This window comes from Lampris incognitus, chromosome 2 (assembly GCF_029633865.1).
Source record: "Lampris incognitus isolate fLamInc1 chromosome 2, fLamInc1.hap2, whole genome shotgun sequence".
NCBI lineage: Eukaryota > Metazoa > Chordata > Actinopteri > Lampriformes > Lampridae > Lampris > Lampris incognitus.
In genome coordinates this window covers 138,027,497-138,315,854 of record NC_079212.1, presented here as the reverse complement: position 1 = coordinate 138,315,854, position 288,358 = coordinate 138,027,497, and the positions used below count along the sequence as shown (strand labels likewise).

Sequence of the window (288,358 nt, the reverse complement as noted above, 5' to 3'; positions counted from 1 at the left end):
GTAATGGTAGCTGTGTACATGGTTAAGTGTTGTGCATTGCGTGTTTGTGTACTTGCAAATTTGTGTGTGCATACTTGTGTTGCACCTGATGTTGCGTCAGGCAATCTTTCACTTTCTGTGACTGCACGCTTTGCAATAATTTAATTTTGCACAAAGACAGCATCAACCCTTATCGGCCTGCCATCTCCCTATACAGGCCTTACCGGTTTTAGACAAGTCTGAAAGCAGATACCACCACCTGTCCATTGTAGCACAGTCAGGTGTAAGAACCAGACGCAGGTGCGCGACTCACAGCCGGCTCAGCTTCGGTTTCCTACTATGCTAGAGAAACAAGTATGGCTTTATGGGCTGTTAAAATAACGTTGTCTGTAATGCTTCTAATATCACTCAAAAAAATCAGTTTTGTAATTATGCTATGATACATGCATATACACACAGGCACATAAGCACACACAAACACAAAAACATGGGCAGTCAGAGTGACAATCTTTCAAATACAAAGGTTTACATTTTACACCAGGTAATTTATGCCTGTGTGTAAATTTTGAATATGCGGTGAAACGCGCAATATTTTGTCCTTTTAAAGGTTGAATGACGTTTTGCAATTTTGACCTTTGGAAAAGACTTTCAGTAGGTCATAATCCAGCATGTGCACTTTATGCTACCCTCAAAATTGTATGCAGGGAACAGTGATGAAGATATAAAGCCGTCATTAGTCTTTAAGTGGACTTATTCCACTATGTCGAATAAAACCAGTATGCTCATAATCTGGCACCTGTTATTGATTTTTTTTGTCCTTTCCAGACACGTCTGTCTTTTAAAGTACTTTTAAATTACTATTAGTTACTTTTAAGGTAATGCACTGTCTTTTAAAGGCGTATCGACCAGAGACCACCATTTGGAGAAATAATATGCATCCTGAAAGTCGAGGGATTCGGTGGCTTTGAATCATCCGTAAAGGCTGGAATAAATTACAAGAAGCCCCCTCAGGGTATCCTCAAAATTTCCATCTTGTGTGAAGGTAACTGAGATGCTGAGAAACACAATAGGGGACTAAAATGACTCAAAAGAAAACACGTTTATTTTATGTCAAAGTTGATTTCTACAAAAACAATATCTTACATGAACAGATACGCAACAATGAAACAAGGTGAGATTTAGTTCTCATACGTGATGAATAATCCATAGTGGATAAAACTGCTTCATAATGAAATTAATCAAACAGATCAAGTGCAAGAGATCTTTAAGCATTTTGTACAAACTTTACAAACGACAAAACTCTGTTAAAAAAAACAAAAAACCTTTGAGACTAAGTACTTCTGAGTTACTTCTGAAACACCGTGTAAGCAACTTTTACACACGTGATACCAAAATATATGTAGAAAAAAAAACATATGCGTCATTATGGCATTTAAACAGGCACAGTAAATCGTCTGCAGTCTTTCTAAAGTAGCATATCTCCCCGGTGTCGCCCTCTCTCGCCTTGCTTTTGTTCTTCATATTAGGTTTGCCAGTTTAATTCAAGTCACATCGCTAAGCTTTCCTCTTTATAAAGACAATTATAAATTTATTACATTTATTACATATAATATATTTATTATATAAATTATAAATTTATAAATGCCTTTCGTAAAATTGCAGATACCACTCAAAATGACAAAATAAAAACAAAAGTGTTAAGTTGAGAGCAGGGGCCGTTTCATTCCCTACAAATAACAGCAAATATAACAGCAATAAAAGGAATCAGTAATAAATTCAATGAAAAGAAGATGTCTCCAGTGCCATACAGAAGTACAATCATTAAGTGACAGATAAATGTGTGTTGGTAATGCACAATTTCACAACCTGTAATAAGAAATTATATATATATATATATATATATATATATATATATATATATATATATATATATATATATATATATATTTGGCACAATTTAATCCCCTACAAGTGTAGATCCAGGGACAGTGTGGTACCATCGAAGTTAAAACTGATACAGCATTTTACATACACAACGTACACCGATAACGGCTGACCTAAATTCCAAAATTAGTATGCAGAAAAATATTTTCACCCAATTACCACGCACATATTGTTGTTACTAACTGAAAAGTGAAAAAAAAATAAGTAAAGCAAAAGTCATAGTTTTACATTGGTACAATGTAAAACTATGAACCCATTGGTTCATAAAACCTACTAGAGCCATAAACACTGGCTTACATTTTTTTGAAACATCTCCCCTTTAAGAAAGAAGCGTCTTTAGTCTTTGACGTTAAGGATCAGTAAACAACGGGGTGTCATCCAGTCTGGGATAGGAGAGGCTGCACTGGTATTTCAAAGTTTTCCACTGCTGTCTTTCGTTTGGCTTTTGCTTTTTACAAGCTTGTCGCCTGACCCTCACGCGGTCATGCCAATTTCCTCAATCTTCCAGCCACTAGAGTTTTTTCCAAACTTGTAGACCAGGCGCCGGCCATCCACCCGCTCCAAAATCTCTCTCTTGTAGTAGTACCTGTGGAGAGAGGACGCCTGTTAGTCACTGTTGCAGATGCTAACAGATGTGCGACTACCATTCCCACACAGCACAGCTGGAGAAATAGGATGGGTAACGCGATATAATGTCATATCTTGTAAATGTGTGTGTTGTAGCAGAAAAGTGTTCGCTGGAGTCCTGCTGCGCTCACCTCATTGCACGGCTCAGTTTTTCGTAAGTCATGCTGGTGTTTTTCTTCTTTTGCCCCCACATCTGGGCGACAGCCTCCGACTTGAGGAACTTGAAGACCCCCTCCCGCCTGTCTTCCCACTTCATCAGGCCCTGGTTCCTCTCAGGGTGGATCAGGATGTCCCGAATGAATTCCCATAGGTGGGCACTGCGAGGCGCTTTAGAGAGACGAAAGGACAGAGTTCAAATATGTCTGTGTTGTTTTGTATATGCATTTGTACTGTGTATGTGTGTGTCTTTGTCCACTGCATGTGCACACTAAACCGATACGTGACCTGATCACAGACATGCAAAATGGATGCAAAGCATATAACTGCAAAAACCGCTTGGCTGTATACTAACGTGTGTTGTGTGTGTGTGTGTGTGTGTGTGTGTGTGTGTGTGTGTGTGTGTGTGTGTGTGTGTGTGTGTGTGTGTGTGTGTGTGTGTTGCAAAACTGAGCTAATTATTCAACCATAGACGTACCACTTTTGCTTTTTTTCAAATTATCGTTGAAGGGGCTGTCATGGTTTCGGCTGCGTTTAGGGGGTCGCCCCCTTGGTCTTTTCACTCTCAACTCCTCTTTCTCAATTTTGATGTTCTCTTCTGTCAACAGAACGGTTCGTGTAAGTGTTAGTTTTAAATGGGAAAACAATGCATATATGTGCAATACATATGCACCAATCAACTCAAAATTGGTCATTTTGTTTGGACTTAAGAATTCATCAACCAAGCCCTTAACAAAAACCAGTCACCCTGCTTGTAGATATCAACCAGTGCTTCTGAAACATTTACGGATCAAAACTTCATACAGAGCAGAAGAACAACACAACTTTAAGGGAATATTCTACCTTTTGTGACGTTTTTAAAAGGAAAAGGTGCTGGTGAATACTTTTGAATACTCACTTGCAATCTGAGGGCAGGAAAACTCGGGGTCTGAATCGCTGCTCCTGGACTCTGGAGAACTGGGGGTCTGGAAGCCGAATCCACCACCTGGACACAGGTTTCAAATTTATATATCATTTGCTGAGAGAAGGATGTAAAAAAAACTTTTGATGAGACGCTAGAAGAAAAAATAAGCAGAAAAGAGGGATTTAGCACCACTGACCGGAGGAGGAAGAGCTGTACTCGCTGTCTGACAGGTAGTCTGTTTCTCTCAGAGGGTTCATGGGGAGCATGGTCAGGTGTGGCAGGTCATATTTGGTCCCATAGTCAAATTCCCTCTTGTTGTCACAAGCTGCTGATAAGTAATCAAAGTACCACAATTAGCCCAATAAGACCAACGTCTTCGTTTTATTATGGAAATAGGTCATAACATTGCAGATATGTACCTTCTGCGACTTTCAGTGTGCTGAGAAAAGGGAAGTTTAGGTTGTCCAGGAACCCTTCCAGAAGCTGACACGTCTCACTCAAATCTGTCCCAGAAAGGACCTGAAGTTCTGCGAAAAGAAAACCAATGGAAAGACATTATGAATAATCCATATTTCTGGCTAGATTACAATGAAAAAGAGAATTAAATAAGAGTGGATAATGCGTTAGCGTCTTATACCGTGCTTATTCTTGTGCTCCTGGAGACTCTGGTAGAGATGTGGGCCAAGCTGTTGACCGAAGATGCCAACCATCTGGCCTTGGTTCATTTGGCATAGGGTGTCCCCATCCATTGTGCAGTAGTCCAGATATAGCGTGTTTGCATCAAACTTAATGCTGTCAATGTGGTCGCTGATCCACTCCAGAACGTTGTCCATGGTCCAGTGCTGAGGGTTGACGTGTTTATACCACTGGCCTGTAGGCATACAGGAAGGAGAAATGTTTAGTGCTACTAACTAGACAAGTGTCAAGGGATAAGATGGTGTGCGCTTGTGTCTTTTGTAGTCCAGAAGTGAGACCTTAACAATAATAGCCAGTACACAATAGGCTAGACCAGCTATAACCATAACACAACTCACAAGGGTCGCCCTTGAATGATAATAAGTCTGTCTTTTAAGGTAAAAATGCTTTCCTCTGAAGATAATTGTTATGTCCCCACCTGTTAAACTACCTGTGTTGAGGACTGGTATCACTTTGTTTCATCACCCATTTCAGGTACTTCTCACTGAGGCCAGGCAAACAAAGCCCGGGCTATTTAAACAGTGAGGTGGCAACATTCTTCAGGTGGTAATGTTGAGTTAAACATTAGCCAGCTAGCAAATAATTGAGCCAGCATTGACTAAATGAGGTGAAAGCAAAGTTCAGCGAGCCAATACCCTTTCTGTCTGACTTTTTGTTTGATAATGACGGACTGTGTTTGGTGTGAGATTGGCTTGTTGGTTTCTGCGGAGACTCTCGGTGAAACTGAAACGAGTTAAATATTTCCATTAAGGGCTCGGGTACATGAGACCATTCTAATAAACCACTGGGCGTCAAAAAAAAAAAGAAAGATGCCCACATTTTATTTTTTTATTTTTTTGCAGAGAGGTTTGAGAATATTTCACATAAACAAAGTCTCAGAAAATAAACCACAAAAAAACACAAAGCAAGGACACAACACATGACTGGGAATGTAACACGTACCCATTACACCGAAGCTGTGGTCCGGGGTTGTCATCGTGTTGATGGCGGGAAGCTGGGCGGGCACAGTGCACTGCTGCTGCAGGGCATCGGGGGTACCAGGCTGGTACATGGTGAGGTTCGCATGGGTCAGGATGCTGCTCAGGCACGGGGATGACATGGATTTACCGTGTTAAGACCCAGCAGGAGGTAGGGAACCGCAAACTGGTGAATTGAGAGACAACGGCACGGTTGAAAGTTAGTACACTTCTTCATACATCCAAAATTATGTTCGGTACTTGAATGTAGTTAAAGGGTCAATTCTCATATTTTCCTATTGTCATCGTCATCATCATCATCATCATCATCATCATAATCCCATCATCCAGCAAACTCTGACTGCATGTGACTGCTACTAGCTAATAGATGACTCAGAAGTTATACCTGATTTGGGTGTTAAGTGGCAAATAGATGCAAAAAAAAGAAAAGCTGCCCGAGAGCGATCCAAAACGGGTGTGTTGTATTAATCCACCAAGTGTGAGGCTCTCCACATTAGATCCTTTCGCCCCCTTCCTCCAACTCTATTCATCAGCTCTTAACGCTGTCAAAAAGGCGTGCTTTACCTGTTTCTACATTTACCTGTGGGTTTTTATAGCCCACTGAGATGGGAGGGAGGGAGGGAGTTGGGGTGGGAGGGCTGAGGTGAGTTCAGGGGAATTCCACCTCAACAGAAGCCACGCCTCCATCCATCCCGCCTCATTGTCCTCTTCCTGAGAACTTGATTAACAAAACAAACCTGCCCACTAGATTCTTCACCTCTGTTTACCTCATACGCAAAAGCTCCCAAACACACACACACACACACACACACACACACACACAATTTGCAGCGACTTTCTCCTCTTAATTCCCCATTTGCTCTGTCTCTGTCCTCACACAGACGCACAACCTTCCCTCAGCAGGATTGTCTCTTTTCCTCAGAAACTGTTGAGTAGGTGATGTTAAATCAGGCAGTGCTGAGGAAAAAAAGTGGGAGAACTGCAAAAACCTTTCCAAAAAAAAAGAAGAAGAAGAGCCTCACGTGGCCCGAGCCACTGTAAACCTTGTTGTCCTTTTTATCGCCGGTCAGCGAGCGAGGCTGACCCAGATAGCACCATGACGGGAGGGCCTTTATCAAGGCTGCTGGTGATTAAGGTGCATTAAAAGCTGAGATTTCATCATCGCGCGGCACTCCGCCTGCACCTGTTTTCACGTTCTGACTCGGGATCAAACTTTGCAGTGACACAACTCTTGTTTTTTTTAAAAAGCAAGTTTTTAAATTGTTAACCGAACCGCCACCCAGGTAGACAAAGACACGCAAACCCGTGCCCCTGCTAATCCCTATGGCTCGAGCCATTCTAGACCATGACCCCATTCATTATCTTTGTTCTATTTTCTGTATTATATATACATACATACATACATACATACATACATACATACATACATACATACATACATATATATATATATATATATATATATATATATATATATATATATATATATAATACAGCATAGTCCACTTTTTAATTCGACATTGTCTGTCTGTCACATGATATTGCTTGTTTGGAGATGTACTCTATGAAGAAATTTGATTTGACTATATCATTGACGGTCCTTTCTCATGTCCCTTTTTACAATTTTTATTTACTATGATTTCTAATCATATTATCTGTCATACTGCTTAGTATTTTATCATTGCCTGTCGGTGAATGCTGTAAGTATCACTGTCTCTTATTGGTATTTTATCTCTCTTTGACCTTTTGTCTTGGATTCATTTTTTTCTTTTATGGGTTTATTGGTATTTTGGGTATTTAGCACTTGAACTGGAGCAACTGCAATTTCTTTGCGCTGAACAATGACAGTTAAGCGCCCTACTCTACTAGCTTCTAAGTTGTGACAGTCAGCTTATCTAACTAGTTACTGGCAACGTCTCTAAAAATGTTGACGACAGCCGAATCAAAAATAATTGGCAAAACTGAGGTGATTGCATGTATGTATGCAGGATGTTCAACAATTTGATTGACAATTTACTGCAAAAAAAAAACAAAAAAAAACATCATTCTGGTGCAGCTGAACAAGCCAGTTGGTAGAATCACTGTAATGCACCATGGCTTGTTGTAGCTCGATGCCTGCACTCAGTGGCCAGTGAATGCACAGATTCATTGACCGCCTTTCCAATACACATCAAGAACTAACGAATCACATCAATTACACACCAAGAATCTTCTATTAAACTCAAATGCTGTTAATTTATAATGTGTATATGTATAGGTGTATCTTTCTATGGGTGGAGTATCACTAGCGGCAGAAGAAGAAAACCACTTTATCTTTTTCATTGTAGTCTTACAATGAAATTTATTCTCTGTATTTAACCCATCCTATTGTATAGGAGCAATGGGTAGCTGCAGCATGCGGGGACAAACTCCCGTTCCTCTTTCTATTGCCTTGCTCAGGGGCACAGACAGGCGTATTAACCCTAACATACAGGTCTTTTTGATGGTGGGATGAAACCGGAGCACCCGGAGGAAACCCACTCAGACACAGGGAGAACATGCAGACTCCACACAGAAAGGACCTGGGGCGGCCTGGGTTCGAACCCAGGACCTTTGTGCTGTGAGGCAACAGTGCTAACCACTGGGTCACCATGCCACCAGCTAGCAGCAGAAGTGAAAAAAAACAAAACATGAAATATTGTGATATGTTGTAGTATGATAGTGATGCGTTGTAACATTACACAGTAGGTGAGCTTCGGAAAACATTAAAGAGGGGGTGAACCCTTGCTTTACTTTTTTTTTAGCTGAAAATGTGTTTGAATGAGCCTAAGGTGGTGAACTGATCGCCTATCTGGATAAATCTAACACAAAACGAGACGAAGAAAATCTATGCTTTTTCATGCACCCTGGAGAAACGCACATTACCATCAACCCCCCTCTGAACTGCTTAAGTCATAGACCTAAGACACAGAGACCCATGTGACATAGGCGACACATACGGGATCCGGGATATGAGACCAATAAAGTATGAGGCAAGTAGAAAGATAACACGCCGGTGTTAGCCGAATAAACCCTCTGAGTAGACAGACTTATGACTGAAACCTGGTTGGACAAGGCCAGCAGTGTAAACCCTCTTCTTGAATCGGCCCCTCCGAACTATAATTTTAGTAATACCACCAAAGAGGACCGGGGGGAGGGGGGGGGTTAGGGTAGCAACCCTAATAAAAGATTGATAGCAATGCAAGCAAGTGTCATTTGGTAATTTTATGCCATTTGAATACCTCTGTGCTCTCTTTAAATGCTCACCTCACATTCTACTTGCAATTATTCACAGACCTCCAAGGCACTTAGCTCGACATTTTCTTGAGGAGTTGGGCAAACTCTTATCTGCATATAGCTCTCATTTTCTAGTAATAGCTGGTAACTTCAACATCCACATTGATGACCCAAAGGATAATTATGCAAATAAACTTAACGCACTATTTGATACTTTTGGCCTATGTCAGAATGTAAAGTCACTCACCCACTCTCAAGGACATACTCTGGACATGATCATCACTAAGGGTCTCAATACTTCAATAGAGGTCAAGGACTTGACTCTATCGGATAATTTTTGTGTAGTTTTTTGACTTGTTTGTTATATCCAATCCTCAAATCTGAACAGTGGTTGTAAAAAAGAGGTACTTAAGTGTCCGTACTGCTGCTCTTTTTAGACAGGCAATATCTACAAGTTCAAGTGCAATATCTGACTCTGTTGATGTTCTGCTGAATAACTTAATTTCCAAAATGTTGTAAATAATAAACAACACTGCATAAGACAATCACCTATAAACAGAAAGCACCCTATAGACATGATCCAAAGTCGAAGGAAAAGAGAATGCAGAAAAACTGAACACAAATGGCATAAAACTAAACTGCAAATACACTATGACATTTACAAAGGCATGCACCATTCCTAAAACAATACAATTTACAAAGTAGAACAATCTTTTTCCTCCAGTATCTTAAAGAAAAATAAAAATAATGCACACACTTCATTTGCTACGGTAGAGACACTGACAAATCCTATCCTACAATTTGCTCCTGAATTTCTCTCCACTGATAAGTGTGATGAATCTGCATCTACTATTACTTTCAGCTGCTCCCGCTAGGGGTCGCCACAGCGGATCATCCGTTCCCATTTCTTCCTGTCTTCTGCATCTTCCTCTGTCACACCAGCCACCTGCATGTCTTCCCTCACCACATACATAAACCTCCCCTTTGGCCTTCATCTTTTCCTCTTCCCTGGCAGCTCCATATTCAGCATCCTTCTCCCAATATACCCAGCATCTCTCCTCCTCACATGTCCAAACCATTTCAATATTGTCTGGGAATGTTCTCATTCATCCAGGTCATGGTTATCCAAAGGAGTTGAATCAAGTCCAGTTGCACTTGATTCAACTCCTTTGGACATCTCAATATTGCCTCTCTTGCTTTGTCTTCAAACCATCCAACTTGAGTGGTTCCTCTAATGTAATTGTTCCAAATCCTGTCCTTCTTCGTTACTCCCAATGAAAATCTTAGCATCTTCAACTCTGCCAATTTGCATAATTTTTTACAAATAAAATGGATGGTTTCAGACTTGGGATTAGCGCAAGCCTGAACCAAACTTTCAACTTACCAGCTATAACTACAAGGAAATCAGTCCTGATGTCAGAGTTCAGCCCCATCACCAGAGATATCCTTGTAGAAATAGTGTGGCACCTTAATTTACCCACTTGTTTTCTTAACTGTTTGCCCACTAACTTTAAAAAAAATGTTTCTGACTCCTTAGAAACTGATGTTCTTAACATAGTGAATGTATCACTTCAGTCTGGCATCTTTCCTTCATTCTTGAAAACTGCAGTTAAGCCCTTATTTTAAAAAAAAGTAACCTAGATACCTCTACCCTCAGCAACTTCCAACCCATCTCAAACTCACCGTTTTTCAGCAAAATTATAGAGAAGGCAGTTTTTAATCAGCTAACACATTTCGTAATTTTAAATGACTATGTTGTCAAAATTCAATCAGGCTTTCATGCCAATCACCGCATAGAGAGTCCTCTTATATAAGTTTTAAATTATATTCATTTTAATAATGATTTAGGGAAGACATAAATTTTAGTGCTTTCAGATCTTAGTGCATTGATACCATCGATCACAGTATACTTTTACACAGACTGTAAAATTGGGATGGTTTCTCTGGAACAAATTTAAAATAGCTGAATCATACTTGGAGGGCGGGGATTATTTTGTCGCTATAGGGAATCATATTTCAAAATGCATGCCCTTGACCTGTGGTGTCCCTCAAGGGTCAATTCTCGGACCGCTCCTGTTTAACCTGTACATGCCTCCATTTGGCCACGTAATTCAGAACAACAACCTTGCTTATCATAGTTATGCTGATGACACTCAAATTTACCTAGCGCTCTCATCAAATAACTATGGTCCTCTAGAGTCATTATGCAAAAGCATTGTGCAAATGAATAAATGGATGTCTCAAAACTTCTTGCAATTAGACAAAGAAGTGCTTTTTTACGAATGTTTTTAAACTCAAGGTCTTATTATTATTGTATTACTATTATTTCTATTTTATGTTGCTCTTTTTTCAATTGTGTTGTTGTAACGTTGTATCATGTTGTTTTAACTTCTCTGCACAGCATCTTGAATCTACCATACCATGTGCGAAACGTGCTTTATAACTAAAACTGCCTTGCCTTATGAGAAGCTACAACACTGCAATCTTCAGTCTAACTCACACCTCCATCCCTGTCTTCTACATCCACACCCTTTTATAGCCTTTATACATAGACACCACATCACTGTCCTCTACATCTACACCCTATTTATATGCTTTATATATGGACACCACCATCACTGTCCTCCATACCTACACCCATTTATATCCTTTATACATGGATAGCACCATCACTATCCTCTACATGCGGGGCCGCTGCTGTTCATTTAGGTGCCCTAAGCGTAATTACTTTGTGCCCCCCCCAAAAAAAAAACAAACAAACAGAAGAAATCTAACATAAATCAAAAGATTATGTGTGCATGTTATTATTATTTAAACCTGATATGTTCAGCAAAACTTTATATTTTACATTTCCATTCATACAAGAAATGACAACACGATTAATAGGCTACAACTTAAACAAGAACTTAGGCTACCACTACAATTAAAATAAAAAATAAATAAAATCAGAGAAACAGAAACCAAATGTGCAATGCATTCAGCAACAGCTATGTATACAGCTAAATAGCTCTAATAGAGCGGAAAGTTTCTGTAGTAATGCACTCTTTTGTACAATTCCACTACTACTACTACTATTACTACTACAATAACAAGAGGAACAAGATCAGTACAGTACATTTGTGCCTACTACTAGGTTACAGGATGTAATAATTGTGATGTGCTACTTAGATACGTCTCTAGAGGGAGCTCACACATTTTAAAGCCTACAAAGCGGCACTGTATATCCGCCTAACCTACAAACGGATTGTAAAATGATGCAGATAGAATCCAGTTATGAAATGAAAGTTCGGTTTATTATACATTTGTATGAATGATGTTATTCTTCTTCCCGCATCAGCTTCATGACCATTGCCAGTCAGTCTCTCATCATAAGATATAGCTACAGGGCCGCGTGCAGGGTTGGTCAGATTACTTTGAAATACAGTCAGTTACTGAATACAAATTACATGGTAATTTTTTAATTAGTAACGTAATCCATGGGATTACAAAAAATGTACTGTAGTCCGAATACTTTTGGATTACTTCAAGATCAAACATTAAAAATATTGCACCTTATTGCGAAAAATGGATGCAGCCACAAAATATTGAGTTCCACAAATATGTTTTTTTCACGTTAAACATCTCAAAACATTTTCAATGCAAATAAAATGCATTTTGCATAATCAATATTTACAGTTGGTACTGGCGCAAACTACCGGTGAGTCACTGAGTCACTCAAACCTGCATTCTATGGGGTACCGATTGTGAACTTGAATAGGAACATTTTCACAGGCCTTTTTTTCTCTCTCGCAGATTTAGAAATCTGGTAGTATAAATAAATCCTTTCTTTGGAAAGACTTCATTTATAAATCTAACCCTTGAAAGAAGACATTTAAATATTTGTTTTAAATATCAAACCGTTCTTACAAAATAAATATTAAGCAAAGATTAAATATTTAAATGAAATCTAAATGTTTTATAAAAAAATAAATATTTAGTTATAAATTGAATATTTAATTATATTATATATAATGCATGATACACTGTTAAATAAATATTTATTTACATTTTAAATATTTCTCGTAAATCTTAAACCTAAATGATATAAATATTTAGTCAAAAACAAATATTTCAATTAAATCTTAAATCTGGGACTTTAAATATTTAAGTTAAATCTAAATGTTCATTTTACAGTTTGCCGCATTTAGCAGTTTGCTGTGGAAATCGACATACAAATTAAATAAATCTGAAAAAGTACATATCAAAGATTTAGATATGTTAACTATTTATTTCTGAACCAAATATTTATTATATAAGTTAAATATTTAACAGCAAGCTAAATATTCGTTTCATTGATGCAGATGTAACATTTAAATGTATAATTTGTCAGCAAATATTTATTTAGCGGAAGAGATTTAAGATATGAGCCAAATATGTATTTTCTGTTCAAATATTTAATTATGTGTCTTATATTTAGATATAATTTATATATTTAGTTCGATGTTATTTATGTATTTATGATCACTGAATTTAATATTTAAATAGTCGTTCCCTCCTAACATATGTAACCATGCGTTATGAGTGGGCCTATACTTATTAAAGTGAGAAAATAATAACATAGAGTTTCCGAAAACTGAGTCAGGACGACATGTTTTATTGCTCTCACATTACACATGTAACATTGTTCACTCCCCCGCATAATAGATACACCTCTTCCATTTATACCCTTCACAATAAGAGCCCCTGACCATATAAACTGCATGACTGAACTTAAAATCACTCCGAGCATTACACTTAGAGGTAACTCAATAAAATGGCTTACATACCTCCCCTCCTTAGAAAAAAAAAATACGCCCTCGTTTCTAAATACCGGTATAACCAGCCACAACCAAACATGGTGGCCACATTAGCCAAACAGCACAAAAAGGCAAACGGTAAACAAGGTTATGCATGTCCCCCTCACACAACCGCATAGTCAAATAAAATATACCCCAGCAAACCCACTAGTACACCAGATATAGCGGACACACCATTGCATGTGTACATACCCTATAGGCACTTAAAAGTGAGAGAACATTGGGTTTGTTTGTTTTTTCATTGCATGAGAAGACATTAACCATACCAACTCACTAACACATCAGTAACGATAAGTGACAAAGACCTTGAAATGAACTGCCTGTCTCACAGTTCTGCCGTAACGAGACACAGCCCGTAGTGTCTCACTGGGGTCCGTAACATGAACGGTCCCTGTGCCACTCGGGGCCAGGGGCTCCTCAGTCCCACAGTCCCTGTCTGGCGATCCCTCATCCAGCAGTGAGGGAGTATGAGAAGAAGAAGGGAGGCTCGGAGGACCAGCAGGCATCAGTCCAACTGTGTAGGGTTTCAGCCTGTCATCATGGACAATTTGCTCCTGTACGCTGGAGCTCAAAAGACTGCCAATACAATACGCGAGTCCAGGTTACCCTTGAGAGTCCAGCACAGCCAGGACACTGTAGGGTCCCTTCCAGTGTGGGGCAAGTTTCATACAGTCCTCAGTGGGGTCCTCAGAGCATTGCTCTTAGAGGTAACTCAATAAAATAGCTTACGCATAGATGGCCTCTTTGACTCCCCGTTCAAACCCTTGTCCCTCCCTATCAAGGATGTGCACATCCTCATCCTTGAAAGGGTGGCCACTGGCCTGTAGATGGGTGTAGACTGCGGAGTCCTGTTCTGACGTGGTGGCTCTCCTGTGTTGTGCCATTATTTTGGCCAGCGTCTGTTTAGACCAGGGATGCCCAACTCCAGGCCTCGAGGGCCGCAGTGTCTGCAGGGATTTGTTCCAACCATGCACGACACCACTTTATTTAACTAATTAGCTCACCTCGTGGATCAAGGAGGGAAAGGAATTAGTTAAATCAGGTGGTGTAGTGCATGGTTGCAACAAATACCTGCAGACACTGCGGCCCTCGAGGCCTGGAGTTGGGCACCTCTGGTTTAGACGCTGGTCTACACCCATCGACAGACCAGTGGTCACTCTTTCGGGGATGAGGATGTGCACATCCTTGATAGGGAGGGACAATGGTTTGAACGGGGAGTCAGAGAGGCCATCTATGAACGACTATCCCTGCTGTGATTGCAACCATTCCCAAATCCTCTGTGAATAGTACACATGGCCTGTGAAACTCTAGTTAATAATGGTCACACCCATATTTGCATATGAAATTGGCCGGTTTCGGTCGTTACGCAACTGTACTGTTAATAGGAACTGTAATCCCTCCCCTAACCCTAACCCTAACCTGCTTTCACCTCTTAACCATCGCCCCCTGCTGGCACTGCACCTTCATACACGCTGGACCGGCGGGTGTATTACGCGCTTTGGCGCGGTACCGATATTTCATGTTGATTTTTCTATTGGGTGGTAAAACTGATTAGAAAAAATAAAGCAAAACAAAAAACGAGCTGGCATCACGAGGCACTGCTGAGGGAGAAAACCTATTCTTAAGCTTTCTTCTCGGGTAAAATACGAATTACAGTTGCCCCACTCACCCTCCCGCCGTCCAAATTGGCCTTCATCAGTTGGAGCCGTCCACTGCACCAAGACTTGCACCGCAGCTTCTCACAAGTCTACACAGAGAATTGAACTGGCTAATGCCCCCGCGTCGTCTCTCTGCCCCCCCCCCCCATGTCTTACTGGGCTGTAACATGATGGACACCACGCGTGTCACCTACGCAATATGAAATATGGATGTTTTTGATGCCCCCGTGTGGTGTAGGCAAATCTGGGGTGTTGACTGTAATGTACGTTTTACCCCGGAAGTAAGAGAACCTATAGATTTCACCCCCCCCCCTCAAATCAGCTCCTTACTGCCCCTTTAACCGGAGTAGCTTTCAGTCCGGGTATTTCTAAAGCACCAATACGCTTGTGCGTGTGTCCCATCATTAAAATCATCGAAAGGAGGGTGGAAAATGTCAACATTTCAAAAGTGTCCCCCAGCTATATGATTATATACACTGACAAGGGACACGGGAGTGACGTCAGGGGATAAATCATCACGGCTTCCACACGTGAAGTCTCTCCGATATTTCACAAGTGGCTCACCAGCTCTCCTTTTCCCAGCATGCTGTTGGAAACAGGCGCGTCGAGGAATGCTACCGGACAGGTTTTCGCTTTTTGTTTTCGTGTGTGTGTTTCTGTGTCAAGCCGGCAGCTACTGTGGCTCGCGGGCCAGCCAGTAAGGCGTTTCGGCGGCGCGGCCTCCTCTTCTTCGCCTGACGCCACACCTCGTCACATGCGCTGCGGCCCGGCGGAGGGGATTTCCACTGTTTTCACACAGCCATTAAAAAAAGAAAAAATTAGTTGTGTCACAATAGAGCAATTACCCAAAGAGGTGTGGTTACTGCTCTTGTGGTACTTATTAGACAAGTGTGGGCATTAAAAAAAAACCCAAATGAGTTTGTTTTAATGAAGCGCTTCGTTTGGTCAGCGTGTGAGCTTCCAGTTTGATGGCCCATCTTCAGCCGCCGTCTGGTTATGCTTTCTGGAAATCCGCGGCGGGGAACGTTTCTGATGGCGTTACTCCAGATTTGCCGGACATTTGCCATTAAATGGAGCTGAGGTGTGGATTTTGACTTAATGTCTCTTTTTTTACCACAAAGATCAAGAAGATACCCCCCCCCCCACACACACACACACACACACACACAAGTTTTGTTTGTGGTATTTCTGCAAATGGGCTGACATGTTTTCTGCGTCAGCGGTGTTTTGATGATTTGTCCCCACTTTGTCAACATGTCCTACCATGGCACAGATTTATAGTAACCCTAACCCTAACCCTAACCCTAACCCGCACGTGCACAAAACCACCAAGTAGGCCCACACAGTGTGTCGCATGAAATGTTAAGATCACCAGTCGCACGATGCGGGCAGGCCTGTGGCACAGACGGTAAAGCATTTGAGGGTCTTTTTGTTTGGACAGAGAGAAAAACTTTCTTTGTGTGTTTAGACTTTACACGGGGGGGGGGGGTCGATTTTCAGGCTCTGTGCCGTCCTTTTTTGGCAGTTACCGTTTCATTACTTCGTCAACTTTTTTTTCTTTCCCTGCGGCCTCCCCTCTCCTCTGTGTGTCACACACTCTCCCCACAAACTGGTGTATGGAAGGAAGGTATGTGTGTGTTTGTGTGTTTGTGTGTGCAAGAGAGGGAGAGGGAGACAGACTTGACAGATAGGGAAGAGCGAGAGACATAAAGAAAGGGAGAGGGAGAGAGACAGACAGAGAAAGAGACAGACAGACAGACAGAGGGACATGGAGAGGAAGGGAGACAGACAGACAGACAAAGGGAGATGGAGACAGGCAGACAGAGACAGAGACAGAGAAAGACAGACAGACAGAGAAAGAGACAGAGAAAGACAAACAGACACGGAGACCGAGAGAAAGAGAGAGACAGACAGAGAGGGAGAGGAAGAGAGAGACAGAGAGAGAGGGAGAGGAAGAGAGAGACAGACAGAAAGAGAGGGAGTGGAAGAGAGACATGCAGACAGAGAGTGAGAGGGAGACATACAGACAGATAGGGAGAGCGAGAGAAGAGAGAGACATAAAGAAAGGGAGAGAGACAGACAGACAGAGGGAGACAGACAGACAGACATGGAGAGGAAGAGAGACAGACAGACAGACAAAAGGAGAGGGAGACAGACAGACAGACAGACAGACAGACAGACAGACAGAGGGAGACAGAGAAAGACAAACAGACACAGGGAGACAGAGAAAGAGAGAGACAGACAGACAGAGGGAGGCAGACAGACAGACAAAAGGAGAGGGAGACAGACAGACAGAGAGAGAGAGAGAGAGAGAAAGACAGACAGACAGAGGGAGACAGAGAAAGAGACAGACAGACAGACAGAGAGGGAGAGGAAAAGAGAGACAGACAGAAATAGGGAGAGGAAGAGAGACATACAGAGAGTGAGAGGGAGACAAACAGACAGACAGACAGACAGACATAAAAAAGGGAAAGGGAGACAGACAGACAGAGAGACTTGACTTAAAAAAGCAACTTTAATACATTGTCACACATTTACAGCAGCGTTGAAACAAAGACTCACAAAAATAACTATCTGAAAAAGTCACTAAAATGAATTCATCATTCATCACTGAACAAATGATTATAACACCACTGATTTACAAACACAACCATGCTATTCATTAATTAATAACATTGAAAATCAATTAAAACTCTGGTTTTTACTAGAGAGGTGAACACAGGGACTATTTCTTCACACAGTTTCCCTTCTATCGTCTTCTTTCTGGTGATATGTATGGACAGTTTAGCTTCGCCAGCAAGGAAGTTGAAAAGTTGTCACTTTGCTGCATTATTTTTATTGCATGCTGCTCCGAAAATAAAGCAGTTTTAGACCACACTTCACTAAAGGAAGTAAACTACTTCTACTTTCAGCTGCTCCCGTTAGGGGGCGCCACAGCAGATCATCTGTTTCCATCTCTTTCTGTCTTCTGCGTCTTCTTCTGTCACACCAGCCACCTGCATGTCTTCCCTCACCACATCCATAAACCTCCTCTTTGGCCTTCCTCTTTTCCTCTTTTTCCTGGCAGCTCCATATTCACCATCCTTCTCCCAATATACCCAGCATCTCTCCTCCACACATGTCCAAGCCATCTCAATCTTGCCTCTCTTGCTTTGTCTCCGAACCGTCCAACCTGAGCGGTCCCTCTAATATAATCGTTCCTAATCCTGTCCTTCTTCATCACTCCCAGTGAAAATCTTAGCATCTTCAACTCTGCCACCTCCAGCTCCGCCTCCTGTCTTTTTGTCAGGGTCACTGTCTCCAAACCATACAACATAGCTGGTCTCACAACCATCTTGTAAACCTTCCCTTTAACTCTTGCTGGTACCCTTCTGTCGCAAATCACTCCTGACACTCTTCTCCACCCACTCCACCCTGCCTGCACTCTCTTTTTCACCTCTCTACTGCACTCCCCGTTACTTTGGACAGTTGACCCCAAGTATTTAAACTCATATGCCTTCGTCAGCTCCACTCCTTGCATCCTGACCATTCCACTGTCCTCCCTCTCATTCGTGCATAAGTATTCCATCTTGCTCCTACTGACTTTCATTCCTCTTCTCTCCAGTGCATACCTCCACCTCTCCAGGCTCTCCTCAACCTGCACCCTACTCTCGCTACAGATCACTATGTCACCCGCGAACATCATCATCCATGGAGACTCCTACCTGATCTTGTCCGTCAACCTGTCCATCACCATTGCAAACAAGAAAGGGCTCAGAGCCGATCCTTGATGTAATCCCACCTCCACCTTGAACCCATCTGCCATTCCAAACGCACACCTAACCATTGTCACACTTCCCTCATACATATCCTGCACCACTCCTACATACTTCTCTGCAACTCCTGACTTCCTCATACAATACTACACCTCCTCTCTCGGCACCCTGTCGTATGCTTTCTCTAAATCTACAAAGACACAATGCAACTCCTTCTGGCCTTCTCTATACTTCTCAATCAACATTCTCAAAGCAAACATCGCATCTGTGGTGCTCTTTTGTGGCATGAACCCATACTGCTGCTCGCTGATCATCACCTCTCCTCTTAACCTAGCTTCTATTACTCTTTCCCAAATCTTCATGCTGTGGCTGATCAACTTTATACCTCTGTAGTTGTTACAGTTCTGCACATCGCCCTTGTTCTTGAAAATCGGTACCCGTATGCTTCTTCTCCACTCCTCAGGCATCCTCTCACTTTCCAGGATTGTGTTAAACAATCTAGTTAAAAACTCCACTGTCGTCTCTCCTAAACATCTCCATGCCTCCACAGGTGTGTCATCTGGACCAACTGCCTTTCTAGTCTTCATCCTCTTCATAGCTGCCCTCACTTCCTCCTTGCTAATCCACTGAACTTCCTGATTCACTATCCCTACATCATCCAACCTTCTCTCTCTCTCTCTCTCTCTCTCTCTCTCTCTCTCTCTCTCTCTCTCTCTCTCTCTCTCTCTCTCTCTCTCTCTCTCTCTCTCTCTCTCTCTCTCTCTCTCTCTCTCTCTCTCTCTCTCTCTCTCATTTTCTTCATTCATCAGCCCCTCAAAGTACTCCTTCCACCTTCTCAACACACTCTCCTCACTTGTCAGCACATTTCCATCTCTACCCTTGATCGCCCTAACTTGCTGCACCTCCTTCCCAGCTCGGTCCCTCTGTCTAGCCAATCGGTACAAGTCCTTTTCTCCTTCCTTAGTGTCTAACCTGTCATACAACTCACCATACACCTTTTCCTGTGCCTTCGCCACCTCTCTCTTTGCTTTACGCTGCATCTCCTTGTACTCCTGTCTACTTTCTTCATCTCTCTGACTATCCCACTTCTTCTTTGCCAAACTCTTCCTCTGTATACTCTGCTGTACTTCCTCATTCCACCACCAAGTCTCCTTGTCTTCCTTCCTCTGTCCTGATGACACACCAAGTACCTTCCTAGCTGTCTCCCCCACTATTTCTGCAGTGGTTGTCCAGCCATCTGGCAACTCTTCACTACCACCCAGTGCCTGTCTTACCTCCTGCCTGAACTCCACACAAGTCTTCCTTCTTCAACTTCCACCATTTAATCTTCGGCTGTGTCTTCACTCGCTTCCTCTTCTTGGTCTCCAAAGTCATCCTACAGACCACCATCCGATGCTGCCTAGTTACATTCTTCCCTGTCACAACCTTGCAGTCTCCAATCCCTTTTAAATGGCGCCTTCTACATAAGATATAGTCCACCTGTGTGCACTTTCCTCCACTCTTGTATGTCCCCCTGTGTTCCTCCCTCTTCTTGAAATATGTATTCACCACAGCCATTTCCATTCTTTTCGCAAAATCGACCACCATCTGTCCTTCCACATTTCTCTCCTTGACTCCATACCTTCCCATCACCTCCTCATCACCTCTGTTCCCTTCACCAACATGTCCATTGAAGTCCGCTCCAATCACCACTCTCTCCTGCTTGGGTACCCTCTCCACCACGTCGTCCAACTCATTCCAGAATTCTTCTTTTTCGTCCATCTCACACCCAACTTGCGGGGCATATGCGCTGATAACGTTCAGCAATACACCTTCAATTTCCAGCTTCATACTCATCACTCTGTCTGACACTCTCTTCACCTCCAGCATGCTCTTGACATACTCTTCCTTCAGAATTACCCCTACCCCATTTCTCCTCCCATTCTCACCATGGTAGAAGAATTTGAACCCACCTCCGATACTCCTGGCCTTACTCCCCTTCCACTTGGTCTCTTGCACACACAGTATGCCTACCTTTCTTCTTTCCATCATGTCAGCCAGCTCTCTCCCTTTACCAGTCATAGTGCCAACAGTCAAAGTTCCGACGCTCACCTCCACATGCCTACCCTTCCTCCTCTCTAGCTGCCTCTGGACATGCCTTCCCCCTCTCCTTCTACTTCGCCCAACAGTAGCATAGTTTCCACCGGCACCCTGCCGGTTAACAGTACTGATGGCAGTCTTGGTAACCCGGGCCTCGACCGATCTGGTATGGAAATCTTATTTATTATATTTGATTTGGCAAAGATTTTACGCCAGATGCCCTTCCTGACACAACCCTCCCCATTTATGAAGGCTTGGGACCGGCACTAAGAATGCACTGGCTTGTGCATCCTCAGTGGCTGGGTTACTAAATGAAGTAAACAAACCATCAAAAACGCCAAAAAGTCCCCTAAGTCTTCCGCAGTCAAAAAACCCCAATGAAAAACAGTTTCTCTCAACCCACAGAAAGGACGTTCATTACAAACAGTGTGATTAATTACAGACATGAAAGAGTTCACTGCAACAGCTCCATGTTACATTCTTCTCCACCGTTGGTCACCTGTTGGCTTGTTTAGAGGCAGGTTATAGACAGAGAGAGAGAGAGAGAGAGAGAGAGAGAGAGAGAGAGAGAGAGAGAGAGAGAGAGAGAGAGAGAGAGAGAGAGAGAGAGAGAGAGAGAGAGAGAGAGAAAGAAAGGGAGAGAAAGACAGACAGAGAAAGAGAGAGACACAGACAGAGGGAGACACAGACAGAAAGAGAGGGAGACAGACAGAGAGGGAGAGGGAGACAGACAGATAGACAGACAGAGAGAGGAAGCATGAGAGAGAGAGACAGACAGAGAGGGAGAGACGCAGACAAGGCAGACATAAAGAAAGGGAGAGGGACAGAGACAGACAGACAGAGAAAGAGAGGAAGACAGACAGACAGAAAAAGAGGGAGAGACACACAAACACGGAAAGAGAGGGAGAGAACGAGACAGAGAGGCAGACAGAAAGAGGGGGAGAGACAGACAGACAGAGAGAAAGAGGCACAGACAGAGGGGGAGAGGGAGAGACAGACAGAAAAAGAGGGAGAGAAAGAGACAGACAGACAGACTGACTGATTGACTTCAGAAAGAGAGAGGAAGAGAGACAGAGACGGGGTTTCTGTGACGCCGCTGCTAAATTTGTTCACTCACGTTGTGTTGACATCATCGCCGCTGTACTGTCACCTGTTTAGCAGTGACTAAAGGTGAGACTCTTTATATATATATATATATATATATATCTGGAGACTCCCAGAGTAGTTTGCCACTGAAAAGAAAGGTTGGGTGAAGGACATCGTCCACCAGATTATTCATTCACCAGCTTAACTCACCTCGCTCCCTTTTCATCAGTTTTTATTCTCGGCCTCTTCTGACAGCTTGACAATGAATTATTGTGGAAAACCCCCAAAGGCAGTGAGAGGACGGATGAGTCAGGGGCTGTCAGGGGTCAGAGAGGTGGGGAAAAAAGAGACCTAATCTTTTTTTCCTTTTTCCAAATTTAGTAACGCCCAGTAATGTTTATGTAGTGGATGGACATTGCGCTCATTCAGGTTAACGCCATTTATCAATCAGCTGCCTGTCAAATGGCATCATCTGCACCGAGATAATAATACACTGTTTTCTCTGACAGCAGCTTTTTTTCAAAAGGAGTTGGAGGAGGAGGGGTGAATATTTCCAAATACTATGATGTATCATCACAGGAAAAACTGTGGGCGGAAATTACAGACTACCAATTCAGCCTATAGTTTGCTCGAATGCAAGGATGCTTCTTTCACAACTTCTTTGATAAACAAAAGTGCGGCGGCACGGTGGCCCGGGGGTTAGCACTGTTGCCTCACAGCAAGAAGGTCCTGGGTTCGAACCCCAGGCCGTCCCAGATCCTTTCTGTGTGGAGTTTGCGTGTTCTCCCCGGCTCTGCGTGGGTTTCCTCCGGGTGCTCCGGTTTCCTCCCACCATCAAAAAGACATGCGAGTTAGGGTTAATACTCCGGTCTGTGTCTGTGACCGAGGCAATGGAAAGAAGAACTGGAGTTGGTTCTCGGGTGCTGCAGCTGCCCACTGCTCCTATACAATGGCATGGGTTACATGCAGACAACACATTTCATTGTAAGAATACAATTCGTTGTAAGAATACAGCGTCGAATAAAGTGGCTTTCGTATAGTAGTATGGGAAACCCACCTGAGTGGGGAGGAATTTGGGGGGGGGGGGGTTATTTTAAGCAATAACATATCTATGATTTTTCATGGCAATTATACCAAGATGATATTCAGATATTGTCTTGTTGTGAATTTGTTCCTGGCCACAATCTTCTCCTGTTTTTCTCAGTTCAGCCCCCCCCCCCCGGACAGGAACCAGAGGGAAAGTAAGTGACAGAGCCAAATACCTCTAAGCTATGAGACTGTTTTCATGCTTCCCAGCACTCAGTCATAACATCGCCTCTGCAATCCTGCCATTACGGCAAGCCTAAATGAAAAGTATTGGTGACCTCTAGTGGAGAGAGAGAGAGAGAGCAAAAGAGAGGGGGGGGGTATAACTCAAGACGTGCTCTGTGCAGCTTGTACAAAATCTACCTATCTATCTATCGATCTATCTATCGATCTATTTTAAAGCACTTTTCTAAAACAATGGTACAAAGTGCTTTACAAAAAATGTAAAACCAGACAAGACAAAAATAAGAGTAAAACCAAATGAGTAAGAGTCAAAATAAAAACAGTATAAATAGATAAATAAAACTATCAACCATTTGCAAAAGCTTTCATAAAAAGAAAAATTTTAAGACCATATTTAAAAGAAGCTAGAGACTTGGTTTGTCTTAGTTCAACAGGAAGAGAGTTTCATAGTGGGGGCTCTAACAGCAAAAACCCGATCACCCTTTGTAACAAACCGGGATCTGGGAATAACCAGCAGGGCTCCATCTGCAGATCTTAATGCTCGAGGGGGCATATACCAGATCAATAAATCACAAAGGTATTTAGGAGCAAGACCATTTAAAGCCTTGAAAATGAGCAATAAAATTTTAAAATCAATTCGAAGTATCAGGGAGCCAGTGTAGGGAGGCAATCACAGGAGTGATATGGTCATGCCTCTTTGTCCCGGTAATGAGCCAAGCAGCGGCGTTTTGTACCAACATAAGACATTGGAGTAAGCCCTTGCTGATACCAAAATAAAGTGCATTACAACAGTCAAGCCGAGAATAGATAAAAGCATGTACAACGTTTTGCAGATTGGCAATTGATAAAAATTACCTAATTTTGGAGATTAGTTTGAGCTGGAGAAAGGATGGATTACCATGAAAGGATGGGGGAAGGATGCTGAATATGGAGTTGCCAGGGAAGAGGAAAAGAGGAAGGCCAAAGAGGAGGTTTATGGATGTGGTGAGGGAGGACATGCAGGTGGCTGGTGTGACAGAGGAAGATGCAGAAGACAGGAAGAGATGGAAACAGATGGTCCGCTGTGGTGACCCCTAACGGGAGCAGCCGATAGTAGTAGTAGTAGCTTGAGCTGGAGAAAGCATGACTGAATAACATGTTTGATTTGATTATCATAACTGAGGTTAGCATCGAATATTACCCCAAGATTCCTAGCAGCCTGCTTAAGACTATCTGACAGACCACCAAGATTAATAACAAAAGGGCTGATGGAATTTTCAGGACCAAACAGAATGACCTAAGTCTTATCATTAAATTTAAGAGAAATTTCGGACAACCAGAATTTAATGTCAGACATGCAAGTTGTGAGATTTGCTAGGGTGGTGCTAGGATCTGTGGGTTTTAGTGGCATGTATAACTGAGTGTCATGAGCATAAAAATGGTAGAGCACATTGTGATTTTGAATGACCTGGCCAATGGGTAGCATGTATATAGAAAAGAGAAGAGGGCAAAGAACTGAGCCTTGAGGGACACCGCAACTCAACTGAGCCACTGAGGAGGTAGAGTTACCAAGAACAACAGAAAAAAGTTCTGTTGGTGAGGTGGGAGTTTAATAAGCTAAGAGCCAAGCCCTTGATGCCAACCCAAGTCTCTAAGCGATGTAAAAGGATGTTGCAATCGACTGTGTTAAAGGCAGCACTTAAGTCTAAAAGAACTAAAATTGAGCAGTAACTGCTATCTGCAGTCAGCAGTAGGTCATAAGTGACCTTAACTAGAGCTGTCTTGGTGCTATGAAGTGCTCTAAAAACAGACTGCTGCTATCTTTTATTGTCTTATCATCATTTTTGCTATGTCACTTATTTTTACTACCTCACTTATTTATACTAAAGTTTGTTTGTCCTTGTTTTTATCTTGTTTTTTTTTTCTTTTTAAATAATTTACCTTGTCTAGTGTTGCTGGTCTGAGAGTCCCCAAACGAAATTTCAATGTGTGTACACAATGACAATAAAGTATTTTATCTTATTAAGAACAGTATTAGTGTTCATAAGAGAAATCAATTGAGAAGAAACTACTCTTTCCAGAACCTTAGATAGAAAAGATAATTTGGAGATTGGTCTGTAGTTACTTAGGGACAGGGGGTCTAAATTAGGTTTCTTCAACAATGGGAGAACAATGGCATGCTTAAAACTATCTGTAAAAGAATCAGAGGCCAGAAAATGATTAAGGATTTGCAGAATAATGGAGCTGATAGTTGAAAATACCTCCTTGAGAAACTTAGTGGGAATGATGTGTAAGATGCAGGAGGAGGAGTTCATAGTTCATCTATCTATCCGTCCGTCCGTCCGCCCGCCTATTTATGATCAGTTTCTGAAAAGAAAGAGTAAGCATGTAAGCATTTTATTAGGCAGTGCAAGAGAGCAGCAAAGAAGTCACGGAGAGATGGAAGGAAAGGTGGACATAAGAGGAAGAGCTCACATTTTGGAGTACACCAGAGGAAGAGGAGAGAGTGTTTGTAATAGATAATGTATTACTCTCAGGAGTGATTAAAGCTAAATCAGCTGTTCAGGTATAATGTGAGCCTTGATACACTTGGCCTCACATATATTTGATATTTTGTGCAGTATAGGTTTGTCATATCGAACTTATACTGCACAAAATATTATAGCTCTGCACAAGTGACCATATCACTGTCTGATGGAATTATCCAACTTATCCACATTACGCTCTTGCTCAATTTACTAATAGTCTGTCCTCTGCGCATCCATCACTCTGGTTTGGTTCAGCCACCGAACAGGACAGCGACAGACTACAATGGACAGTTAGGTGTGCAAAGAAAATCATTCGTGCCAACCTGCCCTCCATTCAGGACTTATACACCTCCAGATTCAGGGCAGGCAGCATCACTGCAGACCCATCACACCCTGGTCACAATCTGTTCCAACACCTCCCCTCTGGTAGGTGCTACAGAGCACTGTACACCAAAACAACCAGATGTAAAAACAGTTTCTTTCCCTGGGCTGTCATTCAAATGTACGCTTAACACTGTCAAATAAATCCAACCATTTTGTTTACAGTACACTGTACATATACTGGTACGCTCTGTCATGTCCATCTACCTCAAGCATGTATGTAAGTAACATCTATTTCAACATGTATTCTCTGCACCACTGCACCTTAATGCCTCTTATTTCACCTGTATATCATTAATGTTGTGTAAATATCTGAAGATTGTTGTGTTGTAGTGTTGTTATTCTATGTTAAGTACACTGAGAGAGACACAAAACCGGAGTCAAATTCCATGTATGTGAAAACCTACATGGCCAATGACATGATTCTGATTCTGATAATGAGACTCTATATGCACATGTCACCACAGTAGATGAAATCATATATGAATTTGAAATGATAAAACAACATAACAGTAAATAGTACTATATATATATATATAGGCCTATACTGCAATGTATTAAAATCTTTTTTCCTGTATCCGTGTTGATATTCCGCTCCTCATTAGTTGAGCACTCACAACACCAATGACGGTTTCAGAAAAAAACGCTACATATATATATATATATATATATATATATATATATATATATATATATATATATATATATATATATATATATGCCCTGTGATGGCCTGGTGGCCTGCCCAGGTAGTCTCCTTGCCTGCCGCCCAATGACAGCTGGGATAGGCTCCAGCATCCCTGCGACCCTGAGAGCAGGATAAGCAGTTCATATTATATATACTGCTCAAAAAAATAAAGGGAACACCTAAAAACACAATATAGACCTCGATGAATGAAATATTTCAGCTGAAAATCTTTATGTATTAGACAGAGGAATGTGTTTAGAGCAAAATAACCTAAGAATGATCAATGGAAATCAAAATCATTAGCCCATTAAGGTCTGGATTCAGAATCATACTCAAAATCAAAGTGGAAAATGAGAACATAGGCTGATCCAACTTCTGTGGAAATTCCTCAAGACGATTCAAAATGAGGCTCAGTAGTGTGTGTGGCCTCCACGTGCCTGTATGCACTCCCTACAACGTCTGGGCATGCTCCTGATGAGATGACGGATGGTCTCCTGAGGGATCTCCTCCCAGACCTGGATCAGGGCATCGGTCAACTCCTGGACAGTCTGTGGTACGACATCGCGTTGGCGGATGGTACGAGACATGATGTCCCAGAGGTGCTCGATTGGATTCAGGTCTGGGGAACGTGCAGGCCAGTCCATAGCATCAATGCCCTCGACATAGAGGAACTGCTGACACACTCTGGCCACACGAGGACGAGCATTGTCATGCATGAGCAGGAACCCAGGGCCCACTGCACCAGCATATGGTCTGACAATGGGTCTGAGGATCTCATCCCGGTACCTAATGGCAGTCATGGTACCTCTGGCTAGCACGTAGAGGTCTGTGCGGCCCTCCAAGGATATGCCTCCCCAGACCATCACTGACCCACCGCCAAACCGGTCATGCTGGAGGATGTTGCAGGCAGCACAACGTTCTCCACAGCGTCTCCAGACTCTCTCACGTCTGTCACATGTGTTCAGTGTGAACCTGCTCTCATCTGTGAAGAGCACAGGGCGCCAATGGCGAATCTGCCAACCAAGATGTTCTCTGCCAAAGGTCAATCGGGCTGCACGGTGTTGGGCTGTGAGCACAGGCCCCAATTGTGGACGTCGGGCCCTCATACCATCCTCATGCATTCTGTTTCTCACTGTTTGAGCAGAAACCTGCACATTAGTGGCCTGTTGAAGGTCGTTCTGTAGGGCTCCGGCAGTGCTCCTCCTGTTCCTCCTTGCACAAAGGACCAGATAGCGGTCCTGCTGCGGGGTTGTTGTCCTCCTGCAGCCCCCTCCACATCTCCTGGTGTACTGGCCTGTCTCCTGGTACCTCCTCCATGCTCTGGACACTGTGCTGGGAGACACATCAAATCTTCTTGCCACAGCACGCATTGATGTGCCATCCTGGATGAGCTGCACTACCTGAGCAACTTCTGTAGGTTGCAGATACCGCCTCATGCCACCTCTAGTGGTGAGGGCACTAGCAAAATGAAAAACTAACCAAAGATCGGCCAGAAAAGATGAGGACAGGCAAATGGTCTGTGGCCACCACCTGCAAATCCATTCCTTTTATAGGGGTTGTCTTGCAAATTGTCTAATTTCCACCTGGTGGAAATTAGACAATTTACCAACAGGTGAAATTGATTCACAAATCAGTGTTGCTTCCTAACTGGACAGGTTGATATCTCAAAAGTGTGATTGAGTTGGAGCTACATTGCATTGCTTATGTTTTCCATTTATTTTTTTGAGCAGTATATGCACATACATACATACATAGACACACACTTTTTTATATGTATATATAGATTCACCAGTAAAACTGGATTATAAAGGAACTCTTTCTGCATACAAAACAATACTGAGTCACAGTTAAAGTGCCCTTATGGACCCGGCTGTTTGGATGTATTTTGCAGAACGTTTTTGATACATGCTGACCTACGGGTTGCAAAGTACGTGCAGAAATTTAAAAACAGAACTAGTGATTCACTGTGGAAGTGTTTCGACCTGATGGATATCGCACATCAAGCGTCAACTTTCACCCTGTTCAAAAAATAACCACGCAGCAAAGACAATGCATTTCATGTCTATCGCACCGAAACCGGTGTCACGTAACTTGGACTTGATACCCTGAAGCCTCGGTGGAGTGGCGGAGCTCAATATCTCATACTACCTTCTGTTTTGACCTATGTGCGATTTGGCAGTGTTGTCAACAGCAACATTTCAAATCAAACATACACTACACTACAGAAAATTACTTAATTAATTAATGAATTAAAGATAAAACAGCAACCAGTAAAGTGAGTGAGAGATGGAAAGAGAGAGATAACAGTGAGGCAATGGAAACCCCCCCCCCCAATCCGTTGCCCATGTGGTGTGTACGTACAACAGTGTGTAGGGTATGCTGTACATTGAATCTATGTATACACCACTGTGCATGGAGTGGTGTAAATATAGAACTATAGCGGAGAACAGAAGCAGAAAATAGAAGCCGGTGGAGAACTCGGGCCGCCGGCTGGCTCCACAGACTCTTTTTACAATCCTCAGGATCCATCTTTTGTTGGTAAATCTGATTTATTAGGCCAATTCCCTCTCAACTCGAGTTTTAATTAAAGCGCAATATTACAAAGTACGCCTCAAAGGCCTTAGGAAAATTTAATAAAAAAAACAAAACAACATTAGTCAATAAAACAGACTTTCAAATAGTATGAAATAAACCGTCACAATACAATAAATCAGTTTTAACTGAGAAAGTTCAGCTGTTCAGTATGCAGCTCTTGCCAAGAGGTCCTACAGCAAAGGCCAAAGTTTCGTTCTCTTTTTTTTTTTTTTTTAATCCAGCCTTAACGTTGCTTCTAAAGCCATGCATGCAGCTGTAGTCGTGTATAAACCTTATTATTTTGTTGCCCTTCTCCTGTAACGGGCAAACGTAGCCTCTGTACCTCTCACTAACCCAAACTGCAAAGGTAGGCAGGCAGACAGGCATGCCAATCACACACACACACACACACACACACACACACACACACACACACACACACACACACACACACACACACACACACACACACACACACACACTCACACTGCAGCAGTGCAGGATCAGTGAGACATGGCCACATATCCTTGGCGTCTTTAAATAGACCTGTCTGGTCTTTTGAGCTGCAGCTGCCCATTTGTGTCTAGTGCCCCTATCGCCTCTTTCTCTAGCTCGCCCCGTCCCCATCTCTCTCACTCCACTGTTTCCCCTCTTTTCTTATTCTTCTCTTTTTCTTGCTAATCCCTCTCTCTGTCTCTCTCTCTCTCTCTCTCTCTCTCTCTCTCTCTCTCTCTCTCTGTCTCGCTCTCTCTCTTTCCCTCACCCCTACACTTTGACCATCCCCTCCTCCCCAACCTCCGAGTCCTTCCGACTCAAAATCTGCCGGGCAGGAAAAGAAAGAAATTTTCCTTTTCCGTCTTATGGCTGACAAAAGCGGGATGCTCACAAGAAAAAAAGACAGGAAAGAAAAGGAGGCGACCGAAGCAACGAAGGATGTAAGTAAGTTGCCGAAGAAAGAGGAGAAGGCCGGCGTGGCCAGGTCTGAAGCCACGGGCGACGGAGAGGCTCCGGCGGCGCAGGCGGAAGGAGCTGGGGCGGAGGACGGGGCCAAGGGCGAGAATGGAGAGTTGCAGGTTGAGCCGATGGAGCTGCCTCCGTTTGAAATCATCTCTGGGTATGTGATGATGGACAAAAGCAGTAGTTCGGTTCAAAACTTGACCAGGCAATGAGATGCTTACTGGGGTTAAAATAGTGCACTCAGCCCTATTTAAGTTTAACGTCTCCAGACAGGTTTACTCTCGACCTCCCAGTTTTTTTTTAATCATTCTTTGAGTTTACCCTTTACATAAATCTCAATTTCAGCATAAATAACCAGTCGAACAGATCCATCCAGCCAAACCAAATTATTTTACAAGCGACTGTCTGTTGTAATCTACACCTCCTGCAGACTAAATGTAATGGTTGGTTGTATGGCATTCATCATGCAGATTGAGAGTCTATAGCTTTAGATTCGACAAAAAATTAAGGATCTCTGGGTGAAATTGACTATGAAAGATTATGAAACACAGACTATACAGACTATGAAATACAAACAAGTGCTAAGTGTTAGCAGAAATATAGCAACGCCTGAAACAACTCAGCGGAAAATATATAGATTAACTAAAAGAGAGGGTGTACAAATGCACCATTAAAACTGTCCAACATTACAACCTTAGAAAATGTAAAGAAAAAGGCTGACTGATCAATACAATGCAACAATACAACGTATAATGTTAAAATACATGAGGTGCACCAAGCTGTGAAACCCCATGTATATCAAGATATGAGTGAATGATGAAACTTAACACCAAAACATTACAGCTTTCCCCGGACCAATGTATGAAATTCAGTCTCCCAGTGTAAAATAGATAAGATACAGAACATGCAACGGTGCATATGTATATTAATATGAAATTCAGTCTCCCAATGTAAAATAGATATCATATACAGAACATGCAACGGTGCATATGTATATTAATATGCATGGGAAGAAAATGACTGTGCATGGGACATGTGCGTTGCAGACTATTTTAACCACCACCACACACACAACACAGAGGCGTTGTGCCTGTGATGGTGGTTTGAATTAAACATTGTCACACATGAAAAAGAGTACGCACAAATGTCATCTTTTATGACACAATTGGCATACAAAATACCTTTTGATATTTGTGACAGATATGAAAATATGACACTAGGTTTTGCTTTCAAAGGGACTGGCAAGTTGATTAGAAAGCATTCAACATTAAGAAAGTGCTGTGTAGAAGTAAGACGGCAGGCTTTGGAGAAGACGTGCAACCGAGACTAAATGGCAGTACTAGGGCTGGGCATCGACAGCCGGCTCCAAAATTCCGATTCCAAAGGAATCGTTAAGAAATTCAAATTTCCATTCTGCCTATGGGTGTTTCAGTTCATGAATTTTTATTAAGAGTGACCCACAAGGACAGCGCACAGCATTATGGGTCTCAGATAACGTAACAGACCACTAGGTGTCGCTATTTGCTCAATATCGGCATCCATAAGAATGGGTTCCTAAATAAACTTCACTCGCGCTAAAGTTAGCTTCAGTTTCCGTGGTGGCGGCACGCGGCTTCCGTAGTTTCCGCCTCCGCAAGTTAAATGTGCGCCATCATGGACCAGAGCAAGCGGCGGTCGAAAGTGCGGCTTCATTTTGCCCTGAAAAATGAAGGCTTGGCGCAGCGCAACGCCTGCGGCAAAATTATTTGGTGCAAGGGAGGACGCACAACAAATATGGCCAAACACCTTCGCCTGCACGGTGTACACATGAACCAGTGCGCCGGTCTCCATCTCCTGCCTCGGGGTCCTCTTCAGCAACCCTGAGCAAACAGCAGGCGGCACCCCGTCGCCATTGGGTAAGTGAAAATGAATAACGTTTGTCTTCTTCGCAACAGCGAGACGGCAAACAACTTATACGTGAGAGAATTGCTATAAACTGTACGCAAATACTGAAAAAAACTTTCTGTGCTGAACGCTCACGTATACAGCCTGAAGGGCCGTTTAGACGGCAACGTTTTCAGCATAAATCAGTAAAGTATTGTAGCGAATTCGGGGGACAACGCAACCACAGGAACTGCCGCGGCCGGGAAGCGAACCCGTGTTGCCCGCACCGCAGGAGACATCGCTAACCGCTCGACTAAAGTTTCAGGCCCGCGAGCTAGGCGGCCAGCGTGTCTTGTTATCCGTGCACGTTACACTACCTCCCTCCTTCGGGAAGCGCGTCCCCGCGCTTAAGCATATCAGCTCCTTCACGCCTCAGGGCGCATACGCTTCCGATGGCCTTACGGTCGCTCCATCCCACTTCTGACACCAACGTAGCGAATTCGGGGGGCAGTCTGGGAGACCGTCGCCACAGCAGGGACGCGAACCCGTGTCTCCCACTCCGCAAGCGACAACGTTAACCAGTCGACTAAAGCAGTGTTTCTCAACCGGGGGTCCGCGGACCCCTAGTGGTCCGTGGTGTAATTGCAAGGGGTCCGTGAAAATAAAATATTTTTTAAAAAAAGATCCTATGACATTTATAGAAATACGATTATTTTACTCAAATGTGACTGAGACCTTTATCTACCTAAACTATAAAGGGTAACAGGACTTTTTCTCTAATTACATCTGTTTCACAAGTGTAATTTATTGTATTTTAATAAGAGATCTCGCTCCCGTTTGCGTTGTTAAAAGTTACTGCATAAAGATTCTGTTGTTACATATATCTGAAAGTTACTGAATACATATTCTGTTTTGTTACATATATCTGAAAGTTACTGAATACATATTCTGTTTTGTTACATATATCTGAAAGTTACTGCATAAGAATTCTGTTTAGTTAACCACATCTAAGTTACAACTGAAAGCTCTTATTTTTGCCCCAAAGAGTGAATAAATGCTATAATGCAATTTAAAATGCAGTTTCTACTGTTTCTATCAAATTGCAACCCCCCTCCCCCAAGATCAGGTGGAGGGGTCCTCAGGGTAGATCAAAAATACGCAGGGGGTCCAGGACCCCAAAAAGGTTGAGAACCACTGGACTAAAGGGTCCGACCCGTTAGTGAAGGACCAACGTGTCTACTTATCCATTCACGTTACAGTATTGTTGCGTTTTGGCCGTTCGCTCACACGACAACGGCGTTTCGGGGGCCTGAAAACGCGAACTTCTGAAACCGGGTTCCGGAGGGAAGTCTTGCGAAAACGCAACTCCGGCGCCGCCGCGTAATCTAGCAAAGCCGGTTCCTGGGGAAACGGTGACGTCACGTCTCCACTTCGCACATGCGTATTAACGTTTTCAGTTAGACGGCAACGCGCGAGTAAGAAGACATTACCAATGGCGGATTACCGAGCTGTGTTTCTGATGTTATCTCTGCTGAGTTTATTAACGCTCCTCCAGCAAAGTGCACCATTACCGTGATCAGGCAGGATTCCCAATCAACGTTTTGCTGGAATTTTGATGCTTTACAGTCCAGCGTCACTCGGAGTAACAACTCCACTTCATCGCCCGTCCAGACAAAACGATCTGTTTTCGAGCGTACGCTCGCCATCGTCTGTTTACTTACCGCTCTGAGAACTAAGCGTTTGTGCGCAGACGCGTGGTGTGGGGGGGGGTCCACCGAGAGGGCTCTCTGCTACAGAGTTTCACCGCCACCTACTGGCCTGGTATGAGTACTACAGCGTTTTCAGTCGTTTTTTTGCGGATCTGTGTGCACGCGGATCGTATTCAAAACGATGTCGCCCGAACGCGGAACTCTTTTAAAACACAAAGGAAAAACTTTTCCGTTTTTATCAAGACTGTTGTCATGTAAACGTAGCTTAATTTAAGGAGTTTAATACCTGGTAACCCGGACCAGGGTGTAACTGTGTCATTATTTCTCCATCTTCATTGTTGTAAATGTAAATATAAGAATGAGACATTCGCATGAATGATCCGTTCTTAAAACAGAATGGCTTGTATAAAGTTTTTTTTTGAAATAATTGTTTCTTCTGTGAAAGAAGCATGTGACCTGTTTTGACCCCGCCTCTCAAAGAACCGGAATCGAGAATAATTAAGAACCGGAATCGAAAATCAGAATCGTTAAAATCCGAACGATGCCCAACCCTAGTCAGTACACGTGCCAAATATTCGGTTGCACTGCAGCCGAATATTTCTAAATAAAATTTGTGCTGTATTGGGCGTCCAGGTGGAGTGGCGGTCTATTCAGAATCAGGAATACTTCATTCATCCCTGAGGGGAAATTGAGTTGCCTACCAACATGGGGGTCAGTGGTCGGCTCCCCGTGTTTCCTACAGATGCGGTTGGCCGTGTCTGCAGGTGGGAAGCCAGATGTGGGTATGTGTCCTGGTCGCTGCACTAGCGCCTCCTCTGGTCAGTCGGGGCACCTGTTAGGGGGGAGGAGGGGGAATAGCGTGATCCTCCTACGCACTGCATCCCCCTGGCGAAACTCCTCACTGTCAGGTGAAAAGAAGCGGCTGGCGACTCCACATGTATCGGAGGAGGCATGTGATAGTCTCCCTCCCCGTAGTTGGCTGGATACAATTGGGGAGAAAAAGAGGGGGGGGGGATTGTGCAGTATCATGAAGAAGTGAAAGATTAGAGGTGAAAGTGACATGAAGAACCTTGCTGACAGGGCGAAAGTTACTTTTGACCTGTTAAAAATGTAATAAGTAATTACATTACAAGTATATTACAAGTAATTACAAAAAATACATTAATGTTAGGGTTTATACTCCTGTCTGTGCCCCTGACCAAGGCAATGGAAAGAAGAACTAGAGTTGGTCCCCGGGTGCTGCAAGGCGGCTGCCTACTGCTCCTAGCTACACAGCTAGGATGGGTTAAATGCAGAGAGGAATTTCCCCACAGGGATTAATGTAGCATATCAAAAAAATCAAAAATGTAACTACCCTCACTCGTGAACAAGACCCCGAGATACTTGAACTCCTTCACTTGAGGCAAAAACTCATCTCCAACCCGGAGGGAGCAATTCACCATTTTCCGGTAGAGATCCATGGCCTCAGATTTGGAGGTGCTGACTCTCATCCTGGCCATTTCACACTTAGCTGCAAACCACCCCAGTGTGTGCTGGAGGTCGCGTTCTGATGAAGCCAACAAAACCACATCATCTGCGAAGAGCAGTGATGCAATTCTGAGGTTCCCAAAATGGACACACTCCTCACCTTGGCTGCACCTTGAGATCCAGTCCATGAATGTCACAAACAGAATTTGAGACAAGGGACAACCTTGATGGAGTCTGACACCCACCGAAAACATGTCTTGTTCACGAGTGAGGGTAGGATGGAGCAGGAGATTGACAGGCGGACTGGCGCAGCATCAGCAGTAATGGGGACATTGTGCCGGAACATTGTGGTGAAGAGGGAGCTGAGCCGGAAGGCAAAGCTCTCAATTTACCAGTCAATCTTCGTTCCAACCCACATCTATGGTCATGAGCTTTGGGTAGTGACTGAAAGGGTGGGATTGCGAATACAAGCGGCTGAAATTAGTTTCCTCCATAGGGTGTCTGGGCTCAGCCTTAGAGATAGGGTGAGGAGTTCGGTCAGGCGGAGGGAGCTCAGAGTAGAGCCGCTGCTCCTTTGCGTCGAAAGGAGCCAGTTGTTGTGGTTCGAGCATCTGATTAGGATGCCTCCTGGGCGCCTTCCTTTGGAGGTTTTCCAGGCATGTCCAGCTAGGAGGAGACCCTGAGGTAGACCCAGAGCTCACTGGTGGGACTACATGTCCAATTTGGCTCAGGAGGAGCTGGAGGGCATTGCTAGGGAGAGGGACGTCTGGAGTGCCCCACTTAGCTTGCTGCCGCCGCGACCCAACCCCAGAGAAGCAGCTGGCGATGAGATGAAATGTAACTATTTAATTAATTCATCAAAGCAATGTACATTACAATTGATTACTTTTTGATTACCTTTCTTACAAACGTTTTAAACCAGGCAGTAAAGCTGAAAAGTCCTAAAAACATACATTAAACCAGGCAGTGTAAACCTTAAAGCACAACCCCCAAAGCAAATAAGGCTTTTACCAAAAAGAATATATTGGGATGGAAATGCTTTGTAATCACCAACATTTTGATTAGCAGCTGTAATTTAATTACACTTTTTTCTCATTAATTGTAACAGATTACAATTACATTTATTTTGTAATTCAGTTACGTAACGCCGTTGCACGTAACTAGTTACTCGCCAACACTGGTTTTTACTGATGGAGGCTAAACCAAAAAGACTGATTAGTTGTTCTCTTAGCCCTTTAGGCTGTTTGTTCTGAAATCTATCATGCTACAGAAACACCTATTCACAACCAGCTGGGGACTGCATGACACATATCTATTGGCAAGCAGCAGCACACAAGCCCCCCATTATAGAGCTGAAAGACAGAATAATGAAGATTGGTTTTATGTACCGCCAGGGTACTGAAAAACTGTACTTGAGATAAAGTGTGATTACTCTGTTGTTATGGACCATTTTGGGACTGTTTTTCATTAGATTGGCCAAACGATAAATGATAGGCCAAATGGTCTAGCTATTATCCACCAATGAACTTTTAACAGCACACAGAATTAGCCACAACTCACTGACCATTCATGTAATCAGATCCAATTTTTGAACAGATGTTGAGAAATCCTTCAGTGAACATGCTCACAAAAGTGTTTTGAAACCTACCAACCTACCAATAGGGGGTGCCACAATTGTGAAAGGTGTGCTGTAATATCATTTTCAAGTTGACTTATGACATTTCTGTCATGATTAATGGAAGTGGACGTGGCTTTTAACAAATCTCCAGACGTATTAAAATTAGAAAATTAGAAAAGAAAGCTGTATGCTTTTTCAATTTTCAGAACAGACCCTCCAGTGTTTGAACAAAGTTTGCTTCTCTGCATCCTGTAGTTCATTAAGAAGTCCATCACTAAATATTTTTCATAAGTGCAAAACTAATTAATTCCAGGCACTCACATTCTGAGGGAACCCCCCCCCAAGACAATAAAGGTCATAAGATATTGATAATTTCCAAAACGAGCCTTTGCTGATTGTAAATGCTGTGTAAACTGTAATGTACACAGAAAATGTAATAACTTGCTCAGTGTTTTACCAAACATTGATCAATTTTGTGTGACCACCAGAAGGTTGTGTGATGTTCTCTTGGATTTTATCTCCAAATTCAAAAATTTAGTGAATTTTCAAACTTTATATTATATAAATGTGGACTAATTTACTTTTCATGCTGCCATTGAATGTTCTTGTATGTCTAAATAGATTTGCTCTATATCTGTATATGATTGTCAAAGGCTTCAATTCATTCAAGCAAAAAAAATTGCATGTTAGTGATTTTTAAAATGCACCAGCCTTTCATGACATCTTCATCCATCCATTCATCTACCCGTTCATCGCTGAGCGCTTGTAATGGCATTAATAATAAAGTAATTGCAGTGTCTTAGGTTTCTTTTTGTTGGACAAATTAGCATGTTGTGCTTGGACTCTGTTCATTTCTGCATGCCATGATATTTTTTTTTTTGGTGCAATCGCAAATCCAGTAGAGTCAGCAGCAGAGAGAATCTGTTTAAATCAGAACCTTACTCTTAGTGTGCAAGTATCAAAGCCAAAAATTGGCTTTGTTCTAAAATCTAAGAAGTTCTGCTCTCCAGCATGATGCATTAATCATGCTGCTTTTCTTAGCTGCGAGGAAAATCCAGACACATGCCACATATCTTTGTTTATCTATAGGGACCTTTATTTTGGCCCCAGTGCTGAGGTCCTTGCATGGCTTACTGGTCTTGCTGTTCTTTCCATTCTGTCACACTGATCCTGGCACTTAAACATTGATGAGAATTCGTACAAACAGCTCTCTAGTCATCGTTATAGATGATAAAATTTTTAACTAGATTATTATCATTTTTATCTTTAGCATACCATTGTGTTAAAACTTTGTTGGGTGATTCCCAACTTTAAACCTTCCCTTCACTAGGCAGATATCATCCTGAAAAATCCTGCCTACATCACAAATGTGTGGTTGTTTCATCAGGAATGCTTAAAATCGTTCATACTTTTATATGTAAATAAAATTATTTTATTGCCATTGTATGTGATGTTATGTATTAGTGTACCATCACTTTCTGTTGATATTGTAGTTTAAGTGATTTTTTTTTTAAATCCCCGTCTAATTAGCTAACACCAAGCAAACTACACCAATCAGCCAAAACATTAAAACCACCTGCCTAATATTGTGTAGGTCCCACTCGTGCTGCCAAAACAGCTCTGACCTGTCAAGGCATGGACTCCACAAGACCTCTGAAGGTGTCCTCTGGTATCTGGCATCAAGACGTTGGCAGCAGATCCTTTAAGTCCTGCAGGTTGTGAGGTGGGGCCTCCATGGATCAGACTTGATTTCCAGCACTTCCCACAGATGCTCGATCGGCTTTAGATCTGGGGAATTTGGAGGCCAAGGCAACACCTTGAACTTTTTGTCATGTTCCTCAAACCATTCCTCAACAGTTTTTGCAGTGTGGCAGGGTGCATTATCCTGCTGAAAGAGGCCACTGCCATCAGGGAATACCGTTGCCACGAAGGGGGGTACCTGGTCTGCAACAATGTTAGGTAGGTGGTACATGTCAACGTAACGGCCACATGAATGCCAGGACCCACGGTTTCCCAGCAGAACGTTGCCCAGAGCATCACACTGCCTCCGCCAGTTTGCCTTCTTCCCATAGTACATCCCAGTGCCATTTCTTCCCCAGACAAACGATGCACATACACCCGACCGTCCACGTGATGTAAAAGAAAACATGATTCATCACCTTCTTCCATTGCTCCATGGTCCAGTTCTGACCTTCACATGCCCATTTTAGGCGCTTTCGGCGGTGGACAGGAGTCATCATGGATACTGTGACCAGTCTGCGGCTACACGGCCTCATACGCAGCAGGCTGTGATACACGGTGTGTCCTGACCCCTGTCTATCATAGCCAGCATTAACTTTTTCTGCAATTTGAGCCACAGTAGCTCTTCTGTGGGATGGAACCTCCAGAGAGTGTGTCCAAGTGACCTGGAGCAAGACACTGAACCCCTAACTCCTCCGATGAGCAGGCTGGCACCTTGCATGGCAGCCTCCTCCATCAGTGTATGAATGTGTGTGTGAATGGGTTGATGTGAGACATACACTCTAAAGCACTTTGGGTGGTCGGTAGACTAAAAAGTGCTACATAAATGCAGTCCATTAACCATTTTACCCCTCCCCCCCCCGTTTTTCTCCCCACTTGTATCCGGCCAATTACCCTACTCTTCCACGCTGTCCCGGTCGCTGCTCCACCCCCTCTGCCTGTCTGGGGAGGGCTGCAGACTACCACATGCCTCCTCTGATACATGTGGAATCGCCAGCCGCTTCTTTTCACCTGACAGTGAGGAGTTTTGCCAGGGGGATGTGTCGCGTGAGAGGATCATGCTGTTCCCCCTCCCCCCGAACAGGCACCTCAACCAACCAGAGGAGGCGCTAGTGCAACAACCAGGACACACCCCCACATCCGGCTTCCCACCCCCAGACACGGCCAGTTGTGTCTGTAGAGACGCCTGACAAAGCCGGAGGTAACACAGAGATTCAATCCGGCGATCCCTGTGTCGGTAGGCAACCACAGAATAGACCGCTATGCTACCCGGACGCCCTACCATTTCACTGTTTAACAAGATAATAGATGTTATTCACTCCACCTGTGGTTTAGTGTTTTGGCTGATTGGTGTATATTCAGTACCAGTATTCCTTAATTGCTTTACTGGATTTTAACCTAACAGGCTCTGTGTGTCTACTTTTTTCCAAGACCAGTAACCTTAGCTGGTAAATGCAGCAGCAGTGATAGCAGCGTCATAAAAGGGAAATAATGAACGTTACACAGAGAATTAAAAACCAAGCGCTGATACCGAGTTAAAGAGAATGGGTTGCCAAATCTCAAAGCTGATTAGTAAGCGATGGGTTGCAGCGTCACAGGTCTAATAATAAAGAGCTGGAATTCCACTCCGCTCTCCCACACATTCTAAATTTAGCTCCGGTGTGCCTGGCCATATTGGCCGATATGACAGAATCTTTCTGCCCCTACTAATCCAGGGGTAGTCCACGCCCAGCCATTTATTTCACTGTCCTTCACAACGTTATGAATGGAAATAGGAACAAATACAAGAATTTGCTTGTATTTTTAAGACACTTAAAGCACCGAAAGACACTTTGTTGCCTGGATCTTTGAATAAGCATCTTGAATAAATGAATGATGGTTTATTTCGAACATGTAAATAAGCGGGATATAAAATACAGATAATCCATTGCCAATAATCGGAAGTGATCAACAAATCCACACATCAAAATCAGCGAACAAATCTCTGTATGCGTCAGATTATTTGGTACATGTAGGAGAAGTGTAAATAAAAATACACTTATTTTTTCCTAGCCCTTCTCACCTATTCTTTAGTTAATTCGGCTACTATACATCACAAAAAGAGAAATATATATATAACAAAAAATATGACAGTAAAAAAAAAAGTAAATATATTTATATGGGCAGCCTGTCCAGGGTGTCTCCCTGCCCACTGCCCTGGGATAGGCTCTAGCATCCCTGTGAGTTTGGAGATATATATATATTATTGTCATATTTGTCTTCATATTTTATTGTCATATATGTAACAACCCAGATACGACTCAGTGTCATATGAAAGAAAATGAAAAATAAAATGTGATTAGGTATGTTTGGAGATGAGTAAAACTTTAATGGTTAACACAACCCTTCATCGTCCCTATATCGCTTGATAATCAGACCTTTGTACTTCTTCTTGAACTGCGTAATGTTTGTACTTTGAGTTCCATGCTCAGACTGCCCCACAATTTTACCCCACAGGTTGAAATGCCCATGTTCTTCAAAGTTGTTCGAACACATAATTTCTTGGAATGTAATTTCCCTCTCAAATTATATTCCCCTTCCCTATCTGAGAATATTTTTGTGTATTACGTGGCAGTAGATTGTTTCTTGCTTTGAATATTATTTTGTGCTGTGTTAAATTCTACTAAATCCCTGAACTTCAAGGCATTTGACTTTAAAAATAGCTTGTTAGTGTCTTTCATGATATCCTACATTATTAACTATCCTTATGGCTCTCTTTTGTAGTATACATAATGGTTTTAGGTTGGTTTTGTAGGCGTTACCCCATACCTCCACACAGTAGATCAGATATGTTACAATAAATGAACAATACAGTGTGTGCAGTGATTTATGATCCAGGATGTGACTTGCTTTTCCCATGACTGCAATGCTCCTTGCCAGCTTTGCTTGCACATATATGTTATGTGAGGTTTTCAGCAGATTTTGTGGTCTAGTATCACACCTAGGAATTTATTTTCATATACTCTTTCTAGTTGGACATTGTCTATCACTACTTTCACTTTGGTATTTATTAAGTGATTTCCAAACAACATAAACTTTGTTTTGTCCAGATTTAATGATTTTTGTAAATTTATTTATTTATTTTTGTCAAACCACCGTTTTGATTTTTCCATTTCTATTGTGATCACCTCCAAAAGCTGCTGTCAATTCTCACCAGAACAAAATATATTGTCGTCATCAGTAAATAGAACAAATTTCAATATTTTTGATATCTTGATATCTTTTGACAGCATTTAAGTACAGAATGAACAGTTTTGGACCTAAAACTGACCCCTGGGGTACACCACAAGTAATGTCCACGCACGACGATTTATGTTCACCTGTCATTACAAACTGATGCCTGTTACTTAAATAGCTTCTTAGCCAATTCTGAACCACCCTGTGATAGCATACCCTTCCAATTTGTCAGTTAATCTATTGTGATCAGTAGTGTCAAAACATTTTTTTAGATAAATATTCTCACAGCAAATTTTTTTTGGTCCATGCAATTACTTATTACTCCAGTTAATTCAATGAGCACCAGATATGTGGATCTGTTTGGTTGAAACTTCTTCATTATGCAGGGCATGCAGGTTTTGTAACAAAAAAATACAGCCTCAATACGACGTTTTCTTTAAACTAAAAAATATCACTTTTACCAGATGAAAATACAAAGGCAAAAAATTTATGATTATTATTGTCATTAATAATAATAATAAGCTAGTTAAAAAATGTCATACATGAAGTGCAGGGTGAAGTGCTTTACATGAGAAAGAAGCAAATTAAATCAGTCATAAGCAGCAAAGAAAGTTTAAAACCGCTTTATAATCAAGAGGAGAGAATGAGAATTAAAGGCAAGTTAAAGGCTTATACGATGATAAATGTTAAATATTACAATAGAGATTAAGATAAAAAGAAAGGTTCGGCTTTGTGTCGATACAGTTGCCCACTGGGGACGGGGTTCCCGCCCCGGTCTCGTCAGATCTGACTATGGCCGGACTCGATGAAGCAGCAATAATTGGCAGCGCTGTCTTCGGGAGGGGGGTGGAGTCGGCTTGTGTTCGTCACATGAATGCGTCTCTGTGTGTGTCCGATAAAAGCAGTGGTTCGGCCTGGATTCACCTTGTCACGAAGGTGGCGAGGCGTCTCCTTCGAGACCCCCAGCCGGAGAGATGCAGTTGGCGAACGCATGCAGTACGAGGGTGGGTGTTTGAACTAAAATATGGATCGATTGGCCACTAAATTGGGAGAAATCAGAAATAAATTTATATTAAAAAAAAAAAAAGATAAAAAGAAAAGTTTAAAAAAAGATATCAAAAAGCCTATAGGAATAAAATGGCACACATTTGGGAAACGTATTTAAGTCAGTGATACTTCTGGACTGTCTGAGTGACTTGTTATTTTACCATCCACAAATGAAACTGGATGCATCACAGGAAAGATTAAGATGTGACTGTAAAAACTGGGTCTTTGGGCGTCCGGGTATAGCGGTCTGTTCCGTTGCCTACCAACACGGGGATTGGTGGTTCGAATCCTTGTGTTACCTCCGGCTTGGTCGGGCGTCTGTCCGCAGGTTGGAAGCCGGATGTGGGTATGTGTGCTGGTCGCTGCAATAGCACCTCCTTTGGTCAGTCGGGGCGCCTGTTTGGGGGGGGGGGCTTGGGGGAATAGCGTGATCCTCCCATGCACTACATCCCCCTGGTGAAACTCCTCACTGTCAAGTGAAAAGAAGCGGCTGGCGACTCCACATGTATCGGAGGAGGCATGTGGTAGTCTGCAGCCCTCCCTGGATCGGCAGAGGAGGTGAAGCTGTGACCGGGATGGCTCGGAAGAGTGGGGTAGATGCAACTGGGGGGGGGGGGGGAGAGACTTTTTTTGGTGAAAGATCACATATGTATGTATGTATGTATGTATATAATATATATATATGACAATTTTATGGTGGAAATATTATCATGGTGTACAAGTTTAACAATCTCATCTCAGGCCTTCTTTTTGCTTCCTCTCCCACACCTCAATTTTTCCATGCAAAAAAAAAAAGATTGGATATTTGCTACACAGGGGTATCCCAGTAATCCTGTCATTTTCTTGATTCTTCTCTTTTACACAGCGACCGCATCGATCCTTTCCAGTACAAGTTTCAGTTCAAGAATGTGGAGTACTCGTCTGGTCGCAACAAGACATACCTGTGTTACCTTGTGGATAAGGGGAATTCTGTTGATGGGCTGTTGAGGGGCTATCTGGAGGATGAGCACACAGGCCCTCATGCTGAGGAGGCCTTCTTCTTGCAGACCCTGCCCGATTATGATCCTGCTGGCAAATACACAGTCACCTGGTACGTGGCCCACTTATAAATCTGCCATATGGTGTGGGGCACCGTGTGGCAGTGATATTGAAGGAAAGCAATCATGATTTTCCACATTATCTCGATACAGCCCATATGTTGTGGGGATTAGCGCTTCATTAGCAGCCAAAATAACAAGCCGTCTTTTGTGTGCCTCTGAGATGCCACAAAAATTGTGCATAAAAAGTGTCCACCGGTGATGTCACAGTCTGTGAGTCGTCATTTTCAGTGGCATTTTCTATGACTGCTGCATCGTTATTCCCATTTTCTCATACAGTGTTGTCTATTTCAGTGTGCCCACCGAAAGTAGCAGCAAACAGAAAGTAAGGACTGTCGTCTTTACATTCATAGATGAGATGTCACTGATGGACACTTGCCTGCACACTTTTGTGGGCATTTCAGAAACACACCGAAGACTGCAGAGTATAATGGCTGCTAATGGAGTGTTATCCCTACTATATATATTTAGAGGGAAAATGTTGAAAATTGCGATTTTTACCTTTTAACTGTTTTACTATAAATAAAATAAGTCTTGGTTGCATTGCATGTCATATCATGTAGCCTACCTTAGCTAAAATATGTTTTGGGAGCATTCCAGTGAATGAATTATGCTATGTGAGGCAAAAACACCCATTTGGGGGAGATGCCCACCAATTATATTGTTTTTTTAAATGGCAATTCAGGCATTATAAATAGCTCAATAATACTTAAAATGTTGAGTTAATTATTCTACCTTAAACCATAGCAGTATGGGAGGGATCTGTCCTCAGAGAGGATTGTCTGGGGCGTCCGGGTGGCGTACTGGTCTATTCCGTTGCTTACCAACACGGGGATCCCGGTTCGAATCCCCGCGTTACCTCTGGCTTGGTCAGGCGTCCCTACAGACATAATTGGCTGTGTCTGTGGGTGGGAATGTGTGTGTGGGTATGCGTCCTGGTCGCTGCACTAGCGCCTCCTCTGGTCGGTTGGGGCGCCTGTTCGGGAGGGGTGGATCTGGGGGAAATAGTGTGACCCTCCCATGCGCTACGCCCCCCTGGTGAAACTCCTCACTGTCAGGTGAAAAGAAGTGGCTGGTGACTCCACATGTATTGGAGGACACATGTGGTAGTCTGCAGCCCTCCCTGGGATCGGCAGAAGGGGTGGAGCAGCGACCAGGAAGGCTTGGAAGAGTGGGATAATTGGCCGGATACATTTGGGAAGAAAAGGGGGGGGGGTAAAATAAAAAGAGGATTGTCTTTGTGTCCTACCCTGACTGTAGAAACATCAAGTGGCAGAGACGGGGGAAAAAATTAGCATAATTTACTTTCATTTGATCATCTGATTGAAAGAAACACCGAGATCAAATCCCCCTCCTTCCCCCTTCAGGTATGTGTCTTCCAGTCCCTGCTCAGCATGTGCGTCCAAAATAGTTGAAATCCTGAAGGCCAGGAAGAACGTCAAGATGACCATCTTTTCAGCGCGGCTGTTTGAGTGGGAGGAGCCGGAGATCCAGGCTGGCCTCAAGGCCCTACATACTGCAGGCTGTAAGATGAGGATGATGAAACCTTTGGATTTCTCCTACACCTGGGACACATTTGTGGAAAACGAGGAACAGCCCCTGAATCTCTGGGAAGACTGCAAGGACAACTACGAGTATTACCATGAAAAGCTGTCTGACATTCTTCAGTGACCACAGTGAGTCTATGAGAGGGAATACCCCCAGAAGTAAAGGCAGTCCTGTTTTCAAAGTGAGCAGTCTACTTTACCATGTGGGTGGACGTTTTTTTTTGTTTTTTTTTTGTTTTTTAATCATTATTACAGTTTAGACATTTGACAGCCTTAGTTGGTTTAGGACAGATAAGACTCTACCTCAAAAACAGGGCTCGGAGTCAGTGAGTGGGTTATGTGGAAAACTAACAATAGGATTTGAAGGAAAATGTTTTCATTCACTTAACTGGTTTATAGTGCGGCCTCATCGATGCTTATGCAAGATGTTGGCTGCACACCGTTCAAGGACATTCAGTTCAAATTAGTCAGGCGTCGAGAAATAACTCCAGCCAGTAATGTTCTCAACGATGATGTCTGTGGTGGAAAGTTTCTGACTTGCATGAATCGATGGATAAATGGATAAAAATAATTAAATGTCCGAAATATCCTCCACAGAAACATTCCTCCGTAGATCCTTGGAGGAAAGGCGGTTAGTGTGGCAGTTATAAACTGCTCAGAGGCGATGAAAAGACATAAAGAAGAACGAGTGGCAGAGATAAGAGGTTTATGTGTATAAGGTGGGAAGATCCAGGTTATTTACATGAGAATTAGGCAGGAGAGACATAAGCTGACAAAGGCCAGAAATATAATGAGCGTGTGTGAAGACGGGTTAGGGAAGGCCAGGAATTCAGTTCAATTCAGCTTATTGTCATTAAAGACAAAGTGCAGGCACATGTTAAACACGAAATGAGGGCTGCGGCTGGATCTCTAACACGGCCTGCAAAGACTTATCAGTGTGTCATCAGTCAGTTTCCAAGGCAGTCTTGGCGGTTTTGGATTTTCAAAGTTTAATAACTTTGTGGGGGGAAAAAAGATACAGACCTGCTGCTCCCTCAATGTTCCTAAAATTGCATATATTTGCATTAAAATACATTTCAAATCAATTGCAAAGAAAAAGTTATGATAAGATCTACCTAAAACGGCCATGAGCAGTCAAAATGACGGTGCGTGATTTGCGCGTCATCATGTGCGTCACGACGTGTTGTGGTCGCATCATTTCCTTTGCAAAGTTCAGTGCTGTGTCCTAGAAACACACTAGCGTCCTCCAGTGCAGAGTAATGGTCTGAACTTGAGTTTTGATCATTTCCAACATGTCTGGTTACAGACACCGTTTCAGATGCCCCATGACTACCACCGAGGCGTTGCAGTATTTACAGGCATTGGACAGCGGCCATTTTAAATTGTTTGAAAAATAGTATTAAAGTTGTTAAAATGTTAATTTTGGTGTCAGTAGTTTCTTAACAGACATACTAAAATATGCATTGCATTAACATCTCAATTGGGTATTTATCTTGACAGAATATAGAGTTTAAAAACCGGCGGTCATTTTGACCACCCATGGTCGTTGTAGGTAGGAGTGAAATCCCGGTCGTTAATATAGCAGTGTAGCTCAGTGTTTCCCAACCCAGTCCTCAAGGAACCCCTATCCTGCAGATTTTCATTGCAACCCTGCATAGGTAGCCCTGCTTGTACTTACTCAACCAATCATCTCACAGCACTTACTTATGCAAGGTGTACAAAATCTGACATAACTCATTGCTGATTGGTTGAATAACTACAAACAGGTACCTATTCAGGGTTGCAAAGAAAATATGCAGGATAGGGATTCCTTGAGGACTGGGTAGGGAAACACTGGTGTAGCTAATATGGTGTAATAGCTTTTAAAACGTAGGATGTTGGCACTGCGCAGATGGGCAGAGGCAATTCGAGCTCTTACTATGAGACTTTCTAAAGGTATTATGATATTTGATGTGAATACAGTCAATATGAATTACACATTATATGAAGTGTAAGAAAATGTTGACATAGTCAAGAGATTCATGGACTTGTTTTACACCCCCCCCCCTTCCCAACACCTGCAACTCCACCAACACCACCACTCTCTCTCTTGACACAGGAATCCTGCTGGCACAGAACTTGCTCATCACCTGATTGTCCCTACTATTCCTGCAACTGTAGCATAGCGTTGACTATATGAATCAAATAAGCGTTTTGTGTGTGTTTGTTTGTGTGTGTTTGTGTGTGTGTGAGGGAGAGAAAGAGTTTGTGTGTGCTGTCTTAAGTGTAGTTTGTTTTTGATTACATGTGCTCCGTTCACCATGACACAACCTATGCAAGAGCAACCTCAGTACATCTGCAAACGATGCCTCTGTCTGTCATTGTGGGTTTGTGCGGGCTTTATCTTCCAAAGTCCTCTTGTTGGTCTGTGGATCCAGTCTGTGGGTCACACTGGTTGCACTCCGTTGAAATGTAGCCTAGCATAAGGGGCTGCTAAGGTCCATCAGTATATTGCAGTTACATATACAATAGCCCCTCAACAGCTAAATAGCTTTACAGCTTTGATTTAACACCAATGATGAAAATCTGTTGAATTATTTTAAACAGAGGTTCCCAAAGCACACAGTGTTTTTCCCATGTGTTGCTTAGAGATTTTATTTGGAGTATACATTAACCAAGAATATAAACATATTAATAATAGATGACTGGTGATGTACAATAACTTATCGAGAGAGAAATCACTAGAAACTCAGGTTTCAAGTGGCAGTTTCTAAGCTGCTAGTGAAATCTCTCTCTATGTTAGATCAAATTATATGAAACTCCAGCAATCCCTATGGGAAGAAGCAGGTCCCTGTAAGCACAACAGAATATAGACGAGAGTAGAATACATAAAGAGAAAATAGCTGGTGCAACATATTCCTACATTCTCTGTTTTAAAAATACATTAATTTTACTCTTGTTGACCGCGCTAAATCTCTCCACTGTATTCAAGTTAAAACATATATTTTGTTGGGTTGTTTGCATTTCCTTTAATTAAATAATATGAAGCTTTCAGCTTCAAGAAGCTATTATAATACTATGTAATGAGCAGTTTATAACAAAGTGATTTGTGTAATGTTGGTGTTTTTCAAAGTTTAAAAAAAGTTGCAGTTATATTTCATTTATTCATTTATTATTAATGATGATACAAACAGATTTTATGTCACATGGTTTATTTGATTAAACCAAGATTCATATTTCCCTTGTGTCATTGTTTCCTCACCTTTTTTCTGCACGCTGATATTTGATCTGTACAGCATGTTACGTCTTTATATGGAGTAGCACACGTACAGCAGCACTGTGCGGATGGAAATCTTATTTTTCTAGTATTTCCCGCAAGCGGTTCAAAAGGATTTTTTTTTTTAATCGCCGCCTAAGAACTTATTTTCACTGTAGAGCTTACACAAGCCTTTCGCTGGGCCTTATCAGTTGATGTGAGGCAGTGGTTCTTAACTGGTCTGGCCTTGGGACCCACATTTCCCCATGGTTATTAAGTCACGACCCACTTTTATAGAATTCAAACCAAGCACATTTATTTCTCACAAATGGGCTAGTAAACACACACACACACACACACACACACACACACACACAATGTCATCATGATACTTTTTTTTAACATAAAATAAGAAAAAAAATCATCCCTGCATTTAAAGCGCATTACTCTAGCAATAACAAACTGATCCTGATTAATAAACGGATGAGTATGAACATCACCACTGCGTGCTGCTGATATGGTTGATATGAATGAAATGAACGTCATAACTGCAAAACTGTGTTTACACACATGATAATATCTCTGAGTAGGTCTACCAAAGAGGCGGTCTTCACTTGGCTGACTTTTAGGGAAGCTAATGAGATAGGTGGGAATGTGCTTTACTCATAAGAATTTCAAAGTTTGGGGTGATCATGCTCACGGTCATGGACCGCGGGACGCATTTTGAATTGGTCAGGCCCACCACCACCCGCACACACGCAATGCCACCACCCCCTCACTCCCCAGCGTTAAACTGACTTCAGGCGTCCGGGTAGCTCCACCCCCTTTGCCCAAATGGGCAAAGGGGGTGGAGCACCAACCAGGACGGCTCGGAAGAGTGGGGTAATTGGCCAAGAATAATTGGGGAAAGGGGGAAAATGTCAACAACAACAAAAAAACAACCTTTGAACTGACTTAACTTACGGAGCCACTTTTGTGATCATTACAATATAGCACATTATTAAAACACTAAAGAACAAGTCCTATCATATAGAATTTAAAAAGAAATGCCAAACTCACCACTGAGCTTTAAATATTGCCGAAAAACTGTCTCCATCCCCGGCATTCCCCAATTTTCATTGACATTGCCCCGAAAAAAATGTTATATTATTCAGTAAAAGCTAACTAGATAACCAAATAATGAAGTGGCGGTTTGATGTTAACTGTGTGAAGGTAGCAGCATTGATGTGTGAAAATTCGATTGACCTCACATGACACAATAAGCCAGTACAGTAATTAGATAACAGAATTTACAGCATTCTGATAGGTTGTGTGGGGGCACTCAGGAAAGCAGTGTGTGATATATGTGGCTGCCGATGGATTTGAATTTATTGACGTTTGATGTGCAAAAGTAGGTAGAGCCCAGGCCCTGCCGGCCCTACCAGCTCCACAGTCCATGCTCAATGTCCAACCTGTTCCTCTGCTTTGACTTGCATCAAAGCACACGGTAATGTACGCAGGCCGTTAAAAAATATATATTTCTCCAAATCTAAAAATGCAAGAGACTTGCATGACTTTTCCAAAATGTTTGATTTAAATACGTGTTCTAAAGATTAGGATAGATTGACTACTGTGACGACCACTTTAGCCAGACAACCTGTGAATGTGGGGCAAGTGTGAATGTGTCTGCTCTCCTCCTGTAGCACGCTATTGAAAAACAAAGAACACTGTCCTAACTGAATGTAATGTGAGGGAGCATCAGCAACAAAATCAGTTTGATTGCTTTATTTTCTATTTGAATGTCCTAACTTGCTATGAGTGACGCAGTGCTGTGCACCATGCCATTTTGAGCTGAACTTTTGTTGGACACCCTGTTTCTATTTATCCTCTCGCTTGCATTGTAAAGCACTGTTATTAATGAGGAACATCTCCAGTCTGATTTTGAGCGCACAGCTAATAGGTATGTGTGGTTTGTTTATATGACGGTTTCAGTATGGTCAGTGAATGTCCAATGCGATGCGATCATTGGACGCTCGCTTGCTTTTTTTTAAGCAATTAAGTCATTTCCCTCAGTAAAATAACATTCTTGAAAAAGAATGTGAAATGTGTGAGGGCTGTGACATTACTTGTGGTGTACCATATGGCTCTATCCTGGGCCCCGTACTCTTCAATGTATACTTGCTTCTGTTTGGTGGTGCCATCAGGAGACATAGCACAAGTTTTCACTTACACTGATGACACTGTACTACATTGTCATGACTCCTGATAGCACAAGCCCCATTGATGCTCTCCATCAAATGGAAGTCTAAAAAAATTCTTAAATTATCCATGACAAAAAGAGGTACTGGTCATTAGATCAGAGGCTCAGAGAGAGAAGCTGACCACTGAACCCAAGTCACTGGCATTCAGTTCAAAGCAACAGGCTAACAACCTAAACATCATCTTGGATTGTAGTTTTAATTTTAATGTGCGCTAGGAGACTGGACTATTGTAATGCCCCTCAACTCAAAGAACGCATAGCTGAGCTCCTACTTGTACAAAATGTGCGTTGGCCAGGACCAAAATGAGAACACATATTATACCTGTTTTAAAGTCCCTACACTGGTTGTCCATTAATTTTATCATTCATTTAAGATCTTTTTATTTATTTAGAAACCCTTAACTTTAAACAACTCTTAAGTTCATTTCTAACATGCTTTTAAGATATGTGCCCATTCTGGTAGCTGTTTGTAGTTGCTCCATGGGCCCAGAGTCAAACTCACGCCAAGATTTCCTTCAACCATTATGGCACCAGCCTACGGAACAGCCTGCCAGTGTCAAGAGATTACCTCATAGACCCAAATGCAAGGCAAGACGTGGAAACATATAAAAACAAAGATGAATTTGTTGAAGAATAGGAATTATACAAAGGCTAGTGCATCTCAAAACTGGGCAAAAAAATAGAAACACTGCAGAACTTAAATACACATAAACACAGGTCTCAGTAATATAACAAACATAATAAGCTGTGCTAAAAAAAATCACAGTACTCTGCTGCCCTGTAGCAGCTCTCAGAGGCAACCGAAGGGACACTGGTACCTGGCTGGCAGAGAGTGTGGACATTTACAAGAAATAACTGAAAACATACCCTTTAAGTTCTGCTCTTAGATCTGTTTTTACTTATTTCTGTAACTAATGTGAGCTTAATTTTATATCTTATTTTGTGCATGGCTGTCTCTCTAGTTGCATTTACTGGTATTTCCTGCTCCTCGTATTTCCTTTTTCTTTTACTGTGTTTATTTTCTCTTATGTGTTTCATAGCATATATTTTCATTTGGATATGTTAAGCAGTTATAACTGCATATTATGCAAGAATTGTGCTATACAAATACATTTTGATTGATATTTCACTCTATAGTGATGTAGCTCATATCAGAACAGGAGTAGTATTAATTGGCTCTATCAACGATCAGTGTGCCTTGACCCCTGAGCAATCTGGGGTCATCTCAGAAAAGTGCCCAGCGAAAGGCCAACAGTGCAAAACAGGTGAAAGGAAAAACTAATTTTTACCTCTGCACATCCACCATCTAGAAGATCTCATGGAACTTTCTGGATGGAAAAGGCCCAGCTAGTGGAGTTGGCACAGCTGTTAATGGGGGATTCATTGGTGGCAAAAGTAATTGAGCCAACCTAACCCCAAATGAACAGGTGCTATATTAGGAGTTCTCCAAACTGCCATCTGCTGTGAAGCTCACATACATCAGTAAGCAGGAGACTGTAAAGAAGGGCTGTCTACTTCCTGGTAGCCAGTGGACTATCCATGGCAAATGGGAATACATCAGATACCTCAACTTTATTATACTTATTGGGCAGCTGGGGTGATGTTGATGATGACGAGACCGTGCTTGCATATTTTAACTGAAAATTGGGCCTCGGGCACCAATTGTTCATGCTTACAGATCTGTTCGTAAAGTGTATAGACAAATTGTTAAGGAAACGTTAAACATTCACCAATTTTCTCTTATATTCGTTTGTCGTATGATAAAAAAGGAGCTGTTTTTGGTCTAACATGCTGGACCCCATGTGTGTCGCCTATGTCACACATTTTCTCTTTCAAAGCCACCTTGTTGTGGTGTGATCTCTTTTTTGTTCAATTTATCACCAAGGCAGTGAGTTGAAACATCCTAGAGGCATGCCATCTTTGCAGCAAAAAAAAAAAAAAAATGCAAGAAAAAAAAAAGAAGGTTTACAACCTCAATAAAGGATCCTGAAGGCATACGACAGTTGGTACAACATCACAAGAAATTGCTGTCACGTTTGGGTGAAAACAAATCAGATCTTCCCAGAAAACAATGCTAAAAATAAATAAATAAATAAATAAAATAGTTTAAAACTATTACATCAAGATTGGGATGTGGCCAGCATTGTAACTTAGTTGAAAGTTTCAACCTGGCGAGGCCAGTGCAACACGTCTTTTTTGCCAGAGTGTACTCTTAATAATGGTGTAGTTATCAGAAGCCGAGTTAGGCTCAGACTGGTTGAATGGGAGAATACATGAAAAATCTTCTTGCATCACAAGACGAAGGGGTTACACTTTGCGCTGAAAGGGTTTGATGGCACTTGAGCTCTTTGTTACTGTACATTGATTTTTATTTTATTTTTCATTAGAGTGAATGCAAACAAACTGTTTATACATGTGCACTAAACCATATATGCTTGACAGACATGCTATGCTTCTCGTTCGGGGAGTGGTGTCAGATAGGGATCAAAAAAATCTCTCTACAGGCTTTCCACTGCCACCTTATGTTGGCTTTCCACCCCAGTAGACTTGGCACTTCCACCGGCATTGGCCAGCATGGCCGAATTTAGACCCAGGCTGAGTGATTTTGGTGAACTTAACAAGGAGCGTGTCTGGGCGGTGTGGAGGCCTTCGATAGCGCTGGACAGCCAGATGAGTCTCTTTAAGCTCTGAATGGTGCGGCCGCGGTCATGCATCAGCTGGTGTTCTGTTACCGCTCTCCGACTAGAGAAGGAGATAATGAGAGAAGGGAGGGTGTTATGTAAGACTGGATCCTCGCCACAGCTTGGACATGATTTTGCTCATGCAAAGCTTTGCACATAATTCAAGAGAGAGAAGTTGAACGGAATTTGGTTGGAAGTGCAATTTCACTTCTTTAATGTGAAAGCAAAAACACATGTGAAATAACCTCTCATTAAAAGAGAACATTGTTGGGCAATACGGAGAATATTATCGTGATAATCACAGGGAATTTTTTGATAAACATGATATCTGCTTAAGTGTGCAAAGATGCCATGCATAGAGGAGTCCTAATAAACTGTTATGCCCTTGTCCTTCCATATAAAAGCACATTAATTAAGTTTGCTTCATTAATCCCCTTGGGGAAATTCATTTACTGCAAATTAACCCATCCCAGCTGTGATCTGTGTAGCTAGGAGCAGTGGGCTGCCGCCTTCATGCTGCGCCCGGGGACCAACTCCAGTTCTCTTCCCATTGCCTTGGTCAGGGGCACAGACAGGAGTATAAACCCAAACATGCATGTTTCTTTTGATGGTGGGGGAAACTGGAGCACCCGGAGGAAACCCACCGCAGACACGGGGAGAGCATGCAAACTCCACACAGAGGATGACCTGAGATGACCCCCCTCAAGGTTGGACAACCCCGGGTTTCGAACCCAGGCCTTCTTGCTGTGAGGCGACAGCGCTAACCACAGGGCCACTGTGCTACCCGTTAGCCCATTAGCACCTTAATCTCAGAGATTGGAAAAATCAAATCAATTTTATTTGTATAACCCAATATCACAAATTACAAATTTGCCTCAGTGGGCTTAACAGCAACACAACATCCTGTCCTTAGACCCTCTCATCGTTTAAGGAACAACTCCCTAAAAAAAAACCTTTAACAGGGAGAAAAAAATAGGAAGAAACCTCAGCGAGAGCAGCAGAGGAGGGATCTCTCTCACTCATGATACGGTCATGTTTTATTATAGTTTCCATGTTAAAAAAAATCACATTTTGAAAGCTGTTTTGGTATAGTGTGGTTGGTTATATCATGACTGGCAACATTAGAATGCTCAAACTGCCCCAGCCAATCATCTTCAACCTACTTTTTGCATAAACCCAACCATTGGACAGCACACCTATCAATCCCAGTCTGGCAGCCAATCTGAGCTCTGTATTTAAAAACAAACAAACAAACAACAGAAACAGTGTTTTCTCCAGGGAGATTGCGATAATTAAAAAACAATTGATTTTGATTAGTTTTATATAAAATAAACTTTAAAATCTTTCACAGACACTGGTAAATGATATAAAATTACCAAAATGGATAAAATATGACTCCTCTAAGAGTACTGAGAGAGTCATCACATTGAAATGTTTGGTAAAGTTATGTAGCTACGATATCAAACCAAAACTAGTGTTTAAGTAAAACTTCCGCAAATATTTCGAAACCTAATTTTGTGAGAAAGTTCATGTAATAGACTCTCATTGTCATTCATTTAGACAGAAAAATTGCATATCATGATATGGCAATACCTGAATTTCACCCCAATACGATAAAAATGCTAGACAAAAGATGATAAATACTGGAGAATACTAGTAGAACTGGACACTGAATTATGGGTCAGTTCTAGCGGAGTGGTCCTACTAATATTGAATAGTATGGCCGAATGTTTCTGGGCCTTACAGTAATGTGCTTGCAAAAGGGGGTAAAGAAGTAGATCTGTTTCACTCCAAAGGTCACCAGGACTTGGAACAGTAAATATAGACAAGTAACCCTTCAGACAGAAGAATCGCATGCCTACTAGTAATACATCATCACAATAATACATATATACAAATATATCACACCGAAATCTAAAGTAAACAGGCTATTAAACTGATGTCAAATCAAGTATAGTGTTGCCAAGTAATGCTGAATGATTGTGTGTTTTGTGTATGCTGCAAGTGGCAAAATGATGTTTTTTCACAATTCAATGCACTCGTTGAAGCCAAGAAGCAATAATGTACTTGTATCGTTTCATGTGAACAAATATATACATATGTACAAATATATATCAATCATACACACACACACACGCACACGTGAATATTGTTGTCTGTGTTGTCTTACTGTCGTCACAGTAAGAGTAAATATTCCCAGTCTACTAATACAGGCATTTATTGATATTTTATGCTAATTTCACTCTAAACTGAAAGAAACCTCGTGTAGAAAATTACTTCTTAAAAGCGGAGAGTTACTGGGCTTCATGAAAGAATGTTCTCGTAACTTTCCCTTGATTTTTTTCTCTCATGATAAATCGGAGGGGTGGAAATTCAGCATTTGATTTCAGAAATCAAAATTTGTTCTTACTCACATACTGAATGTTGAAAATGGCACTTGTCTTTAAATTGAATGCACAAGCAAACATGCATTCAGGTTATAACAGTTACGCCTTAAAGAAGACATATACTGAGAACAGCATGTTCTCGAGTGTTGAAAACAAAGAAGAAAAACTATTTGGTGGACTCTGGACGGCTGATTAGATGCTATCTTTACACCAAGACGTGCCGCTGTTTAAAGGATCTCAAAAGAAAGTGAAGGTTACAAGTTCACAAATCAAAGAGCTGCTGTCAGAACTGACATAAAGGCATAAAAACCTTCCACGGGAGCCTTTAATACAGGAACCTTCATCGAGCGTCACTCGTTCCAGTTATGTGACAGCAGTGTGTGGGAGTTTTGTTGCGATGAGGAAAGTTTGCCCTCATTCCTCATATTTGCATTTGCACTAATGGCTGATAGATCTGCAAAGTAGTTTCTGAGAGCTGACAAAGGAAAACCATAAATAAAATGAGTATCATCCAGAGCAGGGTGATTTTGGTTCCAATTCTTCTGAGCCATTAATAAGTTTTCTGGCTATATTAGTCTTTGCTTATTTCAAAATATAATATGGCCCCATAAAAGCTTGGTAGGGTTCTGCAGTGTGCAACATTATTATTGCGTGAGATTTCTTGAATAGTTCATATTTTATGAACAGATCTGTGTGTACAAAATACTGTTGTTGGAGGTCCTTTGTTAAGTGTGAATTTACATTTGGGGCATGATGATATGAGAAAGCTGTTGCTCTCAATGGACCTCATTCATCAATCGTTCGTACCTACGTATTTGTTCCTACACACCCATGGAATTTTATTTTTTTTTAGCTCTCAGGTTTGTCTTACAGCAAAGCCTGATGGTTATTTGTAATTCCTTCCCCCAAACATCTATCATCTACCTCTTGCAATGAGCAATTAACCAGGCTTGTAAAGACATCAGTGTTAGCCAGTTGGTGTCTAAATTCAGGGGTTACCCAGGTTCTACACTGGTCTGTGACACAAAGTTCAGGGCTAAAAAAATCCCATGGGTGTGTAAGAGCACGAATGAGGCCCAATGACTGAGCCCATACATGCCATCTTAGACAGAAACAATTTCCTCCCTTGTCAAATATGTTTTTGTGTCACAGTCCGTCAGGAGTTTTTTGTTTTTTTCCCCCCCTTTTTCCTCCGCAATTGTATCCGGTCAATCGGCTCTGTGCATAACTGTAGTCCACTGACTTCCGGTTTCTACTGTAGTGGTCATACCAGTTTCCCGTTTGTTGGCGCGTTTTATTGACGTTGGCGTGTTTTTCGCGATGCCTGCAAGATTTACCATGGATAAATGTCCACGACATGACAAGGAATTGTCGACGAACTTTCACCTGCACCTTCCAGCAAATGGGTGACAGTTTCAAGTTGTACTTATGAAGTTACGCCCACAATTATGAGGATCAGTATCATCCTCATAATTGTGTTCCTCCTCCCCCGAACAGGCGCCCCGACCGACCAGAGGAGGTGCTAGTGCAGTGACCAGGACACATACCCGCATCCGACTTCCCATCCGCAGACACGGCTAATTGTGTCTGTAGGGACACCTGACCAAGTCAGAGGTAACACGGGGGATTCAAACCTGTGATCCCTATGTTGGTAAGCAACAGAATAGACCGCTAAGTTACCCGGACGCCCCAGGCAGTGTGTTTTGAATGGGTGTGGTATATTTAATGTTGTGTCAACCAGGGCCTGGTTGGACACAAACAGCTGTGCTTTCAGTTAGACTAGTTCTATTATCTTACTCGGGGTCCAGATAGTTTAATCAAGGGGTACCTCCTGCGACCCAGCATTCATTTTTGTCATTGTGTTTTTGCTCATGTCGCTCTTACTATACATGCCACTGTATTAAGTCCTGTTGTCCCTTAAAAGAGGACAACTGTGCCTTTAAAATGACGTCACATGGGGGGGTGATCTTGCAAACGTGCCTGTGACAATCTTCAAAATGGCTGCCATCTCAGAGGGCGTTTTATGGAAAAGAGAAAGGTAAGCATGATATTCATAAATGAAAAAAATTTAACGTTATATTTCGATTGTTTCGAGTAAGTAAATATCTCAGGAATATCTGAGTGAGTTTTCAGAGCTGAGCTTATTTATTTTCATCTGAAAAACGCTAATTTATGAATGTCCTCTGTAGTGGACATCAGGACTTTGTACTTAGGTTTGTCTCTCTTTTTTTTCCCTCAGTAGACAGCTCTATGACGGAGGCAGAGAGGATTCTTAACAGAACCACTGAGGAAGATTCTGACACCGATTTATCCGCGGATGAGAGTCCAGAGAGAGAGAGTATCAGACAGAAGAGGGTGAAAGCTCAGGTGAGGAGGACCCAGATGAGGTGGGCCAAAACCAACATGTAGGGTTCTGAGGTTTTTAATCAGTGCAGAAATGGAAGGATAACCTACATGTGTTCCAGAAAATAGATCCCACCATTTTATTTTTGAACCTAATGAAACAATTAATGAAAAATGTTAACACATTCATTACAACAGGGTTGGGCGGAAAGGGCCAGCGTGGGTGAAGATTTTTGTTCAAACCCAAACAGTTACACACCTGATCCCTCTAATCAACCAGTCGAGGCTTTGCTGAGGAACTTGATTAGGAGACACAGGTGTGTAATTGCTTGGTTGGAACAAAAACCTTCACCCACACTGGCCCTTTCTGGATAAGATTGCCCACCCCTGGAAGGATGGACATATAAAAAAAAGCGCAAAAGTGTTCTCAAGTGAACTATCCCTTTTAACATTTTTATAACAAGTTAATTGTGCTAAATTATTGATTGTGCTTTGTCTTTCTCAGTCAAAGCTGTCTATTTACATGTAGCTTTGATGGCTAAAACAACATTGTGAAAGGTGAGAGTTAACAGTGAGGTCTACTGTGACGTCTATAGGCCTTTACACACAGGAGACGTGACAAATAACCGACACAAAATTTCACGTTTTCGTGTCGGTTATTTGTCATGCCCCCCTTTCTCCCCAATTGTATTTGGCCAATTACCCTACACTTCCAAACTGTCACGGTTACTGCTCCACCCCCTCTGCTGATCCGGGGGGGGGGGGGGGGCTGCAGTCGCCAGCTGCTGCTTTTCACCTGACAGTGAGGAGTTTCGCCAGGGGGACGTAGCGCGTGGAAGGATCACGCTATTCCCCCCCAGTTCCCCCTCTTTATAATTTATGTGTCCTTCCTTTATCATACAATACAGGGTGAGGAGAAACACAAACGATCAACAGGTCCGTCATTGACAATAGGAGTTGTGACATAACGTCCATTCTGCACAACGTGATTGGCTGATGCCTTTATTCGCAGTACGAAAGCTCAGGAAAATGAGCCTTGGAATGTTGAGCATTTGCCCCAAATGCTCAACATTCCAAATGCTTCCAGATGCAGAATGCCTGGATGCAAAAGCAAAACCTTTGTGAGATGCATAAAGTGCAACATGTTCTTCTGTCTCCAAAAAGTCAGAATGCTTCATGAAATACCACCTAGAGTCAAACGTCTAATGAAAATGGTGAAGTTAATGCATACAAATGGAAAATCTGCATTTGCTATTTGTTTTGTTTGTGGTGTTGTATTTTACTGGATGATTCCAGTGGATCCTTCCATGTACATACTAAGCCTTTTAATGTTTCACGCTTGAGAACAATTAAACACTTAAATTAAACTGTTGTCCACTACAGTGGACATGTTGTAAAATTTGAAAAAAATCAAGTTTTAAATTTTTTTCTTTTCAATATGTTTTTTTTTACCATCTCAACACTTAATTTATGTAAAAAATAAATTAAACAACATTATTTTTCCTGGGTCTCATCAGCCAGTCAACATCCAGCACAGTTTTTATACCTGAACTTTTCACCTTCGATCTATAAATTTGACAAAAGAAGGATCCAACAAGATTTCTGTGTATCAAAAAACTGTTGAAGTTATGAGTCTTAAACAAATGAATAAAAAAAAAGGCTTTTTTCCAATAACATAATTAAGGTACACTCACCTCTGGCTCTCCTGACACTGGCCGATGGTGAAGATGAGGAGGACCATGACAGCGAATGATTGCACAGGTTTTTGGTTTACCAGCATTTTCTAAAGAAACGAGAACAGAATTTGACCTTGTCTCTCGGTCACATCGCTGCAGCAAAACAACAGATGCCAAAACTAATGCGCCCATAATGGATATTTAGTCCATTATTTAAATATGCTCCAAGTTTAATTTCCTTAACTGGTTTCAGTACAGTTAACACTGTCCCAGTACTGGAAGGGTGCAGCTAACTCACAAGCAATGCTAATGTGTGGACTTCCACACCTGTTAGCCACACAAAGTTATCAAATTCTTGACATTTACAGCTTTCAAAAGCACTAATGGCCAATTATGGTAAGTCTTTTGTGTCTGATGTCATTAATTGTAAAGCGCTTTGAGTGGCCGTTGTAGCTAGAAAAGCGCTGTAAAAAATAACAACTTGATTGATTAAACTAGCCACAGAATCTTGCAGTGTTGCCGTTTTATTAGACCTCTGAAAGAAGTTGTGTGTTATGACATCATGCTTATCTAATGTCATAGCACTTAATAGTCCAGAAATTTGACAAACTGTAATGCTAAATTCATGTCTTGTAAAAAAGAAAGAAAAGCTATTCGTCCCATTTTTGTCCACCGACTAGTTTAATCAAACAGTCATAATTTAAAACTTAGCAGTTCTAGAGATGGGTGAATTACAAATAAATAAAAATCAAACTAAGATAAAAGCCTTTGGTGATCAAAATGCTTTAATGTGCAGAATGTCGGCTATATTGTAATCCCGGCACGACTGGATCAAAGAAAACCATGACACAAAGGGTACTTACATGGGTCCTGTCTAAGAAAGGTGATGTGGCTCCTGTGACTTGAGAAGGGCTCTGTGCCGATGGATGTGACCCCGGGCCCTATATACAGACCCATGACACACAAACACACGCATACACACACGTGAGCCCTCTATTACTCCCACAGGAGCAGCGCTGAAACGGGCACGTCAGACATTTGCTATGCTAATTGCAGCGAGTAGAAACCTTTTGAATCTCTTTGATTTTGGAATTTTACTTCGTAGAGGGAAAGATCCGGGATGCTTTGTACTCTGTCTAAGGAATGTTGTACATGCTATATTTAAATTTTACTGCACGGGCGGTTTACAAATCTCCGACATACTGCTGACCTAATCAGATCTCGTCAATGGAAGATAAATTGAATTTCCTGTAGGGAATTATTATTTTCTCCTTTTTTTTTATTCTGGCTGAAGCTTCCCATTTCTTCCAGGGAAGGGTTTGATGAGCTGAGCATTTTGAAGAGGGGTGGCTCAGGGATTGCAGTCAAGCAACCTCTTCAGCCTCAGGGAATGAATTGAGTTTAAGGTCTTAAGGTAATCCTTGGGTTTCTAGTGAGCCGGATCATCAGTAGGCAGTCTTTCCTAATTTACAAACCAATACAGAACCTCAGGCTAAAACGCTTTTTAAAAATGTTTTTATTCATTTTAACCCTTGTGTTGTCCACACATTCTGTATACTGCCCGTGTCTTAAGGGTCATTCATGACCTGCCTTCATTAAACCTCTAAGTTAAAGCAACTTAATTTGATTTTCAACCCCAAATCGATTTTGCATGAAGAAACAACCTGTCATTCATCGCAAACGTGGTGACTATCTGGGTTTTCTCTCTTCACAGTGCAGAACGACTGCGTTTAATCAGTGGACACCACTCGTTTTTATAGGGTCACATGACCCAAACATGTCAGGGTCAAAAATGACCCTAAGACAATCTTATTACCCTAGTGGTGTACAGCTTTCATGGAAATATGAACAAAAACGGTGTTTCACGTTTTCTAATGTTAGGGTCACTCTAGGAGAAGGCATCAAAATTCAGGTTGAAAAAAGATCATTTAGGGTCTTTTTGCTGCTGTTAAACACTGTTAAGGGCCTTTTCGAGCTGTAAGACAACAGAAGGGTTAAACACACACACACCTTCACACCTCTTCTGTTAAAACACTCAACTTTCTGGACTCGTTTTCCAGGTCTTTTGACATTGAAACGCTTCTTTAATGAAGCCGTGCAGCTGCCCTGGAAACACAATGTCAGTCTGGTGCATCACAGCCCCTGTTGGAAACGCAGTCCTCATGGCAACAGTCTCCAGGCCGGGTTTCCCACGGCGAGAAACGTGAGCAGGGTCGGAGGCCTGTGGCTGGGCAGAATGAACGGAGAAATGAAAGTCCATTAAAAATGACCTTATATGGGTATGAGAAATGAAAAGAAAAGAAAAAAAACATATGCACGGGGGCTGGTCCTGTTGAGATGAAAGCGAGAAATGGTGGCTATGAGAGACAAAGAAGAAACGTGGGGGAATGTGGCTGGGATAAGGAGACAATCTGAGGAGCCAATGACGCGATGCCGTATCCACCTCGTCACGTTCTCAACTGTGTTATTAAAAGAGTTGTTTCTACACAAACACACACACTACTAATAATGTATTACATTTATATATATAGTGCTTTATCTAGACACCCAGAGTCCTTCACATTGAAGGGGGTAACTCACTTCAACCACCAGCAATGTGTAGCACCCACCTGGGTGATGCACGGCAGCCATTTTGTGTCAGAACATTCACCACACAATAGCTTGAGGTGGAGAGGGAGGAACTATTGAGCAAATTACACTGCGTGCTGACTAGGTGGTCAGATGGAGAGAGCCAGGCTGGGAATTTTGCCAGGACACCGGGGGAACCCCCCCCTACTCTTTGCGATAAGTATCATGGGACCTTTAATGACCACAGTGAGTCAGGACCTCGATTTAACGTCTCATCTGAAGGACGGCATCTCCAACAGCAGTGTCCCCATCATTGCACTGGGGCATTGGAGCTTTTTTAGTTTTTTTATTAGGACCAGAGGGACGAACGGCCACTAACCCCATTTCCAGCAGCAACTCCATTATGCCGGGAGGTCTCCCATCCAAGTACTAGCCAAGCTCACACCTGCTTAGCTTCTGTCATTTGGCAGAGCCAGGGTACATGTTGGCAAGGCTGCTGGTACTTAAATAGTTGTAAAGACTCCTCATTGACGTCACTTATTCCCTAGCTCCTACCCCTAACCTCAACCATCAGAACTTAATACCAAACCTGAACCCTTACCTAACCCCGAGACTTATCCTTCAAACTTAACCATGCCAGATCCTAGTTTCAACTGGAATAATGTAAGTAAAAAAAAAAGTTATTGGAACCCCATCCCTAAAATTTAACCTAATAATAATATAACCTTGACCCTAAATCTAAATCCTCACCCTAAAATAAACCCTTGAAGTGAGGACCGGCCAAAATGTCCTCACAGACCAAATGTGTCCTCACAAGAAAGGTAGGCTGTTAAGGGTTGGACCTCAAGTATTCAGAGGCACAAATATCCTCACAGACTGGATCCTTGCCTAAAAAGATTTGGGGGAAAAAAAATTTTTTTTTTACTTCAGGAAGGACAGCACTACATTGGAAGCCAACGGTTCATATGTAGAGGGCGCTCATTGAAGCTTCATTTATTTCATACTTTTAATTCTTCATATTTTTATCACCTTATTTTAATTTTCATCATAATCCCCGTTTTATCGGCTCTAACTCTCTTCATTTTAATTATGCTCTTGTGACTTTACCCTGACCATGTTTTACCTTGTTCTGTGGAGCGGATCTGGCATTATGTCCTATATTTTTATTGTATTTTGCTGCTTTATCTTGACTATGTGCATTATTTTATCCTATTGTGTAAGGCCCCTTTTAACGTTGTTTAAAAGGTGTGATATAAGTTCATTATTATTATGAACAACAAACTGGTTTGCAGTGTTGTGGTACTCACCACAGTTGCCTAGCTAGTCAAGTAAAATCAGCAGGCCCATCCCTAGAGAAATAGATGCTCATAGAACGACATCCTCCAAACACAGGACTCACTCTCACTCTCATCTAAAACGTCTATTAGTTTTCAAATTAATCCATTTAGGAAGTGATGACTTGTAAATTTGTGTTTGAATTGATGCAGAATTTCACAATCCCCCCTGAACAGGAGATTTTAAGAGACCTTCGAGATTGTACTACTGACTCGAATGGGGGAGACATTTTATTCTGTCAGAATGCTGGTTCCCTTTGAGTGATCTAAACTTAATGTTCATTCATTTAGTTGTGAATTTGGGCAGCTCTGCCAAGATTACTGTCTCATTCACACTTTTAGTTAAATTAACTCAATGAGCTACACATTGTTTCGCTATCACTAATGGCTATCATGTAGTCATTAAGTGCCTTCATTGAGATTTTATTTGTAAATCTGACATCACCTTATCTGCTCTGCAAAAATGCCACCTATTGCACGTATATCCATCTAGGAAGAGGGATCCCTCCTCTGATACTCTTGCTGAGGTTTCTTCCATTTTCTTTTTCTTGATAGTTTTGAGGATTGAAGGAAGGGGGCACCATACATTATTCTATTTACATATGTGATAGGGCAAATACATATGATTGCTATGTGAATGTAAAGCCCTCTGAGACTGATTTCGGCCTATACAAGTAAACTTGGTTTGGCTTGAACTTCGGCATACACAAATGGTAAAGTTTGCTGACAGACCTGCAGCCAGTAGTTGGAGTACTGTCGAGATGGTCGTCCTTCTGGCAGGTTCTCCTGTCTCTGCATAGGACTTCCAAAGCTCTGTTGGAGTGACTGTTGGGTTCTTGGTCACCTCCCCGACCAAGGTCCTTCTTTCCCAGTTACTCATTTTGGCTGGCCGACCAGCTCTAGGAAGACACTTGGTTGTTCCAAACTGCTTCCATTTCACAATTATTGAGGCCACTGTGCTCCTGGCAACACTCAAACTTTAGAAATTGTTTTTATTTGCTTACCCTGATTTAAGTCTCACGGGGGCCTACAGAGAGCTCTTTGGACTTCATGGCTTGGTTTTTGACCTGACATGCAGTGTGAATTGTAGGACCTTAATACACTGGTGTGTGCCTTTCTAAACTATGTCCAATCAATTCAACATGCCACAGGTGGACTCCAATCAAGTTCTAGACACATCTCAAGGATAATCAAAGCAAACAGGGTGCACCTGACCACAATTTGGAGTGCCACAGCAAAGGGTCTGAACTTGACTTGACTTATGTAAATGAGACTTTTTAGTTTTTGATTTTTGATAAATTTGCAAAAATTTGCAAAGTGAGTATATGGATGGCTTTTATGAATGGATGGATGTTATAGGTATATGGTATATCATGGCTATATAGATGGCATAGTATTAAAATGATGATGATAATAATAATAATGATGATCATCATCATCATCATCATCACATTTATATAGCACTTTTCTAGACACCCGAAGTGCTTCACGTTGAGGGGGGTAAGTCGCTTCAACCACCACCAATGTGTAGCAGCCACCTGCGTGATGTACAACAGCCATTTTGCGCCAGAACGCTCACTCCCCATCAGCTTGAGGTGGAGAGGGAGGAATCGTTGAGCCACTTACATGGGAGTATGATTAGGTGGCCAGGTTGGGAATTTTGCCAGGACACTGGGGAACCCCCTACTCTTTGCAATATGTGCCATGGGATGTTTAATGACCACAGTGACTCAGGATTTCCAGTTTAATGTCTCATCTAATAGACGGCATCTCCGACCGCACAGTGTCCCCGTCACTGCACTGGGGCATCGGGATTTGTTGTTTTTATTAGGACCAGAGGGAAGACTGTCCCCTACTGGCCCACCAACACCACTTCCGGCAGCAACTCAGTTTTCCCGGCAGGTCTCCCATCCAAGTACTAGCCAAACCCTTACCTGCTTAGTTTCCATCATTTGGCAGAGCCAGGGTACATGTTGGTATGGCTGCCGGCATACCGGTTAAGGGCCAGTTACCACCCAATAAGTAAAACTGCCAGTTTCATGCCCACCAGAATGCCCTATTTAATCAGTGGCCACTGACTTAGAGACAATTTCAAGTTTGAGACTTTTAAACTTTGACTTGGGATCCTTGAAATACCGAGTATTATATAAGGCAGAAGCTGGATTGGGACTGGACTTGAAATATGTTTTGGTTGGGAGAATTCTCAGTTTGTATCAGTGAATACTGTAGGAATCGAAAATATTGATGTTTATGAGTGATTATTTAATATATCAGCTGTTATATATTAGAAAGGGAACCTTTCAATAATCTACTACTACTACTACCACCTTTGGCTGCTCCCATTAGGGGTCACCACAGCGGATCATCCGTTTCCATCTCTTCCTGTCCTCTGCATCTTCCTCTGTCAAACCAGCCACCTGCATGTCCTCTCACCACATCCATGCGGATGTGGAACCTTTCAATAACACCTGACAAAACTAAGCCAGTCAACCCAATTTTGACACTGCTTTCTTTACAATGATGCAAGAAAGTGTAACGAAATAAATGCTTTTTAAACTCGAGATCAAACGCTTATCTTCACATACACTACAAAATAAGCTATCTTTTGCATTGAAGGTAAAACCTTAATGGTTTTGGCTGATGAATAAAATGGGTAACGGTACCCGAAACACAGATCCGGTTTCAGCCGCTTTCCCCCCCAAAATATGAATATTCAATTAAATTTCAGAACTGTTCATTGTGAACAAGCATTCAAATTAAGAGTGGGCATTTGAAATAGGTTTAACTGATAATTAGGTTTGCTTTTCAAAAATATCCAGGGAGGCATTAAATACGCCAAACTGTTGTCACGTTCTGCAGATGTAGAACGAGGTATGATATGGTCGTATGGATGGCATGGTATATACCGTTCAGTAAGTGCCATCGAGTTTTTCAGCCTCATAGTATCCCCATACAACAAGGCTGGGTTCAGTCCATATCATTCACTATGAACCGTCTTGCACATTAAAGCTTACAAGTAAGAGTCAAGTTGGTGAACACAACATCCATTGCACGCTGTCCGTCTTGGGAGAGAGATCCCTCCTCTGTTGCTCTCCCTGGGGTTTCTTCCTATTTTTTCTCCCTGTTAAAGGTTTTTTTTAGGGAGTTGTTCCTTATCCGATGAGAGGGTCTAAGGACAAGATGTTGTGTTGCTGTTAAGCCCACTGAGGCAAATTTGTAATTTGTGATATTGGGCTATACAAATAAACTTGATTTGATTTGATTTGAAGTTGGCACATTCAGTACGTACCACTTGACTCAATACATTTTGAACTCCAAAACGATTCATTCTAACATTTGTTCCTTCAGTTTATCTGTAGCATAATGCTAGCATAGCTGCAACGCTCTCTGGGCTTGTATGCCATTTCTTACTTAATATACAGTGGTGTGAAAAAGTGTTTGCCCACTTCCTGATTTCTTATTTTTTTGCATGTTTGTCGCACTTAAGTGTTTCAGATCATCAAACAAATTTAAATATTAGACAAAGATAACACAAGTAAACACAAAATGCAGTTTTTAAATGAAGGTTTTTATCATTAAGGGAGAAAAAAATCCAAAGCTACATGTGTGAAAAAGTGATTGCCCCCTAAACCTAATAACTGGTTGGGCCACCCTTAGCAGCAACAACTGCAATCAAGCGTTTGCGATAACTGGCAATGAGTCTTTCACAGCGCTGTGGAGGAATTTTGGCCCACTCATCTTTGCAGAATTGTTGTAATTCAGCCACGTTGGAGGGTTTTCGAGCATGAACCGCCTTTTTAAGGTCATGCCATAGCATCTCAATCGGATTCAGGTCAGGACTTTGACTAGGCCACTCCAAAGTCTTTATTTTGTTTCTCTTAAGCCATTCAGAGGTGGACTTGCTGGTGTGTTTTGGATCATTGTCCTGCTGCAGAACCCAAGTGCGCTTCAGCTTGAGGTCACGAACAGATGGCCGGAAATTCTCCTTCAGGATTTTTTGGTAGACAGCAGAATTCATGGTTCCATTTACCACAGCAAGTCTTCCAGGTCCTGAAGCAGCAAAACAGCCCCAGACCATCACACTACCACCACCATATTTTATTGTTGGTATGATGTTCCTTTTCTGAAATGTGGTGTTATTTTTACACCAGATGTAATGGGACACACACCTTCCAAAAAGTTCAACTTTTGTCTCGTCAGTCCACAGAGTATTTTCCCAAAAGTCTTGGGGATCATCAAGATGTTTTCTGGCAAAACTGAGATGAGCCTTTATGTTCTTTTTGCTCAGCAGTGGTTTTCGTCTTGGAACTCTGCCATGCAGGCCATTTTCCCCCAGTCTCTTTCTTATGGTGGAGTCATGAACACTGGCCTTAACTAAGGCAAGTGAGGCCTGCAGTTCTTTGGATGTTGTGAGGTCTTTTGTGACCTCTTGGATGAGTCGTCGCTGCACTCTTGGGGTAAATTGGTCGGCCGGCCACTCCTGGGAAGGTTCACCACTGTTCCATGTTTTCGCCATTTGTGGATAATGGCTCTCACTGTGGTTCGCTGGAGTCCCAAAGCTTTAGAAATGGCTTTATAACCTTTTCCAGACTGATAGATTTCAATTACTTTGTTTCTCATTTGTTCCTGAATTTCTTTGGATCGCAGCATGATATCTAGCTTTTGAGGATCTTTTGGTCTACTTCACTTTGTCAGGCAGGTCCTGTTTAAGTGATTTCTTGATTGAGAAGAGGTGTGGCAGTAATCAGGCCTGGGTAGGGCTAGAGAAATTGAACTCAGCTTTCCAAAGATGTGATAAACCACACTTAATTTATGTTTTAACAGGGGGGGGGGGCAATCACTTTTTCACACAGGGCCATGTAGGTTTGGATTTTTCTTTTCCCTTAATAATAAAAACCTTCATTAAAAAACTGCATTTTGTGTTTACTTGTGTTATCTTTGTCTAATATTTAAATTAGGTTGATGATCTGAAACATTTAAGTGTGACAAACATGCAAAAAAATAAGAAATCAGGAAGGGGGCAAACACTTTTTCCCACCACTGTATGTGAGAAGAACTGGCGTGCGGGCAGCGGTCTATTCCGTTGCCTACCAACATGGGGATCGCCAGTTCGAATCCCAGCGTTACCTCCGGCTTGGTCGGGCGTCTCTACTGACGCAATTGGCCGTGTCTGTGGGTGGGAAGCCGGATGTGGGTATGCGTCCTGGTCGCTGCACTAGCGCCTTCTCTGGTAGGTCGGGGCGCCTGTTAAGGGGGAAGGGGGAATAGTGGCTGGCGAATCCAGTATCGATCTGCAGCCCTCCCCGGATCGGCAGAGGGGGTGGACTGGGATGGCTCGGAAGAGTGGGGTAATTGGCCAAGTACAATGGGGGGATATATATATATATATATATATATATATATATATATATATATATATATATAATCCGGTGAGTCAAGTAAATTGTTTGCTGATGATTGCTTATGGCATGAAACAGGCTTGTACTGCCTCATAAAGAATTTACTTAAAATAACTGGATTATTTTGCTCCTTATTTGTTGAGCACTTTCCCTACCGTTGTTTCTTTTAACAAAGTTTATATATATATGAAATATAGTAACGTGCACGGATAAGTAGACTCGCTAGCCCTTGGCTAACAGATCAGACCCTTTGGTCGACAGGGTAACATAGTCGCCCGTGGTGCGGGAGACCGGGGTTCGCGTCCCGGGTGCGGCGGTTCCCGGGCTACCTCTTCCTAAAAAAAAAATATATATATATATATATATATATATATATATATGAGAGAAGGTAGTAAATGTGACAAAGCTGGTAAGTGTCGTCGGCTAATGTTTGCATGATTTGTCGCTTCCTCAAAAGTTTTAGAGACACCGCGTCCCCGTCAGTAACGTACGACAAGAATGAATACAAATTGGCACCCATGTATTTCAAATCCCAATGGCTTTATTTGACGTATAGATTTGTATATATTTATATATTTATAACTTTTACTTCGACTGCTTGATTATCTTTTGTTCCGTTAAAGTTCAAACAACATTACATTAAGACCAAGGCATTCCACATGATCATATCTTACAAAAAGCGTAAAGAAAACGAAAATGTCATTGTGCGTACATTGTGCACACACACATATACAGTACATACATCGTTGTACATGGATTATAGTTATGTTAGTATAAATAGCTGAAGAAGGAAAAAAAAAAAAGAAAGACCAGCATCCACTGAGACTGAGACAAGCACATATAGTGTGAGCGCGAGAGTGTATCGGCGGCGGGAGGCGGGGGGCTGCGGGGGGGGGGAGAGAAAAAATTGAGAGAGAAAACGAAGTTGACCGCATTTGGAAAATTCTGTTGCATAGTTTGAAGCAAACCGACATTTTGGCGTGATAATGCATCATGTTCACGTAAGAGTGGCAAACAGGAGGGGATAAGGAATGACTGTGTGTTGTATGGCGAGTGCGAGTGAGAGAGGAAGATGGCGCAAGGTGAGGTGCACACTGAGGAAGAACAGTTCAACCTGCCAGATGTGGTGGCAGGCCAGTGTTCAAACCTGAACCCCTCGCATGTTTTAGCTGAACAGCTCATGGGGATCTTATATATAGATAGTGTAACATGCATGGATTAGGAGACACGCTGGCCGCTGGTTGGCGGGTCTGACCCTTTAGTCGAGCGGTTAGCGATGCCTCCTGCGGTGCGGGCGATACGGGTTCGCGTCCCGGCCGCGGCAGTTCCTGTGGTTGCGTTTTCTCCCGAATTCGCTACAATATATTATATATATAAAATTGTAACACAAATTGGCCGTTGCTAACGAAACAGCGAGTCTGATTTACCGGCACCGGAAGTCACTTGTTAGCTCACAGGGCGTCCGTCCCTCCATGCAAACACAGAGGGGACGTCTATGAAGGCGTCGGATCGCCAACGTTTCCCACATTCATCCCCTCGTCACCGGCCTTCGGGGTGATTTCTCAACTTTACAGCCCGGTAACGGCAAACTATTTACGAAAGTTCACGTTAACGTTCGCCTTCCCCCCCAAACAAACGCGACACCAGAGTACGGCGACGACGGCCGGCGGCCTTTTGTTTCGAAACCGCAGCTTTGGACTTCCGGGCATAGCGCTCGCGGGCTGAAGCTCGGTTAAAGAAAGCGTCTCGTGTTTCCGCCAGGTGGAAACCCGCTCTTTGGTTTGTGGGCTGGCGCGACTGCACGGGACCCCGGTATGGTCCAAACCGTCTCCTTTATGGGGTTTTTGGTACAAGGGTATCAGGTGACTGATCATATATGTGTGTGTGTATGATAGCCATTTGCTCTCCTCAGCTCCCTAGCCCTTGATTAGCTCACACGCACACGCATACGCACGCACGCACGCACACATGCACATAGAGCTCTGGCAGTCTCAGTAAGAGGACCGCCGCAGGCTCGAAGTCGCGGTAGATCTGCGGAACAACGTGTAGAGAAAGACACACGGAGAGAGCACCTACAACTCCAACAGCACCTACAGCTCCTACAGCACCTACAGCTCCTACAGCACCTACAGCACCTACAGCTCCAACAGCTCCTACAGCTCCTACAGCACCTACAGCTCAGAGACGCAACGGTCAACAACAGTGATCGCATTTCTGCAGATGACTTAAAGGATGGTGGTTGCAGACGACTTGGAGATGTGGTTGGGGGAAGTTTAAACTCAGTAATAAAGGATGGTGGGCATGGGGAGGGTGGGGTGGATAGAGGCCAATGTGACGCGGGAAATAATAAATGACCTTAATAATGGGACATTTACTGGTCACATGTGCTGAGTGGCAGCAGCTCATTCCGTTATTCTCTTTGTCTGACTAATGACCTGCACAAAGATGATGTTGAAATGATGAAATTAAAAGTTGGTGTGCGGTGGGATAGATACAGCCGGGAATGGGGACACACACGCACACGCACACACACACGCACACACACACAATGCATTTTCAGTTCGGATGCTTCTTGGTGAGCAAGGTGTGTTGTAGCTTCAACAGTGGTTTGTTGTCATGAGAACTACGAGACGTTTAAAGTCTCCATCCTTCTTAAACTGCAAGACTCGTCCATCTTTACATTCATTTTGATCTTTCATTCACGTTTCCATGCGCTAACTCTTCCATGGTCCGTGTCATTTTCCATTTCCTCAATGTGTTTTTAACCTCAGAAAAAACACGCTAGTGTCTTATGTGTCATGGGAGTGGCGTTTGTAAAAATGCAAGTTTCACTTTCAATGCAGGTAAACATTTTGGATGTATCATTCCATTCTAAAACATGCAAAACACTGAACACAGATATTGAACAGTTAGCTTTATCCAAGTGCAGTTTTTTTCTCTTTTTATACAGAGTGGCTTAGGCTACACAGAACACGACGGTACCAATCGCACCAGTTGAACATATTGCTTTAAACCACCAAATTTTGTATATACGTCATGCATGCCACACAGATGTTATTATGTTAATAATATAATCAAAAATACCACTATCGCCTATTACTGCGTATCATATCAATTACAGAAAAGAAATGTTTTTTTTTGCAATTAAATACAGTTGAGAATGTATTAAAGCACAAAAAAAATCAGGTTTGTATATATAATCTATGTAAAATAAGTATTGAGTTTTCAAACCATGACATTTTTGTTTTGTTTTCCCCCCCACCTTTTTTAATTACTGTCCTCTTTTATAATAGACATGTAGCGGGGGGGGGGATCTTCTCCAGTAGCCAATGAAAGAACCGTTCATAAAAAAGGCTTTTAAGAGGAGGAAATACAGTCAAACTACGCAATTATTGCACAAGCATGTTCCTTTTACACATTTAAGTTCCGACAAAGACGATTTGCATGTACAATTTGAGGCCTAACGGATGAATGAAATAATAATAAAAAAGGCTTCCTAGCTTTTAAATGAGAAAAAAAAAATTAGCAAAGGTTAGTTTGCCTGGACTACAAGGCATGGGGATTCCCATCAGTCCACCGATGAGTCTTGTTTAGGCGTGTTATTTATTATTGTTTTTATTTTATTTTATTTTTTTATGATTTTACAGTCGTGCCGCTGCTAGCATAGCAAACAAATCACAGTTTTGAGTGGTTCTGATTGTTGGCCTATTCTACTCACCCTTAATTGTATGCGAGGGTAACCATGGCAACGGACAATCACAAAGGGTTAAAATATTAATTACACTGTGACATGCGACATCAGCTAGTTAGCAGGGGGGTTGGGGGTGGGGCGTTACACAGTGGTAGCTATTTAAAACAGTTGTGTGCAAAAGGAAAAGAAAAGAAAGAAAAACTGGTAAAGAGCGGACAAAAAAGAAAGAAAGAAATTAAGAGACTTTGGCAGAACGCTGAGTAATGCTGGGTGCTGATCGCCCCTGTTCATTCTATGGACACCTACAAACACAGCAGTGTGGCGTCATTCTGCCGCGTAATCTTTACATTGCGCGGGACGCAGAGGCGCGACTCTCCTGGCGGGCCGGACAGCGGGGGAGGAACGAAGGGGGGAGGGGGGGGACACGATGGTGGTTTGGAAACGTGTCGCGTGAACCGCGTCTGTCGAGCGGCCTGGAGGACGCCGAAGTAAGGCCGTCGTTAAATTGAACCTACACGCGACGACCGGAAGAGGAAGTAACTTCGGAAACGATTTGAACGGTTCTGCCCTTTTCCCAGGGGATTGCTTTTAACCCCCCCCTCACCAAAACAAAAAACAAAAAAACCCCAAAATAAACCAAAAAACAAAACTGTGCCTACGACATCCACAAACCCTTTTGTTTTCTTCGACTCGAGGCAGGTACAGAGAAGCGCTTATCTTGTCTTTTTTCCCCTCTTTTTAATAAAGAAAAGCCAAATTCAGATTGGTGGTCGAACTAGCTTGGAAAGACAAACGAATCAAAACAGAGAGGCCACACACTGAGCCCGTATAAATACACACTACCATTTAGGGATTCCCACTGCTGCCTGTGTTCGTTTTCCGCTCGTTAGACCTCGCTGGACTTGAGAGAAATCGCCGTTAAGTAGTGTCGCTCGAGAATCCGGGGCCTCGTCTTAGCAACCGTTACTATGGGCACGGTTGTGCGCCCACACCCATGGAATCTTTTAGCCCTCGCGGTTGTCTGACAGACGGCCCAAAGCGTGACGGTCGCTGGTAGGTCCTCCCTCCTAACGTCTGCTGCCTACTTCTTGCAACTAGCAGTCACCCCTGGAGGCCTGCAAAGACATCGGTGTTAGCCAGTCGGGGTCTGTAAATTCAGGGGTTACCCAGGTTCTACACTAGTCTGTGAGACAAACGTCAGGGCTAAAAAATCCCATGGGTGTGCACGCCCATATTTGCCCGTAATAACGATTGATACATAGTAACGATTGGTACATAGTAACGATTGGTACATGAGGCCCAGTGGAGTGTTCATGCTTAAGTAAAAGGGGCAATAAGTCTAGATTGCTGAGATTTAACTCACATGGTCAACGGTAAGTAAACAAGTCATTGTGGGGGTTTTAAGCCCTACTGTCAGATAACAAAGACAAACATGGCAAAAAGAAAAAAAATATATAGAGAGACGTTTAAAAGACATACTCCACAGTAGATTCATATCATTCATGTACTGTACTGTCAACCATATTCTTCAGCCTTTACATATTATATTCATATTTCCAAAATATTAAGTACTTAATATAAAAATACAGAGGAATTGTAAAAAAATGAGCACACCATTGCATTTCATATGAAAACCATGCAAGAAAAAATCCCCATTTAATTGAACAGAACTCTTAAGACTGGAGAAAGTACGGGTATGGATGGGGGTCAGGCTAACTGTCACTGACTTGGTTCACATGTAAACATCGCAAAGGTCCATTTAACTAAGTTTGGCAGTGACAACTGTAGTTTTCTCTTTGCTTTTTCCTGTTTTTTTTTTGTTTTTTTTTTTGTCATGTTTGGTCACTTTTGGAAAGGGGCTGGGGCGGGTGTTGGTTGGGCTGGGGCGAGAAAATCCAAAGGATCAGAAGGAAAGTTTAATGGGATAAAATGGGATACAAAATATAGACAACCTATAAAATATGGCTCTGAGTTACGTTAAAAAAGAAGGTTTCGATATGGCAGTAGTATTACTTGTATTCAATAACCTACTTCAAGAGCTACTGCACTCTTTGTTCTACACCTGTTCATGTAAAGGAGCCCAGGTGTTAGCGCAGTATGACGAACGACAAGTGGCCGGATGATGATGATGATGAAGATGATGGTGGGGAGGGGGGTCTTTGAGACATTGTGGTGGTGATCTTTGGACCGATAACTTTGACTTCTACGACTGTAATCTGCAGCTGGACTTAAAAGGAGGAGGTCCCCATACCAGCGGCAGGAGAGAGAGAGAGAGAGAGAGAGAGAGAGAGAGAGAGAGAGAGAGAGAGAGAGAGAGAGAGAGAGAGAGAGAGAGAGAGAGAGAGGGGGGGGAAAAAAAAGCAGGAGATGAGCCACAGAAGGAGCCACATGATGTATTTAGATCCTGGATGACGATTGTTATCCTGGTGGTTTGGGCGGGAGCAATACTCCCAAATGTCATAAGCTATGGCCAACATGGATTAAATCAAAACACACAGGCACACGAGTTCAAACAGGTGAGCTGGACGCCCTTTATCTGAATATAACACCCAATCTAATTTCAATTTGCACTGACAATTTTCCCCCTCTTTTTCATAAATGACAAACTAGGACAAAAGTTAGAAGGAAAAAAAAGACAAAAAAAAAACATGCCTCTTATGTGCCGAGTTGTGTGTCCCACCACGATTCCTATGCAATTTAAATGAAAGATAACAACACGGAGCGGGGCGTTAAAGTAAGTCAGTGTCCTCTTCGATTTGAACACTTAGTATTCTCAACTCAAACTTGAGGCAGTATGTTAACAGTTTAGTTACTTGGTAAGGGCTGAATAAAGTATCCCTGATTAGATGAGATGAGGTCAGAGGTCCCTCCCAGTTTTTTTTTAATTTTTTTAATTTTTTTTTTTACATTGTACATGATGACCTTCTACCGATACTGTAGAGATGACCAGTCCTCTCGGTGGAGGCGGCCATTTTGTACACGTTAGCGCTACGCACCCTCAGTGCTGTCCCTCTAAATACAAAGTAGTACATGAAATAAAAACTGACCCATAGGGACGTGATGAAGAACGGAAAGAAAAAAAACTTTTTTTTTTTTGGACAGTTCAACCTCGAAGCTGTGTAGTGTCACACTCAAGAGACGTTTTCGGTATTTTACGCTGAATCAGTCATCAGCACATCTTCTTTAGAAGCTTGTAAAAGAAACAATCTGTACATAAAAGAAAGAATAAAACCTTAAAAATCCTCAACAAAATTGAATTTCTTTGACAATGAACAAACTTTGAAAATTGCCCGTTATTCTCTAGTCATCAAACCCACCTCTAAGTTGTATAGAAGAGCAAAAATATATATGTACATGAGAATTAAAGAGCTCTTTAAAAAGGAAGTTCTGTGCCATTTGAGAACATTATGCAGGACTTAAAAGCGAGCACAGAACTAACATATCATGCTGTTTTACAGTCTCCGGCAGCAGTTTTAACTGAACACACACACACACATACCCACACACACACACACACACACACACACACACACACACACACACACACATACACACACACAAAAAGGCGGTCTGATCAAAAAGATGATCATTTAAAAAAACAAAAACAAAAAAACATGTGAACAAGACAGGAAATGGCCCCTTAAAAAGGTGGGAGGAGACTTCCTTGTGTGAATTAAAGGGAGGGGACTGCAATACGTTGGATTCTTCATATGTCACTTTGCTTCACATAATTACAAGATAGTGCTGCAGTCATCGTGAGCCATTAAAAACAGAACTTGGCATAGTTGGCAGGAATGGCTGTGAGAAAGAGGAGGAAGAGGAGGAGGAGGAAGAGGGATTCGTTGAGCCTCGGGAAGGAGGTGGAAGCGTTGATGGTCACTGAATAATATCCTGACTATAAGGTTGACAATGCAGAGGATATGAGCCGGGGGGTAGGGTATGTTGTGTGTGTATGTGTGCGGCTGTGTGTGTACATGTTTTGTGCGTGTGTGTGTGTGTGAAACTCTAGATTGAGAGTACCAGTAGAGTGACAACTATTCCCACCTTGTGGTGAACACAGCTGAAGTGGTAAGGTCAGAGGAGGTAATTTACAACTGGAACACTAAAAGGAGGTTGCTGTGATGTTAAAAAAAACAACAAATGAGCAAAATGAGACAGTGATCAGTTGGAGGACTCCTGACAATTGGGGGGGGGGTGTAATGGGGGGGGGGGTCGGCTTCCCTCCCCGTCCCTAGGAAGAGCTGGGAAAGATCTCGGCCTCGGTCTCGCTCTCATCGCCCGTCTCCTCAATTGGGGTGATGCGAGCCTCCTCCTCAGAAAGGGGTAAAAACTCAGGGTGGGCCATGAAGCTGTGGATGGAGCTGCGGGATTCTGGGTTCTCTAGCCCCTCATAAAGGGAACTTCGGAACGCATTCACCACCTTAATCTGAAAAGGCAAAAGAGAGTGGAGAAAAATGTGAATGAGATGCATAATACCACTGGTACAAGTTCCATCCATCCATCCATAAACTATCCAAACCGCTCATCCTGCTCTCAGGGTCACGGGGTTGCTGGAGCCTATCCCAGCAGTCACTGGGCGGCAGGCGGGGAGACACCCTGGACAGGCCGCCGGACCATCACAGGGTCCACACATTCACACCTAGGGACAATTTAGTACAGCCGATTCACCTGACCTACGTGTCTTTGGACTGTGGGAGGAAACCCACACAGGCACGGGGAGAACATGCAAACTACACAAAGCGGATGACCTGGGACGACCCCCAAGGTTGGACTACCCCGGGGCTCGAACCCAGGACCTTCTTGATGTGAGGTGACCGCAAGAAGGTACTGGGTTCAAGCCCCAGGGTAGTTGACTAAGTGGTATAAATACTAAATGGTACTAATGGTACAATTTCCATTTTCAGTCATTTGTATTGATGTACTGGGCAGGCAGGCACTAATGGGATGAACAGTGGAGGTGCATCTGGCTCTGGTAATGGAGATTAAGAGGGGACGCAATAATTTCGGAAAATCAAAAAAGAAAATTAAAGAACAAAATGCTGCTGTGAGGTAGAACGAAGCTCTTTCCAAAACGAAATCACACATCAACACAAAGTATACAGGGCACAGCTTGTTTGGACGGCAAATAAGACACAAAAACATTGCAAAATGTAAACAGAATGTACACATAAAAAAAATGCACACATCACATGGAGACCATAAGAACACTGCCATGTCATAAAACATCCAAAACAAATAAAATAAACAAAACATCAACCGAAGGAGTCGCAAAAAGTTTGAGGAAATGGACAGGGTTCAGGGTAGTGATGAAATCACACAGGCACGACACGAGTCCACACGTAAAGCACACGGCACAATACCCAAGACACGTCCACAGGCAAACATATCGACCCAGGATACTGCCAAGGGCAGGAGGGTTGCAGTCATTTAGTGTGCACAGAGGCTTGCTATAGTGACAACTAGCTGGCGCCACATGGATTGTACGCACAGTCTGAATGGGACCGGTTTGCGGATTGTGTGCTTCAGAAGTGGAGTGAACTTAAGTCTGACTGCGAGTTCCATTTGTCAGTCAAATATCCTCCATCAGCTTTGCCTCGAACCGACACGTTTCTTTTTTGTGACACCAAAACTCGTTAGGTAATTACTGAGTATTTACCTAGTAAATATGGTAAATATAGTATATTGTTGGGTAATTGTCACTGTAAATTAGTAGGTAAATACAGAGAAACTACAGCTGAAATACTAAGAAAAAACCTTCACTATTTTTCCCCCCCAACTGTATGTATAAACCAGCCAGACAGGTTGGATTTTGGAGGCTGAAAAGAAACAAGACATGCTGATGTTCTTGCATTTGGGGTATCCACCCATCTATTATCCAAGCCACTTATCCCAGTTCAGGTTGCGGGGGTGCTGGGGCCTATCCCAGCAGTCATTGGGCGGCAGGTGGGGAGACACCCTGGACAGGCCGCCAGTCCATCACAGGACCCACACATTCACACCTAGGGACAATTTAGTACGGCTGATTCACCTAACCTACATGTCTTTGGCCTGTGGGAGGAAACCGGAGCACCCGGAAGAAACCCACACAGACACGGGGAGAACATGCAAACTCCACACAGAGGACGACCCCCAAGGTTGGACTACCCCGGGGCTCAAACCCAGGACCTTCTTGCTGTGAGGTGACCGTGCTAACCACTGCGCCAGCGTGGCACCCCATTTGGGGTATATCCGATATTATTGAGTAAACACTGTCTAAGGCTAACAACTACTCCTTGATTAGAGATAACACTGTTTGCAAAAAGATGAGGCGGGACCAAGTCACCTTTACTCGAATCACAAACTACGGGGTCCAGATAAAAAGCAAGTGGCAAATCAGAGTAAAGCAAACAAAGTTAGCTCAGGTTTCACCGTGAATCAAGTCAAATTCCAGCTGAGACCGACTCTGTTCAAATCAAGTCCCAATCTGCTCGGATGTCAGTGGATTTGGGTTAAGTGCCATGATAATTTTGTTCTTGCTACTTAAGTCGTGTATATGCTGACACGCAAACGTACTTACTTTCCACTCTCTGTCCATGAAGACCGTCTTTCCAATACAATCTGAGATGACTAATCTGTAGGATCTGGTTCTAGTCAGGCTGATCCATGTACCACCATAACGCAAACATTATAAATATCAGCCCTATATTACTCCACTGGACAGTAAGAGGAAACAAAGGACAAACGGTACCCCCAGATGAAGGGAGAGTCAGGCCAAAAGAATGAACTAGGAACAGCGAAAAACTGAGCATGTGCGCACATGCACACACACTTGTAACCGTGTTTTTGAAAGTGCTATATAAATACAATTTTACTTACACACACACCTTCATATCAACACATATACATATAATTAGCCACGCGAGAGATGAGCGACAACAGTAAATGATGAAAGTGATGCATGGTTTGTTATTTGAATTAGAAAAAAACAAACATGCTATTGGCTGGTAAAGCCTGTGAGAGTTTCTAGCCAGAGCTATACCACCCTTCACATGAGATAGCCAATTACATTATATTCTCCCCAAGTTGCTGTCATTAGAAAGTGGCCTAGATAACGCAGGACCATTTCTTTTCCAGTGTCTTGAATTTTGTGGATTAGTATAGTTTTTTTCATATATATATATACACTCCCTGGCCACTTTATTAGGTACACCTTGCTAGTACCGGGTTGGACCCCCTTTTGCCTTCAGAACTGCCTTAATCCTTCGTGGCATAGATTCAACAAGGTACTGGAAACATTCCTCAGAGAGTTTGGTCCATATTGACATGATAGCATCACGCAGTTGCTGCAGATTTGTCGGCTGCACATCCATGATGCGAATCTCCCGGTCCACCACATCCCAAAGGTGCTCTATTGGATTGAGATCTGGTGACTGTGGAGGCCATTTGAGTACAGTGAACTCATTGTCATGTTCAAGAAACCAGTCTGAGATGATTCGAGCTTTATGACATGGCGCGTTATCCTGCTGGAAGTAGCCATCAGAAGATGGGAACACTGTGGTCATAAAGGGATGGACATGGTCAGCAACAATACTCAGGTAGGTTGTGGCGTTGACACGATGCTCAATTGGTACTAAGGGGCCCAAAATGTGCCAAGAAAATATCCCCCACACCATTACACCACCAGCCTGAACCATTGATACAAGGCAGGATGGATCCATGCTTTCATGTTGTTGATGCCAAATTCTGACCCTACCATCCAAATGTCGCAGCAGAAATGGAGACTCATCAGACCAGGCAACGTTTTTCCAATCTTCTATTGTCCAATTTTGGTGAGCCTGTGCGAATTGTAGCCTCAGTTTCCTGTTCTTAGCTGACAGGAGTGGCACCCGGTGTGGTCTTCTGCTGCTGTAGCCCATCTGCCTCAAGGTTCGACCTGTTGTGCGTTCAGAGATGCTCTTCTGCATACCTCGGTTGTAATGAGTGGTTATTTGAGTTACTGTTGCCTTTCTATCAGCTCGAACCAGTCTGGCCATTCTCCTCTGACCTCGGGCATCAACAAGGCATTTTCGCCCACAGAACTGCCGCTCACTGGATATTTTCTCTTTTTCGGACCATTCTCTGTAAACCCTAGAGATGGTTGTGTGTGAAAATCCCAGTAGATCAGCAGTTTCTGAAATACTCAGACCAGCCCGTCTGGCACCAACAACCATGCCACGTTCAAAGTCACTTAAATCACCTTTCTTCCCCATTCTGATGCTCGGTTTGAACTGCAGCAGATCGTCTTGACCATGTCTACATGCCTAAATGCATTGAGTTGCTGCCATGTGATTGGCTGATTAGAAATTTGCGCTAATGAGCAGTTGGACAGGTGTGCCTAATAAAGTGGCCGGTGAGTGTATATACACACACACACACATTTTTGCCATTTCATCGTGACCTTTCCTTGGAAGTCAGCAAGCCACACTGAGGACAATACGTGCACTTTGAAACACTGAGATCCCGGCATTGTGTCGAGGAATAAAGCTTTGGAAGACACAAAGAGCTGGCCAGGTAGAAAAGGAAAGTAATGTTGGATGACTTAAGCAAGGACAACTGACGACAAGCGAGAGGGGGTGAGAGAGGGCAAGAACACACCGACTGTATGAAAGAGCGGACAATATGACACCATTCACTCTCAGTGCAGTTATGATGCCAAAACATCGCCATTTTGCTCGCTGTCATCTTAATGTTGCGCAGTAAATGAAAAATTAAAACAGAGCCTGTGCAGTAGAGATGGGAGGTGGAGTGTTGGGTCCCATATGTCTGCCTCAAACCCACCCCTCAGGCACACACCCCCTCATGTTGCACCGAGCAACATCAAATAACTTCTATGAAATACAATTACCCATCCATCCATCCATTATCCAAACCGCTTATCCTGCTCTCAGGGTAGCGGGGATGCTGGAGCCTATCCCAGCAGTCATTGGCCGGCAGGCGGGGAGACACCCTGGACAGGCCGCCAGGCCATTACAGGGCTGACACACATTCACACCATGGGACAATTTTTCTAGTATGGCCGAGTCACCTGACCTACATGTCTTTGGACTGTGGGAGGAAACCGGAGCACCCGGAGGAAACCCATGCAGACACAGGGAGAACATGCAAACTCTACACAGAGGACGACTCGGGACGACCCCCAATGTTGGACTACCCCGCGGCTCGAACCCAGGACCCTCTTGCTGTGAGGCAACCATGCTAACCACTGCACCACCGAGATACAATTATCAAAAAGATAAATAATGGGACAGATGATAACATGAGGAATTAGATGAAATGAAAAAAAAAACCACGTGAGGGAGAAAATGATTCTACGCATTTTGATTTTATTTGTTCGGCCCAAGCTCCTTTCACTTGCATAAGTGTGAGCGAGGTTAAAAGTTGTAATGGAAACAGCCACTTGAGAGCGATGGCGATATTTTGGCTTCACTTTTCAGCGCACCCATGTTGTCCACTTCTTATACAGTCAATGGCAAGAAATGGCAGAAATTGTGAAAATGAGTTCAAGCGAGGGAGATGAAGCAACAGCCAAGAGGAGTGAAAAGTGCTGGGCACAAATTTTAAAAGTGATGCAGGGTGAGAGACGTGAGAACTATGCAGCATTTAGAGGGAAATTTCGCTGCCGTTATTCTTGATGTTATGTCATTCTTGTTTGTTACCTGACTTTATAGGAGCAACAAATTTTTGAATATACCCAATACTGGTTGAGAAAATGTAATTTTACTGCTTATAGTCAAGATTTGCCCATTCGTACAATACAGAGAATTAATTAATTGTGAAAGCTGATGTCTGAGATTAAACCCTCTTCCTCGTCCTGTTGCTCCATTTCACATTACTCCTTTTCAGTTTTCCACAGCTCCTCCGAGTTGTCAGTAGATTCTGCCAAAATAACGTTAAACCTGACATGCGGAAGTTTTGTATCCCCCTTCTGGCAGCGAGAGTAATTATTTCTCTTCTTTCACCGTTCTCCAACGAGGAAAAGCTACACCAAATGGATATTAGCATTTTTCCTCGCCATCGATCGCTTCCTTTTTTGACTTCAATCCTTCCTCTGAACGCCGAGTTTATTTTTTCTCCGAAGAATCAGAAACTTTTCTTGGACGCTTCTTAGGTTTTCCCAACATAGCTTTCAAGCCCAGAAGCTTTCTGGCAGAAAGCCCTGAAGGCAAGCCAATCAGAGGCATGCGAACGTTTTCGTCACACACAGTTCAAATTGCTGACTGACGTAAAACGCATCACAACACATCACTTCCGGTGCGCCAGCACGGGAATCCAGCATGGGAATGTCACCCCAGACACCAGATTTAAAACTCACGATATATTGGGAAATACGGAGAGAATCATCTGGCGGTGATAGGCTTAATCATCATTGTTTGGCATGGGCTTGAATGTCACTGACATTCATTTATGTGTAAAAGTCCAGGATTCTAGCTTTAAATATTTCCTATCTTGGCCAGCCATTTTTGCTTTTTGGATTTTAATTTTTTGAAATTACTACAATCTAAATGAATGAGTCTGTAGATGAATTTGTATCATTATCAACTCTTCCTGGCTGAACCTCGACTCCTGCCTGCTGCGACTCGTTTCCTATTCTTGTAGGCATGAATGAGCACCAGGAAAAGAAAGGGCATGCATTTCTCATCCTAAAATCCCTGTCGATGACATCAAAAGCGGGTAAATTTTCAACCCACCGACAGCATTCCCCAGTGACATAGGGTGAGTAGACAGAAATGGTACTGTCAAACCGTAAGCATTACTGAGGACCGATGTATGGAGATAAAGCTAAAAAAAATGACGAAGTTTCCCTTATGACAGATGGAACACAAAGCAAGGAGAAGAAAATGGGTGGGTTAAAACCTATTTTGTCATGATGAAGACAGTAAAGATGATGGACAAAAGAAAAAAAATGGGAGGGGAAATGGCGGCTGAGAGTTTGCCAATGAGGAGGGGTGAATCAGCCAAGTGTTCAGTCATGCTGAGCTTAGCACTCCCATGAGACAATGCAGTGGGGAACAGAAAGCCAAGCTAAAGCTCTGTGGTTGGTAGCCTCCAGTTAGGCACTCACTGCCTGCAGTGGAAGAAGAAGCAGCAGCTGCCGCAGCAGGAATGGGCGGAGCCCCAGCAGAGTTGGTGAGTGAGGAGGCAGGGCTTAGTCCTACATGGGTGGGGCTAGAGACAGTTTTAGCTGCAGCGGCATCGTTGTGTTGGCTGGCGACTGAGGGCTGACGGCGCAAGGCCCCAGGCACTGCAGCCTGGCCCGTCTGGAAGGTATACACCACATCCATCTGAAGGAAGATAAAGCCAAAGGACAGTTAGATAGCAGAGAAAAAAGGAGAGAGGACGAAGAAAAAAAAAGATGGACCAATGGAGAATAAGCAAGAGAAATTAGGGCAATAGGGGTGGAGAAGAGGCAGTTTAAGATGATAGAATAGCTTATTGTGAAAAGTAAGGAGAGAAAAGCAAGTTGAACAAAAAGGAGAGGGATGGAGAGAGGGAAAATTTGGGTAGGAGAAAAGATGGGATGCATGGGAATAAAAGATGGAAAGGTGGAGTGCAAGGGAGAGTAGAGGGGAAAAGGATCTGGAAGGGAAAGAAGAAGACAGACCAAGAGAAACTGATAGAATCAGAGGATAGATGAGGGAAAGACTGCAGACCATTATTAAAGACTAAACTAGAGGAATAGGGAAATCACAAAACCAGAGAGGGAGGAGGCGAAAGTGTTAATTGGGATGCTTGAAGATTCGTAAATGTAGTCCTTGAACCAATTATTTCCCCCATTGTGTTTGACCAACCAGGCATGCATGCACTAATACGGATATAAAAATGACTGCACTGCCCATATGGATTAGAGAAACAAAAGGAAAACAAGAGGGGACAGAGAGGGAAGGGGGAGGAGAGAGAGAGAGGATAGAAAATAGCTATCAGCCTTTTGCTGAATACCCCTCTATCCCCTCATCCTCCCTTCCTCCCATTCAAGGAGGGCAAGACAGAGGCAGACTGACATTACAACAAAGAGAGAAGAAGTCAGCAAGAGGAGAGAGAGAAAGCCTCCTCGTCTTTTAATGTTTCCCAATGGGGAATTGGGGCAACAAATGAGGGCCAAGAGGCAAAAAGAAGAGAAGGCGTTTGATGTCGGTGTTGAAGGAAGTCATGGCATTGCTCAGTCAATCCGTACAACAGTAAACCCCGCACTTGGCAAACACTTGGCCATTTACAGTACAGTTTTATGACCCTGTAACTGAAAAACTCTTCAACATTACCAAAATAAGCTTATTTACAGCTACTATCTACACAACAAACAGGATCTAAAGTGCTATCTAAAACCACCATCACAAGATCAAACGGACAATACACTGAATTAGCTAGCAAAAACCAAATGCTAATGTACAAAAATTACAAAAAGGAGAAAAATGTTATAATTTCCAAGTGAACAACAAAGAAAAGAGAAAAAAATTATTGGCATGTATAAATTTACTGAACAACTCTTACTTTAGTAGAGAGTGGCTAAGTAAGGATTAGTGTTTGGCATTTTCAGAGATAATGGGAGGACATTTGCTATTCATTGATAGTAAAAGATCAGTGGGGCAAAGAAAAAAATCATTACTTCAGAGAAGGCGAAGAAATATCAGCACCCAAACTGCAATAGGAAAGCCAAATACAGGCAGCCAAGTGTACAGGTTAATAGACAGGCAATGGAGACAGCGACGGAGGACATCATATCGGGAGCGTGACAGAAAGAGGCTAAGGCTCTGGTCCCCTGCTGTGAAAGCCAAAGCAGAAACTCTACAGAAAAAGAAAAGAGGATGTCAACATTTGAGGAAGGATTAAAAGAAAGTTAGTCGATCACCGTCGGGATGCTTCTTTGACTCCCTATGTAAATTATACCCCCCCTTCAAACCAGACCGAGATCCTGGGTTATTATGGGGATTGCCTGTTGTGTGGAAAGGGACTGCGGTCAGAAATTCTAGACATTTTCAGTGTTTTCCTAGAATTGTGTCAATTTAGAAAGGTCTCACAAAATCCCAGGTTTTTGCATTTTTGACATGTTGTGTTTGACCCATAACTTTAAGAAGGCTACACCAATGAAAACACATCTGCTCTCCATCTGGAAGGTCAAGACAATAGCTTCGAATTTTCACCGCCAAGTATATTTCCCTATTCTGCTGTACTGTAGATGCAGCGAGGAGCTGATTTAATAACAGCCAGAATGCAACTGAATTTAGTGCAAACACTGGCAATGTATTAAAAAGCATCACATGAGAATAATGTAAGTCTACCAGCTATTTTTCAAGCATAGTGTAAACAAGGAGGTGACGCTGCAGAGGTGATCATGGGACAGGATGGCGACAAAGGTTGCTAAAATGCCGCGATTTGCCGGGCATATCTCAAAGGGGCTTGCCAGGAAAAAGCTGAAATGTACTTGGGGGACAAATAGGGGGCCTTAGAAGCACGCCTAGGATTTAAAACCCAGTAAAAATCCTAGAATTTGGGTGTTAAAACAGCTTTAGAAGATTATGTAAACTAAAAAACAACCAACGACGGCACACTAGAACTAAACACATTCTTCAGCTGTGCTATGCCAACTGTGATTTATACGTGATTGCGCTATTCACCCCATATTAAGTAGGTGTTAGCATCAAGGCAAATACCACCAATATGGAGATAATGGTAGTTCAACTAGACAGGCCAACACTTACTCAGTGCTAGCTCAGTCCTGTAGGAGGAAGATAAAAATCAAGCCAACATAAACAAAACAAAAAAATCCCTCAGTACTCTAGCTACAATAAAAGTACACACACACTTGCCAAGATAAATGCACACACACTCATGTGCATGCCAAGCAGCCCAAAAACTGTGAAATGAGCCATTGGAAAATGGGATTGCTTTGAGATAAGAGTACACAGAGAGATGTTCCTTGATGGGACACCAGTACTGCTACCCCCAACATTGTCCATGTAAAACACCCTTGAAGACATTATTGAAAATATAGAGTTTAACCTTTATTCAGCGCAGTTATTTTTTCTTTTTCAATTGTGAGTGCCAGCTTCTGTGGCTTGCACTGGTCTTATTTAGACTATCTCTGCACATGGTTAGTGTTAAAGCATTTAAAATCACTACTTATACAGGTTAACTAACGAAGAACTCTAATAACATAATCTTTCTGTTATCATCTTTGATAACCACCTCAACTTCGACCAACATATTTACTGTTGTCCAATCATGTTTTCTCCAACTAAGAACATTTTCAAAAATCTGCCCATTTTTATCTGCCAGGAACTTAGAAACAGTTAGATTCCTGCAATGCACTCTTCTCGTGCCTTACACAACAAAACCTCAAAAAACTTCAGCTGATTCAAAACACCACAGCCAGACTCATAACCAGGTCCAACAGGAGAGACTACGCCACATCGGTTTTAAAATCATTTCATTGGCCCCCAGCCCGTTTTAGAGTGGATTTTAAAATGTTAATGATCACTTTTAAGGCTCATAGAGGGTTCACTTCAGAATATATAGCTGACCTCCTGACCTCCTGCGAGCCTGAATACAACCTGAGATCCTCTGGTAGGTCATTCCTGGCCATGCCTTGGTCAAGGTTACCGGGCCTTTCTGCTGTGGAATGACCTGCGGGAGGCGATCAGGGAAGCGAACACATTGTCTTCTTTTATCTTTATCATCTTTTTTATTATTCTGTGGCTGTCCATTTTTGTGACTTTGAATCGTGTCATTTTCTTCCCGTGCATGCAAATCATGGGAAGAAACCATTAGTGTGGGAAGGGGGGCTGCAGCTCCCCCTAGTGGTGGGTGCAGCCCCCCAGTAGTGGCAGGTGGCTGTGTAACATCTTAGACCCAACAGTATGCCTAACTTTTCCTAACGTACAAATGCAAAAACACCCAAAACATACCTTTATTTTGTGGGCTAGGGTTGCGTGGAATGTACATTTTTAATAATAAAGTGAATAAACACACGCACCTTACAAACAAAACAATGACGTCACACTGTAGCGACCGAGGGAGGCGGTTGCTGTGACTGTCGGTGGGTCTGCGCTGGGGGAGCGCAATGGCTGATGGGACTGTTATAGGTAGATTTCAAATTGTGGTGTTGATGTTGTGATTATTTTTGTGTTGTTGTTTTGGGGGTTCGACTCAGACTAAGTAGGAGACCGTTTACTGACTAACTGACTGTGACTCACAGCCGTTACGAAAGGGAGTGTCTCTAAAAAAGATTCTTGGGGCATCCAGGTAGCATGACCGTGACTGGGACTGATGTCACCCTTTGGGACATGGGGGGGGGGGTACTCGTTATGTTGTTGTCAGTTCTGGTCCGTTCTGGCTGGTGTGAATAAAAGAGCACCCCCGGGGTAGTGCGGTGTATGGGGCACGGGAGTTATGATTAAAAAGAGGTCTCTGCCTCTCGACTCATTCTTCCACGCTGGCTCGCCACAACACTTGTCGTTTTAGTTAGCAGCCCACCTACTTAAAACATCCTCCCACGTGCCCGAGTATAATTTAAAATCTACGGTCAAACAGGAGAAAAAAAATCTTAATCTAAATCTGGGAATCCGGTGCTTGAGCGAGTACAAGCACACAAAACTAAGAAGGGGACTTGGGAAGTGATGCAATACATATACAATTCCAATTCAGAGGAAGTAATGCAGCGGCCCCACTCCTTAGTGCAAACCCACATTCCTCATTACATGCTAGCATGGTGTGCCACCGCCCACATTGTCTGGCAAGACGGTATATTGCAGTGCAGCGGCACTTGCACTTCTCACAGGTTCACCTCTGGGATGCCTGCCAAAGCCTGAGGAAAATAAAACTAGAGGGGGGTGGGTCGAGGCAGTCTGGAGCTCCTCATAAACAGCACCTAAGGCAAAGAAATGAGGCATCAAGTGTGAAGTGGTAACAAATTATTGTGAAGTTTCAGTGTGACAGAGGCATTAACATTTCAGTTCGTCGGCGCCATGCCATTTCTTGCTGAAAAGGAAATATGAGTGCTGAGCACGAGGCCAGGACGTCCTTGAAAAAAATGGCAAGCATGTGTGGATTTAGGATTCTTCCTTTGAAAACACTGAAGAGTTAGAATGGGAGAGCTAAGTAGCATTTTGTTTTTTTGTTTTTTGGTGCAAGTCATGGCGGTAAATCACGTGGCGATATCAAAACCCTGCACAGCCTGAAAGGGGAAGTTAACCGATTTTACACATCAGATCAGTTAACTCCAGTTGTGGAGCAATTACATAGCACGTTGTGGCGGAGTGGGTTGCAGACCAGCTGCCCCAAGTTAGCCTTAACAGCTCGGGGCAAATTAAATTGGGTGTGCACCCAGATGAAGACGCGCCAGAGACCGGGAGGGAGCGAGCCACAGAGACACGGACCTAAAGAGAACACTACAGGGGAAGAGGAGGGAGGAAATTGGTAAAGGGGTAATGCAAATACACAGTTTCAGCTCGTCTCCACCCCAATACATCTCTAAAGCCTGCGGCACGAAGATGCACTTCTGGCTCGACAGTTGGTAATATCTTTTCATTTTCTGCCCACAGACTGCTGCAAAAACCCTCCAAAAACGTCAAGTGTCATTTTCAAAATAATAATAAAAAAAAAAGATGCACAGATTTCAATTTGTCATACTCCTTCCACAATAAAGATCGTATCACACTCGAACAGTACAGTTGTACCTGAGTCTGGATACGGTTGAGGCCACGGAACCAGAGGATCTGCCCTCTCCTCAGCTCCATCTCCGCATGGTCAATTTCATCCGCCCCCTCTGTCAGCTCCTCTTCGGGGATCTCCTCTTTGGTGATGCCATGGCCTGCTTCCTTTAGGAACTTGAGGTGCTGGGTGGGTATGGCTGAGATCAACTGGTACACACGCACACACACACACACACACACACACACACACACACACACACACACACACACACACACGCACACACGCACGCACACACACACACACACACACACGCAAATTGAGTGAACCACCTTCTATTAGATGGGAATGAGCGCTGCCACTTTGTGTTTACCTACAAATACTTAATTCCTCTCATTAACACATCCAAAATGTTTCTTCTTTGCGTCATGAGGGAGACGATGTGTAACAGCTATTTTTTAATGCTGTGAGATGATTTTCAACGCTCCTCCCTCCACTGCCACAGATTTATAATGATTCAAGTGCCCAAACGCCATGCTGAGGTGCCTCATACTGTCAGTGAGTTTCTACCCCACCTTTTTGATAGATCCCAAACCAAAGCATGACAATACTTGTGTATTCTGAAATAACACAACTGTTAGTTGTTTCGTGCCGCAAAAAAAAACAAACAAACAATCTTATTAAAGATGTTATCTTGTTTTGGGTCTCGTATACTTATTTCAAGGTATTGAGTGTAGGTTTCTTCCTCGGTGGCAGATAGTTATTGACTGCTTCAAGAAAGTGAAAACTGTTTCATAACAGGACTTGTTTCCAGACATTCACTCTAAAAAAAATAAAGATTATCTCAAATCACGTTTTTTCGTGGCTCTTCATTTTCTGACATGATCGATTGTCCTCCATTTTGAAAGAACAAAAACAAATGTTTTTGAACTTCTCTAAGAGCATTGATCCGATATTCACTGGAGTTGGCAGGCGTCATCTGTAGACTGAGTGTCTTTACAATAAGTTATCAAAAGAAACTTGGTAGGGGTGTCACCAAGCCGGAGGTAACATGGCCAGGCCATCACGGGGCCGACACACATTCACACCTAGGGACAATTTAGAACAGCCTGAACTACCTACATGTCTTTGGACTGTGGGAGGAAACCGGAGCACCCGAGGGAAACCCACGCAGACACAGGGAGAACACGCAAACTCCACACAAAGGACGACCCGGGGTGACCCCCAAGGTTGGACTACCCCGGGGCTCGAACCCAGGACCTTCTTGCTGTGAAGCGACCACTGCGCCACCGTGCTTGTATAACCAATTGTAATGAAATGTGGAAAACATTTCCAGGTGTAGTCCAAATGATGTGCTGCAAAGTTTGGTCAGAATCTGCCAATGCTAGATAGCATTTGTATGTTTGGACCCCACTGATCTCCACTAGAGGCTACATTTCACGTTATTGTTGTATGTCATTGTTTTATCTGCTTCACTACTCTATGTCATTTGTACTTTATACTTTATCCCATTGCTTGTTTAGCACTTAACTTTACGTTTAGAAAACTGCTATAAAACTTTAGAGTCAAGCGAACAGACAAAAGGGTGGTTTCTAAATTAGTGTTGAAGCAATAAAGCACCCTGAAGGCCATAATGAACATCAGTGAAACCGTTTTCAGATGGCATCTCCTTTCCTGTTGTGGTGAGTCAACAAGAAATCCAGACTGTTAATTTGAGTTTTCCATTTTGGAAGAAGAAGAAAAAAAACACCCTCTGGCACTTCCTCAGCTGATCAGATGAGACACGCATCGACACTCGCAGTAGTTACGAAAGGGAGCGTCTCTAAAAAACATTCTTGAGGCGTCCGGGTAGCGTGGCCTACCAAACACGGGGTTCGCCAGTTCGAATCCCCATGTTACCTCCGGCTTGGTCGGGCGTCCCTGCAGACACAATTGGCCATGTCTGCGGGTGGGAAGCCAGATGTGGGTATGTGTCTTGGTCGCTGCACTAGCGCCTCCTCTGGTCGGTCGGGGCGCCTGTTCGGGGGGGGGGGGGGCTGGAGGGAATAGTGTGATCCTCCCACATGCTACATCCCCCCGGCGACTCCACATGTATCGGAGGAGGCATGTGGTTGTCTGCAGCCCTACTCAGATCAGCAGAGGGGGTGGAGCAGCGACTGGGACGGCCTCGGAAGAGCCGGGTAATTGGACAGACACAAATGGGGAAGAAAAAAAAAAGGGGGGGGGGATTTTGCTCTTTCTCTGTTACAATTCTTTCTCATTTTGACTGCCTCCCCTGCATCCCTTTTTTGCTTCTCTCATGCTCGTCTCTTGACATTTCCTCTCCAGGTCTCCCTCATTCTACGCCTCCTTGTTGAACCTATAGAGATGCGTCAAAGAGATATCGTTCAAGTCAGGGACGACTGCCTATTTAAGTTGCGTAAGTCTGTTTATATGCATTAACGCACAATGGGAGATAGAGAGTTGGTGTTCTGATCAGGATCCTTTGTGCGTTTTTATGCGCAGAGGGACTCGCATGCTGGGGTTCATCTCCCCTAAGGGTGCTGGGAGACAGGAGTTGCTTTGGTTTCACAAGCAGAATTCATTACAATGGCAGTTGTTGTGACAGTAAAGCCGCCGCCTGGATGCTTTGTTCGAGATGTTGTTCTAGTACATATCTAGCGTGTGTGCGCGTCTCTTACTTGTCCCCAGAGGAGCTCCCCAACGCCGATGAAGACACACCACAACCACTGGTCAATGGTCAAGGCGGTGCAGGAAAAAGGCTTTCCCCCAAATTGTACGATGACTATCTAGAGAGGGGAGAAAAAAAAACATGCAAAAATAAAAGCACGAAAAAAAGTTATTTTGTGTGTATGTGCGTGTCTGTGTGCAGAGTTGGGTCATGAGAGAACACCAATAACGGCATTACGTATTCAGGGGGGGAAAAAAGACATGATGATTTAGCCTACATTACGTTTCAAAACGCCAGTATTTAGATTACAGATATTTTATACATTTTGAGCATATTTCCCACCTAATCAGCATTGGCACTACGGACGGGACCGTGTTCATGGTTCGTTGGCGGGCAAACATGACTTCACGCAAAAATCGAAAACCGAATGGAAGGAAAATGTCTTAAAAAGGGCAGGCTTAGGCTGATCTCTGCAACTAAAAAAACAAAAAAACAAAACAAAAAAAAAACACATGGAAAGCATCTAATCCGCAGCAGTATTTGGCAGATGGTCAACACATATTAAGATAATGGCAGATGTAGCAGCCTTCAGATCGTGGAGATACCAGTAACCCTAAGGAATAATCAACAATCCATTCATTTTCCGAACCGCTTATCCTGCTCTCAGGGTCGCGGGGATGCTGGAGCCTATCCCAGCAGTCATTGGGCAGCAGGCGGGGAGACAACCTGGACAGGCCGCCAGACTATCACACAGGGCCGACATACACATTCATACCTAGGGACAATTTAGTACGGCCGATTCACCTCACCTACATGTCTCTGGACTGTGGGAGGAAACCGGAGCACCCAGAGGAAACCCATGCAGACACGGGGACAACATACAAACTCCACACAGAGGACGACCCGGGACGACCCCCAAGGTTGGACTACCCCGGAGCTCGAACCCAGGACCTTCTTGCTGTGAGGCGACCGTGCTAACCACTGTGACGCCCATAATCAACAATTTGATATGAATTATATTATTGATACAGCACAACTGTTTCACACATACTTTTTAAGGAGGTATTCGGGATAATTTCACTTTTTTCAAACACTGTGACTGAATATGTTACGTTTACATTTCGGACAGTGTATTCAGTATTCGGCCACTAAGTATTTTCCCAAAGTAATCTGCCCGACTCTGTGTGTGTATGTGTATGTGTGTGTGTGTGTGTGTGTGTGTGTGTCTGTGTGTGTATTGGTGGCTGGACATGGCCCAGCCTTTGTCAGTAAGCCTTATCTTACCTGCAGAGCAAATGTCCCCAGGACTACGCTGCAGAAGATGGGGTTTCGGTAGATTCCCTCGAAGACGTTCCTTTCCCCGTGGATCTTCCTGGCGTTAATCTCATTGAACAGCTGCATCATGACAAAGACGTTGAAGACAATGGTGTAGTGCTCGGAGGGCGGCGAATGCAAGGGTGTATTGCGACCGCTGTCGATATCAAAAAACTTCTCGCCTGTGAACGACAAGAGAGTTTTCTCATCAACACAGGGCAATTTTCCAACCCAAACCCCTGACATGCGTGACACAGTGAGAATGGGGCAACAGTTTATGGTCGGGAATAACAAGTGCCTGGATCTCTTCTGGGGAGACAAAAAACCAATTCTTTCTTACACATAAACCTCAAATCACTTGTTGTTCTCAATGATTGGTATAGCACTGGTTTTATGTTTTTCACTGATTTTCCATCTTCTCATCTGCCTCCAACGTCTGACCAAACTGGTTGGGGCCACCCACGTCATGTGGATGGGGGTATTCTCAGAACCATCACATGGGCCGAGCAAAGTGTGCAACCACACTGGGTCTCATGCCTCTAGAGCCTCATGCCTGGCCTGCAATCCTGCAGTTTTTTTTCTTTAACATACAATTTTTTATGACTGTTCTTGACCCAAGATGCTTCTAAAATTAAGTTCCTGTGTGTCAACTCCATTACGCACAGTCAAGGTCACATGAAAAAAATCTAGCAAACTATTCCGGTTTTTTCATTTTCGATACTGCGTCGTTACATAGTGCGTCCTCCATCTCGCTGCTCAGAGAGGAAGAAGAAGGGGAAACAATGTTGGTTGTACGAGAGCGCAGCGACCGATTTCGTAAACACGAGTCAGATGCTGAGAAAAGGAAAAAGAATAGAAGGATTTCACAAGTCACTGCAAGCGAGGATCGCTGGAAAAATTTGTCAACACTTCCAGAGATGTGGTGGCTGAGCAGGTGTCCAAAGCTAGCGGGTGCGTGTGACTGTGTGTAATGACCGGTCGGGAAAATTATCTAAAATCTGAATGAAATGTAAGCTATAGACCTGAAATATTGAATTGTAACATGCTGTCATACTGCAACATGCCAAAATAAAGTGACAACTGAGCTGACTTGATGATGTAAAGCCAACAGTTTTACAGTTTTTTTTGTTTTTCCTTTGAAAGACTAATAGCAAAAAGTCATAACTGAGACTATGCGCATGATGATGCTCAGGAATCAGGAACCTTTATTTGTGAAATATCGTTTCCCAGCCTACAGCAGTGCAACACAAAGACAAAAACATATCCAAAAACTACAAGAATTTCAAGAACACATATACTAACTAACACATAGTATCTACTACTACTACTTTCGGCTGCTCCCGTTTGGGGTCACCACAGCGGATCATCCGTTTCCATTTCTTCCTGTCCTCTGCATGTTCCTCTGTCACACCAGCCACCTGCATGTCCTCTCTCACCACATCCATAAACCTCCTCTTTGGCCTTCCTCTTTTCCTCTTCCCTGGCAGCTCCATATTCAGCATCCTTCTCCTAATATATCAAGCATCTCTCCTCCACACATGTCCAAACCATCTCAATCTTGCCTCTCTTGCTTTGTGCCCAAACCATCCAACTTGAGTGGTCAACTTGAGTGTCCCTCGTTCCTAATCCTGTCCTTCGTCACTCCCAGTGAAAATCTTAGCATCTTCAACTCTGCCACCTTCAGCTCCACCTCCTGTCTTTTCGTCAGGGCCACTGTCTCCCAACCATATAACATAGCTGGTCTCACAACCATCTTGTAAACCTTCCCTTTAACTCTTGCTGGTACCCTTCTGTCGCAAATCACTCCTGACACTCTTCTCCACCCATTCCACCCTGCCTGCACTCTCTTCTTCAACTCTCTCCTGCATAGTATCCAAACTAAAAAATAAAAAAAAATCACTGTCTAAGGGAACGAACGCCAACCAGGATGACTGTCAGAACTGCCAGTCTGCATGAGCTAGCAGTTAGCTTAGCCTGCCCCGCTTCCGCGTCCTGTCAGACTGCCCTCGGTGCTTCCCTCCTCGGGCGTAGCTCCAGGCAGGGGCTGTGGTCCTTGGTCCCACCAGATGCAGCAGACCAGGCTCCCCCAGCCGATCCAATGCCAGCTCTCCCAGCCAGACATCCTCGACACACCTCCCCGCACTCCACAAGACGACACCAAAAACACCACAGTCAACGCCTTGGTGTTATCGGAACTGCCAGTCTGCATCGGCTAGCAGTTAGCTTAGCCTGCCCCGCTTCCGCATCCTGTCTGCATTATTCTCCTTGTTAAAAACGTATTGCACTGAGATTATGCATGTAGTAGAACTAGAATAGCTACGTATGTGTGTGTGACTGTGATTTATGTGCAAGCATGTCAATGAACAGGGCCTCGCACTCACATTTTGGTGGATATACTCCCAAGAATTTAATTATTTAGAATAGGAGTGCATTTCTTGGCATTTACCTTGCTGGTTAACTAGTGATTTGCAAACCATATATCATTTCTCAAAAATACGGCCCACAATATAACAGAAGTCCTCACCATAGGAAACAAACATCCAAACCTATGGACTTGTTTTTAATGTGTACCATGTACTTGTCAAAAATGACTTATCTAACCATATTTCTCACCTCGGAGGACCAGTAACTGTGTTCGTAGCACCTTATTTACAGTTGGACTGGACACAAAGAACAGGCTCCGACTTCTGAATTGACTCCAAACCTCTGAAAACTGGGTATTTGTTCAGAAACGTGTTTCAAAGCTGCTTATCAAATCCTGAAATTTTAGTTTTAGTCGTATTCACAAAACAGGTGCGATATCACTAAAGAAAACACTGACAGAGCCAAAAATTGTTATGAACAAAAAGTATTGATAAAACGGAGAAAAAAAGTTGAAATAATGAGAGCTGATGGCTTGGTAAAACAGGACTTTTGACAGAACTACGGTGAGCAATTTAAAATAATGACTATGGACAGGCTTTCATAAAAACTGAGACGAGAGACACACATGAACCTGAAGCTGATGGACAACATGGCTGAAACATGTGGCCTTTTCAGCATCTTTAAGCCATGAAAACTGACCAGTCTCAGAGTATACATTTCCATTTTTGGAAGTTATTTCTGTATGGAACTGCAGCATAGATCAGGAACCTGTACAGACAGCACTATCCTCAACTGCTCAGGACATGATGAGCCAAGACAGGAGGAGGGCTGATTCTCCACAGTATTAACCTGACATGCTGCTCTCGTTGTACAACTCACCAGCAAAGAGGAGCGTGAAGATGATCACAAGCTGGTAGACACCATGTCCCAAGATGTTCTTCATCATGGTTCGGGATATTAGGGGCTTGTTACGGCCATAAGGTTTACGCAAGAGCAGAGATTCAGTCGGTGGCTCAGTGGCCAGGGCCAGGGATGCCAAGGTGTCCATGATCAGGTTGACCCACAGCATCTGTACTGCCTTCAAAGGAGAGTCCTGGAGGAAGGAAGAAATGTAATGTGAGAGGCGAGGAAAGGATGACAGGATGATGACAGGCAAGCATCGGGTAAAGTATTACTTAGCAAAATGAAGAGATGACAGATGAGGCATGAAGCGAAGGGATCAAAGAAGAGAAGAGAAGAGAGGCAGGATCAGGGCAGTTGAGTGTACGGGAGAGGAAAGACAGAGGGTGTTGGGGGGGGGGGGCAAGATGAAACGAGGCAGAGGCAAAATTCAAGGGACACAAATTGTGGTATGCCCGGGTGAATTCCAAGTCAGACCAGAACTGAAACATTAATATTTTCCAACATCACTTATTACTTTAGTCATAGTGCATTTTTCACTCCCCCTTCTCTGGTGAAAACAGTACCCTAACCCCAAACCCTAACCCTGAATGTAAGTATAAAAGGTAGAATTCAGTTTTTCTATTTTTCTTTTGAAGAGTTCTCCCTGATTCAGCTTCTCTCAGCCGATCTTTTTTGTCTGACACTCAGGATGTCATCACACACTCATTTACATACAGCCAATCAGATCAAACAATCAAAATATGAAACCCCACCCACCCTTACCGCCAACCCCTGCTTGTACTTGTCACTCAAAGGTCAGCTCATGAATATTAATGACAGCTAAACCACTCCCTCACAGTGCTCGAGACAACGGAGAATAGTTATAAAGTTACTTAAAAAAACAAATAAATAACCCAATGTAGTGGCCATTTACATTATGCCATGTCATTATTACATTTATGGCATGTTTAAAGTTTTTTAGACATGATTACTGATTTTGGTCTGATTTTAGGATATGGAGATGTCGAGGAAAGGAGAAGAATGTGGGTAAATATTGGGAAAAAGGTAATTTAGGAGGGAATAAGAGGGGAAGTTTGAAAGGAAGATGAAGGAAGTTGAATCAGAAATCAAGACCGGGTGTTGCCTACAAGCAAATTGACCACAGTGGTTGAGTGGCAGCGTTGAAGGCATGCATTATGGTTCAGAATAGAATGTGAGCTACCTAGATGGGACTGAATTTATTTACTCATTTGTTTATTTGTGTGTATTGAGACAGACAAATATATTGAAAAACATCGGATACATTGTACCATTGTATTGTATTACAATTCCATTGCTAGTCTCTAGTTTATTTATCAAGTGAAACAATATTCCAGTGAATGATTTTTTGATTTTGATATACTCTATTGATCCCCAAAGGGAAATTCTTCTCTGCATTTAACCCATCCTAGCTGTGTAGCTGGGAGCAGTGGGCAGCCGCCATGCAGCGCCCGGGAACCAACTCCATTTCCTCTTTCCATGCTTCAGTCAGGGACACAGACAGGAGTACTAACCCTAACATGCATATCTTTTTGATGGTGGGGGAAACCCCAGCACTCGGAGAAAACCCACTGCAGACACTGGGAGAACATGCAAACTCCACACAGAGGATGACCGGGGATGACCCCCAAGGTTGGACAACCCCGGGGTTCGAACCCAGGACCTTCTTGCTGTGAGGCGATAGCGCTAACCACTGTGCCACTGTGCTACCCAAATGTAACAATAATACAAGTTGTACCAAAATACAGAACATTTGTATTATCACCATACAAACAGGTTTGTATGGTGATAATAATCCTGCAACAGAATCATAAGACATACCAAACATAAAACACCACAGATATCATTGTAAATGTAAAATGTCCTTCTAGATAAATCTATATACATGATGTTTTACTCCCTTTTTGGACCTGCACAAGAAAAAGCATTTTCTTTATTCCAATCTCTTCTGAGACACATAGAAAGCAGTAGCCATGATCCAAGAGAAGCTTATCTATATACACTGCTCAAAAAAATAAAGGGAACACATAAGCAATGCAATGTAGCTCTAAGTCAATCACACTTTTGAGATACCAACCTGTCCAGTTAGGAAGCAACACTGATTTGTGAATCAATTTCACCTGTTGGTAAATTGTCTAATTTCCACCAGGTGGAAATTAGACAATTTGCAAGACAACCCCTATAACAGGAATGGATTTGCAGGTGGTGGCCACAGACCATTTGCCTGTCCTCATCTTTTCTGGCCGATCTTTGGTTAGTTTTTCATTTTGCTAGTGCCCTCACCACTAGAGGTGGCATGAGGCGGTATCTGCAACCTACAGAAGTTGCTCAGGTAATGCAGCTCATCCAGGATGGCACATCAATGCGTGCTGTGGCAAGAAGATTTGATGTGTCTCCCAGCACAGTGTCCAGAGCATGGAGGAGGTACCAGGAGATAGGCCAGTACACCAGGAGACGTGGAGGGGGCCGCAGGAGGACAACAACCCCGCAGCAGGACCGCTATCTGGTCCTTTGTGCAAGGAGGAACAGGAGGAGCACTGCCGGAGCCCTACAAAACGACCTTCAACAGGCCACTAATGTGCAGGTTTCTGCTCAAACAGTGAGAAACAGAATGCATGAGGATGGTATGAGGGCCCGACGTCCACAACTGGGGCCTGTGCTCACAGCCCAACACCGTGCAGCCCGACTGACCTTTGTCAGAGAACATCTTGGTTGGCAGATTCGCCATTGGCGCCCTGTACTCTTCACAGATGAGAGCAGGTTCACACTGAACACATGTGACAGACGTGAGAGAGTCTGGAGACGCTGTGGAGAACGTTGTGCTGCCTGCAACATCCTCCAGCATGACCAGTTTGGCGGTGGGTCAGTGATGGTCTGGGGAGGCATATCCTTGGAGGGCCGCACAGACCTCTACATGCTAGCCAGAGGTACCATGACTGCCATTAGGTACCGGGATGAGATCCTCAGACCCATTGTCAGACCATATGCTGGTGCAGTGGGCCCTGGGTTCCTGCTCATGCATGACAATGCTCGTCCTCATGTGGCCAGAGTGTGTCAGCAGTTCCTGTATGTCGAGGGCATTGATGCTATGGACTGGCCTGCACGTTCCCCAGACCTGAATCCAATCGAGCACCTCTGGGACATCATGTCTCGTACCATCCGCCAACGCGATGTCGTACCACAGACTGTCCAGGAGTTGACCGATGCCCTGATCCAGGTCTGGGAGGAAATCCCTCAGGAGACCATCCGTCGTCTCATCAGGAGCATGCCCAGACGTTGTAGGGAGTGCATACAGGCACGTGGAGGCCACACACACTACTGAGCCTCATTTTGAATCGTCTTGAAGAATTTCCACAGAAGTTGGATCAGCCTATGTTCTCATTTTCCACTTTGATTTTGAGTATGATTCTGAATCCAGACCTTAATGGGCTAATGATTTTGATTTCCATTGATCATTCTTAGGTTATTTTGCTCTAAACACATTCCTCTGTCTAATAAATAAAGATTTTCAGCTGAAATATTTCATTCATCGAGGTCTATATTGTGTTTTTAGGTGTTCCCTTTATTTTTTTGAGCAGTGTATTTATGATGAATTCACTGCAGATTACACAAATACACACAAACACACGATAACAACCCTGAATCATTCAGACCATTTTGTTCGGTTTAGCATAGATTCTGTTTTTTTATGTGATTTTTTTGGGGGGGGGGGTGTTATGCAATGTCTAGACAGAGGGAAATGATACTTAAACACATGAGAGCATTAAGGGGATTTCGGGACCACCTACTTGTGTGATACAGGCACCAGTGAAGGCAACAATGACGGCCACTACATTGACGGTGAGCTGGAACTGCAGGAACTTGGAGATGCTGTCGTAGACGTTCCTCCCCCACATAACAGCTTTGACAATGCTGGTGAAGTTGTCGTCGGTCAGAATGATGTCTGAGGCTTCTTTCGCCACGTCCGTTCCAGCAATACCCTGACGGGAGAATAACAGATGATTACATTCGAAATATTGTCATAATGACACATGGTCAATCTGAGTATTCTGCATGAATGTTATGTTTATGTTCAAGTAAGAGAGAGGGAATGGGTGAGTGTGTGGATAGCAAATTAGAGTTAGGAAAATGTTCAAGGTAACGTCATTCATGCGTACCAGATGGCATAAAGAAATGTGTAATGATAAGTTTGATGCTGAGCAGACAGTAATTCAAATAAAAATTTACACACTATGCAGTAATTAAAGATTACTTTCACAATAATTATATAGTTCTAGGTGAGTAAAAATTCAAAGACTCAAGATATCGAATATTGCCACGCGGCCTGAAAATATTAAGCTATTATTTTTAAGGCTTATCACCCAGACCTCTACATCTGTCGCCATCTTACAATGCTGTGATTGCAACTATTCCCAAATCCTCTGTGAACAGTACACATGGCCATTGAAATGCTAGTTAATGGTCATGGCAATTTGCAGTGTTTTTGTCTGCATCTGCGTTTGTGTCATCGTGTGGCGTGCGGGGAGGTGTGTCGAAGGTGTCGGGCTGGGAGAGCTGGCATTTGATCGGCTGGGGGAATCTGGTCTGCTGCGTCTGGTGGGCCCAGGGACCACGGCCCTGCCCAGAGCTGCAGCCGGAGAGGAAACACAGGGGGCAATCTGACAGGACGCAGAAGCGGGGCAGGCTAAGCTAACTGCTAGCCCATGCAGACCGGCAGTTCCGACAGTCATCCTGGCTGGCATTCGTTCTCTGGACAGTGAACATTTTTGTCTGTGTTGCACTGAATGGACTGTGTTGCTAACTGTTTGTGTGTTTTTGTTTTTGTTTTTTTGCTTTGTTCTCTCTGTTTTTGTATGTTTTTGGTGGTGTCGTTTTTGGGAAATTTTGGATGTGTTTTTATCTTTTGTGTGTTGCACTGCTGTGGGCTGGGAGAAACAAAATTTCCTTTCTTTTGTGTACGCAAGTACATAGATGAAACGACAACTTGTTTCTGAATCCTGAATATGAAACGGATCGTTGTTTTCGGTTGTTATGCCGCTGTATTGTTTCTAAGGGTGGGGATACCTGCAGTCAGTTGAGACTGAAGAGGTCACTTAGATGAGCGATGAAACGTATCTGTCAATAAACATTGTGTCCAGATGAACTGATTCAACCTTCCGTGATTAGCAGGGACTTACTGTAGTTAATTGCAAAAGACTGCGACACAACACAGTGACACTTGGGGGAGGCAGCAAGTCAGCAAGACAAGCTGGTGGGGCCATAAACACGATATGCACTTGCAGTTTATGAGAGATGGCGGTATACAAGTAAAAGTTCTGTTACTCTTATGAACAACTGGGACGGCGTAGCAGTGAGTACTGGTCCAATTCAAGCACTGGTTAAAGGAATATTTGAACTGACTGCTTCCATTTTGCCATTTTTCTTGTCTTAATTACAGGAATCAGTTGGCAAGAACAAGACTAAGGTATAAATGAGTTAAGCAGTCGTTCTGCCTTTCAAAAGATTTCATCTGCACGATGAAACGTTGAACCCAGTGCTCGGCAGTCTACCTAACTCGGTTAAATACAACAATACTCGGAGATGGAGGCAGAAATTCCAGGAAAATCTTAACACTTCTCACTCGATTCGCTCTCTGAGCAACACAATCTCTGCGACAGAACAGTATTGTCGGACGCCATTTAATATTCTATTACACAGCAATCCCAGTGAGGGGGACATTAAATTGAAGACTCTTTGGGGCTGGCATCAAGATTTAATGGCTGTACTACAAATGTAATTACCTCAGCCTTTTTAATTTTGTTTTCTGCAAATGACGCTCTGTGGTAATATTAAGCATAGCAAAACGAGGCTGGCAGACTGGAGACAGGACAAATAAAGAGGATATTGTACGACACAAAAAAAAAAGATCGAAACTTTGAAATTATCACTAACCATCGCAAATCCCACGTCGGCTTTCTTGAGGGCAGGGCCATCATTAGTGCCATCTCCTGTCACAGCCACCACCTGTCGCGTCTCTCCAACTGTGCTGTCAATGATACCTGAATGACAGACAGAAAGAAATAACTGGCAACTGGCAATCAAAAGTCATTGAAAAGATGAACAGTAATACAGAGATTCAGGGCTGGTGATGAATAAAAGGGATTAACCGGAGCTTAAGTGAAACAAATCAAGATTTTCAAGATTATCTCTACACAAATGGTTTAGGGATAACACACCGTTGGCACCAAGCAGTCTTCTGTGTGTCTCTGAAATGCCGGCGAAATGATGTCCACCAGTGATGTCATTGGTGGACAATGTGTGAATGTGAAAACTTACTACCGGGTAGGGCTGTGCAATATGTCGATATATAGCATGTGATGATAGAAAACGTTTATGGTTTCACATTAAGCTCTATCGTTGATGTCGTTGTATCGCAAATCACACTCTTTACGGCAATATTTTTCATCGTTTGGACAACCCTTTGCACAGCACAGATGCAGACAGGAAATTTGCATGAAGGCAATACAAACAAACATGGAGGACAGTGAACATAATGCAGAACGGGGTAATTCCGAGCAGAAGGACTCTGACCAGCCAGGAAAAAACGAGGAGTTTGTACCTAAGAGAGGCTACTTCTATCATATAGACATGGTTTGAGTATGAAAAGTCTGACACGGACCAGAACACCATACTTTGCAAAATATGCCGCACGCCGGTCCCCACAACAGAAGACTCAAACACCACTAGCCTCTTTTATCACCTATGCAAGGATCATGTCAAACAGTACGGAGAGCGTCTATTTTATACATTAATATTTCGCTACATGCTTACTTGAAAATTTGCGCAAAGGTTCTAAATAAAAGGACAAAATAATCAAATATGGGTAAGTACCTTTTATTTTTCGAGTATATAATTCAAAATGCAATAAGAAATAGGCCTTTTCACGTATGGTCATTATATATAAACTATGTATTCATTGAATTTACAGAAAATGTGCTATGTTGTGATATGTATCGTTATCGTGAGATGAACGACCTATATCGTGATATGTATCATTATTGTGATATGAATGACCTATATCGTGATATGTATCGTTATCGTGATACGAATGACCTATCTCGTGATATGCATCGTTGTCGTGATATGAATGACCTATCTCGTGATATGAATGACCTATATCGTGATAGGTATCGTTATCGTGATATGTATAGTTATTATGACGTGACTGACCTATATCATGATATGCATCGTTATCGTGATATGAATGACCTACCTCGTGATCCGTGTCGTTATCGTGATATGTATCGTTATTATGACGTGAATGACATATATCGTGATATGTATCGTTATCGTGATACGAATGACCTATATTGCGATATGTATCGTTATTGTGATATGAATGACCTATATCGTGATATGTATCGTTATCACGATATGAATGACCTATATAATGATATGTATCGTTATCGTGATATGAATGACCAATACTGTGATATGTATCATTATCGTGATATGAATAACCTATATCGTGATGTGTCATTATCGTGATATGTATCGTTATCATGATATGAATGACCTAAATTGTGATATGAGATTTTGCTCATATCGCACAGCTACCACCTGGTTTGTTGATAGGATGCATTGTATAAAAAAATGTGAATGACAATATTACGTTATAAAACTGTACATAGCATAATTTCAGCAGTGTTTCAGAGACACACAGATGACTGCTCGGTATTATAGCTGCTAACAGAGTATTATTCCTACGACAGAGTACGGAGATAACCTTGAAAATCGTGACTGTTTCCATTTAAGCTGAGAATCAATATTACCATGATACAAAAACCTATTTAGTTCCTGTAGCTGTGGGTAGGTGACACCATAAATATTTTTCCAGCCATCCATGCGGCAAATAACTCGAAATGGAGAAATGGAGGATGTGCAGTTGCCTCTTGATTTCTAATAATGAACCTACAGTATCTTACCAGCTGTCTTTGGTAAACTAGTTTTTTTCATGCAGAGAAGTAAGTATAAAACCTAAATTGTACAGTGATAATATCTGTAGCCTGTCCCTTCCTTCTCTCTCTTCAAAACAGCCCTGGACAGTCTGAAGGAGTCAAAAACAAACTAAAACTATGGGAGGTGTCAGTTGAAATTAGGATATATCAATAACATCTCGAGACAATATATAGAATCAACCAGAGGTGGAAAGTAACGAAATACATTTACTCACGTTACTGTATTGAATACTTTTTTTGTGTATTTTGTATTTTTTAAGTACAATTTAAAATCGGTATTTTGTATTTTACTTGAGTACGTTTTGACTCAAGTATTGTACTTAGTTACTTTTTAAAACCTATCCGTTACTGAGTAAAAATAACAATTCAACCTACAGGGGAAAAATACGCGCCAGAACCATAGACAGTAAACCAATGGCCAGAACCAACAGTGACAAATGATGATGTGATTAGCACTGGCGCGTGAACATAGAGGGCGCGCGCGGACAAGCTAGGTTAGTGGGCGCGAAGTTTTTAGTTTCTAGTGCTAGAATGGGGGTCGACAAAGCAGGCACGGCCAGCGGTCGCGGTCCAGAAGACCCGGACCTAGAAATAATAGATGAAGCTCAAGCTGAAACATCGAAGTCTGTAGAACTAGATGCAGAAAAAAATCCTTGGCCACATTTGGAAGATTTCTTTTTGTTCAAGCGTAGGAAAGGCAACAGCATCATCATGCAGTGCAAGATGTGCCTCCCAGCAGTGAAGTACCTGTCTGCTTTCAACAACTCCACTTCAAATCTGCAGAAGCATGTTTTGGTAAGTATTTCTGCTGTCTCATTAGTAGTTTTATTTAATATAGCTGTTATGTCTGCACACATCGACAGTGCTGCATTTGATTTGGTGCTGTTCTATTGTGCTGGGATCGATTGGTGATGCCTGCGGGCTCTGGGTTGTTTGATCGGGTCTGCCTTTGATGCTGTGTCAGTCTAAATAAAGAATGCCACGGAGAGGTTGTGTCGAGCGACAGCGCTGTGTCCTGACGTGATTTAAAAATACAATAATAGCCAACCCAGGCTCACCCCATTTCGTGGGCATTTTTATGCTAGCACCTGCAACCATTGACAGTAGAAGAAACCCACAGCTAGCCAGCACATTCTAATTAGCTGCTATGCTAACATAATCAAACGTGACACATCATTAAGTACCAAATGAACTCGCTCCAGCCGACAATCCGCATGTTTATCGTACTTCAAACAGATACAAAACGCGTAATGTATATTTGCAGTCTGTTTAAGTCTTTAGGACATTGGCTAAATTTGCATAACAGCTAGCCCCTGGTACTTGAATGTGTAAAGGCTAGCTGTTAGTTGCTAGTAGTCTTGAGTGGACTCGGGGAAATTAGCCTTGGTTAAATTTAGCTGCTATGAATAGTCGGTGTTACCCCGTCGAAATTGCCACGGGTTTCAATTTGATTGTGTCTTTGAATTTACAGTCAAATCAAATGTATCAACTGTGTTAACAGAGAGGGTTGTAGTGTGAGGCACTTTGCCTAACCAACATTACAGGGCACTCAGCGCTCCTCCACAATAGGCGGGGAGCTAAGGGGCCTTACCGTCTGACCATGCTGAACATGTTAACAAATGTTAACATTGAAAATGTTGGGTTGCATTTCATGTTTCAGGTACTCAATGCATTTCAATGTATTTCCCTCCATTGGAAATGCGTTACAATTACAGGAACATGACTCTCCATGAGCAAGGGGAAAGTGTGACATCTGTCTTTGCAAGTTTAATCACATCTAGTGATAAATGTATGGTTTTAGTGGTATTATTGGCTTTCTCTTAATAATAAAGGCCAAAATGTAAAGTCTTTCTACTCGATTTACAAGGCAAATCAAGTAGAAAGACTTTAAATTTTGGTCTCTACTATTATGGAAAGCCAATAATACCACTGAAACCATACATTTTCCAAAGCTTGTGTCCTCTAGATGTGATTAAACATGCAGAGACAGATGTCACACCTTCCCCTTGCTCGTGGAGAGCCAATGGAGGGAAATACATTGAAATGCATTGAGTACCTGAAACATGACGTGCAACCCAAAATTTTCAATGTTAACATTTGTTAACATGTTCAGCATGGTCAGACCTTTCAAAAAAAGTTGGTTTCGTTCGATTGTAAGGAGGGTGCACGACTGCACGGTAAGGCCTCGTAGCTCCCCGCCTACTAGGCAGACCCAGAAAAGATTGTTTTGACTCCTTCATATCGACGACAAGGGATTAGATCACTAGTAGGCGATTGTTGCTCTGTGTGCATGCAAGCAGCTATGATGATTACACATGCATTGATATGTCTCCTTCCTCTGTATCATAATACTGGTAGGCTATAGAAACACATTGGCTTTTGATGTTGATTTGAAATCTCAATTTTAGCATTCAAATCCAAATCATTGATTTTGTTGGGAAGGGTGCAGCATTGTAATGCCCTCTGGATTGTGGCATATTGTGCTTAATACAATGTAATAGACAAAATGTGATGACTAAAGAAATAGAAAACTTTTATTTATCAAAGTTTTAATTTCAGTGTGTTTAATAAGCACCACATTGATTCCTCTACTGATAATACCCTTTTCTGTTTTTTCACAGAGGAAACATCCATCGAAACAGTTGGCTTTTAGCCGAGCAAAGCCAGAGAAGCGAACCCACCAAGCAAATCCACCAAGTCCAAGCAAACAAACAAATATAAAAGATGCCATGACAGTGGGAGGCAACCGCCGTGTGCCACAAGGCAAGATCGACAAGATCATCATTAGGCTAATATGTGAGGGCCTTCATACATTTAGTTTGGTTGAACAACCTGCGTTCAAAGAACTTTTGACAATGCTAAATCCACAATGCAAGGTCATTTCCAGGCCCACTGTCCGGCCTAGATTAGAGGCATCTGCCATTCAGATGAAGAAGAATGTCATGTCCCATCTCAGTAAAGTGAGCTACGTTGCCACCACTACAGATTGTTGGACTGCACACCAGCAAAGTTTTATTGGGGTGACGGGTCATTGGGTGGATGAAGAAACCTTTGAGAGGAGATCAGCTGCGCTTGCATGTAAGAGGTTAAGAGGGTCCCACACCTTTGATGTCCTTGCAGGGGCACTTGACGACATACACTGTCAGTATAGAATTAGGGGCAAAGTGGTGAGAACCACAACAGATAGTGGCTCAAACTTCGTTAAAGCTTTTAGTGTCTTCGGAGAACAGAGCCAGTCTGAGGATGCAGAATCAGATGCTGAGTCGGACAGAGATTCAATTGATGATGAGCCCACAGCCAACTACCTGGACACATTCAGCATCCTGGAGCAAGATAATGGCCTGGAGTACCAACTTCCTACACACCAAAGGTGTGCATGCCATCTTCTCAACTTAGTTGCCACAACAGATGCTGAGATAGCAGAAAAGAAGATGGACACATACAAGAGACTATCGCGTGCAGCCTTTGGGAAATGTCAAGCCATGTGGAACAATACGGGTCGTTCATACATGGCAGCAGAAGTTGTGGAAGATCATTGCCGACTCCAGCTCATCCGACCAAATCAAACGCGGTGGAATTCAACATTCATGGCTGTGGAGAGAATCATACGGATCATACAAGAGAAAGGGGAGGAGGCAATCAGGAATATTTGTGAAGAATTCAAATTGAAAACGTAAGTTTTAATTTGCATTTCAACAGTATGAAAGTGTGAATGTGTGTTTACATACTTGAAACTTAACTTTTCCTGCTTGATTTCCTGACAATTCTTTGTATTCTATTTATGCCAGGCTGACTCAAGCAGAAATTGCTTTCCTGACTGATTACTGCTCGGTGATGAAACCTCTGGTAAAGGCCTTGAACATACTTCAGTCAGAGACCAACACACACTTAGGGTGGCTTCTTCCAGTGATATGTCAGCTACAAGCAAAACTCAAAAGGCAGGAGACCTCATCCAAGATGTGTCTACCACTCATCAAAGCCATTCAGGATGGTGTCCAAAAGCGTTTTGGTGAGATGATGATGGACCCAGAACTGATTGCGGCAGCAATACTTCTACCGAAGTTCAAGACCACCTGGACAGAGAGGCCGGATGTCATAGAAACAGGTATGATTGCATCTTATAATAAACTGCTTTTCAACAGTGTATTGGAGATCTACTTTGTTTTATACTCAATACAATGTGGTCAGTGCTATAAGGCATTATGCATTATGGTGCACGCTTGGTAAATTAATCAAGTCTTAATTGTCAGAAATGTGTTGTTTGTCACTCGACAGGTCTGGCTCATGTCAGACGAACACCTTGACCAGATGGCAGAGGTGGAAGTGGAGCAAGTTGGACAACATTCCTCAGATGAAGATGATTTCTTCACCTCAATGAAGTCCAGAAGGTCAGAAGGTACAGGGGAGTTGGAAGGGTACCTAGCCTGTATCCCAAACGATATGGATCTGCTAAACTCCTTTCCAAATTTAAAAAAACTCTCTCTGAAACTCAACACTGGCCTGCCTGCTTCAGCTGCCTGCGAACGGCTTTTCAGTTGTGCTGGATTACTGTTCACTGCAAAGCGAGCAAGGATGAGCTCAACTAACTTTGAAAATCAGCTGCTGCTTAAACTGAACAAGAAGTTTGTAGACTAGGTTATAGGTGATTTAGGGTGTCACAAAACTAGTGGCCTTGATTTGCAATATTCCTCTCTGGAATATTGCTGCTCTTTTATGTTAGTTCCTTTAATTTTGTAACACTTGTGCGCGTCATCATGTGGACATTACTTTGTAGTTTGTACCTCTCTGAGAGAGAGAGAGAGAGACAGAGAGAAAGTAGGCGTGCACAAGCCTGTTTAATGTTTTTTACCACTAAATGGATGAGCTCAATTAACTTTGAAAATCAGCAGCTGCTTAAACTGAACAAGAAGTTTGTAGACTAGGTTACAGGTAATTCAGGGTGTCACAAAACTAGCAGCCTTGATTTGCAGTATAACAGCTGTTGCTGTTGGTGTTGACATGTATGTTGTTGTAATTACACTTACATTTGTGTAGGTATTCTTTGTTGTTATCGCACTTACACACACATGCCCTCTATAGCGCTCTTGCAGCTGTGGAGATGGCATTAACACATTCTCATTCTCTGACGGTTAACAACACACACACACACACACACACACACACACACACACACACACACACACACACACACACACACACACACACACACACAAGCATGTCTCCTCTGGAATATTGCTGCTCCTTTATGTCAGTTTGACTTTGTAGCAACACTTATGAGCGTCATCATGTGGGCATTACTTTGTACTTTTTACCTGTGTGTGTGTGAGAGAGAGAGAGGGTGAGAGGGAGAGAGAGGGAGAGCGTGTGCGTGTGAGAGAGAGAGTGAGAGAGAGAAAACGTGAGAGTAAGCATGTTTAATGTTGTACCACTAAATGGATGAGCTCAACTAACTTTAAGATGCTACTTAAACTGAACAAGAAGTTCAGTTGTTGTGAAGTTGTTGTTATTGCGCTTACATTTGTTACACTTGTTCTTTAATTAAAAACAAAATAGTTATGGATTTCTGACCCCTTGTCCTATTTTTACTACCCTCACACCCCACACAAAGAAAGTAACTAAGTAACTTTTACTTAAAGTACATTTCAAATGAACTACTTTTTACTTTTACTTGAGTACATTTTCAGATGAGTACTTTTACTTCTACTTGAGTAATATTTCATCAAAGTATTGGTACTTTTACTTGAGTACAATATTTTTGTACTTTTTCCACCTCTGGAATCAACAGACCGGAGACTAGAAAGTGAAATCCGAATACTTTATTCATCCCCGAGGGGAGAGAGAGAACTTGTTGCAAGACGGATACCTTTTTTTTTTTTTTGCAAACTATTTACCATACTGTGATGTCAAAGCTGCCACACAATGAGTTATACTTTACGGTTTGCCTTAAGTTAGTGTGAGCTAAGCACATATTCAAAGTCAAACTCATTAGGGCAGAGTTCAACTTTGGCACCAGTTGTGTCTCTATGAGTGACTTCTGCGGCACAGTATTTAATTGAATTATTACCTTATGTGAGCTTTTTCAAAAAGCACAGCCATGCCATCAGCCACAGCTGGGTCAGGTCAGAAAAATGGCAATTCAACATCACTAAAACAGGTCAGAAAAATTGCTGTGATGGATTAGATTTGAGGCATAGAGTCGGGGGGAGGGGGGTAGTTAAATTGCAATCTGCACTTGAAAAATGTATTAGGAAAAAGATGACCCACCTTTAACTAGTGTGTGTTTATCTGTTGGTGAGGAACGAGCCAGCACGCGCAACTTAGGCCACACTTTGTCCAAACGCTCTTGTTCCACCTCGTGTGCAGAATAACAAAAAAAAAAAGAAGAAAAAAAAAACACAAAAAAAACAAACTTTCACTTATTGCTCTCCATGAAGCTTTCCATTCGTACTGGTAAAGAAAAGTTTGAAATTTAAAATCACATCTAATGGCTCAGGTAAATTCATTTCTACTCATCTTCCCCCCTTTTCAAAACATGCACCCCCAGTGGCCAAGATAGAAACTAACAATACAACCACTGAACCTATGAGGATTTACTAAACAAGCACTTTTAGTCCAAATTAAGTACACTCATGAATGTTAAATAAATAAAATATGGTCTGACCTCTCCTTTGTCATTGCGAATTTGCTGGTTGAACTCTTTTCCTTCCAGGCACAAGAAGTCCTCACCAGGCAGCAGGATGCCACACTTGGTTGCAATGGCTCGAGCAGTGTTGATATTGTCTCCAGTAACCATACGAACAGTGATGCCGGCACGCTGGCATTTAGAAATAGCCTCCGGTACCTGGAAAAGAGTACGAAAAAAAAATCAAATGTATAGGTAGAGATATAGATATAGTCTTTACTGTCCTGCAGGAAATTTGTTTTCACAGCCAGTACATGCACAGAAAAATACAGATAACTGCACCGCAATGCAAAGATCTACATATAGATACATAAACACATAACATCCATAAACACGACATTCACTCAGACTCACAGATAAATCTGGCTCTATGCTTGGTCAGCGAGGCAGTTTGTTTAGTGCTGCTTTGGCAGAAGGGACAAAACTTCTGCCAAAGCGAGCTCTTATCCATTTCAAAGTCCTGTGTCTACGGACTGATGGCAGAGGTTGGAAATATGAATTCAGGGGGTGATGGGTATTATTCACTATTGTGAATGCAAGGCATGTGATGGCTCTATCGTTCATGTCTGAGAAGTTGGGTGTAGAGGAGTGGATGATCACGGAGGCAGCATGTGTGGTCCTGGTAAGTCCTCCCCCCCTTTGTATCCTGCTAATTACCCCACTCCTTCGAGCTGTCCTGGTCGCTGCTCCACCCTCTCCGTGGATCCAGGGAGGGTTGCAGACTTACACGTCTCCTCCGATATACGTGGAGTCGCCAGCTGCTTCTTTTCACCTGACAGTGAGGAGTTTCGCCAGGGGGACGTAGCACGTGGGAGGATCATGCTATTCCCCCGCCCTCCTGAACAGGCACCCCAACTGACCAGAGGAGGTGCTAGTGCAGCGACCAGGACACATACCCACTTCTGGCTCCCCAACCGCAGACACGGCCAATTGTGTCTGTAGGGACGCCCGACCAAGCTGGGTAAGTTTGTTGTTGTTGGAGATGGTCCGCATGGTATATTACCAAAATACATTACTACAACAATACAATTTTACATGTACAACTGTCAGTATTAACACATCGCCTGGAAACATGATACACAGAGTGTATTCGTGAGGTTGGAAAACATTTGCTGGTGCATTTATTTACATATCAAATACTTCACTTGTTGAAAAAATATAGCAACATCATAACCACAGATCAATAATGCCAACCATTTCCACTTAAAGAAGAACGGTAAAGTGTTGTCAACCTCCCTTCCCAGCCCATCGCTGTGGATAAAGATGCAGTACTCTCCTGTGAACAGGCAGTGAATATGCATCAAGTTTGAGAAAATGGGAGCGAAAGGCAAGCCAATTGGATCAAGGCGAAGCACCTGCTCCCAATACGCCTTTGTCTATGTCTAGATCCTTTTCGGGAATTACAAGAGATGGAAAAAAAAACTGGACGTGCCAAGAATTCCAAACAACTAGACATATAGGTTTCCACCCCATCAGCCCCATCTCTCTGTCCAGCTAGATACACCAGCATATACAGAGGAGTACATACTGGGTTCAGATTGACTTCAGCTGCTCTCAGACTTATACAGAACTAAATGTAGTGCTTACTGCAAGGGGTATTAGCGAAAGAATAATGGGTAGCTATATATGGTGTTAGAATGAGAAGGTTCACACACACACACACACACACACACACACACACACACACACACACACACACACACACACACACACACACACACACACTATGCTGCTAGATGAAAGTAGATTTCACTATAAAAAGCACTACAGAGTCATGGGTTAGCCCCCTTGTGTTTAATTCCTTAACCGGGGACCACAAGGCTCAGTGTGTCACTGTGGACCAACTACTAGGGTCAGTGTGTAACTGATCTCATGTAAGTCACCAACCCTGGAAGAGGAGAAATGTCCCCAAAACTTTAATGTTGCCATAGCCATGTTTGACTGAAGGTTTTGTGCACTGTTCCATAAAGTTTTCATCCTCACATAAGTCCTACGATTACGACCAAAAACTACAAATTTTGATTCAATTTTAAACAAGACTTACTTCTGGGCTTGGTATATTTTGGCCCATACTAATCGTTTTGATTTGTTTCGCGGTCAAAGTAGTATTTTGGAAATTGCTACCCTCTCTGGTTTTACATGGAAGAAATTGGAGCTAGAGGCCCTGTGTGATGGCCTGGCGGCCTGTCCAGGGTGTCTCCCCGCCTGCCGCCGAATGACTGGTGGGATAGGCTCCAGCAGCCCTGTGATCCTGAGAGCAGGATAAGCGGTTTGGATAATGGGATGGATGGAAATTGGAGCTAGAATTTGTGTTCTCCCCATATTTGTGTAGCTTTCCTCTAGGTACTCCCAGCTCCTCTCACAGTTGAAGGGCATGCATGTTGGGTAAATTGGAGTCTCTAAATTGCCCATAGGTGTGAATGGTGTATGTGCGCTCTGCGATGGACTTGTGACCTATCCACATGGTGTTTCTCTCTGCCTTCTGCCCAATGCGTGCTGGGATATTTCCAGCCCTCATGACCCTAAATTGAATTAAGAGGGCATACACAATGGATGGATAAATGGAAGATAGCAGACTCTTAATGGATGTCAAGAATTGACATACACACTCAATGATTTGCATTATTTCTTTCGCACAGGCTATAACAGCCATGACCACATTCTGAAGGAAACTCACCGAAAACCAACTGACTGTGAGTTACTAAATACTGCTAACAACTTTTTGATACTGCAGATCTGGCTATCCGTGGTCTCCAATATGTGATTTTAGCAGAACTTTATATAAGGATTCAGCACCATTCATGATCATTAATATCAAATTCAGTACTTGTGCTCAGTCAAAGATGATTATTCACTGACCACATCACCTGCTTAGCAACAGACAGAGGTAAAACTCTAGAGACTGGCCCACATATGTTTAAACTTGACCCCTTCTCAGTCTCCACTGTGGCATTTTAATTAGTCAGATCAATGAACCCTGGGGCAAACCCTTCCTTGTACCTCAGGCCTGACGGGGTCTTCGATGCCAACCACAGTGATGCAGGTGAGGTCGTTGAGGATGTCGTTTTCGGTGTCCCAGTTGGGCTCACCAGCCTCGGCAGGGAAATCCCTGTAGGCCACACAGATGGTCCTCAACCCATCACAGGCCATGGGCTCAATGACTTTCCGCACCATCTCATCCCGGTCCTTAGGCTTAAAGATGTGTGGCTCACCCTGAGCGTTCAGGATGCGGGAACATCTTACGAAAAAAAGAGAACAAGAGAGGAAGATGAATGGGAGGTTGGGGGGGGGGGGTCTGCAGGGAATGTGGGTATTTTATGACAGACATTAACAGGAAGTACATTAAGAGTTGCTGTATCTGCTATTACTATTGTGTCCTTACTAATGTCGACACCAGTATTACCGGTGTCTACTCCCATGCCCTCTCCCATTTGACATGATATGCACTCATTGCAATGATAATGTCTGTGATACTGATATGCGGCATTTTCCACTGACTCTGTAACTTGACCATCCTTCTCTTGATAAGTTAAGATGCACTTAAAAGAAATGCACCTGATATTGCGTGCATTTATTGCATATGATATTACAATTTAGCGCTCTGTAATGTCTGATGGTAATGCTAATTTTTATGCTAATTTGCTGACTGCCTTGTGAGTCGATTTTGATAAAAGCTTCTGCTAAATGAATGATTGTAAAAATGCAGAGCCATGTCACCTCCTCTGTATGCAGGAGTCTTGATAAAGGAAGTTTTGACAAACACAGACCAGCATGTGATATTCCTACTGTAGGTCCATTCATTCAATAATTACTCCATCCATCCACTTCAGACCCACCGCTCCCAGGCCCCATCGCTTACTTTCGCAGGATAATCTCAGAGGCGCCTTTGCTGTACATGCGGAAGCCTCCATCTGCGTTTTTAAGTACAGTGCTCATGGACTTGCGGGAAGAGTTGAACGTGTACACCTTATAGAGTTTCTCCTCTGGGATCTCGTCCCGGATCGGTTGGTAGTCCCTCCTTAGATCCAGAACCATGCCCAAAAGGGCACACTCCGTCTTGTTGCCCACGTGCCGGGGCAGGCCGCCTTCCCTCTCTGGTGGCTGAGAAGACACAAAAAAAAGTTATATCGCTATCCGAAATGCTCTTTATGTATGAGGTAAAGGTGTTGAATAACATTCAGTGTAAGACCTGGGATGACATACAGCTAATAAGATGGGGAAACATTTATTCTCTCCCTCTAGTGTATGTGTGTGTGTGTGTGTGTGTGTGTGTGTGTGTGTGTGTGTGTGTGTGTGTGTGTGTGTGTGTGTGTGTGTGTGTGTGTGTGTGTGTGTGTGTGATAGACAGAACAGATAACACTGGTCAACACAATTTTTCTTGCATGGGGTTTTTCAACAGATTCTAGCTAACTTTTGGGTGCTGAATCCAAATCTGGCATTAGTTTTTGCCTATCACATCAGGTTTTTGAACTATGAAAAATCATTATTTTTGAGAAAACAGCAATTTTACACTCGGGAGTTAAAAAACACTGTTGCATTAGAAGATCAATAGATGCAAAAATGATTACAATGAATAAATAAACACTCAGCTAAGCATGAAATTATTTAGGAAATTAATAGGGGTCATTTTTATCCCCACCAAGATTGCCAGACTAGATGGTCAACTTTTGTAAAATCCTGAATAAGGAGCATACAGATAGCACAACAACTTGATGTGATAGAGCAAATCTGAGCTCAGATTTGGATTCAGCAGCCCAAAATTAGCCAAAAACAGTTTCCAAAGTCCATGCAAGAAAAAAAAACTATATTTTTGTAGACCAGTGTAATGTATCATTGCCTTCAGATGAAAACCAATCAAATACAGTATTCATCAGAACAGTTTTTCTCATCGACAGATGTGAATTGTTTTTCAAATAGCACTGTTTCATAATGGTTTCAGAGTTGTTGTCCCTCCCTGCTTTTTCTCCCCAATTGTACCCGGCCAGTTACCCATCTCTTCCGAGCCATCCCAGCTCCAACCCCTCTGCCGATCCGGGGAGGGCTGCAGACTACCACATGCCTCCTCCGATGCATGTGGAGTCGCCAGCCGCTTCTTTTCACCTGACAGCGCAGAGTTTCGCCAGGGGGACGTAGCACGTGGGGGGGGTCACGCTATTCCCCCCCAGTTCCCCCTCCCCCCTGAACAGGCGTCCCGACCGACAGACCAGAGGAGACGCTAGTGGGGCGACCAGGACACATACCCACATCCGGCTTCCCACCCACAGACACGGCCAATTGTGTCTATAGGGACGCCCGACCAAGCCAGAGGTAACACGGGGATTCGAACTGGCGATCCCCGTGTTGGTATGCAATGGAATAGATGCCACGCTACCCAGACGCCTCTGGTTTCAGAGTTTTTAAACATATTGTGAGGTTTTTGAAAGCCACTACTTTTTGATAAATTCAAGAAAATTTCAGACACCAAAATTAGAGTTACACCGTTTTTACACAACACTAATGGGCAGGTGACTTGAAGTGTGTGTGTTTGTGTGTGTGTGTATCCCATGTACTCACCAAGATCTTGGTAGTGTAAGCAGAGTTTATGGCAATGCTGTTGACAAGGATTTCCAGGGTTTCCGGTCTGATGACGTCCGGTTCAGGTACAGTTTTGTGGTGAACGTCTCCTATGTAGGCCTGTACCACCGTCATGCGGTTCATGGTCAGCGTCCCTGTCTTGTCAGAGCAGATAGCTGTGGCATTGCCCATGGTCTCACAGGCATCCAGGTGCCTGACCAGGTTGTTGTCTTTCATCATTTTCTAAATGTGGGAGAAGAGAGATTTGGGAGATGGTTGTTACTTCAGTTCTTACTGAATTTATCTCATACATAAAGGCTCGAGGGTCTCGAGCAGGAGTCTAAGATAAAAAATTCTGCAAGACTTCAAATTCTAAAGCTGGGGCTGTAAAAGTGGTATACTGGAAGGGTTGAGCAAAGGATATTAAAGGAAGAAGAGATAACATCACAGTCATTCTCGGCACAACGTGTGTGTATTTGTGTGTATGGTGTGTGTTTGTTTGTTGTCACCTTGACAGAGTAAGCCAGGGAGATGGTAACGGCCAGCGGCAGTCCCTCGGGCACGGCCACCACCAGCACCGTCACACCGATGATGAAGAACTTGACAAAGTACTGGATGTAGATGGGAGTGCACTCAGTCAGCCAGGGGCGGCCTTGCACCCCAAAGGTATCAATCACAAAGTAAAGGATGAGGATGATGACTGTGACGGCAGACATGATAAGTCCTGGATGGACAGACACGGAAGAGGGAGGGGGAAACAGAGAGAGCAGAGGTTTGACAATAAAAATAGTACCATAATCGACAGACTGCTCAAAAAGATACGCCATTTTGTTTTTTGTTTTCCACTCCGACAATGTGGTTGCTTGGGTTATGCATTAAAGCCGGAATCCATGCTTTTTTCTCTATTTATAAATAGCTATTTCATCCATCTGGACCAGAGTCAGGTTACATAATACTAACCAGCCTCTTTATCATGGTTTAAGACATTCTCTATATACCGCTTTTGCAATTTTTGAGTGGGTAGGATGAACACTGGTGCAACGGCAAACACGTTCCTACTCTAAACATGATGAGGATGTGACGATTCTGTTGTCGAAAACAAACGAAATTGACTCGACTTTTGGTTCTGCTGATGGCCACGTTTAATTGGTAAACGGCTGCATTAGGCTGCAGTTTCTCCATCTGATATTGCCATTTTTTCCCCATACATCAGATAAAGGAAGGTTTTCATTTCCTCCTCGGCTCACCTGTGCGTGGTACTATCCGCCATTGCCCGCACACATTTAAGATGAAGAGACGGCCGATCATGTGATCTCATTATAGTCCCACTTCTCTTTTTTATTCAGAAAAAGCAATTCCACTGCATTTCATCACATTTATTTTTAACAAATCAGTTCATCCACCTCAAGTGAATGTAAAAAAAAAAAACCTTTATGCCTATTTTGGGGATTTCATTTAATGTTTGCCATTTCCTCTTTTTTTTCATATTGACAATTCATAAAAAAATTGGATTTATGTGAGGTGTATGTGAGCGTTTTTGTATCAGAATGTGTGTACGTGTGCATGTCCACTCACCGGCCTTCCCAATCTGCACGGCAAGCCGGGTGAGCTTGCCCTGAAGCACAGACTTTTCCTTCTTGGTCACGTTGACCTTCTTCAGAGGTTTGGTCTCCTCTTTCTCCTCCGACTCGGCAGTCTCCTCGCTCTTCAGAGGTTGGATCTCCAGAGCGATGCCGTCCTGGGTCTTAGCTGGAGAAGGGATGTGAATTGGTGCAAGGACACAGACAAGGTAGGGGGGGGGGAATGGGTTGGTATGGTTTTAACAGTGGGGGTTTGGGGGAAGAGGGTGCAACCGGGGGGTAAGAGCCGAGGATAAAGGAAGATGGGTATGGAGGGATAAAGGGATGGGGTAGGGTATGTAGATTACACAGGGTGGGGTAGTTCCAGGGGATTGGGGCATGAAAGGGTGGCGTAATAGGGTGGAAATAGAGAAGACATGAGGAGATGGCATTGGCGCCGTGTGTGAAAGATACAGGAGAAGGGGTAGAGAAGAGGCATTTGCAGAAAGGAGCAAGAAGGAAAGACATGGGTAGGTTGATGAGGTTCAAGGGCAAGGACGGCCATGATGGGTTAAAGATATGCACATATTAGAGGATAGGCGTTGCAAAAGGGTCACAGAGTTGAGTGAGATGATGACAACATTGTATGGGTGGAAAGGGAAAGAAAAGGAAAACAAGGTGGTGCGTGTTTTGGTTTTATTGTGGGGAGGGTGGGGGTTAGGCGAACAGTGGAGGACGGTAATGATTAGCGATGGTAAGTGGATGGGCCGCAATCATAAGTGGGAGGGATACAAAGGTTGAGATTTTTTTTTTGGATATATTTAGGGAGGGGTCATTGGTTGGTGGTGGTTGAACAGGAGAGTGGAGGAGAGGAGGAGATATTCCAAAAAATAAAGGGGCAGGGGGTTTAGGAGTGGTTTAGGGATGAAGGGCAGAGAAGCAGACAGAAGGTTGCACGTTCAATTCAGGTCGGAGAAGAGCGGAAACGCCGCCCACCACCAAAGTGACCTACGGGTTTACAGAGATCGCTCAGACCAGGAACATAAATAAATAAATAAATAAATAAAAACTAACAGTATCAGAAACATCACTGGTTCTGCTGAGTCTTAAGCTTACCAAAACGTCAGGACTACCAATAATCACTTTTAGCCCACTTATTATAACAACAACAAAAAAATGAATAAAACAAATAAAACAGACAGGCTAAAGAAACTGGGCATTTCGAGCTGCTTGCAAAACTATAAGTCAGAGTAAGTTTTTATGGGGGCCAAAAAAAAAAGGTTTGTAGACATTTGACACACATATCACAGGTACAGCAGTGCAGGGGGAAAAAAACCAGCATTTGGAAAGTGTCGATTAGAGACAAAAGCTTTTTGTCACAACAGTGTTTAACATCGGAGGTTGAGGTTTTGTGAACAAGACAGTTATTTGGGAGGGAGGAAAACTGCGACTTCTGACGCCGCCTCTCGTCTCACGACATACGTCACCCTACTGCACAGCCCTGCTCCCGGGTTTCATAGGCAAATGGTGTATTTACATTTTACTCAAAAGTCCTCGCATCTTTTTGCCAGCATGTAGAGCTTCTTTTATTTTATCTATTCAGTCTCTGTGTACACGCACACAACCGGTCTCTATCCTGCTCTGTGATTTCCGATAATTGGTCGTTAGAAGCACGAAAGTGTATCGGGGGCGAACGGAAAGAGAAGCTGACTGCCGTCTTGCGGATGCGGTAAATGGTTTTCAACTCATTTTTAGCAGTGAAGTTTGATATTACGTCAACACCTGACCACAGATACTTTTATTGAAACGTGTCTGTATGACAGCGCAGAGCAGGGGCGTAGGAGGGAGTTTGATATGGGGGGGGGCAAAACCCTGTAGGGGGATCCGGGGGGCATGCTTCCCCGGGGAAAAAAAAACGGTTTTAAACTGCCGTTTTACAACAGTTTTCAGCAAAGAAAAACATGGTTCATGGCCATATGATGAAGCCTCACCTGGAAGATTATCATTATCATTTTTAATTTCGGCAGCTAAATTAACCATTTTTAAGCTATTTGAGAGAAAAAAGTAAAGCCTAGACATCTGTACATCACTGACTTTTACTTATTGTGGGATGGGAATGACATGACTGCTGGCACATACAGAGTATATGTCCAATATTATATAGATCTATGCATATATCTAGTAGTGGATGTTGTTGTTTATTGGGGGGGGGGCTTTTTTGCCGCCCACCCACATTGAGGCCCTCTACCCCCCCACCCCCCAGGTTCCGACGCCCTTGGTGCAGAGTAGAAACAACCTAACACTAACCGTGTTATTTTGATATCCCGCAATACTTTTTGATAGATGCCTAAAATTCCCCTAAGAGCATTAGCGTGGGAAGTGGGGGGGGGCAGCTCCCCCTAGTGGTGGCAGGTGGTTGTGTAACATCTTTGACCCAACAGTATGTCTAACTTTTCCTAACGTACAAACGCAAAAATAAACAAACAAACAAATAAATATATAAATAAATAAAACAAAATATATAAAATGTACCTTTTTTTAAAACAGTGGGCTAGGGCTGCGCGTGGAATGTACATTTTTAATAATAAAGTGAGTAAACACTCCATTCCAAATATGCTACACGTGCCTCACAAACAAAACAATGACGTCACACTGTAGTGACCGAGGGAGGCGTTCGCTCTGACTGTCGGTGGTTCTGCGCTGGGGGAGCGCAATGGCTGATGGGACTGTTAATGTTAGATTGAAAATTGTGTTTTAATGCTCTGCGGTCGATGTTGTGGTTATTCTTGTGTTGTTGTTTTGGGGGTTCAACTCAGACTAAGTAGGAGACCTTTTACTGACTAACTGACTGTAGGACCGTGACTGGGACTGACGTCGCGACCTGGGAGATGGGGGGGGGGCTCGTTAATGCAGTCAGTTCTGGTCCTGCAGTGTATGGGGCACGGGGGTTGCGATTCAAAAGGGATCTCGGTCTCTCAACTCATTCTTCCACACTGGCTCGCCACAATACTTTTCGTTTTAGTTGGCAGCCCCCCCCTACTTAAAACATCTTCCCACGCGCCTGCCTAAGAGTGACCTAATGGGAGTGTAAAGGCTTAAAATGTTTGAAAATACCTGTTAGTTTTGACTGAGTGTGACAGTAAAATCAGTATAAGGGTTCTGACTGATAACAAAAAAAACAAAACAAACAAAAAAACAAAAAAAAACCGGCAGGAAAACAGCATTATTGTAATATATAATTTCAGTGAATTTTACCATTTCCTTTAAACCCTGTTGGACCTTATTGTAGGCACGCACCACTACCAAATTCAACTCTGGCATCAATATTCACAGCAATAAAACATGTACATAAAGCATGCTACTTCTCCTGGATGATGCCCATTCATTACAAGCCATGTCAGGGCAACTTAATTGGCTCCATGCAAAAAAATCTGTCCAGGTCTTCTGGTTTGTTTTTGTTTTCCTGAATAAATCTGCACCCACCCATTCTCTGCTCGACAAACTACTTAAGACTGCTTAATGTAATACTCCTGTTTATGTAAGCTGTCATTTAAAGTACATTATAGTACTGGGAAAGAAACTGACTCCTAACCCAGGAAGTGCGAGCTCTGCAACTTGGGCTGTACAGGCCTGTTTATATGGCATGGACACTAATGTGCACATAATGAAGACAAGAGCAAATTAATTTAGTTAGGCAATTGCATGCCAGGCTACGGCTGAAATTGGATCTACAAAACCGGCTAGCACAACTAAGAAAAGTGATCATATGCATATTTTGTACATACCCAAAGATAAAGTTATAAAGACCGTTTTCAAGCCAGTCAGAATTGAGTACTTACAATTTATCAGCCTGAAATGTGAATATTTGGCTCATAATGCCATGACCTTAAGTACTATAATTGAAACTTTAACAAATTTACTATTGGGGCAAACCTACAGTAAGAGATCCAACATGAGCCTTGCACAGCATTAACTCAGTAACAGATAACTAGTTTACTCATAACCTTGACAGAATTTTGCATGAAGGTATTTTTTGATTGGACATGGCCATCATTACTCAAACAGACAAACAAATGTTTTCATTTGGACAAAGGACAGGTGAAAGCAGGGAACTCTCTGCCACATCCACACGGTCCCTTGCTTAAGACAATCTCGGACCAAACCACCAACCACAACATTGAGCTGAATAAGGACACGACTAAGTGACAAAGCTTTGCATGAACCGGACTGGATTGGCGGACTGGACTGACACTGACAGAGCAACGCTCAGCACTTAACGGACGCAGTATGGAACCATGGGACCACACATGACCAAAAGGAGGGTGGGTGAGTGTGTCACAGGGGGAAAAAAAAGAAAGAAAGAAAGAAAGAAAGAAAGAAAGAAAGAAAGAAAGAAACTCACAAATAAGGGAACAACCAATGATCTCAAAGAATTACCCGAAAACAAAAAGCAACAAAACAAAACCACCACGAAAGGTAAGGGCGGGGGGTGGGGGAGTAAAATGTAAAGGAGGTTGAAAAACTTGGTAAACTATATTCCAGTGACAGAGAGACAGAGAGCAATTAAAGGAGATTTGTAAAAGAAGAGAGTCAAACAGTGATTACAAGACAGCATGAAGTCCTGGACAACACCCTGGAAAAAGGCAACATTAAAAAAAAAAGGATGTGAATAAAGGCAAAAGAAAGGGGGAAAGAAAATAGACAACAAAACATAAGGCAGACCACTGATACTGCAAGGGTGCAACTCCCCTGCACAGCTTTGACCCACAGTGATTTTCATTTAGCCCTCCCACTCACAGCGTCTGTTGTCCTTATTCCCCGTGTCGAATTAAATCTCTTCGTTGTAAAAGTTTACGCTGACAGATTTATGACTGGCTCCTGGTAGAGACGAAGAGCATTTAAGTATGCATTTCAATAAAGGTGGAGGAGTCAAAATAAAATGCATGTGCTGCTCCATGTCCAAATTTTTCTCCACCGACTACAGTAAAATGTAGAATATCACACCCTACCAACAGAGTACGCAAAATATACTGTTGAACCTTTTAGCGTTTTCAAAGCGTAGGAATGATCAGTGAGGGGTTTCATGTGTTCTTGTGTATGAGACTTACTAAAAAGCAACTTCAATTTACCGATTTCACCTGCATCCGTTACCAAGACCTTGCAATGTGACTGACCCCACCCCACCCCTACCCCCCATAATGGGTTGATTCTTTGATTGGGAAAGAAACCCATGACTTAATTTCCCTTAACTCCATCCATCCATCCATTATCCAGATCGCTTATCCTGCTCTCAAGGTCACGGGGGATGCTGGAGCCTATCTCAGTAGTCATTGGGCGGCAGGCGGGGAGACACCCTGGACAGGCCGCCAGGCCATCACAGGGCCTTAACTCCTTAAAAATAATAGCAATAAATCATACGGCATATAATCTAGACTGCAAAAAAACTGCACAGAAACACACAGAGTTTGAACACAAAATTTAAACGCAACAAAATACGTTCTGATCCAATGTGCTATGACTTGTAATGAAAGAGCCCAGGTTTTTTTCCATGCATGCTAAATGATATCTCCCCATTTTTGCACAAATACTGCATGTTTACATCCCTGTGCGCATTTCTCCTTTGCAAAAGATAATGCATCCACCCAAAAGGTGAGGCATTTCAAGATGCCACTCAAACATCCAAAGCACAAATTAGAACACAGGGGCACTTTGTGCTGGGGTAATTAAAGAGTGTGCAGTTGACATAATGACTGCAGGATCATTAATTAAAGCTGTCTCCAGAGAAGTGATGGTTCATTTCACGTCCACAGACCGTTTGCTCGTCCGATTTCACAACTCCAGACCAGGAACACCTGGCGCATGTAGCGAATGTTTGTCCAGCCAAAGATAATCTGCACAATCTACCAGACAACATCTCCTGTGTGAAGCTAATCTGAATGCTTGCCTTTCTCACGAGGATCTTGATTCCACTAAAAGTTCAGTGAATTAACAGATTTAAAAACAACGTGAAGCGATATTAAGAGCCTATCTTGCTTCTGCAATCTGGAGTACTTCCTTGTAAAACAGGATATTTGGGCAGGTTGTGATTTGATCCTTCACAATTTGACTGGATCGTGCAAAAGAAGGCAGGCCGTAACAAACAGGGAAAAGTACAGTGACACAGAACTGGATGCTAACGTTAGCCTACGTTCTATCGTGGAGGACCGCTTGCCTACCGCAATGCCGTCGTCAATGTTGGAGTGATGCTGTTGTGACCGCCCAGCCGCTCGGAGCTGGTGACACCATCACAAATGTGGCTGTTTTAGAGGGAGGAGATTAAATTTTGATGTAAAATAAGTTAAAAAAAAAAAAAAAGAGGGCGTCTGGGTAGCGTAGCGGTCTATTCCATTGCCTACCAACATGGGATCGGGGGTGGGGGGGACGCTGGGGGGGAACAGCGTGATCCTCCCACGCACTACATTCCCCTGGCAAAACTCCTCACTGTCAGGTGAAAAGAAGCGGCTGGCGACTCCACATGTATCGGAGGAGGCATGTGGTAGTCTGCAGCCCTCCCCGGATCGGCAGAGGGGGTGGAGCAGTGCACCGGATGACTCGGAGAGCGGGGTGATTGGCCAGGTACAATTCAGGAGAAAAAGGGGGAACCCCCACTCCCAAAAAAATTTGTTTTTGTATTTTTGTGATTGCTTTTTGCACAAATTGTTCAATAGGTGCATAACATGACAGGGGAAATGAGCTAACAAGGTAAAACAGTCAATTTTCATTTCACATCGTATTTAAGTAGGCAAATACTTCCTGTTAATGGCAATTGGCATACTGAAGAATTTTCCTCTTTACCTTAACTGACCTGCTTTAAGTATTAACAGGCAAATGACACCACATGGCATTGTGAGGATTAACAATTTTCCATCATCCTTGTGGTGAATGGAGTGCCACATTTTGGTGGTGGCGGCGGGGTTTTAAGGTATGGGCGGGTACAGGCTAAAGGCAACAAAAGCATTTGATGATTATTTGAATGTAATTAGATCCCATGACTGGGTCTCGAGGCCTATCGTTGAACCATTCATCCAAGATCATTACCTCGTTTCAGTATGGTGGCACCGGGCCCGTTGTCACGGTGATAGGTACACAATTCAGGGGAGCTGAAAACATCGATGTTGTTCCACAGCCTAGTCCATGCATATTTGTGTTGCTCGGTACTGGCAAGCACAGTACCGTGTTACACAGTTCGTGCCAGTTTCCAGCAACTTCACAAAGTCACCGAGGAGGAGTGAGATGATATTCTGCAGGTCCTGGTTGATAACGTGACCGGCTCCGTCAATATCTAACACACGCCGCAGGGAGGCGGCGCAGCGATGACCTGACAAAGCCTATGGGTGAAACGTTGTCGTCTCTTCGTAGAGAATGTACAACTTATCACACTATTTGAAATGTAAAATAATTCGACCAAGTTATTAATCAAGGTTGTGGACTTCCCCTTTTTTGACTTCTGGATGGCCTTACTTCAAAATGGAGCACCAGAGATGCCTATTTTTATGCTCAATTCTTCCTCCCGCACACGGTCCTTCTCATTTCCCACATTGCAGGTAGCAAACCGGGGTCAAACCAGACACTGGTTTACTAATCCATGTCCTTTCCAATTCTCTTTCTCTCCCTGTGACCTAAAATTATCTGTGGTTACAGAGCCGTGACAAATGGATTTCATCTCAGTTTACTGAAGCAGTAAAATCTTAATTGTTGCATGAAATTGCTGTATGTTGCATTTATATATTTTTTTTGTTTGAGTGTAGTTACTTTTCATCATGAGCAGTTGCTCAATAAACTGATGGACGTCCCGCTGAAACCATCTGTTCAGAGTCCTACCGGAGCAGTAAAGATCACCTTGTGAATACATCCAAGGTCAAGGGTAAGTAGAGAGAGTGGGAGTGTGTGTGTTTGTTTGTGTTATTGTGCATACTTTAGGGGTATCATGAGACATTCTGTCTGCAGCAGATGCTCAATCCATGGGAGGTGGGAAGGAGGGCAAGAGTGTGGGATCATATGTATGTGTGTGTGTGTGTGTGTGTGTGTATGGTGTGTGTGTGTGTGTAGGTGTATGCGTGAATTGTGATGAGGCAGCTCGCAGAGGTTATTGTTCGTGCGTTGACGCATAGAGGAGAAGGGTTAAGGAAGTTGGAGATGGGCTATTGGGACTATACGGCACCCCTGGAGGCATTTACAAGGGAATGGGAGGCGATGTTGCCCCTGTCATCCGACTTAGAATTACACATGCAACCACCCACACAGGTGCATAGACACACACAGACGCGCGCACACAGGCACACAAGGGCAAAGTAAAGATGGAGCAGTAGCAATTTCTAATGTACGAAATGAAATCTTGCATCAGACAGTCGAAAATGCAAAAAATATATGACTTAGCCCTTTAAGACTGTGTATTTTTTTCCAGCTCCAAATGTAAAAAAGAAGGGAAATGACCCTCTCGTTTCATTCAGTGGTCTCGGCATAGCTGACAGTGGGAACTGAGCTGTAATCCCCCCACTCAAATCAAACTAAAAGAATTCAGCTCATGTTCTCTGAGGCGGCCGGGTCAGCTGAACGTGAGAGTTGCACCCTTTTAGAGAAAAGCAAGGCGAGAGAGGTCCTCTTTGATAGGGAGGTAAAGGGGAAAGCATAACAGACGGAGAGAGAGAGAGCGAGAAGAGAGAGAGAGAGAGAGAGAGAGAGAGAGAGAGAGAGAGAGAGAGAGAGAGAGAGAGAGAGAGAGAGAGAGAGAGAGAGAGCGAGGAGTGGAAGCGAGATCGACAGACTGCCAACCTGCCACTGAAATGAAAGGGTTGGGAGGAGGGATGAGAAAGTGAGCAGAGGGCAGGGGATGGAGGGGTTACCTTTGTTGCGATTTTCAGGGGGTCCTTGTTTTTTACCTGTTTGGACAAAGGAGAGAGTGCGGAATGCTGATAACATGGCTCAAAAGAAAGAAAGAAATCATAAAACTGAGGGAAAACGTAAAAGGAAAAACTAATTGAGGTCCGTGTGTGTGTGTGTGTGTGTGTGTGTGTGTGTGTGTGTGTGTGTGTGTGTGTGTGTGAGTGAGTGTGTGTGTGTTGCGGGCAGAAATTGGCCATTGAAAGAGAGAAAGAGAGAGAGAGAGAGAGAGAGAGAGAGAGAGAGAGAGAGAGAGAGAGAGAGAGTCAGAGAGCACTCACTGATTCCAAGCACTGGGTTAATTGTGACTGCAATGCACAGCAACCAGCGGTATTCACTGGTTTTTAGTAATAATGTTTTTATAGGTCTACGGTGGCCGTTAATTCACACAATAATAATAGAATAACACCGTGGGTTTTACCTTGAAATAGGTTTGGCAGGGTTAGACACAATAAAAGCACTGACACAACAAGCAAACACACACATGCACAACAAGCACACACAAACCAACTGGCGCGCACACACACACACAAACAGGCACAGTGTGCAAGCACAAGGCACTGAATGCCGAGTCACTGAGCCCCACACACACACACACACACACACACACACACACACACACACACACACACACGAGAGAAGTGATTCTGAATTGTCATTAAGAGCCTGCTATGCTGGTAGTGTTTTTCCTCATTTGTGTGTTTGTGTGCATGCGTGTATTTCCAGTTGAGTTGTCAGATAAACAGCAGAATGCCAAGACAAGAGTGTGAAGGTAAGTATTTCAGCACGTATATGCATGAGTTTGTGTAGGTATAGGCACACTGATTGAATTTGAAAATAATCAAGAATAAACACAAAAGTTACAAGTCTGAAGTATACATATAATATACACACACACACACACACACACACACACACACACACACACACACACGTATATACAGTGCATCCGGAAAGTATTCACACCCCTTCACTTTCCCCACATTTTGTTATGTTACAGCCTTATTCCAAAATGGATTAAATTCTTTTTTTTCCTCATCAATCTACATACAATACCCCATAATGACAAAGTGAAAAAGGTTTTGTAGAAATTTTTTGCAAATTTATTAAAAATAAAAAACTGAAATATTGCATGTACGTAAGTATTCATACCCCTTCATACCCCTTGAGGCACCCTTGGCAGCGATTACAGCCTCAAGTCTTCTTGGGTATGAAGCCACAAGCTTGGCACACCTATATTTGGGGTATTTCTTCCATTCTTCTCTGCAGATCCTCTCGAGCTCTGTAAGGTTAGATGGGGAGCGTCGGTGCACAGCTATTTTCAGGTCTTTCCAGAGATGTTCAATGGGGTTCAAGTCTGGGCTCTGGCTGGGCCACTCAAGGACATTCACAGACTTGTCCCGAAGCCACTCCTTCGTTGTCTTGGCTGTGTGCTTAGGGTCGTCGTTGTGTTGAAAGGTAAACCTTCACCCCAGTCTGAGGTCCTGAGCGCTCTGGAGCAGGTTTTCATCAAGGATCTCTCTGTATTTTGCTCAATTCATCTTTCCCTCGATCCTGACTAGTCTCCCAGTTCCTGCCGCTGAAGAACATCCCCACAGCATGATGCTGCCACCACCATGCTTCACTGTAGGGATGGTATTAGCAAGGTGATGAGAGGTGCCTGGTTTCCTCCAGACGTGACGTTTGGCATTCAGGCCAAAGAGTTCCATCTTGGTTTCATCAGACCAGAGAATCTTGTTTCTTATGGTCTGAGAGTCCTTTAGGTGCTTTCTGGCAAACTCCAAGCGGGCTGTCATGTGCCTTTTACTGAGCAGAGGTTTCCGTCTGGCCACTCTACCATAAAGGCCTGATTGGTGGAGTGCTGCAGAGATGGTTGTCCTTCTGGAAGGTTCTCCCATCTCCACAGAGGAACGCTGGAGCTCTGTCAGAGTGACCATTGGGTTCTTGGTCACCTCCCTGACCAAGGCCCTTCTCCCCTGATTGCTCAGTTTGGCTGGGCGGCCATCTCTAGGAAGAGTCCTGGTGGATCCAAACTTCTTCCATTTACGAATGATGGAGACCACTGTGCTCTTCGGGACCTTCAAAGCTGTAGAATTGTTTTTGTACCCTTCCCCAGATCTGTGCCTCGATACGATCCTGTCTCAGAGGTCCACAGACAATTCCTTTGACTTCATGGCTTGGTTTCTGCTCTGACATGCACTGTCAACAGTGGGACCTTATATAGACAGGTGTGTGCCTTTCCAAATCATGTCCAATCAATTGAATTTACTAGAGGTGGACTCCAATCAAGATGTAGAAACATCTCAAGGATGATCAGTGGAAACAGGATGAACCTGAGCTCAATTTTGAGTGTAATAGCAAAGGCTGTGAATACTTACGTACATGCAATATTTCAGTTTTTTATTTTTAATAAATTTGCAAAAATTTCTACAAAACCTTTTTCACTTTGTCATTATGGGGTATTGTGTATAGATTGATGAGAAAAAAAAGGAATTTAATCCATTTTGGAATAAGGCTGTAACATAACAAAATGTGGGGAAAGTGAAGGGGTGTGAATACTTTCCGGATGCACTGTACATATACATATATAAAAATCAAAAAAAAAATAAATATATATATAGTTTCACATCTTGATGTTGTAGTTGATTTTAGGGGCTGGGACAAAGGGATGTGTGTGTGTGTGTGTGTGTGTGTGTGTGTGTGTGTGTGTGTGTGTGTGTGTTATGAGAGCAAAACAGTGGTGGGCAGTTCATTTCTTTTGGTTGAACTGACAGACTTGAGTCAGGACATCGCAGAGACCTCAGTGTTGGAGCCTTGTGAGGCTCCAGTGCAACACGGGTCCTCGGTGTCTCTGACTCATGCAGTTCACTCACTAGTCCAGCAGAGCGCCCGCAGGCTTGACCAATGTTGCATTAACAGATCTGATATTCATCGATACCGTCCTTTAACATATGTGGTAATACTCCACAGTAACACTGAAGCACTTCAAGGTTTATAATATCATTATGTGTACTTTGACCATTATGTAAACAATTCAGCCATTTGTTACAAAAACTTTTTTCAAAAGGGCTTTGGTGTTTACATTTGTTATATAATAATAACAACAGCAATGATAATAATAATAATAATATAGCTATATAATAATATATAATATTACATATAGATATAATTTCCATGTCAGTTGGGAACAGCAACAATTAAAAGATGTTTTTGTTGAGAAGTCTTTCAGGCCAATGTAATTATCCAACGCAACAGTAAAAGTCTGATGAAAAGTTGCTTGAAGTAACACATGTGAACTGTGTCTTTGAGCTTGATAATGACATACAAATAATTCATATTTATTTGTTTGTTTGTTTGTTTATTTTACTACTTTATTAATCCCCGTGGGCCAATTCTTCCTCTGCATTTAACCCACTCTAGCTGTGTCACTAGGAGCAGTGGGCCGCCGCTGCGCAGCGCCTGGGAACCAACTCCAGTTCTTTTTTCCATCGTCTCGGTTAGGGACACAGACAGGAATATTAACCCTAACATACATGTCTTTTTGATGGCGGGTGAAACCGGAGCACCCGGAGAAAACCCACCGCGGACACAGGGGGAAAATGTGAACTCCGCACAGAAAGGACCTGGGATGACCCTCAAGGTTGGACAACCGCGAGGTTTGAACCCAGGACCTTCTTGCTGTGAGGCGACAGCGCTAACCACATGGGTATAACAAAAGGGGAAACCTTGTGAAAAGTAGAGAAATTCATTTGTTTTTTATTTATTTTAATTATTTTTATTACAATTATTTTATTATTGTATATATATATATTTTGTTAATTTTATTTACTATTATTTCATTTTATTTTGTATTTTTTAAATTGTTCTTTGCATTCTTTAATTATCTTCCAAATATGTAAGGAAAGGCCTAATTTTAATGTTGGACAATAATCTATTTACGTTTTGATATCTCTCTTGCTGGATGAGTACTCATTTGTTTCTTTGTTGTTGGAAATAATTTTAATTTTAATATTAATTTGATATGAATAAAGATATTGCTGGAAAAAAAAAGTGATGAAAAAATACCATAGCAAATTCACATTCGCCATAAAAGCATTGTTCCCTGGCCGCTTGAATACCAGTTCAGTTATCCTATTCAGTATGTGAAGGATTCGATATTGCATCCATACGTGACCTTTTACTGGTATTTCACACATATTGTTGGAAGCAGAAGTACAAAAAGACTGACCCGGTATGCACCATTCCTTATGTACCGTTCCTTATGTACGATCTCACATGTTTGAGCTTCTCGAGCTCTGCAGAAAGACCATACGCGGCAGTGCAATGAGTCAAGCCGGCGCACTCGACATGCTTTATTCAGCATGCATTATTCAGCACCATTTGAGACTCGGCCCGATTTTGAGAATGATTCGTCTGAATGTGATTCATTCATTCATTTTGTGGTGCCCACCACTGGTGCAAATGGTATGATGTAACCGTGTTTGACAGACATATCTGCTCTGTCTTTCTGCAGGACAAAACCGACAGCTGGTCTAAACAGTTTCTGTGTGTGTGTGTGTGTGTGTGTGTGTGTTTGTGTATGGACTCTGCTTACCAACTTCAAATTGTTTTACTTAACGTCATGTCCTTATCTGCCTAATTTCTCATAAATCACGGTCATCATCGTGGCCAGAGACTGACTAATAATGGCTGAGTCTTACAGGCCGGCACTAAGTGGATTTCAAAAGGGGGAACTCTCTCCATTGAGCTGGCCCATTCAGCGAAATAAGACTGAACATCATGAAATAGATATTTTAACTCAAATATTTGCCAATGAAAGGATCTGACCAAATTGAAAAAAAAAAAAAAAACAGCCAAAAAATAAAACAAGAACAAAGCAAACATGATTATAATGGACCCATGGTATTGTTTTTTTTTTCTGGTCTGAGGTATTAAATGGGCTAATATATACTGGTCTTCAGAAACCTTAATTTAAAAGAGGCATTAAACACCTCTTTGCTCTGTTTGGGATTTAAGGGATTCTCCTTTTGCAGGCATGTTGCAATATATATAGGAGGTAGGGATACGGGAGAAAATACAGGGAGGGGATTTTTCTTTTTAAAACAAAATTGGAGGTCTTCTGGATTTACCTCATGTAGGACTGGGCTAACCACCATCCATGGAGCAAATATACAGATACCACACTAATCTAGATAGGCTCTGGCACTTTATCTGAAAAATGAGATCATCTATTCGATTTAATGAAAGGATAAGACGATAAAAGGGATTTCCAATCTGAGCAGGATGGTTTGATTCCTTCTACAGAAGTAGTTCCAACTGTAATATTCCTCTTTACCTGAGCTTCCCTGCATGCAGTACACATACTGCATTCCTTGCATGGCATCTCTCCATGGACAACCAGCATGTTAAAACAGCTAATAGCAAAAGCCAGAGGGCGTAAATGAAGGCACCTTGAGAAAACAAAAGCCATCTTGCTCATTTTTTTGTGATGGATGTGGAAAAACTGGTTTGTCTTTGGTTTGTTGCTTGGTTCTATATCTTACTTTTCTTGACCTTCTTTTCCTCTTCATTTTCCCCGGCCCCCAAGAGAGTAAAAATGATGCCGGTCTGTGAGTTTAGGCCAACTGCTGAAACTATCATTCTCCCTGATCCCTCCATCACGTGCGTCCCTAAGGAAGAGAAGAGAGGGAGGGAGGGGGTGGAGTCAGGAGTGTACCATTTTTTTGGTTTTGATGGACATTTATATTCCATTCCATTATCCAAACTGCTTATTCTGTTCAGGGTTGCGGAGGATGCTGGAGCCTATCCCAGCAGTCAATGGGCAGCAGGCAGGGAGACACCCTGGACAGGCCGCCAGGCCATCACAGGGCCAATACACACACACACACACACACACACACACACACACACACACACACACACACACACACACACACACACACACACACACACACACACACACACCCACCCCCCTTGGGACAATTTAGTATGGCCGATTCACCTGACTTACATGTCTTTGGACTGCAGGAGGAAACCAGGGCATCCGGAGGAAACCCACGCAGACACAGGGAGAACATGCAAACTCCACACAGAGGACGACCCGGGACGACCCCCAAGGTTGGACTACCCTGGGGCTCGAACCCAGGACATTCTTGCTGTTAGGCGACCGTGCTAACCACTGCGCCCACATTTATGTATCAAATTTTAAAAATGTTGGTGGTATACAATTGTCGCTTGTACAGCTGCTGGGTTACTATAAGCAGACGGTCTCACCAGACAGTAGCATGGGGTCCTTCTCCAGGGATTTCTTGACTTGGTCCGATTCGCCGGTCAGAGAGCTTTCATCAATTTTCAGGTCATTCCCCTGAATCAGGATACCATCAGTAGGCAGTAGGTCACCTAAAAATTCCCCACCAAGTGGAAGATTTAGTTTGTGGCCATGTTTGAACTGTGTTTCAACAATGCACTTTGTTAAGTGACATGATCCCTGCAAAATCAATTAACAGATAGCATTTAAACGGCTAATACTAGTCATGACCCCAACAATACGCCGAGTCGAGGATGGATTTCTTTGTGCCACAGGGGTTTAAAGGGGTTCTTTATACAGGCCTTAGCAAATTTTGATGATGGTTTAACACAAAAACTTCAAAGCTACATTAAACATGCCCCTAGATAACCGCTCAATCGAGGCCCGGGACAAAGCAGATGCAGATAAGACACCAAAGAGAATCATCCTGGCCATTATGGTAACGTACTAGAGGGAATGTGCTCGGCTTTGGTGCAAAGCCTTAACAACAGATTCAGTTCTGAGTATTCTCCACATAGCATGGTATATATGCAGGTTTCATAAAAATACATTGTCAAAGCTCATTGTTCCTAGTCATATTTGCACATCACAACAAAAGCCTATACTGTATCCATACATCAGGGTATCTACAAGTATCAGCAGATTCAATTTAGGACTGAAGACCCTTTAAATGTCATTTTGACTAAAATTTCATAGCAAGTTTGCATCAAAAATGGGGCATCTGGGTAGTGTAGTGGTCTATTCCGTTGCCTACCAAAATGGGGATCGCCGGTTCCAATCCCCGTGTTACCTCCGGCTTGGTCGGGCGGGAAAAAATCCCCGCAAAAAACAAGAACTTAAATACTCTATCTAATGAATGTTTATTTAATTAACATCAGACCTGTTGGTTTTTAGGACGTAGTGAATGACTACTTACACTCATCATAGTGGGAAGATAAAATGTGTGCATGTTGCTACCACCTTACTCTTCATCTTACAAATCACCAAAGAAAAGGAGAAAGTTTTATTAGCAACGTCAGAGAATGACTGATACCAGTTTGCAGTCTGCTTTCACCCTCAGGGTGCAGCGAGCCACCATAAAATAGTCTATGTATGAGAAACACTGGAAATGTAAGATGGAGATTTTTGCTTGTTTTTTTTTGTTGTCCATTTCTCTTTTGCTACTTTTCCCCATTTTTTCTTTGTCACGTCTTCGGGTTTAGTGATAGTAAATTTATCTGAAATTAGCAACAACCTGTGTTGACAACACAATGTCAGGTAGACAACCTGAAGCTACACATACATGTGTGTCATGAACAACAGATCCTTCTCAAAAAAACAAAAACAAAAGAAAACCAAGAAACTTAAAACAGACAATGAAATATTAATTCACTGTCCCTTTAGAAACAGACAGAAGGCTCAGCTTGGGCGCAGCTCACCGTCTGTAAATAATGCATCTCATTTTTTTATTTTCCTGTGTCAACACAGCTGTTCATACTAATACTGCTTACAAGAAAAAGAAACAAATTAAGACTATGAGGACATAGTTTGAGAGTATTTCATATTTCAGCATTTTTATACAATTTACAGGTTATTTTTTTATCATCTCATCTCATCTTCAGCCGCTTCTCCGGGGTCAGGCCGCAGTAGCAGTAAGCTAAGTAGGGCACTCCAGATGTCCCTCTCCCCAGCAACGCCCTCCAGCTCCTCCTGGGGGATCCCAAGATGGTCCCAGGCCAGATTGGACATGTAGTCCCTCCAGCGAGTTCTGGGTCTACCCCAGGGTCTCCTCCCAGTTGGACATGTAGCCCCTCCAGCAAGTTCTGGGTCTACCCCATGGTCTCCTCCCCCATTTGGACGTGCCTGGAAAACCTCCAAAGGAAAGCGTACAGGAGGCATCCTAATCAGATGCCTGGCGCAGCGACTCTACTCTGAGCTCCTTCCGGATGTCCGAGCTCCTCACCCTATCTCTAAGGCTGAGCCCAGACACCATACGGAGGAAACTCATTTCAGCCGCTTGTATCCACGATCTCACCCTTCCGGTCACTACCCAAAGATTATGACCATAGGTGAGGGTTGGAACAAAGATTGACTGGTAAATTGAGAGCTTTGCTTTCTGGCTCAGCTCCCTCTTCACCACAATGGTCCGGTACAACATCCACATTACTGCTGATGCTGCACCAATTCGCCTGTCAATCTCCCACTCCATCCTACCCTCACTTGTGAACAAGACTCCGAGACACTTGAACTCTTTCACTTGAGGCAACAATTCATCCCTAACCCCGAAGGGAACAATATTTATTTCTTATCAAATCAATTTAATATTTTTTACACTTTTAAAGGCCGTGCCGATACCCTCTCTATACATGTACCTGTATTAAACGTACTAAGTATTGTCGTTGCTATTAAAATGTGCAATAATGTCAATTTAGAATGAAAAATGTGAGATGAAAATCATGTCTGATTTTGAAATATCACTTCTCGATATAGAAGCCAAGTCTGTTACTACGCAGATTATTACTAACACATATAAGAAAAGGTGGTTTTGTTTCTATTCCAGTATTTAAAAGGTGAAAATCAAATAGACCCTGTTGGTTTACCCAAATGATCACAGGTCTCGACCAAATCTGCATTAGTAATATGTGTAGGGAAGGCATCCAGGGGGCGTGGTAGTCTATTCCGTTGCCTACCAACACGGGGCTCGCCGGTTCAAATCCCCGCGTTACCTCCGGCTTGGTCAGGCATACCTAAAGACACAATTGGCCGTGTCCGCGGGTGGGAAGCCGGACGTGGGTATGTGTCCTGGTCGCTGCACTAGCACCTCCTCTGGTTGGTTGGTTGGGGCACCTGTTCAAGGGGGAGGGGGAACTGGGGGGGCGGGGGATAGCGTGCTCCTCCCACGTGGCTATGTCCTCCTGGCGAAACTCCTCACTGTCAGGTGAAAAGAAGCGGCTGGCGACTCCACATGTACCGGAGGAGACATGTGGTGGTCTGCAGCCCTCCCCGGATCAGCAGAGGGGGGATGGAGCAGCAACCGGGATGGCTCGGAATAGTGGGGTAGTTGGCTGGATACAATTGGGGAGAAAAAAAAGGGGGGGGGGGAATCTCCCCCTCCCCCAAAAAAAACAATATGTGTAGGGATGCCAATAGCTAATTTTCAATCAGTGGTATAACGGAACATTTCAGCTCTGAGAAGTGAAAGCGAAGTTCTTTTCCTGTTGAGGCAGGGTTTTGCTAAACCTACAGTTGCTATTTCAGACGTCGCGCTTCATATATATTGTGATAGTTCATCACTAGGTCAAGATTGTCTAGCGTAATTATCATTGTTTAAAGTTAGGGGACTATGGGACCTACAGTCAACTTTTCCCCCAACACCTTAAAATGTAATTTGTTACTCCTGAACGTTTGACAGTCGCTAGCAGACAGTAAATAGAAGAGCAACTCTAGGGTGTCTGCCCTGCGTCAACCCTCACATCTGACTATCACGACTCAGCCTCTCCTTATCTGGTCTGCCCTGGGCCAAAGCATACTTTTTCTGGATCCACGTGTACCCCAGAAGGATCGTAAATGAATTCCACATGAGGTGACTCTGCAGTTACAAGTGTGGCATTGATTTTTCTTTTTTACTTTTAGATATCACAGTGATTGAACGTAATCCTCACACCCTACCACCTGTAACAATATAAAGGTCAAGGAAAAGTTGTGAAGAACACAAAAGCGGCACAGTTCAGGCTATTCAAACTTATGTAAAAAACACAAAGACACTTTCACCTTTGTATGTTTGTTCAAACTTCATTGCCTGAAAATATCTTTGTAAGGTCTTTCAGAAAGATGCATTTAACATTGCCCTTCTCAAATTAGCAGTTGCAAATCATTTGGGCATTGAACACCTCGTTCATATTTAACGATTTATCCGCATTAACTTCCATTTCTTACCATATTTAATCTGAGCGATGTCACCAACCACAATCTCAGCCACGGGAATCTGGATGACTTGTCCCTTGCGGATGACGGTGAATTTCTGCTCTTGTTCAATGCGACTCTGTAGCCCACGGAACTGCTTCTCCTTGGACCAGTCATTGAAGGCCGTCACCAAAACGACAATGATGACAGAGAAGAGGATGGCAGCGCCCTCAATCCAACCGGCCTGTGCCTCCCCTTCATCCTCGGCACCAGCTGATGCCTGCCCACACACTTTGACATGACAAATATTGAGCAGGAGAGAATACGGTCAAGGCCGGCGTCCTGTAGTCAATTACGATCTCAGTCCTCAGTTGGTTGTGGGAAGATGGTGGCGTTAAAGTGGCTATCAACGATTTTAACTCTTTTTATAATATTTGGTCAAACTCTTTCTACATCCTGGGCTATCCTAAGTAGATGCACTGAGAAGAAATCCAGTCTCTGTGGCCGCCCTCGCCACTGCAAACGGAGACAAATATTTTCCCTGAATCTGCTCCTTATCAGCCAATCAGGAGAGTACTTTGCAAGCCAGTGTCATTATTGGTCCCTATTTGCTGTCAGTCAGTTTTTCCTCATTCTTGAGGCTCTTGGGCAGAATTGAGGGGTCAGATTCCTTTGCAGGATGTTTTCAAAATAATGTTAGCTCTTGCCAACTTCCGCCCAGGATCACTTACTGCCACTTTAAGGAACATCAATATTTCTCTGGAAGTTGAGATGAAATGCCAAAAATTTTGCTTTTAAGTGACTTTGACTTGGCAAACGAGACTTTGGAATTGGCAATTTGAAGACAACCACCCTGATAGATAAGGTTTTATAAAAGAATATATATGCATATTATTTCATCAAAAGGATTTATTTTGCACTGATGTTTCTGGAGTAATCAATTCCTTAATTCATGCCAAAACTTTTTCCATTGCGCTTACTCTCACTGTCGCCCCCTGGTGGGTGGTAGAAGGACAAGCCCAGGGAGATGATGGCAGCAATCTCCAGGATAATGAGGGTAACATCCTGTAGAGCTTCCCAAACCAGCTGCAGGAAGGTCTTGGGCTTCTTGGGAGGGATGAAGTTCTTTCCAAATGCTGTGTGGCGTTTCTCAAGATCCACAGGATTACCAGATAGACCTGTAGGGAGGAAAAAAAAGTTAAGTCAATTTTATTTGTATAGCCCATTACAAATTACAAATCTGCCTCTGGGTTTCAAAGCAATACAACATCCTGCCCTTAGACCCTCACATCGGAAAAAAAAAAACCTTAACAGGGAGAAAAAAAATAGGAAGAAACCATTTACATTCAAATTAAAACCAGGAACACTATAAGGTTTTTGAAGTGTAACTTCTCCCCCAGGTCCGAGCATAACTCCACCCACTGCATAACTTTGAAAAATGCTAAATATTGGGGAAGAGGCTGAGGGGGGGGGGTGTGTGGATGTGTCAGGCAGGAGTAGCTAAGGAGATCCGCGAGAAGCGCCTGGTGCGCATCCAGAGTTGCTGCACCACACTGCCGTTTGTTAGCCCCCCCCCCCCCCCACCAGTCCGTTTTCCACCCCGGCGTCAAAACCGCCCCAAGAACATGTCCCATGTGCCGTGATCATTGCACTACCCCCCTCCTTTGGGAAAGTGCATACCAGCTCCCTCACGCCTCTGGGCGAACGTGCTTCCAATGGCCTCACGGTCTCACCATCCCACTTCTGACACCAATGCAGCAAGAATTCAGGGGGCAGCCGGGAACCGCCACAGTGGGGAACTGCCGCACCCAGGACGCAAACCCATGTCTCCCTCACCATGGGCGACTGCGCTAACCAGTCGACTAAAGGATCTGACCCGTTAGCCAAGGGCTAGCGAGTCTCGTTATCCGTATCATTACAATATGTTAATTTTCTTAAATACATACCAGTGGGATTTAAATTTATTGTGGGGAGGTTCGGAGTATTTATTTTCCTTGTATACAGCCCTTTATGTTTATTTAAAAAATGGGTTTGGTTTGGTCTGCCTTGTTAGTCCAGAAATGGCGGTAATTGTGCCCCATTTGACATTGTTTTGTTTGGTGGCGCCATTTGTTGAGTAAGGACAGGCGGTCAAGAGAAGCCGTTTCGAGCAAGAGCCTTATTTTTTAATTTTTTTAAATTCTGTTCGTTTAAATTGTTTGTGCTTCATGAATTAATGTTTCACATAACTAATGTGCCGGTAGAGTTGTTTAAATAAAACAGAGAAAAAGCAGTGCTCTTTGTATCTTATGAATTATCAATGATTACTCGATTATTGATTGTTAATGTTGGCGGCACGTGGTGCAGTAGTTAGCACAGTCGCCTCACAGCCAGCAGGTCCTGGGTTCGAGCCTCGGGGTAGTCCAACCTTGGGGGTTGTCCTCTGTGTGGAGTTTGTGTGTTCTCTGCGTGGGTTTCCTCCGGGTGTTCCTGTTTCCTCCCACAGCCCAACAGAGGGCGTTAACATTCGTTTTTTAAAATTTCATAACGGCGATAAGTCCCAACCAACCAGTCGACTCTATGTCAACATTGGCCTTGCAAAGTTCAGGGCTGATTTGAAACAATAGAGGGTGTGTTGAGCCATTTTCAACCCATGAAATGCCGATTTTTATAAATTTGGTAATAAATGTCAATATCATTTAGTTTACAGCTCAAAAAAGACGTTTAAGTGTGCTGTACCTCTCTAAAGTTCTTATCAACTGGGCAAAGACTTGAAACCCCAACATTTAATGACTGTATTTCTTGGATTACAGTTGTAGACAAGCACACTTGTTATGAGGACAGTCATGGAGGCACAAACATTTGCTGATGAGCACAGGTTTGTCCAGATTTCAGTTGTAACAATCAGAAATGTTTGATATTATTGTGAAGGCTCCAACTGGTACGAGGTTCGATCAGGAGGAAAGCGATATGAATCTTAATGTGGTAATCTCAAAGATTTCCACTGACCATCAAACTACCATCTTTCACTAGTTCACTAACTTTGATGCTTCTCTCTGGCTGGTCCACCAGAGAGGAAGTCTGGCCTTATCTTCTCTGGTGGACCAATCACTGTTCGCTAGAGAAACAAATCTCTGTTACTATCTTGCGTTAATATACCAACGCTGCTTGGTCAACGAGAGAGGAAGTTCTTGCCTTATCCTCTCTGGTGGACTAACTACTGCTAACTGAAGTAAAAGCTGTCAGTTCCTATCACGGTTCATATGTGGAGCTTTACATTTTTTCGCAGAAAGTGTTGTACCAACACAGATTTTTAAAACGCATAAGCAGCTTTCATGAACTGAAAGTGAGCTGAATCATTAGTGTTTTATCATAGTCAGTGATAGACAGCAAAGAAACAGACATTCATTTATATGAACATATTCGGGATCATCACTTTAAACCCACACACACTACAAGAGAACTTGTGTAGACTGGTGCAGCATTTCCACAATTTTGAAAATCAGTCAGCATGGCCCAATCGGGATTACAATTGGTCTATAACTGGATAAGCATCTGGCTTAAGCATACAACCCTAGTTTCAGGTTGGCTACCTCAAAATGATACCTATGCAACACCAAGATATGTTTTCCCCACGACCCTGAGTAAGGATAAGCGGTTTGGATAATGAATGAATGAAAAATAAAGTGACTGGTGTGTCATCAGGTATTTTGCTCAATATATATATATATATATATATATATATTTGTTCCAACCCTCACCTATGGTCATCAGCTTTGGGTAATGACCGAAAGGGTGAGATCGCAGATACAAGCGGCTGAAATGAGTTTCCTCCGTAGGGTGTCTGGGCTCAGCCTTAAGAGACAGGGTGAGGAACTCAGACATCCGGAGGAAGCTCAGAGTAGAGCTGCTGCTCCTTCGTGTCGAAAGGAGCCAGTTGAGGTGGTTCTTTGGAGGTTTACTGGGCAAGGCCAACTGGGAGGAGACCCCGGGGTAGACCCAGAACTCGCTGGAGGGATTAAACGTCCAATCTGGCCTGGGAACGTCTTGGGATCGCCCAGGAGGAGCTGAAGGGCATTGCTGGGGACAAGGACGCCTGGAGTGCCCTACTTAGCTTGCTGCCACCACGACCCGGCCCCAGAGAAGCGGCTGATGATGAATGAATGAATGAATTTTGTGTATTTCTACAAATAGCTGTTTCGTGACATGCATCATGACAACTGTTTGCAGCTGTGAAAGGCAAAAATCCAGGGGTCAGGCTGATTATGAGACCACGCTTTTTTATGGATACGTATGTGACTTAACTGTCATAGGTGGCTGAAGCACACAAAAGCTTCCTGGCAATCCCTCACACCTGTACACACCCACTGTCAGCCTCCCACAGCAGATGCAATCTGCTGTCCTACCAGTGCCAAGCTTTTTGACTTACGGTTTTATCAAGATGTTGTACACAACCAAGGCCAAGTTTATATTTTCTCTGATCTGTTTAATCTGGTCAGGTTGCCTTATAAAAGGAAAACCACAACTCTTTTTAAAAACCCAGATTTGGGTTTGAGGTTGTAAAATTTACCTGACCACTGTTAACAGTTTAGTTTAAAAAAATAGCTTGTAGTCAGTTGTCCAAGAGTTTAAAAAAAACTGCAAAAGGACATAAAAGTAAAGGAAAATGCAATTGGCTTACTTATGAATGTGTCTGAGTCCAAGGGTTTCAAAAACTGAGTGTAATGAAGCAGCAGATGAAGAGATGATATGTTACTCATTTATTCTCACTATCACCATTTAGTCAGGCATTAGTTCCTTGTTGACTGCCCTCCGGTAGAGTTTGCAGAATTATGTGTTCAGTAGCCCATGTCATACATGGGTTTTGCATGTGAAGGGGGCCTTCGAGTCAAGACCTAATCCCGAGATAGCCCATTTCACTTATTAGTGTCAAACCGAACGAACTGAAAGATTCAATATTTAGACAGTAATGTCAACACCACTTGTTTTTGGTGGCTGTGGTAAAGTGCTTAAAGGGAGAATTTAGTGAATAAAGAGAGCCAATGTTATGATCTAGCAGATAAAAACAGATGCCCTCAAACCAACAGCAGCAGTTACTCCTTCATTTTCTAGGTGACTAACAGAAGACGAGCACTGGGTAGGAGAAAATGGAGGGTAATGGAGGACGTCAATGGCAAGTCAACAGGTGAAATGAAGGCTGGTGTACAAGAAAAAAAGAAGGACAAAAGATAGATTTGCGACAGCAGAAAGAAGGGGTTAGAAAGTGGTCCCATTGCAACCTCCAAACATGTTTCTTTCTCAGGCCAGCAGCTCTGCTAGTTTTCTGGCCTTGATTCCTTAATTAATACAAGACCTCAATTGGGATGTTTCAGAGCACCCTCCCACTGATCACCATATCAGACATCAACACCTCCTGCCAAATGCACCACCACAACTCCCATGCCTCCCTCTAGGATCAAACACATGCTGCAGAGCATCAATAGCCGTAAAAATCTCCTTCAGTGTGGCCAAATAACAAAAAATAAGGGGGGGGTGCAAACCCTTATCTACTACTACTTTTGGCTGCTCCTGTTAGCGGTCGCCACAGCGGTTCTGTTTCCATATCTTCCTGTCTTCTGCATCTTCCTCTGTCACACCAGCCACCTGCATGTCCTCCCTCACCTCTTCCATAAACCTCCTCTTTGGCCTTCCTCGTTTCCTCTTCCCTGGCAGCTCCATATTCAGCATTCTTCTCCCAATATACCCAGCATCTCTCCTCCACACGTGTCCAAGCCACCCCAATCTCACCTCTCTTGCTTTGTCTCCAAACCGTCCAACCCGAGGTGTCCGTCCAATATACTCATTCCTGATCCTGTCCTTCTCTGTCACCCCCAATGAAAATCTATCTATGATCATTCTGTACGGTTCATCTTCATGCTCCTGTACGACAGTGTTGTTAGAAGCTCTAAGGACATGTCAGATGTTGCTGTGTTGAAATGCTCCCATTCGTCCTATTCAACTCTTTTGTTAAAAGCTGCACAGGAACATTTAAAGGAAGATGCTGTCATTGTCATTCTTATTGTCAACTGTCAGTTATGGTAAAAAGGATTAAAGCTGAAATTACATGAAACAAGCCAAACAGAGCAGGCTATTTGCATGTCAATTCAATAATGTAGTAATTTGACTACTCAAATTATGTGAAGAGGAAAAATGCTGTTTATGGTGCATGCCTTGTTGTGCTATTTGGGGCATGATGAAAGGGCATGCTCGTCATTTCAAATGCACATGTGGTGGATTTTGAATATGTAAACACCCTTTCATTTTTGTGGGTTTTATTGTCATGAGGCTTGAAATGAAAACCTATTATAATGAAGATTGCTTTATATGAAATTGAACTCTAATTCAAGTAAAACCAAAGTAAAATCAAAATGTTATTCATTTTAGACAACATAATAAGACACACATACAAAAAGAACTCTATCACATATTATCTAATTTTTTTCTTCTTTTTTTTTAGATTTACAATAGATGTGATTCTTGGACAACATAAAGAGCTGTTGAGTTCAGTGACACTGAAAACACCAACTTGTCCTTCAAACATCCATCCATCCATTATCCAAACAGCTTATCCCGCTCAGGGTCGTGGGGATGCTGGATCCTATCCCAGCAGTCATTGGACGGCAGGTGGGGAGACACCCTGGACAGGCCACCAGGCCATCACAGGGCCAACACACACATTCACACCTAGGGACAATTTAGTATGGCCGATTCATCTGACCTACATGCCTTTGGACTGTAGGAGTAAACTGGAGCACCCGGAGGAAACCCACGCAGACACGGAGATGACACGCAAACTCCACACAGAGGACAACCTGGGACGACCCCCAAGGTTGGACTACCCTGGGGCTCCAACCCAGGACCATCTCGCTGTGAGGCGACCGCACTAACCACTGTGCCACCGTGCTGACACTAAAAACACCAAATTGTCCTTCAAACAGGACCTTGACATGTCCAAAGACCAAAGACATCAATTAAGTGACTTGGTCAAAGGATTTGAAAGTAGGAGGAAGGGGATCTCACACATTTATGGTCTTCCTTTAGGTGTCAGCCAACAAAATACCATTATAAAATTACTTAAGCCAGGCAACAGCCTTCTAGCTGAAGTTAAATTAGCAAATTAGGGGCGTCTGGGTAGCACAGCGGTCTAGTCCATTGCCTACCAACACAGGGATCGCCGGTTCGAATCCCCATGTTGCCTCTGGCTTGGTCGGGTGTCCCTACAGACACAATTGGCCCTGTCTGCGGGTGGGAAGATAGATGTGGGTGGGTGTGTGTCCTGGTTGCTGCACTGGCGCCCCCTCTGGTCAGTCAGGGCGCCTATTCGGGGGGGACAGCGTGATCCTCCCACGCGCTACGTCCCCCTGGCGAAACTCCTCACTGTCAGCTGAAAAGAGGCGGCTGGCGACTCCACACGTATCGGAGGAAGCATGTGGTAGTCTGCAGCCCTCCCCGGATCACCAGAGGGTGTGGAGCAGCAACCGGGACGGCTCGGAAGAGTGGGGTAATTGGCCAGATACAATTGGGGAGAAAAAAAAGGGGGGGGGAATCTGATGAATGATATGATGAACTTAAAGTAACAAACAAAAAATGAACACAGGTTAGTACCTGCCATTATTTCAGATATTTCTGCTGACGGTTAATGACTATTATTGCCTGACTGAATTGTCTTGTGCAGGAGAAGACAAGGCAAGAAAGCGGTCTTCATGAGGCTGCTGTATGAGTTGCTGTTTGTTAATTTTTCCGATGACCAAAAGCAAAAATAACGACTAAAAATACTAGGGCCTACCAATTCCTAGTACCTTGTTGATACAGTTGCCATTCCATTTTCGTCACATCAGACACAAACATCACACCAGGCAATTCATCGACTCCTCTGCACAAACGTTACAGGCAAGTGCTGAGTCTGCACTTCAGTGTAAAGTAACCTTAACCTTGCACTTAAGTAACCGTAAGTATTTAAGAGACCGCACAGAATGTTCGAGAAGACTTTGGGGTTACATTTTATTACTGATGACACATCCTTGCCGTTCCTTTGCTCAATAAAATCCAAGTCATGGGAATACCTCCACCAGGAAAAAGGAAACATCTTTTTTTTGTTTATCTTACTAATGGTGTGCCTTCGTCCCCTGATTGAGGTGAAAGTATTTTATCATGAGAAACTGAGATACAGAAATAATGTACAAATCAGGAGATGAGGATAACCAGCTTTTAGGAAAACATTTGAATGTACTATCTATAGGGTGTGGGTGTCATTTTACACAGGCTTTTGTCACTATAGGTCTATTATATATTTTCAGTGCCGATATATTGTTTGAACACAGGATGTAGCATTGGGGCAAGTGTATTTAAGTAAGCTAAAATTACATAGAAACAGGCTTTGCTGATTGTAGGAAGAGCAGTTTTTGAGAGCATCATGTTTGAATTGTTGGATTATTCAGTTTTAAAAGTACATCATATGGTAAGCAAGCTAACACGCATTTGAAGTTCCTGAAAGCACGGGAATTGATTAGTAGAATTGTCCTAAACATCTATAACCCAGCAGTAACCCCTCAGTGGCTTTTTGATTGACAGAGAGGTCAGAGTAGAAGAATTAATAAAGTAATATACTGTGCGCATAACTATCCATCCATCCATTACCCAAACCGCTTATCTTCCTCTCAGGGTCGCAGGGATGCTGGAGCCTATCCCAGCAGTCATTGGGCGGCAGGCGGGGGACACTCTGGACAAGCCGCCAGGCCATCACAGGGCCCACACACACACACACACACACACACACACACACACACACACACACACACACACACACACACACGGATGATTTAGTGTGGCCGATTCACCTGACCTGCATGTCTTTGGACTGTGGAAGGAAACCAGAGCACCTGGAGGAAACCCACGCAGACACGGGGAGAACATGCAAACGCCACACAGAGGATGACCCAGGACGACCCACAAGGTTGGACTACCCCGGGGCTCGAACCCGGGACCTTCTTGCTGTGAGGCGACCGCGCAAACCACTGCGCCCCCATGCCGCCTGTGGATAACTAGTTGTTGAAATTGAAATTGACTGTTTCAATAACAGAGTATTAAACCCATATTCAGTGTGCACTGAACACAAGGCTTTGGGCTGGGGGCATTAGCCAGAGGGCTAATGAATAATCTAGGGCAACAACACATTTTTTCTAAGTAATCTAAAGCATTTGTCATATCCAAATAGCCACTACACACTTACAGGGATACTAAAATGAGTAAAAATATCTTTTATTATGCCATTACCTTGATGCTGATCCTTGCAAACACCCTTTTGAAGAGGAATACATGCCCTAGAAACAGTGACAGAGCATATTTGCACAGACCTACACAGTACATCTTTATAAATTCAAAATCTTTAACACTGGGCCTCATTTCACCCTTTGCCAAATCATCCTGAAGTCTTGGAGCTTATTAACAAGTGAATGGCATCAGGATGATGCTGCACACTGCTTAATGTGTGTAGGGACAGCATCCAACATCCCTCAGTTTTGGACCACCTGTGTAACAGCACATATCTGCAGTGAACCCACACCTCTTGTGCCAAGCATACTAAAGTTTTGTGTGCTAATTTACAGTCCAGAAAAAAAACAACAATTGCTGAGTTTTTGCTTTTTCTATTTCCTCCCCTCCGTAATATTATATTTACTTGTCTCTGATTGATTGTGTTAAACACATCTGGGAACTATTTCTGTCAAACAACGATTGGGAACTTAAAGCTGCAGTATGTAACACTGAACATTCCAATGCAAATCCTTCCGCCTCACTCTCTGCTACCTCGTATCACTCCGCTAAGCCCTCCCACCAAATGACCTCCGCATCGCTCTTCAGCTCCTTACACTAATCAATTTTCGCGGGGAACACTGGAAATGATGTCCGTGGATGTATCTTCACCTTTCGCAGGGATGCTGGACTGGTGGCGAGGATATAAATTAAGGAGTCTTTAATGCAACAGTAGGTGGCGATAATGATCAATCTGATTGCAATTGGCCATTAATCCAGAAGAAGAAGAATTATTTTTACGCAAGCCTCTCGAAACTTGTATCATAGTTGATCATCTAGCCATGTAAAAAAAAAAATGTTTTCAGCACACGTCTTCAGTTACACTAATATTGTACATGTGAAGCAGCCATTTCGAGTTGGTCTTGTTGATTTTTGGGGTACAACCACAAGCAACCTGGCGGGGCAGGGCGGATCATACACGGGCATCTGCGTTTGTAGAACAGCCAATCGGAACGCCCTCTCTCTGAAATGACCCGGTGATTGGCTAAAATCTTCCACCCCTGGTTTGATTTTTTTTTAAAGCCTGTATACAGAGCCAAGAGGCGGTGCGGAACTCTAGTTTTCTCTCAGACCACTTGAATTACAATATGCTGAAAGGTTATTATGGAATATTTGCCCAATGACGCCATAAAAAAAAAACCAAAAAAAAAAAAACTACCCACCCCAGCTTTAACCCCAATGTGTGGATTGTGACGACCTAAAAGGCAATTGCAGGGATACTCTTTTGGTCAGAGTAGCCGGCCAAACAGGAAAAGTGGCCTTTAGGGGGGAGTCCGTTGGCGTGCTACCCGGGAAATAAATTTGGCCAAAACGAGGTTAATTTGGTAATCTCTAGCACATTCTGAGGACTTTACTTTATTGCACATCATTTCATTTTACTACACACTATCCTATTTTTTCACGTAGAGGCCAACTTGTTTGTTTCATTAAAATAATTGTTCATTAAGTGCATGATAGAGGTTACAAAAAAGACAGCAGTAAGTAAGTGTAAGCCTAGGCCAGATAACAAAACTATAATTTACATTATTCTCTCTCTCTCATTGTGGTAACTGTTTTTAAGACAAGTATGCCTATGTTGTGTGCACTCAGAATGGCAAATTTATAAAATAAAACAATAGAAATGGTAAAAAAAAAAAACATGAAACAAAACCTATGTGTTGGTGTCTTTGTGTCTTTATTTGGTCAGTGTATGTATAATGTGCATGTGTACTGCAAATGTAAAACTGTGTTGGTCCAAAAAAAATAAATAAAAATCAGAGGACAGCAACCGAAACACGGAACCATGGTAGAACAAATAAACAGCTCAATATGGGGCCAATTTTGTTGCCATCAAAATAGGCATAAACCAATCCCAGAAGAAAATGAGTTTCCCATTATCTGCCCTTTCTGTCCTCCTACGCCATGGTCAATTTGTGAACCTACCAGCTAAAATGCCAAATTCCATTCGGAATGATACAATAGCTCTCAGATACATAAACAGGATGCGCCATTACGGCTTATTGTTATTATGATTAACTCAGTGACCTATAACATCTCTAAGTTTTTGGCATCTATTCTTATCCCGTTGGTAGGCAGTAATGAACATCACATTCAGAACACTACGGATTTTGTGGATAAGGTGAGGGACATCATTATGGAGGCAGATGAAACAATGGTCTTTTATGATGTTACGTCTCTCTTCATGTGCATTCCTGTTGATAACACAGTGGAGATAGTCCGTATGCAATTACAAAGCGACCCTACCCTTAGTAATAGGACCACCCTTAACACTAACCAAGTGTGTCTGCTCCTGAAGCTGTCTTCAGTCCACATACTTCACATACAGGGGGCAGTACTAAAGACAGAGGCATGGGTGTGCTATGGGTTCCCCAGTCTCACCTGTAGTGGCCAACTTGTATATAGAAGAAGTGGAAAAGAGGGCTCTTCTGTCCTATCCAGGGACACGACCTAGCCATTGGTTCAGATTTGTGGATGACATCTGGGTTAACATTAAGTCTCAGGAGGTACCACATTTCACCGACCACATTAACCACATCAAGTTCACCAGGGAGGATGTGAAAAATGACAGGTTAGCCTTCTTAGACTGTAAAATTGCAACTGGTGATGGGGGACATTTGATTGTTGATGTTTACCGTAAACCAACACATACTGATCAGTAATTGAGGTTTGACTCTCATCATCCACTGGAGCACAAACTAGGAGTCATCAGGATGCTGTACCACTGAGTTCACAATGTCCCCACCGACACAGCAGCTGGGGAAGTTGAGAAAAAACAGGCGCAGGGCCTGTTTAATGTGGGAGTATCCTAACTGGGCATTTGTCAAAGCCAGGAAGACACCCAAATAGTACACCAGTCAATCAAAGAGAGGAGAAGGACAATGTCTACCTAAGCATAAACAGTAGTGATTCCATATGTGATGGAAGTGAGACACATATTTTCCAAACATCGTGTCTCATCCATGCAGCCATTATCCAAACCGCTTATCCTGCTCTCAGGGTCGCGGGGATGCTGGAACCTATCCCAGCAGTCATTGGGCGGCAGGCGGAGAGACACCCTGGACAGGCCGCCAGTCCATCAAACCCCAAAACACGCTGCACCAGAAGTTGGTCCACCCCAAGGATCAGGTCCCCCAGCACGAACAGAGCAATATAGTATATGCTGTTAAGTGCTAGGAGGATTGCCATGACTTGTGCATTGGGGAAACCAAACAGACACTGGCCAAGAGGATGGCACAACACAGGAGAGCTAACACATCAGGCCAGGACTCCACAGTCTACACCCATCTCCAGGCCAGTGGCCACGCTTTCAAGGATGAGGATGTGCACATCCTTGATAGGTAGGAACGCTGGTTTGAATGGGGAGTCAAAGAAGCCATCTATGTGAAGAGGGAACGACCATCCCTGAACCGAGGGGGGGGCTAAGAGTACATCTGTCACCATCTTACAATGCTATGATTGCAACTATTCCCCAATCCTCTGTGAATAGTACACATGGCCATTGTAACTCCAGTTAATGGTCATGGCAATTTGCATATGAAACTGGTCGTTGGTTTCGGTCGTTATGCCAATGTGTTGTTTATAAGGGTGGGGATAGCGGCAGTCAGTTTAGACTAAAGAGGTCACTTAGATGAGTGATGAAACGTTTCTCTCAATAAACGTTTTGTCCAAATGAACTGATTCAACTTTCTGTGATATAATAGCTCTATTAGTAATAAGTAAGAAGTTAAATATACTGAAAAGTGATACTCTTTTCATGGTGTGTCTGACATTTCCAGTGTCTTTTTGATATAACTACCAATATTACAGCGAGGATAGCTCTACTACACTCAGTCTTTTTATGCCCATTTTCCTTTTGAACTCAAGCGGCCTACTGTTAAATTGAATCTAGTTTGGATGACACCTAAAAGGCGAGGATAAAACCTGCAAGCTTCATCAACAGATTTTGGCTTTAGGTGTCCATCAGCTGGGGTCAATTTCCAATTACAAATGACTTTTTTCCCTGTCACACAAATCAAACATACACTATGAATAGTTTTTTAAACACAAAGTGTCCCCTCCAATAATAGGTACATCTTTCTGGTTAAGTAAACACTTTCTATGCCAAACAGTAGGTCTAATGGCCATGACTCAGTATATAAACCATGCAAATGGCATTCAGGCCTTCTTAGGCCATGGAAACGCTCTTTAAAAAAACAGACAGAGGCCCTGACTTACAAAGTAAAACAAAAGTGATGCCCACCAGACTGATTTTAGTTCACATCTATGACGTCATAACTTACATCAAAGATAAACATAGTTTTGAACCCAAAATGGCCGTTTTATCCCCTTGCCACTTAGGGATTCCCATAATCATATCTTGCAAAGAAGTTTAAAATGCATGCAGAAGAAATAAAATGAATGAGAAAAAGCAGATTCCTAATTTCAGTTTTGGGAGTCTAAATAGCATTTTTTAATAAGTTGTCCATGGGAAACTCTGCATTATTGGGGCTCATGAACACGTTCCTGCAACTCTTCCATGATTCATTTGGGAAGTATGTGAAAAATGATTATGATTTCCAATGATGTTAAGACTGATGCTCCTCAGTTCGAGCTCTTCCCCTTTCTGTTGTCCGCAGTCAGTTGATGAGAGAAGAATTGGAAGGATTTGAAGAATTGAACAATAGTTGTTATGCTAACATTAGCTGTTTTTTCTTTCTTTTTCAAAACTGCAGTATGCATACAGCATGCATCGTGTTTAATTATGCAGTCTGTTTGAAGCCAGTCTGACAACCACACAGTTCCATTTGTTGATTATGTAAGGATGTGTGGCTAAAATTAACATACTCAAATCATGTTAAAAAACATCAATTTGGAAAAGATATCAAAAGAGTTCACTCAGTTGTCTGCTTAAACTTCTGAACCCGAATCCTGCAATTTTGACTATAATTCACCTCCTTTCAAATGTCGAGTTGTCATGTTAAACATGTGCCCTCGACTTGCATTATTTTTTTCCCCTAAATTTATTTCTGATCTTTCCCTTTTTCTCCCAATTTAGTGGCCAATCGCTCCCTATTCTAATTCAAACACCCACCCTCGTACTGTATGTGTTCACCAACTGCAACTCTCCGGCCGGCAGTCTAAAAGGAGACGCCTCGCCACTTTCGTGACAAGGCGAATCCAGGCCGAACTACTGCTTTTTCCGACACACCCAGAGACGCATTCATGTGACGAACACAAGCCGACTCTGCCCCCCTCCCCAAGACAGCATTGCCAATTATAGCTGCTTCATCGAGTCCGGCCATAGTCAGATCTGACGAGACCGGGGTGCGAACCCCAGTGGGCAACTGCATCGACACAAAGCCGATGCTTAGACCGCTACACCACCGTGGACCCACGACTTGCATTATTATTAAGTCATGTTCACACTGAATGTGCAAACTCTATCTCCTCAATGTCAAGCCAGTTCGTGTCCATGTGTGGTACCATGACTAAACAACTTTGTGGTGCAGCACTCGGCAGGCTTATTCCAGAAGTTCAACAAAATTAAACATTCGCATCATATGTTGTTGGACATAATACACTGCGTCCAATAGCAACAAAGAGAAGAAGCACATCTCCAGTCATGTGAGCACAACAGGTACACTGGAATGTACCTAGACATAGATTTTATTTGCCACTACAATGTGATTATAAGACATTTCGTTAAAAAAAATTGTGATTAAAAAAATCAATATAATGATCATTTTTTTGTACACCACAAACATAATGATGCAATGGGCGAATCAAAAATAGCTCCTGAATGGATCTGATATCTCCCACTTATTTTCTACACCTGAAGAGTTCATGCATCCATTCCTTTCCATTTCTTTGAGCCTGGGACAGGTACAAAGTCAAGCAAGCCAGCTTTATATGCAAAAATTCTGCCATTTTTGTAAGCTGTCCTAAGGGCAAGAGAGGGGCATGGCTAGTTATACATGGCACGCAATGCACACCCCTTGTTTGGTGTGAAAGCCACTTTAAATTAATACGACTGCTGTGGATTTCCCCTGTGCTGCTTTAGAGAATACTGCCCCAAGTGATTTTCAAACTAACACCCAGTCAACTAATTACTGATGCCACTTGAGGTGAATGGCATGGCAAGATTTTCACCCACTGTCCCTCACTCATTTGTACCCATTTGCTCAGTATGCTAAGTCACAGAATCAGGTTCATTCCAATGCTTTGGATTAAAAAAAAAACTCTTTGAAAGCCTTTTGTTTTATTTGTTTGTGCTGTTAAGATTTTGATGCATTTCTGTTAATGATGTTGATTTAGCCGTTGACTTATTGCTTTTGTGATTTCTATTTTGCTTCCGTTACCGAATTGCTTTAGAGTGCTTACTGGATATTGATTTGTCTCCTGTTTTATACAGAAACCATGTATTAACTCAAAAGACCAATAAATGGAAACCAACTGAATTGCATGCTGTTGTTAGGGACTCTTTGACTTCAGGCTCTTCAGCGATCACCTGTTTTCATCTCATCTCATCATCAGCCATTTCTCCAGGGTCAGGTCGCGATGGCAGCAAGCTAAGTAGGGTAACTCCAGATAGCCCTCTCCCCAGCAATGCCATCCAGCTCCTCCTGGGGGATCCCAAGATGTTCCCAGGCCAGATTGGACATGTAGTCCCTCCAGCAAGTTCTGGGTTACCCTAGGGTCTCCTCCCAGTTGGACATGCCCAGAAAACCTCCAAAGGAAGGTGCCCAGGGGGCATCCTAATCAGATGCCTGAACCACCTTAACTGGCTCCTTTCGACGCGAAGGAGCAGCGGCTCTCCCCCAAGCTCCCTCCAGATATCCGAGCTCCTCACCCTATCTGAGCCCAGTTACCCTATGGAGGAAATTCATTTCAGCTGCTTGTATCCGCAATCTCACCCTTTCGGTCACTACCCAAAGCTCATTACCATAGATGAAAGTTGGAACGAAGATTGACTGGTAAATTGAGAGCTTTGCCTTCCGGCTCAGCTCCCTCTTCACTACAACGGTCCAGTACAATGTCTGCATTACTGCTGATGCTGCATCAATCCGCCTGTCAATCTCCCATTCCATCCTACCCTCACTCATAAACAAGACCCCAAGATACTTGAACTTCACTTGAGGCAACAACTCATCCCCAACCCGAAGGGAGCAATCCACCATTTTCCAGTAGAGAACCATGGCCTCAGACTTGGAGGTGCTGACTCTTATCCCAGTCATTTCATACTCAGCTGCAGACCGCCCCAGTGTGTGCTGGAGGTCACGTTCTGATGAAGCCAACAAAACCACATCATCTGCGAAGAGCAGACATGCAATTCTGAGGTTCTCAAAATGGACACACTCCTCACCTTGGCTGAACCTTGAGATCCTGTCCATGAATATCACAAACAGAATCGGAGACAAGGGACAACCTTGGTGGAGTCTGACACCCACCGAAAACATGTTTGACTTTGTGCCAAGAATGCAGACACAGCTCTCAATTTGGTTACACAAGGACCGGATGGCTTGTAACAACTGCCCTGGTACCCAATACTCCCACAGTACCCCCCACAGAGTGCCCCGGAGTACACGGTTGTAAGCCTTCTCCAGGTCCACAAAACACATGTAGACTGGCTGGTCAAACTCCCATGCCTCCCTCAGCACTTCCGCAGGGGTAAAGAGTTGGTCCATTGTTCCATGGCCAGGATGGAATCCACATTGTTCCTCCTGGAGCTAAGGTCCAGGAGGAAGCCTCCTTTCCAGCATTCCAGGGAGGCTGAGCTGAGCAGTGTGATGCCCCAATAATTGGAGCACACCCTCTGGTCACCTGTTTTCTTTTCCCCCCTTTTTCTCCTCAATTGTACTTGGCCAATTACTCCACTCTTCCGAGCCATCTCCGTCTCTGCTCCATCCCTTCTGTCAATCCGGGGAGGGCTGAACACTACCACTTCTCCTCCGATACATGTGGAGTCGCCAGCCGTTTCTTTTCACCTGATAGTGAGGAGTTTCACCAGGGGCACGTAGTGCATAGGAAGATCACGCTATTCTCACCATTTCCCCCTCCCCCCCCGAACAGGCGCCCGAACCGACCAGAGGAGGCGCTAGTGCAGCGACCAGGACACATACCCACATCTGGCTTCCCACCCACAGACAGCAGATTGTGTATGTAGAGACGCCTGACCAAGCCGGAGGTCACACGGGGATTTGCACTGGCGATCCTCATGTTGGTAGGCAACAGAATAGACCGCTACGCTACCTGGACGCCCTACCTGTTTTCTTACTAGCATGGATTATGCTCAGTCTAACAAAATATATAATAATTACTGTAATACCAAAAAGCTACAACATAATTATTATATATTACACTTCTTATTCAAATGTAACAAGTGAAGTTTCACATCTTAGTTGATTTTAGTGAACACTTTGGATAAAAGTGGCAGTGTTTCTAGTAGAGCTGTGAACGAATGCCAAAAATAGGCCTCGAACGAATAACGAATATTACACACTGAGGTTCGAATGGCATTCGAATACCTTGAATTTGCATATCACCCCCAAAAATCAATACAGAGAGAGTAAGTCTATTGTAGCCCGTGTTTTTATTAACAGCATATTTATGACAACATACAACTCCAGCACATTGTCCGCACATATTAGTCCAAAAACTGTTGTTGAGCACCCCTAAACATAAAATAAATCTGACTAGGAAAAGGCCAGATGATGTTAACTAGGGCCTACTCTAAGTAACATACAAGTAAAATAAATCTGACTAGGAAAAGGCCAGATGGTGTTAACGAATTTACCGTAAGTAACATAGGCATAGTAAATTATACATGACCCACGGGGCTTAAAAAAATAAAATCAAGAGTCCTACTCACTGTAGTAGTATAAGAAGTTGTGCTAATAGTGGTTTGCGAGAAAAACCAAAGCGTCCACGTGTTCAGACTCGAGAGCGCTCCTTTTTTTGGTGACTATGTTTCCCGCATCAGAAAAGACACGCTCAGAGCGCACGGATGTCCCTGGCACGGCGAGGTATCTCTGAGCCATCTTCCCGAGGTGTGGATATTTTCCGGAACCACACGCCATCCACCAGAGAAGTGGGTTTTGGTTGGCAGGTATCGGGACTTCAGATTCATAGTTGTTCATCTCTTTCTTGAGGTTTACACCATTCTGCAGTTCTGGTACAGCCATGCAATACGTGTCCCCAAACAGATCTCCCAATGGGAGATTAACAGCCCAAAACCCAAAGAATTTCCATACGTAACTTCTCAGATGTTGTGGAGTATGAATGACTCTCGCAGGAGATGTGCTAGTGCTAGTGCTAGCGCTTGGGTCACAGCCAACGTTCTTCTCGGATTCCGCCATTTCCTGTGTTCTATGAGCCCGCCCGCTCGGCGTGGGAACTGACAAGAGCTTTTTAATTTCCGGTTTTACTACGGATGTAGGCTATGCTTATTTTCATAAAATACGTTTCACGAAACCATCATTTATTTCCATTTAAACGTGTGTGCATTAATAATAATAATATTAATAAGGGGGAAAAAATATATTAAAAAAATATATTACAAAAAATCGAATTTCATATTTTCATATTCAAATTCGAATATTATTACCATAATTCGAATGTACATTCGAATTTCAAATGCTATCTGACAGGCCTAGTTTCTAGAAATTTACCCATCATTTCCACTACATCCCATAGCACTACACCCCTGTCACGGAGTAGATATAGCCACAAGAGGCGAGAGGGGGAAAAAAAAACTGCAAGCACATAATATAGTTACTGAAGAGGTAAAGTAAATAGTTAATATTATTGATGTTCAAATGAAGGGATGAATTTGTGTAATGTGAGGGTGTTGTGTGTTACTTCACTCTTGTTTTTCCCTAGGCCTCTTTTGAGACGTCATCATTTTTCTTTTTGCTGAACACTGTAGAAGTGTTATACAAGCCTTACTTAAATGTTACTTTCATCATCTTCCATTTTCAAATGATATACAGGCATTACTGTATCTCAGCTAACTAGCGCTTGTTTCACATGCGTATGCTGCGGCTATTCTCAGGATGCACTATCCGCTACACTCAATGCAGGGAGATAGCAGCGCATTGAAAATAATACAGAGGCCATAGCGGAATCTTATTTATTCAAAGAAATTACCCCGCAACTTTACAATGGCTTTGATAATGATTTATTCATGTTAAAATGTTACATGGGTCATTTTTAACAACGCACTAAAGTTGCAAGTTACTCCTTCATACTTATGACAGAGCGGTAAAATGAGTGTGCATGCATGCGTGTATGCACAAGACATGGAGTGAGAGCAAGAGAGGCTGTATGTGTGTGTGAGTTTTTGCATGATTGCGCATGAGTTAGTGTATACACGAGTGAGTAGGTTTGTTGGAGACTGTGTGTGTGTGTGTGTGTGTGTGTGTATGTGTGTATAGGCACCCACTAATGAATGCGTGCTTGTGTGTATGCACTAGCATGAGTGAGTCTGTAAGGGAGAGAAAGACACTACAGTTGCATTAAAATTCTATTTGGGTCTCGACTTCTGCTGTGATACTGCATAAACCCCGACAGTAATACCCCTCTCCTCCCCTGGCCAGCCCTTCTGAACTGGCAACGGGATTAGTTAACACCAAAATTGCTGGAAAGTGGAGCTACGTTTTTGTAGTTAAAACTGCAAAAACGGTTGGGGTTTTAAGTTTAACATTAAATGATACACAGTCGATAATTATATCCAGGACTATTGTTCCTGCAGAGATGAGATCATGTCTCAGCTCTACGAACTTACATCCTACATGAAACCTAAAGGTAATCCCTGCCCACACGTACAGCTCAAGGTAGAACAATTAGTCACAAGGGGGCAACCAGAGAAGTGAGATCAATAGAAGAGCTGAAGAGATTGCTGTAAGCAAAAACAAAAAAACAAAAACAAAACAAAAAAACTGCTCCTTAGCAAGATTGTACACTTTGCCTCAGATACACAAAGACAAAATCCCTGTCCTGGGACACCCTGTTGTATCCAGTAACAACTCTCCTCTCAAGCCACTTCTCCCAGATTGGAGACGAACACCAGAAACCACTTGTATAGAGACTGCCCTCATATACCAGGGACTCTGCAGGCCTCATTACCAAACTCCAAAACATGTCTGTTAACGTCAACAACCTTGCTCCTGTTAGACTGAATCCCATGGAGAGTTCACCTGAAAGCATCAGCTTCCTATACATCCTTATTATTATGGAAAACAATGAGCTCACCGCCGCTACCTTCTGCAAAAATACAGCCCGAAATGCCACTCCCAACAGCTTGTCGCCTCAATTTACCTGTCAGCCACATTTACTGCACTTTAAGCACTTTGCTTCAGTGGGAAGGAGTACATCACCCAAGCGCAGGAGATGAGACAGTTTTACAGACAGCCTGCAATATGAAGACTTAAATTTGCTAGATTTTATGCATTGACTGCATGTATTCTACATTATCTTGCTCTGTCTATTCTATGATGTTACATTATTATTCCGATATTTTTGTGCATTTGACACCTATTGCATGTCTTCCTGAGGTTTCTCCCATATTTTTTCCTGATAAGGTTTTTCGTGTGGAGTTTTTCCTCATTTGGGTCTCGGGTCCAAGAATAGAAGGTGTCATATGTCGTATACTGTCATATACTGTTGTATAATGTATTGATTGCCGAACCCTTCTGGACCACTTTGTGAATTTGGGCTTTACAAATACACTTGACAAGACGAGCAAGCATGCATACAACAGAGCCATGTAGGCACAGACGGAGACCCTACCATAACCAAAACCAAACATGCCACTAACTGAAATGTGCGTAGCCTGACGTACTCCCCCTCGTCTAACAAGATAAAAAGAATTGAGCACTAGCAAATAGTACCTCAACTGCATGACATTTCCAAATAGAGACCCACCTTCCATTCTTCCATCCATTATCCAAGCCACTTATCCCAATCGGGGTCACGGGATGCTGGAGCCCATTCCAGCAGTCATTGGGCAGCAGGCAGGGAGACACCCTGCACAGGCCGCCAGGCCATCACAGGGCCGACACATTCACACCTAGGGACAATTTAGTATGGCCGATTCACCTGACCTACATGCCTTTGGACTGTGGGAGGAAACCGGATCACCTGCCTTTGCTATCAAATAAAACAAGCCTTAGAGACCATCGAATGCATGCCCAACAGACTCCTTCTACATTCCAACATGATGCTATTTAAAGGTTACCACTGCCCAAAGACATCCACCATACGTGGACATTACTCTGTGTGCCCCCCTCTCCCAAGAAGCTGAAACTCAAAACAAGACGTACCATAAAACTCGTCTCAATCACAACATGTACATCTCAGGGTGTGATACACACTATGTCCCAACCTCTATGTGGGCAATATATTCTGCACATTGTGAACACACACTGTGGTACACAAAAGCAGGATTCAGCTTCTCTGCTTGCAACAAACCTAATGAAAATGGAAGACTCTGCCTCTGACCTCAGATCATGGACCATAAAAAAGGCAAGCGATAATCCTGACTCGCTTTTTAGAGCAGAAGCTAAATGGATCTTTAACCTTGGCACTATCTCCCATTATGGCCTTAAAGATGAAATAGATCTCGCTTGTTTTCTGTAGGATCTGTCGATGTTGCCTTAGTATATTATTAGCAGAGGTGTGGACCAAGTCATTGTTTTCCAAGCTGCAAGTAAGTCTAGCGTCTTGGCACTCAAGCCTCATGTCAAAACAAGCAAAGCCCACATCCCAAACTTTGAGTTTCAAGTCCCAAAAAGTAATTAAGTACTCCATCAAATTTAACACCATTTCCAAGTTTTAACAACAGATTAATCATTAATATAGTACATTTACACAAATCTCTGGCAACATACTTTTTTAAAAGCATTTTATCTTTGGACTTGGAGGAGGAATCCAGTTTTTCCAAGTCAAAAGGCTCAAGTCAAGATGAAGCCATGAGCCACTGGTGTTAAAGTTAAAGTCAAGTTGAAAGGCTTTTTCAGTTTTGTTAACTTAAGTCTAAAGTCATCATATTTGTAACTTCGACTCTGACTCGAGTCCAAGTCCAAGTCATGTAACTCGAGTCCACACCTCTTGATTATTTGGATATAGGTACTATAGCACCATATTATTGACTACATGTTTCATTATAGACCTCTAAGGTTCCCTGTCCTATCCCCATCCATCCATCCATTATCTGAACCGCTTATCCTGCTCTCAGGGTCGTGGGGGATGCTGGAGCCTATCCCAGTAGTCATTGGTTGGCGGGCGGGGAGACACCCTGGACAGGCCGCAAGGCCATCACACAGGCCCCCCCCACACACACACACACCTAGAGGCAATTTAGTACGGCCAATTCGCCTGACCTACATGTCTTTGGACTGTGGGAGGAAACCAGAGCATCCGGAGGAAACCCACACAAACACGGGGAGAACATGTAAACTCCACACAGAGGACGACCTGGGACGACCCCCAAGGTTGGACTATCCTGGGGTTCGAACCCAGGACCTTCTTGCTGTGAGGCGACTGCGCTAACCACTGCGCCACCGTGCCGCAGTGGTTAGCGTCGTCCTATCCCCATATGTGTTTTATTTCATGTTCTCTCCTATTTCTAGGGCCCTCCTTCATTGTTAGTGCTGTCAGAGGAAAGTGCTCTGCAGATTTTCACCCAGCCATTTGTGTGTTCATTATTTGCTTTTTATTTTGCATTTAAACTAAGCTAAACTTCATCGAATGATCATGGTTTGCATTAAAGGCATCCCATTTATTTCATTTTGTGTAGTTCTAGCCATTTTTTGAGGCATTATTTGCCATGCTCACTTCTAAGTAATGTTCCTTTTCAAAACACTTTTCTCCAGAATATTAAAAACAAAATAGTTACTAAATTGCTTCGTAATAATTTATTGATGAGAATGCACCAATAAGTTTTGTTTTTGTCTTTTCACTCGGTTTGTCTGAAGTGCGTGCCTTTCTGTACACTATGGTCATTATACTGGCTTCAGTCAGCAAATATTAAGCACACATTAAAACAGACCAGTGGAAATAGAGCAACAGAATAACCAAGATTAAGCGGTGGCTTTACAGCACAGACGAACCAGTGCAAGGTTAATCTTTAATGTATGTTTATTGCCTGCTTAGAAGTCATTACTCATTTGTGGCACTTTTTTGCTGGTTAACAGTGTGTGAAAATTACTGTGTAGCACAAAATGTCAAGATCTGAATTAAGGATTCGGGTCCTGATCCAGAGAACAAAGCTTTGCGGCTTTGAAGCATTCAGCTAAGCCCTTGTTTAAACCACAACAAATAAATGTGCCGCAGCTAATTACCTGGATTCTGTCTTTGATACAGTTTCATTTTCAGTCTTACCTTTGTTGATGATTGATTCAACTTCAAGGGGATGAATGTTAAGTATAGATTTGAAAGTAACTTTAATCCTAACTAATCCGTGTGTATCCATGTATGTATCCTTATCCATCTACCTCAGGCATGTATGCAAGTAACCTACTAACATCTATCTCAGCATCACTGATAGATTCTCTGCACCATTGCACCTTATCGCCTCTTATTTCACCTGTATATAGTCAATCCTTGTGTATATACCTGAAGATTGTTGTGTTGTAGTGTTGTTAATCTATGTTAAGTACACTGAGAGAGAGCCAAGCGACCCGAGTCACATTCCATGTATGTGCAAACCTACATGGCCAGCAAAGCAGATTCTGACTCTGATGTACTTTGTAGTTTCCCTAGTGCTGCCACTCGAGCAGTTCTGATGGATGCTACTTTTACTTATACTTAAGCAAATGTGTACTTACGTCACAGAAATTTTACTTTAGTACAGTTTAACAGAATTCTTCCCACCCCAGGTAACTTCTTTATTAGGAGGATGCAGCTAGAGTTATCCTTTGACTCCTACATCGCCTATAGAGTTGTCTGCAGAATGGGGTGAAGCTAAGGAGTATGTATCAGAGACAAAATTAAAGTGTGGGCAGGAAAGAGAATAAAATGAAAAATGTCTGTCAGCCATTTTCTAGCCTCTAAGCAAGGCTATAATAAGGATTTTTCATCTTTCCTCATTGCACATGCATGCTTGTCTGAATTGACTGTACTTAAATATCTGTGGCTAGTGTGTGCATGTATGTGTTTTATTAGGTTGATGACAGGTTTGTTTTTTTTCTCCTTCCTTCTGAATAAATGTGTTGTCAAACTCGTGCACCGTCGCCGTACGTCATTTCACCATGCAGGCTCGAAAAGAGAGCAGATGATGCATAAACAGTTACCTACTTTACCCTTTGCGGCACCTAATTTCAAGTGTATAAAAAGGCATACAATTGGCTGGATTGTACAGTGTAAATAAGTAGAGCCTGATGGCAGTGCAAATTCACGTTTGCAGTGGCCTCACCCAGTACCAGTCAGGGAAGATGGCAGCGCAAACTTACGTTTGTGGTGGCCTCACCTAGTACCATCCATGCAGTGTCTTTGTCCACGTCTAAGTTTGTCTTCATTTGATGGCTGGGAGAGCTGGCGCTGAATTGGCTGGGAGCACTTGGGTCTGCTGCATCCTGTGGGCCCAGGACCACAGTCCTGCCTGGAGCTGCGCCCAAAGAGGAAACACCGAGGGCGGTCTGACAGGACGCGGAAGCAGGGCAGGCTAAGCTAACTGCAAGCCCAAGCAGACTGGCAGTTCCAATAACACCAAGGGCGGTCTGCCATGGCCTCGCCTAGTGTTGACTGTGTTTTTGGTGTCGTCGTGTGGAGTGCGGGGAGGTGTGTCGAAGGTGTCTGGTTGAGAGAGCTGGCGTTGGTCTGCTGCATCCGGTGGGCCCAGGGACCACGGCTATGCCCGGAGTTGCACCCGAGGAGGAAACACCGAGGGCGGTCTGACAGCACGTGGTAGTGGGGCAGGCTAAGCTAACTGCTAGCCCATGCAGACTGGCAGTTCCGACAGTCATCCTGGTGTTCGTTCTCCTGGACAGCGATTTTTTTTTTTTTTTTTTTTTTTTTGTAGTTTGATATATGTGTTCTTGTAATTTTTGGATGTGTTTTTGTCTTTTTGTTGCACTGCTGTGGGCTGGGGGAAACGATATTAACAAATAAAGTGTTCCTGATTCCCGATTCCTGTTCTCCTGATATGTGGTCGTCGAATCTAGAGGTATGCGTTTTGCTGATGTAAGAAGGCCCAGGGCTGGGTTGGTTGCACCTAGTTTAACTTTTGCACCATTCTAACATCACACTAGCCTCAACATAAATGAAAAACATGACAAAATATAAGGAAAAACACCTGATTTTGTGATCTCTAACTTTCCAGAACTGTATGACATATAACTGAGGGTTTAAACAAAAAGGACACTGTCATAGATGCAAAGCACAACTGTTGTGGGACTTTTTTGTGAGCAAAACAATATGGGATCATTATCTAAAATTTGTAATTGGAAGTAGGCGTAGTATTAACTGCAAAATTTCAAGAGCAGCTAATGTTACATATCGTTAACACATTATCCAAAATTGACGCTTAATACTGACGTTGTAAGATAGATGCTTCTGCAGTGGTTCAACACAGCTAAGGTTAGCTCATGGGAATTATGTTTTTAGCTAACCAATAACCAAGAAAAACAAGTTGACACATCAGAAAGACTTAAGACTGACATTTTTTTAAGCTTTTAAAGGTGACAGAGTAAGGAGACCCCGGGGTAGACCCAGAACTCGCTGGAGGGACTACATGTCCAACCTGGCCTGCGAACGCTTTGGGATCCCCCAGGAGGCGCTGGAGAGCGTTGCTGGGGAGAGGGACATCTGGAGTGCCTTACTTAGCTTGCTGCCACCGCTACCCTAACCCCGGAGAAGCGGCTGAAGATGAATGAATGAATGAGTAAGTCTTACTTGCATCTCTGTTGGTGGCATTACTGTGAAATCCTACCTCGAATGAAATTATATGAGCAATACCGAGAATACAAGGGAGAGGCTGGAGAGAAATTCATTCAACATTATAATCCAATAAGGATTATAATGTTAAAAAAAAATCTTTGATGTCTTAAAACAGCATACATTTTCAGTTTGTGAGTGAATGTGTTATTAGCCAGGTCGGCGAGATGTTCCGCATCTAAAACAGCGGTTATTTGGAACCATGTAAATGCTTCTGATCTGATCTCTCTTAACTGCTCTTTGAACCTGAGGATCTCACGCAACCGCATCCTCTTTTTCCTTGATGCCTTTCTGAGGAGCAAAGCTAGTTGTATGCACTCTGATCAATTTTAATTCCAACCAAACAGCATGAACTGCGGAATATCCAGCTGGGGTTTTTTTCTGGGCTTCTCAAAAGCAGCTTCTTCAATCACCGAGAACCTAATTACCTTCAGCTAATTTGCTGCCTGGCAAGAAACTCAAATCAAGTCAAGTTTATTTGTAGAGCCCAAAAATCACAGGGTAGTCCCAAAGGGCTTTACAATCAGTACAATATAGAACAACATATAACGCACGTCACACTTCTCTATGGTTGAGTACTTTTTTCTCCCAGGAAATATTTAGGAAAATGCAAAATACCCATATCACATTCAATTCAAACTTTTGAAATACAGACCAATGAAGAAATAAAAACCTGGGAGATTTATATATTAATGATAGTTTCCATGCCGTTCCACAGATAGCACAGCAATTCAGATTGCCCAAACACTACTTCTTTAGGTACCTGCTGATCAGGCAGTGAACCCACATACCACCATAGACTTTCCGGATATCCTGGCCAAGTCACCCATGGAGGGATACCTCCTTTAACAAGACCTCCAAAACTGGCTTCCATCTTGTTCTGTGTACTTTAGTTTCCCTTAAATTCTAACTATTCACAATATAATTGGAAAAAATGCAAACGGTAATCAGACATTGGATGCAGTCATGCATTAAGATCTGTTTATTCTTGGTCCACAACATTGGGATGTGTTTTTCTTTTTCTTTTTCCTCTTTCTCTCGTGTTTTTGGTGTTTTTTCTGTTATTGTTCACAGTAGTTGAGTTTGTATTGTGCAGCACAACTTGCATTGAATTTGAACTACACAGTACAGTGGGAATTGAGTTTGAAATGTATAGTAGCTGAATTAACTTAAGAGTAGGTGAGATGGGGTAGGAAAAAATAAGTGTATACTTCCTCCTACTCCTGTTGCAACATGTAACAAATAATCTGATGCATATCGAGATTTGTTCACTGAGTTTGATGTGTGGATGTGTTGATCACTTCAGATGTTTGGCAATGGCTTATCTGTATGTTATTATCCTGCTTATTACATATTCGAAATAAACCATCATCATCATTCATGAAGACAATGATTTGTGTATTAGTTTAGAAAAAGCACATTGCAACGACACATTATCCACTTATTTACTTTTTCTCAGGAGAATAAATTACCTCATATTTTCTCTAATTTATTACAAGCTATCTTTTATTATGCTGTGACTGATAATGTTATTTATACTGTATGATGCAAATCCTTTCACTGTGCATTGGAGATTGAAAGCGATGATTGTGAAACTGCCTTATCAAAGAGGGTGGGAGGGTTGATGGATAGGCTGACAGAAGGGTGGAGTACACTGTTCTGTTTGGCGCTAAACCGGTTTATTCTGTTTCGACAATTGGGTGGAGGGGAATTACATTAACATTATAAATGACGTTTGTAAGGAGGAAAATATCTTAAAAAATAACCTTCTGTGCCATATTTTGCAAAGTGCAATAAAAACTGCAAACCCGTTCAGTTCCTTTTTCATTTTCAGAAATGTAAGCTTGGAAAACCTTTTTCATTGTTATTCTTGCCAAATTTGTGATAATAGTTACAAATACCGATGATTGAGAAGTATATTGATTGAGAGGGATAGAAAAGGCCAGAAGGAGTTACATTGTGATTTTGTAGATTTAGAGAAAGCATACAACAGTGTGCCGAGAGAGGAGGTGTGGTATTGTATGAGGAAGTCGGGAGTTGCAGAGAAGTATGTAGGAGTGGTGCAGGATATGTATGAGGGAAGTGTGACAATGGTGAGGTGTGCGGTTGGAATGACAGATGGGTTCAAGGTGGAGGTGGGATTACATCAAGAATTGGCTCTGAGCCCTTTCTTGTTTGCAATGGTGATGGACAGGTTGACAGACACGATCAGGCAGGAGTCTCCATGGACGATGATGTTCGCGGATGACATTGTGATCTGTAGCAAGAGTAGGGTGCAGGTTGAGGAGAGCCTGGAGAGGTGGAGGTATGCACTGGAGAGAAGAGGAATGAAAGTCAGTAGGAGCAAAACGGAATTCCTATGCGTGAATGAGAGGGAGGACAGTGGAATGGTCAGGACACAAGGAGTGGAGGTGACGAAGGCATATGAGTTTAAACACTTGGGGTCAACTGTCCAAAGTAACGGGGAGTGTAGTAGAGAGGTGAAGAAGAGAGTGCAGGCAGGGTGGAGTGGGTGGAGAAGAGTGTCAGGAGTGATTTTCAACAGACGGGTACCAGCATGGGTTAAAGGGAAGGTTTACAAGATGGTTGTGAGACCAGCCAAGTTATATGGTTTGGAGACAGTGGCACTGACGAAAGGACAGGAGACAGTGGCACTGACGAAAGGACAGGAGGCGGAGCTGGAGGTGGCAGAGTTGAAGATGCTAAGATTTTCCTTGTGAGTGATGAAGAAGGACAGGATTAGGAACGATTATATTAGAGGGACCGCTCAGGTTGGACGGTTTGGAGACAAAGCAAGAGAGGCAAGCTTGAGATGGTTTGGACATGTGTGGAGGAGAGATGCTGGGTATATTGGCAGAAGGATGCTGAATATGGAGCTGCCAGGGAAGAGGAGAAGAGGAAGGCCAAAGAGGAGGTTTATGGATGTGGTGAGGGAAGACATGCAGGTGGCTGGTGTGACAGAGGAAGACGCAGAAGACAGGAAGAAATGGAAATGGATGATCCGCTGTGGCGACCCCTAATGGGAGCAGCTGAAGGTAGCAGTAGTAGTAGTTACAAATACGGATGAATATACTAACATTACTTCTATTAGGATTCATTGTTATAATGGTGCAAACAGTGGCAAAAAACATCATTGTCAGCACACGTTCGTCACCTGTCTGTTATTGTTATTTGCAATGTGGTAATGTAACTGTGGTAACAGTGTAACAATGTGGTAGTGTAACTGTGGTAACAGTGTAACAACGTGGTAGTGTAACCGTGTAACAATGTGGTAGTGTAGCTGTGGTAACAGTGTAACAATGTGGTAGTGTGACTGTTGTAACAGTGTAACAATATGGTAGCGTAACTGTGGTAACAGTGTAACAATGTGGTAGTGTAACTGATCAGTTTTATGAAAAAAATGGTGCTGAAGTTTCAGCTCCACGAGAGTTGGTGTAAAATGCAGGTAGTCACCGCAAAGTGCACACAAATAATAAAATGTTTTGCTGGTCATCAGCGGCTGTGATAACCCCGAACTGGTAACAACAGGAAAAAGAAAAAAAATATGTTCAGACAATATACAGACAGATAAATCGTTAAAGGTGTGACAAACTACCATCGCTGTCCTCTATAGGCCAAGAACAATTACTTACTCTTTAACCAAGACAGTGCCAATTTATTGACAAGAAATAGTAATTTTCACAACGCCAGAAAATATCAGGATAACATTTTTTGCCTATATTACTCATCGCTCATGACTTGTAGTTTAAGAGCATGGCCAGTTTGAGCTAGTAGCATTGTAACCCATCTATGACTTTCTAGGGGCCTTCAGATGCATATCACAATATTGTCCATTCATTGCTTGACAATGAAGACATTGATTTGGTGCTGCTGATTGCTGTTAGGAATTTGTTATGAAATTGTTAACCATTCATTTCGCTGGCAATTATGTAGTCTGGAGGTTTGACTGGGGAGATAATGATTGTTGAGGGCAACTGTAAGGTTTTTCTTTTTTTAATCGACAGTGTTCCAATTAAGTATTAACAAGCAAACTCAATGTAAATCTTGCATTATGAGCTATGTGAAGGTGCCCTCTGATGGGAAGTATGCTGCAACTTGATTTTTTTTTTTAATCCGAAGCATAACAATAAAGCTGCAAGCAGTGTTGAATGGGCCCTCACACCCCATGTGCAATCAGAAGGAGCGGCAGCTGTGGTAACGCTAATGGAGGTCAATTGATACGGCTCTGAATTTTCAGGATTATCGGACACTGTGTGAATGGGTTTAGAGTTTACGTATGAAGTTCCATGCCAATACACCAAACTGATGCAGAGATGGAGCTTTTACTTCCTGTTTGACAACAACACCATCTCTTTTGCAACAAAAACTTGGGACGACTCAGTACATGGCCAACACAGCAAGCACAAGAATAGTTAAAATTGCAATATATTGGAGTTTAAAATGTAATACATCCCTTTAATGTAGGTGGCTCTATAAATATGCCACATTAATGTGACATAGGTGTGATCAGGAGTGGTCCGTCAATAATCATATGAAGTATGAAACTGATCAGCCAGAGCATTGCTGAGTTATTCCCACTTCATGTTTGGCATGATGTCATGAATCTGAAATGGCAATCTTATTCAAAACATCAACTATACACTTCCAAATTAGAATCAGACATGCTTTGGGGTTATGGTGGTCAAATTTGAAGTAAAGAAAAAAAAACTTGTGTGGAAGTTTAAAGTGTAATACTCCTCTTAAGATAAAGGTTGAGCTATAACTATGCATCATAAATGCCAAATAGGTTTGATCAGGAATGGTCCTTCTTTAGCCATATTAAGATTGAGGCTGATTGGTCAAAGCATTGCGAAGTTATTCCCACTTCCTCTTTGGCATGTCATCAAGTGCCTGGCACATCATCCTCATTTGACACATACATTCCCAATTTTGTGTTAGGCATGCATATAAATTGTGGAGATCAAATTTGAAGTCAATCACATAATACCTGTAGGAGCCATTAGAAGTGCAGTTCACCTCTTAAAGTATAGGTGGCGCTATAACTACGCTTCACGTCACGTGGTTGTGATAAGGAGCGGTCCTTCAATAACCATATGAAGTTTGAGGATAATCAATTAAAACATTGCCGAGCTATTCTCATTTCCTGTTTGGTATGGCGTCATGTGTTTGCCATGGCGACCCCATTTGACACATCAACAGAAGTTGCTGTATATCAACAGTAGACCACACAATGCATATACATGTCAAGTCTGCTGCATATTGGACGATGTACAGTCAAGTTCCTACAGCTTCCTCTTTCCTGTTGCCAAATGGTGGCGTTATACCAGAGAGGCTCTTTGGGCATGTGGATATCATCACAACCATCATAGCCCAGAATCTGTGACGTTTGAGCCATATCAAGCAATACACGGTGAATTTATGACATCTTTCCTGTTTGCGTGGCGAAACATAAATTCATCGCTTCGCCATTTCGACACCTTGCAAGATATTAAGAATCCCTTCACAATTTAAAACCAGCAACATCTTGATATTATATACACCACATCTGACATGAATCTGACGAACTGTCCAGGGAGAGTGTTTCAAAATGTAATGTGTCAAAACGCACAAAATCCAAAATAACAATTCCTGTTGGGTGTGGCTAATACAATGCACATTACAAATTTGATCGTCTTAGGGAGACCCGCATGCCTTCCAAATTTGGTGCGTGTAGGTGAAATTATATGCCAGGGCACAAGCCTCAATGACATATGGCGGTGCTATGGAGTCCCTGGGCCACACCCAGGGCCAAGCCTCTGTCCCTGGGTAACTGTCAGACGGACTGACATTTGTACCAAAGTTCTCGCCAATGGGAACCACCTCAAAAATGGCCAAGTCATGAAGAAAAATAAAATAATAATAACAATAATAATAATAATAATCCCTACAGAAAAAATAGGGCCTTTGGGCCCTTGAGTGTTTGAGCTCTAATGAGGAGCAGGGAGTGAGCTGGTCACCACAGAAACAATACCAGTAGGCCTACATTATTGCTGTTTGTAGCTGCAATGGGATTTAAAGAATCAGCAAAAGATGTCAGACTCTAAAGTTAATTTCCCAGAACATGCTAATTTAATATTTAAAGCTGCTACGAGGAGTTTTTCACCGATTATCAATCTCAGTTTAATTTCGATGCCTCTGTATGATTGACACAAGCAAATGAGACAAACAGCAAGAAGATTAGATATCGCTGTATAATGACTCCAAGTGCTTGTCTCGGCATTGGATTGCCTGGGAAATCGGATGGAATGATTTACGGCACACAGACGAGATGCAGAGCCATAATTAAAGACTCAATACCGCATCGCTGTTTATCTTAAAAACGCCCATTTTTCCTAAACATCACTCCATCTACACTAAGTGTGACAGTACCAGAGACCAAAGAGGTCCCCTCATGCTCTCATAACCCCTGCCCCATTCCCAGTTAACGTCCACACACGCGCACACACGCGCGCACGCACGCACGCACGCACACGCACACACACACACACACACACACACACACACACACACACATACAGAAATTTAAAAATTAAATTTTAAGTTTCCTTTGTTAATCCCCTTGGGGAAATTCATTTCAAATTAACCCATCCTAGCTGTGATCTGTGTAGCTAGGACCGGTGGGCTGCTGCCGCCATGCTGTGCCTGGGGAAAAACTCCAGTTCTTTTCCCGTTGCCTTGGTCATGGGCACAGACAAGAGTATTAACCCTAACATGCACGTTTCTTTTGATGGTGGGGGAAACCGGAGCACCCGGGGAAAACCCACCGCAGACACGGGGAGAACATGCAAACTCCACACAGAGGATGACCTGGGACGCTGACCCCCCCCCCCCCCCCCAAGGTCGGACAACTCCGGGGTTTGAGCCCAGGACCTTTTTGCTGTGAGGCAACAGCGCTAACCACTGGGCCACTGCGCGGCCTAATCAGACCCCAAATAAAAAAGTAAGCAAAAAGCAGTACCAAATTCAGGCTCATTTGCTTATAAGCTGCTGTTTAACACTCACTACAGATTCTACCTTTGAGGGACTGGTGAGAAAAAAACACAGTTACCCACATATCAAATGCAAAGCGTAGAAAACCACACACAACAGTGTGGAAGAGGTCTAAGTCACAGAAGATGTCACTTAGATGAGTGATGAAACGTTTCTCTCAATAAACATTGTGTCCAGATGAACTGATTCAACTTTCTGTGATTTCCTTACCTGGATTGTTGCGCATGCATAAAGACACACACGACAGTGGAGCAGTTACTTCCTGCTGCCGTGTGTGCAATAATTCTAATCGAAGGCATATATGTGATATTTCAAATGACTCGGACCAGCAGCTCATTGAGAAAATAAAAGCAAAACGCTTGTTGACTGGTCATGTTCACTGTTATCTACACAAAGACACCGATTGAGGACTTGTCGTCTGCTGGAGGGGTTTTTCCATTGTTAAAGCTGGCCCGGCCGAAAAGGTTTGAGAACCGCTGCGTTAATGCATTACATTGATTCAATAATAGGAAACTATTGAGCCCTAGCTGCCAACATTGGTTTTCACAGCAGAAAAAACAAACTTTTTCTATACCACATACCCTTTCCTTGCAACCTTCCTTCTTTCCAGCCTTTCTGTTGAGGGTGCTGATAAAGTGAGAACCAATCATGTGCACTAACAATATTGTCTATCCATTATAGTCATTAAAGAATTTAAGGAAGGTTTTTTTAATGACAGCAGTCGACATTAACCATTTTTTGTTTAATCCATATGCATCTTATTATTTGGCGATCAGCCCAGGGCTCCTCTACTGTAATTTGGATTTTGATACACTTTACTGATCGCCGTAGGGGAATTATGCTCTGCATTTAACCCATCCTAGCTATGTAGCTAGGAGCAGTGGGCAGCCGCCATGCAGCACCCGGGGACCAACTCCAGTTTGTCTTGCCATGCCTCGGTCCAGGACACAGCCAGGAGTATAAACCCTAACATGCACGTCTTTTTGATGGTGGTGGTTGTGGTGGTGGTGTGGGGGGGACACAGAGAAACTGTAGCACCTGGAGAAAACCCACCGCAGACATGAGAAGAACATGCAAACTCCACACAGAGGACAACCTGGGATGACCCCAAGGCTGGAAAACCCCAGGGTTTGAACCCAGGACATTCTTGCTGTGAGGCGATGGCGCTAACCACTGCACCACCGCGCCGCCCTATTGATATGCAGTACTGTAAGTGCGCTGTAATTACATTGGTGACAGACTACATGAAAGTGGGATTAACAAACTACATTAGGGTACACACTTTATAGAGGTGGGATGATAAACTATCAGAATGCTGCCCTTAATCTTTCATCACTGTGGTTGAAGGATGAAATACAGTGGCAAAGAGACTGGGGTTGGACATGCCTTACCTTCTATAGGTGATGTCTTGAGCCGGCGGCAGATCCCCTGTACGTCTCCGTAAGTGTCCCTTATCTTGGCTACAGCCTCACCGCTCCTCAGCTCCATCACGTTTCTAAGGTCCATCATGGTTATTCCAAAATCCCCTTCATGGTTGTCCTCAGCAACCGAATTGCCCGGAGGATGGTCCACCGTGTTGTTGGCCATTTTGGTCTTGTTTATTTGAGTGCTGTTCTACTTCTTACAGAGAAGTCTTCAAGAGTAAACTTGGGGGAGAAAAAAAAGAGGAAAAAGAAGAAAAAAATCTCACTCACACAAGCTCCTCCGAGTTAGTAACGTAGGAGCTGGTTGGGCTTAGACTGCTGAATAGCCACACCAGGATATCCCTCTGCAGTTGCACAGGATTTGCAGGTTGTGTAGTTTTCAAAACAGTGGCTGGTGTTAATGCTTGGCCTTAAAGTCCATATTCATGGGAAAAGGGTTGTAAACATAATCTGGCGACCTCCTCGTCTTCTCATCTGACAACACTGCATAATTAAAAGAGAAGAAAACAGCACTTTATTACTTGGCAATATACAAGGACGATGGTGAGATATGGCCATGAAATTGATTTCTTCGGGCAATACGCACAAGATAGATCATGAGTAGGAGTTAGGCATCAATATAGTGTTGCTAAAAGCCTTGTTCGAATTTTCCACAATTAACACATGCCTGTATGACACAGTTAACGGAGAATTCCTTATCAAGGACTGCTAACTTTGTCCAAGTTATTTATTGAAAACCACAGTTGTCCAAGATTAGCACTGCTCTTTTGAGATAAAGGACTGATTGCTAGATATCAACTGGAAAATATCTTGTCCACTCACTGGACATTTAGACTGAGCTGGAAAAATGTAATTACTATGCTGTAAAAGGCATATCATGATCAGTCTTGGGGAGTAATTGAATACAGTAATGGGTGTTACGTTATCAGGATACAAAAAATGTAACCGTATTCCAATACAGCCACAGAAAAAGAAGACCTAATCAGATTACTGACACAATATTTAAAAATGGGGATTATTTTTTGGGATTATATTTCTAAAATAATACAAAATTATTGTTTTACCCACGGCACTGCGCAACTGCCGCCATGGGTTTTGCTTCGCAAATTGTTGTCACTCACTCACTCATGGATGACCTGAGAGGGACGCTTAGAAGGAAGCGCGTTCGTTAGTTTTGATATATGAACTATATACATTTCAAAATTCTTGGAACTAATCTAACTAAAATGGAAGGTGTCTGTTTGTCTGTCCTTTGATTTTCTCATCAACGGTTTCCTGCTTGTTTATATTGCCACCCGTCCCTTAGAACACGGAATCGTCCTGTATTTTAGAAGGAAATGTTGTGTTCCTTGCTGAAGCGATACGGAGTGTGATTTGTTCCCTATTCTCACAACTGGAGGGAGAAATCCAGTCACCTGAAAAGCATGGTGGTTTACCTAAGCTTGTTTCCCTGGAGTACCAGGGGCTCGTGGCCTAAAATTGTACATTCATTATTAAATCAGGTAATATAATTTTGTTAAGAAAAAAGAGCACATTGTACAATAGTACATTTTTATGTTCATTCATTTTTTGTTGCTTTTGTTTGCCACGAAGGAACTTAACTGAAACGTTATATAGGCTACACGTCTTTTCTAGAGACATATTACTTGATGAGGTCCACTTACTGTAGGCAGGTGTCTAGCCTACTGTATAATTTCCTTTACATGAACCTTTGAAGCCTGGCACATTCGTAACTAAAACCACACTGTGTGTGCATCCATAGAATCAGCGAAACAGTCATTTGGAAAAAAAAAAACCCAAAAAAAACCCTTTCCATTGAGATGGGGGTCATGGGGCACGGGTAGTCATGGGAACCGAGATGGGATAGGGTTAAGAGTCCCTTAGGCCTAGTCCTAGCAGTACATGGGTACACGCAGCTTTTTCTATGCGTATTGGCCTTTTGTTCACATGCAAACTACATTTTAGGTCACTAAAACAGAGATTTTTTTTGTTTTGTTTTGGTTTTTTTATTTTTCCTTGTTTTTTTTTCCCCCAATTGTACCCGGACAATTACCCCACTCTTCCGAGCCGTCCTGGTCACTGCTCCACCCCCTGTGCCGATCCGGGGAGGGCTGCAGACTACCACATCTCCTCTGATACATGTGGAGTAACCAGCTGCTTCTTTTCACCTGACAGTGAGTTTCGCCAGGGGGACGTGGTCGCACGTGGGAGGATCATGCTATTCCCCCCAGTCCCCCCCCCGAACAGGTGCCCCGACCGACCAGAGGAGGAGCTAGTGCAGCGACCAGGACACATACCCACATCCGGCTTCCCACCCGTAGAAACGGCCAATTGTGTCTGTAGGGACGCCCGACCAAGCTGGAGGTAACACGGGGATTTGAACCGGCGATCTCCATGTTGATACAACAGAATAGACCGCCAAACCACCTGGACGCCCCAGAAATGTATTTAAACAAACTTCTTAAGTGGATTTGTAAAAACTCCAGTTTCTGTGTATCCATGTGTAAATGGTAAATAAATGGACTGCATTTATATAGCGCTTTTGTAGTCTACTGACCACTCAAAGTACGCCTCACATTCACCCATTCACACACACATTCATACACTGATGGAGGAGGCTGCCATGCAAGGTGCCATCTTGCTCATCAGGAGCAGTTAGGGGTTCAGTGCCTTGCTCAAGGACACTTCCGACACGCTCTCTGGAAGAGCCGGGGATCGAACCGGTGACCTTCAGATTACTAGATGACCACTCTACCGCCTGAGCCATGCCATTGCCCATGTGTGTACATGTAAAATGGAGTGTTTGGGGAAACGATGATGTCACACCTCAATTCATGTATGCGCTAGGCAGCAACTCCACCTCCATCTGTCCACACAAATGAATCAGATTTTGCTTTTCAGTTCGCCATAGCACTTTGGGCCGTGTGCCAGAAAGTTATTCAATAAATAAAAGGTGAGGAAATAGATGTCAGATAACTACAGATAAGAAAATAATTAGCAACTATTGTTTCTGTTTTTCAGTCACTACCACCAAAGGAAAATAAACTCGCTACGCAAACTCAGAATAGGCTTTACGGAGAGGGTGTTCCTATTAGCTTTTATAGCCAATAGGAACACCCTCTGAAATGGCCCGTGACTGGTTAAAATCTTCCGTCTGGGCTAGATCTTCTGAATACTGAGCCAAGAGGAAGTGCAGAACTCCAGTTTTCGCTCAGACCACTTGCTGAAAGGTTATTGTGGAATTTTTGCCCAATGATTCCATAAAAAAAACTACCTAAACCAGCTTTACAGACAGAACGAGAAGGATAAACACAACATTCAAAGTTGGCTCCTCCTTCCCGGCTCAACGACACCAGAAGGACACGCCCCCTGACCGCAGTTGCTAGAACACATCCCAGTGTACAGGCCAACTCCACGGCGCTCTTCATTCCCATCCTCTCCTTCAGTGCTCGCCAGCAGGTGAAAGCCAACCAAATTCCCTCTCGTTCTGGAATGAGCATTGTCCGCTTGGCGTTTCGCCTTGCTATAGATGCTTTTTTTTTTCTGGTGCTGCGTCTGCCATTGTCCTAGCTTTCTCTTGGATGCATACTTATGATCTTGATCTGGCACCTGTCACTACGTTTTTATAGTCCCACTGCCCAAAGGTTAACGCCCAGAAATGTCCCGTACACAGCAAAATAAGAAAATGGAATAGAATAGAATACTCTTTATTAGTCATTTTGTGCATACATACAAATGAAATTTACTCTCTGCATTTAACCCATCCTAGCTGTTATCTAGGAGCAGTGGGCAGCCGCCGTGCAGCACCCGGGGACCAACTCCAGTTATTTCTTCCTATTGCCTTGGTCAGGGGGCACAGACAGGAGTACTAACCCTAACATGCACGTCTTTTTTAAAATATAAACAGACAGAGGACAGGGTCTCTGCAGACACAGATACCGCCACACACATCTAGTGGGTCATAAGTGATGATTGAGAGGGATTAATTTCATATGAGTCTATTAGGAAAATCCTACTCATTCTACCTAGTTAAGTAAAAGTCATGTTATTGTTATCTTTTCTTTTATATTTTTTTCCTATTTGGCATTGAGGTAATCTAAAGTAACTGAAAGCAATCATATTACATTACTTTAATATTGTGATACTTAGAGTAAGTTACTGAATACATGTTTCAACAGGTAATTTGTAATTGTAATGGAATGCATTTATAAAGTAACCCTCCCAACCTTGATCATGATGTACATATGCATAGTAATAGTGCTTGGTCTTGTTTATATTTCAATAGTACCACAAGGTTAAAAAAAAAAAAAAACAAACAGAAAAGGAAATGTGTCCTTCCATCAGTGCTGAAAAAATTACATAAAAAAAGGAAAATGAATAACCAGCAAATCCCATTAATATCATTTTTATCCTTGAGTGCTGTACAATATGACAATTTTGCAGAGCTGGCAGAAAATGTGTATGGGGGACCGGCAACAAATGGCAGGAAATATCCAAGTATGGAAACAAAGAAACAAGAAAAAAAGAAAATATAGTTGTTTGTGTACACCACAAAACCGAACAAGCCAATCATAACCACACTTCTTGCATACACCAACATTTGAAATGAAAGAATATAGCATTTACTAAGGATGCATCAGATGCAAAGTAAGCTATTGCCAATGTTAACCAAGTTGCTGATTATGTAATAAATCCACACACAAAGATATAGGCTACATGTTATGCCAGTCCCTCTCGAGTAGACAATATTTTAGCTTCATTTTCAAAATTCAGTTTCTAACGACGTATCACTGAAATGTTAGTTTGCATATCTTCTGTGATATGGTAATCAGAGAAGGCAACAGAACGAATGGAACAGATTTTACACCACCAGCTAAATTCAATAATAGCATTGCTATTGAGTCCAGACACGAGTTAAGTTGCTTACTGCACCCTTACTAGTCCATCAGAGAGGGCTCACATGCGGAAGTGAATTTTTGTGATGCCGTCCAAGAACTCAAATCATAAGGCTCTGACCCCATTTACCCCTCGAACATGCACTCTATGTCCAAATAACTTATCTGGATGAGGAAAACTGCATAATAACACAAGGTGTAAATGGATACAGCATGTTTTGTGACCGAAACGTGATTGGATCTGCCAAGACAACGTCCAGTGGTAGTCTGACTTGCATTAGGATCGGATCACACTCGGATAGAGCCAGATGCAATTGCAATCCATACAAGTGTGCTCACATTGGTCAGAAAGTACCACCCCGGGGGTAGAAATATTACCCCTTCTCAGAATCAGCTAAATTTGGTATCAACCCCTACCACCATGGTAAATGAGTGTTGTTACACTCACAGTAGCTACAAATACAATTGTGGCTAAAAAAACAACTTCTTGCTGATGCATCATAGTTGTTAAAAGCCCAATCTGTGAATTATGTGACCATATAAAATTGTGGTACATCTACATACATAATTGAAAGGTTTGAGTTGTTGGTTGAAAATAAGGATTTTGTGTCTTTCTCAACTGATCGTAACTGAAAATACTGACGTGTTTAACTTCAACAGTTACAAACATTACCGATGTAAAAAAAAAACCTTTAGCAGCATCAGAATACAGTAGAAACTCCGACTTAGCAGTGGTTTATTGTTAGTCTCTATATTAATGATTCTAACTTTATGTTTTGTATTGTGGTAACAGGGCGACCCTTTTGTTTACATTCAAACTCAGGATTGTACCTTTAAAATAACCCCTTCAATTTGAAGAAACGAGATATTGTTTTGTTTGACCATTATTTTTGCTGACCAATACAGACCTGCGCTCTTCCCTTCCACCCACTGCCTTTGCATAGCACATACAAAAAAATAATTCAGATCACAATGCAATGTAAATGCAAACTGTGTGATTGGATTGTTCATCATCCAGATAACGTATGCCGTTACAGATCACAAGATACTTACAAAGCGTTTGTGCTCAGGTGTGACGAGGGAGTGAAAGGTTTACTGGAATAATCCACCCGCACCTTGTATGAAATAAAATACCATTTATGGTCATACTTAAATAATTACAAGTTCAATAACATGTTGGGGCTCACCTGGTAAAATGCGTACCACATAAGGCTGAGTCCTTACCGCAGCGGCCTGGGTTCGAATCTGGCCCGGGCCCCTTGCTGCATTTCATCCCCTCTCTCTCCCCTGCCTTTCCTGTCTCTCTCTCTACCATTGCCATCTAATACAGGAAGTCCCAGGATTACGAACGAGTTCTGTTTTGTCTGTTCGTAAATCGAATTTGTATGCAAGTCGGAACAGTTACGTACAGTTCACAACTAGCGTCAATTGTTATAGTGTAGTGGTTATGGGGATACATAATTCCCCTTATTGAGCTAGTAGGAAAGTTAGTTTACAGCTGCTGTTTTCTCGGTTCGGGTTTACAGTGACACACTTCCGCTGCGCGGGTTTTTTTGTTGTCGTAATGGTTGAAGGAATAAATGGTGCACGTTGTGTAGCCGAAAGAGAAAGTTGCCACGACACCTGCTTGAGCTCCTCTACAATATAGTATATACATTTTCCCTAAAACATCATAAATATGATAACACAGTAACGGTTCAGTGTTTATAGTTGAGAGAGAGAACATGTGTATAGGTATAAAAAAAACATTAAAGAAAAATGTCTTACATTTCAAACTCCCCCCCTGCCACTGTCACCGGAGCGGGTGGCGACCAGCGAAGGCCGGCCGTTTGACGCCAGAAATGAGAACCCTGAGCGGGCTCGCCTCCCCGCCTCACCGTCTAAGTGAAAAGACGGTAAGAGCGTCCCACCTCTCTCTGAACGCTTTATTATTTTCGCTTCAACCGCGATCGTTTTCCTTTTCTTCGGTGCGTCCCCATCCCCATCATCTGATTTACGCTACGAGGCCGTGATTACGAGGGTAAACACGAAAAAATCGAGTCAACGCACTTAACAACGTTTACGCGACCTGACTTAAAATGGCGACGACGATGTGGCGTCGTTCTCCCTCGGGCCGACGAACCGCCTAAAACGCGCTGTGTTTTGAGCGTCGCACAAAGTAGTCCGTCCGGTCTCCATTTTTTATTTTATAATAGGCTTTACGGAGGTCGGTTCGTAAGAACCGTCGGGGGGGGGGGTCGATTCAGGCAAGAATCGTGAGTCTTATCTTGTGCGATTCTGAATAGATTCACTGAAGTTCCAAAAATCGACTTTGTTTAACTTTTTTTTAATTTCCGTTTATCAGGCGCAGTTGCCGCCTCGCTGCTGGCAATGTTGACTTGCCGCGCACCTGGTTCCGGCTTCCGGAAAACACGGCAGTGGCTAGTCAGTCGATGCTAACGCTAGCTCTTGGTAGCCTTTCTAAAAATGGAGCAGCAACAAATCCAGCCAGTCCCATCATCGTTGCAGGCAAACGTTTGGGCGCATGTTGAATTTTACAGTCTCCCGGGGAAGAAGGAGCTTCACGTGACTCATTCGATATGCAAGATTTGCAAAATTAAAGTTTTTCGAGAATACCATTGTAACGTGCATGGATAAGCAGACACGCTGGCCCTTTAGTCGAGCGGTTATCGATGTCTCCTGCGGTGCGGCGATACGGGTTCGCTTCCCGGCCGCGGCAGTTCCTGTGGTTGCGTTGTCCCCCGAATTCGCTACACTGTAAATGTTATGTCTCGCATCATACGTCATCACCCAGAGTTGAAAGTGGAACAACGACCTCCTGCAACGTCAACAAACGCACATTGCGCTACTTTACCAAACTCCTGGCCAATTCCGAATGGGGAAAAACTAGATCCATCACCTGTTTCATTCCAAAAGACCTGCGCCCCTACAGCGTAGTCCACAATGAAGGCTTTTATGATCCAGACAACCGAGACAAAGTACGACAGACCATCGCGTCGGTTTTCTCTGAGAAAGGTTAGGTTTGCCTTTGTGTGCTTACATTATTGCAATTGTAACCGGTTATTTTCTTGCCCGGTGCGGGATTCGATACGGGGTGTACTGCACCACAAGGCGACATCGCTAACCGCTCGGCTAAAGGGTCAGACCCGTTAGCTAGGGGCTAACGTGTCTTATTAGTAGTTTACACAATCAATTGATGTAATTTTCTCAAATATAAAAACGACATATTCTTATACATACTTTAGTCTGCTTTCATGCCATAATTTGCCACACCGCCTTTCTTAGTGCACAGCGGACGGGAGTAGATCCTGAAATTAGCACCCCTATGTACGCAAACTAGAATTGATTTTGAATAGGGAAACCTTTTGAATCGGAAATCGATTTTGAATCGAATCGTGACCCCCAAGAATCGAAATCGCATTGAATCGTGAGATTCCGAAAGATTCCCACCCCTATTCGTATGCCGGGCGTTCGTAACCCGATGACTATCTGTAAAGGCGGAAAATGCCCCCAAAAAACCCCAATCATTCATTCATTCATTCATCTTCAGCCGCTTCTCCGGGGTCGGGTCGTGCTGGCAGCAAGCTAAGTAGGGCACTCTAGACGTCCCTCTCCCCAGCAACACTCCCCAGCTCCTCCTGGGGGATCCCAAGGCATTCCCAGGCCAGACTGGACATGTAGTCCCTCCAGCGAGTTCTGGGTCTACCCTGGGGTCTCCTCCCAGTTGGCTGTGCCGGGTAAACATCGAAAGGAAGGCGCCGAGGAGGCATCCTAATCAGATGCCCGAACCACCTCAACGGGCTCCTTTCAACGCGAAGGAGCAGAAAAAAATAATCTTAAAAAAAAAACCATGTCATTTAAAAAAAAAAGCAATCAGGAATGGAACAGGAATGGGCAGTTTAATTGGTTTTGTGTTAAACATGTGGCAGACTCATGTATGTGGAAAGTATGAATGTCTGGATTCCGTAAGACCCTTTCATGATCTCGAGAAAATGTTGAGACCATGTTTAGGAAGATTGATGTGTCATACCTGACATACCCAGGACGGATGTCCTTGACTTTTGAGCCAGAGACCCTTTTAGACCAAAGGTAAACCCCGGTAAGAAAAAATACAGGATTTAGCTTTGTAGTTAAAGGGATAATGGAGGTTTAATTTATGCTGCTCCTTGGTTATGTTGCAATTTGTTAATCAGGTGGTGTTCAAGTAGCTTGCAAATTGAGGCCCTCAGGCCCCTATCTCTCCTACTCTCTTTCTCCCATTTTCTGTCCCACTCTTTTTACATCCATGTCTTATCCCATTTCTCCTGTCGTTTCAAGCGAGAGGATTCAGCTTACCTGCGAGCTCTCTCTGACTGACACACACACACACACACACACACACACACACACACACACACACACACACACACACCATTAGCAGTCAGGGCATTTGGCAGGGGATTGGAAATGCAGGGTGAAAGGAGGCAAATAGATAAACAGATGACAATGCGAAGAAGAGATGGGGAGAGAGGAAAGTACATACATGGGTTTACAGGCAGATCAAAAACGTGGAGAGAGGCTCAGAGAGAGAAAGGGAAAATAGGAAAATATGAAATCTCTGAATCTTCCCATCTTTTTATCCCTCTTTCACACACAGACAACTCGATGAATCTATTTCTGGGAATCAAAAAGGTTTAATCTTGGACACTCTTTCTATCCTCCGTCTTTCATCAGATTCCTCTCCCTTCCTTCCTTCCTTCCCGCCCCCCCCCCTCTCTCCACCAACCTGCCTCTGCAGGCACACCTGCCTTGCATACTAAAGCAGTGGACTGCGCCGCCCTCTTCCATTAACGCCTGGTTGTTGCACACATACTTGCACTGTCACTCCAACAACACATACGTGTATACACACACACACACACACACACACACACACACATGCTATATTCCTTTTCACGATGCAAGACAGCCACACCCTCAACAAAAAGGAACTTTTCAGATCAAACCCAGCAACCGATCAATCAGGCTTTTAGAGTTCTCCCTCTCTCTCTCTCTGTCTAACACACACACACATGCATGCACGCACACGCACACACTTCAACCCCATTTTCTCCAGGCATTTTATGATAAGTCCAAAGAGAAATAAGTTGCTAAAGACCCTCAAAAACACTGGATAAGAGCTCTTGGACGACACATCAGGGTGCATGTGTGCGCTGTGTTTAGAAAAAAAAACAACCTTCATTTACCAAGCGGTTTAAGACTGATCTTACACACACACACACACACACAGCTCTGGAACCTACACTGTCACTTACTATTGCTGTCCATACTTATATCCTCCCTGTTGCCCTTGTTTTATTTGCTCATCGGTCTCTCGCAGTCCACATTTTATTGATTTTCCCCCCCCCCCTCCTTCCGTCCTTCCTTTCACTTCCTTCCATCCTGTCTGTACCCTGTCTGGCTTTATGTTGCAGCGTGCGGCGCGAGAAGGAAGCCTGGAATGCAAGAGACCACACCCTAAACTGCAGTCATGTGACTTATGGAGGAAAGGGAAATCCCCGCCACAGTGGGGGAGAGAGAGCGAGCAGGAGAGAGAGCGAGAAAGAGAGAGAGACAAGAGACAGAGAGAGAGCTGCAGCAACAGAGAGAGAGCGAACAAAATCATGAGACCATGAAGAGTGAAAACAGAAGAAAAAAAAAAACACTGACATATTTCTTACTAAACAAAGCAAACCGGTGTCTCTCATTGTGAGTCAGGCATCGCATCCATCTAGCTTTATTAGATCGGTGCGCGTGCGTGCGCGTGAAAAAGCAAGAGAGGGGGAGAGAGAATATGCCCCCATTTTAATTTTCTCACCATGACAATCCAACAGACACCCGGGTGTAAATTCTCCGCTACCATATTGTGTTATCCTTTTCCATGAAACCACCAAGTTGCTGGATCACAGAGGGAAGGAGAAGGGGCATATAGAGGTTATTCAATTTTGATTAGGCCTGTGGTGAAATTTTATCGTTGCACCTGCAGATAACAGCAGGACATAGCCAAGAGAAATCAGAAAAGAGAGGAAAAATGGTAGAAATAGAGCAGGGAGGACAAGGAATGCCTATTTGCTGGCATCCCGAAAGATGGATGCCCTCATCTGAAGCTATGGCGAAGAAGAGGTTTCTCGTCCGACTCAAGGTTCTTAGGACAGAAGGGTTTCATCCATTTTCGTCAGCTATATCAACCTGTGTTTCCATTGTGTATTCGAATGTAGAGCCCTTGGAGACTGCAAAACTGATGACTTGACTAGACAAATACTAAAATGCTAATAAAATATAGCATCCAGCATCCCCACAACCCTGAGTGAGTGAGTGAGTGAATGAATGAATGAATGAATGAATAATAAAATATACCATATAACATACTGGTCATAAACAAGTAAAATACTATAGCATGGCTTGTCTGTGAATGTTCTCATTCATCCAGTTCATTGTTATCCAAAGGAGCTGAATCAAGGGCAACTAGACTTGGTATATATCCGTGAAAGCATATAGCATGGCTTAATACTCATGCAGCTAACAAGTGTTGGTCGTAGTGCAGGATGATAGACATTATCACAATAATCACTGGAAATTTTACATTATACGATATAAACACATCAGGATATCTGCTTACATGTGCAAAAATACCACGTTTTAAGAATCCATCTGAGGTTCAACACAGTGAACTGTTTGGTAAACTATAATATCAAACCAAAACTAGCTTTCAAATAATACTTCCTCAAATATTTCAGACCTCATTTGGTCAACGATTCTAGGTTAATAGATTCTCGTCATCATTAAATTTGACGACAAAACTGCATCACGATATGACGTCTGAATTTAATCCCGACACAACACCAGGGAAAGACATTTAATGCCAATAGTGAACTATTGCCCAGCCCGTATTGGCAGGACTATAGGTGCAACTGAAATTTTGAGACACTACGCTTAAATGTCAGAACATCATGCTAGCTAGCGTCTGCTAAATGAAATTGTAAATTGTAAATCCTCATGACTGGACTGATCTATTCAAGTACATTCTGTTATCTGTGTTTAAACAACTTTAGTATTTGCAACATCTTCCCTCCATGAATGACAAAGAAGAGACAGAGCAAACTACACACTCATTTCGGGGCCTCGTTGCCGCTGTAGTCCCCAGTGATGTTGGCAAAACAAGACACGTCAGCGCATACAAACAGACAAAAACTTGTTTCTATCGTCAAGTTTTGGTTTTTGTGTGACGGGTTCGACCTGCTGATCATCCCCTTCGTGTACACTTTCTTATCAGTCATCTCCCTCGCCCTTGATAAATGCCCTGCTGCCCGTTACCCCGCTGCAGCTGGGGCTGTTTCGTGAGAAAAGGAAAAAAAGTCAAAACTGGAAATTTACATTCCAAGTCATTTTTTGCATTCTTAAAAACATAGATGCTTGCGGGGCAGAATTCCCTATTACTCCACTCTTCCGAGCCATCCTGGTCGCTGCTCCACCCCCCTCTGCTGATCCGGGGAGGGCTGCACACTACCACATGCCTCCTCTAATACACATGGAGTCGCCAGCCGCATCTTTTCACCTGTCAGTGAGGAGTTTCACCAGCGGGATGTAGTGCGTGGGAGGACCACGCTATTCCCCCCAGTTCCCCCTCCCCCCCCCGAACAGGCGCCCCGGCTGACTAGAGGAGGCGCTAGAGCAGTGACCAGGACACATTCCCACATCCGGCTTCTCACCTGCAGACGCAGCCAATTGTGTCTGTAGGGACGCCCGACCAAGCCGGAGGTAACACAGGGATTTGAACCAGCGGTCCCCATGTTGGTAGGCAACGGACTAGACCACTATGCTACGCCCAACTGGGGAGGATTCTTGAACGTGTAGTTCTAAAATGAAATCCACTTGTTCCTATCCAATTAAATGTCAGTCATGAGACCAGTTGTGTATGACGCTTAATGCACACACTAACCAGGAAGTTCCACTTCAACTACTTAATAGTAAACATAGCACTTCTAAATTTGACCGTGAGGCACCTTTCATTTTTACAGGTCCCACATTGCACTGTCTCCAACCCTGGATTTAAATTCAATTGGAAAGTCCCCCCCCCCCCCATCATAGAGCCGGAAACTTAATATGTCTACTGCTCCAACCAGTTTCCAGTGCAAAATATCCACATTCTAATATAGTACATAAATCAAATTAAATTACATTCCCCATGGGAAAAATGAGTTTTTGCAGCAGTAATGGGAAGTGCAAAGTCATTGGTAATAAAAGTGACGAGAGTACCAAACAGTCACAGACACAGAGATACACATTTGCGTACCTATATTAAATCAAGAATAAGGCTATTCTTTGAGAATCAGCGATACGGCATTTTTAAAGACTATTTATAATATTTTTATGAATGTTTATAAGGGTGGGGATGCCTGCAGTCAGCTGAGACTGAAGAGGTCACTTAGATGAGTGATGAGACTTGTGTCCAGATGAACTGATTCAACTTCCTGTGGTTTACAGACTCAAGTGTCCTTGCTAGTGTGGATCCCCCAGCTGCTCTCACTATGGTAGGCCACTTTTACAGTGATGTGCAAATACACTTATAGCTATTCAAGTGCGGGGGAGTACGCTGATGAATACAAATCAAGTCTTTAATAAATATGATATATTGTAGGTATTCGTGGGTCTAATAAAATCCTGTTGTTTATTCTTAATGAGAACGCTCCCAAATTCCCATATATTTCACCGTAAAACATTTGTAGCAATAATATCTATCTACAAATAAATCAGAAAATGTTGACTATGTAGATAAGGCATAGTGTAACATCTGCTCTTTGAAAAAATGTGTCAGTGGTGAGTTAGGCTACTCTCCACACTGAAGCACTTCTGTGATAGGTCAATGAGAAAGGTCAAGTCAGGTACAAGAGTTATTGAGTCTACATGTCGGCCTAAGAGGCTGAAGACTTGTAAGCCAGGAAATACCAACTGACTGCAGACCACAGCATCCTGTCAGTTATACCGTTTTCTGGTGAGTCCAACTGGAAAGCAGCCGCTTGACTGTTGAACGATGGAGGATCAAACCTGTTTTCTATTTTTGTTATAACCTGGAGCAGTTTTGTTTGGGTTTTTATTTAATTTTTTTCCCAGCCTGGGTCTTATTTCTTAGTTTTAGCCGTTGTGCGTTGTGCATCGTGCCGTTTATCATTTTACTCATCAGCTTCATTTGAGAGTTTGGACATGTCAGCCCCACTAATGAAAACCACTTTATTTGACATTCTGTTCTTACAACGAATTATATTTTTACAATGAATTTGTCTTCTGCATGTAACCCATCCTATTGTATAGGAGCAGTGGGCAGCTGCAGCACCCGAGGACCAACTCCAGTTCTTCTTTCCATCGCCTTGCTCAGGGGCACAGACAGGAGTGTTAACCCTAACATGCTTGCCTTTTTGATGGTGGGAGGAAAGCAGAAAACCCGGGGGAAACCCACGCAGACACGGGGGGAACATGCAAACTCCACACAGGAAGGACCTGGGACGGCCTGGGGTTCGAACCCAGGACCTTCTTGCTGTGAGGCAACAGTGCTAACCACTTGGACCACCATGCCGCCTTAGCTTTACAACAGCGTCTTATCGAGCAAACCAACAGGAGCATCACATGTTTCAGTAAGTCCAAATGAACCTGCTTATCTAAACAACATGTTTGGAAGCATATTAAAAATTGTAACTTGAAATGTCCAATGTTATCAATGGTCAATCGCATTTCTGAGCTACTTCCTGGTTTAATTTGCAGGAATAACAAGCCTATTTATCAGACATCATGCACACAAGCAGTTTGGTTTATAGTGAATTTGGCTCCCTTTTATATAAGCTATTAGGTAAAATCCAAATCCAAGTAAACCTACTGCAAGGGCTGAATATCTATCTGACAATTATGAGCATAATTAGGTTAAATTGGACGGGAGGAAACAGGTTGACACTCGTATTTGTGGCTCCAACAAGCACCATTGTAGAGCTGTGTCTAGCGGTGCTGCCATGTCCAAAGTCTCCACAATGAAGTCGCTGAGTAAAATGAAATCATAACCGCTGAATAACTAGGGGAGTGTACTCAGTAGAGCACAGATCAAGATTCAATGAATTTATTGCCATATCATCTTTACAGCTGATTTGGAATTTTTTTCTGTGTGCTCAGCAGTAACAACGGTAACCACATATTACATTAATTCAGTTAATGCAACCATATATGTCCCGTGCCCTTAAAGTGATAAATTAAAGTGCATGTGCTTAGAGAGACTATACTTTTATAACCAGTGAAGCATTTAGGATGCGGCGGATTGCTTGCAGGGTAAGTGCTATTGTGAAGCAAGATGTTCTGGTGTTGATACTGCAGCGTCTTTTACCCGAAGGGGGATTATTGAATAGGGGGTTGGCCGGGTGTGAGGAGTCCTTTAAAATTTTAAAACCTTTCTGCTGAATGCGAATATGGTATAACGCAGAAATGGTGGGGAGTTCACAGCCAATCATTTTGGAAGCTGTGCGCATGACTCTGTCCAACAGTTTTTTTTCTCGTGGGCTGTAGAATTGCCATACCATACAGTTATTGAGAAAGTGGGCACACTTTCTATTACATCTCTGTAGAACTGTAACATTGCAACATTTGACACTCTAATTTCCTAAGTTGCCTTGGAAAGAATAATCTTTGGTGAGTTGTCTTCCGATTTCAGGGAGGAGGAGATTGTAGTCCCAAGGAATTTGAAATGATCCACTCTCTCTTCCGCCTGGTTGTTAATGGCCAGTTATGGAAGTCAAGCACAAGTTCTTTAGTTTTGTTGATGTTCAGTTCCAGATTGTTATTTCGACACCAATCGAAAAGAGACCTCCTTTCTATAAGCTGTCTCATCATTACAGGAAACCAGCCCCACCAGTGTCATATCATCAGCAAACTTAGTCATTTTTCAGTGTCAGAGTGTGAAATACAGTCATTGGTATAATGAGTAGAGCAGAGGTAACAGGGCACACCCCTGAGGGGCACCTGTGCTAATGGTCAATGAGTTTGAAAATTTATTGTTGAATTTGACAACCTGTGTTCTGCCGAGTAAGAAGTCTAAGACCCAGAGACATAGAGACTGATGGAAACCTATAGCTGCAAAGGTTTGTTGTGGGTATTATATTATCAAAAGCTGAACTATAGTAAATGAACGGTACCCGAGCATAGGTTGCAGGCGCCTCTAGATGCTGCAAGATGGAGTGGAGATGGAGAGATACAGCATCATCCACTGACCTAAATTTGCCCTGTACACAAACTGATTGGGATGTAGCACAGCACTGGACAGATGTTTACATACTATACGCTCAAACACTTTCATTACAACAGATGTTAAGGCAATGTGCCTGTAGTCCTTTAAACAGCTAGGCACAGGAATTATTACTGCAGATTTAAAGCATGCTGGTACTTTACACTGGTTGATAGACCAATTAAAAATACAAGTCAGAACATAAGAAAGTTCAGCAGCACATCATTTTAAAGTGGCTGAGCACACAAGATCAAGGCCTGCAGCTTTCCTGCTGTTCTGATTGCACAACAGACACCTGACCTCATCCGACCCAATCACAAAAGGTGGACTCAGGGAGGCTTCCACTGTAGGCAGACTCCATTGGCAGGTTGAGGGTTGTTTTTTTTTACATCCCCAACAGGCGTAGCGCCCCTTCTCCGGTGCTCCGACTTGGTAACAAACCACCCTTTTTCGCCTACCAGGAGAAAGGAAAATATGAAGGCACTGCCTGCATAGCTCCCCTTTTCCAGTGCTCGGACTTAGGCAAAGAACCAGCTGAGGAGTTAGCACTCAATTGTGGTAGAAAACAGGTTTTTCAAAGGTTTTGACTCAACGCAACCACACGAGGTGCTTGATCATACAGACATAACTGTGCACAAAAATTATTAGGCAGACAAGCCCAGTAGTACGCGAGATTAGCAGCGGACAGATATATACATATACACACAGACAGAAAAACCACTTTTTTTCCTGCCATTAAAAGACTTTTGCGCAGCATCTAAGTGGATTGAATGGGAAATAAGGGGAAAAAAAAGTTTTCAATATGCAGCGCTCAAGCGAAAAACTCTACCTAATAAAAATCTTTTGTCTGTCAGTCTGTGGATGTGCAGCCTCCAAGGCGGACCCTCACAAATGCGACTAATATGAACTTGCACTTTCCAAAAAGAAAAGATTTGCCATGCGACCATTTTGGTCCAACACCTGTCTTTATTTTCATAATATTGTAGCAACCAGGGGAGTCAGTCACTCTGACTGTCAGCGGCTCCGCGCTGGGGGAGCGCAGGGGCTCATGGAACTGTTAACGTTTGAGTTGAGTGTGTAATATTATTGTGTGTTTAGGTGTTCCATTCATTTTGGGATGTGTTGTTGTTTGGGGGTTTCACTCGAACTGGGTAGAGGACTATAACTGACTGACTGACCTTAGGATAGTGACTTAGACTGGTGTCGCCAGTTGTGACCTTGTGGGGGGCGGGGTTGTTGTGTGTTGACAGTTCTGGTCTGTTCTGGCTGGTGTTTAAATAAAAGAGCACCCCCGCGGGTGTGCGGTGTATGGGGCATGGCAGTTGTGATTAAAAAGAGATCTCTGCCTCTCGACTCGTTCTTCCATGCCGGGTCACCACATTGATGTCAGAAGTGGGATTGAGCTGAAGAATGGAGGAGGAGATCCAGAGCCTGGGGTGGGCCATGGAGCAGACCCATTGGCACTTGGAAAACTTGGCATGGCAAAAGACAGAGCCCACCAGAGATGGAAGTTTTCCAGTCCATCCTGATGGCTCCAGTACACCGTGGCTCCAACGCCCCCTCGAGGCCAGGAGGACCAGCACTGGGGAGTGCATGCTGCCCGTTGCTACCAATCGCCCCCTAGAGGCCAAGAGGGCCAGTACAGGGGAACGCCTGCTGCCCACCACTACTGACCGCCCCCTAGCGTCTGGGAGGGATGCTACGTGTAGAACACCAGCCAAGTTGCCCAAGTACAATGAGATGACACAGCTAGAGCTGTAACTCTCGCAAGTCCAATTAGTGGCATAGCACAATGGATGGAGCAACGAGGAGGCTGCTATCCACCTGGCTCTGGTGTTGGAGGGAAAGGCTTTGCAGGTGCTCCTCGACCTAACCCCAGCTGAGCAGCGGGACCTCCACGCCCTGACCATGGCCCTGGAGAGGCGATTCGGGCAATGACTCTTCACTGAATAGAGCAGGTAGCAGCTAGCCAGCTGCAGCCACCAAGAAGGAGAGAGCCTGGGTACTTTTGCCACAGATGTGCAGCTACATGCCCAACATAGTTAACCGCAGTTCAACGCATCAACTCAAGAGGAGCTAGCCCTCCACGCTTTTATGCGCAGGCTTACACCAGAGTGGTTGCACCAGCATGTTCGCCTCACCATGCCCCAGTCCCTCAGCAAAGCTCTCTGTGAAGCTGAATAGGCTGAAGCGGTACTGTCCATGCGGCTTCCACAGCAGAAAGCCCCTGCTCTCTGATCGTACGTCAGGTTGGCTAACGAAGAGGAAGGAGTAGAAGAGCTCTACCAAGTTCAGCTTCCACCACAGCAGTCTTGGCAATGGCCTCCAACATCCAGGCAACTGTCCACCCTGGCCGACTGACCGCTGTTATCGGTGTGACGAGTCTGATCACATAGCCCGCGACTGCTCTGCACCAGTGCCGAAAGCTAGAGTCACCCAGCCGGCAGGGAAACAATGGTGGAGTGGCCTAGTGAGGGGACCGCCACTCCAGTCTCAAGCACCCCTTCAAGGCTGACCCATGCTGGTTGGCCACCTAGGTCACACCAAGGGACTGTATTTGGACTGCCTACTTGACAGTCAATCCTACCAGGCCCATTTCCCTGGTGCGACCAGGCGTCCTCCTAGGCACCACCGGCCCCCTCTCAGTGGCATGGTCACCAACCAACACCCAGCTGATGACGGTAACAGGGGAGAAGGAAGAGGTCACTGTGAGACCAGGCTGGAGACCAGCAGCTGAGACACGAGGTCTGGCTCGCCAACATCCGGGACCTGTGCATCATCAGCCTGGACCTGCTGACCTGCTGGGAAGCCCGTGTTAACGTGACTAGTCTGTGTCCAGTCCCTCTTTGAAAGCGTGTCTTCAAGAACACACACACACGCGTGAGCGCGATAGGTTAACTTCTCTGCTTATAGATACAACCGTAGCCATAATGAGGATTCAGGGAGCTGCATGATGGCGTGTTGTCAAAATGCAGTGTATGAATGTGTGTGTGAATGGGTGAATGTGAGGCATACATTTTAAAGCGTTTTGAGTGGTCGGTAGACAAGAAAAGTCCTACAGAAACCCAGTCCATTTACCATCGCTCAGGAATTTAAACATAACCTCTGAAATTTAGGGATTTCTGGCATGTAGTTTTACAGCTCTGGGTGCATAGTCATGAAGGTGAGGAGAGAACCCACTTTTGACTTTGCGGAGACACAAACATGCCTGTGTTGTCATTCAGGGAATTCCTGATCAGAATCACAAGAATGTGGTGAGGCATGACCCCCAATCCCCCCCCCCCAAAGCAATGGTGTAGACGTTCAGAGGATGTCTCCCATTATGAAGAAATTACCCTGAATGCTGGAGTGCCAAAACGCCACCATAAGGGGTAATTTGCCTTGAGCTTAAACAGACCTCAACTACCATAACTAAACTCTTAACAATATGCATTCTCATCTGGTATGGAGTTTTCAGGCCTTAGTCATTTCCTCTCTCACACACGCCCTTTTCAAACAGTGAAAGTTTGAACACAAAACATTGTCATATTATATCAGTAATCCCATATGTAATATGCACTGTCTGTTACAACCTCTACTAAGCCAGTTTATTATTAAGCCTATTTTGTTACGGCGCCATTTCAAATGCTACTCTGGCCATGTCAGGTTGGGAAGCTAAATCCTTCCCGAGATCAGTTTTGTGAATTGTAAAATTGTACAACCAAAGCATGTGATGATGTTTGACTGAAATCAAAAACATGCAAAGCAGTGCCGCCAAAATGCAAATGAAATTCAGTGGTGGGCTTGTTTTCTTCAGCCTCGAATGTCTCATCTATGTAGGGCGTGCACCTCTATACATGATTCAGCTTTAGAGCCACTCACTCTTTCTCTTATCGTCCTATTTAAAATGCACTCTTATCTGCTCCTCAGACACACTCGTGCCAGCGCAATCTAATCAACACACACAGGTACGTTCAAACCCGTTATTCAGGACCTATTGCAAAAGCCGAGCAGGCACCAATCCTACAAAAGAAGCACTCCAAGATCTAGAATTCTGTCTCTCTAAAAAGGAGGGCTACAGATTGAAGAGGTTGGACAATTTGCCCCCCCCACCCCCACCCCACCGTTTAGAGTTGATCCATTACAATCCAGCGAAGAATTAATTTCTAATATCACCAGCCAATGCGGAGGCTCCTGCTCAGACACAGGCATCGAGACCAGATATCAACAGCCTGACTCCTGCTCATTCTCCTCATTAATCGAAGTCCATCCCTTGCTCGGCCTCGTTTAGATTGTAAATTCAGGGCCGAAACTGAATCTAACTGGACTAAGCCCTCACCGACAACAGCCCAATTCATCTCCTACCACATCCACAGAAGTCAGACAATAATCCGTCTTTCAACGGACTTGTGGGGAAATGAGCTCATGCAGCAAGCATGAGAGCATCTACAGCCAGCACTATTATGTTGAAGTAATTATTTTACAGAGTAGGTTTATCAAAGTATTTTCTGTGACTAATTCTTATGCATGTCGGCAGTTTTTCTAATATCAGCGTGTACTGAAGCCACTAAATGTAATCAAGACCCGTTATTGAGATGAAGTTGATCTCGAAACCACCAAGGTCAGCTGCTAGTAATTGAACTGTATTCATTAGGGATATAAGCTGACGAAACCATCTGCCCAATATTCCTGTTTTTAGTCAGTGCTATTCCTTCATCAATCACTTTCTTGATTCATCCTTTCCTTTACGGATTCACTTTGCCCATCTATGTTCATCTCATTTTTCTAAGCTCCTCTTTTGATTTCTCATCAATTAATTTATTCACTTGTTCCACTCGATATTGTAGATATTCTTGGTTGATAAATATTAACCATTATTTTGATAAAACAATGACTTCTGCATTGTGTGTGACTTGATATAAAAGTGTAAAACTGAAGCAATCACTGTCGGACTTGAACTCAAGGCACCTTTACATTTTTATAGTAATCTTTACATGTCCAAGTGAAACTTGATCATTCTAAGGAATCTGGTGCCCTGAATAAGCTAATAATCTTAAATGTTAATTCATGGTGTGTCCGGGTAGCGCAGCAGTTTAATTCCATTGCCTACCAACACGGGGATCGCCAGTTCGAATCCCGGTGTTACCTATGGCTTAGTTGGACATCCCAACAGACACAATTGGCCGTGTCGGCAGGTGGGAAGCCAGATGTGGGTATGTGTCCTGGTCGCTGCACTAGTGCCTCCTCTGGTCGGTCGGGGTGCCTGTTCAGGGGGGAGGGGGAACTGGGGGGAACTGGGATCCTCCCACGTGCTACGTCCCCCTGGTGAAACTCCTCACTGTCAGGTGAAAAGAAGCGGCTGGCGACTCCACATGTATCGGAGGACGCATGTGGTAGTCTGCAGCCCTCCCCGGATTGGCAGAGGGGGTGGAGCAGCGACCGGGATGGCTCAGAAGAGTGGGGTAATTGGCTGGGTACAATTGGGGAGAAAAAGGGGGGGGGAATTTTTAAAAAAAGTTAATTCATAGTCTTTTCGCTAATTAGCAAAAGACAGGGACACGTCTAGTGGACATGCATCCATTGTATACCTATATTCCATTGTATACTGAATAAACACAATATAGAGATGGAGCTACATTATATTTATTCTGTCAAATTAATAGAAATGTAGGCTACAAACTGCGTTTGATCAAGGATTGCTTTTAAGCGTATCCCTCTAGATTCACAGGGCTACTTTCCGAAAAACCCATTAAAGAATTAGGCTTCAAAAGTAATGGAAGATGTGGAGATATACACCCGATACAAATTAACGACAACTTTTTATACAACGCATTAGCAATGTATTAACAATGTATTAACCCTTGTGTTAGCCCTTTCAAAAGAATATTTTTTTCACAATATTTTTTTCAAGGACGGCTTTTCCTAGCACAAGTGGCATCTGATCTCGACTTCAGAGCATAATTCACCCCACATCATATCCTTTTTTTCTAAATGGAATACTCATAAAGAAGCGCTGGTGCATATTTAATAATTTCATATATATTCATTTCTAGCAGGGTCTCCATACGCAATCTTCTGTTCCCGGATCAGCCCCTTCAAACCTGTGCTGTCTTTGAGGGTGAGTTGCTTTGAAGTCCATATGCATCTGTGCTTTTTAAGACCCTCCCAATCAGCTCTGGCAGCTAATGAGTTCCAGGGGGTACTGAGGGTGGGGTGTTTCTGGCTTTGACCCAGGCTGCAGTGCCTGGCTGGGTTTTGAGGGAGTCGAAATCCCCTAGACTGTCTCCAAATAGGTGGTAGGACAAAGTAAGTATCTCTGAGACCTGAGCAGAAACTGCTGTTTTGCACATCTGGAGAGTGGGTTTAGGCTCGGATTGGGTCTGCCCCACTAGGTCTAAGTAGCCTCGATCGAGGAAGAATTCTTGACTGGAATTTATGGACTACGAATGATCGTCGAAGACTCGAGGATTTTCTTAGAAGGCATGCCGAGAACTTCAGGCTAGTGGCGAATTGGTCAAAATTTGTGAAGTAACCCTTGCAAATATTTCTATTTCTATTTACCAAAGACAAAACTTCTGCAATTTGAAATGCTCTAACACATAAATGCAGGGTAAAAGCATAAACACCAATGGAAAATAATTATGCAGTCCCTATGTGGCGTGCTTAAATGGCAAACCTTGAGATCCTAGAACATCAAGGGGAAGATGTTAAAGCGGGTCAACCTCTCAAAGGAGAGGTCCTGGAAGGAATCATTATATCAGTGCGGTGAATATGTTAAACACCACAGTGGTGTTATATTTATATGATATATGCAGATCTTCTACATTATTTAACAACTGTTAAACAGAACTGAAATGATGTAGTTTTTATTGTAAACCCATTGTGTAGCCTTCAAACACAAACTCATTTCAGCTACCCAGATGCTTTGCATTCGATCCTTGAAAAATCCCAGTGTAAACTGGCTAGTGGCCATGGTCAAAGAACTGACAAAAGTAAGTGAATCATCATTTTTCTTACAAAGAGCAATTCTGCTCAAGATTCTACATGTGCTAATGCTAATCTAATGATCCAGCCCATGGAGACAATGGATGAATTGGTAAAACCAACATGGCCATCCCCTGACTGGGATTGTGGACGCAACAGTTCTGCTTATAACAGATAATATAGCATCACGACTTCTGCATTTTGAAAAAGGCCCATGTAAGCTTTCTTCCCTATTACGCTCCACTCAGAGACGGACTGAATAGTGCAAAGTTGTCTTGTTTTCTTGCACTGGGACTTCTGGATAATCCTCAAGAATGTCAGTATCCGCTGGTTCAAATGTGTACGACTGCACCATGCTGATCCTACCTGGTGCTGTCAATGCCAGCAGAGCACTAACCACAATGTTGTTTGTTGTTGGGTGGTTTGTTGTCATTGCCGGTGAGACACCACCATCAATCATTGTGTGATTGGACCACGGCCACAGAGCAGATTAAAGCCTGTTTTAGACAGAAATCAGCAATACACATCTGAACAGATTTTATACTATTACTAGAACATAAACTAATAATAGGATCTCTCTTGCTGCCCAGTTAAATATTGCTGGCTCCAGAAATATTTGCTGTTACTCCTCTCCACAAATCAAGCGATGAATTCCCCTTCAGTCAGGATGTAGTCAGATAGTGAAAAATTTTTTTTAAAGGACTGACCTTGGCAGCTGTAATATTTTCCTGAATGAAATTGATTCGCACACTCTGAAGTAAGGCATCTTTTCAAAGTCAAGGTAAGGACTTGTTGGTGAACTGGCAACAAGACACTGAGCAACTGGCATGAGGATTAGCAGCCTCTTAATCACAACTGCAGCAAATCTCAAAACAGCTTGTAAGGGGGGTTCATGGGTATTAATTTTTTCTGAACAACAAAGACTACATTTTAGATTTTTGTGGTCGACGCGACGCATCCATAAACATCCAAAGAAAGGCCCAATGTTGCAGTATCATCATTTCCCATAAGGCCCGATTTGCTAATTTAACGGGTCATATTTTGTCTGTGTACTGTGTTTTGGCTGTTTTGTATAACTGATGTGTTTTTGCATGCCTTCCTACACTCTAATTTCCCAATTTCCACAAATTAGCTTGACCTCTGAACATCACAGACTCTGACGGGCAGCTTTCAACAGTACCGAGTTCAAACTAACCACTAGGCCTTTAAATATGCTAATTTGGTACAACAGTTGAGCATTGTTATTAGGGAACTTTTTTTTTCCTCTTTGGAAAATGCCTGAAAAAAAAAAGAAGAAGAAGAACAGATGACAAATCCATCCATTCGGTCCTATGAACGGCCCAGAAAACAAAATTATCTATGCTCTCAAGCAAAAGGCACATTACTCAGTATCAGGTGACTGTTTTGTCAAACTTTCCTCTCCGCTTGGTCACAAGATGCCACATGGTCAGTTGCCTGATGGGCTATAACTCAACTTGGCCATATTCATCGGAGCGATCTCTATCTCTCCTCACAAATGGGTGAGGCCGAAAACGAATGGAATTTGTGCCAACAATGTTTACAGGAAGCAAACAGGCTGCCATTCATGCCACTGGGTGGGACCAGCGTGTGTCTGACAATCTAATCAGACTTGTCCCACAGGGTCTTCATTCAGAGCAGAAAACACAATGCGAGGCATAGGGTGATCGTTGTAAAAAAAAAAAAAATCAGGGTTGTGTGGCTAGGGGTGTGAGCGTATCGCATGTTGAAAAGCAAAGACAAACACGCATGTAAACATACAGGTTCATGGGTCCGCGCCGGCCCCCCCGCCTCAAACTTCGGTTGTCCCTCGTACCCGGGCTCGCACGGCACGTCCTAATGAGCTAGGAAACCACAAGGAGTAACAGCTACACAATGCATTATGTTTTCCTCAACACCACATGGTTAATTAAAATGCTGAAAAGGGCCAAACAATCGGAAAGCTGCACTGCAATTTACATTAAATCTACCCCTCTCCTGTTCAAAACATTAAAAAAAAAGAAGAAAAAAAGAAAAGAAATGAGGAATTTGGAGATCTTGGGGCAAAGTCTGCTTTTTCTTAAATGGCAGAATTTATTAGCGGTTTAAGAGGTAGCCCAAAACTCTGCCTTGGTGGAGATTTTCCACCACAGCCAAGCCGGTATTTCTATCTCATTTACTTCCCCTCTCTCCTCAAGAGTGTGAAACTTTTCCCGGGTTTGCTTTAAATCAAAGTATGAACCGCGGCATGGTTTATAACGCCGGGGCCTTGAATACGTCTGTGTGTCGGAAACTCGAATCACATGCAGGTTTTTGTGTAAACGCCGCAGATGGATGACTACATGCTGACTGTGTTCGGTCACACTGTTGAGACACACTACCACGCCTTTGTCCAAGGAACACATTCCATCGGCTCGAGCAGACACCGGCCTACAAAAGGAAAAATCACAGGTCCCAGAACATCGAAGGGGGGGGGGGGGGGTCCAGGTCCAGCAGGTCGACTATAAAGGGAGAGGTCCCGGAAATGGTTGCATCAACCACATGTGACGCCACAGTGTGTTTTACTGTCATAATGAAGGCGTATCTGACATCGCTGTACCAAGAGCCAATGGAAATTATATCGCTTTAATTGAGACTGGAAAAATAATAGACTCATCGATCGCATCACCGACCTCCTGTTCCCTCCCTCTTGGCACTAAGGTGCACCTACAGTAAATGCACTCAACTTGATATACACCGGAGGCTGTGATGGGATTACCGTATAGCGCTCGGCGATGCTTGTCGGTGACGTTGGAATCTATCTGCTTATTGCTGACCGTCTTGGAAGTCGCTCTGGATAAAAGCGTCTGCTGAGCAAATGTCATTACAGCCGTAAAACACAAACGCTTAGACGCTCGGCATACCGGACCCGAATAATGCCAAGGTAAAAAGCAATCAACCAGAGTGGGCCGTCAAAACCATTTCAAAATCAGATCCGTGCATATTCAGCTGCAACTGAGAACAAAAGCGGTCACAACATTTCAGCTGCCGTACGTTCACTTCGACAGAAACCGTTCAGAGATGTTGTGCAATCAATATCATCAATATCATCAGCCATCCTCACTGAGAGAGGAGCCAAATAAAAAAAAATAATCTGCAATTGTTTTGTTTCTTCAACACAAAACAGCGCACACAAATTAACTTTGCTTGCCAAAAGAGATGTGGGCTCCTTGCAGATAAGTGCCGAATCACAGGTTGCCCAAAACTGAAAGGTGTTAGCCCCTTTTTCTCCATAACGGTATCCGGCCAATTACCCTACTCTTCCGAGATGTCCTGGTCACTGCTCCACCCCCTCTGCCAATCCAGGGGGGGCTGCAGACCACCACATGCCTCCTCTGATACATGTGGAGTCGCCAGCCGCTTCTTTTCACCTGACAGTGAGGAGTTTCGCCAGGGGGACGTAGCGCGTGGGCCGATCACGCTATTCCTTCCAGCCCCCCCGCCCCGAACAGGCACCCCGACCGACCAGAGGAGGCGCTAGTGCAGCGACCAGGACACATACCCACATCCGGCTTCCCAGCCGCAGACAAGGCCAATTGCGTCTGTACGGCTTGGTTGGGGATTCGAACTGGCGAGCCCCGTGTTGGTAGGCAACGGAATAGACCGCCACACCATCCGAACACCCCACCCACACAAATTAACTTTGCTTGCCAAAAGAGATGTGGGATCCTTGCAGATAAGTGCCGAATCACAGGTTGCCCAAAACTGAAAGGTGTCGGCACAAATGAAGCAGTGAAGAAAGAGAAGGACTATTATCAATTTGCCTTCACTCAGCAAACCGACCACAACATCTTCTCAAGAAGAGCGAGCAAGGGACAGACAGAAATGTGACTGAGCCAAGTGTTGCGTTGCAGAGCTAGCCAACACAGCTCCAGCGGGATCTTCTTTCAGCTCGTTCCCCGCTTCCCAGGGGTCGCCACAGCGGATCTGATCGTTTCCATCAGTGCCCTGTGAGGGCACAGCAGCGACAGCGGTCTTGTCAATCCGCATAATGATTTGGCAAAATTTCAGGTTGGTTGCCCTTCCTGACACAGCCACTAACCCTAGGGACAGCTATAGCAATACACACCCGGGCTCAAGTCCACAATTTTGTACTCGTCATTTGAACGTCAGTACGCACACAGAAGTACGCATCTACAAACTGAACATGCAAAATCAACTATGTGTATAACAAGTTATATCACAATACAATGCATAAATTACTATGTTAAAGGTAAAGAAAAGTACGACACTTAGAGAGAGACGGGCAGAAAGGCAGACAAACGGTAGGGACATACTAAGGGTCGTAACCAGAGGGTGAGACGAGGAGGCACACAATCTGTGTATAAGGAAGTGAAAGACGAAAGACAAAAATCAGCATATTGAGGAGAGAAACTGCAGGATGAGGAAGCCATTCACTCTGCGCTTCCTCTTCACCCCTCCCTCCCCCTCCTCCTCCTCCTCCTCCTCTTGCTCTCTCGGTGACCATATTTTACAACAAGGCTGTGGCCGGTTTTTATGATAACACTGTTCCGAAAACCACAAATTCTGAAGTTAAACTGCTCATCAAGGAAACTAAGCTTGGGTCGGTTTTCCCAATCACAGACACCCTATAGAGGAAAACAACAAGGCGTCTTTAAGCAACAAAAAAAAAAAAAAAAAAAGACTTATTTTTCCAAGTCTTTTGCTAAATGCTACCCAAGAGAGTCATTCTACATGACTAATCTCTCCGCAAATTAGCTAGACGCGGGCCGGGGCAACTATCTTTTCTAATAGTTGGCCTGTCTGTTGGCACTTTAGTTCATTTCTTTTGATGACATTTTGTCAGAATTGATATTTCATTGATGAAATTGTGAAATAGCCCGAAATGGCAGAGACAACACTAGTAATATCTGAATCTACCGTGTCACTACATGATGACGTTGCAGCTTTCCATCCGTCAAAACTGAATGAAAAGACGTTTGGGATTAACGTAATGACCTTGAGAGTGTCTGCCAACCCTCTCTCGAACACACACACACACACACACATCCATTATCCACGTTTTTTATTTGTTCGGGGTGGGGGTGGGGGGCGTCTCTTCATTTTCAACAGCAGGTAACCTCAGAGGACGATGCAGAGGAAACGCCCGGCTCTGGCGTTCAGTCCTTGGCTTGTGAAGTCATAAATGTGACTCAGCAAGCTTCCAGAAGATAAATAAGAACAAGGGGGGGGGGGAAATTAAATTTGTCTGGGCACACACACACACACACACACACACACACACACCTTAAAATCTGTCTGTATACACCAGTGGCCACTTTATTAGGTACAACTAATCTCAGACTGGGTAGGTCCCATGTTTTCCAGAACAGCCGGATTTCTTCGCGGCATGGATTCAGCGGGGTGCTGGAAATACTCCTCAGGGATTTTGGTCCATGTTGACTCGACGGCGTCACGCAGAGCCAACAGATTTGCCAGCCGCACTTTCATGTTGCCGAACCTCCCAAATCCGTATCATGCAAACAGTGCTCACACGGATTGATAGCCGGGGCCTGTGCAGGCCACTGGAGCATGCTGAAGTCACCACTGTGCCGGTGGATCCAGCTTGAGATGATGTGTGCTTTGTGGCATGACGCATTATCCTGCTGGGAGCAGGCACTGGAAAATGGGCAGACGAGCCATTTAAGAGATGCACATGGTCAGCGACAATGCTCAGATACACTGCGGCATTCAAATTCTGCTCAGCTGGTATTAAGGGGCCTAATCCCACCCCATTTCACCTCACCGGCCAGTATGTCCTGTGGGCACAAGGCAGGATGGATTTATGGATGCATGCCAAACTCTTAACATTACCATCCATCTCCATGTCGCAGCAGAAATCAAGATTCATCAGACCAGGCGACATGTTTCCAGTCAACAACTGTCCAGTTTTTGTCATCCCCGTGCCTGCTGTAGCCTCGTCTTCCTGTTCTCCGCTTCAAGCTTCAAAGCGTTGCACATTCAGGGAACGTCCTTCTGCACGGAGCAGTTTTAAAGAGTGATTATGAGAGCATGTGTGGCCTTCCTGTCAGTTTGCCAGGCTCTGACTTCCTATCAACAGGGCGTTTTCGCCGGCAAAACTTCCACTCACTGGATGTTTTCCTTTTCTTTTCTTTTTTTCCGAACCACTCTCTGGAAGCTACAGAGACAACTGCAGTGTGTGACAATCTCAGCAGTGAGATGCTGGGAGCCCCACGTCTGAACCCCAGCGATCGCTCCAGGGTCAAAGCCACTTAGATCACGCCATCTTCTCCATTCTGGGGGTTGTAATGGTTGAACAACTGGACCCCCCCCCCTTTTTTTTTCTCCCCAAATGTACACCAGCCAATTAGCCCACCCTTCCAAGCCGTCCTGGTCACTGCTCCACCCCCTCTGCTGATCCCGGGAGGGCTGCAGACTAACACATGCCTCCTCCGATATATGTGGAGTCACCAGCCACTTTTTTTCATCTGACAGTGAGGGGTTTCACCAGGGGGAACTGAGTGCATGGGAGGATCACGCTATTCTCCCCAGCCCCCCCCCCCCCAAACAGGCGCCCTGACCAACCAGAGAAGGCGCAAGTGCAGTGACCAGGACACATACCCACATCTGGCTTCCCACCCACCGACACGGCTAATTGTGTCTGTAGGGACGCCCGACCCAGCCGGAGGTAACACGGGGATTCGAACCGGTGATCCCTGTGTTGGTAGGCTACGGAATAGACTGCTACGCTACCCGGGGGCCCCGACAACTGGACTTCTTGATCATGTCCGCATGCTAGTTTATTCACACACACACACGCTAAATGTAGATCTGGGTGAGTGTAAACCCATCTGTGAGCCGACAACTGACATTACATCTACAAACCCCTGTGTGCTAAATACAGAAACAGTCACAGCAAATCGTCAGCTTGCTACTGTTCATCACATACACGGTAACAATCAACACCTCGCTGGGAGACCGCGTACTGCGAGAACTTCTTCAGGATTAGCTCCAGCAACCTGCACTTAAGATGTCACCACTGCAGATTAGCGGAAGGGGGGGGGGGATCTCTCTTTTCAGTCCATCAAAATCATGGCACTATCAAATAATATCACTACACCTTCTCCTCTTTCTTATTCATCTGCCTCCAGCACAAACCAAACAAAGAGCATCCGCTCTCCTCTATGGGCTTGTTAGGATGCAAACCCACCAAGGCATGTAGGCTTATCACACCGCTAGTGTTTGTCACGCCTGATGCACTTCACTTAATCCTGTGTTTTGAAAGAGGGGAGGGCAAGTGCAAAGTCCATATTTGAGTTGGCTGAGGTGTAGATTCGTTGGCATGTCAAATGAAAATATTCACCTTTTTTTTTTCAAATCATTCTGTTACTTATTCCTCTTTATATCTGAAAGAAAATGAAAGTCAGAACCTTGGTAAACTGTAGACTATTGAAATGTCAGATGTTACCAGCGTTGAACCGGTGACACCAACTGAGTGAAAATTATGAACCACAAATGTGGATCTGAAACCACCACCTGGAAGGACCGTAGATAGACACGCCGAATGTTAAAATCTCACGAGTACAAGCCACAAATCTTTTGGCCAGTTTAGCACATCCCCATTAACTATACATCATAATGACCATAATAATAAGGTAGCCTGGCCTGCTGGCTGGGGGGGGGAGCATCAATCACATATCTACCTTGACCCCTGCAACCTTGAATTACTTAATCCACAAATATATGCTGACACAAACTCTTGAATCACCATTTGGACAGCCAGAGCCTGTCTTTCCATAGTCTACATCCTACATTCATGATAATTATAGCACTGAACAACTTTACTTTCGGAAATTTCCTGGTGGGCTACACCCACTAGTTATTAACAATGTGTTGCTCCTTATCGTGCTAATGTTAATTTCCACAGTCCTGGACTCAGCATCTTTGCAAATGAGTTTATTAACATGATGATAGCAAAGCACTCTGCTGTAGTCTAGAATACAGCGGGATAAAGGATCCCGTTGGGCAAAATGGGTATAAAAACTGGGGGGGAAAAGAGAAAAAATTTGGCTTTCTCACACAACCCTAGGCCTGGCAATAAATAATCAATGGAAATTGTATATTTTATTTATCTATTCTATACATATTTATACGTGTGTGTGTGTGTGTGTGCGTGTGCATGTATATGGTATATGTGGAGATGGACAGACGGACAGATAAGACCTAATGTGCCATTAGAGCTCAGCCTAATTCTATTAGGACGGAATTCCGAGCCGGTACTGCGCTCCAAAGTTTTGTTGTCCAAATTAATGTTAACGAGAATCCGTGACCTACATTTTTTTTTTTTTAATCACAAAACGAGTACTGAAATAGCTTGGGGAGTAATATCTGAAAACTAGTTCTGGCTTGATATTATACTTCACATTACCAAGCGGTTGAATTCTTTTGGGACGTGCACGCAGACCGCCGCATCACGCACAGAGGTCGCGTAAAAGCGCGTGTGACTACGGCGGCTGATGTTTCCCCGTGATGCCCGTCTGCGCGGTGCACCTCCGGAGAGGCCTTGAAGTTGCGGGGAGGGGGGGGGGGCTTCGCTTCCTGACCTACAACCAGCGAGAGTGAGCGCTCGCAAACAGCAGGTCGGCGCATGTGGTCAATGCGAAACGACTAATGCGAATATCGACCTCAGTCGAAGGGGGGACCGGGCTGTGTTTTCCACAAACTGCACCGGGAGAGCTGCTCCATGACGCCCATAGGGGAAGAGAGGAGGGGCGGGGGGGGGGCGGGAGCTGTATAGGCTATCCTCATTTGGAGGTCACGAATTTGTCGTCAGGAGACTGCATGCGGGAACTCCCTCTACTTCCAAACTCCATACGGACACAGGACACACCCAGATAAGGAAGAGAGAAAGACACACACACACACACATATATATATGTATAGTACGCCCATCTGTAAAATGACGTAGGAAGGATAGGTTTTCTCAACTGAGCGCTTGGCGGAGAGGGGGGGGGGATGACGGGGGTCCCCTTTTTAGCAGGGTTACATACTTTCCATTAGGATTTTCCCCATCAGCCGCGTCAACGTCTCGCCGCAGCGTAACGAGTGTCCCCCAAAGCACGAAAATAAAAACGATGACAGCAATAATAAAGGAAGATTACACGGCATATTTGTTTTTTTTAACGTACCGCATCGAGCACGGAACCCGCGCTCGCGCGAGCCGGACGGGGCTCAGACGCCCCGCGCGCGCCGCATTGACACCGGGACCTCCGGATTTTTTTGGGCAGGAAACGTCCTGACCGAGCGAGCGCGCGGCGAGACCAGTCGCCGCTGGACTGCGATGAGGGCACTTAAGTAAACAACCGGCAACACGTCCGCAGGCGGCCGGAATGCTGCGTTGCAGCAAAAGGCGATCCCCCCCCTCTCGACCACCGGCGAGGGGGGGGGGCAAAAAATCGACCCATGACACACGTACGATTGCGCCGCGAGAGGCGCCGCCAGCAACGTATCCTCGACACGAACACGAAAAAAGGGCTGTGTTTCCCGGCGAGGCGCGGGCTACGGCAGCCTATAGGTCGTCTGGGCTCTGCGTTAACGCCGCGGCGCTACGACCTCGCACCTGTGGAAAATAAGCTGCCCGTAGTTAGGCTACCTAACCGGGTTATAACTAAAAGAAAGGGGGAGAGAAGAAGAAGAGAAAGAGAAAAACAAGAGTGGCTCCTCTTACCCAGATGCTATGCAACGCACACCGCCGGGGACATGATAGGTCGTCAGTGGCACGGCCGAGAGGAGGCAGGCTCTTGAAAATAATAACGTTTAAAATCCACTTTCTCGTCTCTCTCCGAGCAGAGAGAGAGAGAGAGACGGGGCGGGGAGGGGGTCTCCTCTTCTTCCGCTTCTGTCGCAATTAAATGGCAGTAAAAACTGTTACATCAGCGAAGCGCATTCAAGCAATCGGCAAAAACTCGCCCTTCGCGAAAAAAAAAGTGCAGGGTGCCTGGGTTGGTTGAAGGAGACAACTCTTCTTCTTCTTCTTCTTCTTCTTCTTCTCTTGTTTTTCTGCAGACGACTTTGTTGCTGTTGAGTGTGGAGGAGACGTGAAAGCAGGGTTCTGGGACTTCAAGGGCTTTGTTGATTTCCCATCCGGGCTCCCAGCTTGACAACTGTGCTGGGTGAGGTGGCCAGGCGAGGTGAGTCAGTACAGAGTGTTGTTATTTCTCTCTCTCTCTCTCTCTCTCTCTCTCTCTCTCTCTCTCTCTCTCTCTCCCCCTCTCTCTCTCCCTCTCCCCCCCACACCTCCTCTTTATTTCTTAGTGGCCGTTGCAACCTCGTATTTTCACCTCCATTCAAATTTCCGACAATAACGTCAACTCTGTCGTGTCGTGCAGAGCAGCCCCGGAAAACCCCCAAAAAAAAAAAAAGTCAACGAAACCTCCGCTTGGAAATCAATGCGTCAAAATGAGACTTCGCTCCGATGGAGGAGGGAAGTGCTCGAGGGAAAAAGCCCAACAAAAAAAAACGTCCTTGAAAGGATTTTCTGTCTCGTGCAAATTTTTTTTCTCCAGCAAACGTATCCCGGTTTGCTGCAAACTTATCCCGGTTTGCTGGACGTGCGGTTCGGATTGGCACAACCCGAACCGAGCCAGCCAGATTTAGTGTACTGAGCACCCGGGACAGGAGCGGCCGTGTTGAAGGGTGATTTTTTTTTCTCCCTCGGCTGGAAAATAAAGGGAGGGAAGCGAAGCTACGTTTCTACACAGCTGCTGCTGTGCAGCCCTTCAGCTGTGCGGATGGGAGGGGAGGGACCAGCTCGGTATGGCCCATCTCTGAAGAGGATCTATGAAAGATCCCATGGAACAAACCTGGGGTAAACTGGCCGTCATGGAGGGCTAAAAGTACGCGTGTTTTCCTTCCAACCAATCACAACATCCAGGTGGTTGCACCGGCTAGTCTGGCTTGTTTGGCTGAAGGTTTGATAATCTGGGGAAACGTCTGGTGCCCCCCCCCCCCCATTATTTGTTGCTTTATATCGTTTGATGAGTGTGTATGTGAGTGCACTGGATGTATTTACTTACTGTGCACGCTGTACTCCTCCATAAGTGAAATCTTCAAGAAAATGCCTGCTGTTTTGATATTCTTTATTGTCCTACTTGAAATTTGCTGCTACACAGCCCATCCATTATCCGAGCTGCTTATCCCAGTTGGGGTCGCGGGATGCTGGAGCCTATCCCAGCAGTCATTGGACGGCAGGCGGGGAGACACCTTGGACAGGCCGCCGGTCCATCACAGGGCCGACACACATTCACACCTTGGGACAAATGGAATGGATCAGTACCGGTGCCCCGGTGGCTCACCTGGTAGAGCGTAAGGACTCAGCCATATAAGGCTGAGTACTTACCGCAGTGGCCTGGGTTCGAATCCGGCTCAGACCGTTTAGGGGCGGCACAGTGGCACAAGTGGTTAGCACAGTCGCCTCACTGCAAGAAGGTCCTGGGGTCGTCCCAGGTCATCCTCTGTGTGGAGTTTGCATGTTTCCCCTGTGTCTGCGTGGGTTTCCTCCGGGTGTTCCGGTTTCCTCCCACAGTCCAGAGACATGTAGGTCAGCTGAATCAGCCGCTACACAGCCTGTACATCCAAGTACTATTGTTCCTCCAAACATCCAAATGCAAGTTTATCACACCCGAAAACAAGTTCACCTGCATAAAAAAATTATATATATATATATATATATATATATATATATATATATATATATGCATCTATTTACATCCACACAGTTACACACAGGTAAGGCGTGCAAACAGCCACGACATGTAATGGGACGTGGGTAGACACGTGGACAAGGATTATCACCAGGGTACTTAAGCTGAAGCCGCTATGGCGGAGGGGGCAAAACCTTTGCTAAAGGAAGTATATTTAACCGCATGGGAGTAAAGTGAAGAATGGGTGGAGGGTCATGTGATATAGTGCATGCTTTGCGTGTGATGGCTTTGCCGTGGGGGGTGGGGGGTCACAGTGATTTTGGAGGCAGTGTGTATGACACAGTTGAATTGCTTCTTGTCTTGTCTTGTTTTGTTGGTGAAGGAGAATCTGCATACTGTTGGCCCTCCAGGGCACACAATTGCCCAGGCTTGATATAGAAATGGTGGTAGAGACATCAGTAAAACCAAAGTAAGCAAGTCACTTACATGGGATTAAAGAACTGTTATTAACGTGTGTCCAAGCAATGTCCAACAAAGGTTAAAAGAAGCACTTGACCATAATAATGTAATGGCAAGTGGTAAATGGACTGCATTTATATAGGACTTTTCTAGTCCACCGACCACTCAGCGCTTTACAGTGTACGCCCCCACATTCACCCATCATACACCCATTCACACACTGATGGAGGAGGCTGCCATGCAAAGCACCAACCTGCTCATCGGGAGCAGTTAGGGGTTCAGTGTCTTGCTCAAGGACACTTAGACAATCTCGATGGAGGAACTGGGGATCAAACACGCGACTTTCCGATTACTAGACGATCGCTCTACCCATCCCAGATAGCAAAATTGCTGTGGCCCGGACCCATGCCACACCCGACACTTCATCCGGCCCACATGCCGTGTGGAATGATGGCACTTTGGCGGTTTGCTCCTGTTTGCCAGATCTGGGCCAGAACCGAGCCAAAGCAATGCTGCATGTGCCACATATTTGCCAAAGGTGGCCCATATTTGTTTTGTGATATTTGAGCCATATTCACCATTTACCACACGGGCCACTTCAGGGTCACATCCAAATCACATGTTGCTGAGAGCACCACATCTTTGCCAAAACAAGGCCCACATTTGATTTGGCATATTTGGGCCATATTTGCTGTTATACATGTGGGCCACTCCAGGGTCACATCCATTTTGTCAGGGCCAGAAGAAGGCCATCAGTGCTGCCTCATTGCCTGGAGTGGCCCACATCCGGGTGCTATCCGGGGTCTTGCTCAAGGACACTTAGACAATCTCGATGGAGGAACTGGGGATCAAACATGCGACCTTCCGGTTACTAGACGATCCGCTCCACCCATGCTGCCCCTCTGTGTAGTGAACAGCATCCTTAAGTGCTGAGTTGTTTTGTATTGTAATTGTACCAGTTTTAACTATAACACGAGGCTGGGCTCACAGCAAGAACTGTCCTGTCGCCACCACCTGTGTACACACTAACTGCCTCACCTATGAACTTTAAAACACCTGCCTATCACCTGACTCATCGACCATGTTAATACTGCCTCTAGTGGTCAAAATTGTAATCGATGGACAAAATACTCACATTTTGAGACTGTCCTCCACCAAAAAACGACCCCATAGGTCGTTGTAAAAAGGATGTCAGCAAGTAGATAAAAACCCACAATGCACAGAGGCGAAAAGTATTCGTGGCATACCTCTTGCCGCCGGTAGGGGCGCTAATTTAGGAACCGCCCCTGCGGGTCGTAGTAGAGGGTACACGACCCATGTGGTCGTACGGGTTGGAGGACTTGTAGCACATTTTGGTATTTACATACATATATTAACACAATGCTCAAACGGCGCCTACAGTGGTTGATTGTTTCCCTTTTGATTTTCCCAAAATGAGATAACGCCTGTCAATACAGTTTCAAAACTTGCAATATATATATGTTCTCTAAAGACACATTATATTGCACACGTGAACTGCGCAAATGTGAATTGCAAGAAAAATATTCTAAAACCCATGCGGCCCCTTTATTTTCGACCCAAGCGCAACTTCTCATGACCTTTGTGTCTTGACAATTGTTCTTTTTCTTTTTAATTTTTGTTGCTGTGCCATACATTTTCAACCCGGGCTGAAAACGCAGCCTGTATTTACGCGTCGGCCAAACGTCAGTTAGCCAAACACAACCTTGTACTCCCACAAGGTGAAGCACTTCCTTTCTGTGGGACTTACCAGTCTGAATAGAAAGTGCCAAATAACACGACTGTGGTTTCTGTAAAGCAGGTTTGTGCATCAACCAATCAAAGTATTTATATCGCACTTTTTCTATATTAGAGTGCGGTGCAGCGCACTTTACATTAAGTGCTCAGATAACAGAAGGTCATGGCGATAGAAGAACACAGAAGAGATGAATGAAAACAATAGTCGGTGCAGTCTTACATCAGCATCTGATCTTGGAATTATGGTCATCATGAGCTACACAGGGCGGCACAGTGGGGCGGTGGTTAGCGCGGTCGCCTCACAGCAAGGAGGTCCTGGGTTCGAGCCCCGGGGTAGTCCAACCTTGGGGGTGGTACTCTGTGTGGGGTTTGCATGGTGTCTGCGTGGGTTTCCTGCGGGTGCGCCGGTTTCCTCCGTGTAAGGTCATGTGAATCGGCCGTACTAAACTGAAGGTCATGTGAATCGGCCGTACTAAATCGTCCCAAGTGTGAATGTGTGTGTGTGTAGGCCTTGTGATAGACTGGCAGGGTGTCTCCCTGTCTACCACCCAATGACTGCTGGGATAGGCACCAGCATCCCCGTGACCCTGAGTAAGGATAAATGATTTGGATTTTTTTTTTCACTTTGATATACTTTAACGATCCCCGTAGGGAAATTAGGCTCTGCGTTTAACCCATCCTAGCTGTGTAGCTAGGAGCAGTGGGCAGCCGCCGTGCAGCACCCGGGGACCAACTCCAGTTCGTCTCGCCATGCCTCGGTCAAGGACACAGACAGGAGTATTAACCCTAACATGCATGTCTGTTTTTGATGGTGGGGGGGGAACCGGAGCACCTGGAGAAAACCCACCGCAGACACGGGGAGAACGTGCAAACTCCACACAGAGGACGACCCGGGATGACAACCTCGGGGTTCAAACGCAGGGCCTTCTTTACTGTGAGGCGACAGAGCCAACCGCTGCGCCACCGTGTCGCCCAGTTGTCGCGGAGTCCGGCAGAACGGGCGGCGGCGGATCCGAAAACCGCAACCCCGCCGGGGGTGGGGGTGTACGGACGGGTAGGTGACGGGCCCTGCGGCCTGGATAATGAACGAATGAATGAGTGAGCTATATTTTCCTAACAAAAGACTTTACACAGAAACGGTTCAGATTTAAAGCATGCAAAATTGCGGTGCCCGGGTATGTAAACATCATGGGTTTGTTCTCGTCCCATGTCACGGCACCTTTATTTCACGGCTCTTAGCCATGACTAAGACACTTGTGGACAGAAACAAGAAGCAGTCCACACATGCATATCACGCTTCTTTTTTTTCTTAACAGGATATATCCTAATAAACTCTTCAATTTCTTTCCCAGTTATGTGTTGCTGGAGTGGTTGTTAAACATTGGCTATTTGGAAGATGTGTCATTTTGTTGCTGCTATGGTGTAAAGCCATAAAACTGTCCCGGTTATATGATCATAGGACTTTGCAACCCTGCTTCCAGTTCCACAGAAAGTTGAATCAGTTCATCTGGGCAGAACATTTATTGAGAGAGAACGGTTTCATCTTCATCACTCATCTAAGTGACCTCTTCAGTCTAAACCGAGCGAAGAGGTCACTTAAGATGAGTGATGAAACGTTTCTCTCTCAGTAAACGTTCTGCCCAGATGAACTGATTCAACTTCCTGTGATTTTCTTACCTGGAGTATTGAGCATGCATAAAGAGCTGCTTCAGTGCCTGTCTCTTTTCATGTTATTTATTTATTTATTTTTGATTCCCCCCACCTTTTTCTCCCCAATTGTACCCCGGCCAATTGCCCCACTCTTCCGAGCCGTCCCGGTCACTGCTCCACCCCCTCTGCCGATCCGGCCCAGACGGCAAAGAATCTTTGGCCCAAATATGGCCCACATCGGCAGTTATCTTACGGCCCACATTTGGCCCTGAATGACGGCGTTGACTCAAGGTGAGTGTGGCTGCCTCAACTCAGCCGCAGGTCCACCAAATTTGGCCCACATCTGGCCCACATATAGTATTTGCTGTAACCCAAGTCAAACCCGGTTCATTAGATTTGGGCCATGTTTGGCTCACACAACAGTTGCCAGTGCCATAACTGAGCCTTACATGCCCCAGATTAGGCCCAAATGTGTCTGCTATCGGGGGCTGAGGCTGCAGACTACCACATGCCTCCTCCAATACATGTGGCGTTACCAGCCGCTTCTTTTCACCTGACAGTGAGGAGTTTCACCAGGGGGACGTAGCGCTGACGTAGAGCTGATGTTCCTCCCGGGGAAAGGTTGCCCGAACCGAGACCTGGCCATCACCGTTGACAACACCGTGGTGATGCCGACTCGGACTGGGAGGAATCTGGGTTTGATCCTGGACGACCAACTGTCGTTTGCTGAAAACGTTGCATTGGTTGCTCAATCCTGCAGATTTCTCCTCTATAAGATCAGGAGGATTCGCCCATTCCTCACCGATGAGACAGCACAGGTGCTCATCCAGGCTCTGGTCATCTCCCGGCTGGACTACAGCAACTCCCTCCTTGCTGGCGCCCCGGCGTCGGCCATCAGACCTCTGGAGCTTGTTCAGAAAGTTGCAGCTCGTCTGGTGTTCAACCGCCCTAAGTTCTCCCACACAACTCCCCTTCTCATGTCCCTACACTGGCTCCCAGTAGCTGCTCTCATCCAGTTTAAGACTCTGGTGCTAGCCTACAGGGCAGTGAAAGGAACAGCTCCTTCCTATATCCAGGCCATGGTCAAGCCCTACACCCCCGCCCCACCACTTCGCTCTGCTGCCTCGGGGCGCCTGATTGCCCCGTCACTCAGAGGCCCCGGCTGCCGATCGACCCGGTCACAGCTCTTTTCTGTCCTGGAATGAACTCCCCACTGATGTCAGGACAGCGGAGTCGCTGCCCATCTTTCGGCGCAAGTTGAAAACTCACCTCTTTAAGAACTACTACCCTGTTACTTGTTCTTAGCACTTATTATATTCACTCATTTAAAAAAAAAATCTCTTTCTTGCCCTTTGCTTTAGCACTGGTTTTCCTCTTAGATGCTTGTTTAGATGCACTTATGACCTCTGATGACTAGTAGTTCTCCTGATTTCCTATGTTAAATGCACTTATTGTAAGTCGCTTTGGATGAAAGCAGCGGCTAAATGACTGTAATGTAATGTAATGTAGCACGTGGGAGGATCACGCTATTCCCCCAGTTCCCCCACCCCCACCCCCACGAACAGGCGCCCCAACCAACCAGAGGAGGTGCTAGTGCAGTGACCAGGACACATACCCATATCCGGCCTCCTACCCGCAGACACAGCCAATTGTATCAAGCCGGAGGTAACAAGGGGATTCAATCTAGCGATCCCCGTGTTGGTGAATCCCCGTGTTAGTAGGCAACAGAATAGACCGCCATGCTACCCGGACGCCCCGTCATGTGCACATTAAAAAAGAAGAGTTTGCATGTCGGTATCATCAAGAATGATGAATCGGCATTAATGGTTTAACCATTTTTGTGCATACTTGGGGTCTGTGGTCCATGTACTCCAAAACATAAATCAGGATTCATGTCCTATCTTTCCTGCTCTTTCTGTCACCGTGTGTGTGTGTGTGTGTGCAGGCAGGCGCAGCTGTTGACAGCTGATGTTTGATTGGCCACTAAATCAACACCTACACTATGCTAATGCAAAATTGAGAGACGGAGAAAAGAGGAAAAGCGAGCGGAGTGTAAAGCAGCCAGATCCAGATGATTCGTTTTCACAAGCAGCAGAGATGCTTGCAGAAGAGGGGCTTAGGTGATGCCTAGTACGCAGTATTTCCTTGACTTCCCCCCTTCTTTTGTCTTCCTTCCGTTGCCTCGTAACCCAAACAGTAAACAATCACGTCCCATAACATCAGCGGTTATTTTAAGACCCTTGTATTTTTGATAGTGCTGGTTATGTTGTTCTGACAATTTTGGCATAACATAAACAACCCTGTAGCTCAAATTTCACTGCTTAAATTCATTTCTTTATTTTGGTTTTGAAGTTTACATTGTATATACTTGTGGTGTATATACGACACATGAAACCCAGTAAATATTATATAGTAGCGAATTCAGGGGGCAGCCGGGAAGTGAACCCGGGTCGCCTGTGCCACAAGCGACTCTGCTAACCAGTCAACTAAAAGGTCCGACGCAAGCCAAGGGCTAACGAATCTAGTCATCCGTGGTCATTACACTACCCCCCCCCTCCCTCCCTCTCTCCCTCCCCCTCTCCTCCTCCTTCTCCTTCGGGAAGTACGTCTCCACTCTTCAGCATTCCAGCTCCCTCACGCCTCTGGGCGCACGTGCTTCCAACGGCCTCGCGGTCTCACCATCCCACTTCTGACACCAATGCAGCGAATTCAGGGGGCAGCCAGGAGGCGAACCCGGGTCGCCCACACCACGGGCGACTGTGCTAACCAGTCACCTAAAGGGTCCGACTCAAGCCAAAGGCTCGTGAGTCTAGTCATCCATGGTAGTTACCATATATATATACACACACACACACACACACACACACACACACACACACACACACACACACACACACACACACACACACACCGATCAGCCAAAACATTAAAACCACCTGCCTAATACCTAATATTGCATAGGTCCCCCTTGTGCCACCAAAACCACTCTGACCGGTTGAGGCATGGACTCCACAAGACCTCTGAAGGTGTCCTCTGGTATCTGGCACCAAGACGTTAGCAGCAGATCCTTTAAGTCCTGCAAGTTGTGAGATGGGGCCTCCATGGATCAGACTTGTTTTTCCAGCACATCCCACAGATGTTTGATCGGATTGTGATCTGGGGAATTTGGAGGCCAAGGTAACACCCTGAACTCTTTGACATGTTCCTCAAACCATTCCTCAACTTGCTCAGTTTTTGCAGTGTGGCAGGGTGCATTATCCTGCTGAAAGAGGCCACTGCCATCAAGGAAAATAGTTGACATGAAGGGGTGTACCTGGTCTACAACAATGTTTAGGTAGGTGGTACGTGTCAACGTAACATCCACATGAATACCAGGACCCAAGGTTTCCCAGCAGAACGTTGCCCAGAGCATCACACTGCCTCCGCCGGTTTGCCTTCTTCCCATAGTGCATCTGCTCCCCACACGCATCAGTGAGCTGTGGACCCTAACACATGAACTTCAAGAACTGACTGTTCACTTGCTGCCTAATATATCCCACCGCTTCACAGGTGCCATTGTAACGGCATAATCAATGTTATTCACTTACTTTTTGTGCTCAAAATTATTGTCCCATCTTTCCGGGTACAAACAAGAAGAGGTTAGTTATTGTATTATACTAAAAGTGGACCTTTTTTTGATGAAATTTAGATTAGGTTCCATCGACTCAACCGTCCATCCATTCATCCATCCATTTCTTAGTAAAGTGTTGGCAGAGGTGTTAGCTAAAATTGTGACATCGAGTAGCCTGCTAAGTGGCCATTCGTGTGCTAATATGACCAAATATGCATCATATAAACTGCGCCATTAAGTATGCAACAAAAGCACATCAATCTGTTCACTTATACTGTTGTTTCCCTCCCCCGTCTGTGACGTTAGCATTTAGCTAGCAACTTAAATTTTTCATTCCTTCACTCTCAGTGGAGAGCAATGCCCTCGTCAGTGCCTTCATACACATTTCACAGGTCTTTTTGTAGGAATTAAGTGATATATCGATGCACATTACCAGGTGGAGACAGTCCGGTACGAAACAATGTGTCATCATTTCTTCTACTATAATGCAATCTTCATGCAAGAATGATGTTATGGTACTTAAGAGGCTTTTGTGGTACATTATGTTTTTGCAAAACATGTTGGCTGGAGTTTCATTCATAGCACACGTGTTGACATGTTCGAAAAAGATGTTGCATGAATGTTCATGTTGTTAAATTTAGAGTATTTTTAAATTCGCCTATGGCAAAATGAATGGAAATGTTATCTTCTATCAACACAACCAGGAAGCGGCCTATGTTGGCACTTTCCCTCCATTTAGTTTCCAGAGTACGATGACCTTTTCCATAGCAAGTGTGTTGGGTCCTCGTAACCCTGTGCATTAAGTCAGGCCTGGGAGGTCCACAGGGATTAACACTCGGTGCCCTTTTATTCTAGGTCTATATAAGACATAAAATTCATCAATTTAAAGCTACAATCCACAACTGACACACACAGCGACTGTCCACCCCACTTCGGCCGTTGTTTTGGTCCGACTTTGTAAACGTTGCTTGCTTTATCGCTTGAGAATGAGAAAATGAGCCAATGTTGCTTCACTTCACTTCCTTTTAAGGCATTCAATTGCCTCCATTTCACAAACAAATACACAATGTTGACCTGATGGTGAGATATGCCACGTTTCTTGTCAGTGTTGTTGCTGTCCTCCACATTGCGGTGACAGTGCATGCCATTACGGACAGTACCTTTTTAAACTCATCTCTTGCAAACTGTTCTGTTGCAGACGATCCTCAGCTGTATGTTTACCCAAACAGTCTCGGACAAATTAGCTAATGCTCATATCCACCATGACGAGTTATTAAATTGCTGTTAAATTCTGACAAAATTGCGATTCTTGCAATTCCGCGGAACAGCCCAGCCGGTGACTCTCTTTTACACATGTATTCACAAGTTTGCATGTTGTTAATGGGTGTGTCATTTGTGTTTTGCAGTCAATCATTTGTTAATCTTCGCTTCTCGTCTCTTCTCTAGTTTACTGTCATCAATTCTCCATTCCGCCTCTCTCTTCTTTTAGCCGGTTGGTGCTTTATTGATACGGGATACAAGACGATGTTATGGCAACACAGGTGGGGAAAAGGGAAGGTCAACAGTCGCAGCAATCCTATCAGGCACAACTAATCATCAGACGCCTTACAAAGCACATTCCACGGGCTGTCATTCAAATGAACGCTTAACACTGTCAAATAAATCCAACCATGTAGTACAGCATGCTGTGCTGCACATTGTATTGTGGCGAATTCCGGGGACAACGCAACTACACGAACTGCCGCGACCGGGAAGCGAACCCGGATCGCCCGCACCGCAGGAGGCATCGCTAACCGCTCGACTAGAGGGTCAGACTCGCCAGCCAGCGGCCAGCGTGTCTACTTATCCATGCACGTTACAGGATGTATACTGGTACGCTCAGTCATGTCCATCTACCTCAGGCATGTATGTAAATAACCTGCTAACATCTATTTCAGCGTCTCTGATATATTCTCTGCACCACTGCACTTTATCGCCTCTTATTTCACCTGTATATAGTCAGTGCTTGTGTATATATCTGAAGACTGTTGCGTTGTAGTGCAAATCTACATGGCCAATAAACCTGATTCTGATCCTCTTCTGAATAAAGTGGAAGGACAGAAGTGTTTTTGTTTTTGAGGATGGGAGAGGAGACAAAGGCACCATCGCAGAAAAGCCACAATAATTAAAGCACACTGTGCATTATGGGTGTTCGATGAAGTATTTCTGCATGATATATCTGAAGGTAGGTGTGTGTGTGTACAGGTTAGCAGTCTGTGTCCAGTCCAGCTTTGAAAGCGTGTCTTCTGTCTTCAAGAACACACACACACACCACACACACCTATGCCCACACAAACGCACACAAAGAAAGACAGAGGAGGATGAACATAAAAGATTTGGCAACAAAAAGCAGTGACTCTCCCAAATAGACAGTTATTCGTAAATCCCTGTGCCTTACATGCACACATGGTGGTGGAGTCATGTACACTGCTTGGCAGCATGAGGATCTCCATAGAGAGACACTGGCTCTGAATACTCCACCACACACACACACACACACACACACACAACACACACACACACACCATACGAAGCGATGAACCGAATGATGTAGCACTGCAGGCAAAGCCTGTGCTGCAGGCAGGGCAGGACGTGTATTTATTGTGATCAGCTTACCTGTAGGTTTACCCACCTAACACAATACACAGAATGGAGGTACCAAAAAAAATGGGGGGGGGGGGAGAAAAGGGGAGTTATTTAAAATGTGAAATGAAGACAGGTTAACCGTTGCAAGGCTTTGTTCGGTCTCATGCGGCAGGCTGGGGAGGGAGGGAGGGAGGGTCTGGGGGGGGGGTTTTGACAAAGTGAGCAAATTAACGGGCTGTTCACAGAGAAGGGCAGCTGCAGAGGTGAGCTCAGATCCTGCAGACAGCTTCAGCACCATGCGAAGGCAGACAGTCATACGCACACGTCTTGGCGCGTTTCAGTTGCGGGCGTCCGTGCGGTGTAGCGGGTTATTCCATAATCCGTGACGTCATATGTAGTCGAAGGAACCCCGAGTCGATAAGGTACCTGAGCAGAAATGGAACCCACACCGGTTCGAATCCCCGTGTCACATCCGGCTTGGTGGGGCGTCCCTACACAGACACAATTGGCCGTGTCTGCGGGGGAGAAGCCGGATGTGGGTATGTGTCCTGGTTGCAACACTAGCGCCTCCTCTGGTCAGTCGGGGGCACCCGTTGGGGGGGGGGGTGAATAGCGTGATCCTCCCACGCGCTACGTCCCCCTGGCGAAACTCCTCACGGCCAGGTGAAAAGAAGCGGCTGGAGACTCCACATGTACGGGAGGAGGCATGTGGTAGTCTGCAGCCCTCCCCGGATCAACAGAGGGGGTGGAGCAGCGACCGGGACGGCTCGGAAGAGTGGGGTAATTGGCCGGATACAATTGGGGGGGGGGGAAGAAGATTAAATAAATAAATGAATGAATGAATAAATAAAATAGTTGCATCGTTACCATGCTTTATATTGTGGAGTTAGAAAACAACGAGACAGGAGACGTGAGAGCAGACGTAGTCGAGGTAGTTTACTAGCTCCAACTTAGCATGTCATACATTCGACGACACTGAACCGTGAACCGGAAGCGGAAGTGCATCATCTGAACCCTAGCCTCTTCCCTTAAAGGTACACCGTCCTCTTAGGTGAACGTCTCTCGTTATATATATATATGTGGGTCACCACAATATCAAATTAAAACGACTGTTTTTTTAATACTTCCACCCTTTTCCCTTGTTATAGCCACACCAGCCTCTGGAAAATGCTGCAGGACTTCCGGTCCGTAGGCGTTGCTGACAGGAAGTTCACAGATGTCGTGCGTCAACCGCCAAAAAAAAGAAGTTAATCTAAATCAATCACGTCAAGTTTCCTCCGATTCAAAACAGATTCGGGGTGAAAATAAAGGACAAACGTGGGCTTCCTGTTCTTGAAAGGGGGGTAAGTGGGGTTTTGGGAAGGATTAAGCAGTTGGCCCGTTGGCCTCGTGCGAGCCCTGTGAGGAGGTGCAGCAAGCCGCGCAGTTTCTCGAGGCCTGGGCCGTGTTTTATAACGAGGCCTGGGCTCACAAAATACTAAAACCCATTCTTTAATGCAATGGTGGCGATTATAAATAATATCATCAACCCTCTCATTAAAAAAAAAGGGGTCATCGTCTGTCTCTCTGCCCCCCTTCCCGTTGATTTTCTCATTTTCTCTTGTGTTGGGCTGCTCCAAATTTCCTCTCTGAAGAAAACTGGGTTTTTAGCAGTCATTGCTGCCGCAGGCATCCACAAATGCAAACCCCCAAAATAAACCCACCAAGGATTTTGAATGACACAGATATTTTATCCACCCTGTCACACAAAAAAAAAAAAAAGCCAAAAGCATTCGCCATAATCATCGTACCAAAACCCACCTCCGCCACTGCCCGGCTAGTGACTCGAGGGAAATGAGCTTAAACTAAAACTACCACTTCTGACTTATTCTGCTGTCTTCTATAGATGATGGCCCCATTTTTCACGGCGCGATGGTTCGTCAATATTTGCTCCCATAAAGTTTCCAAAAAAAAAGGCCAGGACGGCCACCATTCTTCTGTCAACTGCACAGCGAGTCTTATCGGCAAATCGGTACGGCGTTGGTAGTTGTGGTTATGTGATATGATTTTATGTTATGCGAGTTAAAGAAATGACATTTAAATAGCATCCCATCCATCCTTCCATTATCCAAGCTGCTTATCCCAATCGGGGTCGCGGGGATGCTGGAGCCTATCCCAGCAGTCATTGGGCGGCAGGCGGGGAGACACCCTGGACAGGCCACCAGGCCCATCACAGGGCCCACACACACTCACACACACACACACAGACCTAAGGACAATTTAGTGTGGCCGATTCACCTGACCTACATGTCTTTTTGATGGTGGGAGGAAACCGGAGCACCCAGAGGAAACCCCACAGACACGGGGAGAACATGCAAACTCCACACAGAGAGGACCTGGGACGGCCTGGGGTTCGAACCCAGGACCTTCTTGCTGTGAGGCAACAGTGCTAACCCCTGGGCCACCATGAATAAGCATTTAAAACTCATGTGTTAAATGTTAACTACCCTGTGTTAGCTCTTTTGAGTGCAATTCTGCTGCATCATATGCGCTTTAGTAGGACAAAGATGTTTCCTACAGTTGCTGAACCGATGACCGGTGACTACTTGGGCCGGCATGGCTCGGGGGTAGAGTGGGTCATCTAGTAATCAGAAGGTCACCGGTTCTATCTCTGGATCCCCTGGAGAAGCGTGTCAAAGTGTCCTTGAGCAAGACACTGAACCCTTAATTGCTCCTGATGAGCAGGTTGGCAGCTTACATGGCCGCCTCCTCCATCAGTGTATGAATGTGTGAATGGGTGAATGTGAGGCGTACATTGTAAAGCACTTTGAGCGGTCGGTAGACTAGAAAATCCCTATGTAAATGCAGTCCATTTACCATATTACTTTGTCCTCTCTCGTGTTGTGCCTTTTGTGCTGTCCTGAATAATATAGATCCTGTACATTGCGCCATAATGTAGAGCCCGTGCATTACATTATTGCTTTGTTGGGCCACATATCTCTATGCTTTAAGCATGGGCACACTGTCGTGAATATTTTTGTAAGATTATGTTTACTGGACCTAGCTAGCCTAGCTATCCCAAAGCTAATTTGCTGTATAAACGGCATCTCATTCTGATAAAACAATCCAACATTTCACATTGTGAATTCTCAGTAACTGTCGAAAGGAACTGGAATCTCTCATGTGGCATGTCTTGAAGCCTCTGTCGATTGGGATTGAAGGTAAATAATACCACATGGGAGACACAGGGTTCAAATCTCACTTGATGTCAACATGTGCTGAGTTTTAATGGGGCATTAGGGTGGCGTGGCGGTCTATTCCGTTGCCTACCAACACAGGGATCGCCGGGTCGAATCCCCGTGTTGCCTCCGGCTTGGTCGTGCATCACTACAGACACAATTGGCCGTGTCTGTGGGTGGGAAGCCTGATGTGGGTATGTGTCCTGGTCGCTGCACTAGCGGCTGGTGACTCCACGTGTTGGAGGAGGCATGTGGTAGTCTGCAGCCCTCCCCGGATCGACAGAGGGGGTGGAGCAGCGACCGGGACGGCTCGGAAGAGTGGGGTAATTGGCTGGATACAATGGGGGGGGGCCAAAAAAACTAGTTTTAATGGGAAGTTTTGCTTATATTACAATGGAATTTTGCAGCTTATTTTTAACAAGTCCAAGTTAGACTAAAACATCCCTCCAGTATCTATTTCTGTCTTCCCTACAGCACATTTTGCAGATATAATTCCAAAAGAGAGGAGAGGACAAAGGTAAAACTGGCCCAAGTGCCGGTGGGCTTTGGTGTCTGGTGTAAAAACACCTATAATATACAATAAACCATGTTTGCCTGTTTACAACAGACCTCTGATTTACACGCTGGTGGCGAGTGAAACACTGCAGATGAGCAACTGCAGCAATACGTAACATTTAACGCAGCTGTATACTAGAAAAGGTATATTGATGAAAACAGGGATGACAACGCAGCGCTGTCATGATGGAGAAATGGGAGTTGGACAATGCACGGGGCTTGGGACGGTTTTCTGCAACGCCAGTCTGAGCGAGAACCAAGGCCTCCGATGTATAAATGCAGCGTAAGCACAAAACCCGCCTCAAAACCCGCATATCCCATTTCCCAAGGAGACGTCAGGATTAATTAAGTGTGGCCTGGTCCAGGCTGCAGCGGTGACTACCGTGGAAGTGCCTCGGGTCCCCATGCTTCTCACAGGTGACTAAACGGCGGCGTGGAGGTAATGGGGTCTTGCAGCTCACTGGAGGTCAGGGAGAATCATTGATTGGATAGTTATGGATTATGATACGTTTTTAGCACTCCCTGTGCTTCGGGTCTTTCCAGTCATGCGTATACTCGACCTGAAGTTGACTGAAACACGTTTAAATCATCCATAACATGGTTACAGCCCCCCCCCCCCCAGTGTGATATATTATCACTTGTCCCACAAATTGTCCTTTGTTTGTGAGTAGATATATTGGTGTTCATCAGAGATTTTTTTTTTAAATGTCATTGGATTTTATCATTAATGTAGTGGGTGGGGGCGGCATGGTGGCGCAGTGGTTAGCGCGGTCGCCTCACAGCAAGAAGGTCCTGGGTTCGAGCCCCGGGGTAGTCCAACCTTGGTGGGTCATCCCAGGTCGTCCTCTGTGTGGAGTTTGCATGTTCTCCCCGTGTCTGAGTGGGTTTCCTCCCACAGTCCAGACATGTAGGTCAGGTGAATCGGCCATACTAAATTGTCCCTAGGGGTGTGTGTGTGTGTGTGTGTGTGTGTGTCGGCCCTGTGATGGCCTGGTGGCCTGTCCAGGGTGTCTCCCCGCCTGCCGCCCAATGACTACTGGGATAGGCTCCGGTATCCCCGCAACCCTGAGAGCAGGATAAGTGCTTCAGATAGTGGATGGATGGATGGATGTAGTGGGTGGTGGTATGTATAATAGCAGTGATGTCACTACTGTCAGCAGTCCAGCTCAATCCTTGTTCAGTAGTCCAATAAATGTCTGAAAGTATATTTTTCTGTTGTGTCAAACACAAATGCCCTGGATAAAGGTGGAGAGATTGTTACTGAGAGTTGATAAAGGTGGAGATTGTTATTGAGAGTTGATAAAGGTGGAGAGATTGTTATTGAGAGTTGATAAAGGTGGAGAGATTGTTATTGAGAGTTGATAAAGGTGGAGAGATTGTTATTGAGAGTTGATAAAGGTGGAGAGATTGTTACTGAGAGTTGATAAAGGTGGAGAGATTGTTCCTGAGAGTTGATAAAGGTGGAGAGATTGTTCCTGAGAGTTGATAAAGGTGGAGAGATTGTTATTGAGAGTTGATAAAGGTGGAGAGATTGTTATTGAGAGTTGATAAATGTGGAGAGATTGTTACTGAGAGTTGATAAAGGTGGAGAGACTGTTATTGAGAGTTGATAAAGGTGGAGAGATTGTTACTGAGAGTTGATAAAGGTGGAGAGACTGTTATTGAGAGTTGATAAAGGTGGAGAGATTGTTACTGAGAGTTGATAAAGGTGGAGAGACTGTTATTGAGAGTTGATAAAGGTGGAGAGATTGTTACTGAGAGTTGATAAAGGTGGAGAGACTGTTATTGAGAGTTGATAAAGGTGGAGAGATTGTTATTGGGAGTTGATAAAGGTGGAGAGATTGTTACTGAGAGTTGATAAATGTGGAGAGATTGTTATTGAGAGTTGATAAAGGTGGAGAGATTGTTATTGAGAGTTGATAAAGGTGGAGAGACTGTTATTGAGAGTTGATAAAGGTGGAGAGATTGTTATTGAGAGTTGATAAAGGTGGAGAGATTGTTCCTGAGAGTTGATAAAGGTGGAGAGATTGTTATTGAGAGTTGATAAAGGTGGAGAGATTGTTCCTGAGAGTTGATAAAGGTGGAGAGACTGTTATTGAGAGTTGATAAATGTGGAGAGATTGTTATTGAGAGTTGATAAAGGTGGAGAGACTGTTACTGAGAGTTGATAAAGGTGGAGAGATTGTTCCTGAGAGTTGATAAAGGTGGAGAGATTGTTCCTGAGAGTTGATAAAGGTGGAGAGACTGTTCCTGAGAGTTGATAAAGGTGGAGAGATTGTTCCTGAGAGTTGATAAAGGTGGAGAGATTGTTCCTGAGAGTTGATAAAGGTGGAGAGATTGTTCCTGAGAGTTGATAAAGGTGGAGAGACTGTTACTGAGAGTTGATAAAGGTGGAGAGATTGTTCCTGAGAGTTGATAAAGGTGGAGAGATTGTTCCTGAGAGTTGATAAAGGTGGAGAGACTGTTCCTGAGAGTTGATAAAGGTGGAGAGATTGTTCCTGAGAGTTGATAAAGGTGGAGAGACTGTTCCTGAGAGTTGATAAAGGTGGAGAGATTGTTATTGAGAGTTGATAAAGGTGGAGAGATTGTTCCTGAGAGTTGATAAAGGTGGAGAGACTGTTCCTGAGAGTTGATAAAGGTGGAGAGATTGTTCCTGAGAGTTGATAAAGGTGGAGAGACTGTTCCTGAGAGTTGATAAAGGTGGAGAGATTGTTATTGAGAGTTGCTGTATCACAGATAATGCACATATGCTGGCTTTATATGCTCAAGCATATCTGATACAGCTGTGTGTATGAAAATGCCATCGGTGATATATACAGCTCAAAGATTTATATTCCCCCCTGCAATCCCTAGATGGGTCGCTTCACCAAAATATTTGGTCAGCAGCTGCCACCGTGGCAGGCAGATCAGTCAAACTGACGGAGCGAGGGTACGGACTGAGAATGATAAGTAGCCCGAGTTGTCACAAATGGTGACGAAACAGTCATGAACTAAAGACAAAATGAAAGGCGCACAAGCATCTCCGGGGAGGGATCAACGGAAGCAGATGATGCAGAGCCGACAGAGGCCCCGCCCCCTCCCTGCCCCCTCCCCGCCTCCACCACCGCTCTGCCCCGAGCAACACCAGGTCCAGTCCTTGCTATGCACGGCCCTGCTCTTCAACCACAACGCGTTCAGTGATTTATTAATTTAATGCCCATACCATCACAGTGTTCTGCAGAAGGGTACTTGTCTCTCGCTCCTTCTTTTTTTAAAAATTCGCCTCAGATCCTTCAGCTGATGGCTATTAGAGACCGCTCTGGAGCTCTCGTGACACCTGCGGCACATACCCTTGGCAGCACTTTGCTTGAGATTTATAGTTTTGCTTTCTCTTTCTTCTGAACAGTGGGGACAGGTAGTCCAGCTTCCATGGCTTTTTTTTGGTTGGCTAGTTTAGTTTATTGACTATATTTTGATAGACAATTGTAGGCCCGTGATGGACTGGCAGCCTGTCCAGGGTGTCTCCCCGCCTGCCGCCCAGTGACTGCTGGGATAGACTGAAGCATCCCCGCGACCCTGAGAGCAGGATAAGCGGTTTGGATAATGGATGGATGGATGGATGTAGAGCCCTGTGTGCAACAGCACACTGTGGTTGACCCAGGAGACTCCATTTGCTTTTCTTCGGTTTGGACGGCTCTCCTGACTCTTGTTGTTACTTTACTTAAGGAAACAGACTTTTGCTTTGGTAAAATAAATTCATTTTCGTATCCAGTCTGTTTTAAATGCTGTGGCCCTCATTTATGTGACCCACTGATTTGGAGCTCGTAACATCCTTAAAAGAGAAGAGGTATGGGGCATCCAGTCAGCATAGCGGTCTATTCCATTGCCTTCCAACACGGGGATCGCCTGTTCGAATCCTCGTGTGTTACCCGGTGGGGGGCCGGATGTGGGTGTGTGTCCTGGTCGCTGAAGTAGCGCCTCTTCTGGTCGGTCTGGGCGCCTGTTTGGGGGGGATAGTGTGATCTCCCACGGGCTACGTACCCCTGGTGAAACTCCTCACTGTCAGGTGAAAATAAGAAGCTGGTGACTTCACATGTATTGGAGGAGATGTGTGGTAGTCTGCAGCCCTCCCTGGATCGGCAGTGTGGGTGGAGCAGTAATCGGGGCGGCTCGGAGAGTGGGGTGATCGGCTGGGTACAATTGGGGAGAAGAGAGGGGGAGAAGAGGGAGGGAGAGAGAGAGAGAGGGGGGAGGGGTAAATTTTAAAGAAGAGAAGAGGTATAGCGTAGACACACGACAGACAGCCTCATACAAACAGCAATTAGACAACAAAATGTTGGTTGGAAGATTGTTAGCTAGAAAGCATAACCATAAAGCCACTCAAATTCAGTCAAATTTTTAAATTCTCCATTTAATATTAATTAAAGAGTGTGTGACCTAAAAAAAAAGCATTAACCAATGTTTCAGCAACAAAAAATAACTATAATTAAACATAATAATAAAAAAACAGCTTGATATGGCGTAATCTGCTTGATCAGGACTGTGTGCGCGCGGATCATGTCATGATTGACAGCGGGGTTTCACCAGTAATGTAAACGACCCAATGACGCGGTGATCACTGAAAGCTAGTTTGCGCTCTGCTAGCTAGCAATGGCGGTATCCCATAATGATCGAGATGGTGCAGCCATACATGTTTGATCCAGCAGATATCGATTTCCTCCCTGCCTCCAGAAAATGAACAAGTGATTGGTGAGTTTCAAGGTAGAGATAGCTCACATCATCTATGTACGATAAAGGATATGGCATACTTTTCTGTGTTTTTGCAATTTAACTGCATAGTCATGGTTAAGCACAAATAAGGTTGCCCCATGATTTGTTTTTTGTTTTGTTTTTTTCAATTTTTTTACCCTATACAGCATGTGTGTAAGTGAAGTGAAGGAATTCAAGTATCTCGGGGTCTTGTTCACGAGTGAGGGTAGGATGGAGCGGGAGATTGACAGGCAGATTGGTGCAGCATCAGCAGTAATGCGGACGTTGTACCGGACCGTTGTGGTGAAGAGGGAGCTGAGCCAGAATTTACCAGTCAGTCTTCGTTCCAATCCTCACCTGTGGTCATGAGCTTTGGGTAGTGAGCGAAAGGGGGAGCTCGCGGATACAAGTGGCTGAAATGAATTTCCTCCGTAGGGTGTCTGGGCTCAGCCTTAGAGATAGGGTGAAGAGCTCGGACATCCGGGGGGAGCTCGGAGTAGAGCTGCTGCTCTTTCGCGTTGAAAGAAGCCAGTTGAGGTGGTTCAGGCATCTGATTAGGATGCCTCCTGGGCGCCTTCCTTTGGAGGTTTTCTGGGCACGTCCAACTGGGAGGAGACCCCGGGGTAGACCCAGAACTTGCTGGAGGGACTACATGTCCAATCTGGCCTGGGAACACCTTAGGTTTCCCCCCAGGAGGAGCTGGAGGGCATTGCTGGGGAGAGGGACGTCTGGAGTGCCCTACTTAGCTTGCTGCCACCACGGCTCGACCCGGCAAAGCAGCTGATGATGAGATGAGATGAGATGAGATACAGCATGTGTGTAAATCCATCTTAAATGTGGTGTATGATGGCAATAAGGTGTGCTCAGGTCTCTCACGTTGGTTGTCTGTTTCTTTATTTTATTATGTGTTAGGTTTCGTGAACGCAAGATGCTCGATTACGATAACTCCAAATTTCATAGAATTTTGATAACCTTGTACTCGTTAACGTTTCTTGTGTTCTATAATGTTTGCACATTTGTCGCCGGCTTTCTTTGCGCATTAAAGATGCAAGTTTCAGTAACTGACTCGCTGGAACCTCCAACACACTTTTTCCCACACAAACCAGTGAGAGCACCGAAAAAAAAAATCCATCATGTAGAAATCTCTCATCTGGAATAACTAAAGTTTATCTTCCTTTCGCAGTCATTCGTTTATATTCACACAGGACCCTGTTGTCTAAAGTAAGAAGCCGATACAGTTTTCAAGGCCTTTAACGTTAAGATGCTTAAAAAACTGAAAGGAAGATTAAAGTGAGCCGAGCAACTCAGAGGTAGGTGGCGGTCAAATGGTAATGAGAATAACAAGATTATTAGTTTAGATTTGAAGGAAACTACAGAATCAGATTCAGATATTTAAAAGGATGACACAATTAGAAGCACTCTGAAACCTGAAATCTTATTGGCTCTGGGAACAGGAACGGGGCCTGCGGCTTGGGAATGGAGGGCGTGGGATGGTACATTAAGGCTTTATAAGGTCTGGCAGATAAGCCAGAGGAAGGCCATGTAGTGTTTTATACGTCAGCAAGTCAGATTTAGCATGAATAGGTAGCCACTGAAGTGAGTGTAATGTGGTCAAACTTTTTAGTTTTTAGCAAAGATTCCAGCAGTAGTACGTTTTACCATCTGGAGGTTGTTTATGCTAGCTAGTACTTGGCAGACCAGCAAAAAGGACATTGCAGTAATCTGGTGTGGATCAAACAAACACATGAATACAGGTCACTGTATCGGCCATCTGCAAAATAAACTGGATTTTTGCAATATTATGCAAGTGGTAAATGGCAGTCTTGGCGGTATCCCATATGCGTAACTTCAAACAAAGACTCGGATAGAAAGCAACACCGAGAGTTTTAACCAAGCAACTTTGGGAAGTTGTCAAGATTTAAAGTTACTCTCTCTCTCAAACAGATGCCGATGTCTCTCTGGGCCAATGACCCCTAGCTCTGTTTTTTGTCTTAGTGCTCTCACATAAGTACTTCAGCCAAAAGAGAGCCAATTCAGATACACAATGAGTGGCTTCATGGACAAACTGAGTGAAGCCAAAGGCATCAATAATCGATAAGAATGCTTTGCTAAAACATTCGGATGTGTTGCTGAGATGTGTAATCGCTGATTACGATGTTGTCGGCGCGAGTAACTTGGCAGTCTGATGCAAAATCAGTGAACCTATCCAGAAAATAAGACTGATAGAGGTAGATAGACAGGCGTACATATGATAAAATCACTGAGCATTATCTCCTTGTGTAAGAATGTGTGTGGGAGGGTATGTGTGTTCATGAGACCAATGATTTACCCAGGAGCCCAGTTTTGATGGATGAATTTATTCTATTGGGGATTTACATCGGCCTGTGTGTGTGTGTGTGTGTGTGTGTGTGTGTGTGTGTGTGTGTAAGTCTAAGTGTGTAATAGGGCGAGTAAGTTGGCGCTACAATAGACGAACAAGTTGTACAGCATCTCTTGGCTCCACAAGTTGAAAATAGTATGTAGGCCTGTTTTATTGGCACATAAGTAGTGTGGAAACCTGTCACACTGTGCTCCTTCGCTACATTCAGCATCATAATGCAGGGACATTCTCGATGATAAATCATGAAGTATCTTGACACATGTATGGGGAAAGAGTATGCACTAACCATGAGTGGATATGTAACTGCTATATAGGTTAACATAAAGAAATGTAAAGGGGGGGGGCATCCGAGTAGTGTAGCGCTCTATTCCGTTGCCTACCAACACAGGGATCGCCGGTTCAAGTCCCCGTGTTACCTCCGGCTTGGTCGGGCGTCCCTACAGACACAATTGGCCATGTCTGTGGGTGGTAAGCCGGATGTGAGTATGTGTGCTGGTCGCTACACTAGCGCCTCCTCTGGTTGGTCGCAGCTCCTGTTCAGGGAGGAAGGGGAACTGGGGGGGAAGAGCGTGATCCACCCACGCGCTACATCCCCCTGGTGAAACTCCTCACTGTCAGGTGAAAAGAAGCGGCTGGCGACTCCATATGTATCGGAGGAGGCATGTGGTAGTCTGCAGCTCTCCCGGGATCAGCAGAGGAGGGTGGTGCAGCGCCCGGGACGGCTCGGAAGAGTGGGGTAATTGGCCAAGTACAATTGAAACATGGAATTAAGAAGAGAAAGGGAATAGGTTTGGAAGGGCAGGTAGCCAGACAAATGAGCATAATACTGGGCTAAGGTGAGAGGTCTTGAGGGACCCCGTATCAGGCACATCTTGTCAGAAGGTAGATGGTGGAGGAGTAACCTGAGCAGCAGGATGAGCTCGACCCCCTGCATGGAGTGTTGCCAGTGGCCCCTGGTATGAAGCCTCATTATGTAATTACTGCTGCTCAGAGGGGGTCAGCCACCCTTACGTAGCATTCATTTTTCATGAGGCCAGGGGATGCACTGCTGCCCAAGCCGCCGTTTTAAGCCTTATCGGGCAGAGGCGGTGAACGCTCTCCAGTCAGTCCAAATGAGCCTCCTGTAAACAGGTTTTGAGGTTACTCATTTGTGTTAAACTCACACCTCTCCCATTACTGAATATCTCTGTGGATCAGAGGTTCTCGGTCCGGGCCTTCAACAAAGGTAACTTGGATTTTGGTAGGAAAAGACATGTGAGGGTTTATTCCACTGACTGTACAGTAGCAGGCACATTTTGTACACTGTCCATTACAGATGACATTTAAGAGTGCATGGTTAGCCATGTTTGTGCACTGACATTTATGAAGAGTAATTCTTAGAGGACATAGACATGAGGCACCCTTACTGACACAGTTTAAAATAACATTGCCTACAGTACAGGGCCACTCCAGTGAAAAAACACATTTTTCCAGCGATCGGGTTTGGTGAAGAGACCTTTGGGGTGTGCACTATAGTGTGACTAAGGATTAAAACCTGGGGTGAACGTACTTTCAAATCTCAGCCGAACAGAAGCAGACTGGTGTTGTTTTGGGAACGCATAAAGTTGACGTTTTTGATGCTTTCCGTTCCCTGAATTTTTGAAATAAATCAAAATAAAATTGGTTCATGTTGTTTGTCCTTTTATACTTCCACCAGAGACAAGTTGTCTGGGAAATGCAATAGCAATAACTAGCTCGCAGCTGATTTCTGTTGTTGTGTGATACCTTGGAACGTCCATAAATTAAGAGTTCAGACAAAATTACCGCAGAGGTAAATTTGCAGTATTTGTATTTTTTTAATTGGAAAAAAAAAACCAAACAGACTAATCTGTTTAAATGAGATCTCTTTGCAGAACCAATTTCCAGGAGTTGCATTCTGATTTTTTTTTTTTTAATTCTGCGCCGGATCCACCAGGTACGTTTAATCGACACACAAACTCTAATGACAACGAGCTATAATCAGCAGCACCGACGCTTACTTCGCAGCGCTCATTCCGGATCTTACAAATCACCAATAGCGTGTTAATTTATGTAACAAGCGTTAACACACAACCACTTTAGTCTATCCTGTTCTTTAGTTAACGCTTCATGACTTCGGCCACCAGCCTATTAAAACTACATTTGCCGTTGTCTCTTGGTACTTAGACTGCCAGCGTGAAACCGCACCACAAGTCTTTGCATTTTAAGGGTTGGTATTTGCCTCCAATGATGGGGCTGGGAATTATGATCCATTTTTAATAAGCATGCCATTACTATATAGTTTAGACCACAATTAGATATTATTGGGGGAGGGGGGGCCGCTCATTCATTTGCACCATTAGCAGAAGTGTGTCTCACTGATATATTGCACAGTGCAATAAGTCTCGACAGACACACAGACTGACAGATAGATAGATAGCTAGATAGCGAGATTAGTTATTGTCCTTTCTGAGGAAATTTGTTGCCACAGTCTGTAGGCTGAAAACACATTGCCAGCATCCATCATGATGAGAGCTAAAATTTAAAGAGACAAATGAGACGTCTCACCGTAGGAAGAGGGCACTTTTAACAGATCCACTAGGAGATAAAATGCTAATGCGGGACAAAATGTCCACCCATACACCCGGTGAAGAGCATCTGATTGAAACAAAAATTATGCAGTGCCATTTCAATTATTCAGGGCAATATAAGTAAGTAAGAAAGTAAGTAAAGTGTATTTAACATAGCAACTTTACCAGAGAAAGGTCACCAAGTGCTTCACACGATTAAAACTGCTGCAAACAAGGCCACAAAAACAGTAAGGAAGATATAAACCATGAAACATCGGCGTCCAGGTAGCGTGGCGGTCTAATTCTGTTGCCTACCAACACGGAGATCGCTGGTTCGAATCCCCATGTTACCTCTGGCTTGGTCAGGCATCCCTACAGATATAATTGGCCATGTCTGCGGGTGGGAAGCCGGATGTGGGTATGTGTCCTGGACTGGTCACTGTACTAGCACCTCCTCTGGTTGGCCGGGGCGCCTGTTTGGGGGGGAGGGGGAACTGGGGGGAACAGCGTGATCCTCCTACGTGCTACGTCCCCCCTGGTGAAACTCCTCGCTGTCAGGTGGAAAGAAGCGGCTGGCGACTCCACATGTATCGGAGGAGGCATGTGGTAGTCTGCAGCCCTCCCTGGATCGGCAGAGGGGGTGGAGTGGCGATCGGGACGGCTCAGAAGAGTGGGGTAATTGGGAGAAAAAAGGGGGGGGGGGAAGAAACAAACGATGAAACAGCCATCCATCCATCCATCCATCCATCCATCCATTATCCAAACCGCTTATCCTGCTCTCAGGGTGGCGGGGATGCTGGAGCCCATCCCGGCAGTCATTGGGCGGCAGGTGGGGGAGACACCCTGGACAGGCTGCCAGTCCATCACAGGGCCGACATACACACACACACATTCATACCTAGGGCCAATGTAGTACGGCCGAGTCACCTGACCTGCATGTCTTTGGACTGTGGGAGGAAACCGGAGCCCCCGGAGGAAACCCACGCAGACACGGGGAGAACATGCAAACTCCACGCAGAGGACGACCCGAACGTAAGCAACAAAATACCTTCAAAACACACAAAATTACAAACACTAGACAGCACGGGGCGAGACGAAGGCCAGTTTGAATAAAGGGGTCGTCGGCTGCTGTGTAAAGGCGTCAACAGGGAAGGCAGATCGCATGTCTGTCTGTAGGAAGAGCGGTCCCCGGGGTCGCAGCCACTTCAAATGCACCGTCACCTTTTGTTTTCACAAGATTAAATGCATTATGTGTTGGAGTACCGGCTTATCTACTTAGCGCTTAATGGAGACATTTAAGACGGGTACAATGCATTTGTTCCGATGGAAGTGACTGTCATGATTTCATATAGGGCAATTATGCAGAAAGTGATTAAAATAAAGAAAGAACAAAATAGCTTTGATGGTCTGGAGTCATTATGGGTGTTTTTTTTGTGGGTCATGTGACACGTTATGTGACAGGCCCTTTATTTGACTCCTGTTGATGATCATCCATCCATCCATCCATCCATCCATCCATCCATCCATCCATCCGTCCATTATCCATCCATCCATCCATCCATCCATTATCCGGGCCACTTATCCTGCTCTCAGGGTCTTGGGGATGCTGAAGCCTATCCCAGAAGTCACTGGGTGGCAGGTGTGGAGACACCCTGGGCAGGCCGCCAGGCCATCACACAGAGTCCACACACACACACACACACACACACACACACACACACACACACACACACACACACACACACACACACACACACACACACACATTCACACCGAGGAACAATTTAGTACGGCTGATTCAGCTGACCTACATGTCTTTGGACTGTGGGAGGAAACCGGAGCACCCGGAGGAAACCCACGCAGACACGGGGAGAACATGCAAACTCCACACAGAGGACGACCCGGGATGACCCCCAAGGTTGGGCTACCCCGGGGCTCGAACCCAGGACCTTCTTGCTGTGAGGCGTCCACGTTAACCACTGCGCCTCCGTCCCGCCTGTTGATGATCATTTACAACAAATATGTGTTTGGCTAGTGTCTGTCAGCAATCTCAAACATGCTTTGCAAAAAGAATTTTCTATCGTTCGATACAAAGCACGCCGCCTGCCAAACAAAACTCCTTAACTTGAATGCTGTACACTTTTTTCTAATTCATATTTATGTCATTATTCATACTATCATGTTTTTGTTGCTGCTGTTGCCCTTTCTTGATAGCCGTGCAAAGCACACATTTGCCTCCAGAACTTGCAGGGAAGACGTGGGGAAATAAACCGATATAAAATAGCGGGTCGTCTCAGCACCATGATCCCTTCCTCCCCAGCTAAACATCTGTACAGCCTGCCCGAGTCCAGACCAGCCTTCGCTAACAGGCAGCTGTGATTTGCTGCAGATTGTGGTTGTGTGTGTGTGTGTGTGTGTGTGTGTCTCTCTCTCTCTCTCCTGAGTAACAGGGATAGCGTGGGCAGTCTCTGGCCTTTTCCCCTCCTCTCCCACGTTCTCTTGCACTGCCTCTACATTAGCATGCAAACGGCAGCTGCAGCATAGCACCCCATCGCTCACTTCAAAGGACAGCACAACCTCGGCAGAAAGCTGCGCTCCTACACGCAACACACACACACACACAAACTTGTATCACCACTACAACCGCAGAGTTCATATATCTCGACGGTGCACAAACAGTGCCAGACACACCACCAGTGGCTGATTCTAATAAAGACCCGCACAGCTATGTGCGTTTCAGTGAGATGCATACATTCCACATTAGCCCTCATAATCAGCCCACGCATAAAAAAACAATGTATAAACACACAAAGAGCCATGGTGAAAGCCCACACAGCATTTGTGGTGTAGCATACACACACACACCACAAACAGCACTGCATAGATGCCCATACACACACACACACACATACACTCCAGTAGCTAACCTCAGCAGTGGGAAATTTGAAATAGCCGCAATATGTTAAAAGCTCCTCAGCTGTGCCTTTGAAATTGTGTATCTATCAGTTTGCCTTCTTTCCATCATTTCCCCCACTCCCCTAACGACTAATTTGAACGTTGCTCGTTTTGCCTGGATAACAACAGAGTGTGTTATAAATTCTGGATGCTTAAAGTAGACAACTTTTTCGCTTTAGCTCATCGTTATGAAGTAAATGTTGATTGCACAGTGTAATGGCTACACAGTGACGACACCATCGGTGTTCCCAGATAGCAAAATCGCTGTGGCCCGGACCCGTCCCACACCCGACACTTCATCTGGCCCACATACCGCGTGGAATGATGGCACTTGGGTGGTTCGCTCCTGTTTGCCAGATCTGGGCCAGAACTAAGCCAGAACAATGCCGCATATGCCACATATTTGCCAAAGGTGGCCCATATTTGTTTTGTGATATTTGGGCCATATTCACCATTTACCACACGGGCCACTTCAGGGTCACATCCAGATTACATGTTGCCGAGAGCACCGCATCTTTGCCAAAAAAGGCCCACGTTTGAATTGGCATATTTGGGCCATATTTGCTATTATACATGTGGGCCACTTCAGGCTCACATCCATTTTGTCAGGGCCAGAAGAAGGCCATCAGTGCTACATCATTTCCTGAAGTGGCCCACATCCGGATGCTATCTGGGTTTAGACTGGTTCTCTATAAGCCTCGATTTCACTATGCAATTCTGTCTGCCACCGGGCACGACTTTTCCCGGCAAATCAATGTATGGCACAGGAAGTGCATCAACCACCCAGTTGCGGGCTAGGCAATGGCAGACAGTGGAACAACCAAGGTAACCGTGGAAACTCTACCTGGTATTCACTCGATGGAGAGAGCTCCAAGACTCGACGGGGTTCCAAACCGACTTTTAGTTGGCATTATTTCTTCTTGATCAGTAAGTAACACAACCCGCCTACTTATTAGAAAGAAAGAAAGCCACTTTAGTCACTGTGGAGTAGTCCGGTTACAATGAAAAATTGTTCTCTGCATTTAACCCATCCTATAGTGAAACAGACCAATCAGTTCTTCAGCCAATTTCTTTTTGCCTCGTCGTCTTGTGGGAGGCGATGGAAAGTGTACCATCGCTGACAGGAACAGTCTGACTTAGTTTTAGGCTTATGATCGAAGCCCTCCTGTTTAAGCCACTCATTAAGTTTCGTCTGGTTGTACGTACCACCACCAACAGCACATGTTGTCCCCGAGCTCCGTAACGACATTTTATATGGAGGTTAGCAACTTTTATCGTCTTTTTTTTTAAAACACGAACAGCAATGGCTAACACTTCTGCAGTGAAATCTGCCGCCGGTCTGTGATACAGCTTCCGCCGAACACCGGAAGTATTACCCATAATCGTTTCCCCAGTGACCCCCCCCCCCAGGAAACTCGTGGATAGGAGCAGTGGGCGCAGGGACAAACTCCGGTTTTTCATTCCATCGACTTGGTCAGGGGCACAAGCATGAGTATCAACCTAACATACGTCTTTTTTCTTTTTTTTAATTCTACCGGATGTTTTACTCCGCCTTTATCATTTATCATAGCACTGGGATCAGGGCTTCCATTTCCATTTGGGATTCTGACTGTTGTGTCTTGCTTTGGACAGTAGCCAGGCTGCTATCAGTTAGCAATGTTGCTATTGCTACCGCTAGCTAAAGCTAACAGCCAGAAAACGAACCAGGGGTCCCGATGTCAGTGCTTTGATAAAGGTTTGAAAATCAACGGACAGAAAATACGTTACTGTAGTGGTTATGGGGCTACATAATTCCCCTTATTGAGCTGGTAGGAACGTTAGTTTACAGCTGCTGTTTCCTCGGTTCGGGTTTACAGTGACACACTTCCGCTGCGCGGGTTTTTTGGTTGTTGTTGTAATGGTGGAAGGAATAAATGGTGCGCGTTGTGTAGCCGAAAGAGAAAGTTGTCACGACTCCTGCTTGAGCTCCTCTACATTACCACCGTCTCCGTTGCGCAGTTTTTCATGTTGTAAACACAAAATAGCAGACTAAGCGAATGAATAAATTCACGTTTTTTCTCCCAATGTTTTAAAACCTGCCTTTTTACTAAGGCCTGTGGTTTGTAGTCTTTTGATCTTTGTTTTAATCTTTTTATTTTTCTTGTCTCGTGTAAAGCGTCCTTGGGTTCCTTGAAAGGCTCTATACAGAACTAAGTTGTTCTACCCCCCCCGCCCCCCATGCCAACCCCTGCAGTAGCTACTTGTTTGTGCGAAGCAATAACTTTACTCAAACTATGTTATTAGTATGCAATGCACATCGTTACAATTGCCAATTGTTGCCAAATTCAATATAAAACCATGACAATTTCACTTTACCTCTGTTGAACGTTGTAGAGGTGGACGGCATATAACACACGCAGGAGAACATGGATGACTTTTAGCTTAGTTTAATGAACATGTTGCAGCATGGATGGCTTCCAGTTTCCACTTCCTGTTTCCCTGTATGTCACTTCCTTTCTACTACACAACGACACTTCTGGTAAAAAAAAAAAACAACAAAAAACTGAAACAGTGACATCTAGTGGTTTTAGTGACATCTAGTGGTTTAAATTAAAATAAAACTAAATAATAACACAAGCATTAGAGGGCACAACAAACATACTTCACGGAAATGTAGAAACGAATGCATGTGTGTCCTGTGTTGGGAGCTGCTAGGCTCGAAGGACTTGTCCTGGATGGCCACCTTGTCGTGGTGGTGAAGTTTGCATGTACCAATGGTCTCAAGAGCTATGCCGTCCGGAGCTTGGCTCCTGGTGGGGTCACCCTCACCCATGGCGGATAGGTCAAGGGGGAGGTTCCAGACCAAGCGTGATCCAACAAAGACCTCCACTGCGGAACTGGCGGAAGATGTCTCCAGGTCACAACGGCAGCGAGGTAAAATGAAGGTCTGCAACAGAGGGTGGTCCCCAATTGTCTTTGTTCTCTATGCCATTGGACTCTGGCCATCCCCTGCCAAGGACCGTGTGGTGACTACAGGCGCATCAGCCACTCCACGTAAAAAGCTGTCACGCGCAGGCGTCCTCCCGCAAGGATACCCCCAAGGACCTAGAACAGGGGTGGGCAATCTTATTCAGAAAGGGCCTTCTCTCGGTTTACTGGCGGATCGCAAACTATTTTAACGTGCATACCGCCATCCAGAAAGGGCCAGTGTGAGTGAAGGTTTTTGTTCCAACCAAGCATTTACACGCCTGATCCCACTAACCAGTAGAGTCGTTGCTGAGGAACTTGATTAGGAGACACAGGTATGTCATTGCTTGGTTGGAACAAAAACCCTCACCCACACTGACCCTTTCTGGAGAAGATTGCCCACCCCTGACCAAGAAGGAGGACAGTCATACTCGACCTCGAGTGACCGCCGATGATGACGAGGCTCTGAGGAAAACCAAAATAGATTGTGTTTGCGACAGCGGTTTGTCTTTGCAACATCGGTGCAAACAAATATACCAGTTGGAAACGCAAGAGGTGGGGGGGGGGTTTGAAAAGTTGTCTACTTCCACTTTAAAGATGGCCTGTGCAAAGCAGCGAGCTCAACGAGCAGGGAGGAGAGGGAAGGGATCTGTCACTGACACATTGTAAGAGTGACAGGCTAACAGTGGCGCTATAAGCTGAGATGGCACACATGAAATGACACTTAGTTATACATGGCATTTTACATGGCTACTTAATAACACAGTATGAACACATCATAATGTATGGAAAGGTTAAAAAGAATCATGAAAACATTTGATGCCTGTGCGTTTATTCCTATGTGCATGCATGCTAGGTGGATGGGAGAAAACTCAGGTGACATCTGAGCAGATGTGGGGAAACAGGAGACTCTCAAAGTGGGGGGGGGGGTACTCAAGTCGAAGTGAGAGGGAAAAGAAACGTCTTTCCATTTGGAAGTTCGGATCGTTTTTTTTTTAAGCTATGCCGTCTAAGTAGCTTTACCTAAATACTTAGGCAGTATTTTATTCCCTGACAGGGACCGAAAGCAGATTTCAGAAGGGAAGAGGAGCTTTACGAGGAGGAGACCGGTGTCTGTAAACAGCACTTGGTCAATGGTTTTTTTTTCTACGTGTTCAAAGAAAGAATGATATACCCAATATGATCTCATTGCAGCATTGCAACCAGGAAAGGGGGACACTCACCCGGCTGCTGGGTTGTTGGCAGCAAAGGAGCGTCCATCACTTTGATTGGCTTCCCTTATCTATGACTGCACCCTGGTCTGCTTTCAAAGGCCAACGGTGGCACGACGATAACTCCCTCTCAATTGTAAATACTAGCAAGCTGACCCCCAACACCACCCAAAAACATAAATTGTAACTGACAATGTACCTATTGAATGTCAATAAGCGTGAGGCCTCCCTAAAAAATGTCCACAGTTTATTGAGCCCGTTGATCATGCATTTCACTGCCAGCCACCGCTGCCCCTGTGGAGCTCTGCTACTGTGTATTTGATCAATTTACTTTGATTTGATTTGACATTTCACGCGCTACGTGATGCCAAAAAAAGAAACATCTACTAAGCATGACTATTCTCCAAGGGTTTGCTGTCATTGCACATTTGGCTACTTACTATTTTAGTCCGTCATGCAATCTAATGGTGAAATTCACTGCTTTCAGCTTAACCTAACCACCGGCTAGTTGTGATAACATGCAGTGGCTTCAGAAAATATTCACCTCCACTGATCATGTCTTGTTTCACTGAACTGCATCGTGAAAATTTGTTCAAACAGGATTTTTTGTTGTTGTCCTACTCCTCTTTTTTTTGTTCAACTCCTACAGTTGTATTTCAATCCAATTGCTACATAGTTGATAAGTATCCAATCCCCTTTGTATCAACAATGAAATTCGTGAACATTGTTACGATACATTATTGCACAAGTGCACCTCAGCAGTGCAATCATTCACCAGGTGACTTCTTGTATAGCATAATACACAGTCTGCAACAGCCTTGCAAGTTACACACACTGCAATGTACACTATGCCATATATTAACCATGCATAGTCACTGATTCATGAATTTAGGGTTTAGGGATAGAGGGTGTCGTCTTGTCTACCTGTTTTTCTGTGTATCTGCCTGGGGTTTTTTGTGTGTGTGTGTGAATGAAAAGCCCTGTGAGACTATAACTGTGATTTATAGGGCAAAACAAATAAGCTTGACTGGACTTCATAACTATATTTACATTTTCTGGATTAACGGCTCTCGGCCACAACACCCCTCTCACCGTAACGGTGGATGCAAGTTTCTAATTAAAGTGGTGATTCCCGTGATTGGAGCGAGGAGGTCGGGGAGAGAGGGGGGGGCGGGGGTGAGCGTGAGCGTGAAGCGCATCAATAAGTAATCTGATGGATGTCACTATTTAATTAACTAAGAGCTACAGTTGTGGACATGTGTGCGTGCGTGTGTGTGTGTGAATGGGGGGCAGGGGGAATTGGGGAGTGCTAACAATTCTTTTTTTTTCCAGTTCCTGTTCATGATTTTGTAGCATGTATGAGTGGGCTCAGTTGTGTATGTCTGTGTGCTTGTGTGTAGCCTTGTTTTTGTTTTTTTTACAAAGCTTTACATTTTGCACAGTGAGCATATATATCTATATATCTACACAAATAGTGAACAGTAATCGCTCTTTTACTCCCATGAACCTTTTCATGCTTACGCAAGGCCAAGGATTTGCAGCCTCCGCCTATTAATGATTCATGCATAAAGTAACCCTCACGTGTGTACTATATAAAGCAGAGAGCACCGCGGACTATTCTTGAATTTCTGTTTCTACACTATTTGCCGTCTTCTCGACCGTCTGCCTGGAAACAGGCGCCCTGCATGGGGGCAGCATCAAATTTATCTCCCGCTGAAGTTAAAATTAGATAAAAATGACAGCGCTTCCATGCGCCGTCTACATGGGGCCGTCTTCGTGATGTTAGATATGAGAGATCAGACGGCGGATTGGATTATAAAGGAGCCAAAGGGCCGGTTTGAATTTTGAAGACAATCTGGAAAACAAACACGGACGAGCCGTAGACGCGCACAATCAGAGAGGCCTTGTCAAGGCGGGAACGTTGCGCCATTAACCCGCCTCGCCGTTCTGCGTGAAAGATACTGTGGCGAATTCGGGGGACAACGCAACCCCAGGAACTGCCGCGGCCGGGACGCGAACCCGTGTCGCCCGCACCGCAGGAGGCATCGCTAACCGCTCGACTAAAAGGTCAGACCCGCCAGCCAGCGTGTCTTCTTATCCATGCACGTTACACTACCCCCCCCCCTCCTTCGGGAAGCGCGTCCCCGCGCTTAAGCATATCAGCTCCTTCACGCCTCCGCTTCCGATGGCCTTACGGTCGCTCCATCCCATTTCTGACACCAACGTAGCGCATTCGGGGGACAACGCAACCACAGGAGCTACCGCGGCCGGGACGCGAACCCGTATCGCCCGCACCGCAGGAGACATCGCTAACCGCTAGACTAAAGGGTCAGATCCGCCAGTCAGCGGCCAGCGTGTCCTCTTATCCATGCACGTTACAATACGAACACGGAATGGGGGTCATTGTTGTTCCGGCGATAAACCGGCAGTGGAGGTAGTCAAAGAGCTGAATCGACGTCTGTGTAACAGGGGCAGACCGCCTTTCCGTTGGCTACCAACACGGGATCGTCGGGTCGAATCCCCGTGTTACCTCCGGCTTGGTCGGCCGTCGCTACAGACGCAATTGGCCGTATCTGCGGGTGGGAAGTCGGACGTGGGTATTTGTCCTGGTCGCTGCACTAGCGCCTCCTCTGGTCGGTCGGGGCGCCCCACGGATCGGCAGAAAACCCCGGGGGGGGGGGATACAGAAAAAACCCCAATACAAAAACCAAAAAGGGACAGCCGGCAGGACGGGACAGCCGACACTGCTGTGTTACACGTCACGCCGCCTCTGCTTGTAAAAACCACACACTCGGTGCGTTTACATGCACAGTTAAGCCGAGAACCCGCCACAGCTCGATTAGGCCATGTAACGGGACTACTGCCGTTGACCCAGTATACAAGAACCGAGGGAGAATCGATTTATTGACGGAAGTATGTCCCACCCCGGTACGGTAGGTGGCGATATGCCCTCTTTCAGCTGGTTGTAGTGGACGAAAAAGACCGCCGCGGGAACTGTGGAGCATGCGCAGAACGCCTAGGCCAGTTCGGGACCGATTGAAGCTCCAGAGTAAGTCGATACCCAACCGCATTCTCATTAGTCCGACTTGAGACATGCGAGTTAGTACGGTTTCAGCCGGACTTACACGTTTACGTGTATTTTAAGAGTCCAGTTTTAGTGGGACTAACACAATAAATCGACTTTTTCTAACACGTGAACGCCGTCACTGGGGCGTCTTTATGCCGCCTTTGTTGCCTCAGTGTAAAAAAAAACCCCAAAACAAAGCCGGCGTAAAGACGGCTCCTCATGACGTCAGCGATGCGGGATCTCTGCGTAAAAGCGCCCACAGACTCGGGCCTGAGAAAACAAACGGCTGGAAGGAGGTGAAAGAGAAAGAAAGACATTAACTATCGTGACCACAGACGAATGAATGGTAATAATGTTTTACTGCAGAGCATTTTTTTTAAAATGGACTTTGTTCTGACTAAAAAGCAAAATGGACAACAAAGAACGAGCAAATGAGCAATCGCAAAATAAAGCAGGTCACATACCACCGAGTGAGTTGCACAGAAGAAGAACCCCCCCCCCCCCAACTAGTATACAAACTAAAACCAATAGATGAAAAGTTAAATCAGACAAAAGAAAGCAAAACACAGGAGGAGCTGGAAAGCAATAACAATTCAAAAAAGCAATAAAACAAAGTGACCATTTTAGAGAGGCTTTTTCATGGAACTGGTATTTTTAGCAAGTTAAAAGAAACAAACTGACATTTAACTCTCCAGTCCAGTGGTGCAGACAATAAGAGCTGCATCTCATTTCCTCACCAGGTTTGTGTGTGTGTGTGTGTGCGTGTGTGTGTGTGTGTGTGTGTGTGTCTGTTGAGGTGCATAACATTACCTTACAACAATTCTAACACTGCTGCGCAGAACGTGTTTGGAGATTGTTCACGGTTCACTATAATGTCAAATTAACATCCCGCCTCTTCAGAAAGGTGGGACAACGGGGAGAATCGGTGTAAAACTGCTAAGATAAATGCCACGAATACCAATCCGTAGTGATCAGTGCCAGTGCAAGATTGACATGGAGAATAAAATAAATAAACAAATAAATAAATAAATATATACAACCGGTATTTCCCTTCGAGGTGAGATCTAAAATTGAGGCATTTGAATTTGTCGTGTTTGAACAAAGACGATTAATTCCAATTCAGTGACTTTAATTTGATTGGTTTTGTTTCTTGGTGGGACCTTTTATTTGATATGTGCCATGGCTGCTAAGCCTGCAGCCCAGCCCCCCCCCCCCCCCCCCCGCAGTAGGGTCGTGCATGCAGTAGGGTCGTGAACGAGGACAGATGTTTTGTGTTAGTTTAGTTTTGTTTCGGTTCAATGCAAAGCCTTCAGCAACATCTTGGCAGAGCTGCTCGTGGAAGTCCGGCATTCCAGGCTTCATGGAATGCATGTCGGCCGCTGACGTAAGCGACGTTACCAAACATCATCTGCAACGCTCCATCTCTCATCTGGTCAGGCCTCTTAATCATCCAAATTCCCTTCTATCTTTAGTCAGCCGATAATTTGTTTAATCTGTCTCCCCTGCGCAGGTTTTCAGACCAGATTAAACGTCGCTTTTCACTGTAATGACTCTTCACACTGAAACGGTGGTGGGCCCAACTGCTAAAAATATGTCAGGTGTTAGGAAATAGGCGGATGTAATTGTGCTGGTAGAAGACTGACCCCAAAACATCTCAACCGATTGTTTATTTTTGAGTGACTGTTTTAAAATCACATGTAATTGCCTTTCTCTGGAAAAGCTCTGAGGAAGCAACTATGGACCAGTGGATGAACGAACCGTCGAGCTCGCTCTCTATCAATGGAAAGCCCACGTTTTACAATATACAGGGAAGACCAAAACATACGGAGGATATGTGGGGTGCAATGACACAGATATCATCAATCACCTCTGCAAATGTATGTGAAGGTTAAGGACTGTGACGTATGGTAACTTTTACTGTAATATTTTTCCTTTTATTGTGACAGGTGTATGTGTGTGTGTGTGTGTTTGTGTGTGTACATTTTTCATTTGTGTTGTTACTGCTATATCTTGAGTGTTGTATCATTAAAATCTTAATTTTAAAAAATTATAACGGTGGCGGAGGGTGGTCTGCAGACTTTGACCACATTATTATGCAGCTTTATTTAAAGATATATATTTTCAAAATTCAAGATGCGGGAGATTTTATTTGTCACATATACATACGAGTACGCACAGAGAAATGTCGCGTCAAAATCCCAGGCAGTACACAGTGCTAGTACAAGTATTTATAAAAGCAACGCTATAGGCAAAATATACCGGATAAAATATACCAAAAATAAGCAAAATATAGAAGAAATATACAAAATATGCAAAATAATAAACGTGGTTTAAAGACCAGTGCAAGTAAAGTGGCAACAGTATTTATGAAGTGGCAACAGTACTTGATAGGTAAATGTCCTTGGGTATATTGTCCAAGAGTTTACTGTTCATTCCTCAAAGCTCTGATAGGAAACTCTCCCTCAGTTTCTCTATGAGAGAGAGAGAGAGAGAGAGAGAGAGAGAGAGAGAGAGAGAGAGAGAGAGAGAGAGAGAGAGAGAGAGAGAGAGAGAGAGAGAGAGAGCGAGAGAGAGAGAGAGAGAGAGAGAGAGCGAGAGAGAGACCTTGTTGCAAACAGTTTCATGTGGGAACTTTTTTCTTAGACCAAACTGCACCTACATGAAACTGCTCACAACAAGGTCTGTCGGTTATCTCGAGTAACTGGATCATGATTTCTGGAACGAGACATTGCTGTTGAGTTTTTTTTCAAATTACATTTTTGGTGCTCTGAGCAACACAGACCGGTTCCATTGTACTCGAGAGAAGGCGGACGTCTCTGTGGCTGATATCTCCAAGACTCCGTAACTCATACCAAAACGATCTAGATGGATAAATAGCACTACGGGTAAGAGGAAAAGCTACTCACCCTCTCCCCCGGAGTCCTGCCTATTTTAAGTTGGGTGTAAGACCTCAGATGTTTCCTGGTATAGTCCACAATCAGCTCTTTGGTTTTACTGACGTTCAGGGAGAGGTGGTTGGCCTGGCAGAACTGCGTCAGGCCTGCCACCTCCTCCGGATAAGCCACCTCATCATCATTCGAGATCCAGCCCACCACGACTGTGTTGTCAGCAAACTTTATGACGGTGCTGGAGCTGTGTTTGGCCACGCAGTCGTGTGAGTATAAGGAATACAGCAGAGGGCTAAGTATGCAACCTTGGGGGCCCCATTGCTGAGGGTTAATGGGTTGGAGGTGTGGCTGCCTACCGACCACCTGAGTACTAGTGGTAAGAAAATCCAGGATCCAGATGCACACAGGCTTGTTTAGACCCAGGTTAGTCGGTTTACCGGCCAGTCTGGAAGGGACAGTAGTGTTAAATGCTGAGCTGAAGTCTATGAACAGCAGTCTAACATAGTACCCATCCCTGTTGTCGAGGTGCGACAGTGTGGTGGGCAATACCTGGGAGACGGCATCACCCGTGGATCGGTTTGGGTGATAAGCAAATTGCAGGGGATCTAAGGTGGTTAACAGAGAGGAGCAGATGTAGTCTTTTACTAACCTCTCGAAGCACTTCATGGCTACGAAGGTGAGAGCAACTGGGCGGTAGTCATTCAGGCAGGCAGGGGAAATAATCTTTGGCACAGGGACAATAATGGGCCGCTTGAAGCATGTAGGGACCACGGCCTGGTCCAGAGAGAGGTTGAAGATGGTTGTGAACACTGGAGCCAGGAGGTTAGCGCCCGGAGATGCCATCTGGACTGGCTGCCTTCCTGGTGTTATACATATACAAGGCGCAAAAGGGTAGTGATAATTAGGAGTACTGATGAAGATATCATGCTTTGCAATTTTGTTCAATTTAGTTTTTTATAAGCTTGGTTTGAGAGCTTTAAGTTATCACCTGTAATCCCCATCGTGACATGTTTTCCCTGGTTGTTTCTTTGCTCATAATGATGCTGTTGAATGTTAGTCCACTTCCCCTTTCCGAGACCAGCAGTCATGCATTTTTCATAAATCATGAATCTAAACGCGGTCTTCACTCATCATCATTTGCAATCCAAATGTAATCACTCTTCTCAAAATGGCTAAACTCATTAAAGTACCCATCCAGACACATTTTAAAGATTAAAACTACTCTGAGATGATTAATATATTGTTTAACATGGTTTTCCCACATAAAAAATAAAATAATAATAATAATAATAATAAAAACAATTCTGAAGGCAGGTCTTTGAAACGTATGCGGGGAGCAACAGGGAGCCAGTGCAAGGACACAAAGAGATGAGACATGCGCATTTAGGCAGGTTGAAAATCGAGCTTGCAGCATCAGTGGTTGATTTGTATGGGCTTGGAGACCAGCAAGAAGTTAACAGACACAGTTTAACTGAGAAAGTACTAGAGCCTGAACCCATAGGTGCTGATCCCGTTGGTGCTCCGGTGCTTGAGCAACCACGGGGAAGGCCGATCAAAAAACAAATGAATGAATAAATACTGCATCTTTTAAAAAAGATGGCATCTATTAATTCTATTATTAGGCCTGCTATTATTGGTGAATGTTTCAACTATACGAATTGCATTGTCCAATTAAAATTGTTACTGTTGTACTGTAGTTACAGTATCCCTTAATGTACTGTGTGTACATTAAGGGGTGTAGTCATGTAGCCAAATACCAATGGATTGTTAGAGTCAGCTAGACCAACGTACCATCTCGTAGCTAGCTACACAGACGATGTGAAAAACCGTTGATGATCAGGTAAAAATTGACAAATTTGTGATTAAAAACCAAGAGATACCTATTGTAAAGACAGTAATGAGGCCTCCACCACCAATGATCCCTCAATTTCAAGCAGCAGCAGCAGTGCCAACAATACGGACAGCAGGAGTCAGGGAAGAATCCACCAGGCTAGCTGGAAAGCTAAGCACAGTTGACAACTTCTGATGCAGCAAGAAACAAAGTGCTTTGTGAATTATGTTCGGCTGTGGACAAGATGTGTGCCCCAATACCGTCTACAGCCCATGACACTGATTCATACAAGGTTTTTGTAAAAGATGGCTTCTGCAGTTGGGATAAAACAATGCAAAGGTTTTGATGCCATGAGAAGTCAAATGTTCATCGAGCTGCTGTTAGCATCATACATGCTGCTAATGCTAGCATTAATGTAGCAACTGCTCTCTCTCTCTCTATGGGCAAGCAAAAACAAATGGCTTATGTGAGAACTGCATTGATGAGTATTTTTGTCTACTGTGCAATATCTGGCATGTCAAGGACTAGCAGTTCGAGGTCATGTAGACAGGGATTCAAAGTTGAGTCAGTTGCTGAACTTGTGTGCACGAGACGTTCCAGACCTACAGTCATGGCTGGCTTGTAAGGAGTCCAAGTGGCTTTCTCAGGATCTTCTCAATGAAATGATGGAACTATTTACCCATGATGTTCTGTGAACGCCAATAGATGAATGAAGCGTGCTGAGTTTTTATGGATAATCGTGGAGGAAACTGCTGACATCACAGACCAGGAACAGGTGTCTGTGTGCGTCCGTGAATATCTGGAAATGGTGGAACTGTTTCTTGGATTTTACCAGACTGCTAGCACAACAAGGGTAGAACTTCTTGAGCTGTTTAAACAGGGGTGAACTGGCCATCTGGACGTTCTCTAAAAGTGCAGAAGGGCCGTCTGTCCAACAGCCGTTGGCCTGGCTCCATGGTTCATCGACCAGACAGAGTTGTTAAAGTACCCCTCCAGATACGTTTTAAAGTTTAAAAATACTCTGAGATGAGTAATATGTTGTTTAATATGGTTTCCCCACATAAAAGAAGAAAGAAAAAACATGAAAAGGGTCAAGAAGCACATCTTCTTCTCCCACAGTGAGAAATTCAGGCTCTATGAATATGCAAATAACACAGGCCTCGCACCCCGCCCACCACCACGGCTTACTCTAGGTTGACTTGTGAAAGAGTGGTGAGCATCAAGATGGTTAATGTTAGAGCAAACAGAGAGATTCAGCCATATATGTTTGAGCCTCAGTCAGACCCAGACTCAGACTCTGTTGTGCAACAAAATCGGCAACTAGCAGACGTATCAGAATGGTAAGTGTAGTTAGCATCTTTTATATGTTTATGTTTTTTTGTTAGCTTTTCACAGGCAGTGGCTGACACACAAGTGGTTGTAAAACATACAATAATATCGGCTACGATGTTACAGTGTGTCCACATTGTCACCTTGTTATTAGATAATTAGAACAGAGGTCTAATCAAAGTTTGAAGAACAATATATCCCGTCTGGCTGAGATTTTTATATCAAGTGTAATATCTGTTTATCTTGATAGTCAACCAAGTTTGCCTGGGAACTGGCTCATTGGCAGTAGTCTAAAATTCAAAACTGCTGGGATGTCAGGGCGAGGTGACCCCCACCAGAGGGGGGGAACCCCTCCATCGCTGATGGCTTCCTATGTTGCTGCTGCTGCCACTAAGTCAGCCATCGGAGCGCACGACGACGGATCATTTTAGTGCCGCCGCCGGAGCAAGGGGGACCGACACGATCTAAGTCCATCCATCCATCCATTACCCAAACTGCTTATCCTGCTCTCAGGGTCGCGGGGATGCTGGAGCCTATCCCAGCAGTCATTGGGCGGCAGGCGGGGAGACACCCTGGACAGGCCACCAGACCATCATATGGCTGGCTCCAGACTAGAAACATTGAAAGTGAAAGCTTTTTACCAAAACAAATGGCTGATGCAAGAACTGCGTTGATGAATATTTTGTCTTCTGTACAACATCTGGCATGTCAAGGACTAGCAGTTTGAGGTCATGTAGACAGGGCGCCAACATAGAAGAGGTTTACACTGCACACCGTGCCATTTTTCGGGTGAAAAAGACTCACCTCGTGCTGCCCTCATCGTTTCTTCAGGCTAAACTTTGAAATGTCAACTAAATACATAGTTTATAGTTTTACTATTACCAAACAAATAGCAGCAGCTGGCAAAAAGCTAATGGTGTTAAGCCACAAGGGAAACATTTTACAAGCCTTGATTGGACTGTTGGTACATAACTTACATACTGACTCCCACTCGCTGTCGCAGTCCCAGGATAAACAGGCAGCACAGCATCAGACTACAGAACTAGTTTCTTGTGAAAACCCAGTGACTTTTGCATTAGGTTATGGAAACACTCCTCACTGAAATTAGCATTGCAGATACGCAGTCCCTCCAGGTTTTAAAGCATGTGAGCCCGGTGTGTGTCAATAAACTCCAGCTATTTCAGCAGAATAGTGGGATTTTTTTTTTTTTTGGGAGACGGTGGAAGGAAGCTCCAGGATCCGGTTTACATCCAAGGATTGCACACTCCACCATGTTTGCAGTCAAAACATTCGCGATCCTAATGCAAACTACCTCTCTGTACCGATAAGTCCGCTCTGCGCAAGAGGCTTCAGGTTTCTTTGCCCACCCTGCAATGCATACTGGCTTTCGGATTTGTGACAAACCAAATCGAGTTTACCCGGGGTATGTGTGGATCTCAGATTTTAGGGAAATGCAAAGACAGATCCTCATCCAGTAGAGGAATGTGAAAACACTGTTCTAGTGACAAACTTTGCGCAAACCCCAGGTAGCACCCGGATGTGGGCCACTTCAGGCAATGACGCGGCACTGATGGCCTTCTTCTGGCCCTGATAAAATGGATGCGACCCTGAAGTGGTCCACATGTATAATAGCAAATATGGCCCAAATATGCCAAATCAAATGTGGGCCTTGTTTGGCAAAGATGCGGTGCTCTCGGCAACATGTGATCTGGATGTGACCCTGAAGTGGCCCGTGTGGTAAATGGTGAATATGGCCCAAATATCACAAAACAAATATGGCTATGGCTTGGTTCTGGCCCAGATCTGGGAAACAGGAGGGAACCGCCCAAGTGCCATCATTCCACATGGTATGTAGGCCGCATGAAGTGTCAGGTGTGGGACGGGTCTGGGCCACAGCAATTTTGCTATCTGGAACACAAGTTAGTATATTCAAGGCCAGACTATTTAGGGGACACAAACATAAGAAAAACACACTTTTGAGTGGCGGGGTTCTTTAAAGTTAAAAATTTAACATTTCGCTGGCATCCAGGTAGCATGGCAGTCTACTCCATTGCCTACTAACACGGGGATCACCAGTTCGAATCCCCGTGTTGCCTCCGGCTTGATCGGACATCCCTGCAGACACAATTGGCCGTGTCTGCGGGTGGGAAGCCGGATGTGGGTATGCGTCCTGGTCGCTGCACTAGCGCCTCCTCTGGTCGGTTGGGGCACCTGTTCGGGGAGGAGGGGGAACTGGGGGGAATAGCGGGATCCTCCCACACGCTACGTCCCCCTGGCGAAACTCCTCACTGTCAGGTGAAAAGAAGTGGTTGGTGACTCCACATGTATCGGAGGAGGCATGTGGTAGTCTGCAGCCCTCCTGTGATCAGCAGAGGGGGTGGAGCAGAGATCGGGAAGGCTCGAGAAGAGTGGGATAATTGGGAGGGGATACAATCGGGAGGGGAAAAAAGGGGAGGGGAATCCAAAAATATTGCAAAATTTCATAAAAGGGGAAATGAACGCATTTCTTGTCCATGAGCCACCTGCAACAAGGCCACTCTCCCAACTGTGTCACCTATCTCAGGTGAGATACTTGTTTTTTCTTTTTCTTTTTAAATCCTGAGGAAAAGCAAATTTCCCTGTTTAAATCTACCAACTCTTACATTGGGGAAACCAAAACAGAGGCTGGCGAAGAGGTTGGCACAACACAGGAGAGCCACCACGTCAGGCCAGGACTCCAGAGTCTACACCCATCTCCAGGCCAGTGGCCACTCTTTCAAGGATGGGGATGAGCACATCCTTGATAGGGAGGAACGCTGGTTTGAACGGGGAGTCAAAGAGGCCATCTACGTGAAGAGGGAACAACCATCCCTGAACTTGGAGGGGGGGGGGCTAAGAGTACATCTGTCGCCAGTACACATGGCCATTGTAAGTCTAGTTAATGGTCACGGCAATCTGCATATGAAACCGATTGTTGTTTCCGGTCGTTATGCCGCTGTGTTGTTTATAAGGGTGGGGGTACCTGCAGCCAGCTGAGACTGAAGAGGTCACTTAGATGAGCGATGAAACGTTTCTCCCAATAAACGCCGTGTCCAGATGGACCGGTTCAGCTTTCTGGGACAAATCTACCAACGTTGGCCTGCAAGCCTGTTTAGCCTTTCGCTTTTCTTGTCTTCCGAGTGGAAAGAGATGTTTCTCCGGATGCTGCAGAAGCAAATAGGAAACATGCCCCCTCCCCTGTTCTGTGACGGCGTTGGACGACTCCAGCCAAGGATTTTCCTCCAGTACCGTTGTTCCAGCTTTTGGACCACTTCAACAAAAGAAAATCCATCTCTTGCTTGGTTTTGACAGTCACATGTTCTGTCAGGGCTGGAGAATATTGCTAACCACGTCACCCTTTTAATATGCTGTAAATGTTTGTCTCACTTTGATCAGTTTTAAGCAATAATTGCAGTGAACAGGCAGGAAATATGTCAAAAATACAGACACAAAACACCTGAAAACTCACCAGGGGTTTTGACTTTTGCTTAAATTAACAGAGCTAAATTGATTGCTTTTTACTGAAATTATGAGATAGGACTTTTATTGAATACCAAATGCCTTCTTTTTGTGCTAATGAGCCATAACTGTGCTGCATCTCCAGTTGCTGTCTATTGGAACAGCCGTCGGCTGAAATAACGTATGAATCCACACAGTCTTACTGGTACTTCTAAACTGACGGTCATAATGATTTTGTCTTAATTTCCACTAAGTCATCTGTTATAATGAGCATTATTACTTCATTCAATGCGACAGGCATGGGCGCAAGTCCATGAATACTGGGACGGCATCCAGCGCTTTACCTGCGCCCCCGTCCACAGGGTTAGTCCATAGGGTTAGCCCGGCCGGACCGCGAACTCGTGTATTCCGGACCGCGGGCAACAACGTTAACCAGTCGACTAAAGCAGTGTTTCTCAACCGGGGGTCCGCGGACCCCTAGTGGTCCGTGGTGTAATTGCAAGGGGTCCGTGAAAATAAAATGTCTTTAAAAAAAAGATCCTATGACATTTATAGAAATAGGATTATTTTACTCAAATGTGACTGAGACCCTTATCTACCTAAACTATAAAGGGTAACAGGACTTTTTCTCTAATTACATCTGTTTCACAAGTGTAATTTATTGTATTTTAATAAGAGATCTCGCTCCCGTTTGCATTGTTAAAAGTTACTGCATAAAAATTCTGTTGTTACATATATCTGAAAGTTACTGAATACATATTCTGTTTTGTTACATATATCTGAAAGTTACTGAATACATATTCTGTTTTGTTACATATATCTGAAAGTTACTGAATACATATTCTGTTTTGTTACATATATCTGAAAGTTACTGAATACATATTCTGTTTTGTTACATATATCTGAAAGTTACTGAATACATATTCTGTTTTGTTACATATATCTGAAAGTTACTGAATACATATTCTGTTTTGTTACATATATCTGAAAGTTACTGCATACATATTCTGTTTTGTTACATATATCTGAAAGTTACTGCATACATATTCTGTTTTGTTACATATATCTGAAAGTTACTGCATACATATTCTGTTTTGTTACATATATCTGAAAGTTACTGCATACATATTCTGTTTTGTTACATATATCTGAAAGTTACTGAATACATATTCTGTTTTGTTACATATATCTGAAAGTTACTGAATACATATTCTGTTTTGTTACATATATCTGAAAGTTACTGAATACATATTCTGTTTTGTTACATATATCTGAAAGTTACTGAATACATATTCTGTGTTGTTACATATATCTGAAAGTTACTGCATAAGAATTCTGTTTTGTTACATATATCTGAAAGTTACTGAATACATATTCTGTTTTGTTACATATATCTGAAAGTTACTGAATACATATTCTGTGTTGTTACATATATCAGAAAGTTACTGCATAAGAATTCTGTTTTGTTAACTATATCTAAGTTACAACTGAAAGCTCTTATTTTTGCCCCAAAGAGGGAATAAATGCTATAATGCAATTTAAAATGCAGTTTCTACTGTTTCTATCAAATTGCAACCCCCCTCCCCCAAGATCAGGTGGAGGGGTCCTCAGGGTAGATCAGAAATACGCAGGGGGTCCAGGACCCCAAAAAGGTTGAGAACCACTGGACTAAAGGGTCCGACCCGTTAGCCAAGGCTTACCGAGCCTATTCATCCGTGATCGTTACAGTATGTATACTGGCTGATGTTTCCAGTTTGCACATTAACGTAGCATAAATTAAACGGTCAAAAAAGTTATTTGACTGTTTATTTGCTGTTTTTGGAAATCCCCACACCAGGTGCCGCAGGCCGATACGAACCGGAGCTCTGACGGCACCAGTTTTCCAGAAAACGTGAGGCGTCTATAAACAAATATCTTACTTGCTGTATGCCGGTGACAGGTGAGATCACACAAAGTAAAATGTAGCTTTACTGTTGCCTTGGGAAAAGTGTCTCGTTTACAATCTCAAGCCACATCTAGAGTCCATGCGGTCCCTGGTCCTGTGCGGAAACCCTGCAACGGACAGGCTTCTCGACTACAGACTGGAAACTCAGCAAGTCCACCTAGACGGACTTGCTTTGGTCTACTCGTGCACTTCTCCCGAGATTTTAACCCACACCACCCAGCTCGGCTGTCAGGGTTTTGGTTTTTTTTTGCATGGGAGACGAAAACTATTCAGTCGAGTTTTATCGTCAGAGTCCAGCTGAATTTAATGTCCTGTTGCGGTGTCTGGGTCAGAACATATTCATACGTCTTCCCACCTCGGAGCCGAGTGGGAGGAAACTGATTTCCAAGAGGCTGTTCGCAAGATGCTGCTGCTGCTGTGTGTGTGTGTGTGTGTGTGTGTGTGTGTGTGTGTGTTCAAATTTATGCAGAGTAATGGAGAAACAACAATGTGTTTATGTAACAAATGATTAAATATGAGAAAATGCAGTTGGAGAGTTTGGGGTAATAACCTATTTGACCACAAGCTGTGGCCTTCGCTTTCCTAATACACCATTTACTGCATGTGCAGATAACGATGGCACCGTGAGACGCAATCAAGACTGTGTGTGTGTGTGTGTGTGTGTGTGTGTGTACGCACACTCTTGTGTTAAACCATCTCCTGGGTCAAACACATTATTTTTTGATGCTGAGAGCGGACATTTATGATACCTAGGAAAACATATGAAAGACAAGAATCAATTCACTCTGTAATCCCATGATCAATTACGGGGTAAACTCGGTGTGTTGTTAAATTGAAACATATATTTCTTAAACTGCTTAAAATGACTTTTAGGCCTGCCTCTCTGTCTCTTTCACATCCCCCCTCTTTCTTTCACAAACATGTGCACACACACATATATATACATATATATACACACACACACACACACAAACACACCTGCGCCTCCACTGACCTGCAAAATGTGTTGGCAGCGCTGCTAACCCCGTGTATTTAAGGTCAATGTTTGCATTTATGCATGTATAGATATACACGTGCGTATTTTTCTTTTTTTTTTGTCGTGCAGCCATACCCAAACATCTGCACCCCTTTCCATGCTCCTATGTCCCCTCCCCTGTGTTTGCTGACTTTACGGTCCCATTGGAAATCCATGTAGCCCGGGCCTCTCCCTCACAGTTGTCTTGCCATTGATTAACTGTCAGAGAAGGGGAGCACAAGCAGGAGTCCTGGCCTTAGCTGACAAGAGAGAGAGAGAGAGAGAGAGAGAGAGCTACAGAAAGAAAGTAGAGCAGAATGAGAATGAGGACAAAGAAAAGAGTGGAAGGTGGGAGGGGGTGTAGAGTGTGAAAGAAAGAGAAGGAATATGCAAATTAGAGAGAGGAGGAGGAGGTGAGGTGACTTGTCAGGAATGAAGCGAGCGTCCAAAGGAGCAGAATGATGTGCAAGGCGGAGGACACCACCACTGGGCTGAGTGCAGCGATGGGTGAGAAGAAGAGGGTGGGCAAAGCACGCATGGTGAAAAGATAGAAAATGAAAGGGGGGTAACCGGAGGGGAATAGAAAGAGCCGGGCTCATATCAAATTGGATAAGGGAGTTGAAAATGGGTGGTGGGGGGATGACATTATAAAATATGCACAAGAGCAAGGGAAGCGATCCCTTCGAAATCCATGCTAGAAATGAGACCATTACTCAGTAAAATTCACCGTTGTTGACAAAAACTATATGCGTGAACGTAGTGACTTTTTTGTCTAGAATAAAACCAAGATGAACTTGTCAGAAATGCAAAAAATCGGACAGTAGAGTGAAGTGAATCCTTTCACGCAAAACCCCTAGTTTGAAAAAAAAAAAGAAAGGTTTCTCTGATGAGGATCTTCCTGCCTGCACTTCTCCCCTCTGGATGAAGGAGGGATAGATTAGAGGAGGGGGGGGGGGGAGATGAGAGGGATGCATGATGGGGGAGGGGTAGCGGGGAAGGAGGAGAAGGGGGGGGCACTGTAAGTAAAGCAGAACTACGCTTCGAGCAATACCTCTCCCGTGTGCTGGATTTTTCATAGTGCTGACAATATATTTGACTATAAATATATTCAAACGCTTATTTTTAACGGGGCACAAAACAAGATTGTTCCCCCCGTGATTTACAGCAGACCATATCACATCTGCAGTCACCTATTTGCGCCGTCCCCCATCCTCCCCCTCCCCCCCACACACACTGGGGGTTTCACAGAATAGTCGACTAGTCTGCTTAGTTGTAGACTAATCGTTCATCTGTGATTTTAGCACCGTGGAGCAATAAAAGCAGTGGCAGTGCATTTACAGCAGATATGCAGCTGGGGGCGCTGTGGGTAGGTGGACATAACTTTGGTTGTTGTTGAACATAAATTTGTTTGAACGATCATTTTCTACGTTATGCCACGTTACGAGTAGGATATGTCGTTTGCGGTTTGTAAACGCGACGTTCATAACTGGCCCCTCCCCCCGGTTCAACGTCACCAGAAGGACACGCCCCCCCATCGCCGCCATTGCCAGAACACAGCCCAGTGTACAGGCCAACCCCGTGTCGCTCTTCATCCCCACCCTCTTCTTCCGTGCTCGCCAGCGGGTGGAAGCTAACCCCGGATTCACTCGTTTTGGAAAGAGACGTGCCCGCTTGGCGTCTCGCCGCGCTATATTTGCGTCTTTTCGGCGCCGTGTCCGCCATTGTTGTAGTGTAAACTACTAATAACACACGTTAGCCCCTAGCTAACAGGTCCAACCCTTTAGCCGAGCGGTTAGTGACGTCGCCTTGTGGTGCGGTACACCCCGTATCGAATCCCGCACCGGGCAAGAAAATAACCGGTTACACTACCTTTACTTCTTCTACCTTTACTTCTTCTACCTTCAAAGATGTGATGAAAAGACTCCCGCTATCCCGGTGTGCCGATTTAACGAGGGACCATGTTAACCGATGACTTAAGCGAAAGCAGCAGTTGAAAACACGAACAGACCACGTAGTGTCCCCCTAAAAGGCTTTAATTTTACTTTAATCAATTTTAAATACACACTCATCCGTATTTCCTTATCTGCGCTAACCGTTTACGTAAAATATAATTGTGCTGAGCAAGACTCGTTCTTCTTCTTCTTCTGCTTCTGCTGCTTCTTCTTGGTGTTTATTGGCGGTTGGCAAACAACGAAATGGCGCGTTACCGCCACCATCTGGTATGGAGTGTGGATCAGAATGTCTATTATTTACGCTATAGCCCCCCCCCCCCCAAAAAAAAGACAAAATTCTCAAATCTTCTTAATTAAATTGGTTACTCTAAGAAACCGAAACAAGATTTCAGTTTCAGATTTCAGCGCAGGATTCATTCACCTCTCGTAAAGTTTCTTACAATGTGGGAAACAAAATCGCAAGTGACCCATATTCAATCGTTTGTTTGAATTTGTCATCAGTTGTTTGATAAAGGCAAAACGTGTGGCAAAACATACATTAAAAGTAAGATAAGATGTACTTTATTAATCCCAGTGGGGAAAGTAATCCTCTTCATTTAACCCATCCTAACACACACTGTAGCTAGCACTAGAACGATCGGGATTTCCCCCTACTTAAAACGACCACGGGCGGTCAAATTGACTGCCAGTTTTTAAACTCTACATTCTGTCAAGATAAGTACACAACTGAGATATTAATGCACTGCTAATGTTAGTATGACTGTTAGTAAACGTCTGACACCAAAATTAACATTTAACAACTATAATACTATTTTTAAACAATTTAAACTTCAGAGAGACACGGTCAAACTTGAATGGCAAAAGTGAAAAAGTGAAAATATTACCTTAAAAACAAAATGGAAAACACATATTTCTAATCTAACAAACGTAACAAGGCCTATAAAACTTGAAATGTAAAAAAAAAACTGAAAATAAATATTGAAACAGTCCCAAACAACAACGGGAATTTTAAAAATTACTTGTTTTGTCATCCAGTAAAGAAGCAATACTTATTTTTAACTCTCTTTATTGTCCATCCTCTCAATCAAGTACATTCTCGACCCCCTCACTTCCAGTCTCTCTTTGTTCTCGTGATATCTTCCACTATACTACATCTTTCCCTTCGTTAGAGTTACAGTTGTCCTTACTTTAACATCAACATAATAAAACTAATGACAAATGATAAATGAAATGTCTTGGTTTGTTTTTTTTCCATTCTCAAACATAAACATAGACATATTTGAACATTCTGTTCAACTAGTTTCTATATTCTTAAACCAACATATTTCAAACATGTTCCAAATCAATCAAAAATCTCAATATTCAATAAATCCAATGTTGTTTTAAAAGCTAACTTAAACAGATTCGGTTTCTTTATCCTATGTATCTTAATTAAGTGTCTCTATCGGGTTGGCTTCTTGATAATTCTGCCACTTCTGGTAACTGATTATCTGGCACCGATACAGCTTCCTGTGGGCACCCCGCTGGAGCGCGCAGAACATCCTGCATGTCCAAAACTCCAGCATCCTCACGTGCATCTGCTGGAACGCCGATGTCCCCACGTGCTTCTGCTGGCACAGCAGCATCAAGGTCCATTACCACAGGAGTGTGGCGAAGATGTTTAACATTCCTTGTGATCCTGGATCCATCTTCGGTGTTTATGAGTTCAAAGGAATAGTCTGAGGTGTTTCTCAGGAGTACATGACGAATGTCTCTGAATTTAGAATCCAGTTAACAATTGGTGTACTGGCAATGCACACCAACCGTTCTATTTTACCATTTGATTTTTGATAATACGGTCATGCGCGTATGTCCTTGATTCCATGCGTTGTTTGGAAAGATTCAAATAGCTGTCCAACAAACTGCCTGCCTTGGTCTGTGACAACCTCTAGAGCAGTGTTTCTCAACCGGGGGTCCGCGGACCCCTAGTGGTCCGTGGTGTAATTGCAAGGGGCCCGTGAAAATAAAATATCTTTAAAAAAAAGATCCTATGACATTTATAGAAATAGGATTATTTTACTCAAATGTGACTGAGACCTTTATCTACCTAAACTATAAAGGGTAACAGGACTTTTTTCTCTAATTACATCTGTTTCACAAGTGTAATCTATTGTATTTTAATAAGAGATCTCGCTCCCGTTTGCATTGTTAAAAGTTACTGAATACATATTCTGTTTTGTTACATATATCTGAAAGTTACTGCATAAGAATTCTGTTTTGTTAACTATATCTAAGTTACAACTCAAAGCTCTTATTTTTGCCCCAAAGAGTGAATAAATGCTATAATGCAATTTAAAATGCAGTTTCTACTGTTTCTATCAAATTGCAACCCCCCTCCCCCAAGATCAGGTGGAGGGGTACTCAGGGTAGATCAAAAATACGCAAGGGGTCCAGGACCCCAAAAAGGTTGAGAACCACTGCTCTAGAGGATATCCAAACCAAGCAAATATTTCTGTCACCTCCTTAATGACTGTGGCTGAAGAGATGTCATTTATGACAATTGCCTCTGGTTATGAAGTACAATAGTCAGTTAGAGTCAATATGTAGTTGTTCTCTATGGGACCTACTAGGTCAATGCCTAACTTAGGGTCTGGGCGGCAGTTCAAGTGGTTGAATAGGTTGATCGTCATGCAGTTGCTGGCTGAGCACACAAGCAGAGCAGTTTCTGATCAGTCTTTCAACATCTAAGTCCATATTGGGACCAATAGAATTTGCTCCTCAGATACTGTTTTATGCGGACCACTCCCTGGTGAGTCTCCTCCTATGCCATTTTCAGCACTTGTTTCACTTTCTGTTTCGTTAACACAATCCTCTCCTGTTATTATCAGTCCATTATATGTCAACAACTCACCCGAGCATCTATCGTATGGCCGTAGTTCTTCTGGAATTGGGTTCGGCCATTTTCCTGTTTCCACTATTGTTGTCAGCTGTTTTAGTGTGTGATCCTCTGTCATCGCGTTTTTAATGTCCTCAAGTGTCATAGCTTGCAAATCGTGCATAGTTACGGAAAGCACTTTGTCCACATATGGTTCAACATACCCATTTTCTTCTGTTTCCAGTAAAGGTAGTCTTGACAGTGAGTCTGCTACATTAGACTTTCCCACAATGTGTTCTATTTTGTAGTCATATGATTGTAATATTAATCCTAGTCTTTGAATTCCGGGTGGTAAGTGTGTTGCCTTCTCGGGGTTGAACATATCTATGAGAGGTTTGTGATCCGTTTGGAGTGTGAACTTGCCTCCCCATAAGTATGTTCTGAAGTGTTCGACTGCCCATACACATTCTAGAGCTTCTCGCTATATCTGGGAATAGCGTCTTTCGGTAGGAGTCAGTGGGCAGGCTTGCATAAGCGATTGGCTTATTCTGTCCATCTGTTTGTTCCTATAGCAAGTCCTACTGGGCTTGCGTCACTTATGACTACAGTTGATGCATTGATCTTGTATTAGGCTAGGCATAGTTCACTTACCAGCGCTCTTTTCATTTTATTGAATGACTTTTCTGTCTCTGACATCCACTTACACTCTTGTCTTTTCCGTGTTAGTTTCCTGAGGGGTTCTGATATGTTTGCATAGTCGGTTATGAATTTCATCAGAAATCCACGTGCCTAAGAAGGAGCACAGTTGCTGCACATTATCAGGTCTCGGGGCATTGCAAATAGCCTCTATTTTTCGGGGGTCTGGTTTTATTCCTTCAGCTGAAGTCACATGTCCTAACATCACAATCTGTTGTAACCCAAAAACACATTTGTCTCAATTCAGGGTTAGACCTCTGTCTTTGCATTTCTGCAATACTTGTCGCAGTCTCTTTTCCAGTTCTTTCTCATTTTCAGCATGTACTATCACGTCATCCATGTAGCAAACGACATCTGGCATCCTTGTTAGCATCGAGTCCATAGCCTTCTGATAGGCCTCCGGTGCACTTGCCAGTCCAAAGGGAGCCTTCCAGAAACGGTAGCACCCTCTGTGAGTGATGAAAGTAGTCAGGTGTCTTGACTCTGGGACTAACCCTACTTGCCAGTATCCTTTTCTTGTATCTAGTTCAATAAATATTTTTGCTCCTTGCACAGCTTGCAGTATACTGTCCACAGTTGGTACTGGATGTCTCTCTCAGATTACAGCTTTACTTCCTGGAGATCTACACATAGTCTCACTTCTCTTGTGTCTTTCTTTGGTGTAAGTAGAATATCAGAAATCCACTCAAGTCCTTCATTCACCTCTTCGATGATATCATCTTCAAGCATTTTGCTTTTTGTCTAGTTCCTGGTTTACAGCTTCTATTATTGGATAAGGGACTCTCCTCAAACCCTGAGCTGCAGAAGACTTTCTCATCAACTGTTACTCTGTGACTGTAACCAGTAATCTGTCCTTGTCCTTTAAAGAGTGACTCATATTATTGTGCTAATTGACTGAATTCATCTGTCTGGTCCACTGCATTTACATTTCCTCCAGGAGTCAATATCTTTAATGCAAAGCAAAATTTTCTGCCCATCAGTGTTTCCAGGTTTCATTTAATAACAAACCCTTTCTGTTATGACATTGTCTTGCCATGACAGTTGTGCTTTAAAGTAAGCTAGAACACTTTAGTGGAGTCTTCTGGCCATAAGGATAGAATCTCTTCTTGTCCCGTTTCAGTTCAGCTTTGTGCGAAAACACTTTCTTATGTTCTGCTATGAGGTTCCTTCCACTTCCTGTGTCTACTACAATCTGAATCTTCTGATAATTTGTTTTTATTGTTTCTTTGCTTTGTGGATCTATTGCATGTATAAACTCATCAGAGTCTGAGTCTGAGGGGGTCCTCCGCTGTTCTTACTGGTTTATACTTTCTGTCATGTTTCTTTTCTTTTTGCAAGCTATTTCTCTTTCTGCATACTCATGCATAATGTCCAGTTTTCTTCCAATACAGGCATTTCGCTGTTTTGGCTCCACATTCATCTGTTTTATGGGTTGCTAGTCCACACCTGAAACAAACGGTGTCGCTGTTGCATTGTTCTTTGTCTGTGCTTTCACTTCCGGTTCTGTCTGCGTGAGCAGCCCTTGCCTTTCTAGTGAAGTTAACGTGACTGTCTCTAGTCTTGCTGCCACCACTGTTTTCTGAAAACGCTTTAGACACGGCGTGTGCTGCTTCAAAAAGTCTAGCGACCTTGAGAGTTCTTTCTAAAGTTAGTCCTTCCTCCTGCAGTAATTTGTCCCGCAGTCTCTTCATTGCACACTTTTCCACTATTTGATCCCTCAGCATGTCTTCTTCTAGTGTGCCAAATTCACATGATTTCGTTAGTTCTCTCAAAGCATTAACAAAGGCATCAATAAATTCCTCAGGGCACTGAACTCTCTGTCTAAATTTGTGTCTTTCCAAAACTACATTTCTCTGTGGCGTGAAATATGTGTCAAGGGCAGCTACCGTCTGAGCAAACGTACCTTTTACTCCCGGAAGATTAGCAGAGATCCTCTGATTGGGTGCACCGATACAATGCAATAGTGTAGCTCCCCGTACTGCATCCTCTGCCTCCACAGATCCGCTGGCTATTTCAAAAGTTGTGCACGATTCTTTCAACATTTCATATTCCGGGTAGAGTTCCGATGCTTCAAGGTTCAACGGGGGAGGCGGAGATAGGCGGAGATAGCCGAACACCAGAGGCTGCCATGGCCAGAGCCCTAGAAAGAGAGAGTTGCGTCAATGAGAGAGTCACGTGGTTCATGTAGCCGCCGAATAGTTCCAAACCAAGCTTGGCGGGTCATTTAAACGAACTGCTTAGCCGCAATTTCTGGTATCTACAAACCAATATTTTCAGATTTTTACATTTATATATAGATATAGATATATTCCAACGTGACACATATTCTATGCGCACTGTTTGGAACCATCCGGGGCTCCCATGATCCGCCATTGCTGTGGCCCATTGACGTCTACGGAGTTGACATAACTCTCTCTTTCTAGGGCTCTGGCCATGGTCCCGATTCCCGATATCGGGATTCCTACTCAAGTTCGTTTCACACGTCTTGCTTTGAGGTCGTTGCAATTCTCTCTTTTTATCTTCGTCGCCAATGTTGTGTCATACAAGAAAGAAGCAATACTTATTCTTAACTCTCTTTATTGTCCATCCTCTCGCTCCACTACATTCCCGTCCCCCTCACTTCCTGTCTCTCGCTATTCTCGCGATATCTTCCACTACACTACGCGACTAGAACAGTCATTGGCGGTCAACTCTATATTCTGTCAAGATAAATACCCAATATAAATATTAATGCATTGCATATGTTAGTATGTCTTAAGAAACGACTGACACCAAAATTAAAATGTTAACAACTTTAATACTATTTTTCAAACAATTAAAAATGGCCGCTGTCTAACGCCTGTAAATACTGCAGCGCCTCGGTGGTAGTCATGGTGTGTCTGTAACCAGACATGTTGGCAATAATCAAAATCAAGCTTAGACTGTTACTCTGCAGTGGAGAGCGCTAGTTTTTGTTTTTCTTTCTCTAGGGCAGAGCAATGAACCTAGCGAGGGAAATGATATGACCAATACACATCGTAAATAGTGACATGACGCGCACGATCACGCGCAAATTACATGCGGTCATTTTGACCGGCCATGGGCGTTTTAGGTAGATCTTACAACTTTTTTTGTGCAATTGATCTAAAACTAATTTTACTGCAAATATATGCAATTTTAGGAGCATTCGGGGAACGGGAGGTCTGTATCTCCCCCCCCCCCACAAAGTTATTAATCTTTGAAAATCCAAAACGGTCATAATGACCGTCCTGGACTCCAGTTCTTCTTGCCATGCGTGGGTCAGGGGCACAGGCAGGAGTATTTAACTATGCATGTTTTGATGGTGAGAGGAAACCCACGCAGGCACAGGGAGAACATACAAACTCCCCACAGAAAGGACCTGGGACGGCCTCGGTTTCGAACCCAGGACCTTCTTGCTGTGGGGCAGCAGTGCTAACCACTGGGTCGCCGTGCCACCCAATGAATAACTGAAGTGCTGTAGTTCTGCAGAGATGCCCTGGCCTACATAGCTTGTTCTCCAGATGTAAGAAAACGTGTTTCATTGGGACAGACCCCAACAAATGTCACATCATCGTGATTTTAATAGCTTTTTTTAATGAAAATTAAAATCGATATGCAAAAATGACCATTCCCACTAATCGTGAATCATATCGCGATCGTCATATCTGTCAAAATACTGCAGTATGATTTTTTTCTATTTACAATATCCTGCAGCACTAGTATTGGACATTCAACGTAAGATCATTTAAGGGTTTTGGGCTTTTCAACAGCTGCCGTCACCAGGACAACCACGGATGCGCTCGGCTGAAAGTCACCAGAACACGGTCACTGGCGAAACCGAAACACCCGCGAGGAAGAAATCGTGTTGTTACTGTAGTCGGTATCTCCAGCTCAGACAGGCTGCGGGGGGGGGGGGTTAGTCCAATCAGATTGCGGCTCATTTGTAAACAGCCTCTCAGAGCCAACCGAGGACTGCCATTTTATCTGCCCCCCCCCCCAGGTCGGGGCCCACCTACATACATTAACCCTTTACTGATAGGCTCCAGCATCCCGCGACCCTGGGGGCAAGGTAAGTGGTTTGGAGAATGAATGACTGAATGAATGAATGAATGAATGAATGAATGAATGAATGAATGAATGAATGATCATTGTTATTGGGTGAAAAAATACTTTAAATCTCCCGCCATTAATCGACTACTCGACTACTTTTTGGAGGTAGTTGATGACTACTAAAATGCAGCAGTCGTGAATTCCCTAACACACACACACACACACACACACACACACACCTGTTTAGATCACTTTTAGGGATTTACATTCACTCCCTAGCTCTTAACTCTAGCTTAACGATCAGAACTACATCACTGACACACACACACACACACACACACACACACACACACACACACACACACACACACACACACACACACACACACACACACCTGTTTAGATCACTTTTGGGGACATTACATAGACTTACATTCACTCCCTAGCTCTTAACCCTAGCTTAACCATCAGAACTACATCCCTAACACACACACACACACACACACACACACACACACAGGAGGGGGGGGGGAGGGGATGTCGGATGTCTCCATCTGGGGGGAAATCCTAGCACAACCACATTACTGCAGGAATATCCCCACCCCGCCCTGTTCTCCCCCAACTCCTCCCCCCCTCCCTGCCTCCCCCCCTCGCTGCCTCCTCGCCTCCGTCCTGCTCGGATAGCGCTACATGTCGGCGAAACAAGCGAGTCAATTAAACGTCTCGCACTGAAGCACCTTTTACACGGGACAGACAAGCGGAGGGACGGGGAAGGAAGGCGTGTTTGGCGCGCCGCGGTGTGTAGAGGAGTAGAGGCAGGAGGGAGGAGGGGGGAGGAGGAGGAGGCAGGAGCAGGACTGAGGAACAGCCTGCGAATAAAGGATGAGTAACTGCAACAGTTGCTGCTACAGTGATGCCACACGAGAGAGGGGAAGTTGCAGAAAGAAAGGGGAATGAAACGGGGGGGGAGGAGGGGGATTCCCAATTCAATTTCCGGTATTGCAGCTTTGTTTCCGGGGCTGCACGCGACACATTTTTTAATGTAATTTGAGCGAATGGGAGGACATTGTTAAAGCGTACCTTTATAACACGATGACCTTGCACGGGCATAAACCCTGGCAAGTCATTGGCCCCCTGTGGGGTGGTGGTCCTCCGTGCACATGTCGCGTGACCGAGGATGCAGTAACGGAAATATGTCAGGCTGTATTCATTTGGGGAACCTCTGAGAGAGAGAGAGAGAGAGGATTTCATTAGCACCCTCAAAGGGACACAGTCATTTATAATTAAATGGTTGGGTTGTTTAATAATAGATGCCCGGCAATGAATGTTTTACACCAACACAGCGCTGGAAATAGGCCAGACAAAATGGAGAGATTGATAGGGACAAAATGAATAGGTGGTAAAAAAGAGTGAAAGCGGTTGGGAGAGGAGGAGAGGGAAATGCAGCAGTCAGGTGCATATAGTGTGCAAGTGGGGCAAGTGGAGGGAAAGCAGCAGGGCAGCAAATGGATGGAGTAGCGAGGTTAAAAGCGATGTCTAGTCTGAATCACGGCGTTGCCTCCGGCGGCACAGGGAGTGCAAATGGCCACACTCCTGAGTGGGGGTCGTGAGGGGCATTCTGTGTCAGCGTTGCAGCTAATGACTCCTACAGGTGATGGGGAGCCCATACAGATTTGGGGGCAATTCCTCTGGAAAAGCCTGCCGTTGGTAGGGGAGATGAAGTTGTCTGATGTTTATCAGAGGAAAGGTGTGGAAGTCTTCTCCCTTCCCATCCGCTGAAAGGCTCCTGCAAATGTGAGACCCCAGAGAACAAGGAACTGGACACACCAAATTCTGAGGGAAAAAAGGGGGAGAAAATACAAAAACAACGGGGCGTCTATAAAGGTGTGTGAACCACTATTTTGATAATCTTGTGACTACTAAATTAAGCAATTGAATAGTCAGATTTATACTCAAGCATCAGCTTGCAAATGGTAAGTCAGCTTGCCAATTACTGCCCGCGTTTGCCAATTAACAGTCTGACCTAAAAAAAAGGGGAAAAAATTATTTGGGCCCTGTTCATACCATCTATAGCGCATGGCCTAAAGCGCATGGTGCAAGTGCATTTAGGGCATGTCCGGATCCACTTTTGCTAGTTAAACGGCGCATTGTCGAAGGTGTCTGGCTGGGAGAGCTAGAGCTGGATTGGCTGAGGGAGCCTGGTCTGCTGCGTCCCGTGGGCCCAAGGACCACGGCCCTGACTGGAGCTGCACCCGAAGAAGAAACACAGAGGGCGAACTGACAGGACGCAGAAGCGGGGCAGGCTAAGCTAACTGCTAGCCCATGCAGACCAGCGGTTTCGACAGTCATCCTGACTGGTGTTCGTTCTCCTGGACAGAGATTTTTTATTTGACATCTAACAAATCAGCACTCATTTCTTTGGCAACGAGAGACTCCCCATAGCATGCAATGCGTCTGCACGTCACCTGGGGAGCCACACCTTTGACAAGCGCTATTAGTCCACTTTTTAAACCAGCCATGGCTCTTGCACCATCAGTGCCCTTGGCCGACACATTTTGCCCAGGGTATGTCATTTTCTCTGAAACAAAAACATTGATCACTTTGAACATTTCAGGACTTGTTGTGCGTTCAGGCAGCTGCTCACAACGCGGGAAAAAAATCCTGCTGCATTTCATTTTGGTCGACAAACAGCACAAACACCAAAAGCTGAGCGTCGTCTGGATTCAACTGGATTCATCCAGTTGTAATGCAAAAGCCTCTGCCAACCTCAGTTTCTCTACTAGTTGCACCCTCACATCAGATGCCTTGTCATCGCAATGGTTGTGTCCGACAACAGAATGCTTTCAGTTTATTAACGTACTCATCATTCCCAAACATTGTTTTGCACATATCACTGGCTGCAGGCAATATTAAATCCTCTGCAGTTGTGTATGTTGTTTTGTTCTGAGCAACCCGAAGAGCAACTTGATAAGAGGCTTTCAAAGCTGGCTCATCAACTGCAGCTGATTGTCTCATCAATGCCTGTTGGCCTTTTGAGAGATTTGAGACGGGCCTGAAAGTATTCCACTGGTCTTTCTATCAAGTGAGTATGGGTTGTCTCCAAGTGGCTCTGCAGCTTTGATGGCTTCATACTTTTGTTTGACAGCATGGCAGAGCAGATGGCACATACTGGTTATTCAACGCCCTTGGTCTCTTTAAAGGTAAATCCAAACTTGAGATAATTCTCTGAATACTTTCGGGTCGTCTCTCATTTGCGCTTAGCAGCAGTTGTAGCGTGGCTGTTAGCAGGTGCCTTAGCCTCATCCTCTGAACTTTCGCCAGTGGTTCGTGATGAAGTGCAGGGTCTGTCAGAGTTTTTTGGTCGAGAAGTTACAAAGCGATCCATAGTAGATCACATTAACGTAAAAATGGCCGTATTCTTGGGGTAATAATACTTACCTATTTGGCTAATATGGCATGCAATCATTTCCAGTGTTTTATTGGCGCCACACATAGAGTAGTTTAGCATAGGATAGCTCGCTGGTGCTCGGCTTTCAGGGTGGTCACATTAATGCATGAGGATTTGTGGGTGTCTTCAACGTTGTAATTTTTTTTAAAGAATAGGAAGATTTATCTTTGCTTATTATAGGTTGTATTTATGTTAATGTGTATTTTTGGACATTTTTTGGAAGGAAAAAAGTTTGGGATCAAATAATTTGGCAGACTCACTAAAGTAATTCTGAGGACCCCCTAGGGGTCACGGACCCCCTGTTGAAGACTTTTGCTATACAGAATTGACAGCAGGCTCTTCAACCTCAATAGGTTCAAGGCCAAGAGCAAAGTCTGCAACACCACCATCATGGAGCTTCAGTATGCACATGACAATGCTGACACAGCACACACCACAGAAGACCTCCAGGACATTCTGAATGCCTTTGCCAAGGCATACAGAGCCCTAGATCTAGAATTAAACATAAAGAAGACCCAGGTCCTCTATCAACCTCCACCCAAACAGCCATCTACCCAGCCCACCATAAAAGTGGACAACAAAATTCTTGAAAATGTTGATCACATCGACTCTTGAGGTCAACCATCGCCCGAGATGTGCCGGTGGCGCTTACACCAGACTAAGGAAAAGTCTTTGAAGACCAAGACCTAAAGGCCCAAACAAAATTTCTGGCCTACAGATCTGTTGTCCTCCCCACCCTGCTGTATGGAGTCGAGTCATGGACCACCTACAGCAGGCACCTGAGAGCCCTGGAACTATAACACCAAAGATCCTTACGAAAGATCTTGAGGATCAGCTGGAAGGACAGACACACCAACATCGGCGTTCTGGAAGAAGCCAACATGACTAGCATCACCACCACAATAATGCAGCACCAATTCCGATGGACAGGCCATGTCATCCACATCTCCAACATGTCTCCCCAAACAGATCCTGTACTCCTAGCTGAAGGAAGGTCAGTGAGCTCCCGGCAGGCAAAAGAAACGTTTCAAGGGCAATATCAAGACCAGTCTGAAGAAATTCAAAATCACATCAAGCAACTGGGTGCACATTGCACTGGATAGATGCTCCTGGAAGAAATCTGTGCAGGAAGGAGCTGCACGTCATGATATGGAGCTCCACTGTGTCGCAGAGAAAAAGCAACAGCACTGCAAGGAGAGAGAGAAAAAGGCTCAACTACACCACCAACTATTACCACTTTCCCTTGTCCACACTTCACCAAAGTATGTGGATCATGGATTGGCCTCTACAGCCATCTGAAGACCCACAATTAGACAACCCAATGGAGAGGGCCGTCATACTCGCTTTGAGTGACTGTACATCACATGTATGTGTATATGTATGTATGTATGTATGTATGCAAAGTTCATTGAAAAAATTCTTGTTTGTGTTGAGCATATTTGGCCAATAAAGTCTGATTCTGATTCCGATGTTTGGGTAAAGATACAGGTTCACCTGCCCTTTATTGAGGACTGTTAGAAACATACTAACCAGCACACCTAAACCACGTATATATAGCTACAACATGAGACATTTGTATGATCATGACATGTGGAGAGAGCCTGACTCCCTGAGGGACTCAAGGGATGCCCTTGTCAGATGCTAACCTGTAATTATTGAGGATAGGTCCAGAGAACCATGAACCCCAGAGACTCTCATACTCACAATCTAAAACATCAATACTCTATTTGCTGTCATTTATTCCTCACCCCTGCCTCCTTTCTCCAAGTGGCTAAGTGGAGGCAGGAATATCAATGTAAAAACCTGCAACCTTTGTATAACTATATGCTGAAGTCATGGTATCTAGGCCCTACAATTGATTACCATGTAGTTGTTTTTCAAAATGTACGAATTGATAAAAGTCTCAAGAAAAGTCACATGGCCAACATGAAGCTAGCCAAATGTTTCCCATTCTTTACAGTACTCAAACAAGCGTTCGTTCTAGAAAAGGCATAATGTTCTCATCATTGTTACATCACCTTATTTTTCTATCAGGTTATATTTCATTTGAATATGACTGATGGGGGAACCTTCACTTTTTGAGGATTGAAGGCCAAAACTACGAGCTGTGGCTGTAATTGAAAAAAAATAAGGTATATAGCTCAATAATATATACATTTTTATATAACATTTTGCCACACTTATGAATAGATTTGTTTCATATTTTCAATTATATTCAACCTGAAATGATCGAAAAATGTCCCCTCAGTAAGCAGTATTTCTAGTTAGCAGTTCCATATGGCTTTCCTTTGCTAAAACCATATTTTAAATTAATGGTCAATCTGTGATAAATGTAATGTATCAAGACAAAGGACTGTAGAAAAAATGTTGTTAAATATAATTGAACTAGGTTTGACACCAGGGACATAAGGTATGGCAGGCAATTAGAGAACCTGCTAGACACCATTTTAGTGTGGGTTTGAAGTCTCCTAAATTAGTCAGTGTGTTGAGCTAGGTCAGCTCAGAGATGTTGACAGTGTAGGTCATCAGATTGATAGTGTAGTTTATCAGATTGGGAATGACCCCCCCCCCATGCCCCCGGGATAGACCAAGTGATAGGATATAATAGTGGTGGGGGGGGGGTTGTTCATTTGATGTACCTGTATATTTATTGTAATTTCTTTTGTGTGCCTATTTTGGGGCTCAATAGCAGTAAATAGATCATTGTAAATATTAGGTGTTAAATTATATTCTATATAAATCAGAGATGGCCAACTTTGACGATAGAGAGGGCCACAAAAATTGTATCCTCACCACCAGAGGGTCAGATTGTGCCCGTGCATTTCCACCACTGGGATACTGTAACCCCATCACTCAACTAACCAATTATAGCTACTAATTTAATGAAAAGAATAAAATATATACCGGTAACCAAAGTTTATTATACCAACATTTCTATTTAATGAGCTTAACACAGAAACAAAACGTCCATATTACTAAGTGATACACCATTATTTCAGTGCAATGGGGTCTCAAAAATCATCATTCAATAACAGCACAAAAATTAACATTCACACTAAGTGCAACAACTCATATTCATGATTGTAGTGTATTTCTACTCTGCCCTCCCATTCCATGACATCTTTCAAATAAACATGCATTTAGCTCAGAATGGTAAATGGACTGCATTTTATATAGCGCTTTTCTAGTCTACCGACCACCCGAAGCGCTTTTATTACAATGTATGCCTTACATTCACCCATTCACACACACACGTTCCTACACTGATGAAGCCACGTACTGAAAGCTGTTGAAACTCATCCACAGCCATGTTATCATCTCCAAAAGCTTGAGCCATCTCTGCTGCACATAGCTTCACTGTTTCACCACCTGACAAGGCTTCTTTGCTTTAGCAAGCTCAAGGGAACCAGCATAAGACGCCTTGGGAGGGAGGACTCCTGTCTAGACGTGGCTTTGGTAAAAAGGCTCTGCGTATTTTTCCATTGAGGTCAGCGCTGATAGCGGCCCTGGCACCTCCAGTGTACATGCCGTGCTTGTCTTTGAGCCTGGTATTGTAGTGGTGACTCAAGTTGAAACCCTTCATGGCTTCCCTGGGAGACACGGTTCTCTAGGTCAAGATTTCTTTTTTTGCCGCTCATGTCTCTCCTCACCGCGTGTCGTTGCAGAAGAGGCCCGCCGAGACCAAGACGAGACCATGCAGTTGCTTGGCTAAAGGCCTCTTGTGTTTCGAGGGAGCGCTCTCTACCAGTGGACATTATAATTACAATTGGGATCCGGTTCAAATGGCCTGCTTACTTCCAACGCCTTTGAAACCAACAATTTATTGATATTTGGAAATTGACTCACAGGCCGCCAGTTGCCCATGTCTGACATAAATGGTCTATGGTAATGTAGCCATATGTTAATATTTTGAGAACACCTGTTAATGGAAGCATCTGATTTAGTATACCAGTGAAACAGTATAAAAGGCGTCGGTTTCGATCCGTCTGGGTTGCTGGTTAGGTCTTACTACCTGTACTGCTGCAATGCTTGTACTGCTGTGGTTGTGTTTTTGGTTTCGGTGAATAGACAACACATGGTTTTGGTAGTGTTACTGTTACTTGATCTTAGCAGCTTTTGACACCATTAATCATGGTCTACTTTTGGACCACCTTGAGAATTACCTAGGTGTTTCAGATCTGGCTCTGTCATGGATGAAGTCTCATTTATCTGATAGAACACATGAGGAAGTCGGGAGTTGCAGAGAAGTATGTAGGAGTGAGTGGTGCAGGATATGTATGAGGGAAGTGTGACAGTGGTGAGGTGTGTGGTAGGAATGACAGATGGGTTCCAGGTGGAGGTGGGATTGCATCAAGAATTGGCTCTGAGCCCTTTCTTGTTTGCAATGGTGATGGACAGGTTGACGGATGAGATCAGGCAGGAGTCTCCATGGACTATGATTTTTGATGACATTGTGATCTGTAGTGAGAGTAGGGTGCATGTTGAGGAGAGCCTGGAGTGGTGGAGGTATGCACTGGAGTGAAAAGGAAGGAAAGTCAGTAGGAGCAAGATGGAATATATATGTGTGAATGAGAGGGAGGACAGTGGAATGGTGAGGATGCAAGGAGTAGAGGTGATGAAGGCTTATGAGTTTAAATATTTGGGGTCAACTGTCTGAAGTAACGGGGAGCACAGAAGAGAGGTGAAGAAGAGAGTGCAGGCAGGGTGGAGTGGGTGGAGAAGAGTGTCAGGAGTGTTTTGTGACAGAAGGGTACCAGCAAGAGTTAAAGGGAAGGTTTACAAGATGGTAGTGAGACCAGCTATGTTGTATGGCTTGGAGACAGTGGCACTGACAAAAAGACAGGAGGCGGAGCTGGAGGTGGCAGAGTTGAAGATGCTAAGATTTTCACTGGGCGTGATAAAGAAGGACAGGATTAGGAACGACTATATTAGAGGGACAGTTCAGGTTGGATGGTTTGGAGACAAAGCAAGAGAGGCAAGATTGAGATGGTTTGGACATGTGTGGAGGAGAGATGCTGGGCATATTGGGAGAAGGATGCTGAATATGGAGCTGCCAGGGAAGAAGAAAAGAGGAAGGCCAAAGAGGAGGTTTATGGATGTGATAAAAGCGGACATGAAGGTGGCTGGTGTGACAGAGGAAGATGCAGAGAGACAGGAAGATATGGAAATGGATGATGCGCTGTGGTGACCCCTAACGGGAGCAGCCGAAAGTGGTAGTAGTAGATGCTGTTTTTAATTTTACTCTTACCCTTATTTTAACCTTGTCTGGTTTTATTTCTTTGTAAAGCACTTTGTAACATTATTTTAGAAAAGGGCTTTAATATAAAGTTATTATTATTATTATTATTATTATTATTATTATTATTATTATACAAATTTCCTTTAACTTCATGCCATAATACAACATAATAACAGGGTCCATTCCTTGGGCCTAGGGTTAGAATGAGGTAGAAGTCTAATTGATGGATAGTGCCTTTCTTAGGATATTATTAATATTATCCGCCACCCTATGCCTCACTGAAACCTGGCTTGATGAGCATATACCAGACAGCGCACTTCATCTGCTGCACTTCCAACTCCTCCAAGCAGACCATGAATCAGAGCTAATGGGAAAAAAATGGGGAGGCAGAATCTGCTTCTATATAAATGATGGTTGGTGTACAGATGTCACAGTGCTGAAGAAAACCTGAAGCCCTCACTTTTTAGACCATTTTCACTGACTGTAAATCATTTCATTCACCGCGGGAGTTTTCCTCCTTTATTCTAGTTGGTGTCTATATCCCACCTCAGGTCTGTGTTAGTGAGCCATTACAGCACCTGGCTGACCAAATAATAAACATGGAGCACAAATATCCAGACTCCACTTTCATTATCCTTGGGAATTTAATAGAGGACACCTCAGCCACGAACTGCCAAAATACAGACAGCACATTAAGTGTCCCACTAGGGACGAAAATACACTGGATCATTGCTACACAATATTAAAGGGTGCCTATTACTCTGTCTCCCATGCAGCTCTGGGACTCTCTGAACAATGTCTGGTTCATCTTCTCCCAACCTACAGGCAGAAACTAAAATCTGTGAAGCCTGTTATTAAAACTGTGAGGAGATGGACCAACGAGTCAAAATTGCAGCTTCAGGCCTGCTTTGACTGCAACGATTGGAGTGCTTTTGATGCTGCATCTACAGACCTGGATGAACTTACTGACACTGTGACATCAGCTTCTGTAAGGATGTGTGTGCCCACTAAAACTTTCTGCACCTTCAATACCAATAAATGGTAAAGGGATGGTAAATAGTAAATTTATATAGCACTTTTCTAGTCCACCGACCACTCAAAGCGCTTTACAATGTATGCCTCATATTCACCCATTCAAACACACATTCATACACTGATGGCAGAGGCTACCATGCAAGGCACCAACGTGCACATCAAGAGCAGTGAGGGCTTCAGTGTCTTGCTCAAGGACACTTCGACACGCTTTCTGGAGGAGCCAGTGATCCAAGGATGCTTTCGATTACTAGATAACACGCTCTACCTCCTGAGCCATACCACCCCGTCTAATAAGCCCTGGATCACAGCAAAACACCGACAGCTTCATCAGGCCAAGGAGGAGGCCTACAGGAGTGGGGACAGGACTGTACAATCAGGCCAGGAACACACTGACAAAGGGTATCAGAGTAGCCAAAAGTGGTTACACTGAAAAGCTTAAAAACAGGTTTTCGGCTAACGATCCTGCATCTTTGTGGAGAGGCCTACAGAACATCACCAAATACAGGAAACCCCCCCCCCACACACACACACACACACACACACACTGTAGAGAACCTTTAACTAGCTGACAACTTGAAAGAGTTTTAGTGCAGATTTGATCAGCCCACTTTTACACCCCTCACCCGCTCCAGCTCAGACATTACACAACCAACTGCAACCCCTGCCATCACTCCTCCTCTCCCTCCTGACTCCCCACCAGCACTGACAGTCTGTGAAGAGGATGTGTGTCAGCTCTTCCAGAGACAGAAGATTTGGACGGCACCAGGCCCCAGACGGAGTGTCACTCTCCTATTTGAACGTCTGTATAGACCAGCTGACCCCATCTTCATAAAGATCTTCAAGAGCTCACTGGAGCTGTGTGAAGTCCCCTCCTGCTTCAAATGCTCCACTATCATCCTGGTCCCCAAGAGATCCTCCAACACTGGAATGAACAGCTACAGGCCCATCACCTTGATATCTGTGGCCATGAAGTCCTTCGAGAGACTGGTGTTGACCCACCTGAATGACATCATAGGCCCCTGCTGGACCCACTGCAGTTTGCCTACTGGTCAAACAGGTCAGTGGATGATGCAGTCAACATGGGACCGTGTTACATTCTGCAATATCTCGACTCCCCAGGGATGTATACAAGGATCCTGTTTGTGTACTTCAGGTTGGCGTTCAACACCATCATTCCAGAAGTCCTACTCACCAAACTCACCCAGCTCACTGTGCCCGACTCCATCTGTCAGTGGATCCCAAACTTCCTGACAGACAGAAAGCAGCAGGTGAGGCTGGGGAAAATCACATCCAGTACCTCCGCAGTCAGTACTGGCGCATCTCAGGGATGTTTGCTCTCCCAACTGCTCTTCTCCCTCTACACCCATGTCTGCACCTCAGGAGATCTCTCTGTTCAACTCCTAAAATTTGCAGACAACACAACAGTCATCGGCCTCATCCGGGACAGGGATGAATCTGCATACAGGTGAGTGGTCCAACAACTGGCCCCATGGTGCGGTCACAGCAACCTGGAGCTGAACATGCTTGAAAGGAGCTGAACATGCTTGAAACTGTGGAGATGACAGTGGACTTCAGGAGGAGCCCCCCCCCATCATTGCCCCCCCACATGCACACACACCACACCACCACCACCATACTCAACCTCACATTTCGGCAGTGGATTTCTTCTGGTTTCTGGGTTCTACAATCTCCCAGGACCTGAAGTGGGAGTCCACCATCAACACAGTCATTAGAATGGCCCAGAAGAGGATGTACTTCCTGCGCCAGCTAAGGGAATGCAACCTGTCTCAGGAGCTGCTGATCCAGTTTTGCGCTGCAGTCATCATCTGTTCTCTGCACTTCCATCACTGTCTGGTTTGGATCGGCCACCCAACAGGACAGGAACAGACTACAATGGGCAGTCAGGTCTGCAGAAAAGAACATCGGTGCCGAACTGCCAACCATCTGTAAACCACCTGAGTCAGAAAATGGGCATGTAAAATCACTGCAGACCCCTTTCACCCTGGACACAACCTGTTCCAACTTCTCCCGTCTGGTAGGTGCTACAGAACACTGTACACCAAAACCACCAGACACAGGAACAGTTTCTTACCCCTCACTGTCACACCTATGAACAGTTAACTCACTGCAGCACTGAGCAATAACCCTAGATCACTATAATAGCCACTGTACGTACAAATCATATATATTTATTTCAGTCAAAAATACAAATGTGCAATACATTTTGCTCACTGCTGTATACCTGTATATGAAAAGGCTGTATACTGTACATAAGCACCTACTATATGTATGTATATAGAGTAACTTTTTTTTACCTGTTAAATATTCATCTCAGCACTCCTCGCACTCTTCACTTCTTGGCACTATTCGTATCCTGTTTACAGTTCACAGAAACGATTTCACCTGTATATAGTAATTTCTTGTGTATATTCCTGAAGATTGCTCTGTTGTTATTCTGTGTAAGTATATTGAGAGCCATTGACCTGAGTCTAATACCTTGTATGTGCAAATATACTTGGCCAATAAAGACAATTCTGATTCTGATTCTGATTCTGATATACAGAGCTATGGAATAAATTTCCACTGCTACGCTGATGATACCCAGCTGTATGTACCTGTCAAGTCAGACAAGTATTCTCATATCAGAAATCTAGAGGCATGCTTGTATGCACTGAAAGTTTGGATGTCATCTACGCTTCTTACTACTTCTGAAAAAAACTGAGACACTGGTTATTGGTCCAGCAAGACAAAGTCCCTAATATGACCAAGAAACGATGTCTCTTGACAACTGTGTAATTTCCCAAAGTTCCACAGCCAAAAATCTTGGTGTTATTTTTGATCTATCCCTATCTTCTGAATTTCTCATTAGAGAAATCCCCAAGACATCCTTTTTCCGCCAATAAAACATTGCCAAAAAAAATTTTTTTTCTACCCATGGCTGATGCTGAGATCCTGATCTGTGCTTTTTTTTTATCCAGATAAGATTACTGCAATGTAATTTCTCCCAACCTGCCATGCACTAGCACTAAAATCATTCAACTTGTTCAAAATGTTGCTTCTAGAATATTAAATAAAACAAAAAAGTTTGACCACATCACCCCAATTCTAGCTTCCCTTCACTGGCTCCCCATTCATGCTAGATCTGACTTTAATGTGCTACTTTTAACCTATAAAATACTTAATGGGCTTGCCCCCTCAAATTTGTCAGATTTTATATAGCCTTATGTACCTTCTCGTGCCCTATATTCCAGCCTCTTTTCTGTCCCTAGAGATAAAGGTAAGTCTGCAGGCTGCAGAGCATTCTCCTACCAAGCCCCCTTTCTCTGGAATAGTCTCCCAGCCAACATCAGAGAACCTGACTTTGAAGACTCTTTCAAACCTAAATTGAAAACCCATCTGTTCTCATTAGCTTTAAACTACTTATTTAATTCTTTGGTAATTTTATTTCCTCTTGAACTTTGTCACAACTATCGTCTTTTTTGGGGGGTCTCAGTGTCAATGTATTTATAACTGACAAATTCTGACTGACAACAACATTGTGGACCACATAATCCTCCTCAACCTTCTTCAGAATTACCCCAAGGTCACATACACAGCCCTGATGTGGTTCAACTCCTACCTCATCAACCAGCGATATCATGTGTCACTTGGGAATTCTAAGTCCAACAACACAGCAGTGACATGCGGTGTCCCACAGGAGTCAGTGCTTGGGCCGATCCTGTTTGTAATCTACTTACTCCCACTTGGACATATCATCAGACAGCACAACAGCAATTTCCACTGCTATGCTGACAACACCCAGGTCTACATCTAAATGCAACCAAATCCCACCACCACAATTGCCATCCCCAACACCTACCTGGAGGGCATCCACTCCTATATGAATAACAGCTTCCTCAGCTCAACATCAGCAAGACGGAGCCAATTCTGATCAGCACCGACAAACAACTCGCCAACACTGGCAGCACTGACCACTCCCTTGATGGCCAACTCATTCTCCCCTCCTCTGTTTTCACTAATATTTGTGTTAAATTCGACTCTACATGGTCATTTCAAGCGCATATCAAACACATATGCAAAATGTTCTTTTTTCACCTTAAATATAGCCAGACTGAAGCCATCAGTTTCAAAAGATGACACCAAAAAACTGATCCATGCACTAATCTTCTCCTGAATTTATTATGGCAATGCCATTCTCTCCCATCTCCCGGTCAAATCTATCAACCATCTACAACTAATTCAAAACAGTGCCGCTAGAGTCCTCACTGGCTCAAAAAAGTCAGCTCACATAACCCCCATATTCACTCAATGCCACTAGCTCCCAGTCCACTACAGGATCTATTTCAAAGTCTTCCTCCTAAACTTCAAATTCTCAAATGGCCAAAGCCCCAGTTACCTCAATGACCTCATCACTACCCACAAACACTCATGCTCCCTCCACTCTAGCCATTCCCCACTGCTCCACATCCCCCCTACATGTCTCTGGACGATGGGAGACCGAGCCTTCTGCTCTTTTCCCCCACATCTCTGGAAAACCCTCCTGGACTATATCAGACCTTTCATTGAGGTTTGTAAAATGGGCCTCAAAACCCTTCTTTATTAGCAGGCCTTCTTCTCAGGCTTTTATAGCAGCCCAACCTTGTTTTAATCATCTTCTTACTTCATTTTATTCTAATCTTACCCTATTTTTATGTTTCACAGTGGCCCACCCTGGTTTTATTCACCCTCTTTTATCTTTTTGCTTTTTATTTTTAATTATTTTTATTTTCCTTTACTATAGTCTTTTACCTGTGAAGCACTTTGAGATCTGTCTCCGCTGATGAGAAACACTATACAAACTCGATTTATTGTCATTATTTCTTCCTTTATGGACTGTCTGATGAGCATGGATCATCTCTCGCTCTCTTTCAACCGCCTGATGACTTCGGAGCCTGTCTGCGATGTGTCCTGTTTTCCCTTGGACACAATCCCGCCCTCCTGGAGATTTAGGCTATCATTTGTGCTGTTCTCATTTAAATTTGCTTTTACACTATTTCTTTTAGCAATGACAACTTTGGCATCACAATCATCACTTCTCTCGTCTTCTTTCTCTCTCCTTGTGAATGCTGTGTCGAAGGCTGCCTCGCCTCTCATGTGTATGCAAAGTCTATTCTCCCTGCAGAGCCCCACTGTGCAGAACTGGTTTTGTGGTGCGGGGTCCCGTCGGCTCTTGACTGCATCTGTGGGGTTCCTGGCTTTGTCTTGGATTGTCACAGATTCAGAAAAGTTGCCTTGCACTCTCTTTACAATTTTATTACCCAGCACTTGTAAATTTGCTTATTTCACGCATTAACTATGTGTATTCTACATTACCTTGCTCTGTGTAGGCTATGACGTTACTTTATAATTCTGTTACTTTGGTGTATTTTGTGCATCTGACAGCTATTGCATGTCTGTCCGTCCTGGAAGCGGGATCCCTCCTCTGTTGCTCTTTCTGGGGTTTCTCCCATATTTTTTTCCCCCTCCCTGATAAGGTTTTACTTGTAGAATTTTTCCTCATTCGGGTTTAAGGTCCAAGGATAGAGGGTGTCTTATGCCGCATACTGTCATATATTGTTGTATATTGTACTGACTGTGAAGCCCTTCGGGCCTACCTTGTGATTTTGGTCTATACAAATCAACTTGACTTGATTTGACTTGAACTATTTTCATGTAGAATTGACTTCCAGCCCAGGGGCATCAGATATTGAAGCAGAAACATTATGGTAGGTAGGTAACCATCTATCCCCCCCCTTTTTTTCTTCCCAGTTGCACTCCGAGCCATCCCGGTCACTGCCCCAGCCCCTCTGCCGAGCCGGGGAGGGCTGCAGACTACCGCATGCCTCTTCCGATACATGTGGAGTCGCCAGCCGCTTCTTTTCACCCGACAGTGAGGAGTTTTGCCAGGGGGGTGTAGCGCATGGCAGGATCACGCAATCCCCCCAGTGCCCCCCCCTCCAAAAACTGACCGAACAGAGGAGGCGCTAGTGCAGCAACCAGGACACACCCACATCCGGCTTCCCACCAGCACACAGCCAATTGTGTCTGTAGGGACGCCTGACCAAGCTGGCATTTAAGAAGGCACTCTCAATTTATTTCTGAACGGTGAGCCGCCCCTGCCCCAAACAGAAGAATTTACACACCCTTCAACGTGTGGAGACTAACATGGAAGGCAGATTTTATCCCATTAGAGCAACGATGCCCCTGTGATCGTGATTAAATGTTCATCAAGTTTCTTCTGCATTCAGAAGCTGTATTCTTCATTTAATCGTCTCATTCGAGGGGAGGAAAGTTAAAAGTCCTGGACTTTCACAAACCACGAGATGATCCATACGGACCAGCCCAGTCAACATGAAGGGTCAAACTGGTGTACCAGTCACCCTGTAAAAGGTGCATTCCCTGTCTGAATTTGGGAAAAAAATTCTCTCTACAGGAAGACAGAGACAATTCTCTCTCTCTCGCTCTCTCTCTCTCTCTCTCTCTCTCTCTCTCTCTCTCTCTCTCTCTCTCTCTCTCTCTCGTCCAACTGTTTTCCTCTGTGTTCGAAACTTTTCTCTGATCCTTCCCTTTACCCTTCCCTCACTTATTCTTATTCTCATTTCTTCATGTTTTTACCTTCCTCTCAAACCCCATCCTGCTTCCTTTCTGTTCCTCTGTTATCCGTCTCTCTGGTGTTCAGCCCCCCATTTCCCATTCTTTCTTTCTTTCTCGCTCTCTCATCCTTCACCATCAGGGAAGTAACTTCACTACCGAGAATTGTGAATAGAATCCAAATCAGCTGAGGTTCACTTTCCGCCCCCTCTCCTCTCTCCTCCGTTAACTATGTTCTGTCCATTTCTGTGCGGCAGTATTGATTAGAAATGCGAGCCCACGCTTTCCAGCCTCCTTAGCCTACAGTCTTGCGTTCTCTCTCTCTCTCTCTCTCTCTCTCTCTCTCTCTCTCTCTCTCTCTCTCTCTCTCTCTCTCTCTCTCTCTCTCTCTCTCTCTCTCTCTCTCTCTCTGTGCTTCTCTCATGTACCAGTCCTTTATTCTGTCTGTTCAGTCATTAATCCATCTTTCACTCTTTACGAAGCCCTCTTTGCTTCTTTTTTACTTATCGGCCTCTCTTGCTTGTCCTATATTTCTCTCCTTTTATTTTATTTTCCTGTCTCCTTGCCATTGTTGTATACCTCCTCTCCTCATGTTTTTTTTTTGCCAGTGTGTCTCTTTCCTTCCCTCTTTTCCTGGCTAAGCTCTCAGCATTGGGCATTGCGGCAAAATGTGCTGTTCATTTGAAAGTCAGACTGCAGAATGACCATGATCCCGTTGAAACGATTGTAAATGTACAGGTAGTGAACATTTAAAGGAATAGTTCAGCATTTCTGAACTATTCCGTCTATCTCTTGTCCATAACAGTGTGTCTCTGTTACACCCGTTGCTCGTGTAGCAGACCTACATATGGTTTTGTTTTCGCAGTAATCCATCCCTTGCTTCACACTGGACACACAGTTCGTTGGCCATACAGTTCAATGCAATTAATGTTTTAACCAAAGCTAACATGATGCCACTGCAGTCTATCGTAGCCAATTGCAGAGTTCATTTTAGAGATTTACAGTCATTTTATTGCTAATTTCTCTCTTAGTCTTTGCTTTGCTGTGCCACGGTGGAGGGATTCCTGCTGGCAGTCACGTGTAGGCCGTGTTGCAGGAAGAGGCATGGTAGGAAAGGGCCCCAGCCAACCATAAAAAGGACTGTAAATTTTTAAAATGACCACTGAGATTCCCTATGATATATTGCCGTAGTGTCACGTTAGCTCTGGCCCGGACTGTGGAGTGCTTCTTCCACACCGAACGAGGACCGCGGATTGTATTGAACGGTGGATGGCAAGCTGAAGCTGCACGTCCGGTATGAAGAGAAGGGTGGGTGACTCTGAAAATGAAACCAACCGGTGTACCACAGCAGCGGCGAGTATAAAATAGAGTCAAACTCCCCCCCCCAAAAATACGAACTAGTCCTTTGACGGCCGCTATACTGCTCCGTTGTAGATACATGTGAGAAGTTCAGCCAGCATGTACACCCCTCTGATGCAGTACAGTCATGCTTGGCTTTCAGGCATCTGCGTGTATGTGTCTAATTTTCTGAGGTATGCTTGACTCAATTACTGGAGTGCTCTCGGCGAAGCTGGTACATTGACAAGCACGCGCACACGCACGCTCGCATGGTTGTGTAACGCTATATGTAAAATGCACAGCATAAAGCGCTGGATGAAGTCCTCCCCCACAACCCAATATCCCTCTGTACTGTTTTTTTTTTTAATCCTTTCTTAGCCTCCATTTCTCATGTCACCGGAATTAAGTGGGTGGGAAAGGACCCTTGGATCCCAGGACACTAATGAATAAGCACCTAGAGAGCGTTTACCTTCAGATACAGGCATGTTTACATACAATAATGTCTGTGCAGTTACGGGGAAATGGCCGGATTTCAGCGGGCGAAGAACAGGGGGGAGGCATAAAGGGAGGGAGGGAGAAAGGAGCATGCATGCAGAATGAGGAGATGGGAGGAGAGAGGGAATATGGGGGGGGGGGGAAGCCCCATATCCATCAATAACCCCGTGTCCTTCCGAAGCACTCGAGATGGAGAGGGAGCCCCTCCTCCATCATCTTAAATCGCCCCTGAATGAGACTGCAGCTAAATGTTTGCATTTAGATGGGGCAGCGGGAAAGGATACCCGGCCGGGGACCATGACTCAAGAATGAAGGGGGAGAAAATTAGGATTGTGACACAAAGCGAAGGAGAAAAACGAAGGGGAGGATGGGTCATGTGGAGAAGACAAGGGAGGGCGAGAGAGCCGGGGGGGAAAGGGACGACAAAGAGAAAGGCGGGCCATTTAAGAAAAAGAGCGAAGTTGGGGACGAAGAAATAAAGGGAAATAAATGGGAAAATAACAATAAAAGGGGAGAGATAAGGAAGGGAGGCCACACAAAAAGTTTAGCAGGGGTTGATCGTTTATATGCGAAAATCTCCTCCTCCCTCTCCCACCACTTTCTTCCTCCTCACCCTCTCTCTTTTTCTTTCACCAACCACCAGCCAAATTAGTCACTGACAAGCATCCTTTAGACATCCTTCACACCCCCATCTTCATCACAGAGGCACACACACGGGTGTACACACACACACACACACACACACACACACACACACACACACACACACACACACAAGCACAAGTGCACGCAAAACAATTCGCATAAATATTGCATGCCCATCTTCCTCCCACACACACACACACACACACACACACACACACACACACACACACACACACACACACACACACACACACACACACACACACACACACACAGCTGAACTTACAGCAGGGTGGAGAAAGGCATTGAAGTAGCGAGGAAAAGAGGGCAGTGTTTTTTCCACACTTTTTTTTTATCCAACAGTATAAGTCATAAGTGCTGACACCGAGAGAGGTTAGATAGACGGAGTCTGCAGGAGAGAGAGAGAGAGAGTGATGTAAAAGACAGAGGGAGGGAGGCGTAGTTTAAAAAAGCCAAACCAAGAAGTAGCAGAGAAGAGAAAACAAGGAGAGGAAAATCAGTGTGCGGGGAGAGAAAACAAGAGAAAACTAGCAGCAGAAGGAGAAAACGATAGAAAGAGAGGATCAAAAGCGCAAAATACAGATGCAGCCCAGCCCACTGAGATGTATATATATATATTTAGCTAGTATAGATATCCATCAGTAGTAGTTATTACTACACTGCTTTTCTGTTACCAGTTGTGTGGAAATTTCTTCAACGTGTCATTTATATCTATGGAGAAAATTGAAAACAAAGTGAGTACCGACTGGAGGAAATACTCGTGAGCAGATGTCGAGAGGCCCAGACGGGTTTGAATATAGCCAGCGACGGCTTGCTGTTGGTAAAGGCGTTTCGTGACTCATGACGCGTGGCTCAGGAGTTACATGAGTCGGAGTGGCAGGAGAAAGTGAAGAGGAACACCCCTCACTCAAAGATTAGATTTTATACGCGCGTATAAGACAACTAGTGTTGATTTCAGTGTGTGGTCCAGTTGAATCATAAACATATCCAACGTTTTCTCCCAAGTAAAAGCAAAGAACCAAGGGTCTGAGTCTTGTAATCTGGGATGACAGAAATGGCCTGCGATGCCGGAAGTCAGCGCGCCCCGGTCCCCGCCTTTGCCTGCCGCCCGGCCTGCATCGCGCCCTACCCCAACGCTCATCCCCGCGTGTGGTGGGTCCATGGGGGGGTGGCTCCGTGTTGTTTTTTTGGGCTGGGCCCGACTGGGCCCCATGGGCCGAGGCCTGGCCACCAGATGCTCGCTGGCGAGCTCCCTTCCAGGGTCTGGCTCCAGAAGGGGGCCCCGGTTTCCCTTCTACACGCGAGGTGCTGTGGCTCTGCTGCTGGAAATTCACTGGGTTTCGTGGGAATGAGTTGGGGATGAGTTATTGCCTCAAGTGAAGGAGTTCAAGTATCTCGGGGTCTTGTTCGCGTGTAAAAAAGGCTCTGACATTTATAGGTGTCTGCCCCTTCAAGACTCTGGCCAGATTCTCCGGTTGTGAGTGACGCAGCCGATGTTCAGTTGTAGTTGGAAGCTAGTTGCCTTGCCTAGCACACGTTGAGACTGTGTTGGTGTTATAAGTGCACACTACATGTAGTTTCCCCCTGCAATACTCGTGTCTAGGTGTATAGTGAAGTTATCCTCATTTGTCCTTTGTTGCGATCCAGTTTGTTCTTCGAGTCACCGACGAAAAGTAAGTGTTTCAGTCGGGGGTTGCCTCGTTATGTTTAGCTAGTCTATGTAGTAGTTGCTAGCTCACTGCGCACCCGTAGGTTCTAAAATGTGAGAAGACATTGTAGCGAATTCGGGGAACAACGCAACCACAGGAACTGCCGCGGCCGGGACGCGAACCCGTATCGCCCGCACCGCAGGAGGCATCGCTAACCGCTAGACTAAAGGGTCAGACCCGCGACTCAGCGTGTCTTCTTATCCATGCACGTTACACTACCCCCCCCCCCTCCTCCTTCGGGAAGTGCGTCCCCGCGCTTAAGCATATCAGCTCCTTCACGCCTCAGAGCGCATGCGCTTCCGATGGCCTTACGGTCGCTCCATCCCACTTCTGACACCAATGTAGCGAATTCGGGGGCAACCACAGGAGCTGCCGCGGCCGGGAAGCGAACCCGTATCGCTAACCACTAGACCAAAGGGTCAGACTTGCCAGCCAGCGGCCAGCGTGTCTACTTATCCACGCGATTCCCCAACCATTTAAAAAAAATGTATTAGCAGTCTTTATCTGTCTTGTATTTCTTGAGATTCAAACACATCAGTGCTCTAAAAGCGCAAAAAAGTGTAGGAGGATATTCACAGGAAAAGAGTACAGAGGGGTCATTATAAATAGAAAAGTTTAGATTTTATGAGGAAAATGTCTGCGCTTGCTGAGTTTAAACTGCTCCAGTTTTCTGCTAAATGTGTGCGGATGATTTCTTAAAATCATCTAAAAGTCAAGTTGCATTTGAAGCTGCGGGTAACGTAGCTAGCGGCTACTTGGGCGTCATAATATAACGCCGTTCACTTCTGAGGGCACAGTATTTTAGCTCGCTTTCAGAAAATATCAGCAACTTTTAACCGTTAAACCCCTTTCACATGCGCATGCAGCATAAAAACTGTAGATGGCGCTGCGTTGAGAAAAGGTGTCCAGAGTAAGAATTGGCGTGAGAGATAGCACGTGCGCTTGGCTTAAAAGGAAGCAAATAAATCAAAACTCAAAGCTATGGGCGTCCGGCTGGCGTTGCGGTCTATTCCAACACGGGGATCATTGGTTCCCCGGACACAACTGACCGTGTCTGCAGGTGGGAAGCCGGATGTGGGTGTGTCCTGGTCGCTGCACTAGCTCCTCCTCTGGTCGGTCGGGGCGTCGGAGGGAGAGATAGCGTGATCCTCCCACGCGCTACGTCCCCCTGGGGAAACTCCTCACTGTCAGGTGAAAAGAAGTGGCTGGCGACTCCACATGTATCGGAGACTGTCCTCTACCAAAAAACGACCCCATAGGTCGTTTGTACAAGCAGCTTATTACAACCTATGGTTACGTTTTAGGCTACTTCCTCGCGGTCCATCATAATTATAATACTGTAGAGAGTTCAGGGGGCAGTCCGGGAACCGCCACAGCCTGGACGCGAACCCGTATCTCCCGCTCCGCAAGCAACAACATTAACCAGTCGACTAAAGGGTCCGACCCATTAGTTAAGGACCAACTTGTCTACTTATCCATGCACGTTACAATACGTTACTTTTCCTGTACAGACTATTCTCATTCCCAGGTCGTAGTAAAACGTACGAAAAGTAATGCACTAAAATTCGTATGTAACCCACGTAATCGTGGGCCAGGCTGTGTGTGATCACGTGACCTAGACGCTGGCTGTCGTGAAAACAAAAAAAAAGAAATGGCGGACCCTAACCCTTAATCTTACAGAATCTTAACAAGTGAAGTTGGTAACAAGCTACTCTACGAAACGGTGATCAGTCAAATTTGTCAAACAGTTTTTGTTGTTGACAAAGTCGACTGGTTTCATGGCAAACTAGCTATATGAATTCGCAGTTTCAGCACGTAGCCTTACCCGCATTGGAGGGAAGCTGCTCCGCAGAGGATTGCGCAGGCGCTCTGAATCGCTCGTGTCGTGGGACATTCGTAGGATTGTCCACGAAAAATGGTGCATACGTTGCCTTGTAACAATAAGCGATCTCCTTCCATAAACTATCGTGAGAACGAATGTAACCGGTTATTTTCTTGCCCGGTGCGGAATTCGATACGGGGTGTACTGCACCACAAGGTAACATCACTAACCGCTCGGCTAAAGGGTCAGACCCGTTACCTAGGGACTAATGTGTCTTATTACTAGTTTACACGGATATTAATAAAAGCAACGTTTAATGTCACACAGCGGTTATAATGTCCATGCTAGCTGACTTGCTAACTTTTGGCTAACGTTAAGTTAGCCCCTTATAACGTTATTCACGCACTGACTACATATTCTATTGTTCTCAAATTGTTTCCCCGCTACCCTAAGAGCAGGATAAGCGGTTTGGGTAACGGATGGATTTATGTTTTAAAACCCACAATGCACAGAGGCGAAAAGTGTCTGTGGCATATCTCCTGTCGCCGGCAGGGGCTCTAATTTAGGAAACGCTCCAATGGGTCGTATTAGAGGATTAACGACCTACACGTGATCGTATGGGTTGGAGGACTTGCTGGTATCGGAGGAGGCATGCGGTGGTGTGCAGCCCTCCCCGGATCGGCAGAGGGGGGTGGAGCAGCGACCGGGACGGCTGGGAAGAGTGGGGTAACTGGCCCAGTACAAATGGAGAGAAAAAAGGGGGGAATAAAAAAAACCCAACAACAACCTCAAAGCTAATATTCAAAGCAACCAAGACTGACAAATCAGTAGTGTAACGTGCATGGATAAGTAGACGCGTTAGCCATTGGCTAACGGGTCGGACCCTTTAGCCGAGCGGTTAGCGGTGTCCCACGGTGCGAGATATACGGGCTCGCGTCCCGGCTGCGGCAGTTCCTGTGGTTGCGCCCCCAGAATTCACTACATTGGTGTCAGAAGCGGAATACGCGCTTCCCGAAGGAGGGGGGGGGTAGTGTAACGTGCATGGATAAGTAGACACGTTACGAGCTCGGAGGGGGGGCAGGGGGAGGACCGCCATAGCCGGGGCGCGAACTCGCGTATTCCGCACCGCAAGCGACGACGTTAACCAGTCGACTAAAGGGTCCGACCCGCTAGCCAAGGGCTGCCGAGCCTATTCATCCGTGATCGTTACAGTAGGAAGGTAGTGTCATCTGCCATTTCTGAATGTGCTGGACAGGAAGTGTTCCCTGCGGTCACTGGATGGTGTTCTGAGCACTGCAGCGTGAGCCAATCTGTTGGAGGGGGAGGGGGAGGGGGGGATTCTTGAATGCAGAAAACAGCGTTTGGCAGCGGTGAGTCATTTACATTGTTTTAATCAATACCATTTAGAAACCCCTACAGATATCCATTAGTCATCGGAGCGCCGCAGTCAGCCTACTGAAGTGGGGGAGTCTGTTTTCCCTCCAGAAGCGGACCTTCTTATTCAGAACACAGGAGACCTTATGCGAGCCGAACCTCGGCCTACAATGACTACCAGTATACTTAATAGCACACTAAAACTTGTAATTTAGTGGAAGGATTGCCAAGTAATGGGTATTTGAGTCTTAAACACATCATATGGTAGTGACTGTGAGCTTATTTTGTTCCTAAGGTAACTGCTGCTTGGTTTCACTGAAAACAATTTTGTTGGATTTTTTTTCCATTATTTTGGACCTTTCGCTTTTGGGAATTCTTCAAAGAACCAACACGACCCCACTTCCCGTGTATTATGATTCACAAAAGCCATATTATGCATAGAACCTTAAATCTAACGAGTCATTTGTGCATCTTTAATTCTCTATATTTTCAATTCATGAGCATTTTCATTAGACGGTGTCTGTTTTCATTACCTCCAATCTTATCTGCTAATGTGTGTTGGGTCCAGCCTTTTAAGGATCTTGCTAAACGATAAACCTTGCAGTTTACACAATAGACGAGAGAGCATGAAAGTTTTGATGATAAAATGGTGATCACAGCTATAGTCGAAATGTCAGGATTTATCAGATTACTTAAGTATCCATGACTAAAAACAAAAATTTGCATCATTTTTTGTTAATGACGTCGCTTTCAGTTAGCAAAGTGTTGTGATTGCCCCTTGTTTCATCATCTGATTTTGTTGTTTTTCCACCCCTCAAGGCAATTAGGGTACTTGACAAAGTTTAGAAAATACCACACATAACATATTTGTTCGGAGCATGATCACGAATTGAGCAGAAATAAAAATTTAGCATATCAGTAAATGCTGTCTGCGTTTTGTCACAACACTGGCAAGGAAACTCCCTGGTGGTGTAAAAGTAATGAGCACCATCCTATATGGACATCATCAGCTGATTTACCAAGGATTAGAATATTGATGATTACTGAAGGTAAACCCAGATTTTCTGCTCCTTGAAGTACACATACCCACTTCAGCAGGAACCCCTCCCAAACGTGGAAAAATCGCAGGTTAAGATGCTCTTAGCCAGATTAAATTAATATAATGTATTCCATTTGCATGAACTCAAAGGCGTAGTACCCATTAACTTTTAGAGTCTGCCTATATAATCCCCCCATCATTAACCAAAGAATAAATATTGCATGTCTCTGCATTAGACCTACAAATGATATATAATTCAATTTTTTTTTTTAGTTAAAAGCAT

General features: G+C 44.0%; 4 protein-coding genes across 5 annotated transcripts; 1 reads left to right on the top strand and 3 right to left on the bottom strand.

Annotated features, from left to right (window-relative positions):
• Positions 1-1,059: 1,059 nt before the first annotated feature.
• On the bottom strand, positions 1,060-5,832 carry elf3 (E74-like factor 3 (ets domain transcription factor, epithelial-specific)). 2 transcript variants are annotated; one of them, XM_056274360.1, is made up of 9 exons: positions 5,669-5,832; positions 5,249-5,449; positions 4,248-4,481; positions 4,030-4,137; positions 3,807-3,938; positions 3,605-3,691; positions 3,185-3,304; positions 2,682-2,877; positions 1,060-2,509 (listed from the first exon to the last, which is right to left on the bottom strand). In XM_056274360.1, exons 2-9 carry the CDS (start codon positions 5,403-5,405, stop codon positions 2,398-2,400), a joined length of 1,146 nt encoding a protein of 381 aa, XP_056130335.1. In that variant the 5' UTR covers positions 5,406-5,449; positions 5,669-5,832; the 3' UTR covers positions 1,060-2,397. The 2 variants fall into 2 exon arrangements, with proteins under 2 accessions (XP_056130335.1, XP_056130336.1); XM_056274361.1 differs by having other exon boundaries at positions 3,807-3,935.
• A 24,348-nt stretch (positions 5,833-30,180) lies between these two features.
• On the top strand, positions 30,181-48,846 carry apobec2a (apolipoprotein B mRNA editing enzyme, catalytic polypeptide-like 2a). The gene is made up of 4 exons (XM_056274838.1): positions 30,181-30,484; positions 43,853-44,077; positions 45,452-45,834; positions 47,730-48,846. Exons 1-3 carry the CDS (start codon positions 30,231-30,233, stop codon positions 45,753-45,755), a joined length of 783 nt encoding a protein of 260 aa, XP_056130813.1. The 5' UTR covers positions 30,181-30,230; the 3' UTR covers positions 45,756-45,834; positions 47,730-48,846.
• A 4,661-nt stretch (positions 48,847-53,507) lies between these two features.
• On the bottom strand, positions 53,508-61,119 carry pth4 (parathyroid hormone 4). Its single transcript, XM_056275351.1, has 3 exons — positions 61,056-61,119; positions 60,211-60,299; positions 53,508-53,847 (listed from the first exon to the last, which is right to left on the bottom strand). The coding sequence occupies exons 2-3, from the start codon at positions 60,294-60,296 to the stop codon at positions 53,604-53,606; spliced, it is 330 nt and encodes a 109-aa protein (XP_056131326.1). The 5' UTR covers positions 60,297-60,299; positions 61,056-61,119; the 3' UTR covers positions 53,508-53,603.
• A 14,448-nt stretch (positions 61,120-75,567) lies between these two features.
• atp2b4 (ATPase plasma membrane Ca2+ transporting 4) lies at positions 75,568-206,021 on the bottom strand. The gene is made up of 21 exons (XM_056275335.1): positions 205,564-206,021; positions 172,674-173,189; positions 138,996-139,193; positions 138,049-138,306; positions 134,100-134,225; positions 133,370-133,495; positions 127,790-127,825; positions 118,924-119,097; positions 117,858-118,072; positions 117,349-117,591; positions 115,655-115,896; positions 114,796-115,033; positions 111,775-111,954; positions 111,378-111,465; positions 103,048-103,154; positions 100,905-101,096; positions 97,075-97,288; positions 93,802-94,013; positions 92,528-92,635; positions 89,873-90,055; positions 75,568-77,610 (listed from the first exon to the last, which is right to left on the bottom strand). Exons 2-21 carry the CDS (start codon positions 172,867-172,869, stop codon positions 77,416-77,418), a joined length of 3,531 nt encoding a protein of 1,176 aa, XP_056131310.1. The 5' UTR covers positions 172,870-173,189; positions 205,564-206,021; the 3' UTR covers positions 75,568-77,415.
• Between the last annotated feature and the right edge of the window lie 82,337 nt (positions 206,022-288,358).

Excerpts from the sequence above, each read along its gene's own strand:
- elf3 (XM_056274360.1), bottom strand. The coding sequence starts at position 5,405 with ATGTCATCCCCGTGCCTGAGCAGCATCCTGACCCATGCGAACCTCACC. Across the intron at positions 4,138-4,247 it reads GGAGCACAAGAATAAGCACG|AACTTCAGGTCCTTTCTGGG; the intron begins GTATAAGACGCT and ends TTCTTTTCGCAG. Across the intron at positions 3,305-3,604 it reads TTCCTGCCCTCAGATTGCAA|AAGAGAACATCAAAATTGAG; the intron begins GTGAGTATTCAA and ends TTCTGTTGACAG.
- apobec2a (XM_056274838.1), top strand. The coding sequence starts at position 30,231 with ATGGCTGACAAAAGCGGGATGCTCACAAGAAAAAAAGACAGGAAAGAA. Across the intron at positions 30,485-43,852 it reads CCGTTTGAAATCATCTCTGG|CGACCGCATCGATCCTTTCC; the intron begins GTATGTGATGAT and ends TCTTTTACACAG. Across the intron at positions 44,078-45,451 it reads GGCAAATACACAGTCACCTG|GTATGTGTCTTCCAGTCCCT; the intron begins GTACGTGGCCCA and ends TTCCCCCTTCAG.
- pth4 (XM_056275351.1), bottom strand. The coding sequence starts at position 60,296 with ATGCTGGTAAACCAAAAACCTGTGCAATCATTCGCTGTCATGGTCCTC. Across the intron at positions 53,848-60,210 it reads CAGTGTCAGGAGAGCCAGAG|TCGGAGAGCGGTAACAGAAC; the intron begins GTGAGTGTACCT and ends CTCCTTCTCTAG.
- atp2b4 (XM_056275335.1), bottom strand. The coding sequence starts at position 172,869 with ATGGCCAACAACACGGTGGACCATCCTCCGGGCAATTCGGTTGCTGAG. Across the intron at positions 127,826-133,369 it reads GGAAAAGAAGGTCAAGAAAA|GTAAAAAACAAGGACCCCCT; the intron begins GTAAGATATAGA and ends TTGTCCAAACAG. Across the intron at positions 97,289-100,904 it reads CTGGTGCCTGTATCACACAA|GACTCTCCTTTGAAGGCAGT; the intron begins GTAGGTGGTCCC and ends TCCTTCCTCCAG.